The 288,358-nt window shown below is 44.8% G+C and overlaps 1 long non-coding RNA gene and 2 pseudogenes across 1 annotated transcript; all 3 read left to right on the forward strand.

The window, feature by feature from the left end:
- The first annotated feature begins 22,087 nt into the window (after window positions 1-22,087).
- Window positions 22,088-148,805, forward strand: LOC132869036 (SEC14-like protein 1; annotated as a pseudogene).
- On the forward strand, window positions 53,844-54,289 carry LOC132869235 (uncharacterized). The gene is made up of 2 exons (XR_009650925.1): window positions 53,844-54,032; window positions 54,257-54,289. It is a non-coding gene; the product is annotated as an uncharacterized LOC132869235 (long non-coding RNA).
- LOC132869370 (protein FAM200A-like) lies at window positions 117,841-123,276 on the forward strand (annotated as a pseudogene).
- Window positions 148,806-288,358: the final 139,553 nt, after the last annotated feature.

The raw sequence follows: 288,358 nt of genomic DNA on the forward strand, positions 1-288,358 counted from the left end.
ACCCACCAACAAGACCTACAACAAATTACCCAGAACCTCGCCACCCTGTCCAACGCACTCTAATATCACACCACGCAGATGCAGCGCTGTCAAGCCATGCCTACCCCTGCTCAGACATCTCCTACTTCAGCTCCTGCCACCGCCTTTCTCCATGAACTGAGACTTCCAGCACCTCAGCCCTACAATGGAGAACTAGGTACTTGCAGATCATTTTTGTCTCAATGTTCGTTGATTAGAATCAACGAACACTGAGATAAAAACGAGAACTGCAACCTCTGGCCTTCCCCACAGAACGCTCCCGGGTAGCATATACAATAATGCTCCTCACCGGCAAGGCCAGAGAGTGGGGAACTGCGATCTGGGATGCCAATGCACCCTTTTGTTTCAGTTTCAAGGATTTCTCTGAGGAGATGAGACAAACTTTTGACTGCTCTCTGTCCAGCTGGGAGGCGGCCAGAGAGCTCATGGAGCTGCGGCAGGGGTCCCGGTCTACCTCGGATTACACCATCGAGTTCCGGACATTGGCGGCTTCATGCAGTTGGAATAAGAACACCCAGATCGATGCGTTCCTGCACGGCTTGTCCGACGCCATCAAGGATGAGTTGGTATCGCGTGAACTGCCGTCAGACCTCTCTAGCTGCATGGACCTCACCAACCACATCAACGCTCGGATCCAGCAATGGAGGAGAGAGAAGAACCACCCCAGATTCACCTCCTCTCTACCTCCCGCCGCGTCCATTGAACCCATGCAGGTAGACCGGGTTCAGGTGTCAGCGGAGGAACGACATCACCAGCGGAGCACAGGGGCCTGCTTCTACTGTGGTCAGCTGGGACACATCTGCCGAGCCTGCCTGCTAAAAGGACGAGCCCATCAGTGAATCAAGGGGCCCTGGTGGGCAATGCTCGGAACCAGTCCCCCGCTAATTGTCTGTTACTTCCTGTCATCATTATCCGTGACAACCAGCATCACCACTTCCAGGCCCTCGTCGACTCAGGGGCAGACAGGAATCTGATCTGCTCCGCCACTGCCAAGCATCTGGGAATCCCGCTACTTGCTCTTGATGTCCCTCTCACTGTCCTGACACTCAGTGGCACTGGCTTGACCAGCATCACCCACCTTACCGCCCCACTCACCCTAAGGATTTTCGGTAACCACTCAGAAACCATCCAGCTTCACGTCATGAACAACCCCCACGTCCTAGGATTACCATGGTTAATGCAGCACAACCCCCACCTTGACTGGAGCCAGTCCTGCCTAGCTTCCTGTCTGAACTCCGCTCTGCCTCCCACCAAACCACCACAGCCTTCAGCCAGCGAGTTCCCCAACCTCTCTCACGTGCCTTTGGAATATCTGGATCTCAAACTTGTTTTCAGCAAGACCCGAGCAGTGTCCCTCCCTCCTCACAGACCCTATGACTGTGGTATCAACCTCCTACCTGGGACAGCGCCACCCAAAGAACGACTCTACTCTCTCTCTCCTGCCGAAAGGCAAGCCATGGAGAAGTACATCTCTGAGTCTTTGGCAGCTGGGATAATCCATCTTTCCTCTTCCCCAGCAGGGGCAGGATTCTTCTTCGTGGAAAAGAATGACAAGTCACTCCACCCCTGCATTGACTATCGGGGTCTCAATGCCATCATGGTCAGGAAACGCTACCCACTACCACTCAGGACCACAGCCTTTGAACTACTCCAGGGAGCCAAGGTATTCACCAAGCTAGACCTACGCAATGCATAACATCTTGTCAGGATCAGGGAGGGGGATGAGTGGAAGACGGTCTTTAACACCACCACTGGTCACTCCGAGTACCTTGTGGTCCCTTCCGGCCTGACCAATGTGCCCGCAGTCTTCCAGGTGCTCGTTAATGATGTCTTAAGGGACTTCCTAAACATCTTTGTTTTCATGTCCCTGGATGACATCCTGATCTTCTCCCACTCCCTGGACGAACATCGGAGTCACGTCCAGCAGGTCCTCCAGCGCCTGCTAGAGAACAAGTTGTTCATCAAGGTGGAAAATAATGAATTTCACCAGAGCTCTGTCTTGTTTCTGGGATTCATCATCTCCCCAGAAAGGATCCAGATAGACCCCTTCAAGCTCGAGGCAGTTGCCGATTGGCCCACCCCATCTTTGAGATGAGAGCTCCAGCGCTTCTTAGGATTTGCAAACTTCTACAGGCACTTCATTCGCAACTTCAGTATGGTGGCCGGACCTCTTTCAGCCCTGACCTCGACCAAGACCCAATTCAAGTGGGGGGAGGAAGCAGAGAAAGCCTTTTCCAGTCTCAAGCGTAGGTTTACCACAGCACCCATTCTCACCATACCCGATCCTACCATGCAGTTTATTGTCAAGGTCGACACTTCCGAGTCAGGGGTCAGAGCTATACTATCCCAGAGGGCCAGTGACAAGGTCCACGCATGCTCCTTCTCCTGCCAGCTATCCCCAACCGAACGGAATTATGACATCGGCGACCAAGAATTACTGGCTGTTAAACTAGCCTTGGAGGAGTGGAGGCACTGGCTCAAGGAGTCAGAGCTCCCTTTCTTAGTCTGGACTGACCATAAGAATTTGGAATACCTCAAGTCCACCAAACGCCTGAATTCCCGTCAAGCCTGTTGGTCACTCTTCTTCTCCCAGTTCAACTTCACACTCTCCTACCACCCAGGCTCCAAGAATGGCAAACCCGACGCCCTGTCCAGTATGTTCTCTTCCCACCAAGAGGAATCCAAGCCACCTGAGACCATCCTTCCTCCACGCTGCCTGGTGGGAGCTGCCATTCTAGAGGTTGAGACGCTCATGCAGAAAGCCCTGGAGCAGGACCCCGGTGAAGGTAACCCCAATAACACCCCTCCTAACCATCTATTTGTTCCCTGTCCTGTGCGAACCCAGGTGCTGCAGTGGGGTCATGGCTCCAAGCTGGCCTGTCATCCAGGAGCCACCCAAACCATGGCACTCATCCAGCAGCGCTTTTGGTGGCCATCCATCAAGGAGGACGTCCAGGAGTTCATGGCAGCCTGTGACACATGCTCCCGGAACAAGACAGCCAATCGACCCCCCTGCTGGCTTGCTAAGACCGCTTCCAACTCCTCACCGACCCTGGTCTCACATCGCCCTGGACTTCATCACAGGACTCCCCGACTCAGGTGGCAACACATGCATCCTCACTGTCTTTGACTGTTTGTCCAAGACCGTCCATTTCATTCCTCTGCCCAAGCTCCCTTCAGCCAAAGAAACTGCAGAATTACTCATCCACCACGTCTTCTGCCTACATGGACTACCCACCGACATCATTTCTGACTAGGGCCCTCAGTTCACTGCACAGTTCTGGAGGGCCTTCTGCAAACTCATCGGCACCACCTGTAGTCTCTCCTCAGGCTTCCACCCACAGACCAATGGCCAGGCAGAACAGGCCAACCAGTCTTTGGAGGTTGCACTCAGGTGCATGGCGTCCAGGGATGCCAGTTCTTGGAGTAAGTACCGACCCTGGATCGAGAACGCTCATAACACTCTTCCTTCATCTGCCACAGGTCTCTCACCCTTCCAGTGCTCCCTAGATTACCAACCACCACTCTTCCCCAACCAAGAGGAGGAGGTCGCTGGACCCTCAGCCCAGACCTTCATACGCCGCTGCAGGAGGACATGGGCATTGGCCCAGAGAAAACTCATTCGCTCCGCCCTAGCATCCAAGAGACAGGCCAACAAACGCTGCTCTAAGGCACCCACTTACCGGGTGGGGCAACGAGTCAAGCTCTTGACACGCCATCTAACACTGAGAACCGTCTCCTGCAAGCTGGCTACCAGGTACCTCATCAAAAAGGTAATCAACCCATGTTCCGTCAGAATGGCACTACCACTCACCATGCAACGCATCCACCCCACGTTCCACGTGTCACAGCTTAAACCTGTCATGCTCCGCCCCAGACATCCACTCCGGAGAATACGGATCTCTCACGCCAGCACCGATCTGGATCCGGGACAGGAATTCCTTCTCCCCTGAACTTACTTCCTGGTTTTCACTGCTGCTTATTTAAAGGCCATTCTCAGACTCTCTTTTTGCAAGAACATCTCGTTTGCTTCTCTAGCCATTTCTGTCCCTCTCTTGCTCATCATGGTTTTTCTCTCTTGCTATTTTGTCTTGTCCATGGTTTTTGCACTAGCGTTTTTCTGATTCTTGTTTTTTTGCACTAAGGGTTATTTCTGGTTCATGGTTTTTGCGCTAAGGGTTATTTCTGGCTCATGGTTTCTTGCACGAAGGGTCTTTTTCTTGTTTATGTTTTTTTGTGCTAGCATTTTTGTCTTTGCCTGCCTCATGGTTTTGTCAAGTTGTTTGTTCTTGCCACTCTGCCTACCTAGGTAGCCTCTGGTATCTAATAAATCTTCTAATAATCAGGTCGACTTGCCTTATCCTAAGGTTCGTACAGGAGGACTGCGGTAGTGAATACTAATTAATGTATTGTAGGTGTAATTAATGATTTTGTGTATTTAGGATTGGATAAGTGATCAATCTTTAATAATTACATGAAATCAGTCTCATTAAATTTGAAGGTTAATAATTAAAATGAATCAATCCTATTGAATCATTTAATTTGACTCATTTGAATTGAATCATACCATAGAATCAGTCTCATTTGAATTGTTCAAAGTGAATTGAATCAGTGAATCATTTAGTGAATCATACCATTAATCCTGGTACTTAACCATAAATTACCAAACAGCTAAAATGGTATCTTCCAAATAATTATTGATCACTTACCATATTACATACAACCCCGATTCCAAAAAAGTTGGGACAAAGTACAAATTGTAAATAAAAACGGAATGCAATAATGTGGAAGTTTCAAAATTCCATATTTTATTCAGAATAGAACATAGATGACATATCAAATGATTAAACTGAGAAAATGTATCATTTAAAGAGAAAAATTAGGTGATTTTAAATTTCATGACAACAACACATCTCAAAAAAGTTGGGACAAGGCCATGCTTCCCACTGTGAGACATCCCCTTTTCTCTTTACAACAGTCTGTAAATGTCTGGGGACTGAGGAGACAAGTTGCTCAAGTTTAAGGATAGGAATGTTAACCCATTCTTGTCTAATGTAGGATTCTAGTTGCTCAACTGTCTTAGGTCTTTTTTGTCGTATCTTCCGTTTTATGATGCGCCAAATGTTTTCTATGGGTGAAAGATCTGGACTGCAGGCTGGCCAGTTCAGTACCCGGACCCTTCTTCTACGCAGCCATGATGCTGTAATTGATGCAGTATGTGGTTTGGCATTGTCATGTTGGAAAATGCAAGGTCTTCCCTGAAAGAGACGTCATCTGGATGGGAGCATATGTTGCTCTAGAACCTGGATATACCTTTCAGCATTGATGGTGTCTTTCCAGATGTGTAAGCTGCCCATGCCACACGCACTAATGCAACCCCATACCATCAGAGATGCAGGCTTCTGAACTGAGCGCTGATAACAACTTGGGTCGTCCTTCTCCTCTTTAGTCCAAATGACACGGCGTCCCTGATTTCCATAAAGAACTTCAAATTTTGATTCGTCTGACCACAGAACAGTTTTCCACTTTGCCACAGTCCATTTTAAATGAGCCTTGGCCCAGAGAAGACGTCTGCGCTTCTGGATCATGTTTAGATACGGCTTCTTCTTTGAACTATAGAGTTTTAGCTGGCAACGGCGGATGGCACGGTGAATTGTGTTCACAGATAATGTTCTCTGGAAATATTCCTGAGCCCATTTTGTGATTTCCAATACAGAAGCATGCCTGTATGTGATGCAGTGCCGTCTCAGGGCCCGAAGATCACGGGCACCCAGTATGGTTTTCCGGCCTTGACCCTTATGCACAGAGATTCTTCCAGATTCTCTGAATCTTTTGATGATATTATGCACTGTAGATGATGATGATATGTTCAAACTCTTTGCAATTTTACACTGTCGAACTCCTTTCTGATATTGCTCCACTATTTGACAGCGCAGAATTAGGGGGATTGGTGATCCTCTTCCCATCTTTACTTCTGAGAGCCACTGCCACTCCAAGATGCTCTTTTTATACCCAGTCATGTTAATGACCTATTGCCAATTGACCTAATGAGTTGCAATTTGGTCCTCCAGCTGTTCCTTTTTTGTACCTTTAACTTTTCCAGCCTCTTATTGCCCCTGTCCCAACTTTTTTGAGATGTGTTGCTGTCATGAAATTTCAAATGAGCCAATATTTGGCCTGAAATTTCAAAATGTCTCACTTTTGACATTTGATATGTTGTCTATGTTCTATTGTGAATACAATATCAGTTTTTGAGATTTGTAAATTATTGCATTCTGTTTTTATTTACAATTTGTACTTTGTCCCAACTTTTTTGGAATCGGGGTTGTAAATTGTCTACACCTTTCCTTGAATTCTTTGTGATTGGGCAACTTCAAAATATCAAAACAGCAGATGAATACACACAGCTTTGATAATAAATGAATTTATTATACAAAGATCAAAAATGGACAATCAGTTGGAATATATATACAGTGAGGTGTGTGTATATGAATGTGTGTGTGTGTGTGTGTGTGTGTGTGAGAAAGAGAGGGAGAGAGACAGAGAGAGAGAGAGACACCTTGGGTCTCTCTTGAGAGGGTTGGCTCTTGTGGCTAACTCCACGTGTTTGTGGGGGAGGAGTTAAGGCCCAAGGACCACCTCGTGGAGTTAAACAAAGAAAGGTGTGTTAGGTCTAGCTTGTTGCTATGTGAGACACAGGAATTTTGTTATCTGATGTGTTGGTATGTGTGTGCGTGGGGGAAGGCCCTATGGCCGAGCTAAAGTGTGTTTGTTATCTGCAACCTTAGGGGAGGTGAATCCTCATGGTTTAGTGAGCACGTGTTTTCTAAGTAACAAAGGAATTCCACACTCATAACATTATCAAACTCACTGAAATCTTAATAAGGTCAAAATGTATAATAAGAATGAAATTGAGGATTTTAGTAAGGAATAAGAGAGAGACATGCACAAACTTATGGATTAACCAATTTTAAATCAACAAACAAATGATAGAGAACCAAAATTCAGTGTATACACTTCTTTTAACTTCAGATAACTTCACATTAAGTGAATAACTAATTCCTAAGACTTAAACTTCTGCCCAATGCCTGTTCTTACTGCAAAAGTCTCGTCTTCTGTAGGAAGGAGAGTCTGTCTCTGTAGAGTAGAGTCTGTGTAGAAATGGCAGGCTGGAGAGTGGAAGCGCTTCGGTGGGAGAGAGAGAGAGAGAGAGAGAGAGAGAGAGAGCGGTTGCTCTGAAGTTTTCTTTGAAGATCTTCATAGCTCGTGAGAAGAAAGTTCTGATCAGACAGGGTTAGGACAGTCCAGCCGCTCCCAACACCAATAAAACTGCCTATTTGGTTGCAGTCTAGTACGCACTGAAAGAATAACTGAAAAAACTGGTTTATAACTCACTTGAGTTAAAGCGCGCGTGTTTCCGGAGTCCACTGTGATCAAGGGTGGACAGAAGGAGGAAAACGCTCTAAAACGTGTTTCTTGCACGAAAGAGTCGTAGTTTTGGACGGTCCGATGGTGAGCGTCCCTCTATGGTCTGTTCTCCGCTGAGTTCAGACACCAGAGACACAGAAAATGGAGTTTCCAAGTCTCTTATGTGAAACCTGAAGAATGTGATGTACGTGATCCCGCCCAGGCGTGACGTAGGTCAACGCAGAAGTTGGCTGGGAGTTGTAGTTCTTAGACACAAGATGGCGCATGGTACCTACATTCCCCCTTTTGGTCTCAGGGGTATGATGGAGTCATAGCACTGAGAGCACCGTATTATACCATCGCCGTGTCCATAGTCCTTGAGGTAGACTTGTTCTGCACAGTTCATGGTGTCCTGTGAAGACTGTGTAAACTTGTGAGTTCCAGTGAGACAGTTGGAGGTAGAGGCATTTGAGCATACAATCACCATAGGCACTTGGGCATATAATCACTATCTAACTAGATTAGGGTTACCTCAAAATTTAAACAGTGAATGCTACATATATATTTCATTTCAGTGAACACTACATACATACTTCATTTCCTACTCAAAGAAAATAATAAAACCAAAAAAAAGAAGAGAGGAAGTGGAGTAGAGGAAAGAAGTGTTAGTGTTTAGGGTGTTAAACCTAATCTTCTGACAAGGCAAGCAGGTGGTATGGCCAGAAAACGTGCGCTACTATGGCCGAAACTGTCAGGGACGCAGACCCCTTTATCCAGCTTGGCCTATAGTGTCGCTATTCGTTTGTGTAGCATGCATGCGATGCCAGCGGAAAAGACCCAGCCACTGAGAATAAGTCCCAAAACAATCAGACGTATGGTAAATTCTAGGTCAGGTGACTCTCTGACCCGGTTTTGGGAGACTATGGTCGAAACTCCATTCTGACCTAAACTAAATTTCACCGTTTTGGTCCCTTCAACCAGCAGTTGCTGTTGGAGGGTGTTACTGATCTCAAGATCATAACCTTCGAAGGCATCTATCATCCCAATCTCCGAATCGTACCGGTCAGTACTACGATGGTGTAGGGTGATATCACCTAGGTGAATGGTGGCTCCCTGTGGTACACTAAGGAACACCGTTTGGTTTGGGATTTTCATTCTTGTGGCTGTGTGGTGCTGGTTGTATGACATCAAGATTTCAGTTTTTGGAGTGTTAACAACCCACCGACTACCAGCTCTCTCTACTCTAGTTTCCATATCCTCATCCTTTGCAGACATTTGGCCTACACACGTTTGTTCGGGCGCTTTCGCTCTCAGACCGCACACAACAGCCTTGAGTTCATACAAGTAGTGTTGGGCTAGTCGCTTTCCTACCTCCTCTTCGTACATGTTTCTTACAGTCCTGACATGCCATGTCATGTTGGGGTCATTTGGGCTTGGCATCTTGCCTAAGACTACGGGGTCAATCTTAGTGATGGACTTATCTGTTGAATATTCTATTAGAACTTGACCCTGCGGCTCATTCTCTTCATCTGGGATTCTGACAATCTGAGAAATGTCTCCATTGGCTGAAAATACAGTACCTGCTCTATTTCCTTATCGGTGTAAATGTCTTCAATGCCAGTGACAAAGAGGGTGTTTTGTCCATTTACACTAAAGTGGTCACAGAGATCCATTACTTCAGTAGTTGTGGTAAAGATAAAAAGGTAAATTTCAGCGTATTGTGGGTAGGTGGGGTAAAACTACCTATAGCAATCCTCCTGGCTGGCTCGCCACTGCTTATGTCACTCTGCCTACCTAGGTAGGCTCTGGTATCTAATAAATCTTCTAATAGTCAGGTCTACTTGCCTTATCCTAAGGTTCGTACAGGACGACTGCGGTAGTGAATACTAATTAATGTATTATGCCGTTCCAACCCACAATAACACATGCACACCAATCAGGTTATATAGAAAAAAGGGTTCTGTATTATAAATGTAAAATGCAGGTCACTATATCTCAGTTCAGTGTGTATAAAACAAAAGTGGGTGTTGTGTAATGTAAAACTGTTAACGAAACTGAAATCATGTGGTTTGAACTGTCAGTATGTATTGTGTACCTTCAATAAATCCCTGTAAACAGGTACTGTATAATATGAAACATCAATGCAGATCTTTAAAGTTCACTTGAACCATATAGAACGGTGTAGTATCTGACCAGGTGGGTGGAGCACAGACGCACGGCAGGCCAGAACTGAGTTCTCAAAACTCTTTTTGTTTTAAGCTTTTCAGCTTTTCCCAATCTCCCAGCCACACACGCACACACACAAGTCTTCTGGTTGGGGAGAGAGAGCTCCCTTTCTCTGCTCTCTCTCTCCTTTTAAAGGGCGCGGTCACTGGGGAAGACACACAAACACAGGTTAATTTCCATCAGGTACAATGATTCCACCACTTACTTTCTCTGACTCCGCCCTCCATTCACAGACCAACGCTTGGCCACGCCCCTGCTACCACATACCCCCACCGCCCAACTCAGGCCGGGGAGCCATCCGGCCTGTAGCCAACCCCCCCCGATGGGAGGGGAAGTCCGTCACGACCATCTGCGCCCCCGGCCTGTGGACCACCTCAAACTTAAACGGCTGGCGTGCCAGATACCAATGGGTGATCCATGCATTGGCATCCTTCATGCAGTGGAGCCACTGCAGGGGCACGTGGTTCGAACAGAGGGTGAAGGGGTGCCCCAGCAGGTAGTAGTGGAGGTCGAGGACCGCCCACTTGATGGCAAAGCACTCCTTTTCGATTGTACTGTACCTGCCCTCACGCACCGACAGCTTCCGGCTGATGTACAGCACTGGACGGTCCTCCCCCCCCCCACCTCCTGGGACAGAACAGCCCCCAGCCCTCTGTCTGACGCGTCCATCTGCAAAATAAAGGGGAGAGAAAAGTCAGGGGAGTGTAACAGTGGCACCCCACACAGTGCAGCCTTTACCTCAGAGAAAGCCCGCTGGCATTGCTCCGTCCACTGGACCGGATCTGGTGCTCCCTTTTTAGTGAGATCAGTCAGCGGGCTGGTGACATCCGAATAATTAGGTATAAACCTACGATAGTAGCCAGCCAGCCCAGGAACTGTCTCACCCCCTTTTGGTCTTGGGCCTTGGGCAGGCCGCAATCGCTGCTGTCTTATTAATTTGAGGATGCACCTGCCCATTGCCCAAGTGGAAACCCAGATACCATACTTCCACCTGCCCAATTGCACACTTCTTCGGGTTGGCTGTGAGACCCGCTCGCCTCAGTGACCTAAGGATGGCCCTTAGGTGTTCCAAGTGCTGCGGCCAGTCATTACTGTAAATAATAATCGTCCAAGTAGGCGGCCGCGTAGGTGGCGTGGGGGTGGAGGACCCTATCCATAAGCTGCTGGAACATAGCGGGTGCCCCAAACAGCCCAAAAGGAAGTGTGATGAACTGGTGTAAGCCAAATGGTGTGGAAAAGGCCATTTTCTCTCGGGATAGCGGAGTCAAGGGGATCTGCCAATATCCCTTTGTCAAATCCAGTGTCGAATAAAAATGAGCCGTGCCTAGTCGATCGAGGAACTCGTCAATACGAGTCATTGGGTATGTGTCAAATTTAGACACCGCGTTGACTTTTCTATAGTCCACACAGAACCGGACCAACCCATTGGTCTTGGGAACCAAGACCACCAGGCTGCTCCAGTCGCTCTGGACTCCTCAACAATCCCCATTTCGAGCATGGCCTCGAGTTCTTCCCGAAACACCTTTTTTTTGTGTCTGCAGTCTGTAAGGGTGGCTGCGCACTACTACCCCCGGGGGTGTCTCAATGTGGTGTTCTATGAGGTGGGTGCGGCCAGGCAGTGGCGAGAACACGTCAGAAAATTCTGTTTGCAACTGGGCGACCTCCATGAGCTGCGTTGGGGAGAGGTGGTCTCCACAGGGGACCGGAGTGGTGGGCGATGTCAATTTTCTTTTTTGCACCTCCAGCCCCAGCTCTGCCTTCCTTGGAACCACCAACACCAATGCCACGGGGACCTCCTCGTTCCAAAGTTTTAGGAGATTGAGGTGGTAAATCTGTAACACCCCACCCCATCTGTTCGACTCACCTCATAGTCGACGTCCCCAACTCGCCGTGTGACCTCAAAGGGTCCTTGCCACCTGGCGATCAATTTGGAGCTCAACGTGGGCAACAACACAAGTACTTTATCTCCCGATGTGAATTCCCTAAGGCGCGTGCCCCTGTCGTACAGACGGACTTGACATTCTTGGGCCTGCTACAAATTTTCCAGGGTTAGGTGCATGAGTGTGTGGAGTTTGGCGCGCAGGTCGATAACGTATTGAATTTCGTTTGTACTGGTTCAAGGTCCCTCCTCCCAATTTTCCTGTAGCACATCCGGAATGCCACGCGGCTTACGCCCGTATAATAATTCGAACGGAGAGAACCCCGTGGAGGCTCGAGCCATTTATCCCAGTTGCGTGCGTCTTCACTTACAAATTTTCTAATTGTTTTTGAGGGTGCGATTAAACCATTTGACTAAGCCATCCGTTTGTGGGTGATAAACGCTGATGCGGATAGGCTTAATTCCCAGTAACCCATACAGTTCGCGCAGTGTGTGTGACATAAACGTAGTGCCTTGATCAGTCAGAATCTCTTTGGGGATTCCGACCCGGGAGATGATGCGGAAGAGTGCTTCTGCAATACTACATGCTGAGATATTGCGAAGAGGCACTGCTTCCTGATATCGCATTGCATAGTCCACCAGAACTAAAATAAAGTGATGTCCTCGTGTTGACCGATCGAATGGCCTGATGAGATCCATCCAAATTATTTCGAATGGGGTCTCGATTAATGGCAGAGGGCGCAAAGGCGCCTTTGGAATGGCTGCGGGATTTACTAACTGGCATTCGCAGCATGCCATACACCACCTACGGACATTGCCGCGAATCCCTGGCCAATAGAACCTGGCCATTATTCGGGCTAGTGTCTTATCCTGCCCCAAGTGTCTGGCCATGGGATTAAAGTGAGCCGCCTGGAATATAAATTCCCGGTGGCTCTTTGGGATTAAAAGCTGCCGTTGCTGTTCCGGGGTGCGACCAACGCATTGGAGGACGGCCCTGCGGAGGTCCATGTAGACCAGCCATCTGTCGGTGGGGAGCTGTAGCGCGGCCAGCTGCGCCTCGCCCGTTAGCAGGGGAAGGAGGCACGCCACACGCTGTTCCACCAGCCAACCCCACGCCTCTGCTGCCTGCTCAAAAAGAGCGAGGAAGGCTTCGGGGTCATCATGCAGACCCATCTTCGTTAGGGTGAGGCGGGGAGGGTCCACGGCGGTGCTGATTGGGGCCCCCGCCGACGCAAGCAGGTGCCAGAATGCCTGGTGATCTTCCTGTTGCGCCAGCACCAGGGCTTCGAACCTTTGTTCCTGCTCCTTCTGGAGAGCGATCAGCGCCTGGTGCTGGCTCTTTTGGGCCATGGTGAGGGCATGGAAGGGGGAGGACTCCATGTGGCCGTTCCCTTCTGCACTTCTTCCCAGGTTTCGACACCACTGTAGTATCTGACCAGGTGGGTGGAGCACAGAAGCACGGCAGGCCAGAACTGAGTTCTCAGAACTTTTTTTATTTTAAGCTTTTCAGCTTTTCCCAATCTTCCAGGCACACACGCGCACACACACAAGTCTTCTGGTTGGAGACAGCTCCTTTTCTCTGCTCTCTCTCTCCTTTTAAAGGGCGTGGTCACTGGGGAAGACACACAAACACAGGTTAATTCCCATCAGGTGCAATGATTCCACCACTTACCTTCCCTGACTCCGCCCTCCATTCACAGACCGCCGTTTGGCCATGCCCCCGCTGCCACAAACGGGTTCAATGTAATATGAAATATCAATACAGATCATGAAACGCACCGTTCGAACTACGGGGGTACTCGGGGGATCCGAGATCCCCTGAAACAGACATGAGATCCCTTGAAAACATGATTTGGGAAATGTTGGGGGGTCTCTAAAATATTGGCAAAATGATGTTTAGTGACCTAGCAATCGTGTGTAACAGGAAGCATTTGCATATCCGAAGTGAGCGCGCGATGGAGATCCGCGCTCTGAGACAAGCGCAAGCACCCCCCCCCCACCAAGGGAAAAAAAGGGACCCCCCCCCCCGAAAATATCGGCATAGTTCGAACACTGATGAAACGTCTGCACAACCAGGGGTTAAATTGGGCCGGGGCTGTCCGGGGCTGAGCCCCGGCACATAAGCTCGGAGCGGATGGCATATGATCACGCACACATCAAAAGCAACAAACCCTTTTCACGATTTTCAGTTCTGAATAATTAAATATCGTTTTATTAATCAATAAACCCATGACTTTTATGAGATAGATCATAGTTTTCCTGATAACAAGACGACCTGTCAAAGCTATTTAGAACAGAACTTGCGATCAGAGATTCTGGTTTCTGGAACACTGCGTGGGTTGCCAATTCCGCTTTTTATAAGCGACTTTGGGGTTTCTTTTTTTGTGAGCTCGCTTTAAAAAAAAATCAGAAGTCGTGGTTTGCGGGTTTTTGGGCTTGTGTTTCAGCGTTGTGACTTGTTTATAATTTTCTCCGTACACCGTCTCCCCTTTTACCTGCATACGAACATAATCATTATCATATTTTTTATTATTAAAAACAAAATATCAAATAATACCGAAGAGGGGAAAAAATACTGATCTAAATATGTTGTGTTTTTATTTTTAGACAGTATGTGTTTAGCAAAACACATACTGTCTAAAAATAAAAACACAACATATTTAGATCAGTATTATTTTTTCCCCTCTTCGGTATTATTTGATATTTTGTTTTTAATAATAAAAAATATGATAATGATTATGTTCACTGTATTGTTAATATTATTAGTGTTTTATTATTTATTGTTAATATTTAATTTAATGTTAATTTATTATTATTTATTGTTAATATTATTAGTGTATTATTAGTGTAATTATTATTGTTATTATTATGTATTAAATTATTTATTTGGCATGTGGTGCTTTTTGTATTGTCTAGAACATATATAAGATGAGCATATTATAGCAGCAAAATAGAAGCACAATCATTTGAATGCAGCAAAAGTTTTGTTAAATATGCCAAAACACTGTCAGTCAAATATATTCATGCAGTGAATGCAACCAAATACAAACAACACTATAACATTGGAAGCATTTATTATTATTGTTATTATTATGTATTCAATTATTTATTTGGCATGTGGTGCTTTTTGTATTGTCTAGAACTTCTAGACAATACAAAAAGCACCACATGCCAAATAAATAATTGAATACATAATAATAACAATAACAATAAATGCTTCCAATGTTATAGTGTTGTTTGTATTTGGTTGCATTCACTGCATGAATATATTTGATTGACAATTTGACTGACAGTGTTTTGGCATATTTAACATTTATCCTCCAAAATAAATCAACTGTTTTGGTTTAAGATTGTGCAAGCCTTCAAATTTTCTCACTGAACATTTCTCCTTCACATTTTTCACCTGTAGGCATGTGACAAGATTTAACATGATATTGCTCAACCTACCTCTGTAAAGTCAGCTAACAACTTATTAAAATGCACCAGAATTCAGCAAATAACATGTATGATAATAAAAAACTTCTGGGGGAGGACCCCCAGACCCCCCACTAATCATTTCCTTCAAACCAATGTACAACAACCTGTACAATCTGTTACATTGGCCAACCAATCTACATTCAAACTGCCATAATGTGTAGGGGGGCACTACAAGACACACATAGGCCTACAACACACAGATAAGGTGTATATCTCTGTGCAATATGATATGGTTATCAAATTAGAGGGTTATTTTCCAAAAAGTATATTGGGGCAGGGCGGCGGGGGCAGGGGCGGGTATGAGGCAGAGCCCCCCCACATAACCAATCCCAATTTAACCCCTGTGCACAACCATGTAAAACAGACACAGTATAATATGAAATATCAATGTAGATCATTAAACCAATAAGCCTATGTTGGATCCAACAACCCAAAAAGGAAAGAAAAATGTCAAAGTCCTTAACATTTGAAATCTCAAAAAAATGTGTGAAAAGAGTTGAGTCAAAAAAAAAGGTGTGTGTGTGTGCGCATGTGTGGAGAAAAAAATTGTTCCTTGTTCTGATTCAAAGACACAGTCCACAATGGTCCAATCCTACCACTCCCTTGACGGGAACCTATCAGTCCATGGAAGATGGAGGATCACGTGGTAGCGATGACAGTGGAATCCACAACGATGCACAGCACTCAAAGGGGGGGTGAAAAAAAACCAGCCTGCACACAAGTGTGCAAAGCGATTAGCAAGACTAGATTATAAAACTTTGCACTTCATTGGTACTTACGGCTAAATATCATATTTTCCATATCATTACTTCTTAACATGAACATATAACAACTGTGTGTACTGAAAAGACATTTACGTTGAATATTTTTATCGAATATGTCGTCAGCTGGGATAGGCTCCAGCTTGCCTGCGACCCTGTCGAACAGGATAAAGCAGCTAGAGATGATGAGATGAGATGTCTGCTAGCTTATCCAGCCAGAAAACCTAGCCATGCGGCTAATATAGCTAACCCAGTATCTCACAGTCATGCACATTACATCGTAATTACATGAGGCTTTCGACTTCATGTCAAAGTACGCATACCAAAACAAAAACATACCCTGACTGGCTAATTTCCCATTTCCTATGCAATCTGAACAAGATAGTTACGTGTTCACATGTAAGTACAGTTAATTAGCTTACAACTCATCAAGATATCTTCAAATAAAAAACAAACTCTTCAAAATAAATCACACCTTCTCAGGAGCAAAAACTTCGTTGTGTCAGTGTACAGGGTCGTGTAGTGGTATTCTGTGTATAATCTAAAATTAACCTGACACCTTATCGTCTTATCTCCTCATCTCCGTGTCGGGGTGGATGGAGTGTGGGGGGGAGTATCGTTCTCCTGATGGGAGGTCTTTAGGGAGTATCTGCCAATATCCCACTAACATGAAGGGATTATTCACTTTGGGCAAATGAAAGAAAGTAGTGTGTGTGAGTGTGGTGCAGTAATTTATAAGGGTTACATTCTCATTTTGCCCTGACTATTTTTGCTATTTGTTTTTCATCCTGTTTGTTTATCTTTTGCCACACCCTTTCTTCCCTGTATTAAATCATGTTATTTATTGGATTACTGTCTGTGTTCTGTTTTTGGATCCTAACTTCACCATACCTCCACCAGCCCTAACAACATCTGGTTTTTTTTTTTGTTTGTTTTTTTAAGAAGGAAATAAAAACCCTTAGACTCAAATTTAGATAATTCTGAAATAAATATCGTGTTTGCTTTTAGTTGACTCATTAAATAATTAATTCATTTTAATTGTAACACATTCTTAAAAAGCACATTTTAAAAAGTCCAAAAATTACTTCCTGATCCCAGAAAAAATAATGGAATTTTATGTTAAGGGCATTGCTAATGACATATCAAGTCATATGACATGGCTCAGCTGACCTATATCTGGACTGCCAACTCTCACGCAATGAGCGTGAGACACATGCATTTGATTGTCTTCACACGCTCACATGCCATACTTCCGATTTCTCACTCTAGAAAAAAATCTAGTTTATCTATCTGATCTAAGCTACCCATTGCGTCGCACCAACCACTTGCGATCGATCAATTACAGTACGCTTTACGCACGGCTAAACAAACAGAGAGGTGTTCCCTTCTGTACACACTCCCCTATGGTAGGTGGCACATCTAATGATGCTGCACTCGCCAGAAGTTGGATAATTGCCTACCGTCAATTTAGAGGAAGAGGAGAGAGAAGAAGGTATCTGAGTTGAAGATGGGTGTCTCAGACAGGTTTGTACATATGCACGCCAATGTGTGGTGTTACTGGCGTAATTATGAACTTATATAAAGTTTCTTAATCGTTTTAGCCTATAAGTTTTGTAAGAATATTTAATGCCATATCGAGAGCTGTGTACTAGGCATGCTAAATCATTATAGGCCTACTGCCATGCCACAGCCTCTATCTTCCCCAACAAGCAGCATGGGAGAGCACCTCCTTAGCACACGTTTATTAAGGCACATTTCTAGTTTGTTTACTGTATGTTATCATACTTTATGACTTTATTTGAAGCCATACTGGAAATGTTGTAAAATAAAGCAAATAAGAGATAATATTACAAATGCAAGAAGAGCCATTAGCCACCATACCTATTGTTTATTTACAGGGTATTTATTTTTAATTATTTATGATGTATGTAATTGCTCAGTTAAAGGACCCATGGCATGGTGGTTTGTTGATGCTTTAAACGGGCTCGTGGAGGTTTTCGGATGTTATATCCGCAACCTTTCTCAAAATGAACCCTTGGCATGTAGATATAGCCTCCTGGGAGAAAGCCCCATTTCAGCCCTTTTCCCAATGCGTCGTTTTGCTAATGAGAAGCATGGAGGCGGGGAAGGGTAGAGGGTGGGGGCGGGCCATGGGGGGAGGGGGAGGGGCTTGACCAAGCTGCGGGCATGCTACCTGTGTGTGAACAGTAGCAATGGCAGGTCAAGCAACAGTCCAAGCTTCGTAAACTCAACGTGACACAGAGAACAGAGAGTGAGAGTGTTCGGAGTGGTAGTTTACGAACGTATAATACCCTAGGCTTGAACACGCACTCCATAACCAAAGAGGATAGAAGCAGCAACTACAGCAACATATCGCTTATTCAACAGAAGACATGCATTGCGGAGCAATAGTCAAACATAAGCTCATAAGTTACAGTCAATTTCCAGACTAAACTCAGTTTAACAGAGCATGCTGCATGCTTTTTGGTTTTGTAGCGCAGAGTACCTGGCTAACTGCAGGAAGCGGTTAGCTGCACAGCTAATGTAGCCATTGCAAGGCTAACGCACCAATTTTAAAACACAGCAAAACGACTTAACAGTTAAACATTTACTTGTTCGGTGTTTGTGGCTGATGTGGCAGGGATGCTTGGTACGGACCCAGGCTTCAGTGACAGTTGATGTGCAAAACCTGCCCTGTACTGTCCCAAGTTGTGGAAACATTCATCAGAAAAATGCTTCCGACAAACATACACAGTCTTAAGTAGACTCGACGGCGTATTATTGGAGTAAATAAAATTAAGCTACTGCGTCTTCAGGGGCTCTCCCGTCGGCAGTAAAAACAGACTCCTTTCTGTGTTGTCACATCCATGTACAGCGCAATTTCCATGTTTCGCTCGCTTAGGTGGTGCCATGTTGTTGTGTCCTCTATGGTCTCCTCACTACAAAATTGAAGTGACGTATCTATGGTGGCAACTTTTGAGCTGGGCGGGCAATCCATACAGTGGGTGGGAATCCAGAGGGGGGGCGTGGGGATCATCTCCCTTGCTGACATAGTAAAGGGAAGAGCCTATCAACGCGCCATTTTGACGCGCCATTCTCAAATGTTGACAAAGGGTGGGCATAGTTTGGTTTACACATTATGACATTTCTAGCCACTGGGGTGACTTAAGAAGGTCAGAGGAACTCATTTTAATGTTAAAAAACCTCAGAAAGTGAAAATTTCATGCCATGGGAACTTTAAAGTAAATAAAGCATGGTCACCTGGAATATCAAAGAACTTGAACTTGTGAATAATTAAAAAAAAAGACAGAGAACAATATACTGAGGAGACAGGGTTTCAAAGAGGGCAAGACAAGTAGAGAATATTTGTCAGATAACAGGCCCTGATGAATGCTCTATTACTAATAAGAAACATAGATAAGAAATAAATTAATAAGAAATATATTAATATAGCTTATTTAAGTATGACCAAAATTTTTAAGCCGAACTTTGTGTGCACATTCCTACCTATGGCCAAGGTTCAGCTTTTTGTTTTTCAATACTGTTCAAACTTAATCATTTTAATGTTTCTTGTACAACCCCAATTCCAACAAAGTTGGGACAAAGTACAAATTGTAAATAAAAACAGAATGCAATAATTTACAAATCTCAAAAACTGATATTGTATTCACAATAGAACATAGACAACATATCAAATGTCGAAAGTGAGACATTTTGAAATTTCATGCCAAATATTGGCTCATTTGAAATTTCATGACAGCAACACATCTCAAAAAAGTTGGGACAGGGGCAATAAGAGGCTGGAAAAGTTAAAGGTACAAAAAAGGAACAGCTGGAGGACCAAATTGCAACTCATTAGGTCAATTGGCAATAGGTCATTAACATGACTGGGTATAAAAAGAGCATCTTGGAGTGGCAGCGGCTCTCAGAAGTAAAGATGGGAAGAGGATCACCAATCCCCCTAATTCTGCACCGACAAATAGTGGAGCAATATCAGAAAGGAGTTCGACAGTGTAAAATTGCAAAGAGTTTGAACATATCATCATCTACAGTGCATAATATCATCAAAAGATTCAGAGAATATGGAAGAATCTCTGTGCATAAGGGTCAAGGCCGGAAAACCATACTGGGTGCCCGTGATCTTCGGGCCCTTAGACGGCACTGCATCACATACAGGCATGCTTCTGTATTGGAAATCACAAAATGGGCTCAGGAATATTTCCAAAGAACATTATCTGTGAACACAATTCACCGTGCCATCCGCCGTTGCCAGCTAAAACTCTATAGTTCAAAGAAGAAGCCATATCTAAACATGATCCAGAAGCGCAAACGTCTTCTCTGGGCCAAGGCTCATTTAAAATGGACTGTGGCAAAGTGGAAAACTGTTCTGTGGTCAGACGACTCAAAATTTGAAGTTCTTTATGGAAATCAGGGACGCCGTGTCATTCGGACTAAAGAGGAGAAGGACGACCCAAGTTGTTATCAGCGCTCAGTTCAGAAGCCTGCATCTCTGATGGTATGGGGTTGCATTAGTGTGTGTGGCATGGGCAGCTTACACATCTGGAAAGACACCATCAATGCTGAAAGGTATATCCAGGTTCTAGAGCAACATATGCTCCCATCCAGACGACGTCTCTTTCAGGGAAGACCTTGCATTTTCCAACATGACAATGCCAAACTACATACTGCATCAATTACAGCATCATGGCTGCGTAGAAGAAGGGTCTGGGTACTGAACTGGCCAGCCTGCAGTCCAGATCTTTCACCCATAGAAAACATTTGGCGCATCATAAAACGGAAGATACGACAAAAAAGACCTAAGACAGTTGAGCAACTAGAATCCTACATTAGACAAGAATGGGTTAACATTCCTATCCCTAAACTTGAGCAACTTGTCTCCTCAGTCCCCAGACGTTTACAGACTGTTGTAAAGAGAAAAGGGGATGTCTCACAGTGGGAAACATGGCCTTGTCCCAACTTTTTTGAGATGTGTTGTTGTCATGAAATTTAAAATCACCTAATTCTTCTCTTCAAATGATACATTTTCTCAGTTTAAACATTTGATATGTCATCTATGTTCTATTCTGAATAAAATATGGAATTTTGAAACTTCCACATCATTGCATTCCGTTTTTATTTACAATTTGTACTTTGTCCCAACTTTTTTGGAATCGGGGTTGTACCCGTGCTGTTATACTAAATATCAGTACTCTTGGAACACCGCTTATCCAATCAAACGAGTGGACCAGAAGAAACTTTTATATATTTAAAAAAAACATTTAGCATTCCTCGTTTTTTGAACCCGTTACTGCAGCTGGTGCTCACAGTCTCTCCATCATTATAGTGCTACTATGCTACAATGTGCATCCCAAACTGATCTGTGATCACAAGTTGGGTCTCTGAGCAGTAAAGTCATAGTGACAGCCTGCTACATTGTGTGTGTGTGTGTGTGTGTGTGTGTGTGTGTGTGTGTGTGTGTGTGTGTGTGTGTGTGTTTCACTGGTACTTTGTCCCAACTTTTTTGGAATCGGGGTTGTAGCACATGCACATTTTGCTTACTGTTTAAGCATTTTAGTTGTTCTTTTGCTGTTGATATTTTTCCCCATGCCAATCTTCTGCTGAACCCAGTGGTGGGGAAAGCCCTTAAATGCATAATGAATAGTCAGTGAGGGACAATCTTATTTTTGCAACAGTTATTAAAACTTAACATTTAGTTTCAATTCAGAAGGTGTTTAGGCTTAGCTGATTAAATATTTTCAAACATGAACTTGCCTTTAAATCTGAAACACAGGTCTATAGGGCTACAGGAACACTGGCAGTCATCTGTAGTTTTCTAGTGTGGGGGCTTTTACCAAAACTTGGTGCTTTTGTTGGCCACAAGCTGAAGGCCTGGCAAGTCAGGGTGTGTAAGAATGTAGGTATGGCACAGCAGGCCACTCCAAAAATCCACCAGAATGCAGGAACATCTACTAAATCCAAAATCTCAAACTGCCCCCCCCCCCCCCCCCCCCAATTGGCCATCTCCAGCTGGACGACCCACAAACAAAACACCACAATGCAGGGGGACAAGTGAATATCAAACTGAATACAAAATTCCCAATGGTGTGCGGAAAAATTTTGCTGTCAACCCCTCCCCCCCCCCCCCCCAAAAAAAAAAAAAAATCTCATTCCAAGGAATTTTGAAAAGTTGGCGGCCCTGCCTATATAACACCTGGCGATCGGCTAAGAAGACTATATTCCTGACTGTAATCATACCCTTAGTACTTCAGGAGAGTTCACCAGTGGAGAAGCTGCAGCCATGGTGCAGAAATATCAGTCACCAGTGCGGGTCTACAAATACCCCTTTGAATGTATAATGGCGGTACGTGTGGATTTTATATCTAAAATACAGTAGTCTATCAGGTTTAAGGTAGCAGTGGAATGGGTTATTACAGCTACTAATTTAATGTACTGTTGTTGTTTTTTATAATCCATGTCGCTCTTTTAAGGTTTTCATTTGACATGCTCTTTTATAATAAGTTCACTGTTACTGTTTGTAAAATTCTTATGAAAAAGGAACTAATATAGAGCCTGTACCATCTTCTTCATTCTCTAAATATAATCTCACTTTATGGTGCTTATTTCTATGACTTTTTATGCTCTCCTATTGGCTGAATAACTGGATCAGTTCCAATCTGAGTGAATATTTAACCCCAGCACCTCTAACACCTGTCATGTGAGAAGTGGTTGAACTCTGCTCTGGCTTCAGCAGACAGTCTGGTAAAATGCAAATTGAACAAATATATACTTTTACTCAACAAATATAGACCATTTAAAATGTAAATTACTGGCAGACTCCTTGGCAGGCATTGATAAATGGAATGACTTGGCATGTGCTTATGATGTGATGTGTTGAAATATTCCACATACATGACAAATATTACACAATTGCGACTACAGTGGTTATGGTTTACTTTATACAGTCTCTATCTGTTTCCATAAAACAATTCAAAGATGTATTGTGTATACACATGAACTTGAGCAGACTCTGCAAAGCTTTTGCTTTGCTCGAAATATCCAGGGAATAAAATGGAATAAAATTACATTAATAAATTATATATATATATATATATATATATATATATATATATATATATATATATATATATATAATTTAAAAAGTGCTGGGGAATAAAATTATTTTGATTTGTAGCAAGATAATGCTTCCTTGATAAGCTTAGGCCATTCAAATTCAATAACAAACCTTTGTTTTATTTCCCTGTCTAATTTACACTGAAATAGCCAATATATATAGCCTGTAATGCTTTCTTGATAAGCTTAGGCCATTCAAATTCAATAAACAAACCTTTGTTTTATTTCCCTGTCTAATTTACACTGAAATAGCCAGTAGATATAGCTTGATCGTGCACAATGCATGGTTAACATAGAGCGAGCATTTAACAGCTATTGAGGCTGCAGATTGTTGACATCAAAGTCATTTCAATATGTTACTGAGGCCAAGTTTACATTAGACCGTATCTGTCTCATTTTCTTCGTGGATGCACTGTCCATTCACATTAAAACGCCGGGAAACGCCGGGAAACGGGAATCCGCCAGAGCCCACGTATTCAATCCAGTTCGTGTCTGGTCCGGTGCTGTGTAAACATTGAGGATACGCGGATATGCTGTGCTGAGCTCTAGCTGACGTCGTCATTGGACAACGTCACTGTGACATCCACCTTCCTGATTCGCTGGCGTTGGGATCACACACACAGCGGCTCAGTCCCGAATCACTGCTCGTGCGCTTCACTCGCGCGCTCTGTGAGCTGCGCAGGGCCGGAGTGCGCACCCTCCAGAGGGCACTCGCTGTTCAGGGCGGAGTGATTTGGAGTGCAGGAGGAAGCGCTGAGCTGCACTGAGGTTTATTTACACATTTCAACCTCCTTCAGGCGCTTAAACTCAGTGAGAACATGAACATCACAGCCAGGTGTGTTTATTTGCTGGAGAAGGTGTTCGCTTGCCATCCTTCCACTTGCAAGTGGTGAGTGACTTGCGCATGCCCGATATGCACTGGGATCATGTGACGTGCCGTCTAATTAGTCATGTGATTAGCGTATCCGTGTATTGGCGTTGCTGTGTGCACGCGAATCGTTTTAAAAACGTTAATCTGATGATCCGCTGATTCGAAATAATGTAAACAGGGCCTGAGAAACCTGAAAAACTACATCTCCTGGCCTTAAACAAGTTAAAGACTTTACTTCTTGGTTTTACATACTTATTTACATAATAGGCTTTACTACAGTACTTATTTTACATAGTAATTAACTTTTGGTTTATTCAGACCTCATTTAAAAAATGTTAAGGGCTTGCACTAACTGTGATGGGCTATGCCAGGAGTGTCAAACTTGAGTTAATGGGCCAAATTACACTTAGTTCAATGTGAAGGGGTCCAGATCAAATCAGTTTGTAGACCAATAACACATCAGCCTCACCTCACTTCACCTCGCTTCTTCATGCTCTGTTGCGCATAAGGTCATCACACATTTCCACCACCTAACTCTATCCTTGGCCCCAACTCTAGCCAGTTTCTATGATCTCCAGCCCAGCTCATCCCTCTCTTTCGCCGCCATTTTGCGCCACATTGTTTTTGGGCAGCCTGCTCTATGTCTTCCTTCGGGAGTTCATGTAAGGCAGGGGTCATCAAACTACGGCCCGCGGGCCGACTCCGGCCCGCCACCCCTCTTTGACTGGCCCCCCAGCCCCTCTGCCCCCCACCACTTGAACCAGCCCTATGAGGCAATCCCCAAAAGTGGTTATGGCCTATTTTTTTAAATTGCTTTCTGGCAAATAATAACATCTGCATCTTGTATTTTGTTGATTTTATCAATTAAAATTTATATTTAGTTATAAAATGAATTATTCATATTTTCCGAATTTTTATCATATGCTTGCGATCAAGCAGTGACAGGCAGCGCAGAGAACTGTCAGTGTTCAGGACAGCAAAATGGCTAGCGGTCAGCAAAAAGCTGATAGTGCAGAGTTTTTAAAGAACAGTGGACCACCGATTATTTTTTCGTTCAGTGTAAGGACCGTGCAATTTGTCTTGTATGTAAAGAAAGTGTGTCGGTTTTCAAAGAATATAATCTGCGTCGTCACTACGAAACCCGCCACAAAGAGTATGCTAATTTGCGAGGGCAAACAAGAGAAGACAGGATTCGGAGGATGAAATGCGGACTGGCTGCACAACAGAATGTATTCCTTCGCCAAACCCAGATCAACCAGGCTGCTGTCCGAGCTAGCTATAAGCTATAATTTTCCACTCACTGGCAAAGGTGAGTGGAAAATTATAAATTGTAGGTAGGCCTGTTGATAGTATTATTAATAATATTAATAATAATTGTGTGCAGCACTTAATAAAGGTCAAATAAATAGGCCTATAAAATAAATACATTAAAAAAAAACAGTGAAATTATAATATGAGCAATAGATCAATAGATCACAGCAGTTGTGCTGTGTCCTGCACGTCATTGCTCTCATCCATGGCCAAAGCAAAAAACTCGAATTCTGACGCTTTCTCATTCAGCTGGTCATACACATTGTCCCCCAAATCTTCGGTTCGCCTGGTCATAGTACAATCCCGATTCCAAAAAAGTTGGGACAAAGTACAAATTGTAAATGAAAATGGAATGCAATGATGTGGAAGTTTCAAAATTCCATATTTTATTCAGAATAGAACATAGATGACATATCAAATGTTTAAACTGAGAAAATGTATCATTTAAAGAGAAAAATGAGGTGATTTTAAATTTCATGACAACAACACATCTCAAAAAAGTTGGGACAAGGCCATGTTTACCACTGTGAGACATCCCCTTTTCTCTTTACAACAGTCTGTAAATGTCTGGGGACTGAGGAGACAAGTTGCTCAAGTTTAGGGATAGGAATGTTAACCAATTCTTGTCTAATGTAGGATTCTAGTTGCTCAACTGTCTTAGGTCTTTTTTGTTGTATCTTCCGTTTTATGATGCGCCAAATGTTTTCTATGGGTGAAAGATCTGGACTGCAGGCTGGCCAGTTCAGTACCCGGACCCTTCTTCTACGCAGCCATGATGCTGTAATTGATGCAGTATGTGGTTTGGCATTGTCATGTTGGAAAATGCAAGGTGAAAAAGACACCTGAAAGAGACGTCATCTGGATGGGAGCATATGTTGCTCTAGAACCTGGATATACCTTTCAGCATTGATGGTGTCTTTCCAGATGTGTAAACTGCCCATGCCACACTCACTAATGCAACCCCATACCATCAGAGATGCAGACTTCTGAACTGAGTGCTGGTAACGACTTGGGTCGTCCTTGTCCTCTTTAGTCCAAATGACACGGCATCCCTGATTTCCATAAAGAACTTCAAATTTTGATTCGTCTGACCACAGAACAGTTTTCCACTTTGCCACAGTCCATTTTAAATGAGCCTTGGCCCAGAGAAGACGTCTGCGCTTCTGGATCATGTTTAGATATGGCTTCTTCTTTGAACTATAGAGTTTTAGCTGGCAACGGCGGATGGCACGATGAATTGTGTTCACAGATAATGTTCTCTGGAAATATTCCTGAGCCCATTTTGTGATTTCCAATACAGAAGCATGCCTGTATGTGATGCAGTGCCGTCTAAGGGCCCGAAGATCACGGGCACCCAGTATGGTTTTCCGGCCTTGACCCTTATGCACAGAGATTCTTCCAGATTCTCTGAATCTTTTGATGATATTATGCACTGTAGATGATGATATGTTCAAACTCTTTGCAATTTTACACTGTTAAACTCCTTTCTGATATTGTTCCACTATTTGTCGGCGCAGAATTAGGGGGATTGGTGATCCTCTTCCCATCTTTACTTCTGAGAGCCGCTGCCACTCCAAGATGCTCTTTTTATACCCAGTCATGTTAATGAACTATTGCCAATTGACCTACTGTAATGAGTTGCAATTTGGGCGGCACGGTGGTGTAGTGGTTAGCGCTGTCGCCTCACAGCAAGAAGGTCCGGGTTCGAGCCCCGTGGCCGGCGAGGGCCTTTCTGTGTGGAGTTTGCATGTTCTCCCCGTGTCCGCGTGGGTTTCCTCCGGGTGCTCCGGTTTCCCCCACAGTCCAAAGACATGCAGGTTAGGTTAACTGGTGACTCTAAATTGACCGTAGGTGTGAATGTGAGTGTGAATGGTTGTCTGTGTCTATGTGTCAGCCCTGTGATGACCTGGCGACTTGTCCAGGGTGTACCCCGCCTTTCGCCAATAGTCAGCTGGGATAGGGTCCAGCTTGCCTGCGACCCTGTAGAACAGGATAAAACGGCTAGAGATAATGAGATGATATGATTTGCAATTTGGTCCTCCAGCTGTTCCTTTTTTGTACCTTTAACTTTTCCAGCCTCTTATTGCCCCTGTTCCAACTTTTTTGAGATGTGTTGCTGTCATGAAATTTCAAATGAGCCAATATTTGGCATGAAATTTCAAAATGTCTCACTTTCGACATTTGATATGTTGCCTATGTTCTATTGTGAATACAATATCAGTTTTTGAGATTTGTAAATTATTGCATTCCGTTTTTATTTACAATTTGTACTTTGTCCCAACTTTTTTTGTAATCGGGGTTGTATTTGACAGGCCTGGTCTATGTGCTTGTCAGTATACAGCTAGCATAAGAGAGAGAGAGAGAGAGAGAGAGAGAGTGTTGTCTTTTTCTGAAAAAGAATGGGCCACTCTATCAAGCTGTAGGGAGGTGCTTGGAAATGTCTGCTCTCGATTACCGAACATGACAATAGGGAAGTTGGCAGTAGGAAATTTTACACAGGTGAAATCAGACTCTTGTTACAGCAAGGGTGTTTCTAGCTATTGAAAAGACCAGGGGCTAAGTGAAGTTTTCCTGGGGCTTGTATTTTTTAAGGGAGATTGACATAGATAGGTTGGTGAGTAGACCCCGAAGCCGCCGCCAGGCGCCACTAAAACCGCCATTTAGAATTTGAGCCGCCGCCAGCCAATAATTTTGTAAGCCAATTTGAGCCGCTATCTAATAAAATTTGGCTGAGCCACTAAGAATTGTGTACATCAAATAATGGGTTTATCCACATCATGAGCTACAAGGAAAGTGACACAAACATGATCAACTGTACACACTAGTAGTAACACAATAGAGACGTATAGGCATACACTGTAGAGATTTAGAACTGATATCACAGCACAGAGAGCCACCACAAGCTTGCCGTTGTGACTACCTGTCTGGCTTCCCGCCCCTCACACCGTTACCACGATACACTGGGGAACCCGGGAACCCACCCAGAGCATCAATCGACTCCGATATCGACGAGATGGCTGCATTCTTTGCCGCTGCTGAGGGAAAGTGTAAAGGTTTTTTTTTGTTTGTTTGTTTGTTTGACATACTTCGAGATTGATAAAAAAAAAGTACTACACCACTCTACTTTCATCGTAGTAAGATAGCTGCCAGTCCTTCACTGGTCATTGCTAGTGAGAGTAGATAGCTAGATGCCTTCCTCGGACAATCCAGATTAGCTTATTATTAGCATTGAACTACAATCTTGCTAGATTTATATTTACAATGAAGTAAGAGACCAGGGGACCTGTGGTAAATATGATTTCATGTTAAATGACCCGTGTGTGTGTATATGTGTGTGTGTGTGTGTGTGTGAGAGAGAGAGAGAGAGAGAGAGAGAGAGAGATAATAATAATACATCTAAGTACTTATAATAAATAAATGTAATAAATAAATAACTTATAATCAATAAATGCTATCATAAATACACCATTTGTTGTAGTACAATCAGTTTTTTAACCAAACTGTGTTGTGGAAATAGCCTATGTATCTGTGTAACCAGTACACTGCATCTTATAATCAATTGAACGTAGACCATAGGCGTGAAGAAACAGTATCAGCCATTTGTAGCCATAAACATTTTGGTGGCTGCAGCAGCCATTAAGGTTTTGGCTGAGTCAGCTAGCCAGCCAATAATTTCATCAGCCAGCCATTATCCTGAAAACAAACGGCTTCGGGGTCTATTGGTGAGGTTATATCTAACTTTATAAGATATATTATCACTAGGGTGACCAGATTTCCCTAGTCTGAAACCGGGACACTTTTGTGCGCGACCACACCTTTTTTTTACGTAAACGTGACACTCAGAGAGGTGCTCTTATCATTTTGTTGAAGCTCACATTTATCAACATCTCACATGAAATAAAACAGGCATTTTGTTATCTAGTAGCATAGTGGTATACAGATCAGTTAAATTATGGTCAGACAACAGATTTTGTAATGGCTGAGAATAGGCCAGGCTATGTCCATAGGCCAAATTTAAACTGATTTATTTCACCTGTTTGTGAGAACACCAAGAAGAATGCATATGCACATGTAGGCTATATCTCTAAAATTGTATGCACTATAGCATGAACTTAAAGTAGATATGTGACCTCAACATAGCCTAGGTCAGAATCAACCTTACTAACCATTCCCCACAACTGAATGAATAAAGCAAGAAGATGTGTACAAAAGTGAACACTTTAATGGAAGGTGCAACAAGCTGTTCAACACAGGAATATGGCCAAACTGTTAGAATGGTATGTTAAACAGAAACAAAAAAGAGACAAGTGATTTGAGAATATACACTCAAGCAAAACAGCAATAAAGGAGGAGAGGGGTGACAGCCCGAGGAAAGCCCCCACAGGAGCGCACATCATTTGCAACATAGGCTACCCAACTTAGTACAAGAACAAAGCACAGGAACAAAGCTAAGGTGACTGTCAATCCACCCACCCTAAATAAAATGCATTAGCCTACGTATATTTACAAGAAGAGTGAATCTTTTCCAGTTTTAATGTGATCCTGTATATCGGCGTTACCACCGTGGGCTACGGAGAAGGAACACTTACAGTGTGTGCAGTAGGCTTCATGCGCATTGTTCTGCACCTCTCGGAGGAAGGGGTAGGTGCCCTGTAAATCTTTGGAAAAGGTAAATTTTCTTTTCGGCATAATTGCTGCGGCATTACTGCTGCTAGCTGCTAGACAAAGAACAGTCGCACCAGTTAATGTTTATTTTATTGTTGCATGGCAACACGTTCTGTTGTCTGGAATAATGTGGCTAAATAAACACCCATGCCACAGGGCCAGGGGGCAGTAACCAGGAAAGTTTGCGATTCCTGTCAATTCATCAAAATAGTAAATGCAGACATTTCTCCGCTAATGATTCCAACGCTGCTCAGTCACAAACGTCGCGAGTGGCGAAAACCGGGAAATATCCATGTCCCGACAGACTTTTGTCGGGACTCGAGACACACAACCCCAAATCGGGACTGTCCCAATAAAACCGGGACGTCTAGTCACCCTAATTATCACCCACACACATTCAATGGTTATGTTATCTTTGTTAGTGATTTTTGCACTGCTCTTTTTAAATTTATGAACTCCATTTCAGTTTCTGTCTCATGATTATTAAGTTATCAACACCCATAATGTCTCAGGAAACTGAGGCACGTGTCAATTGACTATTAAATCTCATTATTCATTATCTCTAGCCACTTTATCCTTCTACAGGGTCGCAGGCAAGCTGGAGCCTTTCCCAGCTGACTACGGGCGAAAGGCGGGGTACACCCTGGACAAGTCGCCAGGTCATCACAGGGCTGACACATAGACACAGACAACCATTCACACTCACATTCACTTTAGAGTCACCAGTTAACCTAACCTGCATGTCTTTGGACTGTGGGGGAAACCGGAGCACCCGGAGGAAACCCACGCGGACACGGGGAGAACATGCAAACTCCACACAGAAAGGCCCTCGCCGGCCCCGGGGCTCGAACCCAGGACCTTCTTGCTGTGAGACGACAGCGCTAACCACTACACCACCGTGCCGCCTGACTATTAAATATCACTAGTAAAATTTATCATCAATTTAATAAAAATATATCATTTTTCACTCACATATCTCTCCTTTAGGACCACAAAGACAATTTCTAAGCTACATTACAACTATCAACTATTTCTATTACAACATTCAAAATCCCAGGTGACATCCCATCTCATAAGACTATGATCATACGTCTTCCAAGTTTCTCTCACGCATGCGCACACACATAAATACCATTTTTTCTACTGCATACAGGCTGAGTTGACTGTAGCAGCTCATTTGTGGTGTCTGGCCAACACAAATTTATGCTGGCATTAATATTTCGTGGCAAAACATCCATCCATTATCTGTAACCACTTATCCTGTACAGGGTCGCGGGCAAGCTGGAGCCTATCTCAGCTGACTTTGGGCGAGAGGCGGGGTACACCCTGGACAAGTCGCCAGGTCATCGCAGGGCTGACACATAGAGACAAACAATCATTCACGCTCACATTCACACCAACGGTTAATTTAGAGCCACCAATTAGCCTAACCTGCATGTCTTTGGACTGTGGGGGAAACGGAGCACCTGGAGGAAACCCACGCAGACACAGGGAGAACATACAAACTCCACACAGAAAGGCCCCCATTGGCTGCTGAGCTCAAACCCAGAACCTTCTTTCTGTGAGATGACAGTGTTAACCACTACACCACCATGCCATCCCCATGGCAAAACAATTAAAAAAACACACAACCTATTTTATCCCTATATGTGACTAATATGTCAGAGGCTGGCTATGGTATGTGTAAAGATTTCTTCTTCTCTGTCCATATTTATATGTAGTATGTTTTCTTCATTCATCCATAAGCATTAAACATCACTCGGATAACAACTGTATCTTTTTAGTATTCTTTATTAACGAGTTTTCCATCTCACAGCCTCGGCATTCCACCAGTACCTGCGGCATATCCAAAACGTTCTGATAACACAGGCCACAACAGAAGTTCCTATCCATTCAATAGGCGTCAAAATAAGAGTCCCATGAGTATATGTTACTTTAGCTCACAATATGACATGCGCACAATGAATTCTGCACATATAACCTGTAATAGGAGCATTACTCAGTCAAATAAGAATATATCCAGCAACACAAAATAATACAAATAATATCATTAATGAGAACATATCACTCAACACCCCCACTTGTTCTCATCATCTCAAGCCATGTACAAAGTGATCACACATATCTAATTCCCAAAAAGAAATCTTTTAAACTTAAGAATTCTAACTTTTGACACATATTGCCAATATGTCTGCAACCATGTCTTCTGTTGGGCAGTACTCAATGTTTATTCTTCCTTCACTGAGTGTATCACAAATGAAGTGATATTTTACATCAATGTGCTTAGATCTAGATCTATTCACTGGATTTCTACTCAGTGCAATGGCCCCCTGATTGTCACCATAGATCTTGGTACAAGTGTAAATACCATTGTCCATACCATTTAGTAGTTGAGTTAGGTACATGCTTTCAGGAGTAGTGTTTGTTAAACCAATGTATTCAGCTTTGCAGGTTGACAGGGCCACTGTCGGTTGTTTCTTTGACTTCCAAGAAATAGAAGGACCTTGTTTTGTCAGGCTGAAACAGTATCCTGTAGTGCTACATCTATCCTCTACAGATGATGCCCAGTCAGAATCACTGAATGCTATCCCAACCTGACAAAATTCATTTCAGGGAGGTCCCCCCCTTTGGGGAATTTTTTTTTTCTTTTGGGGGACAAATACATTGCTGGGGGGTATGGAGGTACTCCCCCAGAAAATTTTGGATTTGGTTGATGTGATTTCCTGCATTCTGGTGGATTTTGGGGTGGCCTTTTGGAGATGAACAATACCTGAATTCACTCAATTAACTCAGATTCATAACTGACACCCTGACTTGGGGACTTAGCTGCCCCCAACCCATAAACTACAAACTACAATGTGCCATATATTAAGCTCCTTACTGATTGAATGAATGAATGAATTAATTTATTTATTTATTTCGAACATGTATAAAAAAATGTATGTAACTATTTGAACATACAAAAGAAAGAACACGAGAAAGTGACAAAAAAAATAATAAATAAAATACATAAAGAGCTCAGACATTACAATACACCGCACATTGTTCGAAAAAGGAGTGGGAAGAAGTACAATACTTTTTTTAATTTCCCACCCCTTTTTAACTACCCCGAAATCCAAACTTCATTAATACACCTAAAAAAAAAATATACCATATATACACTTCATGAATATCTATATAATTACAAAAATAGATATATACTACACACCATATATATACACACTTCCTAAACATCTATATAAATATTTAATTACAAAATAAATATATACTACATTCCATATATACACTTCACAAATATCTATATAAATATATAATTACAAAAAATATATATACTATATACCATATATACACTTCATAAATATCTATATAAATATATAATTACAAAAATAAATATCTACTACATACCTATCCCTGTAAATATGAATATATAAACTATCCCCATAAATAAATACATACCATATACTAAATTAGTTCTAATATAACAATCAACTCTATTCTATTTATCCCTCATCATCCTCTATTGACATACTTCCTCTTCTATATACTTGTTTAAAAATATTTTTTGTACCTTCTTTTAAACAGATTTATATTTACACTTTGTTTTATTTCTGTCTCCAGTCTGTTCCATAAAGTCACCCCACAGCTCGATATGCACATGTTTTTCATATTTGTTCGAACCTTTGTTTTTTTAAAATTTAGGTCTCCCCTTAGATTATATCCCCCCTCTCTCTCACTAAACATTCCTTGTATATTTTTTGGCAATAGATTATTTCTCGCTTTATACATTATTTGTGCTGTTCTGAATTTGACCAGATCCATAAATTTCAACATGTGTGATTTTATGAATAGTGGGTTTGTGTGATCTCTGTATCCTGTTTTGTTTATTATCCTTATTGCTCTTTTCTGTATTGCACATATCGGCTGCAGAGTGGTTTTGTAGGTGTTTCCCCAGACTTCGACACAGTAAGTCAGATATGGCAAAAATAATGAGTAATATAGAGTATACAAAGATTTGCAATCAAGAATATGTTTTGTTTTCCACAGAATTGCCGAGCACTTTGCCAGTTTTGCTCGTACGTATCCTACATGAGGTTTCCAGCAGACTTTATGATCCAAAATCACACCAAGAAATTTAATTTCCTGTACCATTTCTATCTTAGTATTGTCTATTATCAATTCTACATTACAATCTATTTTGTGTCTCCCAAATAACATGATCTTTGTTTTGCTTAGATTTAATGATAATTTATTTTTGTCAAACCATAGTTTTAGTTTATTTATTTCAGTTGTGATTGTCTCTAAAGTCCGCTGCAAATTCTCACCGGAACAAAAAATATTGGTGTCATCTGCAAACAAAACAAATTTCAGTACTCGCGAAATTCTACATATGTCATTCATATATAAAATGAATAATTTCAGACCTAATATTGACCCCTGTGGTACCCCGCATGTAATGTTCATGAAATGAGATTTATGGTCACCTATCTGCACAAACTGTTGCCTGTTTCTTAGATAGCTCAACAGCCAGCTCCACCTAACTCCCCTAACACCATACTTTTCTAGTTTACTTAATAATATACTATGATCAATGGTATCAAATGCTTTTTTTAGGTCCACAAATACTCCAATTGCTATTTTTTTATTGTCTATACATTTTGTGAATGTCCAGATACATTTTGAATCTGGACACCCTGCCCCCCAGGATGGATGGATGACCAGAATAAACAGATATTTCACCACAGAACATTGCTTTACTTAGATACCAAAACACAGATGAATATAACAGAACAATGAATGAATGGCATGAATGACAATGAATGCAATTGTACATGTAGGCCTAGGCCTAAAGGGCTCTTTCCTTTCCTATGTTCTATGCCTATTCCTTTTGCAAGCTTTCATTGTATTTAGAGGCTGCTTGCTTTGCAGATTTGAGCAATTTTCCAGACACCTCCACCTTGTAGCACTCTGTATCAATAAACTTGTTAATCTTGCAAGACATCAGATTCACAAGTGTTTGGTGAGACATATGACTCCTAAATTCTGTCTTGATGTGACGCACCATGCTGAATGCCCTTTCCACATCACAGTTAGAATTTGGCAGCACCAATAGCAGCTTCCTCAGCTGACAGAGCTCCCTGAATCTCAACTGCCCTAAGCTCACAGATGTGACTTGGGACAGCTTCCCCGAGAACTCATCAACTGGTAAATTCTTATAATTTGGCACCAGTGCTTCCAGGTTAGATGAGACATAATCCAGAACTTCTAAATGGAGTTGTTCTCTGGCATCTGCCTTCATTACATTTGGAAATCTCTCTGCCAAAAGTCAAGTCAAGTTTGTTTCTATAGCACTTTTAACAATAGACATTGTCCCACAGCAGTTTTACAGAATTTGAATGACTTAAGACATGAGCTAATTTTATCCCTAATCTATCCCCAATTAGCAAATCTGTGGTGACAGTGGCTAAGTCAAAATCTGCTCTGGTTTCACATCATCATGGTTCTCAGGATTGACCACTGCCAGATTCGTCAAGATTTGATCTTTCACTGGGAATTTTTCCTTTATTTTTTGAAAGTTTCTGACGTAGAATGCTCTCGCATCTCTGTAGAATTGCTTTGTCTTGTGACTGGAGAGTGCTGATTTTCACATCGGAAAATCACGTATTTGACGGAAGATGGATATGATGTGTATTAATTGAACAGCATAAATTTTGCTCATGTTGTGAGAGAATCTCTTTCAGATCCTATAAATATAGAAAAAACGATGAGTTGAGAGAGATAACAGGATGGTGTGTCCATTCATTTGATACTGAAATCATATTTTTAGACGGTGTGTGGGCAGCACGGTGGTGTAGTGGTTAGCACTGTTGCCTCACAGCAAGAAGGTTCTGGGTTCAAGCCCAGTGGCCGGCAGGGGCCTTTCTGTGTGGAGTTTGCATGTTCTCCCTGTGTCTGTGTGGGTTTCCTCCTGGTGCTCCAGTTTCCCCCAAAGACATGCAGTTAGGTTAATCAAGTTTATTCAAGTTTCAAGTTTATTTGTACAGCGCTTTTAACAATAAACATTGTCGCAAAGCAGCTTTACAGAATTTGAATGACTTAAAACATGAGCTAATTTTATCCCTAATCTATCCCCAATGAGCAAGCCTGTGGCGACGGTGGCAAGGAAAAACTCCCTCAGACGACATGAGGAAGAAACCTCGAGAGGAACCAGACTCAAAAGGGAACCCATCCTCATTTGGGCAACAACAGACAGCCTGACTATAATATTAACAGTTTTAACAGGTATAACCCTCAACTGTCCTCATGGGGCCGTCCTTCACAGGAGTGGGGCGATAAAACTCCGACCAGACACAGGGCACCAGGATGGATCAAGCAGGTCCGAGGGGCAGAAGAGGCCAGCATCTCAATCCCAGGATCAACATGTAACTCAGAGGGACAGATGGGGGGGGAGAGAGAGAGAAAGAAAACACGTTGTTAGGTATGCCCTAAAAATGACAAGTATTAAATCTGTGTGGTAGGCTCGCAGAGACGAGAGTCTTTACATCAGGCATAACACACAATGGCATGTTAATATGGTAAAATATATCATGACCTGCTCTGGTTGGATGCTTGATTGGGTGATGGGAGCACACTCCTCAGCAATGATGAGATGCAGATGGGACCCTTAGGGCTGGCCAAGACAATTCAGTTACATTTCACCAAACATAATTAATGTTACATAATGTTACATAAACCTATGTAAACATAGGTTAATGTGGGGTGGCCTTGGGCCGAAGTGCCCTTGATCAAGGTACCAACCCCTGACTGCTCCCTGGGCGCTGTAGTGTGGCTGCCCACTGCTCTGGGTGTGTGTGCATGTGTTCACTGCGTCAGATGGGTTAAATGCAGAGGATGAATTCTAAGTAGTGTTCGGGACTCAGACACAGTCTCAGTGTTTAAAGTGCCATTCCACCATTGGATGTATTCTTTGGCATAAAATACAATATATTTTGACAACATATATAAATGGTATCACTAGATAGAGAAATCTTTTAGCTTCAAAATGATATATCAAACATAATTTTTTGACAACGACAAGTATATTAATTTTGTGACCAAAGTCACCTACCCTTTTAATTTCCACGCGTGATGTCATCGGCAGGTTCCCCTTCTTGTGTACCATGTGACGTGTGACGTGGCACATATTATCAGCAATGGCGGATAGAATGAGATAAAAATAATACCAATAAATCTAGCTAATACCAATAAATCTAGCTAACTGAAAGATTAACTCAAAATTTTTCGCAATTATTTTGGCCCCCATATACGAGGAGAAATGACTCTCTCACTTTGGGGGTTTCCTGGTCTAAAAATAGACCGACACGTGGTACACAAGAAGGGGAACCTGCCGATGACATCACGTTTCACTACCGCGCGGAAATTAAAAGGGTAGGTGACTTTGGTCGCAAAATTAATATACTTGTCGTTGTCAAAAAATTATGTTTGATATATCATTTTGAAGCTAAAAGATTTCTCTGTCTAGTCATGTTGTCATAAAATATATTGTATTTTATGCCAAAGAATACATCCAATGGTGGAATGCCACTTTAAGTCTAGGCTGAAAACATATCTGTTTAGTCAAGCCTTTTGTTAACGGTGTTTATGAGGTAAAGGTGTAGATCTGGAGGGTCCTCAGACATGGAGTGTTTTGGTAAACTGGGATGTATGGATGCTGTCATTCCCCACTCGTTTGCTCACTCAAGTTTGTTGACTGTATAGTGGCTGGCTGCTTTATGTCCCGGGGCTCCCTCATGCCTGTGTTACCTTCTGACTCTCCCCTTTTAGTTATGCTGTCATAGTTAGTTGCCGGAGTCCCTGCTTGTACTCAGTGCAATACGTATACTGTTCCTACTTATTCAGGTGACATTGGGTATACCTAACAACCTGTGTTTTCTCTCTCTTCTCCCCCCCCCCCCCCCAAATCTGTCCCTCTGAGTTACATGTTGGTCCTGGAATCAAGATGCTGACCTCTTCTGCTCCTCAGACCTGCCCGATCCATCCTGGTGCCCTGTGTCTGGTTGGAGTCTCATCCCATCGCTCCTGTGGAGGGTGGCCCCATGTGGACAGTTGGGGCTCACACCTGGAGGACGCTCTGGACTCTTGCAGTGGTGCTTTTGTGGCTGGGGACTGCAGTTGACTTGCTGACTTTGGGACTACGGTTGTCGTGAATGGTTTTGCGCTCGGGTTTCCTTCAGTGAGGGGTTTATAGCATCAACGAAGCTGACTTTGTTAGGACTGTTAATGTTATAGTCATTTTGTCTGTTGTTGCCCGGATGGGGATGAGTTCCCTTTTGAGTCTAGTTTCTCTCGAGGTTTCTTCCTCATGTCGTCTGAGGGAGTTTTTCCTTGCCACCGTCACCACAGGTGTGCTCATTGGGGATAGATTAAGGATAAAATTAGCTCATATTTTAAGTCATTCAAATTCCGTAAAGCTTCTTCGCGACAATGTTTATTGTTAAAAGTGCTATACAAATAAACTTGACTTGACTTGACTGTGCATGTGACAAATAAAGGTTTCTTATTCTTATTATCACACGTGTTTCAGTCGACAAAAAGGTAACGACAAGATTCAGAAATACACAGGCAAGGCAAGGCAAGGCAAGTTTATTTATATAGCACATTTCATACACAATGGCAGTTCAATGTGCTTTACAGAAGCAAAAACAAAAACAGTAAACAATAGAGAAATAAAATTACATAAAATAATTTTATTTTTAATCTAAAACAATTAATTAAAAGAATTAAAAGAATTAAAAGAAAATAATAAGAATTAAACAATAGTAGAAATAAAATAATAAAATGCCAAAAAGAAAAAAGGAGAAAAAGAAAAAAGAAACCAGTGGAATAAAATAGAATAAAATTAAAGTAAATTTAAAAGATACAGAGAAAGTAAAGATTATAAAAAATGTAAAAAAAATATGAATTATTTAACAGAAAGCATCTGAGAACAGCTTGGTCTTTAACCTAGATTTGAAGCTGCCAACAGCAGGAGCATTTTTAATGTCCTCTGGCAGTTGGTTCCATAGATGTACTGCATAGTAGCTAAAAGCTGCTTCACCACACTTTGTTTTAACAACTGGTTTTAATAGTAAATTTTTCTGTTGCGATCTGGTAGATCTGATTGGGTTAGGCCGCTGCAACATATCAGAGAGGTAACTGGGCCCTGTACCATTTAGAGATTTATACACGAGCAGCAATGCTTTAAAGTCAATTCTGTAGCTTACTGGAAGCCAGTGAAGGGACCTTAGAATTGGAGTAATGTGCTCTGTTCTTTTTGTTCGTGTGAGAACCCTCGCCGCTGCATTTTGAACCAGCTGAAGTCGTTTGATGGTCTTTTTTGGCAAGCCTGTGAAAAGGCCATTGCAGTAATCAACCCTACTAGAGATGAAGGCATGTATTAGTTTTTCCAGATCATTTTTTGACATAAGTCCTCTTAGTTTGGAAATGTTTTTTAGGTGATAAAATGCCGTTTTAGTGATTGCTTTCATGTGACTGTCAAAGTTTAGCTCGCTGTCAATGAAAACACCAAGATTTTTAACCATTTCTTTAGTTTTAATCCCTTTTGTGTCAAGAATAGTGGTAATCCTGAGTCTTTCATCTTTTTTTCCAAATAGAATTACTTCTGTTTTATCTGTGTTCAACTGGAGAAAATTTTGTGACATCCAGCTATTGATTTGATCGATGCACTGGTAGAGACATTCAAGGGGGGCATAGTCATTTGGTGATAGAGCAAAATAAATTTGGGTATCATCTGCATAGCAGTGATACAAAATTGAATTTTTATTGATAATTTGCCCAAGTGGGAGCATATAAAGGTCGAAAAGTAATGGTCCAAGAATCGACCCCTGGGGGACACCACAGGTAAGGGCATTGACGTTGAGGAACAATTTCCCAGGGTAACAAAGAAGCTTCTATCTTTTAAGTATGATTTTAACCAATTGATAACTTTACCAGTCAATCCAACCCAGTGTTCAAGTCGATATAGCAGTATGTTGTGATCAACAGTATCAAAAGCTGCACTGAGGTCCAGTAATACCAGGACCGATGTTCTGCCTGCATCAGTATTAAGACGTATGTCATTTATAACTTTAATCAGCGCTGTTTCAGTGCTATGATTGGCATGAAATCCTGACTGAAAATTATCAAAACGGCTGTTTGATATCAAGAAGGCAGTTAATTGATTGAAGACAATTTTTTCCAGGATTTTCCTGATGAATGGTAGATTTGATATTGGCCTGTAGTTATTTAACACTGAAGGATCCAGATTATTTTTTTTTAAGAAGGGGCTTTACAACGGCTTTTTTTAGGGACACAGGAACAACGCCAGTCTCCAAGGATGTATTTATAATTTGAAGCACATCTGTAATTATAAGATGAAGAACAGACTTAAAAAAGTTGGTGGGCAGAATGTCCAATTCAGATGTTGAAGAACTGAGATTTTGTACAGTTTTTTCAAGAGTCTCATAATCAATTAAACAAAATTCTGACATTGTGTTAAAGTGATCTATCTGTGTCATTGGTGATTGCAGTTTTTCAATTTTTTGCAACTGAGATATATTATGAGAAATATTCTGCCTTATTTTATCAATTTTACCTTTGAAAAAAGATGCAAACTCATTGCATTTATTAACTGATAGAAGTTCAGGTGCTAATTGTGGTGGGGCATTAGTTAGCTTCTCTACTGTTGAAAATAGCACACGGGCATTGTTCATATTCCTGCTGATGATGTTGGAGAAAAAAGACTGTCTTGCTTTATGAATTTCATAATTATAATTACAAAGCATCTCTTTATGGATTTGATAATGGATGTGAAGTTTAGATTTGCGCCATTTTCTTTCAGTCTTTCTACATTCTCTCTTTAGCAGTTTAACAGCTGGGTATTGCTTCCATGGTGCTTTCTGCTTATCATTGACTCTTTTTATTTTGAATGGAGCAATATTATCCATAATTTGGGTCATATTTAAATTAAAAAATTCCAGTAAATCATCTACAGAGTCTGACATTTTGGTTGAGTTCTGTGAGAGAGCTTGCTCAAAAAGAACACGTGTTGTCGTTTATGACTCTCCTACCTATAGTCGTTGAGCTATTCTGAATGTGAGGAGACATAGAAACTTCAAAGAAAACACAGAAATGATCAGATAATGCCAGGTCAACAACAGTATAAGAAACAGTAAGACCCTTTATGATGACGAGGTCAAGAGTATGACCACGAGAGTGGGTCGGTCCCTGTACATGTTGTACCAGGTTAAAGTTATCAATAATTGCAAATAGTTCTTTGGCATAAATGTTATCAATATTATCTACATGCAAGTTAAAATCCCCAGATATAATAAGACAATCAAACTCTAAGCAAATGACTGATAACAGTTCACCAAACTCTTCAAGAAAGACTTTGGCTGAATGTCTCGGAGGCCTATAAATAGTTAATAATAATATGTTAGGAGAGCATGTAACAAGTGCACATAAGTGTTCAAAGGACGTAAAATCACCAAGTGAGGATTGTTTACATTGAAAAGAGACTTTGAATATATTTGCGATCCCTCCACCTTTCCCTTGTCGGGTAACATCCAAAAAATTAAAATTTGGGGGAGCTGCTTCGATAAGGGTGGTAGCACTATTTGCTTGATCCAGCCAGGTTTCAGTTAGAAGCAAAAAAATCAAGATTGTGTTTACAAATAAGATCATTAATTAAAAATTACTTGTTTAAAAGTGATCTAATGTTCAGAAGTGCTAGCTTTACAGAAATTCTAGAAGCAATATTTGGTTGTGCACTCTGATGCTGTTTTAAAACAGGAAGGAGAATAGATTGGTTCACCCCCAGGGTTAAATGTGCTCTATGTTTTCTGTTTCTTATCAACACAGGAATAGTGTCAACATCGGGTCCCAACTTTTTTCAACACTACATCCATTTGCAGGGACCCAGACTACATCAAACAAGACTTTCTAAATGTTCCATTTGGTTTGAGGGTGAAAGGACTGGAGATGACCTGTATCTTTTGGATGGTGAAAAAGATTTGTAGCCAGCTGAAAGTCCTGGATGAACACAATTTTGATGTACTGGATACACTGCTTGTCGTGACAGATTTGGGCTGGAAAAGGAAAGTGTAGCCATTGGGAGCAGTTTTTTCATGCTATTTGGGAAATCCATCCGAGGAGAAGTGGAGTCGTCTGTCCTTGAATGTTGGGAGGCCTGCAAGTCAGATGTTTGTGTGTCCTTGATGACGACTTGCAAAGATAATTGTTTAGGCTTTGTAACTATGTCAGTCTGCGACATCTTATCAACTGTTTTCCTCGGTGCTGGCTGAGAAAAGATTGCAAGTTTGTAGTGGTCTGCTAAGACTTTGGCTCCAATCCAGCTGAGTTCAGTGCTATTTGGCTTGTAAAATTCTTTGCGATTCCAAAAAAGATTAAAATTGTCTATGAAATTCATACCAAATGAAGAACAAGTTTTTCCAAGCCAGGTGTTAAGACTGAAGAGTCGAGAAAAAGCAAAACTTCCTCTCGCTGGGAGTGGGCCACTGATAAAAGATTGAATTCCAGTCTTATAGAGCTCAGAAAAAAGTTTTCTGAAATCATCTTGGACAAACAGCTGTTCTCTGAAAACATCATTCGCTCCCACATGTACAACGATACGTTTTATAGTTTTATGCTCGGACATGAGTTTCAAAATGCTGTCTTTGGTGTCAGAGATGGATGCATTTGGAAGACAACAAATAATCATCTCATAATCTTTTAATTGTCTTACAGTGGAATCACCAAGAACAAGGGTTGTGGGATCAGGTGGTGTTACGAGCTGCTTTTTGTCTCTTCTCACAGCTCTTCGATCTTGGTGTGATCTCTTTTTACTATGTGTTTGTCCGCTTGACAAATCCTCTTCCACATCCCTGAGGCATTCAAATTTGTTCTGAAGCCTTATAGGCTGTGGATTTTCCATAGGATTGTAGATCCTATTGTAATTTGTAGAACGAGCTGGTGTTGAAGTAATTACTCTTCTGTTTTTGTTTTTTGGCTTAGCACCCATCATTTGCCAGTTTTCAGTACTTACAGGTTGAGTTATGAATTCTTCCACTTGGTCTGCAATGTCCTCAGTCTGTCGGAGCGTAATCTCTGCATTCTCAGCCACTGTTTCAGTACTCCTTTCCTGAGATATCGCTTTTAATTCATCCGTCTTTGGCAGAGCATTAATCTTTGATTCCAGAATAGAAATCCTCTGTTCTAATTCCATGCATTTTCTGCAGGATTTTTTGCTTCCTGGCATTTAAAAAAAAAAGGTGGAAATTAAATTAAAATTAAATTAAAAGCTTATAAAGATAAAAAAAGAGAATAAAATAGTGGAAAGTCAATGAGAAAGTAAAGTATAGAAATAAAGATTAAGAAAGCAGGAGCAAAGCAAAGAAGCGTCCTACTCGCTTGAGTAGGAGGAGTCTTGTAGAAGTTTATCACAGAGTGATAAATTATAAATTAATCTTGCAATGGCCTTTTCCTTCGTGCCAATTCCGTGATTATTGTAGGGACTTTACCTTAAAATTTCAAACAAGTTCAATTCACCTTAAAATCAGCTCTCTGTAAAGCGACACCACAAGAAGATTATAGGTTTTGGAATTTTGGAAAAAAATCTTTTATGGTTGCTGAGATACGATGATTTTAGTAAAAAAATAAATAAATGTAATTGCGTGCTGACCCCCAACACACACACCTCTACTTACATCTATAAGAGAGTTTTCACATGACGTCACAGAGTCGGGGATTCCCTGGTGGCGGCCATCTTGGAGGGCTAGCATACCGTACGGGTCACTGAGCACACATTGTAGCATGCGAGTTACATTCATTTATATATTATTTACATTTATAGTTACATTACTACTATTTAAAGCTAGCAATGGTGCGAACTTGTTGTATTCACGGCTGTCGTAATAGGTCAGATGATGAAGTCAAGCGGAGCTTTTATGGAATTCCCACTGTACGGGAGCACGAAGGCAAGCAAACAAACTCAGCATACAAAGGAGAAATCTATGGCTTGCGAGAATCAACCACAAGGATTATCAGCCTTCCAAACACAGCAAAGTCTGCTCCAATCATTTTATAAGTGGTAAGTTGTTTAAATAAACAATCAATTGTGTTTAAGTTTGTTTTTGGAAACCAAAACATCATGTGAACAATCTCTGGAGAATGCCTAACTGGAACCGCTGAGTGTACGTTTACATTGTAATGTACACTTAACATCGCTCGTTTGTCACGTTTCTATTTGAAACTTGTCACTTCACTCACGCAAGGGTAATTTTTGAAAAACATTTTAGGTCTATTCTGTATGATTTGATTTGTGTTTGGGATGCAAACAGAGCACCTTTTGGTGGATGCCGCCTGAATCGCGCAGATCCGATTTTTTTTTTTTAGGGGGGGCGTTGGAGTGTCTGATTATAATCTCAAAGTAAATTCTGTATTAAAATTACTAAATAAGCAAATCCGTTACAGTCCATGAAACAGGAAGTATAAGGATGAGAAAAAAACAGTTTAAATCGGGAAGCTGCGCACATTTGTGCAGCCTGAGTGGTGTGCAGGACTGCGCAAATGTGCGCAGCTTCCCGATTTAAACTGCGCCAGGGATGTTGTGGGATGTTATTGGGGAATTTACCTGTTAAGACGTAGTTGTCCAGCCGGATATACAGTGGAGCAAAAAAGTATTTAGTCAGCCACCAATTGTGCAAGTTCTCTGATTTAAACAGATGAGAGAGGCCTGTAATTTTCATCATAGGTACACTTCAACTATGAGAGACAGAATGGGGGGAAAGAATCCAGGAAATCACATTGTAGGATTTTTAATGAATTAATTGGTAAATTCCTCGGTAAAATAAGTATTTGGTCACCTACAAACAAGCAAGATTTCTGGCTCTCACAGACCTGTAACAACTTCTTTAAGAGGCTCCTCTGTCCTCCACTCGTTACCTGTATTAATGGCACCTGTTTGAACTTGTTATCAGTATAAAAGACACCTGTCCACAACCTCAAACAGTCACACTCCAAACTCCACTATGGCCAAGACCAAAGAGCTGTCAAAGGACACCAGAAACAAAATTGTAGACCTGCACCAGGCTGGGAAGACTGAATCTGCAATAGGTAAGCAGCTTGGTGTGAAGAAATCAACTGTGGGAGCAATTATTAGAAAATGGAAGACATACAAGACCACTGATAATCTCCCTCGATCTGGGGCTCCATGCAAGATCTCACCCCATGGGGTCAAAATGATCACAAGAACGGTGAGCAAAAATCCCAGAACCACATGGGGGGACCTAGTGAATGACCTGCAGAGAGCTGGGACCAAAGTAACAAAGGCTACCATCAGTAACACACTACGCCACCAGGGACTCAAATCCTGCAGTGCCAGATGTGTACCCCTGCTTAAGCCAGTACATGTCCAGGCCCATCTGAAGTTTGCTAAAGAGCATTTGGATGATCCAGAAGAGGATTGGGAGAATGTCATATGGTCAGATGAAACCAAAATAACTTTTGGTAAAAACTCAACTTGTCATGTTTGGAGGAGAAAGAATGCTGAGTTGCATCCAAAGAACACCATACCTACTGTGAAGCATGGGGGTGGAAACATCATGCTTTGGGGCTGTTTTTCTGCAAAGGGACCAGGACGACTGATCCGTGTAAAGGAAAGAATGAATGGGGCCATGTATCGTGAGATTTTGAGTGAAAACCTCCTTCCATCAGCAAGGGCATTGAAGATGAAACGGGGCTGGGTCTTTCAGCATGACAATGATCCCAAACACACCGCCCGGGCAATGAAGGCGTGGCTTCATAAGAAGCATTTCAAGATCCTGGAGTGGCCTAGCCAGTCTCCAGATCTCAACCCCATAGAAAATCTTTGGAGGGAGTTGAAAGTCCGTGTTGCCCAGCGACAGCCCCAAAACATCACTGCTCTAGAGGAGATCTGCATGGAGGAATGGGCCAAAATACCAGCAACAGTGTGTGAAAACCTTGTGAAGACTTACAGAAAACGTTTGACCTCTGTCATTGCCAACAAAGGGTATATAACAAAGTATTGAGATGAACTTTTGTTATTGACCAAATACTTATTTTCCACCATAATTTACAAATAAATTCTTTAAAAATCAGACAATGGGATTTCCTGGATTCTTTCCCCCCATTCTGTCTCTCATAGTTGAGGTATATCTATGATGAAAATTACAGGCCTCTCTCATCTTTTTAAGTGGGAGAACTTGCACAATTGGTGACTGACTAAATACTTTTTTGCCCCACTGTAGACCGGGTGGTGTTGTGTGCTGTTGGGTTCCCGACTGTTTCTCAGTAAAGTCTCTTGCTAAATTGACACCTTGCGTTGTGATCCCTCATCCCTTCCGTAAACTGGCATGGTGGCAGTGCTTTTCGGACTCACGTTCTGAAGTAAAAAGATGGAGTAAACTCCGTGTGGGCTCCGTTATCCGGTCGAGGGGATCACAGGTGGATAATAAACGCCATCTCCAAGTCGCGGGGTGAAAGTAGGTCAACATGGCTGCTTTGCACAGAGCACCGAAGCAGTGGTGCCTAACGAAGATAGAAATGGTCAACTCGTTCGAGAATTGGCATCAGAATCTCTTGTACACGCTGTCCCTGGACAATGAGTTTGCTCCTTTCCTGGTCAGTGGTGTGCAGTGGGAGAGGAAGTCCCAAGCGTCGCCATTCAGAGGATTTGTGGATGATCCAGAGTCTGTTCCTGCCGCCCAGCGCTGTACTAAGGAGCGCAAAGTAAGCATGCTTGAATTAATGCTCGGACAAATAGCGAATTATTGTCCTGTGATCTCATGTCACTCAATTGTGAAAAACTCTACTTCTGTTGACTAAATATGGCAGACAATCCATCAGCATTATGGCTTTCAGTGTACTGGGGCTCATTTCATTGACTTTGTTGCTATTAAGTTAGAGCCCAATGAGAGACCTGAGGACTTATATCAATGTTTAATGGCGTTTATGGAGGACAATTTGCTGCATAAAGACTCTGGCATTAGCCATATGGGGGTTGCTGTGACAGAAGATGAGGAACTTTCCCCCTCTCTGGAAAATTTTGTTGTTCTCACATGGCTTCGCCTGATACACACTGACTTGCCTAAGCTAGTGAAACAGCGGTATGGCACTGAACTGAGGTCGCGCACACTAGCGTCCATAAAGCCAGAGATTTCACAAGCCCTGGACTCATTGCTGGATGAGGTGCAGGCCTCTGAGGATGCTAGAGCGATGCGTGCTGCTGTGTCTGAGCTTCCCAAGAGGAGGAGCTTCTCTGCCCGGCCAAAGAAATCATGCCCCCTGTGCAAAGAGGCCAGGAGGCCTGACAGCCATTTCCTCAGCAAGTGCCCCTTTCTCCCTCCTCATGATAAGTCGTACATGGCAAAGACCCGCCAGGTACTAGGTGAACAGAGTGATGTGTCAGATGGCTCTGAGGATGACGAGGCAGCAGCGCCCTCTCTTGTGCAGCAGGTGCTAATAAAACAGTCCCCTTACATTGACGCCTTCCACAACCATCTGTCTGTGTGGCTTACCATTGATAGTGGAGCAACAGGCAACATGATGAGGGCCTCCTGTGCAATGAGACTGGGCATCACCGTCACAAGTAGTACACAATCTGCACACCAGGCAGACGGCTCATCCCCCTTGAGGGTCATGGGAGAGATACGAACTTACTTTCAGAGAGATAACCAGAAGCTTTACTTTGAAGTACTTGTTGTGGAGAATCTTGACTCGGACATTTTAGCTGGCATCCCCTTTATGATAAGGAATGATGTCTCTGTCAGACCTGCCAAGCACCAGGTTTGTTTAGGGTAGAGCACCTACAGTTACGGAGCACAGCCAGTGGCCACAGACAGACACGCCGTGCGGCGCGCTCATGTGATATGTGCCTGGGCCAGAGCTACAGTGTGGCCTGGAGAGTACATTGAGTTCGAGCTACCCCCTGACCTGCGTGATTTGGACAAAGAGCTGGCAATCGAGCCTCACATTGGCTCCTCATATGAATTGGCAGATGTACACCAGTGGCCTGCCCCCGCCATGGTTCGTAGTGTGTCTGGGAAAATCCGCATCTCCAACTTGACTGGTCAGCCACTAGTGGTACACAAAAATGCCCATGTCTGCCAAGTACGTTCCACATATGTGCCCCCGACTAGCAATGCAACTGCCTCACCACCCCATAAAGCTACGTCACCTAGCACGCCGCTCCGCCACTCTGTTTTGCATTCTAGCCTCGTGCACCTGGACCCAGATAATATAATGCCCTCAGACATCAGAGACAACTTTTGTGCACTGCACAAGGAGTTTGACGAGGTGTTTGACCCACATTTTAAGGTGTATAACGGCGCTGTTGGCCCTTTCCAAGCCAGAGTGCATATGGGGCCAGTCCAACCCCCACAGCGCAAAGGCAGGGTGCCACAGTACTCCAGGGGCCAGCTTCAGGAGCTTCAGGCTCAGTTCGATATGCTGGAAGGTATGGGGGTCTTTAGAAAGCTGGAAGACATTGACATTAATGTGGAGTACGTCAATCCGTTCCTTGTCAAGAAGTCGGATGGGGGCTTTCGCCTCGTTACGGTGTTCACAGAAGTTGGCCGGTACAGTAAGCCTCAGCCCTCATTAATGCCAGATGTCAACTCCACTCTTCGCCTGATAGCCCAGTGGAAGTACATAATTGCGACAGACCTCACAAAAGCCTTCTACCAGATTCCACTGTCCAGAGACTCATGGAAGTACTGTGCCGTCGTCACCCCATTTAAAGGCGTATGTGTATATGTGCGGAGTGCCATGGGCATGCCGAGGTCAGAGACGGCGCTGGAGGAGCTGACATGTAGGGTGTTCGGTGAACTACTCGAACAAGGACAGGTTGCCAAGGTAGCTGATGACTTGTACTGTGGAGCAGACACTCTTGAGGCCCTGGTAGCAGTATGGAGAAGAGTGCTGTCTGCTTTGTGCCAATGTAGACTGCACCTGTCGGCCACCAAGACCACTATTGCACCAGTTCAGACCACCATTCTGGGCTGGGTGTGGTGCCAGGGGACCATCCAAGCCAGTCCACACCGTGTGTCTACACTTGCCTCATGTCCTGCGCCAAAGAACACGACTGGGCTGCGCTCATTCATCGGGGCATACAAGGTGCTGTCCCGTGTGCTCAAAGACTGCGCAAACATACTTGCCCCTCTGGATGATGCTGTTGCTGGGCGCAATTCTAAGGACGCTATTCACTGGACAGATGAGTTGCTGAGTGCCTTTAGCCGGGCTCAGAGCATGCTGTCTACACACCATGCCATTACTCTGCCCTGGCCTGAGGATCAGTTATGGATTGTCACAGATGGCGCCGTCAGGGAGCCTGGCCTGGGCGCAACACTCTACGTTACTCACAAGGATACAGTGAAAGTTGTTGGATACTTTAGTGCCAAGTTGCGGAAGAATCAGATATCCTGGCTGCTTTGCGAGGTGGAGGCCTTGTCCATAGCAACTGCTGTGAAGCACTTTGCACCGTACATAATCCAGTCCTCCCAGAAAATGTGTGTGTTAACTGATAGTAAACCATGCGTTCAAGCCTTTGAAAAGCTGTGCAGAGGAGAGTTCTCGGCGAGCCCACGGGTTACAACGTTCCTGTCCCCTGCCAGCCATTTTCAGGTTCTAGTATGGCATGTAGCAGGCGCAGCCATTCTGCCATCCGACTTTGCCAGTCGCAATGCACCTGAATGCACCAGTCCCGTATGCCAGATATGCTCCTTTGTCCGCTCCACTGCTGAGACTGTCGTGTGCCAAGTGACTGTGGATGACATAATGGGAGGGTCTCAGAAGCTGCCCTTCACCAGCAGGTCGGCGTGGCTGGCTATACAATCTGAGTGTTTGGACCTCAGGAGAGTGTGTGCCCATCTCCAGCAGGGGACGCGGCCGTCAAAGAAACTCACCAATGTTCGTGATGTGAAGCGTTATTTGCATGTCGCTACATTATCCAAAGACGGCTTGTTGGTTGTTCGCCAGCACACTCCCCTTGCCGCCTCTACAGACTGCATTATTGTACCCAGGCCCATCCTAGATGGTTTACTCACTGCTCTTCACATCTCTCTGGGACACCCAGTGTACACCCAGATGAAGACAGTTGTACAGCGCTACTTTTATGCGTTGGACATGGACTCTGCTGTACAACGCGCAACGAATGGCTGCCATCAGTGTGCGGCCTTGAGGAAAGCTCCGGTGTTCATGCGTGATCAGATGACCGGTGACCCTCCTGAGGTTGTGGGCTCTTCCTTCGCAGCAGATGTTTTCAGGCGTGAGCGGCAGTGCATCCTCGTTATCCGTGAGTGCGTGACATCATTCACCGTGGCCTGCCTCATCGAAGATGAGCACCGTGAGACTCTCAGAGAGGCCTTACTCCATTTATGCATGGGGTTGTGCCCTCTCGATGGCCCTTCGGCAGTGATCAGAACTGACACGGCACCTGGCTTCGCCGCACTGGCCGGAGATAAGACTTTGATCAAGCACAGGCTGGCTATCGAAGTGGGGAGTGCCAAGAACGTCAACAAAAACCCAGTTACTGAGAGAGCCATACAGGAACTTCAGGGGGAGATTCTATGTATCGAGCCTAATTGCAGAGCTATCACTCCCCTGTTGCTGTCCCTTGCCGTCGCGTGCTTGAACAGTAGGGTGAGGTCCCGCGGGCTGTCCGCCCGTGAGATGTTGTTCCAGAGGGACCAGTTTTCTCACAGACAGTTGCCTGTCGATGACCAGGTTCTCATCATGTCACAGCACTCAGCGCATTTCCAACCACCCACATAGCATGAGGTCTAAGATGCCCTCTGGTCGTATGCCTGCGCCCGTCCCTGTGCACGTAGGTGACCTTGTATACCTCTACGAGGATCGTAACAAGTCCAAGGCCCGGGACAGGTACCTGGTTGTTGCAGTGGACGGAGCATGGTGCAATATTCAAAAGTTTACTGGCTCCCAGTTACGCTGCACCTCCTATAGAGTCAAGCTGAGCGACTGCTACAGGGTGGAGGAATTGACTGCTACCTGGGATTCGCCAGCCACTGGTGGCCCAGCATCAGAGGACGAATCTGATGGGGGGCCTGAGGACCCTCCGCCACAGGGCCCTGATATACCCCCAGCTATCGCGGAGCCTCCTCCTGTCCCTCGCCTGCCGTATGATTATGAGAATCAAGAGGATTCAGTGGCGCCGTGCGAAGATACTCACACGCTGGCACCCCCTGAGGACATGCAGGATATCGTGCCGCCACCAGAGAACGCGCCCAGGCGCTCTGGGAGACAGCGGCACAAGCTTGACAGACTGGCTGGTTATGTGCTTTATTGATGACTGTTGGTAATGTCTTCTTCAGTTAATATTGATGGGTGTGAGGGGGTAGTTTAACACTGTTTGGGTAGTGGTATGTCATGGGCGGGGGGAGGTTATGTTGTAAAGGAAAAGAGGGTAGCGCCAGGGATGTTGTGGGATGTTATTGGGGAGTTTACCTGTTATGACGTAGTTGTCCAGCCAGATATAGACCGGGTGGTGTTGTGTGCTGTTGGGTTCCCGACTGTTTCTCAGTAAAGTCTCTTGCTAAACTGACACCTTGCATTGTGATCCCTCATCCCTTCCGTAAACTGGCGCTGTTTTTTTCTCATCCTTATACTTCCTGTTTCATGGACTGTAACGGATTTGCTTATTTAGTAATTTTAATACAGAATTTACTTTGAAATTATAATCAGACACTCCAACGCCCCCCCTAAAAAAAAAAATCGGATCTGCGCGATTCAGGCGGCATCCGCCAAAAGGCGCGCTGTGAATATCCTGCCACTCCAGCACTGTAAAGTGAAAGTAATTTATTGCCATTATTTAGCCTTGTGCCTAGCAAGTGAGCTTACAAAGATGACAATTACAAAGAGACACTGCTTTATCATAACTGTGAAAGTTGAACCCCAAATCAGTTTAAAAAACAAACAAAAAAACCCACCGATGATTTGTACCATGTATTAATTTCCTGGGTTCCAGAAAATGGCTGGAGCAGCTGCTGCTCTTCATGCTCTATGCACTGACTGACTGGTTGATAGGTTTGGGATGATGTTTGCTCGCTTGCTCTAGATTCCGTGTGATTGTATGTAATTTGCTGGCATCAGGGGGCTGCTATCAATATGCGGGAGACTTGGGATGTCTGTAAACTCAAAGCTTCATCTGTTTTCTTGAAACATAACTCATAATCAGCAGTACCTTTCAGGTATCTTTGAACATGTTTAGCAGCCACTAAGTCATGTGTTTTAGGCTTTGCTAGAGTTTGACAGTTTACTAACAATCCAGCTAATATCTGGTCTTGTACAAGTCATTGCATAGATCAGGCTCCCAACAATTTTGCAGTGTTCTTTGGGGTTCTCAATGTCATTGTTGTTTTCATCCTCATTTCTGTTACACTCCACTTTTAACTCACTTGGGGTAGCTCTTGGTTTACAGTTTGGCATTCCAAACTTTTCAAGCATTTTGAGGATGTACCTTTTCTGATTCATTAAAGTGAATGCCCAAAAAGTATATTTTCCCAAGATCCTTCATGTTAAATTGGGACTTCATTATTTCTTTAAACCTGTTAAGCTGATCCTCACTACTTGCTGCAATGATTAAGCCATCTACCCAGATGATCACTATGATTGTCTCATTTTCAATTTGCTTTCTATACACACAGTAATCCTGTCAACATGAAGTATGGCGTATTTTGAATCTTGTCACTATAGCATCTGTTTCAAATGTGAGCTGCAGTTTGGACAGCATAAGGCCACAGAATCTTAGGTAATTCCTTCTCTATTAGCAGGCACCTTCCATTTCAAAGATGGTTCACCATTGTCTCTCAGCTGTACCATTTTGATGAGGGGAGTAAGGAGATGTCTTATGTCTTTTTCTCGTAAAAGTGACTGAAATGCATTGCCTGTGTATTCTGTGCCATTTGACTCTACTGTATGGTGCACTGTCTGCAAGGAACGTTTCTGTCGCTGGAGTTGTGTTACTCTGGTTCTTAAGAAAGTAAACAGGTACTGCCCCTGAAAAGTCATTTGTCAATGAGATTGCATACTTATATGCTTCTTGAGAAGTTGGTTCAATGGGGCCTGCTAAGTCAGTGTGTACTAACTCTAGGGCCTCACCAGCTTTTGTATCAGTTGTTTCTGCTGTTGATGAACTTTCCGTCAGTACAAACATTAGTCTAGTTTAGTATTTCCAGTGATTTCCATACCCTCTACCATTTTAGGTAATTCCAACACATCATCAACACTACAGTGTCCCATGAGATCATGTCATGTTTTAACATCACAAGTTAGGCTTACTTTGTCTCAGCTCATCATATCATTAACTGATGTATCAACAAATTATTTGTGGTTATTTACCGTTTTTAGGTAGTACAGTCTCTTGTGCTCTTCTATGTGGAACACACTTCCATCCTTGTGTATCAGTTCATTCTGTCCCTCTTGGAAGATCACCCTCGCTCTGTCAGTTGTGGTAACTTTTATGGAGATGATGCTTTGTGGGTATGATAGTATGAACAAGGCCTTCTTTAGCATGACCCTGACACATTTCCCCTTCACGTCCAGCAGTAACACCTCTGCATTGCCTCACTTTAATGCTACGTTGTTCATCCTGGTTCCATCTGCCAGCTCCATGTAGTGTGACTTTGGATTGAAACTCTCATCAAATTTTGTGAAATTGCTTCTCTCTGTGATGATGTGGGATGTTGCTCTACAATCCATCATTAGCCCATTTCTTTTAATATTGTCTGGGAGAAGCATTTGTCTGACCTTGAACACAATTTTTTGTTCTTTATCATGTTCTTCTTGCCTTTCTGCAGTTTGTTTTGCTTCATCTTTGTGCTTGTCCTTTCTCCGGCATGTCTTGTCACTGTGTGTTGAACTCCTATGGTAGCTGCACCATTGAGGTACCCCTTTTTGGTGGCAGTCATGCACAAAATGACCGTCAAGTCAAGTCAAGTCAAGTTTATTTGTATAGCGCTTTTAACAATAAACATTGACGCAAAGCAGCTTTACAGAATTTGTTCTGGCCCTACCAGCAGTTCTTATGTTAAAGTATGCAGAGACTTTTATTTTGCCTATTGTTTACACCCCACACTGTAGCTGCAGGAAATCTGTAGAGAGGAGAAGAAGAAAAAGTTAGACAGCATGGTTATAAGCAGCATGGAAGTTTGTTGTTGTGCTCCCCCTTCTGTGTAGTTGTTCAAAGGCATTCTCTGTAAGTAAATCATAGTAAAGATGAGATGAAGTTGTGATGTTTGTGCCTGTGAAATTAGATTAAGATTATCTTTGAGCATTATGATTTCCAGCCAGAGTTAGCTATACCAGTGTATTTACCCTGTTAGCTTCTGTTAGCTCTTGTATCGATTGCACCTGAGCCAAACCTTTTATTTGGAAGATTCATATTTCTTTTATTGACTGGTGCATGTATCTGTGTTTCAGTTTCACAATTTTCCATATAAAGAGTCAACTTCACCCTCGGTGTCCCGGACTTATTGTGTGGAGTTGTTTAGCTTGCTGGATAGCTGAATTAGGACATTCTGTGAAGCCAGTACAGTGAAAAGAGAGACTTGTGAAGAGCTACTGATGACCAAACTGCAGTATTGTGCTGGCAGCCCGAACCAGTACGACAACTGCAATGTCACTAGGAAGGATTGAGGTAAAACACATCCATAGTAGCCATGGACAGAGCAAATGCATCAGTCAGATCATCAGATTCCCATATGAGTAGTGCTTCATGTAAAGTTGCATTGGCAGCAGCCACAGCACGTGCCAGAGCCCAAGCTGCGCATGCAAGAGCTGCTTATTCACGTAAAGAGATTGAATTAAAGATGGAAAAAGCCCGTCTTGATGCAACACTCATCGCCTTAGAAAGGGAGAAAGAGGCAGAAGCTGCCATGGCTGAAGCAGCAGTAATGGAGGCTGCAGCCATAGACTTTGAAGATGAGTGCCGCAGTCGTGGACCAGAGTTACCGCCCAGGCAAAGTGCAGAACGGCGTACTGAGGAATATGTAGAAAGACACAGCCATCTCAGTGGCAGCTCACATTCACTCGAAGATTTACACTCATGTGAGGAGCAAATACCCCTCAATCCCAGTGCTTATGTATCTGTATGTGGAGATAAGGAAGGTGAACTCCCAACTCCTGATCACCATCAGCAATGTGACCATTTCGCAGATGGTAACCCCCATGTGGGCGATGTTCGTGTGAATACACAAATGTGTATTGAGCCGATGAGTACCCAGCCGCATGCAGGCTTACCTGCTCACACACCCCGGCGTGCTGAACAAAGCGCGCTCAGGTCAGGCTTACCTGCTCACACACCCCGGTGTGCTGAACAAAGCGTGCTCAGGTCAGGCTTACCTGCTCACACATCCAGGCACGCTGACCACAGCGCACTCAGGTCAGGCTTACCTGCTCACACATCCAGGAACGCTGACCACGGTCCACTCAGGTCAGGCTTACCTGCTCACACGTCCGGGCATGCTCACCACAGCCCACTCAGGTCGGGCTTACCTGCTCACACATCCAGACACGCTGACTACAGCCATTTCAGGCCAGGCATACCAGTTTACACACACAGGCACAACGACCACAGCCCCACCACATCCAGGGCTGCACACTGCCCCAGCGACACAGCCACATCTGACTTAGCGAGGTACCTAGCACGAAGTCAGCTAGTGTCATCAGGACTAACCAGGTTTGATGATAAGCCAGGAAATTACTTATCCTGGAAGAGCTCATTCCTGAACACCATTGACAGCCTAGATCTTACAGCAGGAGAAGAGATGGATTTATTAATAAGATGGCTAGGCCCAGAATCTGCAGTACATGCAAGGCGTATTAGATCAGTGAATGTGAGAGATTAAGCAGCAGGCTTATGGCTTGTGTGGGAGAGACTAGAGGAGATGTATGGCTCACCTGAAGCTATAGAGGGCGCTCTCTTCACTAAACTCGATCAATTCCCCAAAATATCAAACAAGGAGCATCATAAACTTAGGGAACTGTCTGATTTGCTGTTAGAGATTCATTCTGCAAAACGTGAAGGATACTTACCTGGCCTATCCTATCTCGACACAGCAAGGGGCATAAACCCAATAGTGGAGAAACTGCCATACACGCTCCAGGACAAGTGGGTAATGGAAGGCTCCCGATACAAACAAGAATTCAGGGTCCCTTATTCTCCATTTGAATTCTTTTTACAGTTTGTACACAGGCAAGCAAAGGCACGCAACGACCCAAGCTTTAGTCTTCCTCTCTTAAGTACAGCAGTCAGGAAAGATAAGTTCAGTGAAAGCAGCCGAAGGACAGTTTCTGTGCATAAAACTGACGTTGCACACTCCGACTCCGCATCCACTGCCGAAGACCCAGAGAAGCAATGCCCTATGCATCAAAAACCACACTCCCTGCAAGTGTGCCGCGGCTTCAGGGAAAAGCTAATGGATGAACGAAAGAGAATACTAAAGGAGAATAACATATGTTTTAAATGCTGCGCATCAAATAAGCATGTAGCCCGAGACTGTGAGGCAGCCATCAAATGAGCTGAGTGTGACAGCCATAGACACCCAACAGCGCTGCACCCAGGCCCAGCTCCGTGGGTCTCCAAGACCTCTCCACCCCCATCAGAGAATGGCGGGGAGAGCGATGAAGCATCAGAAACTGCTGTGGTTTCCAAATGCACGGAGGTATGTGGGGAAGGCTTCAATGGCAAATCATGCTCCAAGATATGTCTTGTGACGGTCTACCCGGCAGACTGCCACAACCAGGGCAAAAGGATGTACGCCATGCTGGATGACCAAAGCAATAGGTCGCTGGCACGCTCAGAGTTTTTTGATATCTTCCATGTAGGCGGGCCCACATACTCTTACACTCTAAAAACCTGCTCTGGTGTTGGTGACACGTCCGGCCGCGGAGCTACAGGCTTCGTCATCGAACCTGCAGATGGTGACATCAGCCTAACTCTGCCCACACTCCTGGAGTGTAACATGATTCCCAACAACAGAGACGAAATCCCCACTCAAGCCGCCGCGCACAGCCACCCTCACCTCAGAGCTATAGCCAATGAAATACCAGAAGTGGACATGAATGCTGAGATCCTGCTGCTTCTGGGCAGGGACATGCTGAGAGCGCACAAGGTGCGTAAACAGATCAACGGACCACATGATGCACCCTATGCACAGAGGCTGGACTTAGGATGGGTCATAGTTGGCGATGTGTGCCTGGGCAGCACACATCGGTCTCCCGAAGTCACCAGCATGAAAACATACATCCTTGAAAATGGCAGGCCAAGCCACTTTCCCCCATGTGAGAACCACTTGAAGGTAAAGGAGAAAATCTGTTCCCCTAATCAGCCCCAGCCTGTCAGCCATGTGACATACAGTGACAACCTGGGCCTATCGGTTTTCCAGCAAACCAAGGATGATCACAAGCTTGCGCCATCAATGGAAGATCTCCTATTCCTTGAAACAATGGAAAATGAATTCTTCCAGGATTCGGCTAACAGTTGGGTGGCCCCGCTACCGTTCCGCCAGCCCAGGATGTGTCTGCCTAATAACCGCCAATATGCCATGGGTCGGCTGAAGTCTCTGCACCGAACACTCAACAAAAATCCAGAGATGAAATCTCATTTTATGGACTTTATGCAAAAAATGCTGGACAGCCACCACGCAGAGCTTGCTCCTCCAATGCAAGACGGGAAGGAGTATTGGTACCTGCCCTTTTTTGGTGTCTACCACCCACAAAATCCCTCACAGATCCGTGTGGTGTTTGATTCGAGTGCACAGTTTGAAGGCAAGTCACTCAACAACGTGCTGCTCTCTGGGCCGAACATGAACAATAGCCTGCTAGGGGTTCCTATAAGGTTCAGGAAGAACTCAGTTGCATTCACAGCTGACATACAACAAATGTTTCATTGTTTTCTCGTCCGAGAAGACTGCAGGGATGTTCTACGCTTTCTCTGGCACAGAGATAATGACCTGAGTAAAGAGGTGGTGGACTACAGAATGAGGGTGCATGTCTTCGGAAACAGTCCCTCTCCTGCTGTGGCCATCTATGGATTACGAAGAGCTGCCCGCCAGGGAGAAGAACTGCATGGCAGTGATGTGCGGCACCTCACTGATCAAGATTTCTATGTGGATGATGTCCTCAAGTCCGTCTCCACCGTGGAGCAAGCAGTCGATCTACTCAAAAGAACACAGAAGATGCTGGCAGCCTCCAACCTCCGGCTCCACAAGGTAGCCTCCAACAAAGCCGATGTGATGGATGCATTTCCAGTCAAAGATCGCGCCAAAGACATCCAGGATCTTGACCTGTTTGTAGATGACTTACCAGATCAGCGAAGCCTTGGGGTGAAATGGAGCCTCATGTCAGACCACCTTACCTTTCATGTTCCTCAGGACGAAAGCCCTTACACACGCAGGGGCGTACTTTCAATGGTGAACAGCCTCTTCGACCCATTGGGGTTCTTGGCACCAGTGACTATCCAGGGCCAGCTATTGTTAAGAGAGCTGTCAGCACAGGCCTCGGACTGGGACTCACCCCTCCCTGAGGAAATGCATGAGAAATGGACAGAGTGGCGAAGCTCACTGAGCCATCTCAGCAGCATTCATGTGCCCCGCACATACTTTTCCATTCCCCCCTCTGAGATACAAAGCATTGAACTACGCGTCTTTTCTGATGCATCTGTCAAAGCCATATCTGCCGTTGCCTACCTGAGAGTCACCAGCACCAAAGGGACAGTAGAACTGGGTTTCGTCATGGGTAAAGCGCGGCTCGCCCCTCAGCCCAAACTCACAATCCCCAGGCTTGAACTGTGCGCAGCGGTCATGGCTGTTGAAATTGCAGAGGTAATAAGTGAAGAAATAGACCTCCCACTCAACTCCGTCATCTTTTACACAGACAGCAAGGTTGTCCTGGGCTACATATTCAACCAGTCAAGGCGCTTCTACGTATACGTAAACAACAGAGTTCAGCGTATAAGACAATCTACCATGCCTGAACAATGGCATTATGTGCCAACGGATCGGAATCCTGCAGACCATGGCTCACGCTCTGTTCCAGCCTCAAGACTCGGTAACACCTCATGGCTCACAGGCCCTTCGTTTCTCCTCAACTCTAAGCTTCCACCTGAGCAGCACACAGAGTTTGACCTTATCAACCCCGATAAGGACGCAGAAATCCGCCCTGAAGTCAAAACCCTATCCACACACGTCACTGAGAGCTTCCTTGACTCCAAACGCTGGGAGCGCTTCTCCACATGGAGATCACTGATCCATGCTGTGGCCAAACTCAGACACATAGCCCTGTGTTTTGCTCACTCACAGAACAATGGAGACTGTGCTGGGTGGCACATCTGTAAGAAGGCCATCTCCAGTGGTACTCTCAAAGAGGCAGAGAACCTTGTCATCTGGAGTGTGCAGCATGAAGTCTATGGAGAGGAGTTCCGTTGCATCACTGCGAAATGTGACCTCTCCAAGCAAAGCCCACTCATCAAGTTGAATCCCACCATCGACAGCAGTGGCCTACTGAGAGTAGGTGGTCGTATCAGTCAGTCAGGCCTTGAAGTAAAGGAAACAAACCCCATCATCTTACCTGGCAGTCATCACATCACCACTCTTATTGTACGACACCATCATGAGAGAGTGCAGCACCAGGGCAGGCACTTTACAGAGGGCGCTGTCAGAGACAGCGGCCTGTGGATAATGGGAGCAAAGAGGTGTATTGGGAAGATATTAAACAAATGTGTGATTTGCAGATGACTCAGAGGCAAGATTGAGGTGCAGCAAATGAGTGAACTACCTGCAGATCGTCTTCAGCCAGGCCCCCCTTTCTCACATGTGGGCATGGACATGTTCGGGCCATGGGAAGTGTCCACAAGGAGAACACGCGGGGGTCAGGCTAATAGTAAGAGATGGGCAATCCTGTTCACCTGTTTATGCACAAGGGCTGTCCACATCGAAGTGGTTGAAGAGATGAGCGCTTCTAGTTTCATCAATGCTCTGAGACGTTTCTTTGCGCTGTGCGGCCCAGCCAAACAGTTGCGCTCAGACTGTGGGACCAACTTTGTTGGTGCATGCCGAGAAATGGGCATCAGCATTGCAGAGCAGAGTGAAGTCCAGAATTATCTGCAAGAAGAAAAATGTTCTTGGATCTTTAACCCACCCCATTCATCCCACATGGGTGGAGTGTGGGAATGCATGATCGGCGTTGCACGACGCATACTGGACAGTGTGCTGCTGCGTGCTGGACAAGCACATCTTACGCATGAATCACTCACCACCTTCCTTGCCGAGGTCACAGCCATAATTAACGCTCGTCCTTTGATACCAGTCTCATCTGACCCTGAGCATCCCCACATTCTGTCACCCTCCATCCTGTTGACTCAGAAATCAGGTGCATCAGTTCCACCTTTGGGAAGCTGCAGTCCAAGGGAGATCTTAAAGAATCAGTGGAAACGTGTACAGCTGCTGGCTGACGAGTTCTGGAATAGGTGGCGCAAGGAGTATCTTGGCACTCTGCAGTCGTGGCACAAGTGGCAACACAAGAGACCAGATCTCAAGCCAGGAGACGTTGTTCTTCTCAAGGAGAAACAGGCCAGGAGGAATGAGTGGCCTATGGGGGTTGTCGTTAAGACAGTCCCAAGCCAGGATGGACTAATAAGGAAGGCTGAAGTCAAGATTGTTCAGCAAGGAACAACAAAGAACTATTACAGACCTATTTCAGAACTAGTGTTCCTTCTATCCCCAGAGTAAGGTATCATTCTAATGTGTTATGGTATCTCTAAGATACCAGACGGGGAGTGTTCTGGCCCTACCAGCAGTTCTTATGTTAAAGTATGCAGAGACTTTTATTTTGCCTATTGTTTACACCCCACACTGTAGCTGCAGGAAATCTGTAGAGAGGAGAAGAAGAAAAAGTTAGACAGCATGGTTATAAGCAGCATGGAAGTTTGTTGTTGTGCTCCCCCTTCTGTGTAGTTGTTCAAAGGCATTCTCTGTAAGTAAATCATAGTAAAGATGAGATGAAGTTGTGATGTTTGTGCCTGTGAAATTAGATTAAGATTATCTTTGAGCATTATGATTTCCAGCCAGAGTTAGCTATACCAGTGTATTTACGCTGTTAGCTTCTGTTAGCTCTTGTATTGATTGCACCTGAGCCAAACCTTTTATTTGGAAGATTCATATTTCTTTTATTGACTGGTGCATGTATCTGTGTTTCAGTTTCACAATTTTCCATATAAAGAGTCAACTTCGCCCTCGGTGTCCCGGACTTATTGTGTGGAGTTGTTTAGCTTGCTGGATAGCTGAATTAGGACATTCTGTGAAGCCAGTACAGAATTTGAACAACTTAAAACATGAGCTAATTTTATCCCTAATCTATCCCCGATGAGCAAGCCTGTGGTGACGGTGGCAAGGAAAAACTCCCTCAGACGACATGAGGAAGAAACCTCGAGAGGAACCAGACTCAAAAGGGAACCCATCCTCATTTGGGTAACAACAGACAGCCTGACTATAATATTAACAGTTTTAACGATGTTATAACTCTTCATTGATGGAAACTTGAGTGCAAAACTGATTCATGATAACTGCAGTCCTAAAGTTAGCAAGACAACTGTAGTCCTCAGCCATAAAAGCATTACTGTAAGAGTCAAGAGCATCCTCCAGGTATAACCCTCAACTATCCTCATGGGGCCGTCCTTCACAGGAGCGATGCGATAAAACTCCGACCAGACACAGGGCACCATGATGGATCAAGCAGGTCCGAGGGGGTTTTTAAGCAGACAGTTTGGGGGGGGGGGGTATCCTGCAGTTCCTAAAAGCACTGAGATACCTAATCATGGCTGTGCTGCTCTGATGGGAAGTGAAGAAAAAAAATGTACACTAGTGGGGGGGGGGGGGGGGGGTTATGGGGAATATCTATGGAACATAAGCAAATAAATCTATTGAAAAGCAGACGTTAATAGCCAAACACAAACTTGAACAATGAAGCTTTCAGTAATTCTGGCACTGTACTATTTTTAATATCAAGTCAAGTCAACTTTATTGTCAAATATGCTATACATGCTCGACATACAGCACAGATGAAATTTCAGTCCTCTCTGACCCACGGTGCAAACAGGCAATGCAATAAATAAAAATAGAATAATTGAAAAAACAAACAGTATAAACACTCTAGATAAGAACTAGACATAGACTAAACACTCATAAACAGACAATATAAACAGTATAAACACTCTAGATAAGAACTAGACAGACTAAACACTCAAACAATATAAACAGTATAAACACTAGATAAGAACTAGACATAGACTAAACACACACACACACACACACACACACACATAAATTGGTGCAAATAAACAGTCAAGGGCACTTGAGGTATAGTAGGTAAACATGAAATAAGCAGTATAAACAATAAACTAATGGCTGTTAAGGTGAGGTAGTGCGGAATAGTGCAAATGAGCAAGATAAAGTGAAATGTGCAGTCCCTGAGTTCAGTGTGTTAATGAACGTTGAGAGTATGTATGTGTGTGTGTGTGTGTGTTGGGGGAGAATTGTGAGGGTGACATGTCAGATGCTGAAGGGGGGGCAGGGGGGAGTGCGAGCAGAATCTGTGGCAGGGGGCAGAGGGGGGAGGAGAGGCAGAACAGGAAGGGAGTTGAGCCTCCTGACCACCTGGTGAAAGAAACTGTTCTTGAGCCTGCTGGTTTTGGCCTGGAGACTCCGCAGTCTCCTCCCCGATGGCAGCAGACTGAAGAGGCTGTGAGATGGGTGGGTGGGGTCACCTGCAATCCTGATGGCTTTGCGGGTAAGGCGGGAGTTATAAATATCCTTTAGAGAAGGGAGAGAGACACCAATGATCCTCTCAGCTGCTCTCACGATGTGCTGCAGAGTCTTGCAGCAGGACACGGTGCAGGTGACGTACCACACGGTGATGCAGCTGGTCAGGATGTTCTCGATGGTGCCTCTGTAGAATGTGTGCATGATGGGGGCCGGGACTCTTGCTCTCCTCAGTTTGCGGAGGAAGTACAGATGCTGTTGGGCTTTTTTGGCCAGTGATGCAGTGTTGTTGCTCCAGGACAGGTCTTCAGAGATGTGCACACCCAGAAACTTGGTGCTGCTCACCCTCTCCACTGCAGCACCATCGATAGATAGTGGAGCATGCTTGGTGTGCGCTCTCCTGAAGTCCAAAACAATCTCCTTCATCTTCTCCATGTTCAGGCAGAGATTGTTGTCCTTGCACCACATGGCCAAGCAGCTCACCTCACTCCTGTAGATTGTCTCATCGCCATTGTTGAGGAAACCCACCGCAATCGTGTCATCCGCAAACTTAATGAAGAGATTAGAGTGGGATGTTGGTGTGCAGTTGTAGGTCAGCAGAGTGAAGAGGAGGGGGCTCAGCACACATCCTTGGGGGAGCCCCCGTGTTCAATGTGATGGTGCTGAAGGAGTTGCTGCCGACCTGTCCAGTCTGTGGTCTCCCCGTCAGGAAGTCCAGCAGCCAGTTGCACAGGGAGGTGTTGAGTCCCAGCTGGTCTAGTTTATGAATGAGCTGCTGAGGAATGATTGTGTTGAATGCTGAGCTAAAGTCTATGAACAGCATTCTGACATACAAGTCTTTTGTCTCCAGGTGGGTGAGGGCTGAGTGGAGGGCAGTGGAGATGGCGTCATCGGTCAAATGGTTGGACTGATATGTAAACTGGAAAGGGTCCAGGGCGGGGGGAGGGCAGACTTGATATGCTGCATGACTAGCTGCTCGAAGCACTTCATGAGGATGGCAATGTTATAAAGTGGTAAACATATTACTGTCCCAACTTTTTTTTAATATGTTGCAAGAAACAAAAATTTAATGTACAGCGGTGCTTGAAAGTTTGTGAACCCTTTATAATTTTCTATATTTCTGCATAAATATGACCAAAAACATCATCAGATTTTCACACAAGTCCTAAAAGTAGATAAAGAGAACCCAGTTAAAGAAATGAGACAAAAATATTTTACTTGGTCATTTATTTATTGAGGAAAATGATTCAATATTACATATCTGTAAGTGGCAAAAGCATGTGAACCTTTGCTTTCAGTATCTGGTGTGACACCCCCCCTGTGCAGCAATAACTGCAACTAAACATTTCTGGTAACTGTTGATCAGTCCTGCACACTGACTTGGAGGAATTTTAGCCCATTCCTCTGTACAGAACAGCTTCAACTCTGGGATGTTGGCGGGTTTCCTCCCATGAACTGTTCACTTCAGGTCCTTCCACAACATCAATTGGATTAAGGTCAGGACTTTGACTTGGCTATGCCAGAACATTAACTTTATTCTTCTTTAAATATTCTGTGGTAGAACGACTTGTGTGCTTAGGGTCATTGTCTTGCTGCATGACCCACCTTCTCTTGAGCTTCAGTTCATGGACAGATGTCCCGACATTTTCCTTTAGAATTTGCAGGTATCATTCAGAATTTATTGTTCCATCAATGATGGCAAGCCTTCCTGGCCCAGATGCAGCAAAACAAGCCCAAACCATGATATTACCACCACCATGTTTCACAGATGGGATAAAGTTCTTATGCTGGAATGCAGTGTTTTCCTTTCTCCAAACATAACGCTTCTCATTTAAAGCAAAAAGTTCTCTTTTGGTCTCATCTGTGCACAAAACATTTTTTCCAATAGCCTTCTGGCTTATCCATCTGATCTTTAGCAAATCGCAGATGAGCAGCAATGTTCTTTTTGGAGAGCAGTGGGTTTCTCCTTGTAACCCTGCCATGCACACCATTCTCCTGGTGTTTGCCTGATGGTGGACTCATGAACATTAGCCAATGTGAGAGAGGCCTTCAGTTGCTTAGAAGTTACCCTGGGGTCCTTTGTGACCTCGCCAACTATTACACGCCTTGCTCTTGGAGTGATCTTTGTTGGTCAACTACTCCTGGGAGGGTAATAATGGTCTTGAATTTCCTCAATTTGTACACAGTCTGTCTGACTGTGGATTGGTGGAGTCCAACCTCTTTAGAGATGGTTTTGTAACCTTTTCCAGCCTGATGAGCATCAACAATGTTTTTTCTGAGGTCATCAGAAATCTCCTTTGTTCATGCCATGATACACTTCCACAAATGTGTTGTGAAGATCAGACTTTGGTAGATCCCTGTTCTTTAAATAAAACAGGGTGCCCACTCACACCTGATTGTCATCCCATTGATTTAAAACACCTGACTCTAATTTCACCTTCAAATTAACTGCTAATCCTCGAGGTTCACATACTTTTGCCACTCACAGATATGTAATATTGGATCATTTTCCTAAATAAATAAATGACCAAGTATAATATTTTTGTCTCATTTGTTGAACTGGGTTCTCTTCATCTACTTTTAGGACTTGTATGAAAATCTGATGTTGTTTTAGGTCATATTTATGCAGAAATATAGAAAATTCTAAAGGGTTCACAAACTTTCAAGCACCACTGTATTCAGTAAAAAACAGACAAATAAACAAAACAAAATTCATGAGGCAAAACATTGTGGTATTGTTTTGAGTGCAATACAGGTCAAATATTATTCATTGTTTTCAGTTTTAATTTCAACATACCATCCCAACTTTTTCTGATTTGTATTCATATGTCAATGTTCCTTCTCACAACACTTAAAAGATGTTTCAAGATGGATGATACCAAGTGAAGAAATGTTTCAGGTGGTATTTTGTCCCATTCTTCTTGCAAACAGATCTTAAGGTATGTAACAGTGTGGGGTTTATTAGCGTTTTGCTGGGAATCGAACCCGGGTCGCTGGTGTAGTAATCCAGCAAACCCCCACAAGGCCACCAGGTGAATGACTCAAGTACAGAGGAGTGAGGCGAAAGTAGAGTAGAAAAAACAGTTTATTTACAATGCAAAAAACAAAAGTATAATCCAAAAGCTCAGAAGATATACGGGAAAAAATAAAAAATCCAAAAGTTCAAAGTCAAAACAAAAGGCCAAAAATAAGAAAAGGCAAAAATCCAAATGCTCAGAAGATCCAAAATGGTAAATACAAAGTCCAAAAAGTCCACAAGAAAGCAAAGTACAAAAGACCACAAAGACAAAGGCAAGGAACACGGAACAGAGATCTCTAGTGATAACATAACAGCACAAAGACTCTGTGACTAGGGACCAAACTGAGGAAGTATATATACACAGGGAAATTAAGAACCTGGGCGGGGCAGGAAATAAAGAACAGGTGGGGGTAAAAGGCACATGGAAACAGGCAATCAAAACAAACACAAAACACCAAAGCAGTGGCAGCCTCTAGAGGCCAAAACAAACATGACAGGATAAAGCAATAACAGCAGCCTCTAGAGGCCAAGACAGTCCCCAGTCCTAACAGGACCCCCCCCCCCAAGGAGTGTCTCCTGACGTTCCCAGGGCAATCCGGATGGGCCGAATGGAAGTCCTGACACAGTTCCTTCTCTAACACGTCCCAAGCGGGAACCCAGCAGCGCTCCTCAGGGCCATAGCCCTCCCAGTCCACTAGATATTGGAGCCCACCGCAGACCCGGCAGGAGTCAAGCAGGTGGCGCACAGTGAACACAGTCTGACCCTGGAAGATGCTGGGGGGCTTGGGATTCCTAGGGGCAGGGGCATACGTGGATGACAGTATGGGCCGCAAGAGGGAAACATGGAATGTGGGGTTGATCCTTAGAGTCCGGGGCAACTGGAGCTGGTAGGCGACAGGGTTCACCCTGCGCACAACCTTGAAGAGGCCAATGTAGCAAGGAGCAAGCTTGCGGTTCTCCACCCACAGCGGAAGGTCCTTGGCAGACAGCCAAACCCGCTGCCCAGGCAGGAAAATGTGGGCAGGCCTTCTATGGCGGTTGGCCTGAGTCTGGTTGGCCCTGGAAGTCTGGATGAGGGTCCTCCTGACCTTGTTCCAGGTCTTGCGACACCGTCTCACATACTGGTTGACTGAGGGCACCCTAGCGTCCTCCTCCTGGTCTGGAAACAGAGGTGGCTGGAACCCGAATTGGCACTGGAATGGTGACAACCTGGTGGCCGATGACTGCAGGGTGTTGTGGGCGTACTCCACCCATGGCAGCCAGGTGCTGCATGATGTCGGGTTATCCATCACCAGGCCTCGCAGGGTGGTTTCCAGGTCCTGGTTGAGCCTCTCCATCTGGCCATTGGACTGGGGGTGGAACCCAGAGGAGAGGCTGGCAGTGGCCCCGATGAGCTTGCAGAACCCGCGCCACACTCGGGAGGAGAACTGGGTCCCCCGGTCTGAGACAATGTACTGTGGGAGACCAAAGACTCGGAAGACATGAGTAAATATAAGTTTAGCTGTTTCAAGGGCAGAAGGGAGCTTGCACAGTGGTATGAAGCGGTAGGCCTTAGGGAATCTGTCGACTATGACCAAAATGACAGTGTTACCTTGAGAGTCTGGAAGGCCTGTGATGAAGTCGACCACCACATGGGACCAGGGACACCGGGGAATAGGCAGAGGATGCAGGAGGCCCTGGGGATGCTGTCGTGGGTTCTTGGTTCTGGTGCACACATCACAGGACAGGACGAATGACCTCACTTCCTTCTCCATGCTTGGCCACCAGAAGCGTCTTTTCAAGAAGTCCAGGGTCCTCTGAGCTCCCAGGTGGGCGGTGAGAGGGGACGAGTGACCCCACTGGAGAACCTTGGCCCGGGCTTGACGAGGGACGTACAAGAGGCCCGGTGGCCCTGTCCCAGGACCGGGGTCCTGGCGTTGAGCTCGTCGGATGACCTCTGACACCCCAGCAGACAGGGGCCACAATCCGGGACACAGGGATAATAGGCCCAGCTTCACTCTCCCTGTTGGTGGCAGAGAACAGCCTGGAAAGCGTGTCAGGTTTGGTGTTCTTAGAGCCGGGGCGGTACAATAGGGTGAAGTTGAATCGACTGAAAAACAAGGCCCACCTAGCCTGTCATGGGTTCAGTCTCTTGGCTTGCTGGAGGTACTCCAGGTTCTTGTGGTCCGTCCAAACCAGGAATGGATGTTGCGCTCCCTCCAGCTAGTGCCTCCAATCCTCAAGGGCCAGTTTAACTGCTGGCAGTTCTCGATCCCCCACATCGTACCGGGACTCCGCAGGGCTCAGGCGGTGGGAGAAATATGCACAGGGGTGCAACTTTCCTTCCGAGCGTTGAGAGAGAACTGTGCTGACACCACTGTCTGAGGCGTCCACCTCCACGATGAACGGTTGGGAAGTGTCCGGGAGGACCAGAATGGGTGCTGTGCAAAAACGATGCTTGAGGTCCTTGAACGCCTTTTCCGCCTGAGGAGACCAGACATAAGATCCACCAGTCTTTTTGGTGAGATCCGATATGGGTGCTGCTACGGAAATGAAGTTCCTGACAAACTTGCGGAAGAAGTTAGCGAATCCTAAGAACCGCTGAGCTTCTTTAACGGACTTGGGAGTAGGCCAGTCCCGGACGGCCAGGGTCTTGGCTGGGTCCATTTGGAGTTGTCCCATCCATACAATAAAACCCAGGAAGGAGACCTCGGGGACATGAAACTCGCATTTCTGGGCCTTAGCAAACAGATTGTTCTGTAGTAGCCTCTGGAGGACTTGGCGGACATGGTGGCAGTGCTCCTGTAAGGTCTTGGAAAATATCAAGATGTTGTCGAGGTAGATGAAAACGTACTGGTTAATCATGTCCCTCAAGACGTCGTTGATAAGGGCCTGAAAAACTGCTGGTGCGTTGGTGATTCCGAAGGGCATAACTTGATACTCATAGTGCCCTGACAGGGTGTTAAAGGCAGTCTTCCACTCGTCTCTCTGTCGGATACGGATGAGGTGGTATGCGTTCCGTAAGTCCAACTTGGTGAAGACAGTGGCGCCTTGGAGCAGGTCGAACGCTGTGGACATCAGCGGAAGGGGATAGCGGTTGCGCACAGTGATCTTGTTAAGGCCCCTGTAGTCAATACATGGTCGGAACCCTCCATCCTTTTTGCCGACAAAGAAGAAGCCGGCGCCAGCAGGTGAGGTGGAGGGTTGAATGAACCCAGAGACCAGGGCATCCTTAATGTATTCCTCCATGGCCTTGCGTTCTGGCTGAGAGAGGGAGAACAGTCTGCCCCGAGGAGGGGTAGTCCCAGGGAGCAAATCGATGGCACAGTCTTAGGCATGGTGCGGAGGAAGAACAGCGGCCCTACTCTTGCTGAACACTTCTTTCAAATCCCAGTACTCTGTGGGAACTTGAGATAACTCTGTGAGATCAGGAGGCTCGGCAGGAGACACAGGAGAGCTAGAGAGCAGAAAAGAGGCATGGCATGCAGGACCCCATTCCACAACCTGGCTTGTTACCCAGTCTATGCACGGGTTGTGGCGGGTAAGCCAAGGAAGGCCTAGAATAACTGGGAACTCTGGCGAATGAATAAGGTGCAGGGAAATTTCTTCTTTGTGACCTTGAGACTGGAGAAAGACTGGAGAAGTAACTTGGGTGACTCTTCTGTCACCTAAAGCTTGGCCATCGAGGGCAGACACAGACAGCGGGACTTCAAGAGGTGCAGTAGGGACATTGATTCTTTAGGCGAAGTGTATATCCATAAAGTTTCCCGCCGCCCCGGAGTCTAACAAGGCCTGGCAAGAGTGGACGGACTCAGCCCAGGAGATGGAGACTGGGATGTAGACTCCTTGGCCAGGGAGTTCGGGAGAGAGGGTAGGCCCCGTCACAACGGGGCGGTCCTTTTCCCGAGAGCTCGGGACATGATGCTCGGAAATGGCCAGGCTTGCCACAGTAGATGCAGCACTTGTCCCTCCTTCTGCGCTCCCTCTCAGATGTGGCGAGACGAGTACGGCCCACTTGCATGGGCTCCAGACAGTCACTGGAGGAAGTAGATGGGCTCCATGTTGAGGCTGTGATGCAGGCATAGGAGTCAACTGTGCCAGGGCTTTCCCAATTTGCTGAAGCAGTACCTCGTGGTGAGCAAGGGCCTCATGTTGGCTTGTGAGTGTTCATCCATGAGTGTCCATGGTCGCTCCGAAGCGTGTCAAAGCTGCCATAATTCCCTGAAGGTTGGCTGGGTAGACAGTTGAAGCAGCCTCTGCTGAGTCGGTCATGATGGAGTCTTTCTGTTCGGGTTTTGCTGGGAATTGAACCCGGGTCGCTGGTGTAGTAATCCAGCAAACCTCCACAAGGCCACCAGGGGAATGACTCAAGTGCAGAGGAGTGAGGCGAAAGTAGAGTAGAAAAAACAGTTTATTTACAATGCAAAAAATCCAAGGCAAAAAACAAAAGTATAATCCAAATGCTCAGAAGATATATGGGAAAAAATAAAAAATCCAGAAGTTCAAAGTCAAAACAAAAGGCCAAAAATAATAAAAGAAAAGGCAAAAATCCAAACGCTCAGAAGATCCAAAATGGTAAATACAAAGTCCAAAAAGTCCACAAGAAAGCAAAGTACAAAAGACCACAAAGACAAAGGCGAGGAACACGGAACAGAGATCTCTAGTGATAACATAACAGCACAAAGACTCCATGACTAGGGACCAAACTGAGGAATTATATATACACAGGGAAATTAAGAACCTGGGCGGGGCAGGAAATAAAGAACAGGCGGGGGTAAAAGGCACATGGAAACAGGCAATCAAAACAAACACAAAACACAGAAGCAGTGGCGGCCTCTAGAGGCCAAAACAAACATGACAGGATAAAGCAATAACAGCGGCCTCTAGAGGCCAAGACAGTCCCCAGTCCTAACAGGGTTGTCATTGTCATATTTTTCTTTTCAAAATTCTCCACACATTCTTTATTACCTGAAACTGTTTTTTTTTGTGGAATATGGGAGTCAAGGGGATGTTCCCAGATTCCTTTGTCAAGTAAAAATGAGGCATGTCAAGCCATTCAAGCAGTTCAACAGTGTGAGACATTGGGTACACGTCAAATTTCGACACTGCATTGATTTTCCTAAAACATACACAGAAGCTGATAGACCCATTGGTCTTGGGCTGCTCAACTCACTGCATGACTCCTCATTACTCCCATGTTGAGCATAGCCTTGAGTTCATCCTAAATCACATTTTTCTTGTGTTTGGGCAGACGAAAAGAGCCGCTGTGCACTGCCATTCTTGGCAGAGTTTCAGTGTGGTGTTCTATGAGGTAAGTGCAATCAGGCAGAGGTTAGAATATGTCTGAAAAGTTTGCCTGCAACCTTATTCATTTAAGCTGTTAAGTCAGTTACAGAAAGTAACACTTAAAAGGTAGAATGCCAGTGGTTTATTGAGGTTTCATGCTGTTGTTACATTTGACATATTAATACAAATACAAATCAGAAAAAGTTGGGATAGTATGTTGAAAATAAAACTGAAAACTATGAATAGTCTTTGACTTGTATTGCATTCAAAACCATAAAACAGTTTTGCCTCATGAATTTTATTGTTTGTTTGTTTTTAATGAACACATAAAATTTGTTTCTTGCAACACATTAAAAAAAAAAGTTGGGACAGTAAAGTGTTTACCACTTTATAATATTGCCATTCCTTCTCACAACATTTAAAAGATGTTTAGTGATGGACAGTACCAACTGAAGAAATGTTTCAGGTGGTATTTTGTTCCATTCTTCCTGCAAACAGGTCTTAAGGTATGCAACAGTATGGGGTTGTCATTGTCATATTTTTCTTTTCAAAATTCTCCACACATTATTAGAGACAGAGGGGACAGACACTCTCTTCTTCCACAGCTATGCCTTTGTAATGTGTGAAGAATGTGATTTTGCATTGTCTTGTTGAAATATCCATCGAAAAGATGTCATCTTAATGGTAGCATATGTAGTATAAAGCTCTATATTTTTCTGCATTAATGCTGCACAGAAGTTACCTTTTCCAAGGGCACTGACACAACTCCTTACCATGACAGACCCAGGCTTTTGGACTTGTTGCTGGTAATGGTCTAGATGGTCCTTTTCATCTCTGGCCAAGAGCATTTCTTACAAAAAAGACCTGGAATGCTGATTCATCTGACCACAATACACATTTCCACTGCGTGATGATCCATCCCAGATGCCTCAGAGCCCAGAGAAGTTGATGGTGCTTTTTGACCCAGTTAATATAAGGATTCCTTCTTTGCACAGTAAAGTTTTAACTGGCATTTCTGGACATAACTCTGTATTGTGGTGCTTGACAAAGGTTTGCCAAAGTAATCCCAAGCCAATCTGGTTATATTAGCTATAAATAAATGATGGTTCTTGATGCAGTGCCATCCGAGGGATCAAAGATCACAAGTGGCTTAGGCTTGTACCCTTGCCCTTTACATACCAAAATTCCTCCAGATTCCTTGAATCATTTAATGACATTATGCACTGTAGAGGGTGAAATGAAGGGGGGGGGCATAGCCTTTGCAAGGATTTGTTGTTGACTGTGGTGATGAGGGTGTGCAGTCCTCATCTGCACTGCTTCGCTCCCCGCCAGGGATCCAGGTGGCAAGCAAGGGAGGTGGATGACCAGGGCTGACGGGGAGCTGCACCTCCAATGATAGTTCCCAAGAGGATGGGAGCATGTGCCTGTGTTGGTCACAACTAATAACTTAATGACTTCAAAACAAAAACCTAAACCCAAATCCCTCATTTTCACTTCCTGGAACATTCAATCCCTAATGGACACAACCAGCACCAACAGACCCCTTCGGAGAACAGCTCTTTTAGCCTCGGAGCTCCAGGGTTACAGAGAGGACATCTACACCCTTGGCAAAACTTGTCTCACCAACAAAAGATCCATCACCGAAGCCACAGCTGGATACACCTTCTTTTGGAAGGGTTTATCTCAAGCAGAAGAGTGGCTCCATGGTGTTGGACTTTCAGTCCGGAATGAACTGCTCCCCAAGATTCCCGAATCTCCCATCAGGATTAGCTCACATCTGATGACCCTAGGCATTCCACTGGCCAAGAATTCATACATGACAATCAGTGCATATGCACCCACCCTGGACTCTGAGGAGGAGAAGAATGAAGACTTCTATATTTCCCTTGATACAGTTCCCTGTGTCATCAAATCTCCCTGCTCGGAGACTTCAATGCCCGAGTTGAGAGAAATTCATCTGTATGGGATGGAGTCAGTCATCGGTCAACATGGTACAGGGAATATGAATGCTACTGTCCTTTTGTGCAGAACATGAACTGTGCATCAACACAATGTTTCAACTCCCAGACAAGTTGAAAACAACCTGGATGCACCCATGGTCCAAGAACTGGGACCTTTTGGACTACAGTATTGTTCGCCGTTGTGACATCTGAGATATCATGATCACACGGGCCATGCATGGGGCTGAGTGTTGGACTGATCACAGGCTTGTCTGGACTGTCCTTTGAGTAGTACTCCAGCCACCTGCAAGAAAGCAACCACCCAAATCTTGACTCAATGTTGAGAGCATTAACACCAGACAAGCTCTATGCAATGACCTTCACAAAAGGCATGATGATCTTTCCTCTATTGCAGACATGGACTTGGAAACCAACCTTTACATGGAGAAACTGTGGAATTCAATCCTTGAAGCTCTTCAAAGCTTATCCAAGGAAGTCCTTGGGTACTCCAAGAGGAAGAACCCAGATTGGTTTGACAAAGCTACAGATGAAATCTGTCCCTTGCTGGAAATCAAGAATGCTGTACACCAAGCTTCCTTGGTGAACCCAGTGTCAAAGGTCCTCCTGCAAGAATGGAAGGTGAAGTCAACTACACAACACTGGCTTCATGAGATCCAGAAAAGATGGTGGATTGACAAAGCCTGAGAAAAACAATGTTTCAAAAACAACAACAACACCTATGGATTCTACAATGCCATGAAAAGGCATCTATGGCCCCACAGTGGCTCCTGTCCAATCCACAGCTGGCACCATTCTCCTTAAGGATAAACAGGACATTCTAGACTGATGGGCGGAGCATTTTCAGGATCTGTTGAACAGTCAACCCATCGGACCCTACAGCTCTCGCAGAACCCCCAACACTCCCTCCTCAAGTTCCTGAGCTGGATGAATGCCCCACTCTCGATGAAGTCCGGTATGCTGTCCATTCCTTGAAAAACAAGAAAGCTCCGGGTGGGGACACAATTCTCGGTGAAGTGTACAAGTGCGGTGGACTGTACCTTCTTGTGAAACTCATTGACTTTTTCCTCACTTTGCTGGAAGCAGGGCACCATCCCTGATACATGGAAACACTCCACCATTGTTACCATCTACAAGAAGGGGGACTGCTTCAACTGTGGCAATAGTCGAGGCATCTCCCTGTTGGATGTTGCTGGAAAGATACTCAACTGAGTTATGCTCCACCATCTCATCCATCATGTTGCCGGAATAGTATTTCTGGAGTTGCAGACTGGATTCCACTCTGAGTTCAGCAGCATCGATATAATCTTCAACGCCCGTCTGCTTTTGGAAAAGGCAAGGGAACATCAAAAGGATATCCCATTTGCCTTCATTGACCTGTGCAAAGCATTCAATACTGTGAACCGTGAGATGCTCTGGAACCTTCTATGCAAGTTTAGTTGCCCTCAAATTCCTCACTATTTTCCATCAGTTTCATGATGCAAAGGTCCTTGTTGGTGGGGAAATGTCCTCTGCATTTGAAGTCACAATTGGTGTAAAACAAAGCTGTGTTATTGCTCCAGTAGTCTTCCATATCTACCTTGTCAGCATCACCCTCCTCTCCAGGAATACAGTCGATGTGCATGACTGTGTGTGAATCCATTACCGCTCGGATAGTAACCTCTTCAACCTTTGACATCTCTCAGCCCACACCAAGACCTCTACCATGACCACTACTTCCTTTGGCTGCTCCCGATTAGGGGTCACCACAATGGATCTTTCATCTCCATTGCTCCCTGTCTTCCGCATCCGTCTCTACCACACCTGCCACTTTCATGTCCTCTCTCACCACATCCATGCATCTCCTCTTTGGCATTCCTCATTTTCGTGTGCCTGGCAGCTCCATCCTCAACATTTTCTGCATCGCTTTTCAGGATGTGCCCATACCATCTCAGTCTCATCTCTCTTAGCTTAATTCCCAAGCTCTCCACATGTGCTGTCCCTCTGATGTGCTTATTCCATATCCTGTCCAACCTTGTCACTCCCATCGCAAACCTTAACATCCTCAACTCTGCCACCTCCAACTTTGCCTCCTATCTCCAAACCATACATCATAGCTGGTCTCACTACTGTCTTATACAGCTTACCTTTCACTTTTGCTGGAACTTTCCTATCACCAATGACTCCCAAAATCCTTCTCCAACTGCTCCACCCTGCCTGCACTCTCTCTCTCACCTCACTATTGCAGCCCCCATTTTCCTGCACAGTTGACCCCAGGTACTTGAATTCACCAACTTTCTTTATGTCTACTCCTTGCATCTTCACTACACTCTTATCCCCATTCTCATTGATGCACATTTATTCTGTTTTGCTACTGCTCACCTTCATTCCTCTTCGTTCCAATGCATACCTCCATCTCTCCAAACCCAGCTCACCCTCCTTTCTAGTTTCACGACATATCACAATATCATCCGCAAACATGTTCCATGGTGACTCTTGCTTCACTTCATCCATCAAGCTATCCATCACTATGGCAACCAAGAAAGGACTCAAAGCAGATCCTTGATGAAGTCCCACCTTCACCTTGAACCATTTAGTCATTCCAACTAACCATCAATGTCTCAAAGACTCTGACTCTGCAGTTCCAACTCTGCTGTTTCAATGTTCTCATACATGTCTTGCACCACTCTGATACACTTCTCATTCACTCCACAGTTTCTCATACAATACCATAACTCATACCTCTTGGCACTCTATCGTACGCCTTCTCCAGGTCTACAGACATACAATGTAGCTTTCTCTGGCCTTCCCTGTACTTCTCCATTAACATTCTTAAAGCAGAAATTGCATCCAACATGCTCTTCCTGGGCATAAACCTGCACTGCTGTTCACAGATTGCTACCTCTCTTCTCAGTCTCACCTCCAATACCCTTTCCCATAACTTCTTGGTGTGGCTCATCAATTTTATCCCTCTGTAATTACTGCAGCTCTGTACATCTCCCTTATTCTTGTATATTGGGACTAGCACACTTTCTCCATTCTCATCTCATCTCATTATCTCTAGCCGCTTTATCCTTCTACAGGGTCGCAGGCAAGCTGGAGCCTATCCCAGCTGACTATGGGCGAAAGGCGGGGTACACCCTGGACAAGTTGCCAGGTCATCACAGGGCTGACACAGACACCCATTCACACTCACATTCACACCTGCGGTCAATTTAGAGTCACCAGTTAACCTAACCTGCATGTCTTTGGACTGTGGGGGAAACCAGAGCACCCGGAGGAAACCCACACGGACACGGGGAGAACATGCAAACTCCGCACAGAAAGGCCCTCGCCGGCCCCGGGGCTCGAACCCAGGACCTTCTTGCTGTGAGGCGACAGCGCTAACCACTACACCACCGTGCCGCCCACTTTCTCCATTCATTTGGCATTTTCTCATTCTCTAGGATCTTATTAAACAAGACCTCTACCATGAGAATCGTCGAAATCCAATATGCTGCTGGTGTATCTCTCCATCTTGTGGGCCTTCAATGACTGTTATGTCCCTTCATATGGCCTATACATGGATGGGACTAACCATCAATGTCTCAAAGATTCTGACTCTGCAGTCTTCACTATTACACAATGAGCCCCCAATGGCCATCACAATTGACAATACAGTACTGGCAAATACAAGCTCTTTCATGTACCTTGGTAGCATTCTCTCTGATGATGTCTCACTGAAAGAAGAGATTACCTCCCATATCAGGCATGCTTCTTCAGCACTTGGCTGCCTCTGTAAGTGCATCTTTACAAACCATAACCTTTGCATCCACACAAAGATCTATTATGCAGTCTGGATCTTGATTCTTCTCTACAGATGTGAAGCCTGGACATTGTACAGGAAGCAAAATCAAGTCCCTTGAAGCCTTCCATATGCATTGCCTCTAACACATCCTTGGAGTGACTTGGGAGGACAGGATCCCCCACCTGCTGATCCTCAGTCAGACTAACTTCACAAGCATGGAGTCCATGATCCTCCATTGTGTCCTCTGATGGACTGGACACATCATCCGAATGGCCCCCAACTGAATGCCCTGGATGGTCCTCTATGGAGAACTCACAGAAGGGACCCGCTCCTGTGGAAGACCCAAGAAGCATTGAAAGGACTTCTTGAAGCGGTTCCTGCAGTCCTACAACATCCCTCCTACTGACCTTGAGATCCTTGCCACGGACCACATGAATTGGAGGTGGATTGTGTCCCAGGGAGTCTGTCACTTCAAGGAAGAACAGACCAGGCTGAGGGAGGAGAAATGGGCACAACACCACCTTTGGAAATTCCTTCCCTCTGCTCCCGTGCCTGGTCCCTTCACCTGTTGTCATTGTCCTAGGATCTGCCAGTCCACTCTTATGAGTGGGTGCATGAGAGATGGCGACAACCCCAACAGCAAGACCTGGGAAGGCAAAGAAGACAACGAAGAGGAGGACCGAGTCATCATTGAATTTTCAATGGACAGCCATAAGAAGAGGGTGAAATATCCAAATCCCTTCCTATCTTTCTTTGAGGATCACTGTTTTTAAACATTTCAATGATGTTCTCATGCATTTGATTATAAACTGGAGATCCTCAACCTCTTTTTGCTCCTTTCCTGGATCCTGATTTTGTACCAAGTCATGATTACAATTACCTAGTGATATCACCTGTTTCAAATCACATCATTATTTAATTATTTTACCTCATTACTAGCAAAAAATGAATTTAGAAAATACAAGTCATAATAAAAAAAAAAAAATACTTTCTTTTTTATTGCATTTTCCATCCCATATACTTCTGTTTTGAAGTTGTACTTTAAAGTGAACTGATCTCAAAAGAAGACCAGGTCCTGGCACAGGAGGGGCATTGACTGACCACCATCTGGAGAAGCATGCCACAATACAGATGCAAGTAGGGAGTCAAACTCTGTTACCAGAGGACCAGCACCCAATTCTAACCCTAGCTATTTATTAGACAAAAGGCTGAGGGCTATAGAAATGGAGATTGGTGCCACCTGATGTGCCTTAAGTCCTTGGATGGGAGACTGCCTGGGTGCTGGCACACTTTTTTTAGAAATTGTGTCTCTGAATTTATGATAAATTCATGAAGAAATGAATGTATTTACATCTTTTAAGTGCATCTGACAGCCCTGTGATGACCTGGTGACTTGTCCAGGGTGTACCCCGCCTTTCACCCGTAGTCAGCTGGGATAGGCTCCAACTTGCCTGTGACCCTGTAGAACAGGATAAAGTGGCTAGAGATGATGAGATGAGAAGCGCATCTGAAATTAAGCCAGATTATGAGCAATATTTCAGTATCTGTATGTCTTGTGTTTACATGCCCTTTCACAGGCCTATGAGAGAAGATTCCCAGCGTGCCCCCTCATCCCCATTTTTGTGAACAGTGACATCCTCAATGAGAGCCAGAGCGAGGATGGAGTGATTCATGTAATCGACCGCAGGTGTACTCTTGATGTGGAGGCCCCTCGATTGTTGAAAAGGGTAATTCTGTTCCAAAAATTTCAGCGCTCACAAATTACAACACAACACAAGATAACTATATATGCAACCAAGGTAGCCAGTTTAACTGGGGCAGACATTTATGCTACATTTTCCATTATAACATGCTATAACTAACTACTACCATGAGCAGTCTTCATTTCACTGATTAAAAAATGAAATCACATTTTTTTATACTATATATTTTTAAACAATTATGAAACATGCACTACATGAAACAAATAAACACATACATAACTAAAGGCTAAGGTAGGGGTTCTCATTAGTACAGATTTTTCATGAACATTTTTTAAATGTATACAATAACATTGTCTATTTGAGCCACATAGCATGCTGTTCATGAATCTCCCTGCTACATTAGATCTAAGGTGACATCATTTAAAGGCTGAATTGTTTCAGTTTGGTGATTGAATTACACCCATTTTATTCAAGTGACCAGTCAAAAGGGCTAATAACTATAAAAACAAAAATATCATACCTTTACTAATGGTGTGTGTGAATTCTACCACTGTCAATAAATACAGTGGTGCTTGAAAGATTGTGAACCCTTTAGAATTTTCTATATTTCTGCATAAATATGACCTAAAACATCAGATTTTCACACAAGTCCTAAAAGTAGATGAAGAGAACCCAGTTAAACAAGTGAGATGAAAATATACTTGGTCATTTATTTCTTGAGGAAAATGATCCAATATTACATATCTGAGTGGCAAAAGTATGTGAACCTCTAGGATTAGCAGTTAATTTGAAGGTGAAATTAGAGTCAGGTGTTTTCAATCAATGGGATGACAATCAGGTGTGAGTGGGCACCCTGTTTTATTTAAAGAACAGGGATCTATCAAAGTCTGATCTTACACTTCCACAAACATGTTGTGATCATGGCACGAACAAAGGAGATTTCTGAGGACCTCAGAAAAAGCATTGTTGATGCTCATCAGGCTGGAAAAGGTTACAAAACCATCTCTAAAAAGTTTGGACTCCACCAATCCACAGTCAGACAGATTGTGTACAAATGGAGGAAATTCAAGACCATTGTTAGCTTTCCCAGGAGTGGTCGACCAACAAAGATCACTCCAAGAGCAAGGTGTGTAATAGTCGGCGAGGTCACAAAGGGCCCCAGGGTAATTAAGCAACTGAAGGCCTCTCACATTGGCTTGGACTCCTCTTGGTGGGAGGAGAACATCCTGGACAGGGCGTCAGGTTTGCCATTCTTGGAGCCTGGGGGGTAGGAAAGTGTGAAGTTGAACCGGGAGAAGAAGAGACCAATGGGCTTGACGGAATTAAGGCATTTGGCAGACTTGAGGTTCTCCAGATTCTTATGGTCAGTTCAGACTAGGAAGGGAAACTCAGACCCCTCAAGCCAGTGCCTCCACTCTTCCAAGGCTAGTTTAACAGTCAGTAGTTCTTGGTCTCTGATGTTGTAATTCCGTTCGACTGGGGATAGCTGGTGGGAGGAGCATGGGTGGGCCTTGTCATCACTGGCCTTCTGGGAAAGTATAGCTCTGACCCCTGACTCGGAAGCATCAACCTCAATAATAAACTGCTTGGTTGGATCGGGTATGGTGAGAATGGGTGTTGTGGTAAACCTGTGCTTGAGTGTGGAAAAGGCTTTCTCTGCTTCCTCCCCCCACTTGAATTGGGTCTTGGTCGAGGTCAGGGCTGAGAGAGGTCCAGCCACTGTGCTGAAGTTGCAAATGAAGCACCTTTAGAAGTTGGTGAATCCTAGGAAGCACTGGAGCTCTCGTCTTGAAGATGGGGTGGGCCAATCAGCAACTGCCTCAAGCTTGAGGGGGTCCATTTGGATCCTTGCCAGGGAAATGATGAATCCCAGAAACAAGACAGAGCGCTGGTGAAATTTGCTCTTTTCTGCCTTGACGAACAACTTGTTCTTCGCGCTGGAGGACCTGCTGGATGTGACCCCAATTTCCCTCCAGGGAGCAGGAGAAGATCAGGATGTCATCCAGGTACATGAAAATGAAGATGTTTAGGAAGTCCCTTAAGACGTTGTTAACGAGTGCCTGGAAGACTGTGGGCATGTTTCGTCAGGCTGAAAGGGACCATGAGGTACCCATAGTGACCAGTGGTGGTGTTAAAGGCTGTCTTCCACTCGTCGCCTTCCCTGATCCTAACGAGATTGTATGCATTGCATAGATCTAGCTTGGTGAATACCTTGACTCCCTGGAGTAGTTCAAAGGTCGTGGTCATGAGCGGTAGTGGGTAGCGGTTCTTGACGGTGATTGCATTGAGACCCCGATAGTCAATGCAGGGGTGGAGTGACTTGTCCTTTTTGACAAAGAACCTCAACCCTGCTGGGGAGGAGGAAGAGCAGATTATCCCAGCTGCCAGCGACTCGGTGATGTACTTGGCTTGTCATTTGGTGGGAGAAAGAGTAGAGGCATCCCTTGGGTGGCGTGGTCCCGGGCAGGAAGTCGATACCACAGTCGTAGGGTCTGTGAGGAGGGAGGGACACTGCTCGGGTCTTAGTGAACTAGCTTAAGGTCCAGATATTCCGGAGGCACATGAGAGGTCAGGAAACTCGCTGGCTGAGGTGGTTTGGCGGGAGGCAGAGCGGAGTTCAGACAGGAGGCCAGGCAGGAAGGACTCCAGCCTAGGCTGGTGTTATTAGTTCAGTTAAGGTGGGGATTGCGCTGCATTAACCATGGTAATCCTAGGCCGATGGGTACGTGGGGGTTGTTCATGATGTGAAGCTGGATGGTTTCTGAGTGGTTACCGGAAATCCTTAGGGTGAGTGGTGTGGTAAGGTGAGTGATGCTGGTCAAGCTGGTGCCATTGAGTGTCAGGACAGTGAGAGGGACATCAAGAGCAAGTAGTGGGATTCCCAGACACTTGTCAGTGGCAGAGCAAATCAGGTTCCTGTCTGCCTCTGAGTCGATGAGAGCCTGGAGGTGGTGATGCTGGTAGTCACGGATAATGATGACAGGAAGTAACAGATGATTAGCGGGGGACTGGTTCCAAGCGTTGCCCACCAGGGCCCCTTGATTCACTGGTAGGCTCGTCCTTTTAGCAGGCAGGCTCAGCAGATGTGTCCCAGCTGACTGCAGTAGAAGCAGGCCCCATGCTCTGCCGGGTGCTGACGCCCGAACTCGGTCTACCTGCATGGGTTCGACGGACGCGGCGGGAGATGTGCTGAGTCTGGGGCGGTTCTTCTCTCTCCTCCATTGCTGGATCCGATCGTCGATGCGGTTGGAGAGGTCCATAAAGCTGGAGAGGTCTGAGCAGTTCCTGCAATACCAATTAGTCCTTGACAGTGTCAGACAAGCCGTGCAGGAACATGTCGATCTGGGCATTCTCGTTCCAACCGTACGAAGCTGCCAATGTCTGGAACTCAATGGCGTAATCCGAGGTAGACCAGGACCCCTGCCGCAGCTCCATGAGCTCTCTGGCCGCCTCCCGGGAACAGAGAACAGTCGAAAGTTTGTCTCATCTCCTGGGAGAAATCCTTGAAACTAGAACAAAAGGGTGCAGTGGCATCTCAGACCACTGTTCCCCACTCTCTGGCCTTGCCAGTGAGGAGTGTTATTGTATAAGCTACCTGGGAACATTCTGTAGGGAAGGCCAGAGGTTGCAGCTCTAGGATCAACAGACATTGAGACAAAAACAATCTGCAATTACCTGGTTCTCCATAGTAGGGCTGAGGCGCTGGAAGTCTCAGTTTGTGGAGAAAGGTGGTGGCAGGAGCTGAAGTAGGAGACAGCTGAGCAGGGGTAGGCGTGGCTTGACAGTGCTGCATCTGCATGGTGAGAAGGTTGAGTGCATTGGACAGGGTGGTGAGGTTCTGGGTAATTTGTTGTAGGTCTTGGTGGTGAGGTTCTGGGTAATTTGTTGGAAGTCTTGTTGTTGGGTACTGAGGAGAGTCCCTTGCTGCTGGATGGCCATTCTCAAATGGGCGAGTTCCACTGGATCCATGTTGGCCAGAACATACTGGTAAGTTGGGTGGAGGTATGGTGAAGTTAGGATCCACGAGCAGAACACAGACAGTAATCCAATAAATATGATTTAATTCAGGGAAGAAAGGGTGTGGCAAAAAGATAAACAGGACAAAAAACTGTGGCAGTTCAGTATGCGTGGGTGGAGCACAGAGGACAGCAGGACAGAGATCAGGTTCAAAAATAGGCTTTATTGCCACAATTTTCAGTGAACAATCTGCACCAAACAGACACACACACACAACCGGCGTCTAGTTCGGGGATGAGCTCCTCTGCTCTTACTCTCCCTACCTAAATAGGGCGCGGTCACTGGGAAGACACACACAAACACAGGTTAATTGACGTCAGGTGTAGTGATTCTGCCACTTACCTTCCCTGACTCTGCCCTCCTGTCACAGACCGGTGCTTGACCATGCCCCCACTGCCACATACCCCCACCGCCCAACTCAGGCCGGGCGGCCATCCGGCCTGCAGCCGACTCACCCCCCCTTGATGGGAGAGGAAGTCCGCCACGACCATCTGCGCCCCCAGCATGTGGACCACCTTAAAATTGAAGGGTTGGAGTGCCGGATACCAACGGGTGATCCGCACGTTGGCATCTTTCATGCGGTGGAGCCACTGGAGGGGCGCGTGGTCCGAACAGAGGGTGAAAGGGCGCCCAAGCAGGTAGTAATGGAGGGAAAGGACCGCCCACTTGATTGCCAGACACTCTTTTTCTATGGTGCTGTAGCGCCCATCATGCACCGACAGCTTCCTACTGATGTACAGGATGGGGCGGTCCTCCCCCTCCACCTCCTGGGACAAAACCGCCCCCAGCCCTCTGTCCAACGCATCGGTCTGCAACACAAGGGGAGAGAAAAGTCAGGGGAGTGTAAAAGTGGCCCCCCACACAGTGCAGCCTTTACCTCAGAAAAAGCCCGCTGGCATTGCTCCGTCCACTGGACCGGATCTGGTGCCCCCTTTTTAGTGAGATCAGTCAGCGGGCTGGTGACGTCTGAATAATTAGGTATAAACCTACGGTAATAGCCAGCCAGCCCCAGGAACTGTCTCACCCCCTTTTTGGTCTTGGGCCTCGGGCAGGCCGCAATTGCTGCGGTCTTGTTAATTTGGGGACGCACCTGCCCGTTGCCCAAGTGGAAGCCCAGATACCGTACTTCCACCTGCCCAATCGCACACTTCTTTGGGTTGGCTGTGAGACCTGCTCGCCTCAGCGACCTAAGGACAGCCCTCAGATGTTCGAGGTGCCTCGGCCAGTCATTACTATAGATAATAATGTCGTCGAGGTAGGTGGCCGCATAGGTGGCGTGGGGCCGGAGGACCCTGTCCATCAGCCGCTGAAACGTAGCAGGCGCCCCAAACAGCCTAAAAGGAAGTGTGACGAATTGGTGTAAACCAAATGGTGTGGAAAAGGCCGTTTTTTCTCGGGATAGTGGAGTCAAGGGGATCTGCCAATATCCCTTCGTCAAATCCAGTGTCGAATAAAAGCGAGCAGTGCCGAGTTGATCAAGCAACTCATCAATACGAGGCATTGGGTACGCATCAAATTTAGACACTGCGTTGACTTTTCTATAGTCGACACAGAACCGGACTGACCCGTCGGCCTTGGGTACCAAGACCACCGGGCTGCTCCAGTCACTGTGGGACTCCTCGACGATGCCCATTTCGAGCATGGCCTCGAGTTCTTCCCGAACCACCTTTTTTTTGTGCTCGGGTAGCCTGTAAGGGCGGCTACGCACTACCACCCCTGGGGGCATCTCTATGTGGTGCCCTATGAGGTTAGTGCGACCGGGCAGGGGCGAGAACACATCCAAAAACTCGGTCTGCAACTGGGCCACCTCAGCGAGTTGAGTCGGGGAAAGGTGGTCTCGACAGGGGACTGGAGGGATACCTGACACCAATGCCCCTTTTTGAACCTCCGGCCCCAGCTCCGCCTTCTCCAGAACCACCGACACCAATGCCACGGGGACCTCCTCATTCCAGAGTTTAAGCAGGTTGAGGTGGTAAATCTGTAGCGCCCCACCCTTGTCTGTTCGCCTCACCTCGTAGTCGATGTCCCCGACTCGCCGTGTGACCTCAAAGGGTCCTTGCCACTTGGCGAGCAATTTGGAGCTCGATGTGGGCAATAGTACGAGGACCTTATCTCCCGGTGTGAACTCCCTAAGGCACGTACCCTTGTTGTACAGGCGGGCTTGCCGTTCTTGGGCCTGCCGCAAATTCTCCTGGGTTAGGTGGGTGAGCGTGTGGAGTTTTGCGTGCAGGTCCATAACGTATTGAATCTCGTTTTTACTTTGTGAAGGTTCCTCCTTCCAATTTTCCTGCAGCACGTCTAGAATGCCACGCGGCTTACGCCCATATAATAGTTCGAATGGGGAGAACCCCGTGGAGGCTTGGGGGACCTCTCGCACTGAAAACAACAAGGGCTCGAGCCACTTATCCCAATTACGTGCGTCCTCACTTATGAATTTTTTAATGATATTTTTGAGGGTGCGATTGAACCGTTCCACTAAACCGTCTGTTTGTGGGTGATACACGCTGGTGCAGATTGGCTTAATCCCCAGTAACCCATACAGTTCATGTAGTGTCCGTGACATAAACGTGGTGCCTTGATCAGTCAGAATCTCTTTCGGGATTCCAACTCGGGAGATAATGCGGAAGAGCGCCTCCGCAATACTGCGTGCTGAGATATTGAGCAGGGGCACTGCTTCTGGGTATCGCATTGCATAGTCCACCAGAACTAATATAAAGCGGTACCCTGGTGCTGACTGATCTAATGGCCCGACGAGATCCATCCCAATTCTTTCGAACGGGGTCTCGATTAATGGTAGAGGGCGCAATGGCGCTTTTGGAATGGCCGCTGGATTTACTAACTGGCATTCGCGGCAGGCCACACACCACCTACAAACATCGCTGCGAATCCCCAGCCAATAGAATTGGGCCATTATTTGGGCTAGTGTCTTATCCTGCCCCAAGTGTCCAGCCATGGGATTAAAGTGAGCCGCCTGGAATACCAATTTCCGGTGGCTCTTCAGAATTAAAAGTTGCGTGACTCGCTCTTTAGTTTGAGTGTCCTGCGTCACTCGGTATAATCTATCCTTCATAATCGCGAAGTAGGGGAAGGACGGGGTGGCGTTCGGCTGGAGTGTTTGACCATCGATTACTCTCACTTGGTCAAACGCATGCCTCAGAGTCTCATCTCGCGACTGCTATAATGGGAAATCTGTGAGGGATTCCCCAACAGAGAGAGGAGGGGCCGGCGGCTTCTCACTCTGACGCGGAGATGATGTAGACGGCTTTGTGACAGCTGCTCCCGCCAAAGCAACACCGGGACCTCCCCCTGTTAAATGGCAGGACCCACTCTTTACTAAGTGGGTCGTTAAATCCCGAAATCCCGGCCAATCAGTCCCCAAAATTAAAGAGTGGGTAAGGCAAGGATTAACCGCCGCCTTCACTATAAATTTTTCCCCTCGGAAAAAAATGTGGACCGACACCAAAGGGTAGCTGTGAACGTCCCCGTGCACACACAACACCTTCACCCCCTGTGCTCCCCCATGCCTCGTTTTGCACCAGGCTTTGGTGAATTGAGGTCTGATTACAACCAGAATCCACCAACACCTGATATGTATCCCCTTGGATACTCACCAGTATGCGATACTCTCTGGCCCAATCGAGGGCGGCTCCTGGTGTGTCGGGGATCCGAACCACCACGCCCACCTCCATTGCCGTGCACTGCTGTTGGAGGTGGCCCGGTTCCCCGCAGCGCCAGCAAACCGGCCCGGGCTTCCTCTCTGCACTGGTGTTCTGGGGCTCACTCACCTGAGGGGGGGGAGAGACAGACACAGAAGGGAGAAATGGGAGGGCACCGCAGGTGTGGCGGGCCGGCTAGGGTGGCGCCGGCCCCCGCAGTGGGGGAATGGGGCAAGGACAGGACACAGGAGGAGGGGGAGAGAGAGAGAGAGAGAAGAGAAGAGGCTGTCTGCTGTCCTGCCGCCAGAACAGCCGCCAAATGGTCCTCCACCAGCTTGATGGCCCGATCCAGCGACGCTGGGCGGTGGCACTGGACCCACTCCGTGGTACCTGTTGGCAGGCGCTCAATGAACTGCTCCAGCACTGGTTGATGATTCCCTCGGTGTCGCAGTTGTCGGCCCTCAGCCACTGCCAGCAGGCGTCCCAGAGTTGCTGGCCAAACGCGAACGGCCGGCCGACTTCCTTCAAGTGCAAAGCGTGGAAGCGCTGGCGCTGCTGCTCCGGGGTGTGCCCCACCCGCTGGAGGATGGCCTGGCAGAGGTCCGCGTAGGCCAGCCGGTGGTCGGCGGGGAGCTGTAGTGTGGCCAGCTGTGCCTCTCCCATTAGCAGGGGGAGGAGGCGCGCTGCACTACCTGAAGGAGGTGGCTGACCTAGCACTGTGGTGCCAGTCCAACAGCTTGGCCCTGAATGTCAGCAAGACAAAGCAAATGGTGGTGGACTTCAGGAAGGTGCAGACCAGGACATATACACCACTCACCATTAGCAGGGAGCCTGTGGAGAGGGTCCCCAGCTTCAAGTACCTGGGCGTACATCTGACTGAGAACCTCTCCTGGTCACTACAAACACAACACCTCACAGCGAAATCCAGGCAGCAGCTATACTTTCTCTGTTGACTGAGGAAGTTTAAGGTCTCCCCTTCCATCTTGACCACATTTTACTCCTCAGCGGTGGAGACTGTCCTAACAGGCTGTATTACGGCCTGGTTTGGGAACGGTACAGCACGTGACCAGAAAGCACTGCAGAGAGTGGTGCGCTCTGCGGAACGGACGATCAGAGCCCCCCCTACCGAGTCTGATGGACATATGCACAAAGAGAGTGGGAGCTAGGGCCAGGAAAATCATGCAGGATGCCTCACACCCAAACTCTAACCTCTTTACCCTGCTGAATTCGGGCAGACGACTACGAAGTCTCCATACACGAACAGAGAGACTGAGGAAGAGTTTTTATCCACAGGCAGTTAGACTGCTAAACTCAGTACATTTTAAATAATCCCTTTTACTACAGTTTTTATATCAGTGTTAGAGGACTCATTTTCCTCTTTTTAACTGTGCACATTTCATTTTAATCTTGTTGTTATCCCCAGGCTATTTTAACTTACTCATTAGTATTTTAGACTTATTTTTTACATGTCATGCTTCAGGAGTCATCTTTTACTTTTCTAGTGCGGTTACATATTTGCATATGTTGTTTTTATTCTTATTTATTTATTTATTTATTTAGATGCTGAGCTGATGACCCCTTTAACATTTCACTACATGTAAAATGTGTATGTGACAAATAAAAGCACTTGACTTGCTCCATCGGCCACCCCGAGGCCTCTGGTACTTGCTCGAAGAGCATGATAAATGCCTTGGGGTCGTTCTGCGGACCCATCTTGGTTAGGGTGAGGGGGGATGGGCCCGCGGTGGGAGCGCTGGTGGACCCCGCCGACACGAAGAGGTGCCAGAACGCCTCCCGATCTTCTTGCTGGGCCAGCACCAGGGCCTCGAAGCGCTGTTCTTGTTCCTTTCAGAGGGTGACTAGCGCCTGGTGCTGGCTTTGCTGGGCCGTGGCGAGGGCGTGGATCAGGTCGGTGAACTGGGAGGACTCCATGGGGCTGATCGGTTGCTGCACTCTGATTCTCCTGGGTTTCGGCACCACTGTGGCAGTTCAGTATGCGTGGGTGGAGCACAGAGGACAGCAGGACAGAGATCAGGTTCAAAAATAGGCTTTATTGCCACACTTTTCAGTGAACAATCTGCACCAAGCAGACACACACACACAACCGGCGTCTAGTTCGGGGATGAGCTCCTCTGCTCTCCCTCTCCCTACCTAAATAGGGCGCGGTCACTGGGAAGATACACACAAACACAGGTTAATTGCCATCAGGTGTAGTGATTCTGCCACTTACCTTCCCTGACTCCACCCTCCTGTCACAGACTGGTGCTTGACCACGCCCCCGCTGCCACAAAAACAAATGGCAAAAATAGTCAGGACAAAATGAGACAAACAACTTGACAAACATGAGACAGGCAAAGACAAAAACACTGGTGCAAAAAAAAATGAACAAGAAAACACCCTTAGTGCAAGAAACCATGAATCAGAAATAACCCTTAGTGCAAAACACACCATGAATCAGAAGAATGCTAGTGCAAAAATCATGAACAAGAAAAAGTCTCTAGAGAGAATAACCATGAACAGCAAGAGAGGCACAGAAAGAGCTAAAGAAGCAAACGAGGCATTCTGGCAAAGTCTGAGTACGGGTTATTTATACACAGCATTGAAAACCAGGAAGTGAATACGGGTGAGAAGGGATTCCTGTCCCGGACCAGCGCTGGCATGAGAGATCTGTAATCTCCAGAGTGGATGTCCAGGGCAGAGCATGACACCTGTGTAGAAACAGAAATTGTAAGAAGGGGAACTTCTCAGACCACCATTTCTTTCTTTGCCTAAAGGGAGATTTCAGAAGAGGTAAGGCAGAAAAGGAGGAAAATATAGGATGAAAGGGCACAAGCTGACAAAGGAACAAGAGAAGTTTGTGTCTCTCACCAGACATGGCAGAAAAGTTTAAGAAAGCTTTCACCAACACCAACATTACTGCAAAAGCAAACTGTGTTGAGGAGAATGAGTCTAGAGTGATGGGATCAAGTGGACTGAAAGAGCTACCAGTTATATTGAGGCTGTTGGAGGTAACCACAAAGACAGGACAGAAAATTGGGACACTAATTGACTTAGCATCAGACACCAACTACATCACCCATAGACCTGCCAAAAGTTTGAATCTGCGGAGTGAAAAGATTACCTTAGTTGTCCACGGAGTTGGGGGGATGGCTATGAAGGTCAAAACTAGAAGATATTTTCTCAAAGTGTGAGTGAAGACACCCAGAGGGACAGAAAGAGCACACAAACTGGTCTGTTATGGCTTAAAAGAAATGGCCAAAGTAAACAAAGCCATTAAACCTGAGCAACTCCAGAAATTCTTTCCTAAAGCTGAACTGGAAGAGCTAAGAAGACCAGAAAGCATTGAACTGCTTATCAGTCACAGAGAAGGAAGACTTGCTCCACAAAGAGTAAAAGTTGTTGGAGATCTTGTCTTGTGGGAGAGCCCTCTTGGAAAGACTGTTGGTGGAGCACATCCAGATCTCTTTGAGGAAGTCGACATGGCAGCATATACAGTTAGGTCCTATATTTGGACACTGACAAATTTTGTTTTTTTACCTGTTTACTGAAACATATTCAAGTTATAGTTATATAATGGACATAAAGTCCAGACTTTCAGCTTTCATGTGAGGGTATCCACATTAAAATGGGATGAAGGGTTTAGGAGTTTCAGCTCCTTAACATGTGCCACCCTGTTTTTAAAGGAACCAAAAGTAATTGGACAATTGACTCAAAGGCTATTTCATGGGCAGGTGCGGGCAATTCCTTCATTATGTCATTCTCAATTAAGCAGATAAAAGGCCTGGAGTTGATTTGAGGTGTGGTGCTTGCATTTGGAAGATTTTGCTGTGAAGAAAACATGTGGTCAAAGGAGCTCTCCATGCAGGTGAAACAAGCCATCCTTAAGCTGCGAAAACAGAAAAAACCCATCCGAGAAATTGCTACAATATTAGGAGTGGCAAAATCTACAGTTTGGTACATCCTGAGAAAGAAAGAAAGCACTGGTGAACTCATCAATGCAAAAAGACCTGGACACTCACAGAAGACAACAGTAGTGGATGATCGCAGAATAATTTCCATGGTGAAGAGAAACCCCTTCACAACAGCCAACCAAGTGAACAACACTCTCCAGGAGGTAGGCGTATCAATATCCAACTCTACCATAAAGAGAAGACTGCATGAAAGTAAATACAGAGGGTTCACTGCACGGTGCAAGCCACTCATAAGCCTCAAGAATAAAAAGGCAAGATTGGACTTTGCTAAAAAAAAATCTAAAAAAGCCAGCACAGTTCTGGAAGAACATTCTTTGGACAGATGAAACCAAGATCAACCTCTACCAGAATGATGGAAAGAAAAAAAGTATGGCAAAGGCATGGTATACAGCTCATGATCCAAAGCATACCACATCATCTGTAAAACACGGCGGAGGCAGTGTGATGGCTTGGGCATGCATGGCTGCCAGTGGCACTGGGTCACTAGTGTTTATTGATGTGACACAGGACAGAAGCAGCCGGATGAATTCTAAGGTATTCAGAGACATACTGTGTGCTCAAATCCAGCCAAACTTATTGGTCGGCGTTTCATAATACAGATGGACAATGACCCAAAACATAAAGCCAAAGCAACCCAGGAGTTTATTAAAGCAAAGAAGTGGAATATTCTTGAATGGCCAAGTCAGTCACCTGATCTCAACCCAATTGAGCATGCATTTCACTTGTTAAAGACTAAACTACAGGCAAAAAGGCCCACAAACAAACAGCAACTGAAAACCTCTGAAGTAAAGGCCTGGCAGAGCATTAAAAAGGAGGAAACACAGCGTCTGGCGATGTCCATGAGTTCAAGACTTCAGGCAGTCATTGCCAACAAAGGGTTTTCAACCAAGTATTAGAAATGAACATTTTATTTACAATTATTTAATTTGTCCAATTACTTTTGAGCCCCTGAAATGAAGGGATTGTGTTTAAAAAATGCTTTAGTTCCTCACATTTTTATGCAATCATTTTGTTCAACCCACTGAATTAAAGCTGAAAGTCTGAACTTCAACTGCATCTGAATTGTTTTGTTCACAATTCATTGTGGTAATGTACAGAACCAAAATTAGAAAAAATGTTGCCTCTGTCCAAATATTTATGGACCTAACTGCAGGTCTTAGACACACTTTGCCAGATCCATGAGAGCCAGCGTGATAAAATATGAAGAGGTAACTGAATTCCAGGAGGCCAGAGCTAAAACTGGAAGGGCGGGTGCCGGCAAAGAGTTCCTTGACTGGTGGAAATGGGACAGTATCAGAGCAGCTTGTGAACCAAAGTGTGGGGGATGCCAGTGTGGAAATTGTCAGCTGGGAGGCAAGGAGATGTCACTGAGTGAAGAAAAGGAGCTTGAAGTAATAAAGAAAGGTCTGACCTACATAAAGGCAGATGCCCACAGTGATTAGCCACACTGGGACACAAAATACCCATGGATTGAAGATCCGTCTTCTCTACCCAATAACAGGAGTGGGGTTGAGGCCACCTTTTTGAGGACGGAAAAGCAACTCAGAAAGGAACATGAATGGCAGGCAGCATACACAGCTCTAGTTCATGAGATGGTGGAAAGGACAGCAGCCATGAAACTCAGCAAGGAGATTGTCAGTAACTGGAAAGGACCTGTATGTATGTAAGCTACCTGGTGGCGCCAAACCCACACTCTGTCAGAACTCTTGTACATCTTGTATGGAACAGCAGCCAGAAGTTTAAAGGTCATAGGCAATGGTCGGAGGTGAAACATAAAATATCAACTTTATTGTCTAGAAGAACGACCCAAAAAGTGAATTCAATCTTCTTAGTGTCTAATTTGTACCCTAAAATTGAATAAAACGGTTAAAATATACTGTTTTGCCCAATTTCTAAAGGTTTGTTTACATCTCACTTATGCTCACTTTGACCGCCAGGGGACAGTTGCCGTGATGTCATTTAAGCCAAACAGACTGGGAACAGCTCTGTGTTTACCTGTGAACTGAGCATGCGTGTACAGACTTTGGTCGTGAGAGGTTGTGTAAAATGTCTGAAAGAGATAGTGACTGAAGTAGGAACTCGTCTCGTTTCGTCTCGTCTTCTTCCGCTTTATCCGGGACCGGGTCGCGGAGGCAGCAGTCTAAGCATGGAAGCCCAAATTTCCTTTCCCCAGACACCTCGGCCAGCTCCTCGGGAAGAACACCGAGGCGTTCCCAGGCCAGCCAAGAGACATAGTCCCTCCAGCATGTCCTGGGTCTTCCTCGGGGCCTCCTCCCGGGGGGACATGCCTGGAACACCACAGGGAGGCGTCCAGGAGGCATCCAAAAAAGATGCCCGAGCCACCTCAGCTGATTCCTCTCGATGTGGAGGAGCAGCGGCTCTACTCCGAGCTCCTCCCGAGTGACTGTGCTTCTCGCCCTATCTCTTAGGGAGCGCCCAGCCACCCTGCAAAGGAAACTCATTTCAGCTGCTTGTATCCGTGATCTTGTTCTTTCAGTCATTACCCAAAGCTCATGACCATAGGTGAGAGTCGGAACGTAGATCGACCGGTAAATTGAGAGCTTCGCCTTTTGGCTCAGCTCCTTCTTCACCACGACGGACCGGTAAAGTGACCGCATCACTGCGGAGGCTGCACCGATCCGCCTGTCAATCTCACGCTCCATCCTTCCCTCACTCGTGAACAAGATCCCGAGATACTTAAACTCCTCCACTTGAGGCAGGACTTCTCCACTAACCTGGAGAGGGCAAGCCACCCTTTTCCGGTCGAGAACCATGGCCTCGGACTTGGAGGTGCCGATTCTCATCCCAGCTGCTTCACACTCGACTGCAAACCACCCCAGTGCATGCTGAAGGTCCTGGTTTGAAGAAGCCAACAGGACAACATCATCCGCAAAAAGCAGAGATGAAATCCTGTGGTTCCCAAACAGGATTCCTTCTGGGCCCTGGCTGCACCTAGAAAATCTGTCCATAAAAATTATGAACAGAACGGGTGACAAAGGGCAGCCCTGCCGGAGTCCAACATGCACTGGGAACAGGTCTGACTTACTGCTGGCAATGCGAACCAGACTCCTGCTCCATTCGTACAGGGACCGGACAGCCCTTAGCAAAGAGCCCTGAACCCCATACTCCCGAAGCACCCCCCACAGAATACCACGGGGGACACGGTCGAATGCCTTCTCCAGATCCACAAAGCACATGTGGACTGGTTGGGCAAACTCCCATGAACCCTCGAGCACCCTATGAAGGGTATAGAGCTGGTCCAGTGTTCCGCGACCAGGACAAAAAACGCATTGTTCCTCCTGTATCCTGGAGTAAACTTTCCCTGGGATGCTGAGAAGTGTGATTCCCCTATAATTGGAGCACCCTCTCCGGTCCCCTTTCTTAAAAAGAGGGACCACCACCCCAGTCTGCCATTCCAGAGGCACTGTCCCCGACTGCCATGCAATGTTGCAGAGGCGTGTCAACCAAGACAGCCCCACAACATCCAGAGACTTGAGATACTCAGGGCGGATCTCATCCACTCCTGGTGCCTTGCCACCGAGGAGCTTGCAAACCACCTCAGTGAATTCAGCTTGGGTAGTGGACGAGTCCACCTCTGAGTCATCAGCCTCAGTCTCCTCAATGGAAGACATGATGGTGGGATTGAGGGGATCCTCAAAGTATTCCTTCCACCGCCCAACAATGTCCCCAGTTGAGGTCAACAGCTCCTCACCTGCACTGTAAACAGTGTTGGCAGAGTACTGCTTCCCCCTCCTGAGGTGCCGGATGGTTTGCCAGAATTTCTTCAAGGCCGACCGATAGTCCTTCTCCATGGCCTCCCCGAACTCCTCCCAGTTCCGAGTTTTTGCCTCCGCAACTGCCCGAGCTGCAGCACGCCTGGCCTGCAGATACCCGTCAGCTGCCTCAGGAGTCCCGGAGGTCAACATGGCCTGATAGGACTCCTTCTTCAGCTTGACGGTATCCCTTACTTCTGGTTTCCACCACCGGGTTCGGGGATTGCCGCCACGACAGACCTTGCGGCCACAGCTCCAAACAGTTGCGTCCACAATGGAGGTAGAGAACATGGTCCACTCAGACTCAATGTCCCCCGCCTCCCTCGGAAGCTGGAAAAAGCTCTCCCGGAGGTGGGAGTTAAAGACCTCCCAAACAGAGTGCTCGGCCAGACGTTCCCAGCAGACCCTCACCATACATTTGGGCCTGCCAGGTCTGTCCAGCTTCCTCCTCCGCCAGCGGATCCAACTCACCACCAGGTGGTGATCAGTTGACAGCTCAGCCCCTCTCTTCACTTGAGTGTCCAAGACATAGGGCCGGAGATCAGATGAAACGACAACAAAGTCTATCATCGACCTAAGGTGTCCTGGTGCCACATGCACTTATGGACACCCCTATGCTCGAACATGGTGTTCGTTATGGACAAACCGTGACTAGCACAGAAGTCCAATAACAAAACACCACTCGGGTTCAGATCGGGGAGGCCGTTCCTCCCAACCACGCCCTTCCAGGTGTCACTGTCGTTGTCCACGTGAGCATTGAAGTCCCCCAGTAGCACAATGGAGTCCCCAGACTGAGCACCCCTCAGTACCTCTCCCAGTGACTCCAAGAAGGCCGGATACCCTATACTGCTATTTGGCCCGTAGGCACAAACAACAGCAAGAGCCCTCTCCCCAATCCGAAGGCGCAGAGAGGAGACCCTCTCGTTCACTGGGGTAAACTCCGACACATGACAGCTGATCTGGGGAGCTATAAGCAAGCCTACACCAGCCCGCCGCCGCTCACCATGGGCGACTCCAGAGAAGTGGAGAGTCCAGCCCCTCTCGAGGAGCTGGGTTCCAGAGCCCAAGCTGTGCGTGGAGGTGAGCCCGACTATCTCTAGCTGGTACCTCTCAACCTCCCGCACAAGCTCAGGCTCTTTCCCCCCCAGCGAAGTGACATTCCATGTCCCAACAGCTAGCCGCTGTGTCCGGGGATCAGGTCGTTGAAGCCCCTGCCTTCGACTGCCACCCAATCCACACTGCGCCAGTCCCCTACTGCTACCTCTGTGGGTGGTGAACCCACAGGAGGTCGGGCCCACGTCACCTCTTTGGGCTGAGCCCGGCCAGGCCCCATGGGCAAAGGCCCGGCCACCAAGCGCTCGCATACGAGCCCCAACCCCGGACCTGACTCCAGGGTGGGGCCCCGGCCGCACCATACCAGGTGACATCACGGTCTTCGATTTTTTTCTCCATAAGGGTTTTGGTGAACTGCTCTTGGTCTGGCCTGTCACCTAGGACCTGTTTGCTTTGGGAAATCCTGACAGGGGCATAATGCCCCCGACAACATAGCTCCTAGGATCATTCAAGCACACAAACCCCTCCACCACAATAAGGGGGCAGTTCTAGGAGGGGAAGTAGGAACTCTCCAAATTGAATATCGAGAGGTGAAATCATATATGTCTGAACCTATGGCCGTTGCAAAGCAATTGGTGAATGTGGCTCACTGGTTTGACTGTGCAGCCTCGGAATCGGACAGCAACTCGGCCGACTCTGATCGTGGTGACCCCAGACCTCAACAAGACTCACCCCCAAACAATTTATCCTGGTAGTTATGATAAATTCTTACTTTCATCGTAATACTAAATAAGAGCCCTTTTGAAGAATAATTAAACCGCCTTCCCTGGTGGATATAGGTAATGATTACTTGACAGTGCGCCGGTAGGCCACATTAGCCTGCCATCTGCGGCATTATACTATTTATAGCCTAGTCTAAGCGAGGAAATATCCCTTTGTCTCATTTCCACAGGATCACTCAGGATTCTTGACTTGTCAATTGCAAGCAAAAGTAAAAATGTTTCCCTCTTATTCCATTGCATGTGGGAATGCCCTCTGATACTATCTTTTTGGGTTATCTTAATGAAACTTTGTGGCTTCATGCCCCACCGCTCCACAAAGGCCCACAAAAAATTTGGAACAAATTGGCCACTAAGGGGCACTATAACTAGGAAAATGACTTTTGGCTCATATCTCATGACTCGTTTTGGGTAGAAACAAAATTCCACTATCTCTGGAATCCTTGGGTCAAGACGAATCCATCGCACCCTATGACGTCATATTCTGCCTTGAGGATTTTCCGCCATTTTGAATTTTGTTAAAATCAATGAAATTCTATGGCAACCCATAGAACCGTCTGATGAGAGGTTGTGAAATTTGCCACATTGATTCTAGGCTGCCTCAAGGTTCTTGTCAGCAAATTTCAACTCACCATCTCAAACTCTCTAGCGCCACCAACAGGTCAAATTTGGAAGTACATTTCTGCTTGTTACTTTTGAACCCTACATCTGATTGTCAAAATCTTAGTATTGCTGGAATCCTTCGGTCAAAATGAATCCAACAAGCCCTATGGCGTCATATTCCACCTGGTAGATTTTCCGCCATTTTGAATTTTGTGAAAATCAATTAAAATGCTTCTCCTCCCTCAATTTTTGACCAATTTCTCCCAAACTTGGTACATAGCAACTTTGGACTAAGCTGCACAAGGGCATTACCCGGTGTTTTGAATTTCTTAAGTGTTTGGCCGTGGCAGCCAATCAAAATTGGCTGCACAGACGCGAAACAGGAAGTGTGCTCATATCTCGGCCGCCCTTCGGTGTATCTTAACGAAACTTGGTGGCATTATGCCCCACCCCTCCAAAAAGGCCCACAAAACATTTGGAACAAATTGGCCGCTAGGGGGCGCTATAACTAGGAAAAAAATCGTCCAAAATTTCCCATTCATTTTCTATGGAATTAATTTTAAAAAAGGCACTTTTTCAAACCTCCACTGCTATGGCATGCTTTGACCTAGAGACATGATTCAAACTTCAAAACATAGGAAAACTTCTCCTCTGTGGATCTGCTGTTCAACTTTTTTGCTAGGGTCTCTACTTTTGGATCAGTCCCAGCTCAAAGTCTATGTGGGTGCCTGGACATAAATCAGGCTTTATAATGGGTGTCTATTGCGTTACACACCAGTGGAGCTCAGGAATTTAGAGTGTAGGCAGCCTGAAAAAAAAGCTCAAACTTTCTCTTTTAAACTGTGATTTCAGCCATATTTCTCACTCTACACACATAATTTTCTCAAAAGTAGTAGCCACACTTGTCCTGATGCACACAATGTGTCTACCTACATGATAGGACTTACAGTTTTTGAATGAGAAGCCTGAAAGCAAGGAGAGGACAGGCGCGCTTCCCCATAGACTCCCATTATAAATGTGGCAGAAAAGTCACTCATTTTTAACTCGCTCTAGTGTCCTCATTATTTTATACTACAGACAAAAAATTTACATCAATGTGTTCAGGAGACCCTTGTGGCACTCAATGTGAAAGAATTTTGTGACTATCTCCTTCTGTTTTCGTGTAAATCCCCATTGTTTGGGGGGTCCCCCTGAGGAAAAACTGCCCTTTTTGTGTGCTTCTCTGTCTCTCTGCTCGCAGCGCGTGGGTGGGGGAGGGGATGCTCACTCTCTCACACACACACACATAGGAGGGAGGGGCTGCTCCCTCTCAGAGAGACACAGGCTTGTAGCTTCATGGCAAGTCACACATTCAAAGAGTACAGCTCAGCTCCAGCAACTGTGACTGCTACGCACACTGCATCACTCCTACAATTTCCCCTGGGGGAATTGTCTCTAGTTGGGGGCCAAGCAGCGAAGCTGCGGAGGCACCCATAGTGTTTCTATTGTTTCTTATTGGGGGCCAAGCAGCAAAGCTGCGCAGGCATCCATAGTGATTCTATTGTTTCTTATTGGGGGCCAAGCAGCGAAGCTGCGAAGGCACCCATAGTGTTTCTATTGTTTCTTATTGGGGGCCAAGCAGTGAAGCTGCGAAGGCACCCATAGTGTTTCTATTGTTTCTTATTATTGGGGGCCAAGCAGCGAAGCTGCGAAGGCACCCATAGTGTTTCTATTGTTTCTTATTATTGGGGGCCAAGCAGCGAAGCTGCGAAGGCACCCATAGTGTTTCTATTGTTTCTTATTGGGGGCCAAGCAGCAAAGCTGCGCAGGCACCCATAGGGATTCTACTGTTTCTTATTATTCTTCAACATTCTTCCGCCTCTGCGTGTCTATGGCAACCCCTAGAACCATCTGGCGAAAAGTTGTGAAATTTTGCACACTGATTCTTGACAAACTCAAGGTTCTTCTCAGCAAGTTTCAAGTCACCATCTTAAACTCTCTAGCGCCACCAACAGCTCAAAGTCGCAGGTACATTTCTGCTTGTAACTTTTGAACCGTTGGTCCGATTTCCAAAAACTTGGTATCCCTGGAATCCTTGGGCCAAGACGAATCCAACACACCCTATGACGTCATTTTCCGCCAGGATAATTTTCCCGCCATTTTGAATTTTGTGAAAATCAATTAAAATGCTACTCCTCCCTCAATTTTTGACCAATTTCTCCCAAACTTAGTACATAGCAACTTTGGACTAAGCTGCACGAGGGCATTACCCGACGTATTGAATTTCTTAAGTGTTTGGCCGTGGCAGCCAATCAAAATTGGCTGCACAGACGTGAAACAGGAAGTGTGCTCATATCTCGGCCGGCCTTTGGTGTATCTTAACGAAACTTGGTGGCATTATGCCCCACCCCTCCAAAAAGGCCCACAAAACATTTGGAACAAATTGGCCACTAGGGGGCGCTATAACTAGGAAAAATGACTTTTGGCTCATATCTCATGATGCGTTTTGGGTAGAAACAAAATTCCACTATCTCTGGAATCCTTGGGTCAAGACGAATCCATCGCACCCTATGACGTCATATTCTGCCTTGAGGATTTTCCGCCATTTTGAATTTTGTTAAAATCAATGAAATTCTATGGCAACCCATAGAACCGTCTGACGAGAGGTAGTGAAATTTGGTACACTGATTCTAGGCTGCCTCAAGGTTCTTGTCAGCTAATTTCAACTCACCACCTCAAACTCTCTAGCGCCACCAACAGGTCAAAGTTGGAAGTACATTTCTGCTTGTTACTTTTAAACCGTACGTCTGATCATCAAAATCTTAGTATAGCTGTAATCCTTCGGTCAAAAACGAATCCAACGCACCCTATGGCGTCATAATCTGCTTGGCCCCCACATTGCTGCTTGCAGCTATATTTATTATTGTTATTGTTGTTTTCTTGTATGTGCCTTCTTGTTCTATGTTGTTCACTGTTTGTAAATCAGAAACGTGCAATAAATATGTTTAAAAAAAAGTTTACCTCCAATCTTTTTTTTGTTTGAGCATTGCTGGTCCGTTTCTTCTTTGACTGCTTGATTTTGTTTCACGCGCACAATCCACTCTCTCTGCCTCTTCTCCTCTTTCGGAAAAAGCCAACCCTTTGGCTTCACATGCACAATCCACTCTCCACCTCGTCTCCTCTTCCGGAAAAAAAACCCCAACCCTCTGGCTTCATGCTCACAATCCACTCTCTCTGCCTCGTCTCCTCTTCTGGAAAAAAAACAACCCTCTGGCTTCACATGCACAATCCACTCTCTCTGCCTTGTCTCCTCTTTCGGAAAAAGCCAACCCACTCGCTCTGCTTCTTCTCCTTTTTCGGAAAAAGCCAACCCTCTCGCTCTGCCTCTTCTCCTCTTCTGGAAAAAGCCAATCCACTCTCTCTGCCTCTCCTCCTCTCTTGGTAAAAGGTAAAAACTTCTTCCTGAACCAGTCCCATTGTTACAGTTCACTGCACAACAATAAGGCATGGTTTTTCTTTGGAAATTCCTGAATGCATGTCTGCACTCAAGCCAAACAGCAATGCAAGTAAACGGAAGTGGACTCAACTCAAGCGGTTTGTCTTAAATGACATCACGCACCGAGTGGTCACGAAAATAGCCGAACAGAAATTCGCCACAATCCGCACTAACTTATTTTAATTAGTACTTATTAACAATACTTCTTGGGACCAGCAGAAAATTACAGAGGGTTTTTTAACATATAAAGTTCAAATGTGCATAATATTAAAACTGTTACCTATGACCTTTAAGGGCCTCAGCAGGAATGACATCCTGCTCAAGGGGCCTGATGTACTTAATCCAATCTGTGCAGTAATGCTTAGATTCCAGAAAGGTGTGCATGCAGCCCTAGGTAACATTAAGAAAATGTACAATTGTGTGGTTAGAAGACCTGGAGATGCACCTCCACAGATTTCTCTGGAGAGATTCTCAGGACATGGAAATCGAGGAGTATGCTATCACCAGAGTCAACACTGGTGATTGACTAGCAGGATGCATCACACAGCTGGCCATGAGGGAGATGGCAAAGCTGCCAGTGTTCACACACCTGGAGGAGGAGCGTAGAATCTTAGAAGAGGATACCTATGTAGATGAAATCTTAACCTCACACAATGACCTAAAAAGGCTAGATGAGATCATTAGCGGAGTTGGGGAGATCCTAAAAGCTGGTGGTTTCTTCCTCAAACCATGGGTCTGGCCAGGCCAAAGTGGGAGGCAGGAGGATGTGATGGGTGAAACAGGAGTGTTGACAGAGAGAGTCCTCATTCTTCCTAATCAAATGAAGGAAGGTGACAGTAAGGCCCTGGGAGTTGTTTACTTGGTTGAAGAGGACAAACTCTATCCAATGACTTCAGTCAATTTCTCAAAAAGGAAAAAAGAAAATGAGAATGGGCCAAAACCTGTTTGAAGGAGAGGTGGAAGAAAAAAACTCCTAACCCCCTGACTAGAAGAGAGTTACTGAGCCAAGTAGCTAGCCTTTATGACCCAACAGGTCTTGTCACACCTGCTAAACAAAAGGGCACCATACTGGTCAGAAAAGCATTTCAGGAGACTGAGGACAGAAGCCTGACACAAGAAACTTGGGATAAACCCCTCTTTGACAGACTCAGGAAGGAAGCCATCCAATTGTTTCAAGAGTATATTCGCCTTAGCCAGCTCATCTTCCATAGAAGCCTCACACCATTCGACTGGATTGGAAAACCTATGGGAATAACATTTTCTGATGGAAGTGACAAGAGCTATGGAGCTGTGGTGTACCTCAGGTGGGAGACAGAGCAGGGTGTTCAAGTCAGACTAGTTGAGTCCAAGGCAAAACTAACACTACTGGATCAGAAAGGAGAACCAGTCAAAGCTGAAATCTGTGGTGCAGTCTTTGCGGTACAGCTGAGAAGATACATTGAAAAACACAGTCAGAGATTGAACATTGGCTCCACCTACTGGACAGCCAAACTGTATTAGGAGCTATCCAGCAGGACAGCTATAGACACCAGACCTTCTTTGCAAACAGAGTTAGTGAAATCCAGAGGGTTGGATCTGTTGAGGACTGGTTGCAGATACCAGGGCACCTGAACGTTGCAGACATCATAAAAAGAGAAGCAACTCCAGAGGACCTGAATGAAAATTCTATGTGACAGAATGGACCAGACTTTTTGAAGCAACCTGTGGAAGAGTGGCCAACAAAGTCAGCCAAAGAAGTTGCTGCAAACGCCAAAGAGGGTGTAGATAAAATTCAGAGAAAATCTCTCAGTGATACTGACCTGAGCTCAGGTGAGAAGAGGCCTATGTGATGTCCCACAAAATAACCCTTGCAATAAAGAATCCATGATTCCAGTCAAAAGGCGACCAGTAGGTTCCACAGTTGGAAAGCTGATTGACCAGAGGAAGTTCAGCAGTTTAACCAAGCTAGTAAGAGTAACTGCCTGGGTATGGAGAGCAATTACAAAGTGGAAAATGCTGGTGGCAAAGACCTCAAACAAACCAAAGTGGGAAGAGATTTCTTCAATAGAAAACAAAGTCCAAAGCAGAGAGAGCTGTTCTCACTGCTGGAGAATGTGAGGATGCACTCAGAGATTTCTTCCTTGCTGCTCAAGATGGCATAACCTTTCCAGACACTACTGTCAGCAGACTTGCTGTTTATAGGGAAGGGGAAATGGACTACTGGTATGTGGAGGAAGAATCCAAATTTTTGAGGAGGAAAACACTGCAGTACCCATCCTACCATATGATGCATGGATAACCACCCTCCTTGCTCTAGAAGCCCACAATGCAAATCATGAGGAAATTGCAGGTACACTCCTATGGATGAGAAAGAAAGCCTGGGTGGTAAAGGGACGGAAACTGGCTAAAAAGGTTGTTGACAGCTGTATAACATGCAGAAAGGCCAGAGCAATAAGGTGTCAGCAAATAACAGGTGATCTTCCACCAGAGCAGACAAATCCAGCCAGACCATTCCAGTTCACAACAGTGGATCTATTTGGACCATATGAGGTAAAGGATGACGTACAGAAGAAAGTAAAGCTCAAAGTGTGGGGAATTGTCTTCTGCTGTATGGCATCCAGAGCTGTTCACACAGACATTGTTAGTGACCAGTCATCTGAAGGAGTCCTACTGGCTTACAAAAGATTCACAGCATTGAGAGGACATCCAACAAAGCTATGGTCAGATGCTGGGAAGAACTTTGTGGGAGCCAGACCTGCCCTCAAGGAGCTCTACCTTTTCTTGGACCAACTGGAGAAGTCAGGTCTTGAGAATGAGGCAGCCAAACAAGGGACTGAATGGACCTGGAAAATGCATCCAGCAGACTCACCTCACAGGAATGGAGCTGCTGAAGCAGCTGTACAAACAGTGAAAAGATCCTTGCATAACCTAGGAGAAGATGGAGGTTTTACATGGGGAGAATTTCAAACCTTCCTGTACATGGCCACTAATCTTGCCAATGAAAGGCCCATAGATGCCTGGACTCAGAGCTGAGAGGACTGCATTGATTACATCAGCCCAAATTCTCTGCTGCTGGGAAGGACTGGCCCTAAAAAAAATACCCTTACAAAAGGTTGAGAGCAATTCAAACAGAAGTCAACAGATTCTGGAGGAAATGGAGTCAGCTAGCTGGACCTAATCTCTTTGTAAGGAGTAAATGGCACACAAAACAGCGAAATGTAGCTGTTGGAGATGTTGTGTGGGTGGCAGACCAAAATGCCTTAAGAAGTCAGTATAGACTTGCCAGAGTTGTTGGTGTCAACATGATTAGACAAGAAAGGCATTGTGAGAGATGTGGAAGTGAGGACTTTCCCAAGCTACCCTGTCTCATCAGTACAACCTGTTCAAAAGGATAAGACAAAGAGGTCCCAAACAAAAATCCCTGCCACAATCCTACCTAGAGATGTTAGACACCTGGCTGTTTTGTTGCCTGTGGAGGAGCAAGTCAACAGTAAAACAGCTGGAAATCAAGCAGAACAACCAGAGGCAAATCCAAATCTGCCTAACCAACCACAAACAGAAGACTGAGGTGACCTCCTTGGGTTAACAACCAGGAGCTCAAGTGGGAGATGTTGCATCAAAGCAAGAATAACATGAGACTCAAAAAAAAAAAAAAAAAAGGCAGAACCAAAATAGCAGAACTAAAATTTTGCTAGTTCATTTCTACTCGAACTGCTTATGACGACACACCACGGCCAAGACGAAGTGATAAAAGTTTTGACTACCAAGCAGATCACTCTCTTGGCATGCTGGCAGATGAACATCAGCACGATCCACTCTGAAGATGCAACTGGTATGAATCGCATATGGACGGACACTTAATTAACGATTTGTTTTTTTAATGAACATTAATATTCACATTTATATATTTTAAACAAAGTTTAATTTATGCATATGATCTGAATTCCATTCTGAAAAGTCTGTTTAATTGATTAAAATTTACTATCTAAGTTGAATGCATGTGAAATAATATTATGAAGTCTATATTGTGTTTAGGTTATTGACCTATTAAGCTGAAGTGATCAATCATCTTGTTTCAAAATAAAGAAAGATAAATGAGAACTGGAGGTGGAGAGTTGTTCCTTTGCACCATCATGGGTGGATAAGGCAGTTTTCAAGTTTGGGCAGAAGCTGATGATTAAAACAAAACTCAGAAGAACTTGACAACCATCAGGAGAACACTGACCAAGAATGGTGTGCATGGCAGGATTGCAAGGAGAAAGCCACTGCTCTCCAAAAAGAACATTGCTGCTCATCTGCAGTTTGCTAAAGATCACGTGGACAAGCCAGAAGGCTATTGGAAAAATGTTTAGTGGATAGATGAGACCAAAATAGAACTTTTTGGTTTAAATGAGAAGCGTTATGTTTGGAGAAAGGAAACCACTGCAATCCTGCCCCTGCTGGGGAGGAAGAAGGGCGGATGATCCCAGCTGCCAGAGACTCAGTGATGTATTTCTCCATGGCTTGTCTCTCGGTGGGGGAAAGAGAGTAGAGACGTCCCTGGAGTGGCGCTGTCCCTGGCAGGAGGTCGATACCACAGTCATAGGGCCTATGAGGGGGAAGGGACACTGCTTGGTTCTTACTGAAGACAGGCTTGAGGTCCAGATATTCCGAAGGCACATGAGAGAGGTTGGGAAACTTCCTGGCTGAGGGCTGAGGTGGTTTGGTGGGAGGCAGAGTGGAGTTCAGGCAGGAAGGACTCCAGCCTAAGATGGTGTGGTCAGTCCAGTTTAAGTGGGGGTTGTGCTGCATCAACCAGGGTAATCCAAGAATAATGGGAAAGTGAGGGTTGGCATGACATACAGTGGTGCTTGAAAGTTTGTGAACCCTTTAGAATTTTCTATATTTCTGCATAAATATGACCTAAAACATCATCAGATTTTCACACAAGTCCTAAAGTATATAAAGAGAACCCAGTTAAACAAATGAGACACAAATATTATACTTGGTCATTTATTTATTGAGGAAAATGATCCAATATTACATATCTGTGAGTGGCAAAAGTATGTGAACCTTTAGGATTAGCAGTTAATTTGAAGGTGAAATTAGAGTCAGGTATTTTCAATCAATGGGATGACAATCAGGTGTGAGTGGGCACCCTGTTTTATTTAAAGAACAGGGATCTATCAAAGTCTGATCTTCACAACACATGTTTGTGGAAGTGTATCATGGCATGAGCAAAGGAGATTTCTGAGGACCTCAGAAAAAGCGTTGTTGATGCTCATCAGGCTGGAAAAGGTGACAAAACCATCTCTAAAGAGTTTGGACTCCACCAATCCACAGTCAGACAGATTGTGTACAAATGGAGGAAATTCAAGACCATTGTTACCCTCCCCAGGAGTGGTTGACCAAGAAAGGTCACGCCAAGAGCAAGGTGTGTAATAGTCTGCGAGGTCACAAAGGACCCCAGGGTAACTTCTAAGCAACTGAAGGCCTCTCTCACATTGACTAACATTAATGTTCATGAGTCCACCATCAGGAGAACACTGAACAACAATGGTGTGCATGGCAGGGTTGCAAGGAGAAAGCCACTGCTCTCCAAAAAGAACATGGCTGCTCGTCTGCAGTTTGCTAAAGATCACGTGGACAAGCCCGAAGGCTATTGGAAAAATGTTTTGTGGACGGATGAGACCAACATAAAACTTTTTGGTTTAAATGAGAAGCGTTATGTTTGGAGAAAGGAAAAACACTGCATTCCAGCATAAAAACCTTATCCCATCTGTGAAACATGGTGGTGGTAGTATCATGGTTTGGGCCTGTTTTGCTGCATCTGGGCCAGGATGGCTTGCCATCATTGATGGAGCAATGAATTCTGAATTATACCAGCGAATTCTAAAGGAAAATGTCAGGACATCTGTCCATGAACTGAATCTCAAGAGAAGGTGGGTCATGCAGCAAGACAACGACCCTAAGCACACAAGTCGTTCTACCAAAGAATGGTTAAAGAAGAATAAAGTTAATGTTTTGGAATGGCCAAGTCAAAGTCCTGACCTTAATCCAATGGAAATGTTGTGGAAGGACCTGAAGCGAGCAGTTCATGTGAGGAAACCCACCAACATCCCAGAGTTGAAGCTGTTCTGTATGGAGGAATTGGGCTAAAATTCTTCCAAGCCGGTGTGCAGGACTGATCAACAGTTACCGCAAACGTTTAGTTGCAGTTATTGCTGCACAAGGAGGTCACACCAGATACTGAAAGCAAAGGTTCACATACTTTTGCCACTCACAGATATGTAATATTGGATCATTTTCCTCAATAAATAAATGACCAAGTATAATATTTTTGTCTCATTTGTTTAATTGGGTTCTCTTTATCTACTTTTAGGACTTGTGTGAAAATCTGATGATGTTTTAGGTCATATTTATGCAGAAATATAGAAAATTCTAAAGGGTTCACAAACTTTCAAGCACCACTGTATATGACGTTCCTGAGGGTTGTTCATGATGTTGTATAGTTTCGGAGTGATTGCCTGAAATTCTTAGGGTGAGCGGGGTGGTGAGGTGAGTGATGGTGGTCAAGCCAGTGCCATTGAGTATCAGGACAGTGAAAGGGACCTCGAGGGCAAGTAACAGGATTCCGAGATCCTTGGCGGTGGTGGAGCAGATCAGGTTCCTGTCCACCTCAGAGTCGATGAGCACCTGAAGATGGTGATGCTGGTTGTTGAGAGTGATGATAACGGGGAGCAACAGTCAGTCAGCAGGGGACTGGTTCCGAGCATTGCCCACCAGGGCCCCTCGATTCACTGGTGGGCTTGTCCTTTTAGCGGGCAGGCTCGGCAGATGTGTCCATGCTGATCACAGTAGAAGCAAGTCCCCGTGCTCCGTCAGCGCAGTTGTTCCTCCGCTGACACCCACACCCAATCTACCTGCATGGGTTCGACGGACAAGGCGGGTGGTGGAAAGGGGTTGAAGTTGAGGTGGCTCCTCTCTCTCCTCCATTGTTGAACCTACACATCAATGCGATTGGCAAGGTCCATCAGGCTGGAGAGGTCCGATGGCAGTTCCCGTGAGACGAGTTCATCCTTGATCGCGTCGGATAAGCCATGTAGGAATGTGTAGACCAGGGCACTCTTGTTCCAACTGCATGATGCTGCCAATGTCCGGAACTCGATGGCATAATCCGAGGTAGATCGGGACCCCTGCCACAGATCCATGAGCTCTCTTGCCACCTCCCGGCCGGACAGAGAGCGGTTGAATGTTCGCCTCATTTCCTCAGAGAATTCCTTGAAGCTGGAACAACAGGGCGCATTGACATCCCAGATTGCCATCCCCCATTCCCTGGTCTTGCCGGTGAGGAGCGTGATGGTATAGGCTACCCAGGAGCATTCTGTGGGGAAAGCCAGAGGTTGAAGCTCCAAGATCAGCAAACACTGTGACAAAAAAGATCTGCAGGTACCTGGTTCTCCATTGTAGGGTTGAGGCAAAGGGAGTCTTGATTCATGGAGAGCGGTGGTGGTGGGAGGTGAAGAAAGAGACGGCTGGGTAGGGGTAGGCACGGCTTGGGAGTGCTGGAGTTGTGTGGATAGGAGGTTGAGTGAGTCAGACAGGGTGGCCAGGTTCTAGGTGATCTGTCTGAGTTCCTGTTGGTGGGTCCCAAGGAGGGCTCCTTGCTGCAGCATAGCTGTTCTCAGATGGTCAAGTTCTGCTGGATCCATGTTGGCCAGAACGTACTGTTATGAATGACGAGATGTGGTGAGTTAGAATCCAAAAGCAGAAATGCAAACCAGAAAATCCAGTGAATGAAAAAAGATTTGAAGTCCAAAAAAGTAAATGAACAAAATTAGCAAAATAGTCCAGACAAAAACAAGGTAGGCAAAGACAAAACGCTGGTATGGAAAAACATGAAAAATAGTCCTGACAAAAACTGGAGACAAAAAATGTCACAAAAAACATGAAGAAAAGACAAAACATGAGTGCAAAAAAACTGTGGCAAAGACTAGGCAAAACAGAAAGCAAAAATCCAGGAAGTCATAATGGCACAGAGCTGATGTGAAAAACAGACAAGACATTCTGGCAAAGTCCCCTTCTGAGAACGGCCTATTTATACACAGCAGAGCAGACCAGGAAGTGAATGCCGGCAAGATGGAAGTCCCGTCCCAGATCCGGATTTCCCTGAGCTGGGAGATAATAAATCTCTGGAGTGGAAGTCCGGGGCGGATAATGACACAGATGATCTATTTTGTTCTCCAGGGAGCGAACGTTAGAGAGGAAGATGGATGGAAGCAGTATTTTATAGGGGTTAGCTTTTAGCAGTAACCCACCTCCCCCCCCCCCCACCGACAGCCACGTTTCTGCCTTCGGTCACACTGCCTCCACTTGCTCCTCCATCAGCTTATACTGCTAGGGGAGTCTGCTGCACCATAGGCCTCTGGGTCTTGCCAGCGTAGCACTCCGAGGCTATGCAAACACTCCTGAGTAGTCGTGTCATTGAAGCCGAAGTCATTGGATGATCATAATTCCAGCAAATGCTGGTGACCATATACTAACTTACTGAGAGTATTGACTATTACTGACATCCTAAGCAGCGTATTTTGATTGGAAAATCTGTAACTGTCACGAGCCCATGCAGCCAAACAGGGCACTGCCATCTTGGTAATAAGGCAAGGCAAGGCAAGTTTATTTATATAGCACATTTCATACACAGTGGCAGTTCAATGTGCTTTACAGAAGTAAAAGCAAAACAGTAAACAATAGAAAATAAATTTACATAAAATAAATGGGGAAGAAAAATAATAAGAATTAAACAATGGTAGAAATAAAATAATAATAAAATGAAGTAAAAATTCAGTTTAAAAAAAACAGCAGAATAAAATAGAATAAAAGTTAAGTAAAGTTTAAAACATGCAGAGACTGTAAAAGTTAAGAAAGTTTAAAACATGTAAAGATGACAATAATAATTAGTTAGCAGAAAGCATCTGAAAACAGCTTGGTCTTTAGTCTAGATTTGAAGCTGCCAACAGCAGGAGCATTTTTAATGTCCTCAGGGAGTTGGTTCCTGTAGCGCTTACGGAGTGTGGGTGGAGCACAGAGGACGGCAGGACAACGCTTTAGATACAGAGAAGGCTTTTATTTCTCAACTTTTCAATTAAATCGCCAGTTTCTAGTATGCGGCGTAACACACACACACACACACACACACACACACTCTGTGTTCAGGTCCCGGGTTGCGCTCCCTCTGCTCTCCCTCTGCCTCCTTAAATAGGGAGCAGTTACTGGGAAAACACACAAAACACAGGTTAATTACCGTCAGGTGTAGCAATTCTGCCACTCACCTTCCCTGGCTCCGCCCTCCTGTCACAGACCGGCGCTTGACCACGCCCCCGCTGCCACATACCCCCACCGCCCGACTCAGGCTGGGCGCCCATCCGGCCCGCAGCCGACTCCCCCCCTTGACTGGAGAGGAAGTCCGCCATGACCATCTGCGCTCCCGGCCTGTGGACCACCTTGAAGTTGAAGGGTTGGAGTGCCAGATACCAACGGGTGATCCGCGCGTTGGCATCCTTCATGCGGTGGAGCCACTGGAGGGGCGCGTGGTCCGAACAGAGGGTGAAAGGGCGCCCCAGCAGGTAGTAACGGAGGGCAAGGACCGCCCACTTGATCGCCAGACATTCCTTCTCAATCATGCTGTAGCGCCCCTCACGCACCGACAGCTTCCGACTGATGTACAGGACGGGGCGATCCTCCCCCTCCACCTGCTGGGACAAAACGGCCTCCAGCCCTCTGTCCGACGCATCTGTCTGCAACATAAAAGGGAGAGAGAAGTCAGGGGAGTGTAAAAGTGGCCCCCCCCACACAGTGCAGCCTTTACCTCAGAGAAAGCCCGCTGGCACTGCTCCGTCCACTGGACCGGATCTGGCGCCCCCTTTTTAGTGAGGTCAGTCAGTGGGCTGGTGACGTCCGAATAATTAGGTATAAACCTATGATAGTAGCCAGCCAGCCCCAGGAACTGTCTCACCCCCTTTTTGGTCTTGGGCCTCGGGCAGGCCGCAATTGCTGCTGTCTTATTAATTTGGGGACACACCTGCCCATTGTCCAAGTGGAAGCCTAGATACCGTACTTCCACCCACCCAATCGCACACTTCTTCGGGTTGGCAGTGAGACCCGCCTGCCTCAGCGAACTAAGGATGGCCCTCAGGTGTTGCAGGTGCTGCTGCCAGTCATTACTATAAATGATAATATCATCGAGATAAGCGGCCACATAGGTGGCATGGGGCCGGAGGACCCTGTCCATCAGCTGCTGAAACATAGCGGGTGCCCCAAACAGCCCAAACGGAAGTGTGACGAACTGGTGTAAGCCGAACGGTGTGGAAAAGGCCGTTTTCTCCCGGGATAATGGAGTCAAGGGGATCTGCCAATATCCCTTCGTCAAATCCAGTGTCGAGTAAAAGCGAGCCGTGCCTAGTCGATCGAGCAGCTCATCAATACGAGGCATTGGGTACGCGTCGAATTTAGACACCGCGTTGACTTTTCTATAGTCCACACAGAACCGGACCGAGCCGTCAGCCTTGGGAACCAAGACCACCATGTTGTTCCAGTCACTGTGGGACTCAACGATGATGCCCATTTCGAGCATGGCCTGAAGTTCTTCCCGAACCACCTTTTTTTTGTGTTCGGGTAGCCTATAAGGGCGGCTATGCACTACCACCCCCGGGGGCGTCTCTATGTGGTGTTCTATGAGGTTAGTGCGACCGGGCAGGGGCGAGAACACATCCGAAAACTCGGCCTGCAACTGGGCGACCTCCGTGAGTTGGGCTGGGGAGAGGTGGTCTCCACAGGGGACCGGAGAGGTACGTGATGCCAATGTCCCTTTTTGAACCTCCGGCCCCAGCGCCGCCTTCTCTGGAACTACCGACACCAACGCCACAGGGACCTCCTCGTTCCAGAGTTTAAGCAGATTGAGGTGGTAGGTCTGTAGTGCCCCCTCCCCGTCTGTTCGCCTTACCTCATTGTTGACATCCCCGACTCGCCGTGTGACTTCAAAGGGCCCTTGCCACTTGGCGATTAATTTGGAGCTCAACGTGGGCAACAGGACGAGTACCTTATCTCCCGGAGTGAACTCTCTAAGGTGCGTGCCCTTGTTGTACAGGCGGGCTTGCCGTTCCTGGGCCTGCCGCAAATTCTCCTGAGTTAGGTGGGTGAGCGTGTGGAGTTTTGCGCGCAGGTCCATAACGTACTGAATTTCGTTTTTACTCTGTGAAGGTCCCTCCTCCCAATTTTCCCGCAGTACATCTAAGATGCCGCGCGGCTTACGCCCATATAGTAATTCAAATGGGGAAAACCCCGTGGAGGCTTGGGGGACCTCTCGCACTGCAAATAACAAGGGTTCGAGCCACTTATCCCAGTTACGTGCGTCCTCACTTATGAATTTTTTTATTATATTTTTGAGGGTGCGATTGAACCGTTCAACTAAACTGTCCATTTGTGGGTGATAAACGCTGGTGCGGATCGGCTTAATACCCAGTAACCCATACAGTTCGCCCAGTGTTCGTGACATAAACGAGGTGCCTTGGTCAGTCAGAATCTATTTCGGGATTCCAACCCGGGAGATGACGTGGAAGAGGGCCTCTGCAATACTGCATGCTGAGATATTGTGAAGAGGCACCGCTTCCAGGTATCGCGTTGCATAGTCCACCAGAACCAATATAAAGCGGTACCCTCGTGTTGACCGATCTAATGGCCCGACGAGATCCATCCCAATTCTTTCAAACGGGGTCTCGATTAATGGTAGGGGGCGCAAGGGCGCTTTTGGAATGGCCGCTGGATTTACTAACTGGCATTCGCGGCACTCCATACACCACTTACGGATGTCGCCGCGAATCCCCGGCCAATAAAATCGGGCCATTATCCGGGCTAGTGTCTTATCCTGCCCTAGGTGTCCAGCCATGGGATTAAAGTGAGCCGCCTGGAATACCAAATCCCGGCGGCTCTTTGGAATTAATAACTGTGTGACTCGCTCTTTTGTCTGAGTGTCCTGCGTCACTCGGTATAATTTATCCTTCAAAATGGAAAAATAGGGGAAGGACGGGGTGGCGTTCGGCTGGAGCGTTTGACCATCGATTACTCTCACTTGGTCAAACGCGTGTCGCAGAGTCTCGTCTCGCGATTGTTCTAGTGGGTAATCCGGAAGGACTCCTCAGAGCTCCTCGCTCTGTCGCGGAGATGATGTAGACGGCTCTGCGACAGCAGCTCCAGCCAAAGCGACACCGGGACCTCCCCTTGTCAAACAGCAGGACCCACTCTTTACTAGGCACGTCATCAAACCCTGAAATCCCGGCCAATCAGTCCCCAAAATTAAAGAGTGGGTAAAGCGAGGATTAACCGCTGCCTTCACTATAGATTTTTCCCCTCTGAAATATATGTGGACCGACACCAAAGGGTATCTGTGAACATCCCCGTGCACACGCAACACCTTCACCCCCTGTGCTCCCCCCAATGCCTCGTCTTGCACCAGGCTTTGGCGGATCGAGGTCTGATTGCAACCCAAATCCACCAACACCTGATATGTAGCCCCTTGTACACTCACTGGTATGCGATATGCTCCGGCCCGATCGAGGGCAGCCTCTGGCGTGTCAGGGATCCGCTCCACTGTGCCCACCTCCATTGCTGCGCACTGTTGCTGCAGGCGGCCCGGTTCCCCGCAGCACCAGCAAACTGGCCCTGGCCTTCCCTCTGCAGCTGTGCTCTGGGGCTCACTCACCTGAGGGGGAGAAGAGACAGACACAGAAGGGAGAAATGGGAGGGCACCACGGGTGCGGCGGGCCGGCTGGGGTGGAGCCGGGCCCCGCCTCCGTGGTGGGGGAATGGGGCGAGGACGGGACACAGAAGGGGGGGAGGAAGAGAGAGAAAAGAGGAGAGAAGAGACGACGTCGTCGGCTGTCCTGCCACCGGAACAGCCGCCAAATGATCCTCCGCCAGTCCTATGGCCTGATCCAGCGACGCCGGGCGGTGGCACTGGACCCACTCTGTGGTTCCGGCTGGTAAGCGGGCGATGAATTGCTCCAGCACCACCTGATCGATGATTCCCTCGGCGTCGCGATCGTCTGCCCTCAGCCACCGCTAGCAGGCGTCCCGGAGCTGCTGGCTGAACGCGAACGGCTGGCCGACTTCCTCCATCCGCAGTGCGCGGAAGCGCTGGTGCTGTTGTTCGGGCGTGTGCCCCACGCGCTGGAGGACGGCCCGGCGAAGGTCCGCGTAGGCCAGACGGCAGTCGGCGGGGAGCTGTAGTGCGGCCAGCTGCACCTCTCCCGTCAGGAGGGGGAGGAGGCGCGCCGCGTGCTGCTCCATCGGCCACCCCGAGGCTTCAGTGACCTGCTTGAACAAGGTGATAAACGCCTCGGGGTCGTCCTGCGGGCCCATCTTGGTCATGGTGAGGGGAGACAGGCCCGCGGCCGGGGCGCTGGTAGACCCCGCCGACTCGAGGAGATGCCGGAACGCCTCAAGATCTTCCTGCTGGGCCAGCACCAGGGCTTTGAAGCGTCGCTCCTGCTCCTTTCGGAGCGTGACGAGTGCCTGGTGCTGGCTCTGCTGAGCCATGGCGAGGGCGTGGACCAAGTCCGCGAACGGGGAGGATTCCATGGGGCTGCAAGGTTGGTGCTCCACCTTTCCCAGGTTTCGGCACCACTGTAGCGCTTACGGAGTGTGGGTGGAGCACAGAGGATGGCAGGACAACGCTTTAGATACAGAGAAGGCTTTTATTTCTCAACTTTTCAGTTAAATCGCCAGTTTCTAGTATGCGGCGTAACACACACACACACACACACACACACACACACACACACACACACTCTGTGTTCAGGTCCCGGATTGCACTCCCTCTGCTCTCCCTCTGCCTCTTTAAATAGGGAGCGGTTACTGGGAAAACACACAAAACACAGGTTAATTACCGTCAGGTGTAGTGATTCTGCCACTCACCTTCCCTGGCTCCGCCCTCCTGTCACAGACCGGCGCTTGACCATGCCCCCACAGTTCCATAGCTGTACTGCATAGTAGCTAAAAGCTGCTTCACCACACTTTGTTTTAACAACAGATTTTACCAGTAAATTTTGCTGCTGCGATCTGGTACTGTAGATCTGATTGGGTTAGGCTGCTGCAACATATCAGAGAGGTAATTGGGCCCTGTACCATTTAGAGATTTGTACACCAGCAGCAATACTTTAAAGTCAATTCTATAGCTTACTGGAAGCCAGTGAAGGGACCTTAGAATTGGAGTAATGTGCTCTGTTCTTTTTGTTCATGTGAGAACCCTAGCCACTGCATTTTGAATCACCTGAAGTCGTTTGATGGTCTTTTTTGGGAGGCCTGTGAAAAGGCCATTACAGTCATCAACCCTACTAGAGATGAAGGCATGTATAAGTTTTTCCAGATCATTTTTTGACATATGTCCTCTTAGTTTGGAAATGTTTTTTAGGTGATAAAATGCCGTTTTAGTGATTGCTTTCATGTGACTGGCAAAATTTAGCTCGCTGTCAATGAAAACACCAAGATTTTTAACCATATCTTTTGTTTTCATCCCCTTTGTGTCAAGAATAGTGGTAATCCTGAGTCTTTCATCTTTTTTCCCAAATAGAATTACTTCTGTTTTATCTGTGTTCAGCTGAAGAAAATTTTGTGACATCCAGTTGTTGATTTGGTCGATACACTGGTAGAGACATTCAAGGGGGGCATAATCATTAGGTGATAGAGCAAAATAAATTTGGGTGTCATCTGCATAGCGGTGATACAAAATTGAGTTGTTCTTGATAATTTGTCCAAGTGGGAGCATATAAAGGTTGAATAATAATGGTCCAAGAATCGACCCCTGGGGGACACCACAGGTCAAGGACATTGATGTTGAGGTACAATTTCCCATGGTAACAAAGAAGCTTCTATCTTTTAAGTATGATTTTAGCCAATCGATAACTTTACCAGTCAACCCAACCCAGTGTTCAAGTCGATATAGCAGTATGTTGTGATCAACAGTATCAAAAGCTGCACTGAGGTCCAGTAACACCAGGACCGATGTTTTGCCTGCATCAGTATTAAGACATATGTCATTTATAACTTTAATCAGTGCTGTTTCAGTGCTATGATTGGCATGAAATCCTGACTGAAAGTTATCAAAACAGCTGTTTGATATCAAGAAGGCAGTTAATTGATTGAAGACAATTTTTTTCAAGGATTTTCCCGATGAATGGTAGATTTGATATTGGCCTGTAGTTGTTTAATACTGAAGCATCCAGATTATTCTTTTTAAGTAGGGGCTTTACAACGGCTTTTTTCAGGGACACAGGAACAATGCCAGTCTCTAGGGATGTATTTATGATCTGAAGCACATCTGTAATTATAAGGTGAAGAACAGACTTAAAAAAGTTGGTGGGCAGAATGTCCAATTCAGATGTTGAGGAACTGAGATTTTGTACAGTTTTTTCAGGAGTCTTGTAATCAATTAAACAAAATTCTGACATTGTGTTGAAGTTGTCTGCCTGTGTCACTGGTGATTGCAGCTTTTCAATTATTTGCAACTGAGATATATTATGAGCAATATTCTGCCGTATTTTATCAATTTTACCTTTGAAGAAGGATGAAAACTCATTGCATTTATTAACTGAGAGAAGTTCAGGTACTAATTGTGGTGGGGGATTAGTTAGCTTCTCTACTGTTGAAAATAGCACACGGGCATTGTTCATATTCCTGTTGATGATGTTGGAGAAGAAAGATTGTCTTGCTTTACAAATTTCATAATTATATTTACAATAAGTAGGGAATTGGTTGAAATTAAGGGGAAGAAGGTTGCAAGAAAGGTGCCAAGGCTGCAATTGTTAAGAAAAAGGACCTCCTGAGGGCCTCCTGACTGTACTCCTCCATAGCAGGAGCATCTTGGATAGACAAGGAGTAAATCAGAGAATACAAGAGTAGCAGCTAGTGAAAGCTGGTGAGCAGTGCAATTCCAGGGGATGTGCAGTAGAAGTTTCTATTTCAATATGTTTTTCTTTTTTTATTACAACCCCGATTCCAAAAAAGTTGGGACAAAGTACAAATTGTAAATAAAAACGGAATGCAATGATGTGGAAGTTTCAAAATTCCATATTTTATTCAGAATAGAACATAGATGACATATCAAATGTTTAAACTGAGAAAATTTATCATTTAAAGAGAAAAATTAGGTGATTTTAAGTTTCATGACAACAACACATCTCAAAAAAGTTGGGACAAGGCCATGTTTACCACTGTGAGACATCCCCTTTTCTCTTTACAACAGTCTGTAAATGTCTGGAGACTGAGGAGACAAGTTGCTCAAGTTTAGGGATAGGAATGTTCACCCATTCTTGTCTAATGTAGGATTCTAGTTGTTCAACTGTCTTAGGTCTTTTTTGTCGTATCTTCCGTTTTATGATGTGCCAAATGTTTTCTACGGGTGAAAGATCTGGACTGCAGGCTGGCCAGTTCAGTACCCGGACCCTTCTTTTACGCAGCCATGATGCTGTAATTAATGCAGTATGTCGTTTGGCATTATCATGTTGGAAAATGCAAGGTCTTCCCTGAAAGAGACGTCGTCTGAATGGGAGCATATGTTGCTCTAGAACCTGGATATACCTTTCAGCATTGATGGTGTCTTTCCAGATGTTTAAGCTGCCCATGCCACACGCACTAATGCAACCCCATACCATCAGAGATGCAGGCTTCTGAACTGAGCGCTGACAACAACTTGGGTCGTCCTTCTCCTCTTTAGTCCGAATGATACGGCGTCCCTGATTTCCATAAAGAACTTCAAATTTTGATTCGTCTGACCATAGAACAGTTTTCCACTTTGCTACAGTCCATTTTAAATGAGCCTTGGCCCAGAGAAGACGTCTGCGCTTCTGGATCATGTTTAGATACGGCTTCTTCTTTGAACTATAGAGTTTTAGCTGGCAACGGCGGATGGCACGGTGAATTGTGTTCATAGATAATGTTCTCAGGAAATATTACTGAGCCCATTTTGTGATTTCCAATACAGAAGCATGCCTGTATGTGATGCAGTGGCGTCTAAGGGCCCGAATATCACGGGCACCCAGTATGGTTTTCCGGCCTTCACCCTTACGCACAGAGATTCTTCCAGATTCTCCGAATCTTTTGATGATATTATGCACTGTAGATGATGATATGTTAAAACTCTTTGCAATTTTACACTGTCGAACTCCTTTCTGATATTGCTCCACTATTTGTCGGCGCAGAATTGGGGGATTGGTGATCCTCTTCCCATCTTTACTTCTGAGAGCCGCTACCACTCCAAGATGCTCTTTTTATACCCAGTCATGTTAATGACCTATTGCCAATTGACCTAATGAGTTGCAATTTGGTCCTCCAGCTGTTCCTTTTTTGTACCTTTAACTTTTCCAGCCTCTTATTGCCTCTGTCCCAACTTTTTTAAGATGTGTTGCTGTCATGAAATTTCAAATGAGCCAATATTTGGCATGAAATTTCAAAATGTCTCACTTTTGACATTTGATATGTTGTCTATGTTCTATTGTGAATACAATATCAGTTTTTGAGATTTGTAAATTATTGCATTCCATTTTTCTTTACAATTTGTACTTTGTCCCAACTTTTTTGGAATCGGGGTTGTATTTTAAAGGGAAAACCTATTCTCTAATGGGGTTAGTTAATAATTGTGTCAAATGTGAATTTATCGTCATACTAATCTTACCCATGTCCATCTGTTGCAGCTCCCTAAAGACCAGCATGTGCTGCGGTTTCTGTGCTCACAGGACTTTAACATAAAGAAAGCTTGAGAGGCACTGTGCCATACGCTCACCTGGAGGAAGCAGCACCAAGTGGACTTCTTGCTGGACTCATGGAAGTGCCCACAGCTGTTACTTGACTACTACACTGGGGGATGGCACTATCATGACAAAGGCACAAAGATTTAAGACCTTTTGCATTATATGATACATTTACTAAAAAAAATTCCTTTGGAACAATATTTATCAATCTAACATGAAATCTAATCCAGGGGCCTAAATGTATAAAGATGTGTAGAATACAAGTTGATGTTTCATTATTTTCTTTTAAAAAATTACAAAGGCTTTAGGAGCATCCATTAGCCTGAAAAGAGCTTGAATTTTCCAAAATCCCTCCCACCACTGGTCTGATTATTAATCCCAAATCATTGTAAAGTTAAAGAGGTAAAATTTCAGAATTCTCCATCATGCAAATTAATCTTATGTGTACATCAATATGACTGTCACAAGTACTGAGTGCCAGGTGAGAAGGCAAAAACCTCCTACAAATTTTCAAGCAAGGATAAATCAACTGATTATCATTTATATTACCAAAAAAAATTAAAACTTCATCAGTTCATTACATTATACAGGCATTTAGCAGATATTCTTATCCAGAGTGACATACAACATACTCAGAAGAGCCTAGAGACAGTGTGGCCAATTTTGCTCTCTTCGACTACCCACACTCCTTGATGTCACACTAAAATTCCCCCACAGAATGATGGAACAAAGAACCAAACAAACTTTTATACACATACATTTTCTAGTCAGCTTCACTGTTAAATCTGTCAATGTCAATCTGTCAGACTGTGTCAGTGCTTTATAAATAAGGCCCCAAGGGACTTATCTGAGATTATGAAGTATCGTTGAAGTATCATTCTGTGGTATATCCTTATGCATAGAGTGGCATCTGTTATTGGAAATTATCTGCCTGATCTAGTAATAGAGCTCTTACCACATCATTACAAATACGCAAAAACAAATCACTTTGAGCTCAGTCATTGAAGGTAGATATCTGATAAACAGATGTATGGAAAACTGATTTTATGCAGAACAAAGAGCAATTAGTGTTTTTGTTTATATGTTCTGTAGATTACTGTTTCCCAAAGACTGGGTCGCGACCCTCATGTGGGTCGCGAAAAACTTTTTGTGGGTCGTCTCGCATGTTTCCTTAGTGGTCATCCAGCTGTCTGCATATGACCTCAAAATAGCTGCCAGTTTAAAAGCTACACCTGTGCCTGTGATGTTTCTGTACAGTTAAAAAAAATAGCGTAGGCTATTAAAATTACAGACTGTGTATTAAATAGGTACAGTATTCTTTGTCTTGTCTTTCTTCACAAAAGCGCAAAAAGCCACTGTTCTAAAACCGATTAAACACAAGCACTTGAAAATGTTCTAATCCAATTAACACCAATACTGTAGCAAGAAGCACGCAACAAGTTCTAATCTAATTAAAACTTTCAACGATGTTGCAAAAGACAAGGCCGATTGTGGAACCTACAGTATAGGTGGTGATTGCTTTCCCGCAGTCTCACTTTAGCAGAGCAGAGACCTTCTCTGTGTTGTTTGAGCTGTTTCTGTCAGCATGTGAACATGCATCATTGAGGATTCTGGATTTTTATTTATACACATTGCTAAAAGCAAGGTAGCAAGGTTGGGCGGGGGGTGGGTGATCCAGCCCAATTTTCACAAATCCGTTTTTTTTTTTTTTACCTGGCCCTCCGTTCAGTTCTGACTGCATTGCGGACTGAGCACTTTCGAATTCAACTATTTTGCTTGCTCCCACAAACTGACGGTTCATTGTATGCAGAATAGCCTATGGATTCACAATTTTATCGAGCTGTGGCTGCATAGCTGGGCCCGGTATGTTGCATTGAAATCAATGGAATCGAATATTGGCAGAGCAGTGCTCAGCACTTTGCTGGAGCCGATGTGCAGAGGACATTCGGAAACAATTCGAATAAAATCTGGCAACCATATGTATACAGTTCTGTCACGTGAGAGGGCTTGTACGAATCACGAATTTGTGTATGAGTGTTCTTGCAATTAGTTTTAAAATTGCCTAAAGTTGAGAATGCTTGCTTGCCTGTCAAAAAACAAGGGTAATGTTGATGAAACATCAAAGGTCAGTGCAGCTCAAGGTGAAGGAAGTCAGGGGGCAATCGATGAAGCTAATACCAATGCTAGTATTGAAAATGCAGAAAAAGAGGCTAGCAGTGTTAACACTGTGCAAGGATGTGCAACAACTTTTTTGCCCCCAGCAAAAAAGAGAAAATCAGCAGCAAGGCCTTACAAAGACTATTTTTTGAATTATGGTTTTGTCAATTGTGCTGCTCCTAGCCATGATGCAAGGCCAATGTGTGTTATCTGCAGCGAAAAACTGGCCAACGAAAGTCTTTAACCAACTAAACTTAAGAGGCATCTTGAAACGCTGCACCCAGATTTGGTGGACAAGCCCTTAGATTTTTTTCAAAGAAAGGCACAGGAGATGAAAGCATAAGCCGACATTCTACAAAAAAATGTCACGTTGAACGAAAAAGTCCAACTCGCCTCTTACAAAGTTGCTCACCGTGTGGCCATGGAGAAACAACCACACACCGTAGCAGAAAAGTTAATTTTGCCTGCAGCAATTGACATGGTCAGCGCTGTTTTAGACGAGAAGTCGTCTGAAAAATTAAAAGGCATTCCCTTGAGCAACAACACTGTATCACAAAGAATACATGACATTGCAGACAACTTGGAAGAGCAGCTTGTTACCCGACTAAAGAAAGCAGGATGTTTTTTAATTGAGGTATTTCACCTGATGTCATAGGGTCACGTGACGCCCCGGTGTCCGCCATTTTGAAGGTCAAGCTAGCTAATGTCACAACATACTGCTATATCGACTTGAACACTGGGTTGGGTTGACTGGTAAAGTTATCGATTGGCTAAAATCATACTTAAAAGATAGAAGCTTCTTTGTTACCATGGGAAATTGTACCTCAACATCAATGTCCTTGACCTGTGGTGTCCCCCAGGGGTCGATTCTTGGACCATTACTATTCAACCTTTATATGCTCCCACTTGGACAAATTACCAAGAACAACTCAATTTTGTATCACCGCTATGCAGATGACACCAAAATTTATTTTGCTCTATCACCTAATGATTATGCCCCCCTTGAATGTCTCTACCAGTGTATCGACCAAATCAACAACTGGACAACACACCGTAGCAGAAAAGTTAATTCTGCCTGCAGCAATTGACATGGTCAGCGCTGTTTTAGACGAGAAGTCGTCTGAAAAATTAAAAAGCATTCCCTTGAGCAACAACACTGTATCACAAAGAATACATGACATTGCAGACAACTTGGAAGAGCAGCTTGTTACCCGACTAAAGAAAGCAGGATGTTTTTCAATTGAGGTATTTCACCTGACGTCACAGGGTCACGTGACGCCCCGGTGTCCGCCATTTTGAAGGTCAAGCTAGCTAATGTCAACAACATAGTAGCTAGTATGTTACTGTAGCAATGTTTACGTTCAGTCATTTGGATGACTGTTAAAACCTTTCAGTCTCAAGTTTTTCCTTTACTGTATTTACTAGTTTACTGTAATTATAATCCGGCAGCTATTTACACCGGATCCAGTGTAAATAGCTGCTGGAGCGCGCTCCGGCTTGCTCCCCCTCAAATTAAGCAGCGTGCTCCGGCTTGCTCCCGGAGCACTCCAGGAGCAAGCCAGAGCGCGCTGCTTAATTTGAGGGGGAGCAAGCCGGACCACGCTCTGGCAGCTATTTACACTGGATCCGGTGTAAATAGCTGCTGGATCATAATTACAGTAAACTAGTAAATACAGTAAAGGAAAAACTTGAGACTGAAAGGTTTTAACAGTCATCCAAATGACTGAACGTAAACATTGCTACAGTAACATACTAGCTACTATGTTGTTGACATTAGCTAGTGCTAACAGCTAGCTGCTAGTACACTGCTACAACACAGACACTGACCCTAATAATACAGTTCTTGGTCATTGCCTGGTAACAGCAAATTTATAACGGGCCATGTCTCAACAGACTAAGAAGTTATTTCAATGACATTTAATAACATTTTGTTTATCCTGAGGACCGAAAGTAAATGAAAATGTGAACAAACCTTAGCTGTAATAAGATGGCGACCACCAGCTCCAGGGACGACCCACTGATGTAGGCATGTTACCCAGCCTGACACAAAATATTTGTAGGCATCCAAACTCTTATACGCTTTCAGATCAATACCTGTGTATGGCGATGGGTTTTTAACGACATAGGTATACAGATCATGTGGGCCGAAGTCAGGTAAAGACGAGGGCTTCGTGTACTTCCGTACGTCAGTGAACAATCCTGGTGGAAGCAGGTAAACGTCGTTCTCTAAGCCTGCTAACCTCAATTTTTGCAAATACCTCTCCCTCTGCTCACCCTGTAAATGCCCTACGTCGCTGGATAGTGAAGGTGTTTTCTGCATCTCGCTCCTTTTTCTTTTATGTTTTTCGTTTGTCGCCTTCCTCGCATTCAAACTGATTCGAGCCGTGACGTCCAAAATGGCAGCCTAATGATGCATCACATGACTTGGTCACGTGGGTGAAAAACCTCAATACAACTGGATGAGAGCGCAGACATCGCAGACTGCGCCACTTTGCTGGTGTATGTTAGATATGCATGGGAAAATGAATTTTTGGAGGACTTGTTGTGTTGCTTGAATATCCCAACGGGAACCACAGGAGAAGATATATTCCGTGTCTTTAATGACTACATGGTAAAGTGTGGACTTGAATGGGGTAACTGTGCAGGTGTAACTAGCGATGGGGCAGCAAATATGACGGGCAGGAAAAGCGGAGTTGTGGCACGAATAAAGGAGGCAGCGGGGAAGGAAATTACATTGTTTCATACATCGCCAGGCACTGGCATGCAAGGGTATGCCCCCCGCCCTAGAGAAAACACTAAGCGAAGTTATTCACATTGTAAACTTAATTAAGGCCAGCTCACTTAACACCCGACTGTTCGATCAATTGTGCACTGACATAGGAGCCGAGCACACGCACTTACTGTTTCACACGGAAGTTCGCTAGTTGTCCAAAGGCAGAGTTTTAATAAGATTTTATTAACTGAGACATGAAATCCATGCCTTCCTCATCCAGAAAAAGTCCCATCTTGCTGAATTGTTCACTGACGATTGGCTTCTCAATTTGTCGTATCTGGCCGACATCTTTTCATTGCTCAACGAACTGATCCTGAAATTACAAGGACGGCACAACAATGTTTTCTTTAATTGGAAAAATGTCCAGGCTTTCCAAAAGCCATTGAAGCTGTGGCTTGCAAGACTCAGAAGGCCAGACCCAAGTTACTACATGTTCCCCACTATGCTGCAGTACGTAGAAGAACATGATGTCATGAGCACACACGTGAACCGCCTCTCTGCGCTTATTCAAACTCATCTCGCTGCGCTGATCGAGAGATTTGATTGCTATTTTCCATCAGAGAGGTTTTCCGTCCTGGGTGATAAAAGATGGATCCAAAATCCCTTTGAGTTTGAGAGACCCGAATCTTTGCTCGAGTTGACACTTAGTCCTGCAAAAGAAGCTGAGTTGTTGCAGCTCAGCTGCGATCGCACTCTGAAAAGACTGTTCGAGTCTGTGACCTTATCATCATTCTGGATAACAGTTTCAGCAGAATACCCTGTCCTCAGTAGGACCAGTATTTCGATTCTCATTCCATTCACCACAACCTACATGTGCGAATTGGGATTTTCTGTCCTCACAAAAAGACACAGCACAGAAACAGACTGAATGCTGTGCCTGATATGCATATTGCGCTCTCCTCCTGCAACCCGGACTGGAGCGCACTACAAAAACGCAGACAGGCCCATCTATCCCATTAGCAGATAATGTAAAAATAAGCAATCTTTATATAGCCTAATTATTTTATTGACTATTTTGGTATTTTTGTTTGTTTTTTGTTTGTATTTTCAAGAAATGGGCAACATTTAATGTTTAAATGGGTTACTTGTGGATGATTGCTGGTTCAATTACTGTTTAAATCTTGAATAATAGGCTACTAACTGTTCAGATGATGGATTGTTCACTGAATAAAATATACTCCTTAATGTTCAATAATGGTCAAGCACACATTTATTTCTTGATTTACTTATAATGTCCACTGACTTGGGTCGCGAAGGTTTCTGACTTCTAAAATGTGGGTCCCCAGAAAAAAACTTTGGGAAACACTGCTAGATGGCCTACCTCTCTATATCTTACGGCTAGGACAAATGGACACCAAAGGACTTGTGCGGGCTTTAGGGGAAGAATCCCTTCTTCGACATGTAAGCAGTACTGCATTAAGCATACAATATATTAGGCATGTGCAACCATGCTCATGTATCTTCTTCCCTTCTTGTTCCATCATCAGGTGTTATCCATCAATGAGGAAGGTCTCAAGCGCTGTGAGGAGAACACAATCAGATTTGGTAAACCCATTAGGTAGGATTAATACATGACACTTGGCAATATATACAGTATATGACCTATGCTTATGTCTGGGCTTATGCATTTGCATTAATATGTAGTTGCTGGACCTGTCTGGTGGATCAGGAGGGGTTGAATATGAGGCATCTGTGGAGGCCAGGAATTAAGGCTTTATTGAGGATTATAGAGGTGGTGGAGGCCAACTACCCTGAGACACTAGGGCGGTTGCTAATACTAAGAGCTCCCCGAGTCTTTCCTGTGCTCTGGACACTAGTAAAGGTTTTTTAAAAAATCAATTATGAATATAATCATATATAATTATATTTAGCTTAAAAGACATACTTCCCCAAGAATATAAGCATATAACTGTCTTATTTACTAAAACAGCTGTGAGAAAAAGATAATAGAATAAGCATAGCAAACAATATTAATTGATGCAATATTAGGTATATGGGGGTCTTGCAGAGAAGCCAAAATTTAACACCCTCAAACCCATTTCTAAAAACAGAAATGTGTAAACTGTAAATAAAAACAGAATGTGATGATTTGCAAATCATGGAAATCCTATATTTCATTGAAAATGGTACAAAGAGAACATATCAGCTGTTGAAATTGAGAAATATATATATATATATATATGCTCATTTTGAATTTAGTGCCAGCAACACATTAAAAAAAAAGTGGATGGGGCAACAAAAGACTGGGAAATTTGTGTAGTAGTAATAATAATAATAATAATAATAATCTGGCAGCACGGTGGTGTAGTGGTTAGTGCTGTCACCTCACAGCAAGAAGGTCAGGGTTCGAGCCCCGTGGCTGGCGAGGGCCTTTCTGTGTGGAGTTTGCATGTTCTCCCCGTGTCTGTGTGGGTTTCCTCCGGGTGCTCCGGTTTCCCTCACAGTCCAAAGACATGCAGGTTAGGTTAACTGGTGACTCTAAATTGACCGTAGGTGTGAATGTGAGTGTGAATGGTTCTGTCTATGTGTCAGCCTTGTGATGACCTGGCGACTTGTCCAGGGTGTACCCCGCCTTTCGCCCGTAGTCAGCTGGGATAGGCTCCAGCTTGCCTGCGACCCTGTAGAACAGCAGGATAAAGCGGCTAGAGATAATGAGATGAGATGAGATAATAATCTGTGATGACCTGGCGACTTGTCCAGGGTGTACCCCGCCTTTTGCCCGTAGTCAGCTGGGATAGGCTCCAGCTTGCTTGCGACCCTGTAGAACAGGATAAAGCGGCTAGAGATCATGAGATGAGATGAGATGAGATGAGATGAGATGAGATGAGATGAGATAGTATGTACAGCAATTCTGTCAGGAGTCAGTAATAGATGCCAAGTTTATGGTTATAAATATTTGGAGCCCCTGATTATGCATTACCCAATTCAGCATTGACATCATACATTTTATACTCTCTTATGTCATATGACCACAATGAATCTTACTTTAGCTTGAGCTGGATTTGGTGAATTAAAATATAATAAGCAATGTTCTGAATTAAAATATACAAAAAGACGAATTGGAGCAAATGTAAAAATGGATTTCCAGTCATGAATGAGTTAGGAAAGCTGATATGGTCCATATTTTGTGTCTCAGCTCCATGTATAGTGTGATGTCCCAGAGGGTGGCCTGGTTCCCAAATCTCTGTACCGCAAAGCAGAGGAGCTGGAAAATGAGGAGATGAAACTCTGGACCGACGCAGTCTACAAAACTGCTAGTATGTTCAAGGGAGCTCCACATGAGGTATTTCAGAGCTCTTGACGCAGTTCATCTAGCAACCTGAGCTCCAGACTCACCCCATGTATATAAAATGTTATGGGGAATGGTGCCATCTGCTGGTGCTCAAAAAGATTGCATGAATGCAAAAAGCTAAACATAAGTGGATTGATGAATGTTTTCAAAACTTTAGTGTCAGATTTATGTTTTTGCTACAGGTGAAAGAGTTCTAATTCTTTTTTTTTATTAAATGTTGTATTCTTGGCTTATTTTATACATGTCATAATTGCACTGCTATTGAACTGCTTGCATATTTTTTGTGTTCCTCTTTTTCCATTGTCAGGTGCTGATTGAAATCACAGAGGCATCCTCAGTTATAACATGGGACTTTGATATGTGTAAAGGTGATGCTGTTTTCAACATTTTTCACTCCAAAAAAGCCCCACAGTCTCAGAAGAGAGATACTCTGGGTAATCTGACTGGTCCTGGATGCAACAACATGCAAATAATTGAGAAGGCTTGGATACTGGGGAAGGACTACAGCTTGGTGGAAACATCTCTAACTTGTAGAGAGAGTGAGAGCATACAGGTATTATAAATGCATGTGGTAGAACGGTGCATGCATACTGTGTGTGTTAAAGGAATACTTCAACTATAACTGTTAACCTGGCTTCAGTATGATTTCATTTCTAACATTACAACATTTATCTGCCTCTAAATTCTTCCAATGATCATCAATAATTAAGCAAGAAGCTTCTTTGTTTGCTGTTTTTACCAGAGGCCAAAAAATAAATAAATAAATTCTGCCTGGGTGGCACCATGGTGTAGTGGTTAGTGCTGTCGCCTCACAGTAAGAAGGTCCGGGTTCGAGCCCTGTGGCCGGCGAGGGCCTTTCTGTGCGGAGTTTGCATGTTCTCCCTGTGTCCGCATGGGTTTCCTCTGGGTGCTCTGGTTTCCCCCACAGTCCAAAGACATGCAGGTTAGGTTAACTGGTGATTCTAAATTGACCGTAGGTGTGAATGTGAGCGTGAATGGTTGTCTGTGTCTATGTGTCAGGCCTGCGATGACCTGGCGACTTGTCCAGGGTGTACCCTGCCTTTCGCCTGTAGTCAGCTGGGATAGGCTCCAGCTTGCCTGTGACCCTGTAGAACAGGATAAAGCGGCTAGAGATAATGAGATGAGATGAAAGTAGGCACACAGAACTTATTTTCATAAGCATTTCTTTCTTTTTTTTTTTTAAACTGATCCTATTAGGTTTAAATGTTATAATTATATTTTGGCAGTTGTATACAGTGTTTTACTATCAAAAAAAGCTTTTATTGTGCTATCTGTTTTATCTCTATACCAGTGTTATTGTGGAGAGATGTGAATTGTTTGCCTAGCAGGGGGCTCACACTCAACCGTTTCCTATCACCCTGCTCACCAGCAGCGAAACACAGTCACGATATGCTACACAGAAACCCAACTATGCCCTTATAACAGGCATGCAGTGATAATTCATTTGTTTATACTGTTTGATAAGTCAATTTTCATTCCATCACCAGAATGGAATGTCACTGTGCTGCAAGAAAGGGATAATTGTTAAGAACTTGCTCTGTGTGCTATGCTGCATGCAGCTGAGCGCTTACTTCCAGATGCGCAGCACTATATACTACAAGTTCTGACTTCAGTTCCCAGTATGCACCCTGGGTCTATCTGGAAGGCATGCGCAGCTGTTCTACATCATGGATCCTGATTAGATTGGGTATATGAGGACTCCTTTTAGCACACAATGGTTGTGTGGTATTGTATAGCACATGTGTTCAGACTCTGCCTAGTTTTTTTTTTTTGTATCCTTGTTATTTTTTCTGTTCTGGATTTGATCCTGCTCTGCTTCCTGGTTTTGTGCTCTTTTGGATTGTGCCCTATGAATGTTATTTGCCGATCACCTGACCCTTGCATCTTTTAGGACTTTGATCTGTGTTTTACGTTTTGGGTTTGTTTGTCTTTCTTTCCATTAAATGCGTTTACCTGCAGCTGGCCCTCACCCCGTCTGCCTCCCTAAGAAAGTCTGACATTAGTATAAAAGAAAAATCTAAATTTGGTGCTTGATTGCTTTTGGGATATTCTTTAGTAGCATTAATAGATAAAAGAAAAACACATTTGAAGAGGAAAAATACACCAGCAGTATGACTGGTAGAAATAGTCCTATGCAGCAAATAAAGTTTGCATTTACTCATTATATGGACACAAATACATGATGTGTTTTATATCCACATTTTATTTAATACACATAAATATTATACCATTTCCTTCTTATTGTTTTCTGTTCTCATAATGGCACTTTATTAATACATATTTTAAAATAAGAAGCGGCTAGAGATAATGAGATGAGGAGAGAAAAGAAGTGCTGAAGTGCAAACTTGATATTCAGAATAAATGCCCACATTACAATTCTACCTGTTTAAAAATATATAGGCACAATAAAATTATAAATTAATCCATGTAACATAGTTTAAAGGATGCTATTTTTATTCAATTCAAATTTGGCTTTCATCCAAAGCATCTTAGAAGTGAGGCAGCATCAGGGGCGGTCCGACCGGGCAGCCGCCCGGGGCGGCATCGCGGGGGGCACAAGCGCGGGCGCGGGAAAAAAAAAAAAAAAAAAAACGGTCCCCAAAAAAAAGGTCCCCCGAAAAAAAAAAACAAGACGGGCGGGGTGGGGTGAACATTTTGGATGGGGAAGCCCAATACCAAAGTTGCGCAGGTGACGTCATCAGTGTGTGTGTGTGTGTGCGTGCCTAACTTGTCGTGAAATATACTATGAAATAACATATGGAATTATATGGTAAACAAAAAAGTGTTAAAGTTTCATCTTTTAGATTCTTCAAAGTCGTCACTATTTACCTTGATAACAGCTTTGCACACTATTGGCATTATCTGAACCAGCTTCATGAGGTAGTCACCTGGAATGCTTCTCAATTAACAGGTGTGCCTTGTCAAAAATGGAATTTCTTGCCTTCTTAATGCATTTGACACCATCAACCAGTAAAGAGTAAATAATAAAAATACAGTAAATAGCCCTGTTCAACAACTGTAGTAATCCATATTATGTCAAGAACCACTCAACTAAGTAAAGAGAAATAACAGTCAGTCATTACTTTAAGACACGAAGTCTTTTAGTTAATTAAAATAAAGAAAAAACATCGAATTTGAAGGTATTTCCAAACTTTTGACTGGTACTGTAAATACAAACATAACATAGAAAAGTAGTTTTACTTTCCTAAACATAACCAAGTTGTGTTACCTGTCTAACCTTAACCAAGTTGTTACTACATGCCTGACTTTAACCAAGTTGTTTTACTTGTTTAACCTTAACCAAAGTCCTACTCAGGTGCTGTGTGAACTTGTTTTGACACTATGTATTGATGAAGGAGGTTGTCATAGTACTGGAGGACCACTCTTGGTAGTACTGGTTTCATTGCCTGCAAGTCATTGAATTTCCTGAGAGTAATTGGCAATTGGGCAGGAAAGAGTGGGACCCAGTGGAGTGGTTCTTTGGGGATGCTGAGTCGCTGAGGTAGATCCAACCAGTCAGACTCAAAATCCAACTTGTGCCGGATTCGACCATCTGCCAAGTACTGGAGAGCCCGAAGGTCATGGACTGTGGGGTCGCCAACTTTTCTGCCTGGTCGAATGTTGGTGACATAGGCCCCAGATAACTTCATGAAGTCATTGTGGTATAGCTGGGTCACCTTGTATGGGGATGGATGCAAACGTGCAGTCTCAAAGATGACAATGTAATCACGTGGAGTGTGAATATCTTTGATGGTACGCCGTTCAATGAGGCTATGCATGGAGTCACACTCCATCTGTGCGTCAAAAATGCCTAAATCAAAGAAATGACTAAGGCAGATAGTGATTTTGGACTCTAAAACGTGTTCTGATAGGCTGAGGACATAGGCAATAAGGCAGGGTGATGCAGCAGTGGTAGGAGAGTAAAGTTAGGCAGATATCACAATTTGGCCAAAAAATGACTTAGGCAATTATGCTATTAGGCTAACGATATGTTGGCTGGAACTGAAAAAGCACTAACCATTTTCATTCACAAAAGGAAAACAAACCTTCACCCAGTGCACACAGAAATCACACTCATAATTACAAGTGATCTGTATCTGACTAATTGTTGGGAGAGCGGAAAAGCATAAAAAAGAATCTTTGGGTGGATAGGAATTGGCATTGCAGAGCAAAGCAGAGCATTAATTCTTTACCCCTTAAAGCAGTGGCTACACCCACCCTCATCTCATTCTCATCTCATCTCATTATCTCTAGCCGCTTTATCCTGTTCTACAGGGTCACAGGCGAGCTGGAGCCTATCCCAGCTGACTACAGGCGAAAGGCAGGGTACACCCTGGACAAGTCGCCAGGTCATCACAGGGCTGACACATAGACACAGACAACCATTCACACTCACATTCACACCTATGGTCAATTTAGAGCCACCAGTTAACCTAACCTGCATGTCTTTGGACTGTGGGGGAAACCGGAGCACCCGGAGGAAACCCACATGGACACGGGGAGAACATGCAAACTCCACACAGAAAGGCCCTCGCCGGCCACGGGGCTCGAACCCGGACCTTCTTGCTGTGAGGCGACAGCGCTAACCACTACACCACCGTGCCGCCCTACACCCACCCTTGTATATGTATATACTGTTCACCCTACAAGAAAAAAAGTCTAAAGACAAGGTTTTGTTCATATCAGTTTACTCCTTCATTATGTTGAAAAAATCATGACATATAGTACATTTTTGAAAAGAGGGCATGACACAGAATACAAAAATCACTCATAAAGTTATGTTTCAACATTCACCAACTCACAGGTAGTGTCTGAAAGGTGAGTAATACCTGTGTGAAAACCAATCTTCACATTTTACATGAAGAATTCATGTCAAATGGTGTACAATAAATGATTACTGCAACTTTACAAAGATGCTTTATATAACATTGTTCAATTATCTTTTCAAAATTCATACATTTTATCATAAATATTCACCTGGGATACCTGTAAAAGGTAAAATACGTATGTAGAGTCAAATTCAGAGTCGACAAAGGTCATTATGGTGCATACATGCCGGCGTCATATGTCGTCGTTAATGGGTAAAGAGTTAAAATACTGTTTCCCTCAGGAGCATTTATAGAGAAAATAGAATCAAGGCATATAAATAACTCTATCTATAGCTAAGAGCCCTGTGATGACCTGGCAACTTGTCCAGGGTGTACCCCGCCTCTCGCCCATAGTCAGCTGGGTTAGGCTCAAGCTTGCCTGCGACCCTGTAGGACAGGATAAGCAGCTACAGATAGTGGATGGATGGATATCTATAGCTAAGTACAATAAACAACACTGACAATGAGACAAGTGCAAAGTGAGAATTGTGCATGTGTGTGTGTAAAAGAGTGAGAAGTGGATGAGAAACTGTAGTTTCAGTTTGAACTGTCAGTTCTTGTGAGTTGAGGACTCTGACTGCCTGGGAGAAGAAGCTGTTGCAGTGTCTGGTAGTGATGGTTCAGTTGCTATGGTACCTTCTGCCAGACAGCAGGAGAGGGAAGAGTGCATGTGATGGGTGAGACTTGTCCTGCACGATGCTGTTGGCACGGCGGACACTGGGCTTCATATAGAGTTCGGAGATGGGTGGGAGAGAGACCCTGATGATCGTCTCTGCCATCCTCACTATCAACTGCAGGGACTTTTGTTCAGCAACATTGTAATTCTTTATTTTGTCCAACTGGGATATGGCCAGTAAAACCAGAATGATGCTTCTGGTTAGATGTGGAACTACTAAAGATTAAGCAGAGAAATAAGACAACAGATCTAGCCCAGGAAAACTCCAGCCATGTGGATAGGAACTACAGTTGATGTATCCAGGTCTTTACTGATTGATCAAAGGATCCTCTAACAGAAACAACAGGGGAGAGTGGTGATCTCCATCCATCCATCCATCCATCCATCCATCCATTATCTGTAGCCACTTATCCTGTTCTACAGGGTTGCAGGCAAGCTGGAGCCTATCCCAGCTGACTATGGGCGAGGGGCGGGGTACACCCTGGACAAGTCACCAGGTTATCATAGGGCTGAGACAAACAACCATTCACACTCACATTCACACCTACGGTCAATTTAGAGCCACCAATTAACCTAGCCTGCATGTCTTTGGACTGTGGGGGAAACCAGAGCACCCAGAGGAAACCCACACAGACACGGGGAGAACATGCAAACTCCTGGTGATCTCTAGTCTCCAGATAATCTGAGTGTGTATGCTGATAAGCTATTTGCAGTTGTGCTAGCAGAATGGGTGGGAGAGGTAATGGCAAATAATATACTCATCTAGTGATTCAATGTCAGCACTGTCAAGTATTAAAACAGGAACAGCCAGAAGCCATCAAAACTTAATATATGAACTGCTATTGACTAACTCAAGGCTTGCGAGATCTGAGGAAAATGTAATGTGGTTTCCAGCACATTCAGGAATTCCTGGGAATGAAAAAATAGACAAGCGGTCAGAAAGTGCATGGACGTATGGAAAATAGTACTCAGCTTTCAATGTCAGAGAGGAATAGGAAGTAATGTTCAGAAGGAAATGATTAATCAATGGCAGCAGTACTGGGACAGTGGGACAAAAGAAAGACATGTACACAGAATTCAGAATAAAGTAGGAGGGGCAGGAAATGGAGGAACCAGATGAAGGGAGCAAGGAGTCATGAGTAGACTAAGAATCAGGCACAGCATGCTTTTCATAAAGAGGAAAACATCCAACTGGTCATTGCAGGTACTGTGAAGCAGTGGAGTCAGTGGATCATGTCCTGATGTCAGACACAAAGTACAAAGAGGAGAGGAGGGAAATGACTACAGAGCTCCAAAGATGAGGACAAGAAGTGTCCAGGACTAAAGATTTGCTGCAGTGTGGGGACACGGTGGAGGAGAGGAAGTGTTTATTCAGGTTTCTGTAATCAAGAGGCTGGCATGGTGGCCCAGTTGGTTAGCACTGTCGCCTCACAGCAAGAAGGTTCTGGGTTTGAGCCCAGTGGCCAACAAAGGCCTTTTTGTGTGGAGTTTGTATGTTCTCCCCGTGTCTGCATAGGTTTCCTCTGGTTTCTCCCACAGTCCAAAGACATATGGCTACTCTAAATTGTGTGTGTGAGTGAGTGAGAGAGAGCTTGAGAGGAGAAAACCTCTATAATAATCCAGTAGGAGACAACGGGAAACCACTACTGTAATTCTTCCCTAGATGGCTGAAGCTGTCAGAGTGGCCATGTCACTGCAGTGATATGCCAGACAGATAGGTAGAATCACAAGAGTGTAATGGATGGATGGATAAAACCAGAAGGGGACAGTAATGCAGCATAATGGATGCCAACTGCTGTAAAACCCCAAAGAAGAAGAAGAAGATGTACAGTGGTGCTTGAAAGTTTGTGAACCCTTTAGAATTTTCTATATTTCTGAATAAATATGACCTAAAACGTCATCAGATTTTCACACAAGTCCTAAAAGTAGATAAAGAGAACCCAGTTAAACAAACGAGACAAAAATATTATACTTGGTCATTTATTTATTGAGGAAAATGATCCAATATTACATATCTGTGAGTGGCAAAAGTATGTGAACCTCTAGGATTAGCAGTTAATTTGAAGGTGAAATTAGAGTCAGATGTTTTCAATCAATGGGATGACAATCAGGTGTGAGTGGGCACCCTGTTTTATTTAAAGAACAGGGATCTATCAAAGTCTGATCTTCACAACACATGTTTGTGGAAGTGTATTATGGCACGAACAAAGGAGATTTCCGAGGACCTCAAAAAAAGTGTTATTGATGCTCATCAGGCTGGAAAAGGTTTCAAAACCATCTCTAAAGAATTTGGACTCCACCAATCCACAGTCAGACAGATTGTGTACAAATGGAGGAAATTCAAGACCATTGTTGCCCTCCCCAGGAGTGGTCGACCAACAAAGATCACTCCAAGAGCAAGGCGTGTAATAGTCGGCGAGGTCACAAAGGACCCCAGGGTAACTTCTAAGCAACTGAAGGCCTCTCTCACATTGGCTAATGTTAATGTTCATGAGTCCACCATCAGGAGAACACTGAACGACAATGGTGTGCAAGGCAGGGTTGCAAGGAGAAAGCCACTACTCTCCAAAAAAACCCACTGCTGCTCATCTGCAGTTTGCTAAAGATCACGTGGACAAGCCAGAAGGCTATTGGAAAAATGTTTTGTGGATGGATGAGACCAAAATAGAACTTTTTGGTTTAAATGAGAAGCGTTATGTTTGGAGAAAGGAAAACACTGCATTCCAACATAAGAACCTGATCCCATCTGTGAAACATGGTGGTGGTAGTATCATAGTTTGGGCCTGTTTTGCTGCATCTGGGCCAGGACGGCTTGCCATCATTGATGGAACAATGAATTCTGAATTATACCAGCAAATTCTAAAGGAAAATGTCAGGACATCTGTCTATGAACTGAATCTCAAAAGAAGGTGGGTCATGCAGCAAGACAACGACCCTAAGCAAACAAGTCGTTCTACCAAAGAATGGTTAAAGAAGAACAAAGTTAGTGTTTTGGAATGGCCAAGTCAAAGTCCTGACCTTAATCCAATCAAAATGTTGCGGAAGGACCTGAAGTGAGCAGTTCATGTGAGGAAACCCACCAACATCCTAGAGTTGAAGCTGTTCTGTACGGAGGAATGGGCTAAAATTCCTCCAAGCCGGTGTGCAGGACTGATCAACAGTTACCGGAAACGTTTAGTTGCAGTTATTGCTGCACAAGGGGGTCACACCAGATACTGAAAGCAAAGGTTCACATACTTTTGCCACTCACAGATATGTAATTTTGGATCATTTTCCTCAATAAATAAATGACCAAGTATAATATTTTTGTCTCATTTGTTTAACTGGGTTCTCTTTATCAACTTCTAGCACTTGTGTGAAAATCTGATGATGTCTTAGGTCATATTTATGCAGAAATATAGAAAATTCTAAAGGGTTCACAAACTTTCAAGCACCACTGTAACGTTAATGTACTGAGCACTATCCTTGACTTGCAAGTGACATCAAAGCAAAATAGGAACCTGGATGTTGGCCATGTTGGGGGATATAGCTGACTTGCAACCACGTGATCAAAATGTGCTACGTCATGAGCATCCACCATGATGGTGGATATACAAAGCAACTAGGATGGCAGCTGCTGAAAGTATGTCTATAAACAGTGCTAAATTTTCTCAGTATTACCATGATTTGAACAGTCGAGCGAAGATTTATCTGTGGTTTTGACTCATATTATTTCAAAAAGTCAGACTTTTCTGAAGATAAGATGCTTCTACCGACCATCGAGTACCCAGATATTGCATTCTATCTGGTTTGGCTGCCAAAGAATCAAGTCCGACCTTGGACGAAACATAGCCCATTTTCTGAATGGGTGCCCAGTCTCTGAATGGGTGCCCAGTCTGGATTGTTTCTATCATATAATTTTGCTGGCGCTCCTAGAAGCAAAATGGTAATACACATGTTAAAATTATAACAACAACTGAGTGAACCATGACAAGAGAACACTCATTTTATAGCAAAATTCTAGCAACATGAAATAACATTCCTCCATGATATTATTGAAAAAGCTTTTGAATCTCACTTGAGATAAAATGATTACTGCAAACACAAGCTGTTTTGGTTTTAGCCTCTGTTAGACCAGCCCTGCCGATGTTGTTCAGCCGTGCTCGTCTCCTCTCCATACTAAGCCTCAGAGTTTCCTTGCCCTCTTTCTGAATCACAGACGGAATTCTAAAAAATCAGAACGTGCCATGGTCACGAGTACTGTTGTGACCACAACCATATACAGCACAAGGATATGGTATAGCTAAATGAATGCTTAAAGCAGTGGAAAAACAGAGTTGCGCATGTGTGACTATGTTTTGTATGGAGTGTTGCTTGACCCTACATTTGTATATCCACCAACATGGCCAACATCCAGGTTTCTATTTTGCTTTGACGTCACTTGCAAGTCAAGGATACAAATGCGGGCTGGGCACCCACTCAGAAAATGGGCTATGTTTCGTCCAAGGTCGGACTTGATTCTTCGGCAGCCAAACCAGATAGAACGCAATATCTGGGTACTGGATGGTTGGTAGAAGCATCTTATCTTCAGAAAAGTCTGACTTTTTTAAATAATATGGGTCAAAACCACACATCTATCTTCTCTTTGTATAGAATCTTCACTCGACTGTTCAAATCGTGGTAATACTGAGAAAATTCAGTACTGTTTACAGACATGCTTTCAGTGGCTACCATTCTAGTTGCTTTGTATATCCATCATCATGGCGGATGCTCATGACATAGCACATTTTGATCACGTGGTTGCAAGTCATGTATCTAAAATCTGAAGAACTCATAGCCTATTTCCCACTGTAGAGATGAGTGAGGCAGGCGGCACGGTGGTGTAGTGGTTAGTGCTGTCGCCTCACAGCAAGAAGGTCCAGGTTCGAGCCCCGTGGCCGGCGAGGGCCTTTCTGTGTGGAGTTTGCATGTTCTCCCCGTGTCCGCGTGAGTTTCCTCCGGGTGCTCCGGTTTCCCCCACAGTCCAAAGACATGCAGGTTAGGTTAACTGGTGACTCTAAATTGACCGTAGGTGTGAATGTGAATGGTTGTCTGTGTCTATGTGTCAGCCCTGTGATGACCTGGCGACTTGTCCAGGGTGTACCCCGCCTTTCGCCCGTAGTCAGCTGGGATAGGCTCCAGCTTGCCTGCAACCCTGTAGAAGGATAAAGCGGCTAGAGATAATGAGATGAGATAATGAGATGAGTGAGGCCATCTGGCTGCCATCTTACCACTCACATCACGTGTATTTGGCTTATGTGTTAAACCATCGTATCTGATCAAACTTGCCCCAAGAAAAGTATCTCCTGACTTTTTCCCCCTTTCATTACCTCCTTTTAATTTTCTCAACTTTACCCCATTCCTTACATATCTCCCCTTCACTGTTACTATTTTTTACTTTTCCAGTCCAGTCTCTGATCATTTTTTTGAACATCTCTTTTACTAATATAATTATTTCAATGGAGATTATTCAGTTTTTCTATTATACAGTGTATCTTTCTTTGATATACAACCCCGATTCCAAAAAAGTTGGGACAAAGTACAAATTGTAAATAAAAATGGAATGCAATGATGTGGAAGTTTCAAAATTCCATATTTTATTCAGAATAGAGCATAGATGACATATCAAATGTTTAAACTGAGAAAATGTATCATTTAAAGAGAAAAATTAGGTGATTTTAAATTTCATGACAACAACACATCTCAAAAAAGTTGCGACAAGGCCATGTTTCCCACTGTGAGACATCCCCTTTTCTCTTTACAACAGTCTGTAAACGTCTGGGGACTGAGGAGACAGGTTGCTCAAGTTTAGGGATAGGAATGTTAACCCATTCTTGTCTAATGTAGGATTCCAGTTGCTCAACTGTCTTAGGTCTTTTTTGTCATATCTTCCGTTTTATGATGCGCCAAATGTTTTCTATGGGTGAAAGATCTGGACTGCAGGCTGGCCAGTTCAGTACCCGGACCCTTCTTCTACGCAGCCATGATGCTGTAATTGATGCAGTATGTGGTTTGGCATTGTCATGTTGGAAAATGCAAGGTCTTCCCTGAAAGAGACGTCATCTGGATGGGAGCATATGTTGCTCTAGAACCTGGATATACCTTTCAGCATTGATGGTGTCTTTCCAGATGTGTAAGCTGCCCATGCCACACGCACTAATGCAACCCCATACCATCAGAGATGCAGGCTTCTGAACTGAGCACTGATAACAACTTGGGTCGTCCTTCTCCTCTTTAGTCCGAATGACACGGCGTCCCTGATTTCCATAAAGAACTTCAAATTTTGAGTCGTCTGACCACAGAACAGTTTTCCACTTTGCCACAGTCCATTTTAAATGAGCCTTGGCCCAGAGAAGACGTCTGCGCTTCTGGATCATGTTTAGATACGGCTTCTACTTTGAACTATAGAGTTTTAGCTGGCAACGGCGGATGGCACTGTGAATTGTGTTCACAGATAATGTTCTCTGGAAATATTCCTGAGCCCATTTTGTGATTTCCAATACAGAAGCATGTCTGTATGTGATGCAGTGCCGTCTAAGGGCCCGAAGATCACGGGCACCCAGTATGGTTTTCCGGCCTTGACCCTTACACACAGAGATTCTTCCAGATTCTCTGAATCTTTTGATGATATTATGCACTGTAGATGATGATATGTTCAAACTCTTTGCAATTTTACACTGTCGAACTCCTTTCTGATATTGCTCCACTATTTGTTGGCGCAGAATTAGGGGGATTGGTGATCCTCTTCCCATCTTTACTTCTGAGAGCCGCTGCCACTCCAAGATGCTCTTTTTATACCCAGTCATGTTAATGACCTATTGCCAATTGACCTAATGAGTTGCAGTTTGGTCCTCCAGCTGTTCCTTTTTTGTACCTTTAACTTTTCCAGCCTCTTATTGCCCCTGTCCCAACTTTTTTGAGATGTGTTGCTGTCATGAAATTTCAAATGAGCCAATATTTGGCATGAAATTTCAAAATGTCTCACTTTCGACATTTGATATGTTGTCTATGTTCTATTGTGAATACAATATCAGTTTTTGAGATTTGTAAATTATTGCATTCCGTTTTTATTTGCAATTTGTACTTTGTCCCAACTTTTTTGGAATTGGGGTTGTAGTTCTTTCTTTTCTATCTATCTATCTATCTATCTATCTATCTATCTATCTATCTATCTATCTATCTATCTATCTATCTATCTATCTATCATACCAACACAAAGTCTGTACAATACTTCCTTTCTATTTAGGACAGTTTTGAAACAGGATTTTTTTTCCCATGTTATTTGCCATTTTCACTTCATTCTCACATCTTAACCGTATTTCTCATCTCATCTCATTATCTCTAGCCGCTTTATCCTTCTACAGGGTCGCAGGCAAGCTGGAGCCTATCCCAGCTGACTACGGGCGAAAGGCGGGGTACACCCTGGACAAGCCGCCAGGTCATCACAGGGCTGACACATAGACACAGACAACCATTCACACTCACATTCACACCTATGGTCAATTTAGAGTCACCAGTTAACCTAACCTGCATGTCTTTGGACTGTGGAGGAAACCCACGCGGACACGGGGAGAACATGCAAACTCCACACAGAAAGGCCCTCGCCGGCCCCGGGGCTCGAACCCAGGACCTTCTTGCTGTGAGGTGACAGCGCTAACCACTACACCACCGTGCCACCCCTTAACCGTATTTATTCATCACATAATTCATTGTCACAATATTCATGCAGCTTGCGACCAATATGACCAATAAATACTGTTAAGACATGACTGTGACCTTAGTGCAGCATTTGATACCATTGATCATTCCATTCTTCTGGATAGACTAGAAAATGTTGTGGGAGTTAAGGGAACGGCCCTCTCCTGGCTCAGGTCTTATTTAACTTATCGCTATCAGTATGTTGATATAAATGGTGATATTTCTAGACATACTGAAGTAAAGTTTGGTGTTCCACAAGGTTCTGTCTTAGGTCCACTGCTTTTTTCTTAATGTTACCTCTGGGTGATATTATTCATAAACATTGTATTAGTTTCCACTGTTATGCTGATGACACACAGTTGTATGTTTCTGCAAAACCTGATGAGAGACACCAGCTTAATAGAATTGAGGAATGTGTAAAGGACATTAGACACTGAATGCTTATTAATTTCCTTCTGCTCAACTCTGACAAGACTGAAGTACTTGTACTAGGACCACATGCTAGAAGTAAGTTTTCTGATTACACAGTAACTCTGGATGGCCTTTCTGTTTCTTCATGTGCAGCAGTAAAAGACCTCAGAGTGATTATTGACCCCAGTCTTTCATTTGAAACTCAGATTGATAACATTACCCGGATAGATCCAGAAATTTAATGTTACTACATGACACGGAAAAACTACTTCATGCTTTTGTTACCTCCAGGTTGGATTATTGTAATGCCTTACTGTCTGGATGTTCCAATAAGTGCATAAACAAGCTCCAGTTAGTTCAAAATGCAGCAGCAAGAGTCCTTACTAGAACTAGAAAATATGACCACATCACCCCTTTCTTATCCACGCTGCATTGGCTCCCAATCAAATTTCATATTGATTATAAAGTACTACTATTGAACTTTAAATCACTGAATGGTCTCGCACCACAGTACCTGAGTGAACTTCTGCTCCACTATGACCCGCCACGTCTACTTAGATCAAAAGATGCAGGCTATCTGCTGGTACCGGTACCTCATATAGTGAAGGCTACATCAGGGGGCAGACCCTTTTCTTACAAAGCCCCACAGTTATGGAACAGCCTTCCAATTAGTGTTCGGGAATCAGACACAGTCTCAGCATTTAAGTCTAGGCTGAAAACATATCTGTTTAGTCAAGCCTTTTGTTAACGGTATTTATGAGGTAAAGGTGTAGATCTGGAGGGTCCTCAGACATGGAGTGTTTTGGTAAACTGGGATGTATGGATGCTGTCAGTCCCCACTTGCTTGCTCACTCAAGTTTGTTGACGGTGTAGTGGCTGGCTGCTTTATGTCCCGGGGCTCCCTCATGCCTGTGTTACCTTCTGGCTCTCCCCTTTTAGTTATGCTGTCATAGTTAGTTGCTGGAGTCCCTGCTTGTACTCAATGCAATATGTACCGTATACTGTTCCTACTTATTCAGGTGACATTGGGCATACCTAACAACCTGTGTTTTCTCTCTTTTCTCCCCACCCAAAAAATCTGTCCCTCTGAGTTACATGTTGGTCCTGGGATCAAGATGCTGACCTCTTCTGCTCCTCGGACCTGCCTGATCCATCCTGGTGCCCTATGTCTGGTTGGAGTCTCATCGCATCGCTCCTGTGGAGGGCGGCCCCATGTACAGTACCAGTCAAAAGTTTGGAAACACCTTCAAATTTGATGTTTTTATTTTTTTTTTCCTACATTGTAGAACAATACTGAACTCATCAAAACTATGAAATAACATATGGAACATATGGAATTATGTGGTAAACAAAAAAGTGTTAAAAATGATATGTTTCATATTTTAGATTCTTCAAAGTCGTCACTATTTACCTTTATAACAGCTTGTGGCAGCAGGGGCATGGCCAAGCAGCAATCTGTGAATGGAGGGCGGGGTCAGGGAAGGTAAGTGGCTAGGTCATTACACCTGATGTCAATTTGTGTGTGTGTGTGTGTGTGTGTGTGTTTGTTGCAGGGATGGAGTATAAAGGGAGGGGGAGAGGAGAGAAGAGGAATTCGCTCCCGGACCACAACACGTGTGTGCGTGCGTGCGTGCGTGCGTGAATGAATGAATGAATGAATGAATGAAAGAAAGAAAGAAAGAAAGAAAGAAAGAAAGGTGAAAAGCTCAATAAAGTGCGTGTGTGTGAACACGAACTCTCGCCTGCCGTGCTTCTGTGCTCCACCCACATCGGGGATTACTATAGTGGTGCTGAAACCCGGGATGCACAGAAGGGAACCACCCCATGGAGTCCTCCCCGTTCAAAGAGCTCATCCTTGCCCTCACTACCGCCCAGCAGAACCAGCTGATCACCTTCAGGAAGGAGCAGCAGCAGTGCTTCAAAGCCTTGATGCTGGTACAGCAGGAAGATCGCCAGGCGTTCTGGCACCGGCTCACGTCAGCAGGGCCGCCGGCCACCGCTGCCGCCACCCTCACGAAGATGGGACCGCAGGACGATCCGGAAGCATTCCTCAGTCTTTTTGAGCAAGCAGCCGAGGCATGGGGGTGGCCGCTGGAGCAGCGCGCAGCGCGCCTCCTCCCGCTCCTGACTGGCGAGGCGCAGCTCGCAGCACAGCAGCTACCTGCTGACAGCCGGCTGGTCTATGCGGACCTGAAGAAAGCCATCCTGCAGCGGCTCAGCCGCTCCCCGGAGCAACACCATCAGCGCTTCCGGATGCTGACAATGGAGGAGGTCGGCCAGCCGTTTGCATTTGGCCAGCAACTCCAGGACACCTGCCGGCGGTGGCTGAGAGTGGAAGACCGCGACGCCGAGGAGCTCATCGATCTGGTGGCACTGGAGCAGTTCATCTCTCAACTTCCGGAAGGAACGGCGGAATGGGTCCAGTGTCACTGCCCAGCGTCGCTGTAACGAGCCATTGAGCTGGCGAAGGACCATCTGGAGGTGGCTCTGATGGCAGGCAGACAAGACGTCTCCCCTCGATTCTCTTCTCTCTCTTTTCCCCCTGTCTCTTGTCCCCCTCCCCACCCTGTTCCCCTGCCACATAGGCGGCAGCTGGCTCCTCCCCAGCCGGCCCATCACACCCGTGTTGTCCTCCCATCTCCCTCTTCTGTGTCTGTGTTGTCTCCCCCTCAGGTGAGTGACACCCATAACACTAGTGCAGAGGGAAAGCCTGGGCCGGTGTGCTGGCACGGCGGGGAATCGGAGCATCTCCAGAGTCAGAGCCCCACAAGGGAGGCATGGGTGGGGGCTTTCATCCGGATCCCAGATGCGCCAGAAACCGCCCCCGATCGGGCCGGAACATATCGCGTACCGGTGAGTATTCAAGGGGATACATATCACGCTTTGGTGGATTCCGGTTGCAATCAGACCTCAATCCACCAATGCCTGGTGCAAGGTGAGGCATTGGGGGAGCACAAGCAGTGAAGGTGTTGTGTGTGCACGGGGATGTTCACCATTACCCTCTAGTGTCGGTCCAGATTCTATTCCGGGGCCAAACGCATAAAATGAAGGCGGTGGTTAATCCTCGCCTTACCCACTCGTTGATCTTGGGTACTGATTGGCTGGGATTTAAAGAATTAATGGAGTATTTAGCATGTAGTGGGTCCTGCCCTAGTAGGTCACGGGAAGATCCTGGTGTGGCATTGGCTGGAGAAGCTGTCACAGAGCCATCTGCGTCAACACCGCGCTAGAGTGAGGAGCACCCCGCTCCTCCTCCCTCTCTTGGGGAGTCCCTTGGGGATTTCCCGTTAGAGCAGTCATGAGACGAGACTCTGCGGCATGTGTTTGACCAAGTGAGAGTAATCGATGGTCAAACTCTTCAGCCAAGCGCGGCACCAACCTTCCCCTATTTTGCCATTATTAAAGATAGATTGTACCGAGTGATGCAGGACACTCAAACTAAGGAACGAGTAACCCAGTTGTTAATCCCAAAGAGCCATAGGGAACTTGTATTCCATGCAGCTCACTTTAATCCCATGGACGGACACTTGGGGCAAGACAAAACACTAGCCCAAATAATGGCCCGGTTCTATTGGCCAGGGATTCGTGGGGATGTCTGTCGGTGGTGTGCGGCATGCTGCGAATGCCAATTAGTAAATCCCACGGCCACTCCAAAAGTGCTGTTGCGCCCTCTTCCTCTAATCAAGTCCCCATTTGAGTGAATTGGGATGGATCTCGTCGGGCCATTAGATCAGTCAACACGGGGGTATCGCTTTATTTTAGTTCTAGTGGACTATGCAACGCGATATCCGGAGGCAGTGCCTCTCCGCAATATCTCAGCACCAGTATTGCGGAAGCGCTCTTCCCCATTATCTCCCGGATCGGGATTCTGAAAGAAATCCTGACAGACCAAGGCACCTCGTTTATGTCACGCACACTGCGCAAGCTGTATGGGTTACTGGGGATTAAGTCTATCCGCACCAGTGTCTGTCACCCACAAACGGATGGATTAGTAGAGGGATTCAACCAGACACTCAAAAACATAATCCGGAAATTCGTTAGTGAAGATGCACGTAATTGGGATAAGTGGCTCGAACCCCTGTTGTTCGCAGTACGAGAGGTCCCACAAGCCTCCACAGGGTTTTCTCCCTTTGAATTATTATATGGGCGTAAGCTGCTTGGCATTCTGGATGTGCTGCGGGAAAATTGGGAGGAGGGACCTTCACCGAGTAAAAATGAAATCCAGTACGTTCTTGACCTGCGCACAAAACTCCACACCCTCACGCAATTAACCCAGGAGAATTTACAGCAGGCACAAGAACATCAAAGCCAGCTGTATGACAGGAGCACGCACCTTAGAGAATTCATGCCGGGAGAAAAAGTACTTGTATTATTGCCCACATCAAGTTCTAAATTAGTCGCCAAGTGGCAAGGGCCCTTCGAGGTCACACGGCGAGTCGGGGATGTCGACTATGAAGTAAAGCGAATGGATAGGGGCGGGGCACTGCAAGTCTACCACCTCAACCTTTTAAAACGCTGGAATGAGGGGGTCCCCGTGGCGTTGGCGTCGGTAGTCCCAGAGAAGGCGGAGCTGGGGCCGGAGGTAAAAAAGATAAAATCTCAGGCCACTCCGGTCCCTTGTGGAGACCACCTCTCGCCGACCCAACTCACGGAGGTAGCCAAGTTGCAGAAGGGATTTTCCGACGTGTTCTCGTCCCTTCCGGGTCGTACCCACCTCATAGAACACCACATCGAAACGCCCCCGGGGGTGGTAGTGCATAGCCGCCCTTACTGCTTGCCCAAACACAAGAAAAAGGTGGTTCGGGATTAACTCAAGGCCATGCTCGAAATGGGCATAATCGAGGAGTCCCACAGTGACTGGAGCAGCCCAGTGGTCCTGGTTCCCAAGACTGATGGGTCAGTCCGGTTCTGTGTGGACTATAGAAAGGTCAACACAGTGTCTAAATTTGACACATACCCAATGCCTCGCATTGATGAGTTGATTGATCAGTTAGGCACTGCTCGCTTTTATTCGACACTGGATCTAACCAAGGGATATTGGCAGATCCCCTTGACTCCTCTATCCCGAGAGAAAATGGCCTTTTCCACACCGTTTGGTTTACACCAATTTGTCACACTCCCCTTTGGGTTATTTGGGGTGCCCGCTACGTTCCAGCGGCTTATGGACAGGGTCCTCCGCCCTCATGCTGCCTACGCGGCCGCCTATCTAGATGACATAATAATCTACAGTCATGATTGGCCGCGGCACTTGGAACACCTGAGAGCTGTTCTAAAGTCGCTGAGGCGAGCAGGCCTCACAGCTAACCCAAAAAAGTGTGTAATTGGGCGGGTGGAAGTATGGTATCTGGGGTTCCACTTGGGTCATGGGCAGGTGCGTCCCCAAATTAACAAGACTGCAGCGATTGTGGCCTGCCCGAGGCCCAAGACCAAAAAGGAGGTGAGGCGGTTCTTGGGGCTGGCTGGCTATTATCGTAGGTTTCTACCTAACTATTCAGACATCACCAGCCCACTAACCGACCTCAATAAAAAGGGGGCTCCAGATCCGGTCCAGTGGACGGAGCAATGCCAACAGGCCTTCTCTGAGGTAAAAGCTGCACTGTGTGGGGGGCCACTTTTACACTCCCCTGACTTCTCTCTCCCCTTTATTTTGCAGACTGATGCATCGGACAGGGGGCTGGGGGCCGTTCTGTCCCAGGAGGTGGAGGGTGAGGAGCGCCCGGTGCTGTACATCAACCGAAAGCTGTCGGTGCGCGAAAGCAAGTACAGCACAATTGAAAAGGAGTGTCTCGCCATCAAGTGGGCAGTCCTCGCCCTCCGATACTACCTGCTGGGATGCCCTTTCACTCTCTGTTTGGACCACGCACCCCTCCAGTGGCTCCACCGCATGAAGGATGCCAATGGGCGGATCACCCGTTGGTATCTCGCTCTCCAGCCATTTAAGTTTGAGGTGATCCACAGGCCGGGGGCACAGATGGTGGTGGCAGACTTCCTGTCCTGTTGGGGGGAAGTCAGCTTCAGGCCGGACGGCTCCCCGGCCTGAGTCGGGCGGTGGGGGTATGTGGCAGCGGGGGCGTGGCCAAGCAGCAATCTGTGAATGGAGGGCGGGGTCAGGGAAGGCAAGTGGCTAGGTCATTACACCTGATGTCAATTTGTGTGTGTGTGTGTGTGTGTGTGTGTGTGTGTGTGTGTGTTTGTTGCAGGGATGGAGTATAAAGGGAGGGGGAGAGGAGAGAAGAGGAATTCACTCCCCGACCACAACACGTGTGTGTGCGTGCGTGAATGAATGAATGAATGAATGAAAGAAAGCTGAAAAGCTCAGTAAAGTGCATGTGTGTGAACACGAACTCTCGCCTGCCGTGCTTCTGTGCTCCACCCTCATCGGGGATTACTACACAGCTTTGCACACTATTGGCATTATCTGAACCAGCTTCATGAGGTAGTCACCTGGAATGCTTCTCAATTAACAGGTGTGCCTTGTCAAAAATGAAATTTTGCCTTCTTGATGCATTTGACACCATCAGCCAGTAAAGAGTAAATAATAAAAATACAGTAAATAGCTTCTGTTCGACAACTGTAGTAATCCATATTATGTCAAGAACCACTCAACTAAGTAAAGAGAAATAACAGTCAGTCATTACCTTAAGACACAAAGTGTCTTTTAGTTAATTAAAATAAAGAAAAAACATCGAATTTGAAGGTGTTTCCAAACTTTTGACTGGTACTGTAGTTGTAGGAAAAGCAGAGCGGACCACAATTAAAGTGTATTATGAAGGTTGAAAAAAATTGCTTAGGCGAAAGTGTCAAAGCAAATCAAACCACAGATGCTACTTTATATGTTTTTACAATTTCCAACATATTTTGCATATCAGTGCAAAATATTAAATTACTTTTTTTTTTTAATCTCCATTCCTGAATTATTGTCCCTGTAGGGTTCTCATGTAACACACTGGCCTGGCTTCTACATACTCAGTGGCACTTCCATAGCTCAGTATCTAGCTTATCTTCACTTCAAGTCTCTACACATAAATGTAGAGTGATGTACTACACCGAAGTGCTGCACTCTGATGACTTCAGGTTTGCTCCACACATTACCACAGAGTACAGTAACACATGCAGTTCATTTTCAAAAAGTAGCTTAAAGCAGTGGTTCTAAAAGTGGGGTCTGGGCACCACTAAGGGCACTTGAAGCATAGCCATGGCTTACTTTTTAAATAGCACTGGAAATCACAACACATCATTATCAAATCTATCATATTTATTTGTATTTATTATTAATAGTTCTTATAAGCATTCATCAGTTTGACTAATCCAAACCTAACTAACTCCAGTAGGCCTTGTGGAAAGTTTATGAATAAAAACTCTATGGTTCCAATAAATAGTAAGGATATTATAGAATATTATAAATGTAAATAACAAGCTTCATATTTGAATAGTTGTCTTATGTTCATAAGATGCATGATTTTCAAAAGATGTCAGAACTGAAGTGATGTGAGAAATTTATTTTACAGTTAAAGGGATAACTAACTACAAAATGTTTCATAATCCTTGGCTTAAAGTACAACCCCGATTCCAAAAAAGTTGGGACAAAGTACAAATTGTAAATAAAAACGGAATGCAATAATTTACAAATCTCAAAAACTGATATTGTATCCACAATAGAACATAGACAACATATCAAATGTCGAAAGTGAGACATTTTGAAATTTCATGCCAAATATTGGCTCATTTGAAATTTCATGACAGCAACACATTTCAAAAAAGTTGGGACAGGGGCAATAAGAGGCTGGAAAAGTTAAAGGTACAAAAAAGGAACAGCTGGAGGACCAAATTGCAACTCATTAGGTCAATTGGCAATAGGTCATTAACATGACTGGGTATAAAAAGAGCATCTTGTAGTGGCAGTGGCTCTCAGAAGTGAAGATGGGAAGAGGATTACCAATCCCCCTAATTCTGCGCCAACAAATAGTGGAGCAATATCAGAAAGGAGTTCGACAGTGTAAAATTGCAAAGAGTTTGAACATATCATCATCTACAGTGCATAATATCATCAAAAGATTCATAGAATCTGGAAGAATCTCTGTGCGTAAGGGTCAAGGCCGGAAAACCATACCGGGTGCCCGTGATCTTCGGGCCCTTAGACGGCACTGCATCACATACAGGCATGCGTCTGTATTGGAAATCACAAAATGGGCTCAGGAATATTTCCAGAGAACATTATCTGTGAACACAATTCACCGTGCCATCCGCTGTTGCCAGCTAAAACTCTATAGTTCAAAGAAGCAGCCGTATCTAAACATGATCCAGAAGCGCAGACGTCTTCTCTGGGCCAAGGCTCATTTAAAATGGACTGTGGCAAAGTGGAAAACTGTTCTGTGGTCAGACGAATCAAAATTTGAAGTTCTTTATGGAAATCAGGGACGCCGTGTCATTCAGACTAAAGAGGAGAAGGATGACCCAAGTTGTTATCAGCACTCAGTTCAGAAGCCTGCATCTCTGATGGTATGGGGTTGCATTAGTGTGTGTGGCATGGGCAGCTTACACATCTGGAAAGACACCATCAGTGCTGAAAGGTATATCCAGGTTCTAGAGCAACATATGCTCCCATCCAGACGACATCTCTTTCAGGGAAGACCTTGCATTTTCCAACATGACAATGCCAAACCACATACTGCATCAATTACAGCATCATGGCTGCGTAGAAGAAGGGTCCGGGTACTGAACTGGCCAGCCTGCAGTCCAGATCTTTCACCCATAGAAAACATTTGGTGCATCATAAAACAGAAGATATGACAAAAAAGACCTAAGACAGTTGAGCAACTAGAATCCTACATTAGACAAGAATGGGTTAACATTCCTATCCCTAAACTTGAGCAACTTGTCTCCTCAGTCCCCCAGATGTTTACAGACTGTTGTAAAGAGAAAAGGGGATGTCTCACAGTGGTAAGCATGGCCTTGTCCCAACTTTTTTGAGATGTGTTGTTGTCATGAAATGTAAAATCACCTAATTTTTCTCTTTAAATGATATATTTTCTCAGTTTAAACATTTGATATGTCATCTATGTTCTATTCTGAATAAAATATGGAATTTTGAAACTTCCACATAATTGCATTCCGTTTTTATTTACAATTTGTACTTTGTCCCAACTTTTTTGGAATCGGGGTTGTACTTTGGATTAAACTTTAAACAAAACAATGGCTCAATCATTGCATGAAACATTTGTGTTTTATTTAAGGTTAATTTCAAACTTAATATATTGTTATAATACACTGTCCTGTGCAAATACTAAACAAACATTTCTCTACAGGAACTTTTGCACTTATGTGCCATTTGAGTGTGTGTGTGTGTGTGTGTGTCTGTAATTATTATATATTTTTTTCTTTCACATCATGATGTCTTAGGGATTCTATGACAAGTATAGAGTCCAGTCACAGTGGTTTCTCCCAGCTGAGCACCACCACCACTTCTTCTGGCCAGTCACATTCTAGCTCAGTTGCTTCACGGTAGAACATAAGCCACATAAGAATTGTGATTGGTTATTACAAATTCTGTATAAAATGTTTCACAGAATTTTGTGCTGCTGTTACTTCAGTTGGTTGAATCATTTCTTATGTCATCACATATAATAAAAATAATCTGTATATTTTGACAGAAAATATGATGTTTTGTGTTGTTGTGGTTTCATTATTTCTGAGACAAAAGTTACTTTTTTGGTTCAGCCTTTGGCTGAACTCTTTTGAGGAACTTGTCCATATGTGTATGTTTAACCAAGTTCAAGCATGTTTCAGAATGTACAGTGGTGCTTGAAAGTTTGTGAACCCTTTAGAATTTTCTATATTTCTGCATAAATATGACCTAAAAACAACATCAGATTTTCACACAAGTCCTAAAAGTAGATAAAGAGAACCCAGTTAAACAAATGAGACAAAAATATTATACTTGGTCATTTATTTATTAAGGAAAATGATCCAATATTACATATCTGTGAGTGGCAAAAGTATGTGAACCTCTAGGATTAGCAGCTAATTTGAAGGTGAACTTGGGGTCAGATGTTTTCAATCGATTGGATGACAATCAGGTGTGAGTGGGCACCCTGTTTTATTCAAAGAACAGGGATCTATCAAAGTCTGATCTTCACAATACATGTTTGTGGAAGTGTATCATGGCACAAACAAAGGAGATTTCTGAGGACCTCAGAAAAAGTGTTGTTGATGCTCTTCAGGCTGGAAAAGGTTACAAAACCATCTCTAAAGAATTTGGACTCCACCAATCCACAGTTAGACAGACTGTGTACAAAGGAAATTCAAGACCATTGTTACCCTCCCCAGGAGTGGTCGACCAATAAAAATCACTCCAAGAGCAAGGCGTGTAATAGTCGACGAGGTCACAAAGGACCCCAGGGTAACTTCTAAGCAACTGAAGGCCTCTCTCACATTGGCTAATGTTAATGTTCATGAGTCCACCAACAGAACACTGAACAACAATGGTGTGCATGGCAGGGTTGCAAGGAGAAAGTCACTGCTCTCCAAAAAGAACATTGCTGCTCATCTGCAGTTTGCTAAAGATCACGTGGACAAGCCAGAAGGCTATTGGAAAAATGTTTTGTGGACGGATGAAACCAAAATAGAACTTTTTTGGTTTAAATGAGAAGTGTTATGTTTGGAGAAAGGAAAACACTGCATGTCAGCATAAGAACCGTATCCCATCTGTGAAACATGGTGGTGGTAGTATCATGGTTTGGACCTGTTTTGCTGCATCTGGGCCAGGATGGCTTGTCATCATTGATGGAACAATGAATTCTGAATTATACCAGCAAATTCTAAAGGAAACTGTCAGGACATCTGTCCATGAACTGAATCTCAAGAGAAGTGGGTCATGCAGCAAGACAATGACCCAAAGCACACAAATCGTTCTCCCAAAGAATGGTTAAAGAAGAATAAATTTAATGTTTTGGAATGGCCAAGTCAAAGTCCTGATCTTAATCCAATCGAAATGTTGTGGAAGGACCTGAAGTGAGCAGATTATGTGAGGAAACCCACCAACTTCCCAGAGTTGAAGCTGTTCTTTATGCAGGAATGGGCTAAAATTCCTCCAAGCTGGTGTGCAGGACTGATCAACAGTTCCCAGAAACGTTTAGTTGCAGTTATTGCTGTACAAGGGGGTCATACCAGATATTGAAAGCAAAGGTTCACATACTTTTGCCACTCACAGATATGTAATATTGGATCATTTTCCTCAATACATAAATGACCAAGTATAATATTTTTGTCTTGTTTGTTTCACTGGGTTCTCTTTATCTACTTTTAGGACTTATGTGAAAATCTGACGTTGTTTTAGGTCATATTTATGAAGAAATATAGAAAATTCTAAAGGGTTCACAAACTTTCAAGCACCACAGTAACTGGCATGCCAACCTCAGGTAGTGATTCCATAGTCGTGGTGTGGCACCACTGCATAGTGACTATGTAAGTGCCATGTTACATAACCTCAGTTTGCAATGTAATCCTCTGTGGCCAAGCGGTCTAGGAAAAGAACAGATTTTGCAACATCGGTTTGAATCCTGGCATCGACATATTTCTGAGTGGGCTTTTTTTTGTATTTATGTACCGTAGCTTCTATCTCCCAATCAGACAAAGGCTGAGCTCAGACCTGCACAGGTATCTAGTTCTATTGTCTATTAAAAAAAAAAAATGTTGGTCACTTCATATATTTATTCATTAAATACAGTAAAAACAGTCAACTTCAGAATAAATAAAGTTGGGTATATAAAAAAGGTTATGGAAAAACATCTTTGTGATTACTCAGCTTAGTTGTAAGATGACACTGAAAATATGATATCGATATCATGTAAGTGATATAAATTTAATCTGTATATTTTTATACATTCTTTGAGCAAAATTCAAGTCAAGCATGGTCCTATTTTTCATTTTCTTTTTTTAATTTTCAGCTTATATTTCTACTTTTTTTTCAGCTGCTTAAGAGTTTCGAGACTCTTAAGCCACCATCCATGACTTTCTGTTTCACTGGGGTATAAATACCCCATATGAGGTGACAAAAAGGCCAAATTCTCTTCATCATTCATTAATATGTGGAAGATTCAAGACAAGTTTATTCACCTTTATGAATCAGCCAATGGCTATAAAATAGCTACATGGCTGAAAATGTCCACTGTAAAATGAGTAATTAAGAATGATTAAAAAGTTTCAAACAAGTGGTGCTGTAATGAAACTGGAGCAGGGCACAAGTGTATTTTGCCCTTCATACACTGTGAGAGGCTGATGCTCTTGGAAAGGCATAGCAGATGAAACCACTTTTCTTCATCTAAACACAAATTTGACCCTGAGTTGATTAGATGCTGCTGGAACTTTTAGAAGGTTTATGGTCACATTCGACAAAAATTGAGCTCTTTTTTTTTAACTCAAGGTGGGATTATGATAAAAGAAGGATGGCTGCCCAGAAAATAACCTAATCCCAACTATTAAGTATACTGGAGGATCTCTGAGCTGCAAAGGCCCTCCAACAGCCATGAGAACCTTGTTATGAGACATATCATGGACTGCATGCAGTACCAAAATATTTGAAATAAAAATCTGGCTGCATCTGCCAAAAAGCTACAACTAGGTCATGGTTTGACAGCCACAAGTTCAAACTTATGCTCTTCCAAGACTTAAACAGTATTGAAAATCTGTGGAGAGAACTGAAGAGGAGAGTCCACAAGGGAGAACTTAGGACCCTTGTAGATCTTCAAATATTGTTACTAATGTGTGGTATCATATTCTTTGCTCTGCATTCAAAGTCTCATAATGTATTATAGGAGAAGATGCCATTGTCTTATGTTGGAGTTTAGCAAAATAGTAAATGCAGGAGTGTGGTTTTGTTAAAAATAATTTTGATTTGTTTACTTTCTGAGAATGAATATATCAAATCAAATCAAGTTTATTTGTATAGCGCTTTTAACAATAAACATTGTTGCAAAGCAGCTTTACAGAATTTGAACGACTTAAAACATGAGCTAATTTTATCCCTAATCTATCCCCAATGAGCAAGCCTGTGGCGACGGTGGCAAGGAAAAACTCCCTCAGACGACATGAGGAAGAAACCTCGAGAGAAACCAGACTCAAAAGGGAACCCATCCTCATTTGGGCAACAACAGACAGCCTGACTATAATATTAACAGTTTTAACAGGTATAACCCTCAACTGTCCTCATGGGGCCGTCCTTCACAGGAGCAGTGCGATAAAACTCAGAGGAGACACAGGGCACCAGGATGGATCAAGCAGGTCTGAGGGGCAGAAGAGGCCAGCATCTCAATCCCAGGATCAACATGTAACTCAGAGGGACAGATGGGGGGGGGGAAGAAAACACAGGTTGTTAGGTATGCCCTAAAAATGACAAGTATTAAATCTGTGTGGTAGGCTCACAGAGATGAGAGTCTTTACATCAGGCATAACACACAACAATGGCATGTTAATATGGTAAAAAATATATCATGACCTGCTCTGGCTGGATGCTTGATTGGGTGATGGGAGCACACTCCTCAGCAATGATGAGATGCAGATGGGACCCTTAGGGCTGGCCAAGACAATTCAGTTACATTTCACAGGGTCTGGGACATGCGACAGAATGTCTGATGGCCGATTCCCTGCAGGCTACGATAGCCAGTCGAGGTCTCCACCCTCTCCACCAAAAGATTTCCTGTTGACTCCATGTAACTCAGAGGGACAGATTTGGGGTGGGGGGGAGGGAAAGAAAACACAGGTTGTTAGGTATGCCCAATGTCACCTGAATAAGTAGGAGCAGTATACATATTGCACCGAGTACAAGCAGGGACTCCGGCAACTAACTATGACAGCATAACTAAAAGGAGAGAGCCAGAAGGTAACACAGGCATGAGGGAGCCCCGGGACATAAAGCAGCCAGCCATTACACCGTCAACAAACTCGAGTGAGCAAGCGAGTGGGGACTGACAGCATCCATACATCCCAGTTTACCAAAACACTCTATGTCTGAGGACCCTCCAGATCTACTCCTTTACCTCATAAACACCATTAACAAAAGGCTTGACTAAACAGATATGTTTTCAGCCTAGACTTAAATGCTGAGACTGTGTCTGATTCCTGAACATTACTTGGAAGGCTGTTCCATAACTGTGGGGCTTTGTAAGAAAAGGCTCTGCCCCCTGATGTAGCCTTCACTATACGAGGTACCAGCAGATAGCCTGCATCTTTTGATCTAAGTAGGCGTGGCGGGTCATAGAGGAGCAGAAGTTCACTCAGGTACTGTGGTGTGAGACCATTTAGTGCTTTAAAGGTCAATAGTAGTATTTTATAATCAATACGAAATTTGATTGGGAGCCAATGCAGTGTGGATAAGACAGGCGTGATGTGGTCATATTTTCTAGTTCTAGTAAGGACTCTTGCTGCTGCATTTTGAACTAACTGGAGCTTGTTTATGCACTTATTGGAACATCCAGACAGTAAGGCATTACAATAATCCAACCTGGAGGTAACGAAAGCATGGACTAGTTTTTCTGCATCATGCAATGACATTAAATTTCTTATCTTTGCAATATTTCTGAGATGAAAGAAAGCTATCCGGGTGATGTTATCAATGTGAGTTTCGAATGAAAGACTGGGGTCAATAATCACTCCGAGGTCTTTTACTGCTGCACGTGAAGAAACAGAAAGGCCATCCAGAGTCACTGTGTAATCAGAAAACTTACTTCTAGCTGTATGTGGTCCTAACACAAGTACTTCAGTCTTGTCAGAGTTAAGCAGAAGGAAATTAATAAGCATCCAGTGTCTAATGTCCTTAACACATTCCTCAATTCTATTAAGCTGGTGTCTCTCATCAGGTTTTGCAGAGACATACAACTGTGTGTCATCAGCATAACAGTGGAAACTAATACAATGTTTATGAATAATATCGCCCAGAGGTAACATATATAGAGAAAAAAGCAGTGGACCCAAGACAGAACCTTGTGGAACACCAAACTTTACCTCGGTACGTCTAGAAATATCACCATTCATATCAACATACTGATAACGATCAGTTAGATAAGACCAATTGGGGTGAGATTTCTCTTATATTTTTGATGTCTGCTTAAGCTGAGTAACCACAAGAACATTGGTTTACCTACCTTCATTAAGGGTGCCAATAATTCTGGAACTGGTTGTATATTTTTTTTGTGCAAGAAATTTGCATCTTTGATGCTACTTGTGATTCCCCCACAAGATGGCAATGTGTTAAGCCTAGGAATGAACAATTACTTCAGAATGTCTTCAGTGGAAATGATGAGCAACGTGTCCATAACATCAAACCTGAAGAACTCCTGAACAGTAAGCATTCCTGCATAAGCATTTTGTGGATTGTGCACTTTTCTGGAAACTACCGTGTCTGTTAAATGAGAATTGATCCACAAGTTCCACAGAGAACACTTATTTAATATGTAAGAATATATTAAAATGTCTTGCATAGTAAGACAGAGCTTGATTACGTACCTCACTCTGACTGCCCTTTAATTCCAAAGAAGATAATAACTTCCATGTTTTATGTTTTTTCATTTACAATTCAAAGCATAAATTACCCAAATGAGTATTATGAGTAAAGTCAAGTTTGTTTCAAAGATTAAATAGCAAGATGGTTCTGTACAAGCAAATGTCATGTTGTGTACCCAAAGAGAATCAATATATGAGAGCTGACTTAAAACCACTGGGAGAGCTTGATCAATAGGAATGTTTTTGCCTTGTTGGATTCTTTGGTTGAGCACCTGTTGTTTGATAAATCGTGGAGCGTTTTTTTTTTTTGAGATGTTTCAGAATGTGAAGGAATCATATCATTACAGTGGTTCGAAAGAAAGATCACACCTATATTCCTCCCTCTTAGATAATATACAGTGTTTAATTGTTATTGTTATTCCCATCTTCTTCACATTCCCGATAACTATTACTGGATCTTCAATGTGACTGACATATTTCTTTTGATTTTTTTCTGTAAAGTTATAAGAAACCTGTGTATTATAGGAACTTATTTCCTGGAGGACTGGATTCCAACACCCTATTTGTTCAGCTTCACTACACTTGCAAATCCTGACAATATACTGGTGAGTTGAATCAGTAGTTTCTGAATAGGAAAAATCCCAAACTGAAACTGGGGATAATGTTATATTACAACTAAGACAAACCCTGGAATAGTTCACCTTAAGTACATTGTTGTTCTTGTATTCATTATAGTATATACAATATTAGTGAGATGATTAAACTAGGGCCTGTGCAACTTTCCTTACCTGATCCTACACAGATTCCCAGGTTCACCTGGAGGCAAATCAAAATTCAGTTTTCTTATTGTTGCTCTGTACACATGTAGGTGGTGTAGGTGGCTTTTTTCTGTGCTGTTCCACTTCTAATTTATATTCAGGAGCCACAGGGTGGCTTTGCAGATTGATTTACATACTGTGTATACAAGTGTAATTTCCATAAACTCATCAACTGCCTGCAGCTAAAGCTGGATACATTGACTGTCTATCTTGGTACTATCATTTCTCCTCCATACTAAGGGTCTGGAGGATGAGAACCTTACAGGTGAGTATATTCTTGGGCCTGTTGAGAGTTCACTAATAGGTCTTGCTTGCTTGAATATATCCTGATGGTTCTGGTTTAACACTGTTTGTGTCCTGTCAGCAAAAGTATCAGAGAGCCTATTATGAACAGCAAGACCACAGGTTACTCAGGGTAAACATTTGCAGGAATTAAGAGCATCTCTAAGGCGCACACTGCTAACTGAATTTGAGGATAAAATTCCTTAATACTCGTGAAATTATCTTGCTGCATGCACATATAATTTTACTTGACAAGACATCTTGAAATAAGTTGGTTACAATCTAGAACTAGTTTTAATAAGATCAGAGTTGGTGTCTTGTATTCTTCTAATAGGAAATGCTAGATCGTTTCAACTATATTCAAGATATTCTAACTTCAGATATCATTTTTGCAGTGTAGAAGAATACATCAACTCTGATATTATTAAAACTAGTTCTAGATTGTAACAAACTTATTCAAAGATGTCTTGTCAAGTAAAATTATCTGCCCATGGAGCAAGATAATTTCACTAGTATTAAGTAATTTTCCCCTCAAATTTAGTTTTCAGGGTTTTTTTGCAGTGTAATGAAATGTTGTTTATAAATGGCTGTCGCATTTAGCCATCGGGCCACCTTATCCCTATATAAAAGGGTAGCAAAATTAACAGAGCTTAGTTATACCTTAGAGCAACAAGGAAGAGAAGAACAAGGAAGAGAGATAAGGAAATTGAGGAAGCTTGGTCAGACTAGTGCTCTGGTCCTAAGCCAAAGTGCTTGGAACCATTGCTATTGATTAGTGCATTGATTATAAAACTGTGCTAAAAGGGCAGTGATGTCTTATCAAGATTCTGTCTATAGCACTTGTACTCTGTGGCAGAAAGCACTGGCATTGCCACAATACAAGACTCTTACACGGGGTGGACAAAATTATATTATAGATAGCATGTGAAAATATTACTCCATTAAAAGATGTACTCATGTGAAAGTTAATTTAATGTCATACTAATATTAATGTTAAGGTAATGTCAACTGTACCATTTTGCCTGTAAACATCATTAAATCTCTGTACCTTTAGAATATTTACCATTAGCTAGAATTTGCTGCCTATCCAATTATGTTTGTTACTGGAAGCAATGTTAGTCTAACCTGGCACTGGGAAAGAAAACAGGCAACCTTAAATATAGCCAGTTAACTTTCACAAGTTCTCATCTCATCTCATTATCTCTAGCCGCTTTATCTTGTTCTGCAGGGTCTCAGGCAAGCTGGAGCCTATCCCAGCTGACTATGGGCGAAAGGCGGGGTACACCCTGGACAAGTTGCCAGGTCATCACAGGGCTGACACATAGACAATCATTCACACTCACACCTATGGTCAATTTAGAGTCACCAGTTAACCTAACCTGCATGTCTTTGGACTGTGGGGGAAACCGGAGCATCCGGAGGAAACCCACGCGGACACGGAGAGAACATGCAAACTCCGCACAGAAAGGCCCTCGCCGGCCATGGGGCTCGAACCCGGACCTTCTTGCTGTGAGGCGACAGCGCTAACCACTACACCACCGTGCCACCTTAACGCAACATGCTTTTGCAAATTCAATGAAGTTCATGCCTTCTAAGGAGACAAAGGAGATTTATTATTTTATTTAAGTCATTGCTTACTCCAGTGTATTGAAATATTTTACTGAGATATCTGCAGTCCAGTGGCATATCCATATCCAAACAAACAGATAGTTCAGCACTAACTACATTATCTAGCATGAGAAGGAATTGCCCCAATTCCTTTTCTATATTGATGAACTTGATTGGATCCTTATCACAAATGTAAATAAAATATGCAGGAGCCCAGTTGATTGATATACTGTATAGCATACACTCTTTGGCTGGATGAGCAAAGAAAAGGCCTTTGAGATTTCTAACAGAGGCTTTGAAGGTCTAAATTAAAATATAAGGATTAAAAATTAAGTTTTTTTCCTCTGAAATGTAATTAAGTAACAGTACACATATTTACTTTCAATAATACTCAAGTAAAGTATAAATACACCAAAATAATAAAGTATGCTAACAAAGTATAATTCCTCAATTATTTTCCAACTCTGCTTTTACCTTCATAGTAACATATTCAGACATTATATAGTCACATGTAGCACACATTTCAGTTCAAAGACTTAAAAAAATCATTATGATACTGAAAGTTTCTTCAGATATAGATAGTTGTTTATTATTATTTGAGGTTAAGGGTTATACTCATATTTTAGACTGGCCTAGTAACATAAATGTTGAAAAATGTAATTATTATTAATTATTTGTTAAAAGGATGTCAGACAAGTTTAAGTCATGTTACAATGTGAGTAAGTGCAAGTCTGAGGTTTATATTTTGTTAATAATAATAATAATAATAATAATAATAATAATAATAATAATTTGGCAACAGTGGATATTTAAAGTGTATTCTTCATATGTCAGAAAAAAATATAAAAATAAACACAAACAAATAAAAGGAGTTTATGATTGATAAATAACAGGGTTTGTTTGTTTGTTTGTTTGTTTGTTTGTTTGTTTGTTTGTTTGTTTGTTTGTTTGTTTGTTTGTTTGTAGGTTATGAAGCCACAGGAAAAAAGTATATCATTTTGCTCTCCTTATACTCAGAGTTCTAATCAGGTCACATTTTGTCTCCATGGTCCCTCTCAGGAGGAAGAGAGTATTATGAATAAAATACTCTGCTGTTATTAGTGCCAGTGTGTGTGCAAACAAATGTACAGATGACTCTACAGGGATTAACTGGCAGTTTATTGTGGACAGTTCAATTCAACAAAATTATACTGGGCATGACGACAGTGTCATGTGTTTCTTCAGAAATTCATCAGCCCTTATCTGCTCCAAATCTGCAGATTTGGCAGCAATTACGGTGATTTACTGGCTGAGGGTTTGTAACTGTCCATCTGGTGACTGCTCCAATCTTTTGTATAAATTTCATTTGAGAATCAATGCCAATATCATTGTTGTTTTCCAGCCTGGCTGTCTTTACTTGGCAGCATTCCTGTTTTTGTTTTAACAGACTGTGGGCTTTTTGACATCAGAACCAGCCAGGAGTATCACTTCACTTGAACTGTTGAAAGTGCAGCCCATCCATCTTCCTGTGTCAGACAATGTCAAACCAGGTTTAATGAGTGCTACTATAAGTTATACCATTACAAGTAGGGTGCATCATTCAGGATTTTAATGCTAACCCTAACCCCAACCTTTTCTCTGGGTCATTTAAAAGATCAAATTTCAGAATGCTGTCCAATGTCATTCAGTTTCATGTTTTGTGGATGGGGCAAAGATTTTAATTAGCCTTAGAGATCCATCTCTGCCAGCACAGGGCTGCAGGATCATGGAGAAGATGGAGTTCAGAACATCCATCTTATTTTGTTTACTTGCCAACTCTGACTATATCTTCACTTTTCTCTCTCTCTCTCTCTCTCTCTCTCTCTCTCTCTCTCTCTCTCTCACACACACACACACACACACACACACACACACACACATAGAGAGAGAGAGAAATAAAACAAATGTTAAGGAAAAAAAGAAGCGTCAACTCAGAGCTTATAGGCAGTAAGGGATCCTGTGGGACTTGTTGTCTGCACACAGGCTGCTTTTGCTGGCAATTCTTATGTTTTCAGAGGTGAAAGAGAGGAAATATATATGGTCAAAGTTTGGAGAGAAATAAGTATGTGACTTTTCTTGCTGCTAAATCCTGATGATTTTTTTTCTCCTTATAGTCTGAAATACCTGAACCTACCACTACCATTGTTATGGGACAGTATGTATTGGATGTATCAGAATAATGTACAGTCTTACATTCTTAATTCAAATATGAAAGGCCAAAGATTCTTATGTTTCTGTTTTTATTTCTTCTTTTATTATGTTGCTTGATATGGACAAAATTCTCTTCTTCTTCGATTTGAAAATTTTACCATTTTCACAGGTCAGAGTTTTTGACAGAGCCACAAAATTCAGCACAGGCATAGATCCCATATTGGAATGGGGTGCTTGGCTTTTGGAAAGTATCAGAAGTATGGTTGCCACATAGCAATGCTCCAATGTGGGTCATTTGTCCACAGGAAAGAGGTCAGGGTCCTTTTTATTTTTAAGTCATTAGGTTGTGCAGACCCCCTCCTTGGATTGCCACCTTAACATGGAACAATGTGGTTTTCGTCCTGGTCATGGAACACTGGATCAGCTCTTTATGCTTGCAAGGGTACTGGAGGGTGCATGGGAATTTGCCCAACTGGTCTACATGTGTTTTGTGGACCTGGAGAAGGCTTACAACCATGTCCCTCGCAGTGCCCTGTGGGGGGTGCTTTGGGAGTATGGGGTCCAGGGCCCACTACTGTGGGCCATTCAGACCTTGTATGACCGGAGCAGGAGTTTGGTTCACATTGCCGGCAGTATGTCAGACTCATTCCTGGTGCATGTGGGACTCCACCAGGGCTGCCCTTTGTTGCCAGTTCTGTTCTTAACTTTTATGGACAGAATTTCTAGGTGCAGCCAAGGGGCGGAGGGTGTCCAGTTTGGTGGCAGCAGGATCACATCTCTGCTTTTTGCAGATGATGTGGTCCTGCTGGCTTCATCAATCTGTGACTTACAGCCTGCGCTGGGATGGTTTGCAGCCGAGTGCAAAGTGGGTGGGATGAGGATCAGCATCTCCAAGTCTGTGGCCATGGCGCTCAGCCGGAAAAGGGTGGAGTGCCTACTCCAGGTCAAGGGGGAGTTGCTACCTCAAGTGGAGGAGTTTAAGTATCTCGGGATTTTGTTCATGAGTGAAGGTAAGGGGGAGCGGGAGTTGGACAGACAGATCGGGGCAGTGTCAGCAGTGATGCGGACGCTAAACCGGTCTGTTGTGGTAAAGAGAGAGCTGAGCCAAAAGACAAAGCTCTCAATTTACTGGTCTATCTGCGTTCCCACTCCCACTTATGGTCACAAGCTATGGGTAGTGACCGAAAGAATGAGATCACGGATACAAGCGGTAGAAATGAGTTTTCTCTGCAGGGTGGCTGTACTCTCCCTTAGAGACAGGGTGAGAAGCTTGGTCATTCGGGACAGACTCAGAATAAAACCGCTGCTCCTCCACATCAAAAGGAGTCAGTTGAGGTGGTTTGGGCATCTTGTTAGGATGCCCCCTAGACGCCTCCCAAAGGAGATTTTCTGGGCATGCCCCACCAGGAGGAGACCCTGAGGCAGACCCAGGACATGCTGGAGAGATTACATCTCTCGCCTGGCCTGGGAATGCCTCGGTATTCCCCTGGAAGAGCTGGTGGAGACAGCCGGGGAGAGGGAAGTCTGGGCTGATCTGCTTAGGCTGCTACCCCCACAACCCGGATCTGGATAAGCAGTAGAGGATGGATGGATGGATGGATAGATAGATGGATGGATGAAAGGTTGTGCAAACCAAACCACAGGATTCAAAGATATGAAACTCAATAATTATGTACTACATGGGGAATCTAGAAACACTCTCGCAACCAACCAGAATATCATTGCAACCACCTTGCAACAATCTAGCAACCACCTGGGATCATATTGAAACCTTGTAGCAACATCATAGCAATCACCTGGTACCCCATATCAGCCACCTAGCAACAGTCTAGCAACCAGCTGAGTTTTCTTAGTAACTGAATAGCTACAATCCTGCAACCAACTGGGATCATATTTAAACATCCAAGAAACACCGTAACAGCCACCTAGGACCCCATAACAGTCACCTAGCAACACCTTAGCAACCAACCTAGTAAACACTGTCTGTGAAATTGCTGATCAGCTAATCAAACTCTTCCACTGATTTTCTGATTACCCAACTAAAAGGCATGTATATGACTGGTATTACCTTAAATATATTGTGCATACTTGGAACTAAGTTGTTCATTTAAAATTAATGGCACTTGTATTGCTTTGGCTTAAAAAAAATATTCTGATGGCATTAAGTAGGAATTCATTCTGTACACCATACAAACAAACAAACAAACAAACAAACAAACAAACATTTATCCTACTGCTTCACCCTAGTCAGGGTCATGGTTGATCTATAGCCTATCCTGGAAACACTTGGTGGGGATAAAGCCTGGATTGGACGCCAGTCCATCTACAGGCATGTTTTAAGGAGGTGGGAAGAAACTAGAAAACCCAGAGGACACCCATACTGACAGATGGTAACCTGAGCTGATAAAATATTTATTTTTTTATTATATGGATTAATCTGTATGCATTGTGCAATATTAGAACATATATGCATATATAGAACATATAACATGGAAGGAAAAAGCAGTGGCACTGTTATGCTGTGAGAGGCATTTTGTTGGTATGATTGTGGGTCACTTCTTACTTTGAAGGGAAGGGTCACCACCAATCAAAACAAAGTTCTTCTGATTGATTACCTTTATCCTATAAGGGAACACTTCTATCCTGGATGGGGACATTGTCATCTTCCAAGATGAAAATGTCCTTATCCACAGGGCATGTGGTCAAGTCAAGTTTGTTTGTATAGTGCCTTTAACAATAGACATTGTCCCAAAGCAGATTTACAGAATTTGAATGACTTAAGACATGAGCTAATTTTATCCTTAATCTATCCCCAATGAGCAAGCCTGTGGTGATGGTGGCAAGGAAAAACTCCCTCAGATGGCATGAGGAGGAAACCTCGAGAGGAACCAGACTCAAAAGGGAACCCATCCTCATTTGGGCAACAACAGACAACATGACTATAACATTAACAGTTTTAACATGAAGTCAGTTTCGTTGATGTTATAACTCTTCATTGATGGAAACTTGAGTGCAAAACTGTTCATGATAACTTCAGTCCTAAAGTTAGCAAGTCAACTGTAGTCCTCAGCCATAAAAGCATGACTGTAAGTGTCCAGAGCGTCTTCCAAGTGTGACTTTCAACTGTCCATATGGGGCCGTCCTCCACAGGAGCAATGTGATGAGACTCCAACCAGACATAGGGGTGGATCAGGCAGGTCTGAGGAGCAGAAGAGGTCAGCATCTCGATCTCAGGATTGACATGTAACTCAGAAGGACAGATTTATTTATTTTTTTTGTGGGGGGAGAGAAAACACAGGTTGTTAGGTATGCCCAATGTCACCTGAATAAGTAGGAACAGTATACATTTTGTGCTGAGTACAAGCAGGGACTCTGGCAAAACTAACTATGACAGCATAACTAAAAAGGGAGAGCCAGAAGGTAACACAGGCATGAGGGAGCCCCGGGACATAAAGCAGCCAGCCACTACACCGTCAACAAACTCGAGTGAGAAAGCAAGTGGGGTACTGACCTCACCACCTCCACTCTAATGCTGTGTGGATGCACATAGCTACTATTATTAACATAAAAAAATACCTGTTCAATTTGTGGAAGCCTGATAAGGGCTCCCAAAATCATTGTACATGGCACTCACATAGATCTGGCTTTTCTGCTTAACATTTGTGCCCAGAACAGGTAGTTAAGATGTGATGTGCCAGAAATATGCGTGAATGATAAGATGGTGATTAATCACTATGTCAGGATGCAAGCACTTATGGATGTATGTGCAGGGGAGAGCGGGGAACACAGACTGGCAAACAAATTCAAAAAGCTAGACGAAATCAAAGTCGAGGGACAGGCAGGGGTCGATCGTTCGGCAGAGGGCTAGACTGAAGAGTAATGAGAACAAGACAATAACAAGGGTTGAGAACATGATAAGGCAGACAGAATAACAAGGCTTGGTATGACAGTTAAGACACTGAACATTACTTCGGATTGAGTGAGTGTGGGAGAGGTGTTTATATAGCGTGGGCTGATTAACCAGAAAATGAGTGACAGGTGTAATTAATAGGCAGGCGATAGAGGGCGCTGTGGTTCTTGGGTGTTGTAGTTCAGATTGGCCATGTCTGTAGTCTGACTGGAAGTGGCGCTCTGTACTGCGTTACTAACAGGACCCCCCCACCCCCATCCGAGGAGCTCGCTCTAGGAGCTACTGTAGAATATCCCTTAGGTGTAGGTGGAGCACAGAGGATGGCAGGACAAAGCTTAAGGTAAGGAACAGGCTTTATTGCCAGACTTTTCAGTTTAACAATATTTCCCAAAACACACACACACGCTGTGTTCTTGTCTCGGGAAGAGCCTCCCTCTGCTCTCCCTCTGTCTCCTTAAATAGGGCGCAGTTACTGGGAAGACACACAAAAACACAGGTTAATTACCGTCAGGTGTAGTGATTCTGCCACTCACCTTCCCTGGCTCCACCCTCCTGTCACAGACCGGCGCTTGACCACGCCCCTGCTGCCACATACCCCCACCGCCCGACTCAGGCCGGGCGGCCATCCGGCCCGCAGCCGACTCCCCCCCCCCCCTTGGCGGGAGAAGAAGTCCACCACGACCATCTGCGCCCCCGGCCTGTGGACCACCTTGAAATTGAAGGGTTGGAGTGCCAGATACCAACGGGTGATCCGCGCGTTGGCATCTTTCATGCGGTGGAGCGACTGGAGGGGCGTGTGGTCCGAACAGAGGGTGAAAGGGCGCCTCAGCAGGTAGTAACGGAGGGTGAGGACCGCCCACTTGATCACTAGACATTCCTTTTCAATAGTGCTGTAGCGCCCCTCACACACCGACAGCTTCCTGCTAATGTACAGGATGGGGCAGTCCTCCCCCTCCACCTCCTGGGACAACACCGCCCCCAGCCCTCTGTCTGACGCGTCGGTCTGCAACACAAAAGGGAGAGAAAAGTCAGGGGAGTGTAATAGTGGCCCCCCCACACAGTGCAGCCTTTACCTCAGAGAAAGCCCGCTGGCACTGCTCCGTCCACTGGACCGGGTCTGGTGCCCCCTTTTTAGTGAGGTCAGTCAGTGGGCTGGTGATGTCCGAATAATTAGGTATAAACCTACGATAGTAGCCAGCCAGCCCCAGGAACTGTCTCACCCCCTTTTTGGTCTTGGGCCTTGGGCAGGCCGCAATCACTGCTGTCTTATTAATTTGGGGACGCACCTGCCCATTGCCCAAGTGGAAACCCAGATACTGTACTTCCACCCGCCCAATTGTACACTTCTTCGGGTTGGCAGTGAGACCCGCCCACCTCAGCAACCTAAGGACTGCCCTCAGGTGTTGCAAGTGCCGCTGCCAGTCATTACTATAAATGATTATATCGTCCAGATATGTGGCCGCATAGGTGGCATGGGGCCGGAGGACCCTGTCCATCAGCCGCTGAAACGTAGCAGGCGCCCCAAACAGCCTAAAAGGAAGTGTGACGAATTGGTGTAAGCTGAACAGAGTGGAAAAGGCCGTTTTTTCCTGGGATAGTGGAGTCAAGGGGATCTGCCAATATCCCTTCGTCAAATCCAGTGTCGAATAAAAGCGAGCCGTGCCTAGTCGATCGAGCAGCTCGTCAATACGAGGCATTGGGTACGCGTCGAATTTAGACACCGCGTTGACTTTTCTATAGTCCACACAGAACCGGACCGACCCGTCGGCCTTGGGGACCAAGACCACCGGGCTGCTCCAGTCACTGTGGGACTCCTCGACAATGCCCATTTTGAGCAAGGTCTGAAGTTCTTCCCAAACCACCTTTTTTGTGTGTTCGGGTAGCCTGTTATGGCGGCTACGCACTACCACCCCCAGGGGCGTCTCTATGTGGTGCTCTATGAGGTTAGTGCGACCGGGCAGGGGCGAGAACACATCCGAAAACTCGGCCTGCAACTGGGCGACCTCCGTGAGTTGGGTCGGGGAGAGGTGGTCTCCACAGGGGACCGGAGAGGTACGTGATGCCAATGTCCCTTTTTGAACCTCCGGCCCCAGCTCCGCCTTCTCCGGAACTACTGACACCAACGCCACGGGGACCTCCTCGTTCCAGAGTTTAAGCAGATTGAGGTGGTAAATCTGTAGCACCCCACCCCTGTCTGTTCGCCTCACCTCATAGTCAATCTCCCCGACTCACCGTGCGACCTCAAATGGTCCTTGCCACTTGGCGATCAATTTGGATCTCGACGTGGGCAACAGGATGAGTACCTTATCTCCCGGAGTGAACTCTCTAAGGCACGTACCCTTGTTGTACAGGCGGGCTTGCCGTTCCTGGGCCTGCCGCAAATTCTCCCGAGTTAGGTGGGTGAGAGTGTGGAGTTTTGCGCGCAGGTCCATAACATATTAGATTTCGTTTTTGCTTTGTGAAGGTCCCTCCTCCCAATTTTCCCACAGCACATCTAGGATGCCGCGCGGCTTACGCCCATATAACAGTTCGAACGGGGAGAACCCTGTGGAGGCTTGGGGGACCTCTCGCACTGAGAACAGCAAGGGTTCGAGCCACTTATCCCAATTACGTGCGTCCTCACTTACGAATTTTTTAATAATATTCTTGAGGGTGAGGTCGAACCGTTCTACTAAACCGTCCGTTTGTGGGTGATACACACTGGTGCGGATCGGCTAAATCCCCAATAACCCATACAGTTCGCGCAGTGTCCGTGACATAAATGTAGTGCCTTGATCAGTCAGAATCTCTTTCGGGATTCCAACTCGGGAGATGATGCGGAAGAGTGCCTCCGCAATACTGCATGCAGAGATATTGCGCAGAGGCACTGCTTCCGGGTATCGCATTGCATAGTCCACCAGGACTAATATAAAGTGGTACCCTCATGCTGACCGATCTAATGGCCCGATGAGATCCATCCCAATTCTTTCGAACGGGGTCTCGATTAGAGGTAGAGGGCGCAAAGGCGCTTTTGGATGGCCGCTGGATTTACTAATTGGCATTCGCGGCAAGCCGTACACCACCTACGGACATCGCCGTGAATCCCCGGCCAATAGAATCAGGCCATCATTCGGGCTAGTGTCTTATCCTGCCCTAGGTGTCCAGCCATGGGATTAAAGTGAGCCGCCGGGAATACCAATTCCCGGCGGCTCTTTAGAATTAAAAGCTGGGTGACTCGCTCTTTCGTCTGAGTGTCCTGCATCACTCGGTATAATCTATCCTTTATAATAGAGAAATAGGGGAAGGATGGGGTGGCGTTTGGCTGGAGCATTTGACCGGAGCATTTGACCATCAATTACTCTCACTTGGTCGAACGCATGCCGCAGAGTCTCATCTCGCGATTGTTCTAATGGGAAATCCGCGAGGGATTCCCCAACAGAAAGAGGAGGAGCCGGTGGCTCCTCACTCTGTCGCGGAGATGATGTAGACAGCTCTGCGACAGCAGCTCCAGCCAAAGCGACACCGGGACCTCCCCCTGTCAAATGGCAGGACCCACTCTTCACTAGGTGCGTCATTAAACCCCGAAATCCCGGCCAATCAGTCCCCAAAATTAAAGAGTGGTTAAGGCGAGGATTAACCGCCGCCTTCACTATAGATTTTTCCCCTCTGAAAAATATGTGGACCGACACCAAAGGGTATCTGTGAACATCCCCGTGCACACACAACACCTTCACCCCCTGTGCTCCCCCCAATGCCTAGTGTTGCACCAGGCTTTGGCGGATCGAGGTCTGATTGCAACCAGAATCCACCAACGCCTGATATGAAGCCCCTTGGACACTCACCGGTATGCGATACGCTCCGGCCCGATTGAGGGCAGCCTCTGGCGCGTCGGGGATCCATACCACCGCGCCCACCTCCATTGCTGCACACTGTTGTTGCAGGTGGCCTGGCTCCCCGCAGCGCCAGCAAACCAGCCCGGGCTTTCCCTCTGCACCGGTGCTCTGGGGCTCACTCACCTGAGGGGGAGGAGAGACAGACACAGAAGGGAGAAACAGGAGGGCACCACGGGTGCGGCGGGCCAGCTGGGATGGAGCCGGCCCCTGTCTCCGTGGTGGGGGAATGGGGCGAGGACGGGACACAGAAGGGAGGGGAGAGAGAGAGAAGAGGAGAGAAGAGAAGACGTCATCAGCTGTCCTGCCACCGGAACAGCCGCCAAATGATCCTCCGCCAGTCCTACGGCCTGATCCAGCGACGCCGGGCGGTGGCACTGGACCCACTCTGCGGTTCCGGCTGGTAAGCGGGCGATGAACTGCTCCAGCACCACCTGATCGATGATTCCCTCGGCGTCGCGATCGTCGGCCCTCAGCCACCGCCAGCAGGCGTCCCGGAGCTGCTGGCTGAACACGAACGGCCGGCCGACTTCCTCCAATCACAGCGCGCGGAAGCGCTGGCGCTGTTGTTCTGGTGTGCGCCGCACGCGCTGGAGGATGGCCCGGCGGAGGTCCGTGTAGGCCAGCCGGCGGTCGGCAGGGAGCTGTAGCGCGGCCAGCTGCGCCTCTCCCATCAGGAGGGGGAGGAGGCGCACTGCGCGCTGCTCCATCGGCCACCCCGAGGCTTCGGCGACCTGTTCAAACAATGTGAGGAATGCCTCGGGGTCGTCCTGCGGGCCCATCTTGGTCATGGTGAGGGGAGATGGGCCCGCGGCCGGGGCGCTGGTGGACCCCGCTGACGCGAGGAGATGCCGGAATGCCGCGCGATCTTCCTGCTGGGCCAGCACCAGGGCTTCGAAGCACCGCTCTTGTTCCTTTCGGAGCGTGACGAGCACCTGGTGCTGGCTTTGCTGAGCCGTGGTGAGGGCGTGGACCAGGTCGGCGAACGGGGAGGATTCCATGGGGCTGCTGGGTTGGTGCTCCACCTTTTTCCGGGTTTCAGCACCACTGTAGAATGTCCCTTAGGTGTAGGTGGAGCACAGAGGACGGCAGGACAAAGCTTTAGGGAAGGAACAGGCTTTATTGCCAGACTTTTCAGTTTAACAATATTTCCCAAAACACACACACACGCTGTGTTCTCGTCCCGGGAAGAGCCTCCCTCTGCTCTCCCTCTGTCTCCTTAAATAGGGCGCAGTTACTGGGAAGACACACAAAAACACAGGTTAGTTACCATCAGGTGTAGTGATTCTGCCACTCACCTTCCCTGGCTCCGCCCTCCTGTCACAGACCGGCGCTTGACCATGCCCCCACTGCCACAGCTACATTCTTCCTAGGACACCCCCTCCTTCTGGGTGCAGGCTTGTCAAGGTGTTGGTTGTGAAACTCTTGAGTAGGGAGAGCGTCTAGGATGTCCTTAGCTCCCACCCAGCTTCATTCCTCTGGTCCATAGCCCTCCCAATTTGCCAGGTACTCTAGTTGATCTCTTCTACGTCTAGAGTCTAGGATCCAGTTTACCTGGTAGATGGGTTCTCCTTCTGGGCCAGGAGATGGGTGGTCGGGGGTGGGCATGTTCTCAGACAGGGGACCCTGGATGGAGGGTTTGAGGCAGGAGACATGGAAGGTGGGTGACAGACGACTGTCAGGTGGGAGCGCAAGTCTATAGGAAACCTCGTTGATGCACCGGAGCTCCTTGTATGATTCGATGTAGCATGCCTGTAATTTTCAGCATGTGTTGGGTAAACCAGGCATGTGTTGTCCACCAGGGGGTGGACACCCATACCTGATCACCAGGAGAGTAGTTGGGGTTGTTGCTCCAGTGCTTATCAGTGTATGCCTTGTACTTGGCATTAATTGACATGATGTGTTGGTGAACTTCCTGCCAAATCAACTGGCTATGAGTGAACCACTTTTCCACGGCCTACACCCATGCTGGAGAGTCATCCCAAAACCATGGAGGTTGGTAGCTGAGCATACACTGGAAAGGTGTAAGTTGTGTGGCTGAGAGAGTTTTGCATGTATTCAGCCCATGGGCTGAATTAGGCCCAGTCCTGATTCTGAGAAGATTCTGAGGAAACATCCCATTTCTTGGTTGGCTCTTTCTACCTGGCCATTTGACTGGGGATGATATCCCGAAGTGAGGCTCATGGAGACCCCTAGCCACTCCATGAAGCTGGCCCACAGACAAGAGACAAATTGAGGGCCATGGTCACTGACTATGTCTTCTGAGATGCCGAAGTATCGGAACACGTGCTGGAACAATAATTGCTGCTGGGATGACCAGTGGCAGAAGTGTGTGCCCATGTGACGAGTCTGCTCCTGAGATGATTAGGGACATACAGGCGGCCCAGTGGGCAGTTGACTGGAGGATTCTGTGGTTGAGTCCCTTATCTCCTTGTTGGTCCCAGGTCTGGACAAAGCATTCAGGTGTCAGGATGGGATGAGGTTCCTGGTCATGAAGAGATGGGCTGAAGATGCATGACCGGGCATCAGCCTTGGTGTTTTTGGTGCCCTTCATGATAAGATATCATGAAGTTGAAACAGGTGAAGAACAGTGCCCAGCGGGCTTGACATGGGTTCAGTCTCTTTGCCTTCTTGAGATGATTTAGGCTTTTATGATCAGTAAAAATGACAAAGCGGTGTGTGGTCCCCTCCAACCAGTGCCTCCATTCCTCTAAGGTGAGCTTGTTGGCCAATAGCTCTTGGTTCCCACCATCATAGTTTCTCTTTGCTGGAGTGAGCTTTTTGGAGAAGAACACCACTGGGTGGAGCTTGGGCCTTTCACTGAAGTGCTGGGAGAGAACCCCTCCTACACCAATCTTGGAGTCATCCACTTCGACAGTGAAAGGTCGGGTAGGGTTCAGATGCTGAAGGATGGGGCTGTGGTGAAAGCCATTTTGAACCTGTCAAAGGCCTCTTTGGCTGTGGGGTTCCAGTGGAGGCATTTGGGTCCCTTCTTCAGGAGTGAGGTCAGGGGTGCCACGAGGATGCTGAACCCTCTAATGAAACAACGATAAAAGTTTGCGAAGCCTAGGAAATGTTGGAGCTTCTTCACTGAGGTGGTTACAGGCCAGGATGTGACTGCAGTTACCTTGGAGGGGTCCCTGCTGACCCCCTCAGCACTGATGTACCCCAGGAAGGAGATCTTACACATGTGAAATTCACACTTCTCAGCCTTGACATAGAGAGTTTTTAGACAGGCGCTTGAGTACTGATCAAACATGGTTAAGATGACTCTCTTCATCAGGGGAGTAGATCAGAATGTCATCGATGTAAGCTATGACATTAGTTCCCCAATATGTCTCACAGCACATCATTAATGAGGCACTGCAACATGCTTAGTGCCAAAGAGAGGCCATAAGGCATGACCCGGCACTCAAAATGGCCAGCGCTGGTACTGAAGGCACTCTTCCACTCATCGCCCTCGTGGCTGCAGACCAGGTTGGAGGCACTATGTAGGTCAAGCTTGGAGAAGATTGTGGCACTGCAGAGCTGTTCCAATGCAGAGGGCACAAGTGGAAGTGGATATGGATATGGATATTTCACTGATATCTGATTGAGTCCTCAAGTCTATACACGGACTAAGTTTGCCCACTTTCTTCTCCACAAAAAAGAATCCCATGGACACTGGTGAAGTGGATGGGCATATGTACCCCTGCTTGAGGGTCTCCTGTATGTACTCTTTCATAGCAGCTTGTTTGTTCTGGGACAGAGGGTAAATGTGGCTGTGTGGGGGGGAAGTACCAGGAAGGAGGTCAATGGCACAATCGTATGGATGATGTGGGGGTAGGCTGCAGGCTGCATGCTTTGCCCTTGCTGAAGACCTCCCCTAGGTACAGGTAGCATGCAGGGATCCCTTCCAGGGAGCCAGGGTGAGGACTCTCTATGGAGGTGGAGGAAAGATTTAACTGTGGACGTCGGAGGCAGTTCTGGAAACATGTTGGGGACCACTGGAGAATCTCCTTGTTCAGCCAGGAGATGAGTGGGTCATGAAGCTGTAGCTTTGGATAGACCAGGATGATGTCATGATGCTTGGTAGCTGTGACAAGGACTAAGATTTGTTCAGAGTGAAGAGCTCCCACCTGAATATACACGGGAGTGGTCTGGGAGGTGACAAGGCCCTCCCCTATGGGGCCTCCATTGATTGACTGGATGCTGAGTGGGCTCTGCAGTGAGTTTGTGGGCAGATTGAACCTTGGGATGACTGAGCTGGCGATGAAGTTTCCCTCTGCCCCAGAGTCGATAAACACAGACAGCACATGGGTAGAGGAAGACAGTTTCAGTAATACTGGAAGCTTGAAAGATTGAGCTCCTAGTGATCTTATCAGATTCATCAAATGAGCCTTGGTCTCCTCTGAGCTGGTGTGCAGCAGGCAGACTGGACACTGGATGATAGGGTGACTGGAGCTCCCACAATAGAAGCACAAGCCCTCCTTCTTTCTCCAATCTCATTCGGAGCATTTCAGGTGAGCATGAGAAACTTCCATGGGAGAGGGAGAATTAGAGGCCATGGCAGGCTTGGATTCCTCCCAGAGGGATGGATGGATGGATGGATAGCAGATGGTCTGGCCAAATGGTGAGATCAACAAGAGTGTCCAGAGTGAGATGTTTATCGCGGTATGCAAGTTCCCTCAATACTGAGGGGTGAAGTCCTTGGCAAAACACCACTTTTAATGCTGGCTCATTCCATCCACTGGTGGCTGTAAGAGTCTGGAAATCTAGGGCATTATTGGCGACTCTCCTTGAACCTTGGGTGATGGTGAGCAGGCTCTCAACAACTTCAATTCCCTCCAGTTAGTGATCAAATACACGCTTGAATAACTCAAGAAAGCTGTTGTAGGAGGTGGTGTGTTTGCCTCTGCTCCTCCACACTGCACTGGCCTATTGTAGCACTTTGTCAGTTAAAAGCTAAAGAAATCCGGTGATCTTACATTCATCCAAGATGTGTGGGAGTGAGGAGAAGTACATGGAGCACTGAAGCAGAAACTCCTTGCAGCTGAGCGCATCCCCGGTGTACTTCTTGCAGGGTGAAAGTGGGAGCATGGGACTCAGAGGAGCTTTGGGGTGCATTCGGAGGGCCTGCAGCATCATAGCAGCGAGCTGAGCCATCTTGGTGTTGAGATCGGCAAGCATCTGCTGATGTTCTCCTAAGAGGCACCCCTGACCGATCAAAGCAGTCTGCTGTGCCTCCTCTGCTGCATCCATATGTGGCAAAGTATCCTGTCAGGATGCAGGCACTTACGGGTGTATGTGCAGGGGAACACGGGGAACGCAGACTGGCAAACAAATCCAAAACACTAGACAAAATTGAAGTCGAGGGACTGGCAGGGGTCAATCGATCGGCAGACAGAATAATGAGGGCTAGACTAAAGAGTAACGAGAACAAGACAATAACAAGGGTCGAGAACACAATAAGGTAGGCAGAATAACAAGGCTTGGTATGACAGGTAAGACACTGAATGTTACTTCGCATTGAGTGTGGGAGAGGTGTTTATATAGCATGAGCTGATTAACCAGGAAATGAGTGACAGATGTAATTAATAGGCAGGCGATAGAGGGCACTGTGGTTCTTGGGTGTTGTAGTTCAGATCGGCCATGTTTGTAGTCTGACTGGGAGTGGCGCTGTCTATCGCGTTACTGACACACCACACCTTCCAAATTGCATTCCACTTTACCTGACCTCTTCACTCATATTTTTTCTGAAAATACCAAATACATTTTGGAAACATTTATGACTTTGTGATATACAGAAGCTCTCGATGAACAGCATTATGCTTAGAATCATGAAAACATAAACTTAATTTCCCCCACAGTTCAAAGACATGCAGTTAGGTTAATATGGGGCGACCTTGGGCTGAAGTGCCCTTGAGCAAGGTACCTAATCCCTAAGTGCTCCCTGGGCACTGTAGTATGGCTGCCCATACACATTTGTAATAAGTTCATGCACAAAGTAACATCAAAGCTCTGGGTATGTGTGTGTGCTCACTTGTCCCTGTGTGTTCACTGCTTCAGATGGGTTAAATGCAGAGGATGAATTTCACTGTGCTTGAGTGTGCATGTCGCAAATAAAGGGTTCTTCTTCTTAATTTGCCATGTGATATTTGAAAGAAGCCAAAATTGCCACCTGCCTCATCATAAATTCTTACTTACCTGTAGATTATACAAGTACTTGAATGGGGGCGCCATGGTTGTGCTGTGGGTGGCATTGCCACTTCACAGCTCCAAGGTCCCCAGTTCTATCCAGAGCTTGGGTTACTGCCTGTGTGAGGTCCCCCCTGATGCTCAAAAACATGCACATAGGTGGATCAACTACACGAAACTGCCCCTGGGTGTGAATGAGTGTGTTAATGTGTGTCTGCATGATGCCCTTTGATGGACTGTTGAGCAATCCAGGGTGAATCCTCTCACCTTGGCTATGGATCCAGCATGACCCTGACCAGCATAGATGAATGAAGTGCAATTCCCATTAAACCATCATCTCCTACTTTTCTTAACATTCAATCTAACCACACTCAGTGGAAGCTCTGGAATTTTTCTATGCTGTCCCCTGTGGTCTATACGAAAACTCTAGCACTCTCAGTTCATTAATCTTTAAAAGCTCTTTTTTAAAACTATGTTTGGCTATAAAACTCCATGTTTTATGTGAGTCACTTTGCAGGGGAGACCACCGCTAATGGTTTGGGGACAAGAGAAGCATGACAAGCACAAGCATCTTTTTTTTTTTTTAATTTACAAATGACCAGGAGTTAAAGAGGATTTCAAATACAGTATCTTCCATTCAGAGGCATATTAAAGTGGTGGTGGTGGTGGTGGTGGTGGTGGTGGTGGGGGGGGGGGGTTGAGGTGAAATGACAAATTTCTTTGAATGATGGACTCTAAAGAGCACCGTACATTCATGCAGTGAATTACGAGATCTTGGAGTATTTGTAATAAGTTCATGCACAAAGTAACATCAATGAATATTTTACAGATGGTTAGCATATGTGGCTTTTGACAAACTAGGTTAACTGTCACAAATATATCAGGAATAGCTGTCATTGGTGTTAATAAATTTTGTGAATGGCTTTGCAACAAACTGTACATTGCCTCATCTGTAAATATCCAGGTATCAGGCATATGAAAGAGAAACCAAGTATTACCTTGGTTCTTGCTGTTTGTTTCTAATATCCCTACAAATCCAAATATTATCAAGAGCATTGGATAAGGAATCTTGCTGCTTGTTGTAGTTAATCAATTTAAACATGCCCAGATGGAAATCTGAAGAAAAAAAAATACTTTGTTTTAAATTCTGTGTATGTACCAAGAGCATCAATTTATATTTTCCAAATGGTTAATTGAATGAGAACACTGCTGCTGCAATGCTATCCTATGTGGAATGCATAACTCAGGTATATGTGCAATAATCCATGACTTGCAATTTTTAATGAGTGTCATATTTGCAGTAAGAGCAATATTTGCTGTATATCTGCCTTATATGTCTCATCTCATTATCTCTAGCTGCTTTATCCTGTTCTACAGGGTCGCAGGCAAGCTGGAGCCATACCTGTCAACTTTGAGGTTTGAAAAAAAGGGATATTTCCCAGATTTTTAATTCAAAATAAGGGAACATTTCGGAAAGTCATACCCTTCACCAAAAGAGGGTGCGTAGTTGAATGGGGGGCAATTTTCTATCTAGTATTTGTGATTTCCTGTACTCTGGTGCATGTTGGTGATAGCCAAGACCCAAACTCAATATGCTTATGGTTTATAGAGTGCATTTGTGAATAAACTATACATTTATTTTTATTTGCTTTCAGTGGTACCAGTTATTTCCCAAATTAAGGGCTAAAATAAGTATCTTATGTTAAAATAAGAAAGGTCATTATATAACCAGTCAATAAATTCAATTCCATTGCAATTTATGGTTTTACCATAGTCATGGCCTCAGAACAATAGATAGATAGATAGATAGATAGATAGATAGATAGATAGATAGATAGATAGATAGATAGATAGATATTAAACCAAGAGTGATTTAAAATGGGTAAGTTTCAGATAGAAAATAAAATAGACAATGAGTGGATAAAACAGTTAATACACCAATTAGTTTACACTAGGCTATTTATAAGGTCTTAGCCAGGACATACTTAATGTAAACATGTGTAGCTTACCTTTGATTATTTGGGAGGCTTTCGTTTTCTCCATGGAAAATTTCTTTGCGATGGAAGAGTCTGGGAACATTCCAGCCACGCACTTGTTGAAATCATCAAAGAAAGAGAGGCTAATGTTTTTCTTAGCTATTAGCATCACCATCTTCACCTCAGACCTAATCAGTGTTGCCAGATACTGCTGACGTTTTCCAGCCCAAAATATGTTCAAAACCCGCCAAAATGCACTTGAAACTGCCCAACTTGGGCGGGAAACCTCCCAGTCTGGCAACACTGGACCTAATCACTTGCTCAGCCTCGCCTCCGGACGGAGTTCTGTAATTACTGATGCCTGAGAGGGCGGGGACGTGAATTCATGGCCCGACTTCCTGCTGTAAACTCCTGTCAGAGGCGCGTCATGAATTCTGGACCTACCGACTTTTTTATATTGTGAAAATACGGGATATTTTTGGGAAAATAAAAAAACGGGAAGACAGCGGGAAATAAGTCAAAATAAGGGATTTCCCGGGAAAAACGGGAGGGTTGACAGGTATGGCTGGAGCCTATCCCAGCTGACTACGGGCGAAAGGCGGGGTACACCCTGGACAAGTCGCCAGGTCATCACAGGGCTGACACATAGACAGCCATTCACACTCACATTCACACCTACGGTCAATTTAGAGTCACCAGTTAACCTAACCTGCATGTCTTTGGACTGTGGAGGAAACCGGAGCACCCAGAGGAAACCCACACGGACACGGGGAGAACATGCAAACTCCGCACAGAAAGGCCCTCGCCGGCCACGGGGCTCGAACCCGGACCTTCTTGTTGTGAGGCGACAGCGCTAACCACTACACCACCGTGCCGCCCCTGCCTTATATGTGCAATATTTATTTGTGTTGTACGTTGCACTTGTGTTGTTTTGTACTGATGTATTTACTGTTTATTTCTTATTGAAATATTTGTGTGTGTGTGTGTGTGTGTGTGTGTGTGTTTAGGTATCAGGATTTTTAAGGAATTGTTTTGTGTGAAAAAAATATGACAAGACTTTTGAGTCCTTGATTCATTTGAATCCTTGAGTATCATGTTATTTGCATAAGCAGAAAACTACCTACTTTGAATATAGAAAGGTGTAGAGCTCTTTGAAGTGTGGGTGGAGCACAGAGGACGGCAGGACAACGCTTCAGGTGCTAATAGGCTTTTTATTGCCAGACTTTTCAGTATAACAGCCAGTTTTATTCTGTTAGCGAAACACACACACTGTGTTCTTGTCCCGGGATGAGCTCTCCTCTGCTCTCCCTCTGCCTCCTTAAATAGGGTGCGGTTCCTGGGAAGACACACAAAACACAGGTTACCGTCAGGTGTAGTGATTCTGCCACTCACCTTCCCTGGCTCTGCCCTCCTGTCACAGACCGGCGTTTGACCACGCCCCCGCTGCCACAAAAGGTTATTCATTTTTTGGTCTTAGACTGAGTGAAAAACTGTTTTAGCATATTTTAAAGGATGTACTGTGGAAAATATCACTTCTTAGACCTTGGTTTGCCATTATGTTGTCTGATAACACTATGTACTGAATAACAAATCCAGTTTGATAAAGTTCCTTCTATTCTAACTTAAACCAATGTAATTCCTCTGTCATGTTTAGTCCATCATGTGTTCATATCACTACATGACTGCCAGCACAACTGACTCCTTATGTTAACTGTAATCTGGTTATCTTAGAGGTGGCACGGTGGTGTAGTGGTTAGCGCTGTTGCCTCACAGCAAGAAGGTCCTGGGTTCGAGCCTAGCAGCTGATGAGGGCCTTTCTGTGTGGAGTTTGCATGTTCTCCCTGTATCTGTTTCCTCTGGGTGCTCTGGTTTCCTCCATGGTCCAAAGACATGCAGGTTAGGTTAATTGGTAGCTCTAAATTGACCATATGTGTGAATGGTTGTTGTCATTCACACCCGGAAAGCGTCCGGAGGAAACCCACGCAGACACGGGGAGAACATGTAAACTCTGCACAGAAAGGACCTCGCCAGCCACGGGGCTCGAACCCGGACCTTCTTGCTGTGAGGCGACAGCGCTAACCACTACACCACCGTGCCGCCCCAAGCAAACGATGAAACTGATAAAAGTTTCTTCTGGGTTCCCCTAAAGTGGTAAAAAAAAGGGTGGAAGAGCAAAGGATTTTACCAAAAGATGACAAGAAAGGTGGCTCTTGAACCTCAAAGGGAGCAAAGCTGAGGAATGTTCAAGTTTGCAGTGAAAGAATGAAGTTGAAGTTGGAGTTGAAGAATGCTCAAGTTTCACTTTGTGAAAGGTTTCTAAATTCCTCTGATTTATTTCGTTTGGATTTGAAAATGACTTTTCTCATCATTTTCCAGTATTTTGCAATGTTTTGAAGTTCAGGAGATGCTTAAATCCTCAAATGTGTTTTTGTTTACTGTTTGATCACGGTCGCCAGTTGTAAACTAACATGTTTTTACTTTATTTATCAGGATGTCTTAGCAGTCTTTACAAGGACAGTGATGTAGATTGGGCTCCTATACTGAACTAGACAGATAAGATAATCGAGATGATCCATGTAAACACAAATGCAGCGCTCACGAGTTAACAGCACAAAACTGCTTCCCCGGCCATACAGTTACAGTGAGCCATGGCAACTTCTCCATTCTGTTTCACCAATACCCAGGTCTTTAGAGGTGTTTGTGGATCTTTGTGAATGATTTAGCTGGAAGAGAGGAGCAGGGAGGATTGAGAATTGAGGGGCTGTGGTTTGTTTATGCCCGATCCTAAAACTTGTAGCATCCTAGCAATCATCACAAAGATGCGTACAAAAAGCCCCAAAATGCCTACTTATCCAGGCATAGGGCACTTTCACACCAAAGGTTGCCTTAAAAGTCCCAAAAACAGTTGAAAATGAACTTCAATGTAATGCAAAAATCCATCCTGAATTCCATAGAATACATATTGGGTAACATGTACCTCAAGTATCAAGGCTACAAGTCATTTCAAATTCCAAAATTTATTAGTTTTAACATAGCAGGAAGGTAATATTCACAAATTTGGATTTTTTTACATTATCATTCAGATTTAAGCCTAATTGGTGGATTGGGTCCCCTACATTCCACCTAATTATTGCAGAGATGTTAATGGAACAAAGATACACCAAACTATCCATCAATGGTGGACATATTTTGGAAAATCTAGTTTTTGGTGAATTTTTTCAGTCTATTTTAGGAGTCACTTCACATATCAATAGAGCTAGAAATGAGAAATAGGTCCAGGAAATCAGCTAAAATGCCTTTTTAGAAAGATACACCAATCTGGTAGGTGACTAGAAAATTTCAACTTCATACTGTATCTACTTTCCGGTCACCGCGCAAATCAAATCAGGTCACAAAATCCATATTTCTGATCAGGAGAGGACAGAATGTTTAACATCACTTTTTCAAATGAAAAAATACTCCGGAAAACTATGGCAACAATTTTGAATATGTTTTCTGATTGAAAAAAGAACCTTTTGCACAGTTTCTTGGACCATTATATTATTTCTTGGACCTTTACAATAATGAAGGTTTAATTATCCTTATTATCCTAAAAGTACTTAACATATAAGTTAGCAATTTACATCCAAAACACCTGGAGCCACAAATTTCATATGTTAAACTATGCATTTGATGAGATCAAACATTTAACATCTAGTCAGTGAGAGAGAATTAATAGTGTTGGGAGTCTTGGGCATTTGTTCAGGAGAGGACATTTTTCTTTAACGCTTAATTTTCTCAGAAAATTAACCAATATTGTAACCTGGGCACATTTACATCCAAATTATTTGACTTGTCTGACCGACAGGTCTTTGTTTGTACTAGTACTAGTCCCCAGATGGTAACTTTGAGGTGAAAGTTCTTTCTCAAATTGCCACCTAGTTCAATCTCAGAAGTTCCTCATCTGTCTATTCTCGCTTTCCTACACATCAGTAGAAAAACCTGTCAAGAAGGCCTAATGCTACAAAAACTTAACTTTTTATCAAATAACAATGAACAACACATAACAGTGAAACACAACAACACCAAAACTATGCCTACTTATTTTCCAATGGCCATAATTGAACATGAAATTCCCCTGTTCTGGAGAGGACATCCCCTTTAACAACATTTTTATGTAAATGTATCTCAACCATGCATTTGAATGCGATAGTTTCTCATTGGTTTTATATTGTTGGGCCCTAATTAATCCAGTAAGAATATTTCTCCATAAAACTGAGGTAAGTTTTACAGATTATCCTAAGTTCTGGAGAGGACAGATTTTTAACGCAGATTCTACATCAGGATTTCGAATAGCTGAAAAACTCACTACCTGCTTAATAACAGTTCAAATTGAAAATGAGGTGAAAACAGTGATGAAAAACAATTTCTTAAATGTTATTCTAGACTGATAATGCACAACACATTATCAGTTACTCATGTTGTTCAGGAAAGGACAATCACTTTATTTGTTTTAACACGGAATGCCATGATTCAGTTAAATCACCATAGCGGCCAAACGAATTTACCGATTTTCATGAAATTTGGAATGGACATTTCTTGACTCACCCCCTATATAAGGAAGCAGCATGCTCAGCCATGCATGGGACAGAAATTATTTAATACTCAATGCAATATTTTAAAATTTAATTTGGGACTGCAGATTCTGTCAAAAACATGTTAAAAATGGCTAATATTTCCACAATAATGATAGGATGGAAGAACCACTGACTGTGTAGCTTCTTTCCAACCCTCAGACAAAAACAGTGAACAAAAGTGATACATTATGTCACATTTAGTTTACTTTTATGACCCTAGAAGCTAAACTTGAAAAAGGCAACCTTTGGTGTGAAAGTGCCCCATAAACAATACAGGCTCTATCTTGTAGCGTCTTGATCCCCAGATCTTTAACCTAGCCACATATAAAAAGTTGTATGCCTTCATGTTCTACGCTTTTCATCTGGGCCCTGTACTACGAAGCGGGTTTTCTGGCTTACCAGGGTAACTTCGAGAGTAACTTGATCACGTGCAGCGTAACTTCCCGATTAACCCATACTACGAAAGTTGGCTATGTTCAAACCGAGGTATGCTGCCATGGCAATTTACGCTGCATCTCAAACCTGCTCGTCTCAGGTTATGTTCTTGGTTAACCCAAGGTTTCCGATTAACCACACCCTTTTTAAACCCCACCTCTCCACCGACATTTCCTCTAGAGACAATGCTAGCGTACCTGGATGACCCGTGCGATATCGGAGCGCAGATTAGAGATGGGATTTATGGCTCTTTGATGGGATCCGCATCTTTGATCCGTTCTTTGAAAAGAGCCGTTCAAAAGACTGGCTCATTTGGCTCTTTTTAAATATTTATTCAGTTTAAAGAAGACAGCATCTAAAGAAGCCAGATCCCTCTGCTTAGACAGTGACATCAATATTTCTGGACATACCTTTTATATAAAGCAACCTAGACTTGCATTATTGTAACCCCTAAACGCTCATAAATAACCATTAAAAAACAATGAGGGCTTCAATGAATGTCCATGCAGAATGGCTTTTCTGTAAAAAAAAAAAAAAAGAACCCACTCAAGAACATAGTTATCAAGAACGCAAGAATATTTTATAGAAAAACACTTGTTTTACAAAAATATTTAAGTCTGAGATACAAAATAGATAAAACTACAATAAATATAACACAAGAACTAGTTATCACACAAGAACATTTTAATAGAAAAAAACAAACTTTCTATATTAAAAATATTGAAATTGTAACAAAAATAGATACAACTATAAACAGTCAGATAAATAGATAAAGTTATAACAAGAACACAAGATTATTTTAATAGGAAAAAAACAAACTATTAATGCAAAAAATATATTATTATTAGAAAAATAGATACAACTAGACAAACAGATAAATAAATGAAATATACAAAAATAGAACAAACAAAATGACGATAGAATAAATTAAATGAACGTCCGTGCAAAGTAGTTTTCCCACAATATTATCATTAATATCACACAACATTATAAACTATATACAAAACAATTTGAACTATTAGGCAAACAGATAAAACTTGAATAAATAAAAGGCAAATGAATGCTTGCCTGCACGCGTGCGTGCACACACACACACACACACACACACACCATTATGAATGATGTTTTTATATTTCATTTTCACCTGTTGCCAGGTGCGTTTGGCACTGCTGTTGCCTCTGAAATGTTCACAGGACATACACCAACTTAGTCAAAGGGACTGAACAGTCAGTCATCCTAATTCATGTGACTCTGTGCACATATCAGCTTAAGTAGGCTACTCCATGAATTTACCATACCAAATTTTATTCAGGATTTTTCGGACATTAAAGAAGCTATATGACTGGGGCCACGTCGAAGGACCATTTTCTGTGACTTGTGATTGATCATGAAGCTTTCTCTCATCCTATACTTCTGTTCTGGAACATGTAGAAGGGAGAATGTACTTACGCATTTACCCGATCGGCAATTCGTTGCCAACATGCTTGCCGCTCCTTATTGGCAGCCGCTGTGTTAGATTTTGCTCTTAATGTTGTTTTGAACTCCTCATAGCTTTGCATTATGACAGCGCATTCTTCCTCCGTGAATTACGGTGACTGTGCCATTGTGAACAGTGGTGATTTGCGCTGATAACTTCCCCTTTTACGTGAACGCGCATTAACCCTGATTAGGTTAACACAGGTTCAACAAATCAACTTTATAACTGGCGTCGTAGTACCGTTTAACCCCAAACAAGATAACCAGGTTTTGTCAACCCCGGTTTAGCAGGGGAACCCTGGGTTACTTCTGGGTAGGTTGACCTCCGTTTGTAGTACAAGGCCCTGTTTGTCCTGTAGAACAATGTCTGCAGCACCAGGTAGTTTGAGATGTCAGGGAACTCAATGGAAGGATAATTTTCTTCCTCTTTCTTTACTAAAAATCCTTCTTTACTAGCATGTAAGGATCTACGTTTGTAGTCAGAAGTTTACATACAGTGACATGAATATCATCTTGGATATGAATCTCATGGCAATATTTGGGCTTTCAGTAATTTCTTTGAACTGTTCTTTTTCTTTGGCAGAATGTACAGTATGCATCTTTAATTAAAAAAAAACCACTAGAATTTGGTGCACAAGTTTTAATTTTCTTTGGATTTTCTGAAATCAACACAGGGTCAAAATTATACATAAAGGGTCAAACATTTACATACACTCACTTAGATTATTAATTCAGAGGTACTGAAACTTCCAAAATGTCTCTTATCTTGCCAAGGCCGAGGTCTCTTAACTTCCTGTTAGTGATCATGATTGACTACAGCTGGTAGCTTCTCTGTGCCTTCATAAAAAGGGTTTGTTTACAGCACTTATTGGATTGACCAACACACAGTAAAATGGGAAAGTCCAAGGAGCTCAGTGCAGATCTGAGAAAGAGGATCGCAAATATTCACAACTCCGGAATGTCTCTTGGAGCCATTTCTAAACAACTGCAAATTCCAATATCAGTTCAAACAATTGTATCCAAGTTATTGTGAGGTGTAGTCACTTTGCCAAGGCACTTTGCTTCAAGAAAACCCAAACTGTCACCCTCAGCTGAAAGGAAATTCGTTTGGATGTTCAGGAACAACCTGGGAATCACCATGGCACAGCCCTGCCATGAACTGGAAGCTTATGGATCACTGTCTACAGTTCAGATCACCATGGACTAAGAGGCTGCTATCCAAGAAATAACCCCCTGCTCCAAAATTGACACCTTCAAGCTTGACTAAAGTTTGAAGCTGACAACACGGACAAAGAAAAAGCCTTCTGGAGGATAGCTGTGTGGTCAGATGAGACAAAGATCTCGTTGTTTGGCCACAATGACCACCATGTACAGAAGGACACTGTACCAGCTGGTGGTGCTGGTAGGATCCTCATGCTCTGGGGCTGTTTTGCTGCTAGTGGAACTGGTTAATTGCACAAAGTGGATGGAATAATGAAGAAGGAGGACTACCTCAGAATTCTTCAGCATAAACCTTCAGAAACTTGAACACGACTTTGGACTTAGAGCAGGACAATGAACCCAAACATGCATCAGAGCTGGTTGTGTGTAAAGCAGGCTAACGTTAAGCTTAAAACAAGTCCTGACTTCAACCCTATTGAAAATATATGGACTGTGCTTATAAGTCGAGTCCATGTCAAGAAAAAAAAACAAAAAAACAAAAACAAATGTAATTGAACTCCAATTCTACCATGAAGAGTCATAAAATATCCAACCAGAATTCTGGCAGAAGCTTGTTCATGGTAAACAAAAATGGTTGGTCAAGGTGAATCTTGCAAAGAGACATTTTACCCAAATATTAGGTGTGCTGTATGTATATTTTTGACCCCGTATGTATAATTTTGACCCTGTGTTGATTTCAGAAAACCCAAAGAAAATTAAAATTTGTGCACCAAATTCTAGTGTTTTTTGTTTGTTTGTTTGTTTGTTTGTTTATTAATTAAAGATGCATGCTGTACATTCTGCCACAGAAAAAGAACAGTTCAAAGAAATTACTGAAAGCCCAAATATTGCCATGACATTCATATCCAAGATGACATTCATGTCACTGTATGTAAACTTCTGACCACAACTGTGTCTCCTCACAAAGAACAATTCTCTAAAGGTATCCAGACTATGCATTGGCCTCTAAACTGTGAAAATAGTCAGAGACAGTTTCACTAGCTCTCTGCATAATGGCAGCCAAATTAGTTTGCCTGACCACCACTTCATTCACCGAAAGTAAACTCGCAAGCAAAAGTCACATGACTGAATACAACCAATAGACCTGATTTATTATTTATTTTACAAATTATTTACTAAAATCTAAACATCATTTTCTTTCATCATAGGTGTTCCACATGGACTTTATTCTGATATTATATTTTTCATTAATATAAATAATATGTATTGAATGTAAAATTATTATATTCATTTAGACCACAGCAGTTGAATTCCCAATTCTGATTCACCAGAAGGTTTTGATTATTTTTTTTATTTACATGAACATTGCATGTAAATATAAATGGATAAATAATATGGTGTCATTCTATAATAAGAGAAGAAGATAAGAAGACCTTTATTATCCCATAATGGGGAAGTTTCCTGTTTGCAGCAGCACAGTGGATAGCAGCAGAAGAGAACATATCAAGCCACAAAAGTAAAAAATATATATGTATTAAAAATTATTATTATTATTATTTTTTTAACTTGTGTGGCTTGATATGTCCTCTTCTGCTGCTTTCCACTGTGCTGCTGCAAACAGGAAATTTCCCCATTGTGGGATAATAAAGGTCTTTGTAGCGCGGATAATGTGTGGGTGGAGCACAGAGGACAGCAGGACAACGTTTGGAGGTAGAGAAAGAGTATTTATTAAACAACTTTTCAGTTATACTACGGCGTAAGCACACACGCACACAGACACACACTCAGCCTCCAATCCCGGGTCGCGCTCCCTCTGCTCTCTCTCAGCCTCCTTAAATAGGGAGCGGTTTACTGGGAAAACACACACAAAACACAGGTTAAATACCGACAAGTGTAGCGATGCTGCCACTCACCTTCCCTGGCTCCACCCTCCTGTCACAGACCGGCGCTTGACCACGCCCCCGCTGCCACATACCCCCACCGCCCGACTCAGGCCGGGCGCCCATCCGGCCCGCAGCCGACTCCCCCCCCCCCCCCCCTTGACGGGAGAGGAAGTCCGCCACGACCATCTGCACCCCCGGCCTGTGGACCACCTTGAAGTTGAAGGGTTGGAGTGCCAGATACCAACGGGTGATCTGCGCGTTGGCATCCTTCATGCGGTGGAGCCACTGGAGGGGCGCGTGGTCCGAACAGAGGGTGAAAGAGCGCCCCAGCAGGTAGTAACAGAGGGCGAGGACCGCCCACTTGATCGCCAGGCACTCTTTCTCAATTGTGCTGTAGCGCCCCTCACGCACTGACAGCTTGCGGCTGATGTATAGGACCGGGCAGTCCTCCCCCTCCACCCGCTGGGACAAAACAGCCCCAGCCCTCTGTCCGACGCATCCGTCTGTAACAAAAAAGGGAGAGAGAAGTCAGGGGAGTGTAAGAGTGGCCCAGTTGCAGACGCATCCGTCAGTAACAAAAAAGGGAGAGAGAAGTCAGGGGAGTGTAAGAGTGGCCCCCCACACAGTGCAGCCTTTACCTCAGAGAAAGCCTGCTGGCACTGCTCCGTCCACTGGACTGGATCTGGCGCCCCCTTTTTAGTGAGGTCAGTCAGCGGGCTGGTGCCGTCCGAATAATTAGGTATAAACCTACGATAGTAGCCAGCCAGCCCCAGGAACTGTCTCACCCCCTTTTTGGTCTTGGGCCTCGGGCAGGCCGCAATCGCTGCTGTCTTATTAATTTGGGGACGCACCTGCCCGTTGCCCAAGTGGAAGCCCAGATACCGTACTTCCACCCGCCCAATCGCACACTTCTTCGGGTTGGCAGTAAGTCCTGCCCGCCTCAGCGACCTAAGGACGGTCCTCAGGTGTTGGAGGTGCCGCTGCCAGTCATTACTATAAATGATGATGTCGTCTAGGTAAGCGGCCGCATAGGTGGTGTGCGGCCGGAGGACCCGGTCCATCAGCCGCTGAAACGTAGCGGGCGCCCCAAACAGCCCAAACGGAAGTGTGACGAACTGGTGTAAGCCAAACGGTGTGGAAAAGGCAGTTTTCTCTCAGGATAATGGAGTCAAGGGGATCTGCCAATATCCCTTCGTCAAATCCAGTGTCGAGTAAAAGCGAGCCGTGCCTAGTCGATCGAGCAGCTCATCAATACGAGGCATTGGGTATGCGTCGAATTTAGACACCGCGTTGACTTTTCTATAGTCCACACAGAACCGGACCGACCCGTCGGCCTTGGGAACCAAGACCACCGGGCTGCTCCAGTCACTGTGGGACTCCTCGACGATGCCCATTTAGAGCATGGCCTGAAGTTCTTCCCGAACCACCTTTTTTTTGTGTTCGGGTAATCTATAAGGACGGCTACGCACTACCACCCCCGGGGGCGTCTCTAAGTGGTGTTCTATGAGGTTAGTGCAACCGGGCAGGTGCGAGAACACATCCGAAAACTCGGCCTGCAACTGGGCGACCTCCGTGAGTTGGGTCGGGGAGAGGTGGTCTCCACAGGGGACCGGAGAGGTACGTGATGCCAATGACCCTTTTTGGACCTCCGGCCCCAGCTCCGCCTTCTCCGGAACTACCGACACCAACGCCACGGGGACCTCCTCATTCCAGAGCTTTAGCAGATTGAGGTGGTAGATCTGTAGCGCCCCCTCCCTGTCTGTTCGCCTAACCTCATAGTCAACGTCCCCGACTCGCCGTGTGACCTCAAAGGGTCCTTGCCACTTGGCGATTAATTTGGAGCTCGACGTGGGCAACAGGACGAGTACCTTATCTCCCGGAGTGAACTCTCTAAGGCGCGTACCCTTGTTGTACAGGCGGGCTTGCCGTTCCTGGGCCTGCCGCAAATTCTCCTGAGTTAGGTGGGTGAGCATGTGGAGTTTTGCGCGCAGATCCATAACGTACTGAATTTCGTCTTTGCTCTGTGAAGGTCCCTCCTCCCAATTTTCCCGCAGTACATCTAAGATGCCGCGCGGCTTACGCCTATATAATAATTCAAACGGGGAGAACCCCGTGGAGGCTTGGGGGACCTCTCGCACTGCCAACAACAAGGGTTTGAGCCATTTATCCCAGTTACGTGCATCCTCACTTACGAATTTTTTGATAATATTCTTGATGGTGCGATTGAACCGTTCAACTAAACCGTCCGTCTGTGGGTGATAAACGCTGGTGCGGATCGGCTTAATACCCAGTAGCCCATACAGTTCGCTCAGTGTTCGTGACATAAACGAGGTGCCTTGGTCAGTCAGAATCTCTTTCGGGATTCCAACCCGGGAGATGACGTGGAAGAGGGCCTCTGCAATACTGCAATACTGCGTGCTGAGATATTGCGAAGAGGCACCGCTTCCGGGTATCGCATTGCATCGTCCACCAGAACCAATATAAAGCGGTACCCTCGTGTTGACCGATCTAATGGCCCGACGAGATCCATCCCAATTCTTTTGAATGGGGTCTCGATTAATGGTAGGGGGCGCAAGGGCGCTTTTGGAATGGCCGCTGGATTTACTAACTGGCATTCGCGGCAGACCGTACACCACTTACGGACGTCGCCGCGAATCCCCGGCCAATAAAATCGGGCCATTATCCGGGCAAGTGTCTTATCCTGCCCGAGGTGTCCAGCCATGGGATTAAAGTGAGCCGCCTGGAATACCAATTCCTGGCGGCTCTTTGGAATTAACAACTGGGTGACTCGCTCTTTCGTCTGAGTGTCCTGCATCACTCGGTATAACCTATCCTTCAAAATGGAAAAATAGGGGAAGGACGGGGTGGCGTTCAGCTGGAGCGTTTGACCATCGATTACTCTCACTTGGTCAAACGCGTGTCGCAGAGTCTCGTCTCATGATTGTTCCAGTGGGAAATCCACGAGGGATTCCCCAATAGAAAGAGGAGGGGCCGGCGGCTCCTCACTCTGTCGCGGAGATGACGTAGACGGCTCTGCGACTGCAGCTCCATCCAAAGCGACACCGGGACCTTCCCCCGTCAACTGGCAGGACCCACTCTTTACTAGGCGTGCCATTAAACCCCGAAATCCCGGCCAATCAGTCCCCAAGATCAAAGAGTGGGTAAGGCGAGGATTAACCGCCACCTTCACTATCGATTTTTCCCCTCTGAAATATATGTGGACCGACACCAACGGGTAGCTGTGAATATCCCCGTGCACACACAACACCTTCACCCCTTGTGCTCCCCCCAATGCCTCGTCTTGCACCAGGCTTTGGCGGATCGAGGTCTGATTGCAGCCTGAATCCACCAACGCCTGATATGTAGCCCCTTGTACACTTACCGGTATGCGATACGCTCCGGCCCGATCGAGGGCAGCCTCTGGTGCGTCAGGGATCCGCACCACCACCCCCACCTCCATCGCTGCACACTGTTGCTGCAGGTGGCCCGGTCCCCCTGCAGCGCCAGCAAACCGGCCCGGGCCTTCCCTCTGCAGCTGTGTTCTGGGGCTCACTCACCTGAGGGGGGGGAGAGACAGACACAGAAGGGAGAAACGGGAGGGCACCATGGGTGCAGCGGGCCGGCTGGGGTGGAGCCGGCCCCCACCTCCGTGGTGGGGGAATGGGGCGAGGATGGGACACGGGAGGAGGGGGGGAGACAGAGAGAGAGAAGAGGAGAGAGAAGACAATGCCGTCCATTGTCCTGCCACCGGAACAGCCGCCAGATGATCCTCCGCCAGTCCTATGGCCTGATCCAGCGACGCCGGGCGGTGGCACTGGACCCACTCCGCGGTTCCGGCTGGTAAGCGGGCGATGAACTGTTCCAGCGCCACCTGGTCGATGATTCCCTCGGCTTCGCGATCTTCGGCCCTCAGCCACCGCCAACAGGCGTCCCGGAGCTGCTGGCCAAACGCAAACGGGCTGCCGACTTCCTCCATCTGCAGCGCGCGGAAGCGCTGGCGCTGCTGCTCCGGCGTGCGCCCCACGCGCTGGAGGACGGCCCGGCGAAGGTCAGCGTAGGCCAGCCGGCAGTCGGTGGGGAGCTGTAGTGCGGCCAGCTGCGCCTCTCCTGTCAAGAGGGGGAGGAGGCGCGCCGCGCGCTGCTCCATCGGCCACCCCGAGGCTTCGGCGACCTGCTCGAACAAGGTGATGAAAGCCTCGGGGTCGTCCTGCGGGCCCATCTTGGTCAAGGTGAGGGGAGACGGGCCCGTGGCTGGGGCACTGGTGGACCCCGCCGATGCGAGGAGCCGCCGGAACGCCTCTCGGTCTTCCTGCTGGGCCAGCACCAGGGCTTCGAAGCGGCGCTCCTGCTCCTTTCGGAGCATGACGAGTGCCTGGTGCTGGCTCTGCTGAGCCGTGGCGAGGGTGTGGACCAAGTCCGCAAACGGGGAGGATTCCATGGAGCTGCAGAACTGGTGCTCCACCTTTCCCGGGTTTCCGCACCACTGTAGCGCGGATAATGTGTGGGTGGAGCACAGAGGATGGCAGGACAACATTTGGAGGTAGAGAAAGCGTATTTATTAAACAACTTTTCAGTTATACTACGGCGTAAGCACACACGCACACAGACACACACTCAGCCTCCAATCCCGGGTCGCGCTCCCTCTGCTCTCTCTCAGCCTCCTTAAATAGGGAAAACACACACAAAACACAGGTTAATTACAGTCAGGTGTAGCGATTCTGCCACTCACCTTCCCATTCTATAATAAAAGAAGATAAGAAGACTGTGGCAGCGGGGGCGTGGTCAAGCGCCGGTCTGTGACAGAAGGGTGGACCCTTCTGTCACAGACCGGCGCTTGACCACGCCCCCGCTGCCACAGTCTTCTTATCTTCTTTTATTATAGAATGGCACACCATATTATTTATCCATTTATATTTACATATAATGTTCATCTAAATAAAAAATAATCAAAACCTTCTGGTGAATCAGAATTGGGAATTCAACTGCTGTGGTCTAAATGATATGATATGATATGATATGATATGATATGATATGATATGATATGATATATGATATGATTGCTGCCTCCTCGCTTTCGAGTAAGGCCATCACTCATAATTACAGAAAGATTCATTGATGATGAGAATGGATATGGCTTTTAAGCCCTGCTAGTGATTTAAACTGTCTTGCACATATTGCGCATTGTTGAGACTTGTTTAAATTGGCTGCTGGTGGTGGCATCTGGTTACCATGAATCTTAGCATGTCTTTTCAAACCACCTGGTGACCTGCATTCTTTACCACATTTCACATGTATGGATAAGTGGTTGATTGAGTACCACATTATAATCAACTGGAGCTCTCATTTCATGACTTCTCATGTGACTTATCAGGCCTGCCTTGCTTAGTTACAACTTTCTGCAAACCTGACATGTAAGCTCATCCTGGTTGCCTTTACTCAACGGGAGTTGAACAGGAAATCCTTTACAGACATCCCTCTTCAATTGCTCGTTTGCAATTCGAGCAGCTTCAAAAGCAGCTTTTACCCTCATGTACTACTCTCCTCCAATTGCTGCGATCAGCTGCTTCTGTCTCCCATGTGTCAGTGCAGATGTTTGCCACTTTCAAAGCTGTTTTTAGGCAGTCTTTATCTCTCTTCTTTGGCTTATGTTGGGGTCGACTCCCATTTGCCAGTTCGCCATACAATAGTTGCTTTGGCAACCTGTCACCTTCCATGCGGACGACATGACCACTCCATTGAAGCCTGTGTTTTAATACCAGAGCTTCTATACTCTCACAGCCTGACCTTTGCAGCACCTCGACATCACTGACATGCTCTTTCCAATGGATTCCAAGAATCCTTCTGAGGCACATCTGATGGAAGTGCTCTAGGTGTTTGAGGTCATGGCGATATGTCACCCAGGTTTCACACACGTATAAGAGGGCTGTCAGCACACATGCTTGGTAAACCTTCACTTTTGTCTTGCGATGGACACTGTGTTGACTCCAGAGATGCTGTTCCAGTCTACCAAAAGCATCACTGGCTTTTTGCACTCTGTGAGGAATCTCATCGTCGAGGTTGCAATGCCGATTAACAGTGCTACCAAGATACACAAACTGATCAACTATTCAAAGCCTCTTGCCATAAGCGTAGATGTTTGGTTCTATGTACTGCTTACCCTGTGCCAGTTGATACATTACGACAGTCTTTTTAAGGCTAATAGTCAGCCCAAGCGCAGTACACACATCAGAAAAGGCATCCATGATACTGTATATTGCATATTGGTTTCAGTATGTGCAACGAGATCGCAGTCATCTACATAGAGTAAATCTCTAACCAAGGTTGTAAAGACTTTGGTTTTCACAGCGAAGCGTCTGATATTGAATACACTGCCTGAAGTCCGATAGCAGATGTAAACACCATGGTTGCATTCTTTAAACATGATGTGAACACCATAGCAAAGTATACAGCAAAGAGTGTTGGAGCAGGAATGTCCCCCTGTTTAACTCCATTCTTAACAGATATTGGCTCCAACATTCTCCCACCAATATTCACCCATGCTTTCATGTCATCATGAAAGGATCGCAACATAGCTATAAACTTGTCAGGACAACCAAGTTTACGCAAGATCTTCTACAAAGCTATCCTGTTCACTGTGTCGAATGCCTTCGTCAAATCATCAAATACCTGATATAAATCCATCTGCTGCTTGACACATTTTTCCTGCAGCTGTCTAGCTGAGAAAATCATATCTACAGTACCACGACCTGCACGAAATCCAGACTGAGTCTTGGGAAGAACATTTCCAGCTACGTGAGTAAGAAGGCGATCTAAAAGCACCCTACAAAGAACTTTACCAACAACAGAAAGCAAGGATATCCCACAGAAATTCCCACAATCAGCCTTGCTTCTTTTTCCCTTATACAAAACCACCATAACCACGTCTCTCCAGTCATGTGGGACTTTCTCTGCAGCCCACATTGTATGGAATAATGAATGGAGGCTGTGCACAACCTTCTCACCACCAGACTTCAGAAGCTCTGCATTAATGCCATCCATACCTGGTGATAGATTGATGATAGATAGATAGATAGATAGATAGATAGATAGATAGATAGATAGATAGATAGATAGATAGATAGATAGATAGATAGATAGATAGATAGATAGATAGATAGATATTAAAAAGAAAAAAATATATATATACCAAAGATAAATACTAAATTAGAGGAATTATGAAGTAGATGAAACATACTTATTGCACATATCAGGTGGTCATAATTGCAAAAGATAAAAGAGAAAAAAAACAGAAAAAACAATGCAACAACTATTGACAATAGTTATTGTATTGTTGTTGAACTAATGAATAAAAAAATGTAATCATTGAAAAACTGTTGTGATGTAAAAGGAATAAAACACATGCTGTTATTGGAAAATAAATCACCAGCGGTCTGATGTGATGCATAAAGTGGAGGGTTGTCACCAACCCAAATTTAATTAAAAAAGGTTTTAGAAAAATAAATGTAACAAAATGTAACAAAACTGAAAAAGTATTGTTTATGTGTCTGACTTCTTGCACACTATGATTGCACTCAGGTGCATGTAATGTATGTAAGCTGTGTAAGGACAGCCATCAGACTTAAGTGTGACATTAAAACTTCATACACCAAACTACAACTTTTAGTTATTAGCCTGACTGGATCTGAATGTAATGGATTTAGGTGATACTAATGTTGAGGGTCTTTCCATCAATGTGTTTCCTAACAAGAATAAATAAAAGTATAATTCCCCTTGCAATGTGAAACAGAATCATTTCTTGCAACATGTTTACATTGTTTCCTTGTTAATTTTCTAATGAATTCCAACTCAAAGCTCTAGATAGGGGGATTAAAAAGAGAGCCTATTGTATCCTTCTTTATCTCACATGCAACTGTGCCCATATTCCTGACAGGTTGGACTGATTAATGTAGGTCTGAAAGGCTGAAAGCAATATTTTGATCAAACACTATAGAAATCTATATTTCAGATTGCCCATGGCTCATTGGCAGCTCCATTATAGAAGAAAAATGGATCCAAGGCCTGGAACCATTACCATAACTGAGTATTATCTTTCTTTTACCTAATTATGGTGCAGCAAGTCTTTAGATTTGGGATAACAATGTAAGCTGATACTCATTGTTTTTGCCCAACACTGTGTATAGATTCTGTGCAGTCTGGATACAAAATTTGTGATAAATTAAGCATCAAAATAAGATTTGTACAGTAACATTTACCACAAAGCAAAATTCATGGTTACATGTAAGGGAGTGACCACAATTACACTGTAGAATACATCCATCCATCCTCTGTAGCCGCTTATCCTGTCCTACAGGGTCGTAGGCAAGCTGGAGCCTATCCCAGCTGACTATGGGTGAGAGGCGGTGTACACCCTGGATAAGTCGCCAGGTCATCGCAGGGCTAACACAGACACAACCATTCACACTCACACCTACTGTTAGGGTGGGTGGAGGTATGGTGAAGTTCGGATCCAAAAGCAGAACACAGACAGTAATCCAATAAATAAGATGATTTAATACAGGGAAGAAAGAGCGTGGCAAAAGGTAAACAAAGAGGACAAAAAACAAATGGCAAAAATAGTCCAGGCAAAATGAGAACAAGCAACTTGACAAGAAAATGAGACAGGCAAAGACAAAAATGCTAGCGCAAAAAAATCCTGAACAAGAAAAGACCCTTAGTGCAAAAACCCATAAACCAGAAATAACCCTTAGTGCAAAAAAGCATGAACCAGAAAAACACGAGTGCAAAACCCATGAACAAGAGAAAATCGCTAGAGAGAAAAACCATGAGAAGTAAGAGAGGCACAGAAACAGCTAGAGTAGCAAAACAAGACATTCTGGCAAAGTCAGAGTACGGTGTTTATATATGAAGTGGTGAAAACCAGGACGTGAGTTCAGGTGAGATGGAATTCCCGTCCCAGATCCAGATCGGCGCTGGCAATCTGTAATGGATGTCTGGGGCAGAGCATGACACCTATAATCAATTTAGAGCCATCAATTAGCCTAACCTGCATACCTTTGGACTGTGGGGGAAACCAGAGCACCCGGAGGAAACCCACACGGACACAGGGAGAGCATGCAAACTCCACACAGAAAGGCCTTCACCGGCCGCTGGGATCGAACCCAGGACCTTCTTGCTGTGAGGCGACAGTGCTAACCACTACACCACCACTACACCACCATGCCGCCCCCCTGTAGGATACAATTCAATTCAATTTTCAATTTTATTTGTATCATGCGTTTCACATTGGACATTTTTACAAAGCAGCTTTACAGAAATAGATAAATTCCAGATATAATTTTTTACATATTTGAATTATACAATGTATACCTAATGAGCAAGCCAGAAGGTGACAGTGGAAAGAAAAAAAAAATCCATGAGACTTCAGGAGCAAGAAACTTATCAGGACAGATGGCTGAGGCAGGTCTGGAGAACAGATGGGGTCACTGGTATCTCAGGAGTAGCATATGTAACTAACACTAATGTTATTTGCTGTACTCCAAGCTATATCACATTCAGTAGGAGTAAGATATTTGAGATGAAGACATTTACACCTCACAAAACAATATAAAACTGTGAGATACTGTACATGGGGTTCATGTAATGCCTTTCTCAAAAACAAACTGTAATAAGAGAGCAGAAAAGAAACAACTTTCTCAGCCAGCAGCACCTGCAGTAGAAAATTATCCATTAAGCTTGGGTGTAAATAGATTCTAGCTTCTGCTATAATTGGTTCTGTTTGTCTGGACCAAGCAAAGAAATGTCATTATCATTTTGGTCATGGGTACTTGAAAGATGTTGGATTTCTTTATAATATCCTTATAGGCTGTACAGCACAGTGCAAATGTAATTTCACAACAAATGCTTTTGGAGCTTTTACGAATCATCAGCCTGTTCAGTAGACCAGGAGCTATATGAATTCCTTTTACATAATGCAAGCTTTCATGGTCACTGTACATACCTTACATAGGGTTACACTGAAAAAATAAATGAATTCAATCAATCAATCAATCCATCAATCCATCAATCCATCAATCAATCAGTCAGTGGTTCAGTAAATATAACAAAAACAAATCTGTGATGGGGCGGCACGGTGGTGTAGTGGTTAGCGCTGCCGCCTCACAGCAAGAAGGTCCGGGTTCGAGCCCCATGGCCGGCGAGGGCCTTTCTGTGAGGAGTTTGCATGTTCTCCCCGTGTCCGCGTGGGTTTCCTCCGGGTGCTCCGGTTTCCCCCACAGTCCAAAGACATGCAGGTTAGGTTAACTGGTGACTCTAAATTGACCGTAGGTGTGAATGTGAGTGTGAATGGTTGTCTGTGTCTATGTGTCAGCCCTGTGATGACCTGGCAACTTGTCCAGGGTGTACCCCGCCTTTCACCCGTAGTCAGCTGGGATAGGCTCCAGCTTGCCTGCGACCCTGTAGAACAGGATAAAGTGGCTAGAGATAATGAGATGAGATGAGAAATCTGTAATGTGTACACAAAAAGGAAATTATTAAAATAACTTAAATTCTCTGTAAAAATGGTCTGTAGTACATTCCATCCATCCATTTTGGCATATCGCGACAGTGACATAGCTGCTCTGACAGCTTTAGCCATCAAGTCAAGTCAAGTCAACTTTATTGTCAAATATGCTATACATGCTTGACATACAGCACAGATGAAATATCAGTCCTCTCTGACCCACGGTGCAAACTGGCAATGCAATAAATAAAAATAGAATAATTGAAAAAAAAAAAAAACACTATAAACAGTATAAACACTCTAGATAGGAACGAGACAGACTAAACACTCAAACAATATAAACAGAATAAACACTAGATAAGAACAAGACAGACTAAACACTCAGACAATATAAACAGTATAAAACACTCTAGATATGAACTAGACTAAACACTAAAACAATATAAACAGTATAAACAGTATAAACACTAGATAACAACAAGACAGACTAAACACTCAAACAGACAATACAAACAGTATAAACACTCTAGATATTAACTAGACTAAACACACACACACACACACACACACACAAATTGGTACAAATAACCAAACAGTCAAGGGCACTTGAGGTATAGCAGGTAAACATGAAACATGAAATAAGCAGAATAAACAAACTAGCAGCTGTTAAGGTGAGGTAGTGTGGAAAAGTGCAAATGGGCGAGGTAAAGTGAGATGTGCGGTCCCTGAGTTCAGTGTGTTAATGAACGATGAGATGTATGTATGTATGTGTGTGTGTGTGTGTGTGTGTGTGTTGGTGGGGGGGGAACTGTGAGGATGACATGTCAGATGCTGAAGGGGTGTGTGCGAGCAGAATCTGTGGCAGGGGGCAGAGGGGGGAGGAGGGGCAGAACAGGGAGGGAGTTGAGCCTCCTGACCGCCTGGTGAAAGAAACTGTTCTTGAGCCTGCTGGTTTTGGCCTGGAGACTCCTCCCCGACGGCAGCAGGCTGAAGAGGCTGTGAGATGGGTGGGTGGGGTCACCTGCAATCCTGATGGCTTTGCGGGTGAGGCAGGAGTTATAGATATCCATAAGAGAAGGGAGAGAGACACCAATGATCTTCTCAGCTGCTCTCACGATGCGCTGCAGAGTCTTGCAGCAGGACACGGTGCAGGCGCCGTACCACACCACCGTGTGCATCTGGTCAGGATGTTCTCGATGGTGCCTCTGTAGAATGTGTGCATGATGGGGGCCGGGACTCTTGCTCTCCTCAGTTTGCGGAGGAAGTACAGATGCTGTTGGGCTTTTTTGGCCAGTGATGCGGTGTTGTTGTTCCAGGACAGGTCTTCAGAGATGTGCACACTCAGAAACTGGGTGCTGCTCACCCTCTCCACTGCAGCACCGTCGATAGATAGTGGAGCATGCTGGGTGTGCTCTCTCCTGAAGTCCACAACAATCTCCTTCATCTTCTCCACGTTCAGACGGAGATTGTTGTCCTTGCACCACATGGCCAAGCGGCTCACCTCACTCCTGTAGATTGTCTCATCGCCATTGTTGATGAGACCCACCACAGTCGTGTCATCTGCAAACTTAAGTCTCTAGGGAACATTACAGTAGTAGTTTCCCATTGCCTTCTACTGGATTATTATAGAGGTTTTCTCCTCTCAACCATTCACACCTATGGACAATTTAGAGCCACCAATTAGCCTAACCTGCACATCTTTGGACTGTGGGGGAAACCAGAGCACCCAGAAGAAACCCACACAGGCATGGGGAAAACATGCAAACTCCACACAGAAAGGCCCCTGTCAATCACAGGGCTCAAACCCAGAACCTTCTTGCTGCATGGCAACAGTGCAAACCACTACACCACCATGCCACCTTATAGTACATTAATTCATGCAAATATATGCCTAAAATCTAGTGTATTTTACTTACTTCACTGAGTTAAAATTACTATTATTTTGTGCTCACAAAGTGCTCACAAAATTAGAAAAAAAGAAATAGTGTTTACTTGAAGGGGGCGGCGCGGTGGTGTAGTGGTTAGCGCTGTTGCCTCACAGCAAAAAGGTCCGGGTTCGAGCCCCATGGCCAGCGAGGGTTCTCCCCATGTCCACGTGGGTTTCCTCCGGGTGCTCCGGTTTCCCCCACAGTCCAAAGACATGCAGGTTAGGTTAACTGGTGACTCTAAATTGACCGTAGGTGTGAATGTGAGTGTGAATTGTTGTCTGTGTCTATGTGTCAGCCCTGTGATGACCTGGCGACTTGTCCAGGGTGTACCCCGCCTTTCGCCCGTAGTCAGCTGGGATAGGCTCCAGCTTGCCTGCGACCCTGTAGAACAGGATAAAGCGGCTAGAGATAATGAGATAAGATGAGATGTTTACTTGAACTGATTGCGTACTAAAGTGGGGGCATGGTTTTTGAATTTGATTTGGACATATGTTCACAGAACTTTAAACAGGTTTAATTTTGAGCATTATACAGTAGTGCTTGAAAGTTTGTGAACCCTTTAGAATTTTATATGTTTCTGCATAAATATGGCCTAAAACAACATCAGATTTTCACACAAGTCCTAAAAGTAGATAAAGAGAACCCAGTTAAACAAATGAGACAAAAATATTATACTTGGTCATTTATTTATTGAGGGAAATTATCCAATATTACATATCTGTGAGTGGCAAAAGTATGTGAACTTTTGCTTTCAGTATCTGGTGTGACCCCCTTGTGCAGCAATAACTGCAACTAAACGTTTCTGGTAACTGTTGATCAGTCCTGCACACTGGCTTGGAGGAATTTTAGCCCATTCCTCTGTACAGAACAGCTTCAACTCTGGGATGTTGGTGGGTTTCCTCACATGAACTGCTCGCTTCAGGTCCTTCCACAACATTTCGATTGGATTAAGGTCAGGACTTTGACTTGGCCATTCCAAAACATTAACTTTATTCTTATTTAACCATTCTTTGGTAGAATGACTTGTGTGCTTAGGGTCATTGTCTTGCTGCATGACCCACCTTCTCTTGAGATTCAGTTCATGGACAGATGTCCTGACATTTTCCTTTAGAATTCACTGGTATAATTCAGAATTCATTGTTCTATCAATGATAGCAAGCTGTCCTGGCCCAGATGCAGCAAAACAGGCCCAAACCATGATACTGCCACCATCATGTTTCACGGATGGGATAAGGTTCTTATGCTGGAATGCAGTGTTTTCCTTTCTCCAGACATAATGCTTCTTATTTAAACCAAAAAGTTCTATTTTTGTCTCATCCGTCCACTAAACATTTTTCCAATAGCCTTCTGGCTTGTCCATGTGATCTTTAGCAAACTGCAGACAAGCAGCAATGTTCTTTTTGGAGAGCAGTGGCTTTCTCCTCGCAACCCTGCCATGCACACCATTGTTGTTCAGTGTTCTCCTGATGGTGGACTCATGAACATTAACATTAGCCAATGTGAGAGAGGCCTTCAGTTACCCCGTGCTTCGAAGTTACCCCGGGGTCGTTTGTGACCTCGCCGACTATTACACGCCTTGCTCTTGGAGTGATCTTTGTTGGTCGACCACTCCTGGGAAGGGTAACAATGGTCTTGAATTTCCTCCATTTGTACACAGTCTGTCTGACTGCACTCTAAAAAGTGTTTTCAGCAGTAGTTGAAGTAACGTAAAGTTCTGAGTGAGTTTCATTCAGATTTCTGCTTTAGTGAAGGCAGTTTACATTTGTGGAGTATATCAACTTGGAATTACACGTTGTTCCCTCAGTACACATGTAACGTGCTATTCTCATTTGAGTGAACCTGCATCAATTAGGTTTCTCGTGATGCTGTGCGTCTGACGTCATGACGTCTCCACCTTCTCCATGTTTGTTTACCCCTGTGCACCGCTGTAGTTCTTTATTCAATGCATTTAAATAATCGATTTTTGGATGTTTGTGAATCGATTCAGAATCGTTCACGTCCGAATCGTCATTAATCTAAAAATCAGAAATTTCCCCCACCCCTAGTTGAGATTGTTAGGCATATTTGTATCAGACATTGTTGCACTATTTTGCACTTTGCTGACAAAGTAAGTTTGTGGTCTTACCAACAGTTACTTATGCATTTTGTGCATATGTATTTTAAAAAGGACAAATGTGTAATGTGATGGCACAAAAGCTGTGTTGGTGGCCATAAAGTTAATGGTTCTTTACCATTAAAGTTAATGGTTCTTTATACAATAAAGTATAAAAAAAAAAACATCAGATTTTGAGTTTTTAAAAAATATTTTCAGCCAACTTAAAATTGTAATTTTAGTGATATTTAACAAACTAAAATTTCATTTTAAGGTTACTACAAACAGTAATTTTAATGAAACCATAGTATTAGGTTAGAAAGGAGCACTATTTTACTTTTGGGTTATGCAAATTATGGAGTTGGAAAAATGGAAAACTTTAATGTTAGATTTAAAGCCATGATTTAATATTTTCGAGCTTTTAAGATCCTTTATTATTTTAGACTAACCTGACCTTCCTCTTTGCTAGACATAAACATGGTGTCTTGTTTAAAATTGTTGTGAAAATATCTCGCATGCTTTGACATGCATAAATGCTGAAATTGCTGAATCACTGATATGAATATTATTTTGCTTATGATTGAAGGTTTCATTCACACACACATATTGTAAGGTTTTATTCCTTTGAAAGGATAAATAATTGTAAATATTTATTCTTGACCAAGAAGGCAGTAATTCTTAATACTTAATACTTATTCTTAATATTGTTCTGTTCTGTTCTATTTTATTATTTCGGTTAGAAGGCATTGAATTCTGTGTAACTTGTAAGTTACTGTGTGACCTTCTGTCTAAGCTAGACACATTGCTCGAGACGTGTTTTGGAACATTCTATCAGAACATAAGGTAAATGTTGATATCTGTTAGAACATCTGAAATGTATACAGGATATATTTTCACTTACACACATACATATATTGATGGAATTAAGAAGTGATTTGCTGACCTAGCTATATTCACACACACACATTCACAGACACACCCACACCCACCCACAGATTCACAGACACACACACACACACACATAGACAGATATCAAACAGTGATGTCATTTCATCCACACAGATAACACCCACAAATAATAACCCTCTGTATTCTTGTCTAATTGGGGGGGACTTGCGAATAAAGATGTGAACTACTTTGGGGTTCCTGTCTTTCTTCCGCGACTCACCCCCCCCAGACGTCTGGGTGACACGGGGGGGGGACTGATCTCGAGATGGTGAGGGCCCGAGAGGTAAAAGAAAAAAATCTTACATTTAAGTTGCCTTTTAACTTTAAGCCTTAATTTTAAGTTGGATTAATGCAAAACGTTGATTTGAGAACACTTGAATTATTAAGTACATGTAACTTAAATCATTAACTTAATTTCAAAGAACTTAATTCATTTAGGTGTTACCAATTGAAACAATTCAAAAACAAAACCATTTTCTTTTTTCAGTGTGTGGATTGGTGGAGTCCAAACTCTAGAGATGGTCTTGTAACCTTTTCCAGCCTGATGAGCATCAACAACGCTTTTCCTAAGGTCCTCAGAAACCTCCTTTGTTCGTGCCATGATACACTTCCACAAACATGTGTTGTGAAGATCATACTTTGATAGATCCCTGTTCTTCAAATAAAACAGGGTGCCCACTCACACCTGATTGTCATCCAATCGATTGAAAACGCCAGACTCTAATTTCACCTTCAAATTAACTGCTAATCCTTGAGGTTCACATACTTTTGCCACTCACAGATATATAATATTGGATCATTTCCCTCAAAAAATAAATGACCAAGTATAATATTTTTTTGTCTCATTTGTTTAACTGGGTTCTCTTTATCTACTTTTAGGACTTGTGTGAAAATCTGATATTGTTTTAGGTCATATTTATGCAGAAATATAGAAAATTCTAAAGGGTTCACAAACTTTCAAGCACCACTGTAGATGGGGTGTTTTCAATATTTCTTGTTTTCCATTAGCTTTAACATCTAAGGTTATTGTTTTGTGAAATGTTTTTCAAGGTCAAGTGTTTTGGTAAAGTTTTATTTGAGCTTTTTAACAGTTCAGTGTTTATGAAGGCTGGTATGAGTGTGGCTGCATGGTGGTGTAGCACTGTTGCCTCACAGCAAGAAGTGATTGGTGGGGGCCTTTCTGTATGAAGTTTGCGTGTTCTCCCTGTGTTTTTGTGTGGGTGCTTTGGTGTCCCCCAAAGACATGCAGGTTAGGCTAATTGGTGGCTCTAAATTGTCCAAAGATGTGAATGGCTAGGAGGAGAAAACCTCTATAATAATCCAGTCGAAGGCAATGGCCACTACTGTAATGTTCCCTGGTGACTTTGATGGTTGAAGCTGTCAGAGCAGCCATGTCAATGTTGTGATATGATAAAATGGATGGTGTGCTACTCATTGGTTTGAACAAGTAAAGTTGTTATTGACAATTATGTAGTAATGATAATGTTTTGATAATGCATACAGTGATGAGATTTATGTAATTCCTTGAACTCAAATTTCTAAAACATTTATAAAACAAGAAAATTGTTTGTTAAATTTCCGTATTTTTGTAGGAGAGTAATCCTTGGTGCCATGTAAACAACACAACTAAATATTCATAAGATTTTGTATCTGAGTTAATTGTTTCTAATATCTGTCTGAATTAATGATTAGCAAGCAGCTCAGTGGTGCTACCTATTGCGTTTGTGTCTCACATCACCAAGGTCTGGGGATCGATAGTGAGCTTAAGATGGTCTCTGATTTTCTTCAAGTTACTCTGATTTTCTCCCAGCTCCCAGAAACTGGTGGCTAGAGTGGCTATTCTATATTATCCCAAGTTGTGAAGACAGTGTGTGTGTGTGTATGTAAGGGTGTGTGATTTTCTTGTGTTTTCAGGATAAGCTCCTGATCCACCGTGACCTTAATCAGGTTAAAGTTCTAACTGAAAATAAGTGATGAATGAATAACAGGTTTCCTCCTGCAACAATGTCATTTATTTAAAAGAACAGACCAACAACTATGGATGAAATGAAAGACATCTGGCATGCTGCAATTGCTAATTCCTTAAAAGTGGTTTCAAAGGAGCCTTTAGGTGAATCACATAGACAATATGGTAAATTAATGTTGTCATCTGGAGTGAATAGTCTCCAGTCCCTCTCAGTAACTGTCCAATCTCTGTGAGTGAGATGACTTCATGCAGCAGGCCATATAATTAATGCCCACCATAAGGTAATGGAACGAATCCAAAGCCTACAAAATCTTGATCACACACAGCAGCTGGGCTGAGATTTTATGAATCGTATCAAGGAGGCCACCTGTAGCCTCTTACTTACACTGCAACCTGTTGCTGAGCTGCTGCTAATTTACATTGATTGATTACATTGTTACTTTCAATTTGAATGTTGGCTAAATAATGTTTTAAAGGAGAACTGAAGGCAATTTTTTTAATTATCAAAATTCTATTTATCTCATTTTATTAAATATAGGAATGAATTTCTGATAGCTATTTTGTCACTGCTATTGCAAGTTATGAGTGTTTGAAATATGCCATGTAATATATCAGTCCATATGTCAAACCAATGGCCGTAAATGAGATTTGTTGAGACCTGTGCAAGATATCGTAGGACAGAAGTAAAACATACAGCAGAAATCAAAGTGACCAACATCTGCCAATGTTGTCAAAAGACGTGCACGCCCTCTTTCAAATGCTGATGTAATCAAGCCGGAAGTTTTGTTTGTTTTGATAGCAATCAGGAAAGTTTGAAAAAAAAAAAGTCATCATCATTTAAACTCATTTTTGTGCAATATTTTGTTTGGAAAACAGTTTTCAAAATGGCGGCACTGACACTTGGCTCACACTTGATGTTTTGAAGTCTCGCACAAGTTTTGTGAAGATCGCTCGGATAAGTGACGCTTGCCGTAGACCAAACAAACTAAATTCAACATGGTTAAAAACCGAATAGGCTGATAAGTATAATATTTAATTGCAATCAGTTGCCAATACAAGTCCCAATATAAGGTTACTAAAACCGAAAACGTCATTGAATAACATGTTAATTAAGAAATAAAGCAAGTTTAAAAATGATTTCAGTTCTCCTTTAATATTATGTGTACCTAATACATAGTGCTTCACCTTTGGCTGCTGGCTACGAGAGTATTTAGGTGGAAATCAATTATATTAACTTCATGTTGGATTTAAACAGTTCACGCTTAGAAAAAGAGCAAATAACAAAATTGTTCATGGGATTGTTCATGATATGAGAATGTCATTGTGGATAGACAGACAAGGAAAGAATGTATTTTTTCTTTATATAGTTGTTATATGATTATATAGTATGATTTAATATTAATAATAGTTATGGTGTATTATTATACATGCAGGACACTTTTTCGATGGAAGGTTACTTTACAGCTGTGCTGATAGCGCCGGCTCGCAGTTAAGCTAATGTTGGCCTTTGAGAAGGCCTAGGGTGATACATTTTTGGTCCCTCCCAATATAAATCAAAATCTGATTGGTTAATTCATCTGTCATGTCCTACATAAACATGCATACACTGCCATGGCCTTTTGTCCCAGCAATGAAGTCCTAACCAGTGAGTGAGCCAGCTCTAAACCCTTCTCTGCCTAGAGACAACAAACAAAAAAAATATATCATTGGAGAACTCTATTTTAATGTTTTCAGGACAGTAACCCTTTAATTTCTGAAGCAAATTTGATAGAAAATGAGACCAAATTAGAATTAGAAGATAATAATTATCCTGAAATTATGAAAGAATGAAAGCAATTAACAAATGAAATAAATTAAATATAACATTTGAAATTCTGGGGGCGGCACGGTGGTGTAGTGGTTAGCGCTGTCGCCTCACAGCAAGAAGGTCCTGGGTTCGAGCCCCGGGGCCGGCGAGGGCCTTTCTGTGTGGAGTTTGCATGTTCTCCCCGTGTCCGCGTGGGTTTCCTCCGGGTGCTCCGGTTTCCCCCACAGTCCAAAGACATGCAGGTTAGGTTAACTGGTGACTCTAAATTGACCGTAGGTGTGAATGTGAGTGTGAATGGTTGTCTGTGTCTATGTGTCAGCCCTGTGATGACCTGGCGACTTGTCCAGGGTGTACCCCGCCTTTCGCCCGTAGTCAGCTGGGATAGGCTCCAGCTTGCCTGCGACCCTGTAGAAGGATAAAGCGGCTAGAGATAATGAGATGAGATGAGATTTGAAATTCTGATATGTTTGGGTCTTTTCTGAAAGCCTAGAAGGTCCTGATGGTTCCTCTCTGTTTACAAGAGAAAAACATACCAACAGACATAAAAAAACTGGAAAAGAGAGTGTGTATGTATAATAATAATAATAATAATGGCTTTTTTTGTGATATAGCCCATTCAGCTAGGCTGTCGGCTAGGCAAAGTATTCTGTCAGGGAAGGTTGGAGACGGATGTATGTGCAGAAGGTGTTTATTATAAAAACAGGAATTAGGCAAACATGCAAAGAGTCCAAATCGCAGGCATATAATGTGGATGGATAAACAGGCAATTAGTTGGGTGAGACACAGCGTATAACAGGCAAAAGCAGGATCAACAACAAGGAACAGGAAATCAGGGATCAGGAAACCAGAAGAAACAATCAGGAAACAAGGCTCTGTAAAGTGTCTAACAACATGATATTTGGCAAACTGAGTGTGCATTTAAAGTTCTTATTAGGGATGTGACTTTTGATCAAAAACACTATTCGAAATTCGCTAAAAGATATTCGAAATTCGATTCGAAAATCGACAGAACCCCGCCCGCCCCACCCAAACGCGCGCACACATGACAGACAGGGTGAAAGTGATAACGGTTTAATGAGTCATCAAAAAACAAACTTCATTCACCTCACATAGCCTACAGTATCAAACAATAATATAGGCTTCCAATTTTATTGTACATTTCTATGCAGCCACGACTATTTTCGTCTGTTGGAAGGAACCGCGGGTGAAACTGCCCGTTTAGGAAACGATAATGAAAGCATTCAAACAGTCAGAGCAGAATAAACTTAAGACATATTTTTGTTCAAAAAAATTAACATGTCGACGTGGTCGGGATGGAGACGGGTACGCAGCCTATTGACAATTAGACCGGCTGCGGAGAACACACGCTCCGATGGCACGGACGTTGCAGGCACACACAGGTAGGCGCTGGCCAACTTTGCCAGGCGAGGGTATTTCTGTTGATTGTCTTTCCACCATGTCATCGGGTCAGTGTGGAGCGGTGGGCATGTATCCTGGCAGTACTGAGTCAATTCAGTCACGCATGTTGCCCTCTCTGTGCTGTAATCCTCGCCAAATATGACGGCAATTGCTGCTGTTAATGGGCCATTCTTTCGGGAATGTTTCGGTTCGCTGGGCCCTTCATGCGATTCCGCCGCCTCTCCGGCCTCTTCATCATCTGCCATGGACAGAAGGTTTCTCACCTCGGCCTGCACTGTGTTTCTCACCTCGTCAGTTGCGAACCTCAGGTGTTTGTGTCTGGGATCCAAAAATGAGGCAATGTATGCGACCTTGCGTGCGCTGCTGGCATTTGACTACCTTTACTGTACGATAGCGGCACCCTCTGGCCGAATTAATGCAACAGAGTATGTTAGGAACAAGGAAACGCCTTTCCGCGCTCATTTTTTTTTTAGTGGAATGTAACGTAAGCCAAAACGGCATTCGAAATTACTATTCATTATTCGAACTCGTCACGAATATTCGACTATTCGAAAATCATGTCCCATCCCTAGTTCTTATATAGGCGCACTAATTGCTCTTTAATCCCATGCAGGTGTGAGTCCTTAGTGGTGCACATGTGTGCGAGTCAACTTGGAGCGAGCGCTGTCCGGAGCATGCCTGAGAGTCCATATGTTGCACACGCCAACGCGCACAGGTGTGACACATGCTAGCTGAATGGAATATATCTAATATACCACCCAACGCCAGCCAATATTATTTAAATATTCATGCTATGTTTTTTAACTGCCATATTGTACTTTTGTAAAACCCAGGACAAAATGCTGTGAGGTTGAATGCATACTGTGAAGCTTAGCAGGACAGAAATATGCACTTTTGTACCTCTTGTTCTCCCATGTCATCACTGAAATGTTATGGTTGCAATCCGTTGTACCATAGTCATCATACTAATGCTATTGTCTATAGAGATCTTGCAGTCATGTGACCGGAAAGTTAACAGCCGCCATCTTGTCGGTAAAAAACAGCTGAATACTGCTGCATTCGTGTACAGAATGGATCAATTTCAACCGACGGACTACAGGGCTCATTTTTCTAATGAACAGATAACTAGATACATGTCTAAAATAAACGATCTACAGATTAGTGACCCTTATGGCTTACCAGACGTAGTTTTCACGACCGTGTCAGTGGATATTGAACTGCCAGAGGTGGAATACCCAGACGTGTATAATTACCTCATTAACTTTCCCTCGCTGTTCAGTGGTGAAGCACTGCGTGCTTATAAATCTCTGGACAGTTATCTTTACAGAAATTCAGGATTTGTCAGCGACTCAGATGTGGCATCTTGTAAACAAGAAAATAACAATCCTCATTGGATGGGTAAGTCACTTAAGTATTGAGTATAGAGGGCTACCGCGTGATATCACCGTACCGCGAGATTTTGTTAGGGCGCCATATTGGAAGACCTCAAGTACATACATACATACATACATACATACATACTCACAATATAAAACAAACTATGAGCGAGAGTTTTTTACTACTTATCTGTTTTTATTTATATATCTTTTAATTATTTGGACATGGGGAAAAACTATATTTAAAATCCAAAGAGGTATGGAGGGAGGAAAATTAAAACAAAAGAAAGAAATGAAATATATAACAAATGTGATAAAATTAAGGATGTTTTCATTCAGTAAACATTTAAAAAAATGTTCTACAACACTCTAGCCTAGTGACTTACCAGTAACAAAATGATCTGAACATATTCTGTACTGTTGTAGATTTGAAGTATTCAGATCAGCTCTGCATAAAGCAGCTAAATACTCTGTCTCCTGGCAGAAAGCTCCTTGGTTTGCTCCCCTTGTGTCTCAATCACAGCTGGTATTCTGTAGAAAGACTTCTTTTCACCTTTCCCATCAGCTTTGTTAGAACACCCTAACACAGCCCAAAAGTTTACCATTGTAGGTTGTTTGATGAACCAAGTGCATGAAATTCTAACGAAAACACCCTAGTCATTAGATACACTAACACTAAATGTGTCAGTGGCTGGCTGTAATAAACGCAGCCAAGGGACAAAACCATCAATCAGAGTCAGTTTCTCAACATATCGCTTCCTTTCAGCAGGCTTCAGGGTTTTGAAATAATCTGCCATGTCCACAGATCATGCACAGACTTATCCATTACAGTATATCCACAGTTTTTTGCCAAGTCTCACACAGGTTTCTTTCAAGTCTACTGTTGGGCCAATACATCATAAATAAAGCCACTCCACTTTATTCTCGTGGGTTCACATACCGCTGCCGTTATTTCCCCCAATCACGAGTTTGTTGGTCTTCCAATATGGCGCAGGGTTTGTTTACTTCCGGTTTCAGGTGACGTCAGTGCAAGGGGTCTATAGCACTGACCAGCCGATTATAGAATAGAATAGAATAAGGTAATTCCAGCTGTAATTCCAAATCGTCCGTCTTGTTTACCATGGATCTGGCATTGGAGAGGTAGAGGCTTAGCAGTGGAGATTTGAGTGGCTGTTTTCTGAGCTTAGTCAACAGGCCGGCTCTGCCTGCAGACTCGCTTTTGCTTCCTCTCCCGACGCCGCCTCCTTCGCTTTGCTTCCGATAACAATCCACGGAGACCCCGCTGGTCTCGCTATCTCGTCTGGAATGTTGTGCATGCGATGGAAATCACTACAAACCGTCATTTTCTGCTGGAAACCAATGTCCAGTAAGTCCATACGGTTGTAGTGGATATTGAAGTCCGATACAGACGAAGAACACGCAAAAATACACACAAAAAAACATAAAAAACGTGCACAGGTAGGGAGAGCTTGTAGCCGCAGCCGTTGTAGTAGAATTGTATATAGTAGGGTTTTCCAGAAGAAAAGGTAGAAGTAGAAGCAGAAGTAGAACCAGAAGTAGAAGTAGAAGGCGGAAATATGGCGTTTGACCGACAAAATGGCGTCTGTCACAATCTGGATCGGCTGTGACGTCACATGCAAGTCCTCCATATCACCTCAGTAAGCATAGATACATCCAAAAGATGTTGACTAACCATCTCTATCTGACAAGTAAAAAATTTTGTGATGTCTTTTTAGACATATCCTGAACATGCGATATTGACATCTTCACATGCGAAGAAACTAGTTTTTATAACATCTTTATAGACATCTGTTCAATCGCAGACTTATAATGCTTACATTACATGAATTCAGATTAAAAAGTTTTAATTACAGACTCAGTTCCTGCTAATTACCCTGGAGAATGCATCCTCAAACATTCCATGTTTGCTTAGTGGTGTATCTTGAATGTCCTTTCACTCCACTGCCATCTTTTGCTCACCTTTGTTTAGGCATTCCACATCTTGGGTGAATATTGATAAACTTTTTTTTTCAGTGATCAAAATAGTCTTGGGAGGTAAAGAGTTAAATTGGTCAAGTTCTAGGTATGAGGTCACTGCGTACTTAAACATAGCAAATTACTAACTGTCAGTCCAGAGCACTGTGGTGCGTGCACCTGAAGGCACGCCTCGGGCTGCACGCGCGCCGAGTGGACTCCAACATGCGCGCCGTTAACGATGCGCACCTGAACTCAATTAAAGAACTATTTAAGGACTGTGCTGATGCACAATCAGTATGAAATATTACAATTCATATTATCGTATCTTTTTACCCATGGTCCTGGTTCTCTTTGCCTCTGATATCGTGTTTGCGTCTCGCCCGACCCTTTTGCCTGTATTACGATTTGGATTTAGCCTTCCGTCTTGGACTGTTTGCCTTTGTGTGTGTTTTGTGCAGTTTGTTAATAAACTGCACTGTTATACTGATTACTTCTGCACTTACATCTGCCTACCTCACGTACCTGACAGAATACTTCGCCATACAATGGATGTAGCAGAAGTCTTTCAGTACGCGATTCCACACCACTTCCAGGTTTCCCTGTCTCTGTCTCTCGCCTCATGTTTCCGGCAGAAGTCTGACTGGAGTCTCCCGGCACCCTACGGAATATCACCCTATGGGATTCAGTTTTCAGTGTGACTTCTATGAGGACCTCCAGGAGCCCAAGCCACCAGAACCCATCTGGGTAAGCTTTATCCTAACGTTTATTGCTGGATGACCATACAGATGGGTGGATTACCTGATCCGAGTCGAGCATTTCGAAAGCTCACGGGCTTTTTTTTTGGGGGGGGGGGGGGGTATCTCTCCAGTGGCTGACGCAGCGGAGAAGGTTGTCACTCCTCCAGAGCTGGTTTTTCAGACAGAACCAGAGTCTGTATGAGAACCCATGCCTGAACCTGAGCCAGTGTCTGTTCCAGTGCCAACATCTGCTCCAGAACCAGTGCCACTGCCTGCTCCAGTACCAGAGTTGGAGTCAGCCAGTGCCAGTGTCTGCTCTAATATCAGTCAGCTTCAGAGCCTGTACCAGTGCTTACTCTAGAGCCAGTGCCCGGGTCAGCTAGAGCATCAGAGGCTATGCCGGAGTCGGCACCAGAGTCAAAGCCAGTGCCCGAACCTGAGCCTGTTCCAGAGCCTGTGTTGGAAGATGTCGGCGCGACCTCTGCCTCAGCTGGCAATGAAGACGTCATCGTCATCCGGCAATCAGGTCCTAACCAGGACCGAAGCAATGCGCTGACAGTTTGAGCCTGAGCCAAGTCCTGAGTCCAAGCTATGTTCAGAGTTCGAACTAGAGCCAAGTCCACAGTCCAATTCAAGTCCAGAGCTCGAGTCCCCCACTGAGCCCAAATGCAGCCTACAGCCTGAGTCGAAGCTCGCTTCCTGCCCTGAGCCCAAGCCAGTTCTAGAACTCCAACCTGAGTCATCTTCAGAACTTAGCCTGAGCTCTGGACTGGACTCTGGCTCATCTCCAGAGCTTAAAGCAGATATGTGGAATTGTATTTTTTTAATATAAAGTTAAAATTGACAGCCAAGTTGGCATTTGAGCTGCCTTTCTGAGCTAGCCATCCCTGAGTGCGTGATGTCACAGCAGGAACACCCCAAAGCCAGACTCAGCAGGCGAGAGTGGTTGCAATAGCCTCTTTGTTTGGATTTACTGGAGATTCTTTGGATTCCTCTGATAGTAATACATCTGACTGATAGTCCTGAAATTGGTGTGTACATGCTACTGCTATACACACAGAACCGTATCAGTTCAAACCATCTCATCTCATCTCATTATCTCTAGCCACTTTATCCTGTTCTACAGGGTCACAGGCAAGCTGGAGCCTATCCCAGCTGACTACGGGCGAAAGGCGGGGTACACCCTGGACAAGTTGCCAGGTCATCACAGGGCTGACACACAGACACAGACAACCATTCACACTCACATTCACACCTACGGTCAATTTAGAGTCACCAGTTAACCTAACCTGCATGTCTTTGGACTGTGGGGGAAACCGGAGAACCCGGAGGAAACCCACGCGGACGCAGGGAGAACATGCAAACTCTGCACAGAAAGGCCCTCGCCAGCCACGGGGCTCGAACCCAGACCTTCTTGCTGTGAGGCGACAGCGCTAACCACTACACCACCGTGCTGCCCCAGTTCAAACCATTGGAAAGTGAATCCAATAGCAACACGTCAGACGAGTGTGAACCGGACTCTGGGAGCGACGACAGCAACAGTCGTCTTTCAAATGTCGATTGGTAAGGCTTTGAAATGTTCCTGGTTATTCTTCATTTAAGGTACCATAACTAAATTGATCACTATTGAAAACCATTGCATACATGTCCAGTATGCACCAACTGACATTCAAATTACACTTGCCACTGCAGGCACTGGTGTAACCCACCAGAGTCCAATTTGAGATGCATTTGTTTATCATTTATGGTGCCATGAAATTTGCATTTGATTAATCACAATTATGTATCCAACATTACTTTCCAGCTTTGATACCAGAAATGATTACAAAGTTTACAGGGTCTGTTGCTGTAATTGAATGAGAAACAAGCTGGTGACCGAGCCTACCTTATGCTGGTGAACTATTGCCTCAGACACCCTGCAGTCACGGAACACTAAGTAGAAATCTTAAGGTTTCTTTTGTAGGTGTTTTTCAGTCCCCCCAGGATTTCGCAGGCCTTTTTTTGTGATTGTTGCGGGCTAAAATGTCTGATGTTGCGGGGGTTTTTCCAAAAAATTGCGATGAAAGTTGCTGTGTTTTTTAGGTTTTTGTTACATTGTCAAGTTACATTGCGGGAGGAAGTGAAAGTTGCAAGAAATCATTGCGATTTTCTCTTTGAATGATATGTTAAATATTAAGTTATTACTGAAACTATTGATTAAAAAACAAAGACACTGAGAAATGGTCCTATAAACAACTTTACCAATATAAAAGATTACCAGGACTACAAAAATGCAGAAAAATAGGCTTTACTTATACAAATGCACCTGTTGGTTCAAAAGTTAAAGTGCATAGAACCTCACAGCACAACATGAAGTTACCTTAAAATATAATAAATGCCTCAGCTTTCATGTAAGAAAAACTATTAATACTAGTACTGTGTGCAGGCAGTCTCACCTGAAGACTAAATTAAACAATAATTATAAACCAATAAAATAAATGGCTCAGGCGTCATAGAAGAAAAAAAACAATTTGAACAGAATCTCACAGTATAATGCTGAAGCTGCCTAAACGATGGAAAATAAAATACCATTTTGGCAAAAATGTTGGCATCAATGAATTTCTTGTATTATGTAAAAAAAATGTAAAGTGCACACAGTCCTTCACTATAAACATAACACACTTTCAGTAACAGAATTTAAGCCTACATAAATGCTGACTCGCACATGCAGTGTTGCCAGATACTGCTGACGTTTTCCAGCCCAAAATATGTTCAAAACCCACCAAAATGCACTTGAAACCGCCTGTGGCAGCGGGGGCGTGGTCAAGCATCGGTCTGTGACAGGAGGGTGGAGCCGGGGAAGGTGAGTGGCAGATTCGCTACACCTGACGGTAATTAACCTGTGTTTTGTGTGTGTTTTCCCAGTAAACCGCTCCCTATTTTAAGAGGCTGAGAGAGAGCAGAGGGAGCGCGACCCGGGAGTGGAGGCTGAGAGTGTGTCTGTGTGCTGCGAGTTCTTTTAAACTGAAAAGTTTATTAATAAAATACGCTGTTACTACCTCCAAACGTTGTCCTGCCGTCCTCTGTGCTCCACCCACGCATTGTCCGCGCTACAGTGGTGCCGAAACCCGGGAAAAGGTGGAGCACCAGTGCTACAGCTCCATGGAATCCTCCCCGTTCGCGGACTTGGTCCACGCCCTCGCCACGGCTCAGCAGAGCCAGCACCAGGCACTCGTCACGCTCCGAACGGAGCAGGAGCGCCGCTTCGAAGCCCTGGTGCTGGCTCAACAGGAAGATCGAGAGGCGTTCCGGCGGCTCCTCGCGTCGGCGGGGTCCACCAGCGCCCCGGCCGCGGGCCCGTCTCCCCTCACTGTGACCAAGATGGGCCCGCAGGACGACCCCGAGGCTTTCATCACCTTGTTCGAGCAGGTCGCCGAAGCCTCGGGGTGGCCGATGGAGCAGCGCGCGGCGCGCCTCCTCCCCCTCCTGACTGGAGAGGCGCAGCTGGCCGCATTACAGCTCCCCGCCGACCGCCGGCTGGCCTACGCTGACCTTCGCCGGGCCGTCCTCCAGCGCGTGGGGCACACGCCGGAGCAGCAGCGCCAGCGCTTCCGCGCGCTGCGGATGGAGGAAGCCGGCAGCCCGTTCGCGTTTGGCCAGCAGCTCCGGGACGCCTGCTGGCGGTGGCTGAGGGCCGAAGATCGCGACGCCGAGGGAATCATCGACCAGGTGGCGCTGGAACAGTTCGTTGCCCGCTTACCAGCCGGAACCGCGGAGTGGGTCCAGTGCCACCGCCCGGCGTCGCTGGATCAGGCCGTAGGACTGGCGGAGGATCATCTGGCGGCTGTACCGGCGGCAGGACAACGGATGACATCGTCTTCTGTCTCCTCTTCTCTCTCTCTGTCTTCCCCCCCTCTCTCTCTGTCTTCCCCCCCTCCTCCCGTGTCCCGTCCTCGCCCCATTCCCCCACCACGGAGGCGGGGGCCGGCCCCACCCCAGCCGGCCCGCCGCACCCGTGGTGCCCTCCCGTTTCTCCCTTCTGTGTCTGTCTCTCCCCCCCCTCAGGTGAGTGAGCCCCAGAACACAGTTGCAGAGGGGAGGCCCGGGCCGGTTTGCTGGCGCTGCGGGGAACCGGGCCACCTGCAGCAACAATGTGCAGCGATGGAGGTGGGGGCGGTGGTGCGGATCCCCGACGCGCCAGAGGCTGCCCTCGATCGGGCCGGAGCGTATCGCATACCGGTAAGTGTACAAGGGGCTACATATCAGGCGTTGGTGGATTCAGGCTGCAATCAGACCTTGATCCGCCAAAGCCTGGTGCAAGACGAGGCATTGGGGGGAGCACAAGGGGTGAAGGTGTTGTGTGTGCACGGGGATATTCACAGCTACCCGTTGGTGTCAGTCCACATATATTTTAGAGGGGAAAAATCTATAGTGAAGGCGGCGGTTAATCCTCGCCTTACCCACTCTTTGATCTTGGGGACCGATTGGCCGGGATTTCGGGGTTTAATGGCACGCCTAGTAAAGAGTGGGTCCTGCCGGTTGACGGGGGAGGGTCCCGGTGTCGCTTTGGCTGGAGCGGCGGTTGCAGAGCCGTCTACGTCACCTCCGCGACAGGGGGAGGAGCCGCCGGCCCCTCCTCTTTCTATTGGGGAATCCCTCGTGGATTTCCCACTGGAACAATCGCGAGACGAGACTCTGCGACACGCGTTTGACCAAGTGAGAGTAATCGATGGTCAAACGCTCCAGCCGAACGCCACCCCGTCCTTCCCCTATTTTTCCATTTTGAAGGATAGATTATATCGAGTGACGCAGGACACTCAGACGAAAGAGCGAGTCACCCAGTTATTAATTCCAAAGAGCCGCCGGGAATTGGTATTCCAGGCGGCCCACTTTAATCCCATGGCTGGACACCTCGGGCAGGATAAGACACTCGCCCGGATAATGGCCCGATTCTATTGGCCGGGGATTCGCGGCGACGTCCGTAAGTGGTGTACGGCGTGCCGCGAATGCCAGTTAGTAAATCCAGCGGCCATTCCAAAAGCGCCCTTGCGCCCCCTACCATTAATCGAGACCCCGTTCGAAAGAATTGGGATGGATCTCGTTGGGCCATTAGATCGGTCAACACGAGGGTACCGCTTTATATTAGTCCTGGTGGACTATGCAACGCGATACCCGGAAGCGGTGCCTCTTCGCAATATCTCAGCACGCAGTATTGCAGAGGCCCTCTTCCACATCATCTCCCGGGTTGGAATCCCGAAAGAGATTCTGACTGACCAAGGCACCTCGTTTATGTCACGAACACTGAGCGAACTGTATGGGCTACTAGGTATTAAGCCGATCCGCACCAGCGTTTATCACCCACAGACGGACGGTTTAGTTGAACGGTTCAATCGCACCCTCAAGAATATTATTAAAAAATTCGTAAGTGAGGACGCACGTAACTGGGATAAGTGGCTCGAACCCTTGTTGTTTGCAGTGCGAGAGGTCCCCCAAGCCTCCACGGGGTTTTCCCCGTTTGAATTATTATACGGGCGTAAGCCGCGCGGCATCTTAGATGTACTGCGGGAAAATTGGGAGGAGGGACCTTCACAGAGCAAAAACGAAATTCAGTACGTTATGGATCTGCGCGCAAAACTCCACACGCTCACCCATCTAACTCAGGAGAATTTGCGGCAGGCCCAGGAACGGCAAGTCCGCCTGTACAACAAGGGCACGCGCCTTAGAGAGTTCACTCCGGGAGAGAAGGTACTCGTCCTGTTGCCCACATCGAGCTCCAAATTAATCGCCAAGTGGCAAGGACCCTTTGAGGTCACACGGCGAGTCGGGGACGTCGACTACGAGGTTAGGCGAACGGACAGGGAGGGGGCGCTACAGATCTACCACCTCAATCTGCTGAAACTCTGGAATGAGGAGGTCCCCGTGGCGTTGGTGTCGGTAGTTCCGGAGAAGGCGGAGCTGGGGCCGGAGGTCCCCAAAGGGTCATTGGCATCACGTACCTCTCCGGTCCCCTGTGGAGACCACCTCTCCCCGACCCAACTCGCGGAGGTCGCCCAGTTGCAGGCCGAGTTTTCGGATGTGTTCTCGCCCCTGCCCGGTCGCACGAACCTCATAGAACACCACATAGAGACGCCCCCGGGGGTGGTAGTGCGTAGCCGCCCTTATAGACTACCCGAACACAAAAAAAAGGTGGTTCGGGAAGAACTTCAGGCCATGCTCGAAATGGGCATCGTCGAGGAGTCCCACAGTGACTGGAGCAGCCCAGTGGTCTTGGTTCCCAAGGCCGACGGGTCGGTCCGGTTCTGTGTGGACTATAGAAAAGTCAACGCGGTGTCTAAATTCGACGCATACCCAATGCCTCGTATTGATGAGCTGCTCGATCGACTAGGCACGGCTCGCTTTTACTCGACACTGGATTTGACGAAGGGATATTGGCAGATCCCCTTGACTCCATTATCCCGAGAGAAAACGGCCTTTTCCACACCGTTCGGCTTACACCAGTTCGTCACACTTCCGTTTGGGCTGTTTGGGGCGCCCGCTACGTTTCAGCGGCTGATGGACCGAGTCCTCCGGCCGCACGCCACCTATGCGGCCGCGTACCTAGACGACATCATCATTTATAGCAATGACTGGCAGCGGCACCTGCAACACCTGAGGGCCGTCCTTAGGTCGCTGAGGCGGGCGGGACTCACTGCCAACCCGAAGAAGTGTGCGATTGGGCGGGTGGAAGTACGGTATCTGGGCTTCCACTTGGGCAACGGGCAGGTGCGTCCCCAAATTAATAAGACTGCAGCGATTGCGGCCTGCCCGAGGCCCAAGACCAAAAAGGGGGTGAGACAGTTCCTGGGGCTGGCTGGCTACTATCGTAGGTTTATACCTAATTATTCGGACGTCACCAGCCCGCTGACTGACCTCACTAAAAAGGGGGCACCAGATCCGGTCCAGTGGACGGAGCAGTGCCAGCGGGCTTTCTCTGAGGTAAAGGCTGCACTGTGTGGGGGGCCACTCTTACACTCCCCTGACTTCTCTCTCCCTTTTTTGTTGCAGACGGATGCGTCGGACAGAGGGCTGGGGGCCGTTTTGTCCCAGCAGGTGGAGGGGGAGGACCGCCCAGTCCTATACATCAGCCGCAAGCTGTCAGTGCGTGAGGGGCGCTACAGCACCATTGAGAAGGAGTGCCTGGCGATCAAGTGGGCGGTCCTCGCCCTCCGTTACTACCTGCTGGGGCGCTCTTTCACCCTCTGTTCGGACCACGCGCCCCTCCAGTGGCTCCACCGCATGAAGGATGCCAACGCGCGGATCACCCGTTGGTATCTGGCACTCCAACCCTTCAACTTCAAGGTGGTCCACAGGCCGGGGGCGCAGATGGTCGTGGCGGACTTCCTCTCCCGTCAAGGGGGGGGGGAGTCGGCTGCGGGCCGGACGGGCGCCCGGCCTGAGTCGGGCGGTGGGGGTATGTGGCAGCGGGGGCGTGGTCAAGCATCGGTCTGTGACAGGAGGGTGGAGCCGGGGAAGGTGAGTGGCAGATTCGCTACACCTGACGGTAATTAACCTGTGTTTTGTGTGTGTTTTCCCAGTAAACCGCTCCCTATTTTAAGAGGCTGAGAGAGAGCAGAGGGAGCGCGACCCGGGAGTGGAGGCTGAGAGTGTGTCTGTGTGCTGCGAGTTCTTTTAAACTGAAAAGTTTATTAATAAAATACGCTGTTACTACCTCCAAACGTTGTCCTGCCGTCCTCTGTGCTCCACCCACGCATTGTCCGCGCTACACCGCCCAATCTGGCAACACTGCGCACATGCTGCTTCTCTTGAACGTATAGAGAGCGTGCACATGACGTCACGAGGTCACGTGATATTTGTTTATCTGCCATCTTGGACGGCAAGGCCGCACATAGAACTTAGATGAACCCATTCTAATTATCAAGTGTGTGGGAGTAGATCTTTCGAGAATGGTTATATCTTGTTCAGCATTTGGTTGTACCAATAGACAGGGCCAAAAGGAGGGCCTGTCATTTTATAGTTTCCCCGCAGACGAGGAGAGATGCGCAAAATGGGTGTCCGCTGTGCGAAGAGAAAACTGGTACCCCAGTTCTACCAGCCGAATTTGTAGTGAACACTTCATATCAGGTAGGTATAATCTTCTAATTCAATACTCCTAGTACATCTGTTAAGTTGATTTTCGGATTGAATGATAACTGCATACTTAGAAACTAGACAGAACAGTGTTTGTGGCCGTCAGTCCGCTTGATCTCTAATGTTTAAAATGGCTATGCCTAGCCCTACTACCCTGGCCTAGTCTATGACAATGTTTTATCTTTTTGGCTCATATACAGTATGCCTTTGAAAGGCCAATCCATAGTAGGGATAGCGAAAACTAAAAAAAAAAAAAACTTGACCGACCACTGAGCCTCATTAGCCAGTTAAAGTCGGTTAACCTATGAGTTTAAACAGGGATGCAAACGGCGGATGCCGCCTTTTTCACGGCTGAATTGTGCAGATCCGATTTTTTTTTAGGGGGGGGCGTTGGAGTGTCTGAATAATTTCATCAAAGTAAATTCTGTATTAAAATTACTAAATGAGCAAATGCTGTTACAGTCCATGAAACAGGAAGTATAAGTATGAGAAGAAAACAGTAAATCAGAAAGCTGCGCAGATTTGCGCAGCTTCCGCGCAAACATGCACAGCTTTCTGATTTACTGTTTTTCAGACAAAAACATACATATTTACAACTCTGTCATTATCTGGAACTGAGTTTAGATTTCGAACATTCTTACGATAAAACGTCCTGCATAGTCTCTTTATGATAAATGTCTTAATGCCACTTACCCATGAGGTTATCAAGTAGACATTCTTCTTCGGAACCTTCCAGAGGTATAGTTGGGATACCCATCCCACAACAAAATATTTATAAGCTTCCAGGCTCTTGTAAGCTTTGAGGGCTTTGCCAGTGTAACACGATTCACGATTAACAAGAAAATTGTAAATGTCGTGGTAGGCCAGATCGGGCAAATCGCCGGCACTGCAGCTCCGAATTTCCCTGAACAAGGATTGCGGCAAGTTGTACGGATCTGCAATCCCCAACCTGGAACACTTTTCCATGTAACGCTGCCTCACGTCACCTTCAAGATGCTGAACAAACTTAGACAAGTTATCGCGCGATGTAGATGGGGTATTTTCCGAATTTTCTTGGGGATTACTCCCTGGATCGATTACGCTCGCGCAAGGTAAACAATCCTGATGCCGTCCAATATGGCGGAGTACACACGTGCAGGGCACGTGACTGCACATCCTCTATACACGGAAGTAAGGCGGAAGGTAGTTTGTCGACGTCACCTCAAGACGACGCTAACGATTGGTCAAAGTTGCAGTGATTGGATATGATTGCAACACCGCCCTGAATTCGTGGAGATTGGTTGAATTTGCATTGAAGTTGCAAATCGCGAAATCCTGGAGGGTCTGGTTTATGCGGCAACTGTCAGTCTGTATCCACTCAGAAGGAATGCTTATGCTGCCAGGAGGTTCCTCAGACCAGGCATAAGTGTGTGTGGGGGGGAATGAGGGGAATTTCAGCTGTATAACAAACAGTATCGTCGGACTTTGAGCCGGTTTGCTTAAACCATGCAGTTTTGGACACAGCATACTACCAGTATTGTCAGCTGTATGATGTTGAGGATTCAGAAAAGCGACCTGATTAAGTACAAGGTTCAAATTATTTTAAATGCAGTTCCAGACATCACACTTGTAACATGGTTCTTTCAAAATGATGGGTTGCATGTACTTTACCCATATTGGTGGAAAAATGAACTCGTATCATGATTTAATATGTGAATGTTTTAATCATGATACCAGTTAATTTTTCCATCAATATGGGTAAAGTACATGCAATCTATTATGCAAGAGCCATGTTACAAATGTGATGTCTGGAATTTTATATTACTATATAGCGCACAAACAGAATTATATATTAATACATTCATGCGTGAAAACATTCAGACATATTCAGTACGTTTACATGCACATCCAAATCGAGCTGCTGTCGGTAATCGACCAAAGGGTCCCAGCAGGGGTGCCAGAGAAATCCAATCCTACATGCACACAAGGAAATCGAGCTATTGTGTAAGGTACATTGTGCACCCAAGCCACAGGTGGCGCTACACGCCCCATCGTGTTGGTACACTTCCGGTTGTCGTCATGAAGAAGAGCTACTGTATTCAAGGGTGTAAACAAAGTTATCAGTTCCGTGTTCTCCATTGTGCGTTTTTCTCCCATCCATGAATTTTAATATATTCAACTCCTTAAGCTGAATGAGCATGAACTCTGTCTCCTCATTGCTCCAGAAGTGCACGTTTCTGCTCGCCATTTTCTCTTCTTTGTTTGTTCCTCCTGACCTCTTCTGCTGCTCGCTACTACTGTTGTCATGCCGACCGAGGCTGTCGTGTTTCCCGCTTGTGGTCTCGTCACTCGTCACTTCCGGAAGGGGCAGTGCTGAAGTAAGTAGCTCGACTACGTAGCTTGATAGGGTATACATGCACTAAGTAGCTCGGCAAAAATCGCATCATCTAGGTTGTGTAGCTCGATTATGAGAAATCAAGTTCAGTTCAATTTCAGCCTAGCTAAGGTGTATCCATGGCATTTAGAACTTCGATTTCAGTCGAGCAATGGCAGAAATTCAATTTTCTCTATGTGCATGTAAACGCACTCATTGAAATCATACACATTCATCAATTTTTTTTTATCACTGAAAGGTGTAAAACAAGTAAATAGAACTATCTCAAATTGTTTGATTAATTGATTGGAGTTTAACGCCACACTTGGCAGAATTTCAGCCATATGACCATTGTTTTAAACAATTACTAGTATAAAATCACAGCAAATGAAAATGGAACACATTGTTCAACATTTCCTTACAGACAAAAATTCAGGCATATGTCAGTTTAGCAGGATATTTTCAGTGATGGCTGGTGTTTGAGGTACAAAAAAAAAAAAAATCAAAAGAGAGAAACATAGAATGAGTCATTTCAAATAACAATGTATATATGCGAAGTCCACGTTCAATCTATTATCATAATTTAACCCTTTTTTCTTTTTTTTCTCTTCCTCTTACTTCAACAGGCAATAAACATGTTGCATATCATCAGATGTGCCGCTGGAACATTTGACATGTTCTACCTGCCTGTGCTGTCTTAAATTTGAGAGATTTGAGTCCCACTGGGGAGTATCACTGGTACCAGGACTGCTTAAAATTTTAATTAAATTGGTCACCTGTTCAGGAGCTTCTATAAATGTAGTTATTTCGTTTTAGCTAATTGCCTGCAAAGGATTTGCAACAAAGTATTAAAAATGAACAAATTAAAATTGCCATAAGTAAAATGTCCAATTAGGCGGCACGGTGGTGTAGTGGTTAGCACTGTTGCCTCATAGCAAGAAGGTCCGGGTTCGAGCCCCGTGGCCGGTGAGGGCCTTTCTGTGTGGAGTTTGCATGTTCTCCCCGTGTCCGCATGGGTTTCCTCCGGGTGCTCCGGTTTCCCCCACAGTCCAAAGACATGCAGGTTAGGTTAACTGGTGACTCTAAATTGACCGTAGGTGTGAATGTGAGTGTGAATGGTTGTGTATCTATGTGTCAGCCCTTTGATGACCTGGCGACTTGTCCAGGGTGTACCCCGCCTTTCGCCCGTAGTCAGCTGAGATAGGCTCCAGCTTGCCTGCAACCCTGTAGAACAGGATAAAGCGGCTAGAGATAATGAGATGAGATGAATGTTTGGCCAAAAAAAAAATTGTTTCTTGTCTAAACTTGGGGAAAACGATTGAGAGGATGGAGAGTTGGGCTCTAGAGAATTACACAACCCATACCAAATTAACCAGTTAAAATATAGATTTCCACATTTGTTGGATTTGGCTGACTGGTTTAATGCCATGCACGACAAAGCTTTTATTCATGTGACAATCGCCAGGATTACTGAGGACAATGCCCACTACAACCCACGACCACTCCCAGGTTTCTGGTGAACATTCCTACATAAAGCTAGAGAGAAAAATTCTAAGAGCAAGGGCTGGAACTAAACTCAAAATCAAATCTGTGGGAAATTCAGCGGGGCACTTGACTTACTAGACCAGGAATTCCCCTCCCATATCACAACCCACCTTTAGCAATGCACCACACATCTAATGAGTGCTTGATATCCTTGCGCTCTTCACGGAGGTATTTCCGTATTGATGTGTGTCTGTTGATGGTAAGGCTTTGTAATTTTAGCCCTTCTGCCTCCACTGCTTCTATAGCACAAACAACCCCCTCTTTCTCCATGGCATAGCTGCTTGATACTTCTGTAATCTGTTGCCAAATAAATACAATGATGAATGTGAAGTATTTAGGAATCTCAGAGAAATAATAAATTATCAAGACCATAATGATAGTAAATTACACAATTTATTAATTTTCTTGGGATTTAGCTCTAGCCCACACAAGGCTGGTGCAGAGGGAGCCTTAGTGCAAAGCAGCTCGTAGATAGAAACACAGAGCTGCACCTTAGCTGACTGAGACACAGCAGTCCCTCACCGGGGTGTGCTTTTTTTTTTTAAATGAATGTAAAACAAGAATTTATTCAAAGCCAATAGCCTCTTTTGTGAGGGTTTGCATTATTATGCATATAAATGATAAAGAATTTATGATTATCTTACCATGATAAGTTGGAACTCTACAACTTTGTTGATGCTATTATCCAACAAAGTATATGATCTGTATTTTGCACTATGACCTGGATTGTCACAACGTCCATCTCCCGATGCAGTGACCAATCCTCTTCTCTTCGTTTTTATGTCTTCAACCACTGTCCTCTGTTCCTTCTGCCAAACATGCTCAATTGCAGGCTGTAAATGGTATGTTTGGTGATTTCAAAAATGTCCTATAAGAAATTGCTGGCATACATAAATGTCTAAAGAACAGGAGAACTTTGCTGATACTGCAGCCACTAAAAGGCAGTGCTGAAGAAATCTTCAGGTTCCCAGCAGGCGTGTCCTTTACATATGGTTGGCTGTTCCATCACCTGTCAACCCCACATCCCGAGCACTTCTGATAGACAGTAATGGCTGAACCAAAGACACACTCCACAGATACTACACACTCAGACTGACATCCTGAGTAATGGTGGAACAATTTTAGCAGTGACGATTCATACACAAGAAATGCCCTCCTAGTCTTCACATCTCCAGTAGCAGCTTCTTCCTTGGAAAAATAATATCTGCTTATTTCAATAGTATGTAGAAGGTGGATGAACATAAGCTTTTTCATGAATAAATCTTCATTTATTGGTGAGGACACTTACATTTGGATTCTACCGTCTTTTTTTGACAAGTCATTTGCCAAAATATTGTCACAAATAAATGAAGTTGTAGTGATCCGTGCAATATGCCTTGGATGTTCAGTATTTCATTCATTTTTTTTCAATGCAATTTTATTATGCATGTTCCAGCTGTTATTAGGTAAAGGACTTATTATTGAAAAACAATTTCTGCTTATGGATTGTGTATATGTAGAACACAACAAATTTGCAATAACCTACATGTTGAGTGAAATAAATGTACTTGCATGATATAATCTTCCAAATCACTGCCTTCTTCAGGAATGTGATCGGGATCACTCCCATCCATGGGTTCAGGGCTCTCTTCATCAGAAGACACAACACTGATATCAGGGCTCTCAGGTTCTGGTAGCGGTTTCAGTAGGTCACACTGTATACCTGCATCCACCCCTTTCCACTTTATACTTCTTCTGGGTACCTATAACAGTAAGCAGTCTACATAAATGGGTTCTTTTGGATTTTTAGCATGACTTGAGGTCTGTGTTCATCTGACAGTCTGAGCCAGTGTAAAGTCAAGGCACCAGTATAATCTAAGAGAATGCTGCAGACAACCCCCCCCCCAAAAAAAAAAAGAAGAAACTGCTGGTTACATGGACACTGCTGACTCTTATTCAGTGCAGATAATTAATTTTAACAAATACAGTTATAGCTCTCCAGCACTAATGATTTTTTGGGTCATTGTCATGCTGAAAGATGAAATTCAGCTTTCTAGCAGACACCTGAAGATTTTGGACCAAAATTGACTGGTATTTAGAACTGTTCATAATTCCCTCCGTCTTGACTAAAGCCCCTGTTCCAGCTGAAGAAAAACAACCCCAAAACATGATGCTGCCACCGCCATGCTTCACCATGGGCAGCGTTGTTTGTTTTTCCACCAAACATACCTTTTGGAATTGTGAACAAAAAGTTCAACCTTGGTTTCATCAGACCAACACATTTAGATAACCAGATAACACATTTTCCCACATGCTTTTGGAAGTTTTTTTTTTTTTTTTGGCAAAATTTAGCTGGGCCTGGATGTTTTTCTTTGACCCTACCTCACAGTCCAGACATATGGAGAATACGAGAGATTGTCACATGTAGTACACAACCAGTACTTGTCAGAAATTCCTGCAGCTCCTTCAGTGTTGCTGTAGGCCCCTTGGCAGCCTCCCTGACCAGTTTTCGTCTTTTCATCAATTTTGGAGGGATGTCCAGTTCTCAGTAATGTCACTGTTGTTCCATGTTTTCTCCACTTCTTGATGACTGTCTTCACTCTGTTCCATCGTATATCTAATGCCATGGAAATTTGTTTGTACCCTTTTCCTGACTGATACCTTTCAACAATGAGATCCCTTTGATGCTTTGTAAGCTCTCTGTGAACCATGGCTTTTGCTGGAGGATGCAATGGAGTAAATGTCTGAACTTTATTTGGGGTTAATCAGTAATTTTAATTGATGGCAGGTGTGTACCGAAAAAGGCTGAATGCTGTAACCAAATCAAAAGGTGCTTCAACAAAGTATTAGTTTAAGGGTGTGCACACTTATGCAACCAGTTTATTGTCTTTTATTTTAAATGTTTCCCCCAACAGATCTTTTGTTTTTCACTTGAGTTGTACAAGTTATAGGTCACATTAAAGGTGGGGAAAAGTTTTGAAATTATTTATCGTGGTCTCATGGGTTTTTCTGATGTAAAATAAATCATTTTAATGGGGTGTGTGTACATGTTTTATATCCACTGTATTTAAGGACTGTGCTGATGCACAATCAGTGTGAAGTATTACAATACGTCTGTACGCATTACAGAGCCTTTCTACCCGTGTTCTTGATTTCCTGTGCCCGTTTCTTGTTCCTGTTCACGCTTTGCCTCTGATATCCTGTTTGCGCCTCGCCTGACCCTTTTACCTGTTTTACAATTTGGATTTAGCCTGCTGTCTTGGACTGTTTTGCCTTTGTGTGTCTGTGCACTTTGTAAATAAACATCTCATCTCATTATCTCTAGCCGCTTTATCCTTCTACAGGGTCGCAGGCAAGCTGGAGCCTATCCCAGCTGACTATGGGCGAAAGGTGGGGTACACCCTGGACAAGTCGCCAGGTCATCACAGGGCTGACACATAGACACAGACAACCATTCACACTCACATTCACACCTACGGTCAATTTAGAGTCACCAGTTAACCTAACCTGCATGTCTTTGGACTGTGGGGGAAACCAGAGCACCCGGAGGAAACCCACGTGGACACGGGGAGAACATGCAAACTCCACACAGAAAGGCCCTCGCTGGCCACGGGGCGACCATTGGTCGGCGAACACTGAGGTGTTCACTGACCAATATTTATTATTTTGGTTCTGCGTTTCCTTTCTTTCGCAACATAACATTTTCTCGCTTTCTGTTACTGTAGTACTGTAGTTACTCTGTAAATAAACTGCACTGTTATTATACTAATTACTTCTGCACTTATCCGCCTACCTCGCGTACCTGACACTAACCCTACATCATGTCCAAGTGAATGAATAAAGTACTACTTCTTTATGACCTGTAGAAAGCGTAATGTATTTAAATATATAAGGGCAGTAACTACAACTAAATTAAAGCACTATAAATCAAATAGCTAAATTAGGTTTCTTTTTCTATCCAAGATTTTTGGACTTATTCAAATGGCAATGCAGTTTGTAATTGGCAATTCAGTATGCAAAGTTGCGATGCAATCTTTAGTTCAGTTTGAATTATTTTGATAAAAATGAGAAATTTAATGAAATGCATTTCATATTGCCATGGTTTTTGGCCTTTTTATACAAATGGAAATTCATTTTGTTCATTTTGAAATTCAATGTGCAATTTGGGCACGTAATTTGAAAGTATATTTGGAGTTTGGCAATTCAATCTGCAAAAAGACATTCTCATTTTTATCAAAATAATTCAAACTGAACTAAAGATTGCATCGCAACTTTGCATACTGAATTGCCAATTACAAACTGCATTGCCATTTGAATAAGTCCAAAAATCTTGGATAGAAAAAGAAACCTAATTTAGCTATTTGATTTATAGTCTGAATTATTTTGATTACAAATTAAAATGAAAAGTTCAATGAATTATGTTCCTTATTGCCTCTTTATTCTGATGACAGTGCATAAACAGTGAAACAGTACCCCAGTCTATTGCATTACATTACTGTGTTAATGTAGCCAAACACAGTAAAGTGTGATTCTAAGTCTGGCTCAGGCCTCCAGCAGAGCTTTTACAGTCCTGGGGAAGAAACTATTTTGGTGTCTTGCTGTTTGTGACTTTATGACCCTAAGCCTTCCAGAGGGAAGGGTGTCAAAGACATTGTCCAGGGTGCGTGCAGTCAGTCCTAATCTTTGTGGCTGTTTCTCAGCCTGGCAGAGTAGATCTGTTCCAGGGATTGGAGAGGGGTACCAATGATTTTTAGATGCAGTCCTGATTATCCGCTGCAGATCTTTCCTCTCCTCTGAGGTGCAGCTGGAGAACCACACTATGCATCCATAGCTCAGAACACTTTTTGTATGGTGCACTGGTAGAAGTTGGTGAGGAGCTTCTGTGAGAGCCCAGTTTTCCTCAGGGATCGCAGGAAGAAGAGTCTCTGCTGGGCCTTCTTCACCACCTCTCTGGTGTTCACTCCCCATATCAGGTCCTCTGAGAGGTGAACACCGAGGTACTTGAAGCTCCCCACCTGTTCCACCTCCTCTCCAGAGATCACCAGGCTGGCATTTGTTTTAACTGGTCATTTTCTGAAGTCAATGACAAGCTCCTTTGTTTTGTTGGTGTCGAGGAACAAGTCATTGTTCTGACACCAAGATGTGAGGGCCTGAACTTCCTCTCTGTAGGCTGCCTCATCACTGTTGGTTAGCAACCCTACCACAGCTGTGTCATCTGCAAACTTGTATATTTGGTTTGAATTATGAATGGGAGAACAGTCCTGTGTGAAGAGTGAGTAAAGGAGTGGATGAAGAACACAGCCTTGGGGGGTGCCAGTGTTTAAGATGGTGGTGGATGAGATGAGGTTTCCAAGTCTCATATGCTGTGGTCTGTTGGAGAGGAAGTCCTTAATCCAGCTACAGAGGTGGTGGTCCAGGCCCAGAGACAGTGGCTTGTTGACCAGCTTGCTCAGATTGACTGACTGTGTTGAAGGCTGAGCTGAAGAAAGATGGTGTTCCCTAATGGCAGTGGCCTCTTTTAGCAGGATACTGCACCTTGCCACTCTGGAACAATTGTTCAGGAATGGTTTGAGAAACATCACAAAGAGTTCAAGGTGTTGACTTGACCTCCAAATTTCCCAGAACTCAATCCAATCAAGCATCTGTGGGATATGCTGGACAAACAAGTCTGATCCATGGAGGCCCCACCTCACACCTTACAGGACTCGGAGGATCTGCTGCTAATGTATTGGTGCCAGATACCACAGTACACCTTCAGAGACCTTGTGGAGTCCATGCCTTGCAGTTTTGGTGGCAAAAGGGAGAACTACACAATATTAGGCAGGTCTTAACTTCATGTCTTAAAGTAATGATGGACTTTCGTTTCTCTTTACTTATGTGAGTAGTTCTTGACATAATATGGATTACTACAGTTGTGGAATAGGGATACTTACTGTATTTTTATTATTTACTATTTGATCTCAAATGCATTAAGAAGGCAAGAAATTCCACAAGTTAACTTTTGACAAGGCACACCTATTAATTGAAAAGCATGCATGGAGCTGGTAAAGATAATGCCAATAGTGTGCAAAGTGTCAAGAATTTGAAGAATCTAAAATATGACATTTTTTCAAACACTTTTTTTTTGTTTACCACATATGTTCCATATGGAACATATGTTATTTTGTAGTTTTGATAGCATCAGTATTGTTCTCCAGTGAAGAAAATAGTCAAAATACAGAAAAACGTAAGCTGCTCTAGTTAACTATTCATGTGATTTTTAATAATATCTGTCCCCTAACGAACTCCACAATTTCATTAGATTAGTGGCTCCCAGAGACACACAACCTGTTTGTGTACAAGAATGTACTTAATCTGTTATTCATTATCTGCAATACAGCAGGCCAGAGCACTTCATCATTAGGACAGTTGAACTTTCTTTTTAATGTCAACCACACACCAAGAGCGGTTTAAAGTCTTCCCAGCTGGGGACATGGAACCTGAAAATGGAACTTATAGTCAAACACGTTTCTGTTTCAACACCAATATTCTCTGTCCTTAAAAACAGTACTTTTCTGCCTTGTACATATAACCTGGTAATAAGACAAATGGATTATGGATAGACCCATGATGGGTTCATGATGTCCCATTATGACATTAGCACTTGCAATCAGGTTTTACTGGATTTCGTATGAATGAAGACCCGCACCATCCAGTGATGTTCATTTGTAACTTTCTATATATCCTTTTTTTTCCAATGTAAAATATTGTAAATTATAGTTGTAAAACCATCTTTTTAAAACAGTGTTACCCATTCTCCAAAGAGTTGCTTCAATCTTTTGAAACCTGCCATGGGATGCAAACCTGCAATGCAACTGAAACCTGCCATGGGAAAAAAAATGGAGAGATGGAATTTTATTTAAGAGATGATAGTTTTTGTTTTTTTTGGGTGGGGGCTGGTGAATGAGCTCTGTTTCCAGAGCTAAATTGACTTTACATTACAGACATTTAGCAAACTCTCTTATCCAGAGCAACACACAGCCCAGGGAGCAGTTGGGGATTAGGTGCCTTGCTCAAGGGGACCTCGGCCTTTCCTGCTGGTCCAGGGAATCAAACTAGCAACCTTTTGGTCCCAAAGCTGCTTTGCTAACCTCTAGGCCATGGCTTCCCATGTTGATATAATGGCGTAAGGAGACAATTGAAAGGTTTAAGTTTGAGCACACAAGGGGAGAATTAGTGAGTCGATGACAATGAAGACATGAATGATTCGAACATAATGAAACTCGCTGCATTTATTTATAGATGGAGGTTTGTCATGTACACTGCAAGCCCACTCTAATGAACTCCTCGGGGGATGTCCAGATAGTCTGTTAGCCTGAAAACTTTGTGATACTGCAATTGACCCACTTGTCACATCAAACACTTCTTCTTATGTAAAACAAGACCAACTGTGTTTAATTTATATTTACATTTAATTCCCTTATTTCTGAAGTAAAGGAAATGTCACACTCGCTGTCGTTTACTTGCCACATCTTTCTTTTCAGCCCATCATGTTGATTTCAGTTTTGGAAGAAATCTCAGCTCTTTTTCTTTAAAAGTTGAAATTGAATTTTTCAGGATGGCATATTCACTCAAATGACTTGTAGGATTTACTTAAAATCCTCGTAACAATTTGCACTAACATAACTAACTAACTTTTACTGTCGCAGTATTAAGTACATCTCACTAGCCAGTATCAAGTATAATGTACTTTAATTCTAAACTTAACATTCTAGAAAATATTAAGTAAACATTACTTAATTATATTTAAGCATAAATATTTATTTAAACTAATTAAGTCGACTTCAGTTTCACAGACAGGAACGTCACTTATGAAATTAAGTCTTATCATTTAGAGTTATGAAGTAACGAAGTAGAGTTTATTATACTTTTTTTCATTTTCAATTACTTAGTTATATGAAATTATTCATTATGTACATTTTGTTCATCTTCTATTGATAAAATGTTAAATCTTTTTATACATCACAAATCATACAACTACAATACACCACAAACTATTTATTTTGTCAACAGTAAACATTAATCAATCACTCCATTCAAATGACCTGACACAGTCAACAAACAAGTGCATTTAGTAAAAACTTTGTTTGAAACAACAAATGGTGCCCCTGGGGACTGGAGCTCTTAAACAACTAAAATTTCAGCAGTTATAAAAATGTAACAGGGGCATGACTAGTCAACAAAACATGGACACTCCCACTGATATGGTTTGACAATGAAGCTAAAATTACCATAGCATGACTGAATGCTCAATCAATGAGTCAATGGCACGCCTCTCCCAGCCTATCCCAGCTGACTATGGGCGAGAGGCGGGATACACCCGGGACAAGTCTCCAGGTTATTGCAGGACTGACACAGAGACAACCAACCAGTCACACTCATTCATGCCTACGGTTAATTTAGAGCCACCAATTAACCTAACCTGCATGTCTTTGGACTGTGGGGGAAACCGGAGCACCCGGAGGAATTTTCCATATTTCTGCATAAATATGACCTAAAACATCAGATTTTCACAGAAGTCCTGAAAGTAGATAAAGATAACCCAATTATACAAATGAGACAAAAAATATTATACTTGGTCATTTATTTATTGAAGAAAATGATCCAATATTACATATTGGAGGACACTGTCCAAAATAAAAACAGTCTTAGACTGTCCTTCCCACCCTCTACATGAGGAGCTGATCAGCCACAGGAGCACATTCAGTAAACGGCTGATTCCTCCATGCTGCACAACTGAGAGACACAGGAAATCATTCCTACCTGTTGCAGTCAAGCTGTACAATGCCACTGTATTACTGTGGTACACGGTCTTACAGTACCATGTATACTGTATCCTTAACTCAGGTGCAATATGTATATAGGTATCATTGTATATAAAATCACTTCATTTTGCTTTTGCTAAAGTTATTGAATTTATTTAAATGTATTTTATTTTTATTATTTTTTCAGACGAATTTATCTTCTATTTTTAGACATGTTTACTTTTTTGATTCAGGAGCTTGGTAGCAAATTTGAATTTCCCTCCAGGGGATTAATAAAGTAATTCTGATTCTGATATCTGTGAGTGGCAAAAGTGTGTGAACCTCTAGGATTAGCAGTTAATTTGAAGGTGAAATTAGAGTCAGGTGTTTGTCATCCCATTGATTGAAATCAGGTGTGAGTAGGCACCCTGTTTTATTTAAAGAACAGGGATCTATCAAAGTCTGATCTTCACAACACATTTGTGGAAGTGTATCATGGCATGAACAAAGGAGATTTCTGAGGACCTTAGAAAAAGCAGTGATGATGCTCATCAGGCTGGAAAAGGTTACAAGACTATCTCTAAAGAGTTTGGACTCCACCAATCCACAGTCAGATAGACTGTATACAAATGGAGGAAATTCAAGACCATTGTTACCCTCCCCAGGAGTGGTTGACCAACAAAGATCACTCCAAAAGCAAGGTGTTTAATAGTCAGCGAGGTCACAAAGGACCTCAGGGTAACGTCTAAGCAAGTGAAGACCTCCCTCACATTGGCTAATATTAATGTTCATGAGTCCACCATCAGGAGAACACTGAACAACAATGGTGTGCATGGCAGGGTTGCAAGGAGAAAGCCACTGCTCTCCAAAAAGAACATTGCTGCTCATCTGCAGTTTGCTAAAGATCACGTGGACAAGCCAGAAGGCTATTGGAAAAATGTTTTGTGGACAGATGAGACCACAATAGAACTTTTTGGTTTAAATGATAAGCGTTATGTTTGGAGAAAGGAAAACGCTGCAATGAAGGTGCAGTGTTTTCATTGAATATAGCTATCATATATATAGGTATCTGTGGTAAGTTCCCTATGGGTGGGTGGAGCAGAGAGGACAGCAGGACAGAGATCGGATTCAATTCAGGCTTTATTGCCACACTTTTCAGTAGACAATTTCACACGGAGACAGAGACAAACACACACACACTGCAGTCTCATCCGGGGAAAGCTCTCCCTCTGCTCTCCCTCTGCCTCCTTAAATAGGGCGCAGTTACTGGGAAGACACACAAACACAGGTTAATTGCCGTCAGGTGTAGTGATTCTGACACTCACCTTCCCTGACTCCGCCCTCCTGTCACAGACCGGCGCTTGACCACGCCCCCGCTGCCACATACCCCCACCGCCCGACTCAGGCCGGGCGGCTGTCCGGCCTGCAGCCGACTCCCCCCCGCCTTGACGGGAGAGGAAGTCCGCCACGACCATCTGCACCCCCGGCCTGTGGACCACCTTGAAATTGAAGGGTTGGAGTGCCAGATACCAACGGGTGATCCGCGCGTTGGCATCTTTCATGCGGTGGAGCCACTGGAGGGGCGCGTGGTCCGAACAGAGGGTGAAAAGGCGCCCCAGCAGGTAGTACCGGAGGGCGAGGACCGCCCACTTGATCGCTAGACATTCTTTTTCTATGGTGCTGTAGTGCCCCTCACGCACCGACAGCTTCCTGCTGATGTACAGGATGGGGCGGTCCTCCCCCTCCACCTCCTGGGACAACAACGCCCCCAGCCCTCTGTCTGACGCGTCGGTCTGCAACACAAAAGGGAGAGAAAAGTCAGGGGAGTGTAATAGTGGCCCCCCACACAGTGCAGCCTTTACCTCAGAGAAAGCCCGCTGGCACTGCTCCATCCACTGGACCGGATCTGGTGCCCCCTTTTTAGTGAGATCAGTCAGCGGGCTGGTGACGTCCAAATAATTAGGTATAAACCTACGATAGTAGCCAGCCAGCCCCAGGAACTGTCTCACCCCCTTTTTGGTCTTGGGCCTCAGGCAGGCCACAATTGCTGCTGTCTTGTTAATTTGGGGACGCACCTGCCCGTTGCCCAAGTGGAAGCCCAGATACCGTACTTCCACCCGCCCAATCGCACACTTCTTCGGGTTGGCAGTGAGACCCGCTCGCCTCAGCAACCTAAGGACGGCCCTCAGGTGTTGCAGGTGCCGCTGCCAGTCATTACTATAAATGATTATATCATCCAGGTATGCGGCCGCATAGGTGGCGTGGGGGCGGAGGACCCTGTCCATCAGCCGCTGAAATGTAGCAGGCGCCCCAAACAGCCCAAAAGGAAGTGTGACAAATTGATGCAAGCCGAACGGTGTGGAAAAGGCCGTTTTTTCCCGGGATAATGGAGTCAAGGGGATCTGCCAATATCCCTTCGTCAAATCCAGTGTCGAATAAAAGCGAGCCGTGCCTAGTCGATCGAGCAGCTCGTCAATACGAGGCATTGGGTACGCGTCAAATTTAGACACCGCGTTGACTTTTCTATAGTCCACACAGAACCGGACCGACCCGTCGGCCTTGGGTACCAAGACCACCGGGCTGCTCCAGTCACTGTGGGACTCCTTGACGATGCCCATTTCGAGCATGGTCTGAAGTTCTTCCCGAACCACCTTTTTTTTGTGTTTGGGTAGTCTGTAAGGGCGGCTACACACTACCACCCCCGGGGGCGTCTCTATGTGGTGCTCTATGAGGTTAGTGCCACCGGGCAGTGGCGAGAACACATCCGAAAACTCGGTCTGCAACTGGGCGACCTCCGTGAGTTGGGTCGGGGAGAGGTGGTCTCCACAGGGGACCAGAGAGGTACGTGATGCCAATGTCCCTTTTTGAACCTCCGGCCCCAGCTCCGCCTTCTCCGGAACTACCGACACCAACACCACGGGGACCTCCTCGTTCCAGAGTTTAAGCAGATTGAGGTGGTAAATCTGTAGTGCCCCACCCCTGTCCGTTCGCCTCACCTCATAGTTGACGTCCCCGAATCGCCGTGTGACCTCAAAGGGTCCTTGCCACTTGGCGATCAATTTGGAGCTCGACGTGGGCAACAGTACAAGTACCTTATCTCCCAGAGTGAACTCTCTAAGGCACCTACCCTTGTTGTACAGGCGGGCTTGCCGTTCCTGGGCCTGCTGCAAATTCTCCTGAGTTAGGTGGGTGAGTGTGTGGAGTTTTGCGCGCAGGTCCATAACGTACTGGATTTCGTTTTTACTTTGTGAAGGTCCCTCCTCCCAATTTTCCCGCAGCACATCTAGGATGCCACGCGGCTTACGCCCATATAATAATTCGAACGGGGAGAACCCCGTGGAGGCTTGGGGGACCTCTCGCACTGAGAACAGCAAGGGTTCGAGCCACTTATCCCAATTACGTGCGTCCTCACTCACGAATTTTTTAATAATATTCTTTAGGGTGCGGTTGAACCGTTCTACTAAACCGTCCATTTGTGGGTGATACACACTGGTGCAGATCGGTTTAATCCCCAACAACCCATACAGTTCGTTCAGTGTACGTGACATAAAAGAGTTGCCTTGATCAGTCAGAATCTCTTTTGGGATTCCAACTCGGGAGATGATGTGGAAGAGTGCCTCTGCAATACTGTGTGCTGAGATATTGCGCAGAGGCACTGCTTCCGGGTATCGCGTTGCATAGTCCACCAAAACTAATATAAAGCGGTACCCTCGTGCTGACCGATCTAATGGCCCGACGAGATCCATCCCAATTCTCTCAAACGGGGTCTCAATTAACGGTAGAGGGCGCAAAGGCGCTGTTGGAATGGCCGCTGGATTTACTAACTGGCATTCGTGGCATGCCGTACACCACCTACGGACATCGCCGCGAATACCCGGCCAATAGAATCGGGCCATTATTCGGGCTAGTGTTTTATCCTGCCCCAAGTGTCCAGCCATGGGATTAAAGTGAGCCACCTGGAATACCAATTCCCGGTGGCTCTTCGGAATTAAAAGCTGTGTGACTCGCTCTTTAGTTTGAGTGTCCTGCGTCACTCGGTATAATCTATCCTTCATAATCACGAAGTAGGGGAAGGACGGGGTGGGGTTCGGCTGGAGCGTTTGACCATCGATTACTCTCACTTGGTCAAACATATGCCGCAGAGTCTCATCTCGCGACTGCTCTAATGGGAAATCCGCGAGGGATTCCCCAATAGAGTGAGGAGGAGCTGGCGGCTCCTCACTCTGATGCGGAGATGACGTAGACGGCTCTGTGACAGCTGCTCCCGCCAAAGCGACACCGGGACCTCCCCCTGTCAAATGGCAGGACCCACTCTCTACTAGGCACGTCATTAAACCCCGAAATCCCGGCCAATCAGTCCCCAAAATTAAAGAGTGGGTAAGGCGAGGATTAACCGCCGCCTTCACTATAAATTTTTCCCCTCAGAAAATAATGTGGACTGACACCAAAGGGTAACGGTGAACATCCCCGTGCACACACAACACCTTCACCCCTTGTGCTCCCCCCAATGCCTCGTTTTGAACCAGGCTTTGGTGAATAGAGGTCTGATTACAACCAGAATCCACCAACGCCTGATATGTAGCCCCTTGGATACTCACCGGTATGCGATACCCTCCGGCCCGATCGAGGGCGGCCTCTGGCGCGTCGGGGATCCGAACCACCGCGCCCACTTCCATTGCTGTGCACTGCTGTTGAATGTGGCCCGGCTCCCTGCAGCGCCAGCAAACCGGCCCGGGCTTTCCCTCTGCACCGGTGATCTGGGGCTCACTCACCTGAGGTGGGAGAGAGACAGACACAGAAGGGAGAAACAGGAGGGCACCGCGGGTGCGGCGGGCCGGCTGGGGTGGTGCCGGCCCCCGCCTCCGCGGTGGGGGAATGGGGCGAGGATGGGACACAGGAGGAGGGGGAGGGAGAGAGAAGAGAAGCTGCCATCTGCTGTCCTGCCGCCAGGACAGCCGCCAGATGATCCTCCGCCAGCTTGACTGCCTGATCCAGCGACGCCGGGCGGTGGCACAGGACCCACTCCGTGGTTCCGGCTGGTAAGCGGGCGATGAACTGTTCCAGTACCACCTGGTCGACGATTCCCTCGGCGTTGTGATCGTTGGCCCTCAACCACCGCCAGCAGGCGTCCCGGAGCTGCTGGCCGAACGCGAACGGCCGGCCGACTTCCTCCAATTGCAGCGTGCGGAAGCGCTGGCGCTGTTGTTCCGGTGTGCGCCCCACGCGCTGGAGGACAGCCCGGCGGAGGTCCGCATAGGCCAGCCGGCGGTTGGCGAACGGGGAGGATTCCATGGGGCTGCTGAGTTGGTGCTCCACGGTCCCAGGTTTCAGCACCACTGTGGTAAGTTCCCTATGGGTGGGTGGAGCACAGAGGACGGCAGGACAGAGATCGGATTCAATTCAGGCTTTATTGCCACACTTTTCAGTAGACAATTCCACATGGAGACAGAGACAAACACACACACACTGCAGTCTCGTCCGGGGAAAGCTCTCCCTCTGCTCTCCCTCTGCCTCCTTAAATAGGGCGCGGTTACTGGGAAGACACACAAACACAGGTTAATTGCTGTCAGGTGTAGTGATTCTGCCACTCACCTTCCCTGACTCCGCCCTCCTGTCACAGACCGGCACTTGACCACGCCCCCGCTGCCACAGTATCATATATATATATATATATATATATATATATATATATATATATATATAATCATATTATATATAAATACAACCCCGATTCCAAAAAAGTTGGGACAAAGTACAAATTGTAAATTAAAACGGAATGCAATAATTTACAAATCTCAAAAACTAATATTGTATTCACAATAGAACATAGACAACATATCAAATGTCGAAAGTGAGACATTTTGAAATTTCATGCCACATATTGGCTCATTTGAAATTTCATGACAGCAACACATCTCAAAAAAGTTGGGACAGGGGCAATAAGAGGCTGAAAAAGTTAAAGGTACAAAAAAGGAACAGCTGGAGGACCAAATTGCAACTCATTAGGTCAATTGGCAAAAGGTCATTTACATGACTGGGTATAAAAAGAGCATCTTGGAGTGGCAGGGGCTCTCAGAAGTAAAGATGGGAAGAGGATCACCAATCCCCCTAATTCTGCACCGACAAATAGTGGAGCAATATCAGAAAGGAGTTAGACAGTGTAAAATTGCAGTGTTTGAACATATCACCATCTACAGTGCATAATATCATCAAAAGATTCAGAGAATCTGGAAGAATCTCTGTGCGTAAGGGTCAAGGCCTGAAAACCATACTGGGTGCCCGTGATCTTCGGGCCCTTAGATGGCACAGCATCACATACAGGCATGCTTCTGTCTTGGAAATCACAAAATGGGCTCAGGAATATTTCCAGAGAACATTATCTGTGAACACAATTCACCGTGCCATCCGCCGTTGCCAGCTAAAATTCTACAGTTCAAAGAAGAAGCCGTATCTAAACATGATCCAGAAGCGCAGATGTCTTCTCTGGGCCAAGGCTCATTTAAAATGGACTGTGGCAAAGTGGAAAACTGTTCTGTGGTCAGACGAATCAAAATTTGAAGTTCTTTATGGAAATCAGGGACGCCATGTCATTTGGACTAAAGAGGAGAAGGACGACCCAAGTTGTTATCAGCAGAGGCGCATCTTGTCACCAGTCAAGGCAGGCAGCTGCTTGGGGCCCCTGATCCACTAGGTGGTGAAAGAGAGTCGAGATTTGACACTTGCGTTTTGAAAAGTCATTGCGCGTATTAACCTGCAAATAGAAAATTGTGCCTGTCGTACATAAACCAGCTATTCTTCTAATTACGACGTCAAGAAGAAAATGAAGAGGAGCTATCCACCCGGGAATGTAAAAAGAAAAAAGAAAAAAGAGGAAGAGGAGAGAAGAAAGCAAGACAGTGGTAACTGTGAAGATATCCCTTACACAAAGGCTAAAAGCCTTTAAAGTTTTTTGTTTTGTTTGTTTGTTTTAATATAATTGGCAATTACCTTGCACTGTCTGTTAAAATGAACAGAAACTTACAGTAACTTAAGAAATATAGAAAACGCTGCTCATAAATTGTTGTTTTTATGAAACATTTATGAAAATGCTGACATCTATTTGTAACTTTTTGTAACTTCACTTTTTGTAGCGTGTGAAATAAAAAAAACATTACTGTTCACAATTTGTTGTTGATTTATTGAACTGCATGTGTTCGTAACTTCACAATTTGTAACTTGTGAAATAAAAAAAACTATATTGCTTAGAATTTGTTGATGTTTTATTAAAATAAAGAGTTTGTCCTAGTGAATTTCTGTTGTGTGGGGTGGGATTTCTGCTTGGGGCTCCACCAGACCCTAGAATTGCCTCTGGTTATCAGCGCTCAGTTCAGAAGCCTGCATCTCTGATGGTATGGGGTTGCATTAGTGCGTGTGGCATGGGCAGCTTACACATCTGGAAAGACACCATCAATGCTGAAAGGTATATCCAGGTTCTAGAGCAACATATGCTCCCATCCAGACGACGTCTCTTTCAGGGAAGACCTTGCATTTTCCAACATGACAATGCCAAACCACATACTGCATCAATTACAGCATCATGGCTGTGTAGAAGAAGGGTCCGGGTACTGAACTGGCCAGCCTGCAGTCCAGATCTTTCACCCATAGAAAACATTTGGCGCATCATAAAACGGAAGATATGACAAAAAAGACCTAAGACAGTTGAGCAACTAGAATCCTACATTAGACAAGAATGGGTTAACATTCCTATCCCTAAACTTGAGCAACTTGTCTCCTCAGTCCCCAGACGTTTACAGACTGTTGTAAAGAGAAAAGGGGATGTCTCACAGTGGGAAACATGGCCTTGTCCCAACTTTTTTGAGATGTGTTGTTGTCATGAAATTTAAAATCACCTAATTTTTCTCTTTAAATGAGACATTTTTTTCAGTTTAAACATTTGATATGTCATCTATGTTCTATTCTGAATAAAATATGGAATTTTGAAACTTCCACATCATTGCATTCCGTTTTTATTTACAATTTGCACTTTGTCCCAACTTTTTTGGAATCGGGGTTGTATATAAACGCTGCATTGAAGGTGCATTTTGACATTACAGTGGTGCTTGAAAGTTTGTGAACCCTTTAGAATTTTCTATATTTCTGCATAAATATGACCTAAAACAACATCAGATTTTCACACAAGTCCTAAAAGTAGATAAAGAGAACCCAGTTAAACAAATGAGACAAAAATATTATACTTGGTCATTTATTTATTGAGGAAAATGATCCAATATTACATATCTGTGAGTGGCAAAAGTATGTGAACCTTAAGCATTAACAGTTAATTTGAAGGTGAAATTAGAGTCAGGTGTTTCCAATCAGTGGCGGCTGGTAGTCTTTCAAACAAGGGAGGCTGGTCGGTTACGATATTTCCAGATTTTAAAAGAAAAAACACATCAATTTTGCCCATACTCTTGCCTCTGATCTGGCTGATTGTTGGCAGCGTCACAAACTGTGAAATAACAGGTTCTTTTGGCCCATTAGCCTACTGTCCAATATACATGATGGTGTTGTTTGGGGGGGGGCATATTTTAACATTTTATATTTTAAAATTGTGGCATGTTGTTTAAAAATTGACCTCGGCTGTGTTTTTGTTTAAAAATGTTTTCCAAATTGTAGCTGTGTTTAATTCATATCCAGAAAAACATATATTCCAATATAATATACTCAGCATAAACATTTTAAATAGATTCTATATTTTTGGTCCATCCATGACATATTACTAAAGTAGCCTATTTACTGTTGTTGATGTGGGTCACTTGCTGTTAGCCAATTCACTTTCTCGTACCAGGAGAGCTGAAGGGAACAAGTATTATTCCCTACCTTTTTCACCAAGTCAATTTGAGGCGTTGGTCTACCCTGCTCTTTAATTTTAATTTTTTCCTCGAAAGGAAGACTGGCAAATGGCTTCGCCAAAATTAAATCAGCAATGCTTGGCATCTGTGCGCAGCTTTCTTGCTAGCCGACTAGCCCCCTCAAGTTCAAGTTCAGTCACTCAAATAAACAAAATTTCTGGAACTAAGATAGCAAGCTTGACAACACTATATTTACACTTTATTTACAATGAAAATATATACAAACTAAAAAAGCTGGTAGAAACCGTATGTAATGAATGAAATCGAAATGTAAGCTGATCTCTTACAATACACCACAGCACTTCCAATTCCGCATGGGACTGAACTGATGTTGCCAGATATTGCTGATGTCATCCAGCCCAAAATATGTTCAAAACCCGCCAAAATGCACTTAAAACCGCCCAATTGGGTGGGAAATCGCCCAATCTGGCAACACTGTCCGCTGCCTGTCTATAGTTAAAACAAGCTGTCAATCAAAGAAAATATCCGGCCGCTTTCACCAATCACCAGTCTCCTCGCGGAAACTGCCATGTCCCTCCCATGTGAGGCTCGGAGTCTGTGGGCGGGCATTTTTGCAGTATTTGTCCAATAACCATCTTGCATTTTGATATTGAAAAGCGCAGAGCTCCCAAATGCCGTTGAAGTCCACTGAGGCTGGGAGTCCGTGAGACTCCGTGGGCGGGCATTTTCGCAGTATTTGTCCAATAATCGTCTTGCGTTTTGAGATTGACAAGCACATAGCTCCCAATCCACTGAGGCTGGGCTGCATCGCGCTGTCATGAGGGGGAAAAACTCACGCACACATTAGGCGAACTGGGGAAAGTTATAACGGAATGATTTTGCACTGTAGTTGGGTTGAGCACATATATTTCTATGATTCTGGATCTGAAATAGCAATGTTATAAGGTCGGCTATAACATATAAATGACGAACATCCTACACAATGTTCGTCATTTTTAGAGGAGGCTGAGCCTCCCTCATTGTCTTAGAGCAATCGCCCGTGTTTCCAGTCAATGGGATGACAATCAGGTGTGAGTGGGCACCCTGTTTTATTTAAAGAACAGGGATCTATCAAAGTCTGATCTTCACAACACATGTTTGTGGAAGTGTATCATGGCACAAACAAAGGAGATTTCTGAGGACCTCAGAAAAAGCGTTGATGATGCTCATCAAGCTGGAAAACGTTACAAAACCATCTCTAAAGAGTTTAGACTCCACCAATACACAGTCAGACAGATTGTGTACAAATGGAGGAAATTCAAGACCAATATTACCCTCCCCAGGAGTGGTCGACCAACAAAAATCACTCCAAGAGCAAGGCGTGTAATAGTCAGCGAGGTCACAAAAGACCCCAGGGTAACTTCTAAGAAACTGAAGGCCTCTCTCACATTGGCTAATGTTAATGTTCATGAGTCCACCATCAGGAAAACACTGAACAACAATGGTGTGCATGGCAGGGTTTCAAGGAGAAAGCCACTGCTCTCCAAAAAGAACATTGCTGCTTGTCTGCAGTTTGCTAAAGATCACGTGGACAAGCCAGAAGGCTATTGGAAAAATATTTTGTGGAAGGATGAGACCAAAATAGAACTTTTTGGTTTAAATGAGAAGCGTTATGTTTGGAGAAAGGAAAACAGTGCATTCCAGCATAAGAACCTTATCCCTTCTGTGAAACATGGTGGTGATAGTATCATGGTTTGGGCCTGTTTTGCTGCATCTGGGCCAGGATGGCTTGCCATCATTGATGGAAGAATGAATTCTGAATTATACCAGCGAATTCTAAAGGAAAATGTCAGGACATCTGTCCATGAACTGAATCTCAAGAGAAGGTGGGTCATGCAGCAAGACAACGACCTTAAGCACACAAGTCATTCTACCAAAGAATGGTTAAAGAAGAAGAAAGTTAATGTTTTGGAATGGCCAAGTCAAAGTCCTGACCTTAATCCAATCAAAATGTTGTGGAAGGACCTGAAGCGAGCAGTTCATGTGAGGAAACCCACCAACATCCCAGAGTTGAAGCTGTTCTGTACAGAGGAATGGGCTAAAATTCCTCCAAGCCAGTGTGCAGGACTGATCAACAGTTACCGGAAATGTTTAGTTGCAGTTATTGCTGCACAAGGGGATCACACCAGATACTGAAAGCAAAGGTTCACATACTTTTGCTACTCACAGATATGTAATTTTGGATCATTTTCCTCAATAAATAAATGACCAAATCTAATATTTTTGTCTCATTTGTTTAACTGGGTTCTCTTCATCTACTTTTAGGACTTGTGTGAAAATCTGATGACATTTTAGGTCATATTTATGCAGAAATATAGAAAATGTTAAAGGGTTCACAAACTTTCAGGCACCACTGTATATGAAAATCTGGGAACCACAAAATCAGTTGGCCATGGATCTGATGGGTGCTCTGGGGGAAGTGGTAAAATGGTGGTGTCAGTTGAACTAAGTGAGGTCATGTCATCTTGGAAAGACCTTATCCCATCTGTGAAACATGGTGGTGGGAGTATCATGGTTTGGGCCTGTTTTGCTGCATCTGGGCCAGGACGGCTTGCCATCATTGATGTAACAATGAATTCTGAATTATACCAGTGAATTCTAAAGGGAAATGTCAGGACATCTGTCCATAAACTGAATCTCAAGAGAAGGTGGGTCATGCAGCAAGACAACAACCCTAAGCACACAAGTCGTTCTACCAAAGAATGGTTAAAGAAGAATAAAGTTAATGTTTTGGAATGGTCAAGTCAAAGCCCTGACTTTTAATCCAATCGAAATGTTGTGGAAAGACCTGAAGCGAGCAGTTCATGTGAGGAAACCCACCAACATCCCAGAGCTGAAGCTGTTCTGTACAGAGGAATGGGCTAAAATTCCTCCAAGCCGGTGTGCAGGACTGATCAACAGTTACCAGAAACGTTTAGTTGCAGTTATTGCTCCACAAGGGGGTCACACCAGATACTGAAAGCAAAGGTTCACATACTTTTGCCACTCACAGATATGTAATATTGGATAATTTTCCTCAATAAATAAATGACCAAGTATAATAATTTTGTCTCATTTATTTAACTGGGTTTTTATCTACTGTAACAGTTCAGCACAGGTGGGTGGAGCACAGAGGACAGCAGGACAGAGATCAGGTTCAAAACAGGGCTTTATTGCCACACTTTTCAGTGAACAATTTGATACCAAACAGACATACACACACAACCAGCGTCTAGTTCGGGGATGAGCTCCTCTGCTCTCGCTCTCCCTCCTTAAGTAGGGTGCGGTCACTGGGAAGACACACAAACACAGGTTAATTGACATCAGGTGTAGTGATTCTGCCACTTACCTTCCCTGACTCCGCCCTCCTGTCACAGACCGGTGCTTGACCACGTCCCCGCTGCCACATACCCCCACCGCCTGACTCAGGCCGGGCGGCCGTACGGCCTGCAGCCGACTCCCCCCCCCCCCTTGACGGGAGAGGAAGTCCGCTACGACCATCTGCGCCCCCGGCCTGTGGACCACCTTGAAATTGAAGGGTTGGAGAGCCAGATTCCAACGGGTGATCCGCGCGTTGGCATCTTTCATGCGGTGGAGCCACTGGAGGGGCGCGTGGTCCGAACAGAGGGTGAAAGGGTGCCCCAGCAGGTAGTAAAGGAGGGCGAGGACCGCCCACTTGATCACCAGACACTCTTTTTCTATGGTGCTGTAGCACCCCTCATGCACCGACAGCTTCCTACTGATGTACAGGACGGGGCGGTCCTCCCCCTCCACCTCCTGAGACAAAACTGCCCCCAGCCCTCTGTCCGACGCATCGGTCTGTAACACAAAGGGGAGAGAAAAGTCAGGGGAGTGTAAAAGTGGTCCCCCACACAGTGCAGCCTTTACGTCAGAAAAAGCCCGCTGGCATTGCTCCGTCCACTGGACCGGATCTGGTGCCCCCTTTTTTAGTGAGATCAGTCAGCGGGCTGGTGACGTCCGAATAATTAGGTATAAACCTACGATAATAGCCAGCCAGCCCCAGGAACTGTCTCACCCCCTTTTTGGTCTTGGGCCTCGGGCAGGCCACAATTGCTGCGGTCTTGTTAATTTGGGGACGCACCTGCCCGTTGCCCAAGTGGAAGCCCAGATACCGTACTTCCACCCGCCCAATCGCACACTTCTTCAGGTTGGCTGTGAGACCCGCTCACCTCAGCGACCTAAGGACGGCCCTTAGATGTTCGAGGTGCTTCGGCCAGTCATTACTATAGACGATGATGTCGTCGAGGTAGGCGGCCGCATAGGTGGCGTGGGGGCGGAGGACCCTGTCCATCAGCTGCTGAAATGTAGCGGGCGCCCCAAACAGCCCAAACGGAAGTGTGACAAATTGGTGTAAACCAAACGGTGTGGAAAAGGCCGTTTTTTCTCGGGATAGTGGAGTCAAGGGGATCTGCCAATATCCCTTCGTCAAATCCAGTGTCAAATAAAAACGAGCAGTGCCCAGTCGATCGAGCAACTCATCAATACGAGGCATTGGGTACACGTCGAATTTAGACACCGCGTTGACTTTTCTATAGTCCACACAGAACCGGACCGACCCATCAGCCTTGGGTACCAAGACCACCGGGCTGCTCCAGTCACTGTGGGACTCCTTCATCATCATCATCATCATCGTTTCCCATTTGGCCACTTCTTGGCCTTAGGGCACATCTGTTCCGGGAAGTGTCCTTGGAGCAGATGACTGAACTTGACTTTGTCCATCATAGACGTGCGGGCCTGCATCTGATCTACTTGGAGAAGTTCCTCAACTCGTTTCCAAGTCCTGGAGGTGGTCCTTTTGTCAAAAAGTACTTGTTTTTGGAGGGCGTCATTTTCCATACAACATACGTGGGCCATATATTTAAGATGTTATACCTGACAGTAGTTTTGGATAGAGTTTGACTTAGTTATTTCACGTAGTCACTCATTTGAGATTTTGTACGACCAATCTAGCTGTCCTTCAACTAAGGTAGCCGGGTTGACGCCTTTTTTCTATTTGCTATGTGGAGGGACATTTTTCCTTGCATAGCCCCCTGATACCATCTTCCTTAAAAAAACATTCCATAGTCTCTCGACCTTTTGTAATTCTGAAGTGGACAGAAAAGATGGCTGGATACCATATAATAGCTGGGACCTGACACAGGAAGTGAGGATCTTCATGCAAGTTGATAAATGGATTTATTTGTCCATTAAACAGTTCTTTAGCTCATCCCACTTTTTACATGCAGAAGACATATTTGCATGTAATGCAGCTGCTGACTTGTTTGTATTAGTGATTACATGTCCCAGGTACCGAAAAATCCGGACATTCTTGATGTTTACCCCATTCACAGACACTAGAGTCTTCTTGTCTTTCACAACTTCGTCGACATTAAATGCCATTGTCTTGGTTTTGGTATAGGACATCTGCAACCCAAATCTCAAGAAGGTATTGTCATAGATGGATAGGACCTGGTCTAACTCCTCAATACTTTTTGTGAAGACCGCCACATCATCAGCATAGAGTAATTCTGTCACTCTTCTCCTTCCAGATGTTGGTGCCCGTCTTCGATATTCACGAGGTGACACTTCATTAGGGATGTGGAACTCCACCAGAACTCCTGTATCGGGGCATTGCTTCAGAATATCGTGCTTTGCACAGCGCATTACAAAGTCCATGTAGATGTTAAATATTGGTGGACTTTCAAGGGCACCTTGACGGCAACCAACAAATGTACCAAAGTACTGCTTGGCTCCCTTGATGCAAGCTTTAGTGCCAAAATACAATGTCCTCAGGATTAATACCACTTTAGGGCACCGCAGACGGATGTCCAACACTCGAAATAGCGCTTCGCGAGGAACCCAGTCATAAGCAGCCTTGGGGTCGATGAAACAGTTAAACAACGGATTTTTCTCTTTCTCCAGTATATGCCACATGAAATATATGGCATCGCATGTTGATCGATTTTTTCTAAACCCAAATTGCGTCTCCATAAGGATGGTCTCGTCCACAGGTCTTATCCTTTCAACGATAATACTTGCTAAGATCTTTGACATTGTGGCAATGATAGAAATACCACGATAGTTTTCAGCCAGACACTTGGAACCCTTTTTGTGTAAACATGTTATTGATGATATCAGCCATTCACTGGGAACCTTGAGGTACGACCATATTATGTTGATTAGGATGACAAGGTACTCAAGGAGAGTTGCAGATTGGGAATACTTTAGCTGTTCTGCATAGATGCCATCTGTCCCCCGGCACTTTCCATTGTTAAATCTCTTGAGACACTGCCCAATTTCGGCCTCTTCAGGTGGGTCCTCATTAATAGGCTGTGTATCCTCTGGTGGTAATATATATGGGAATTCTTCTGGTTTAATGAGCTCAGGTTGGAGTTGGAATGGACGCTGACCCAAACGTTGAGAGAAATGTTTCTCAAGCTTCTGTTGGTGAATGACTTGTATGTTCTTCCTAGGCAATGAAGAGTATGTCTTTGACATGCGAAATTCTTCCTCCACATTTCTTTGCTCGCTGGCTACATTGATCTTTTGTGCCTTTTCAGTGAAATATTTGCTTTTAAGTGCTATACGCAGTTTTCTTATTTGCTTGGACAACTCTTTCTTTTCATCTGGGTCACGTAATTGACGGCATTTTGAAATTAGCCCTACAAACTCATCATTAGCCCATGGCTTGCTATCACACTCTTTCTTCCTCTCTGGAACGACCTCACTGGTAGCTTTCATTATAGAATCCACAACTTGCTTGTCTAAGAGATCGACCTGGTCAGATGGTTGCTGTTGTTTTAACATCTGCTCCAACTGCTCACTGTATTGTTTTCTGATGGTTTCAGAATCCTGTAGGCTTCGTATATTGGGAATGTATGGTTTTGCCTCTCTATTCTTTCTGAAGATCTTATGTCTTGTGCGTCTAGTTGGTAGCATCGCATCCAAAACTAGCACCTGATGATCAGATTCAAAAGGGATGCTGACACTAGGATACGATCTACAGTTCACAGCCGACCTCTTAATATACCACTCGCTTACGATGTAGTCAAGACGATGTTGGTATCCTCTGTTGGATATAAAGGTCCAGCGATGAGCGTCTGATCCAGTGGCAAACATAGAATTCAGGATATATAAGCAATTGCTCTCAGCTAATTCTAAGAGCTGTGTTCCATTGAAACTAGTTGGATCAGAATAATTGAATCTCCCTACACAGTGCCAGTTTTCGTACGAGCAATCGGTCCCAATTGTTGCGTTGAAGTCACCACAAGCAATTATTTTAAAGGAGTGAGCCTTCTTAGTTTTTTTGAGAGCTCTTGAAAAATTGTTGTAGAATGCTTCCTTAGTAGAATCTGCATATTCCTCTGTCAGCGAGTAGCAAGAGAATATGCACAATTTAGTGCCATGTACGATGACTCTAGCTACTGATATTCTGGCTTCAATAGGGTGGTAGATATCTATGACTTTCACATGTGGTGCTAACACTATTGCAACTCCTGCTTGTGCCTTTAAGCAGATCGAGGTGGTAAATCTGTAGTGCCCCACCCCTGTCCGTTCACCTCACCTCGTAGTCGACGTCCCCAACTCGCCGTGTGACCTCAAAGGGTCCTTGCCACTTGGCGATCAATTTGCAGCTGGATGTGGGCAACAGTATGAGTACCTTATCTCCCGGTGCGAACTCCCTAAGGTGCGTACCCTTGTTGTACAGGCAGGCTTGCCGTTCTTGGGCCTGCCGCAAATTCTCCTGGGTTAGGTGGGTGAGCGTGTGGAGTTTTGCGCGCAGGTCCATAACGTATTGAATTTTGTTTTTACTTTGTGAAGGTCCCTCCTCCCAATTTTCCCGCAGCACGTCTAGAATGCCGCACGGCTTATGCCCATATAATAATTCGAATGGGGAGAACCCCGTGGAGGCTTGGGGGACCTCTCGCACTGAAAACAACAAGGGCTCGAGCCACTTATCCCAATTACGTGCATCCTCACTTACGATTTTTTAAATTATATTCTTGAGGGTGCAATTGAAGCGTTCCACTAAACCGTCCGTTTGTGGGTGATACACACTGGTGCGGATCGGCTTAATCCCCAATAACCCATACAGTTCGCGCAGTGTCCGTGACATAAACATGGTGCCTTGATCAGTCAGAATCTCTTTCGGGATTTCAACTCGGGAGATGACGCGGAAGAGCGCCTCCGCAATACTGCGTGCTGAGATATTGCGCAGAGGCACTGTTTCCGGGTATCGCGTTGCATAGTCCACCAGAACTAATATAAAGCGGTACCCTCGTGCTGACTGATCTAATGGCCCGATGAAATCCATCCCAATTCTTTCGAATGGGGTCTTGATTAATGGTAGAGGGTGCAACGGCGCTTTTGGAACGGCTGCTGGATTTACTAACTGGCATTTGCGGCATGCCGCACACCACCTACGAATATCGCTGCGAATCCCCGGCCAATAGAATCGGGCCATTATTCGGGCTAGTGTCTTATCCTGCCCTAAGTGTCCAGCCATGGGATTAACGTGAGCCGCCTGGAATACCAATTCCCAGCGGCTCTTTGGAATTAAAAGCTGCGTGACTTGCTCTTTCGTCTGAGTGTCCTGTGTCACTCAGTATAATCTATCTTTCATAATAGAAAAATAGGGGAAGGATGGGGTGGTGTTCGGTGGGAGCGTTTGACCATCGATTACTCTCACTTGGTCAAACGCATGCCGCAGAGACTCGTCTTGCAACTGTTCTAACGGGAAATCCACAAGGGATTCCCCGAGAGAGGGAGGAGGAGCCGGTGGCTCCTCACTCTGGTGCGGAGATGACGTAGATGGCTCTGTGACAGCTGCTCCCGCCAAGGCAACACCGGGACCTCCCCCTACTGAAGTATGGCAGGACCCACTCTCTACTAAATGGCTCGTCAACTCCCCAAAACCCAGCCAACCAGTCCCCAAAATTAAAGAGTGGGTGAGGTGAGGATTAACCACCGCCTTTACTATGAATTTTTCCCCTCAGAAAAAAATGTGGACTGACACCAAAGGGTAGCTGTGAACATCCCCGTGCACACACAACACCTTCACCCCCTGTGCTCCCCCCAATGCCTCGTTTTGCACCAGGATTTGGTGAATTGAGGTTTGATTACAACCGGAATCCACCAATGCCTGAAATGTATCCCCTTGAATACTCACCGGTATGTGATACGCTCCGGCCCGATCGAGGGCAGCCTCTGGCGCATCGGGGATCCGAACCACCGCACCCACCTCCATTGACGTGCACTGCTGTTGGAGGTGGCCCGGCTCCCCGCAGCGCCAGCAGACCGGCTCGGGTTTCCTCTCTGCACCGGTGTTCTGGGGCTCACTCACCTGAGGGGGGGAGAGACAGACACAGAAGGGAGAAACGGGAGGGCACCGCGGGTGCGGCGGGCCGGCTGGGGTGGTGCCGGCTCCCGCCTCCGCGGTGGGGGAATGGGGTGAAGACGGGTCACAGGAGGAGGGGGAGAGAGAGGAGAGGAGAGAAGAGAAGAGGCTGTCTGCTGTCCTGCCACCGGAACAGCCGCCAAATGGTCCTCCGCCAGCTCAATTGCCTGATCCAGCGATGCCGGGCGGTGGCACTGGACCCACTCCGCGGTTCCTGCTGGCAAGCGAGCGATGAATTGCTCCAGCACCACCTGGTCGATGATCCCCTCGGCGTCACGGTTGTCGGCCCTCAACCACCGCCAGCAGGCATCCCGGAGCTGCTGGCCAAATGCGAACGGCCGGCCGACTTCCTCCAAGTGCAAAGCGCGGAAGTGTTGACACTGCTTCTCAGGGGTGCGCCCCACACGCTGGAGGATGGCCCGGCAGAGGTCCGCGTATGATAAAGGCCTCGGGGTTGTCCTGCGGACCCATCTTGGTTAGGGTGAGGGGGGACGGGCCTGCGGTGGGAGTGCTGGTGGACCCCGCCGATGCGAAGAGGTGCCGGAACGCCTCACGATCTTCTTGTTGGGCCAGCACCAGGGCCTCGAAGCGCTGTTCTTGTTCCTTTCGGAGGGTGACTAGCGCCTGGTGCTGGCTTTGCTGGGCCGTGGTGAGGGCGTGGACCAGTTTGGCGAACGGGGAGGACTCCATGGGGCTAATCGGCTGCTGCGCTCCAATTCTCCCAGGTTTCGGCACCACTGTAACAGTTCAGCACGAGTGGGTGGAGCACAGAGGATGGCAGGACAGAGATCAGGTTCAAAATAGGGCTTTATTGCCACACTTTTCAGTGAACAATTTGATACCAAACAGACACACACAACCGGCGTCTAGTTCGGGGATGAGCTCCTCTGCTCTCACTCTCCCTCCTTAAGTAGGGCGTGGTCACTGGGAAGACACACAAACACAGGTTAATTGACATCAGGTGTAGTGATTCTGCCACTTACCTTCCCTGACTCCGCCCTCCTGTCACAGACCGGCGCTTGACCACGCCCCTGCTGCCACATCTACTTTTAGGACTTGTGTGAAAATATGATGTTGTTTTAGGTCATATTTATGCAGAAATATGGAAAATTCTAAAGGGTTCACAAACTTTCAAGCACCACTGTGTGTGTGTGTGTGTGTGTGTGTGTGTGTGTGTGTGTGTGTGTGTGTGAGAAAATGAGATTTTTACTGCTCAGTGGGACAGGTCAAAGTTTTAAGGTTTATAGATTCACTTACCTTAGCTTCACAGAACAAAGCAGGCCATCTCTCTTTGCAGTCATCAGCCGCGGGACTTCCTGTCACAATCTCAAGCCTTCGACTGGAGAAAGTCTTTGCCATTTTTTCTTGAATCACCTTAGTGGCGGTGTTCTGTATCTTGTGAAGAACCTCCTGTCTCACTATTTGCAGACTGTCACTAGTTTCTCCAATTGGATATGGAGGAAGGTAATCAGGGCTTCCACAACAGGCAGTATTTGAAGGCCAGTAGGATAGGCAGTGTATTGGAATATTGCTTCAGCAAGTTTCTCAAGTATGTTGGAGTTGAGGCTTGGATTCTGAAGAAGTGAGCAATCCTTTTCATAAGCCTTATTTCTTTCTTGAAGGTGCATTTTGACATTATATGAAAATCTGGGAACCACAAAATCAGTTGGCCATGGATCTGATGGGTGCTCTGGGGGAAGTTGTAAAATGGTGGTGTCAGTTGAACTAAGTGAGGTCCTGTCATCTTGGAAAGACTGAGCCAGTGACACTGGAGAGGAGAAAGTAGCAGCCTCATCAATGGGAGACTGTGAGAATAACAGGTTCCATTTTTACAAGTTTGTGTTTTTGTCCTTAGGCACATCGTTTGACATTAGAGTGAACAACTGGTTATCAAAATCTTTGTCCATGTACTGTGATGGTCCGTCTCCTTCCCCCCCTCTCCTGCGCTGAGTTGCGCTCAGTGTCAGGGCCTAATTAAGCGCAGCTGATGTGCAATTGACACTCAGCGGAACTCATGTTTTTGTGTTAAACAGCAGTCCTCACTCACTAGCGAGCAGAGCAGACACAGACACGCATCCACACACACATTCACAGATTACGGTATTACATTGAGCGAGTGAACCAAAAGTAAACCCTTTGAACGTAAAAACCACAACTTGGACTTGGAATCCCGCTGTCGCCTACGGCTTATTGCCGCGATCGAATGCTGCTGGCCTGTGCAACCTCTTCCTTGACGAGTGGATCTATTGTCACCAGACCTGGATGGATCCAGAATCAAAGAGTCTGAAGAGTTGTGAGTTAAGAAAACTAGCTGAGCCCGTTTATTTGTTCATCTGCTCTGATTTCTGTCCCTCCAAACATCAACGATAACTAAACCCGGCCATTGATTCATCAGATTCAACACATACAAGTCCATAAGCATACGATATACAAACACACAACACACTACACGCACTACACTACTGCCTTCTTTTCTTGTTTTGGGGAACGTGAACTGAACTGAATTGACTTTTGCTTCCGATGGAACCTTTTGTTCCGGAGTTTTGAGTTGTGTGCATTGTGCTTCGTTTAGAGAAGATAATTTTATGTTGGCCCCTCCTAGAACTGCCACCTTATTGTGGTGGAGGGGTTTGTGTGCTTGAATGATCCTAGGAGCTATGTTGTCGGGGGCATTATGCCCCTGTTAGGGTTTCCCAAGGCAGACAGGTCCTAGGTGACAGGCCAGACCAAGAGCAGTTCACCAAAAACCCCCTATGGAGAAAAAATCCAGGACCGTGACGTCGCCCGGTATGACGCAGCTGGGGCCCCACCCTGGAGCCAGGCCCGGGGTTGGGGCTCGTATGCGAGCGCTTGGTGGCCGGGCCTTTGCCCATGGGGCCCGGCCGGGCTCAGCCCGAAGAGGTGACGTGGGCCCGACCTCCTGTGGGTTCACCACCCACAGAGGTAGCAGTAGGGGTTTGGTGCAGTGTGGATTGGGTGGCAGTCGAAGGCAGGGGCTTCAACGACCTGATCCCCGGACACAGCGGCTGGCTGTTGGGACATGAAATGTCACTTCGCTGGGGGGGAAAGAGCCTGAGCTTGTGCGGGAGGTTGAGAGGTACCGGCTAGAGATAGTCGGGCTCACCTCCACACACAGCTTGGGCTCTGGAACCCAGCTCCTTGAGAGGGGCTGGACTTTCCACTTCTCTGGAGTCACCCGTGGTGAGCGGCGGCGGGCTGGTGTGGGCTTGCTTATAGCTCCCCAGCTCAGCCGCCATGTGTTGGAGTTTACCCCAGTGAACGAGAGGGTCGCCTCTCTGCGCCTTCGGATTGGGGAGAGGGCACTTGCTGTTGTTTGTGCCTATGGGCCAAATAGCAGTATAGAGTATCCGGCCTTCTTGGAGTCCCTGGGAGAGGTACTGAGGGGTGCTCAGACTGGGGACTCCATTGTGCTACTGGGGGACTTCAATGCTCACGTGGGCGATGACAGTGACACCTGGAGGGGCGTGGTTGGGAGGAACGGCCTCCCCGATCTGAACCCGAGTGGTGTTTTGTTATTGGACTTCTGTGCTAGTCACGGTTTGTCCATAACGAACACCATGTTCGAGCATAGGGGTGTCCATAAGTGCACGTGGCACCAGGACACCTTAGGTCGAAGGTCGATGATCGACTTTGTAGTCGTTTCATCTGATCTCCAGCCCTATGTCTTGGACACTCGGGTGAAGAGAGGGGCTGAGCTGTCAACTGATCACCACCTGGTGGTGAGTTGGATCCGCTGGCGGAGGAGGAAGCTGGACAGACCTGGCAGGCCCAAACGTATGGTGAGGGTCTGCTGGGAACGTCTGGCCGAGCACTCTGTTGGGGAGGTCTTTAACTCCCACCTCCGGGAGAGCTTTTCCCAGCTTCCGAGGGAGGCGGGGGACATTGAGTCTGAGTGGACCATGTTCTCTACCTCCATTGTGGACGCAGCTGTTCGGAGCTATGGCCGCAAGGTCTCCGGTGCCTGTCGTGGCGGCAATCCCCGAACCCGGTGGTGGACACCGGAAGTAAGGGATGCCGTCAAGCTGAAGAAGGAGTCCTATCGGGCCATGTTGACCTCCAGGACTCCTGAGGCAGCCGACGGGTATCGGCAGGCTAGGCGTGCTGCAGCTCGGGCAGCTGCGGAGGCAAAAACTCGGAACTGGGAGGAGTTCGGGGAGGCCATGGAGAAGGACTATCGGTCGGCCTCAAAGAAATTCTGGCAAACCGTCCGGCACCTCAGGAGGGGGAAGCAGTACTCTGCCAACACTGTTTACAGTGCGGGTGGGGAGCTGTTGACCTCGACTGGGGACATTGTCGGGCGGTGGAAGGAATACTTTGAGGATCTCCTCAATCCCACCATCATGTCTTCCACTGAGGAGACTGAGGCTGATGACTCAGAGGTGGACTCATCCATTACCCAAGCCGAAGTCACTGAGGTGGTTTGCAAGCTCCTCGGTGGCAAGGCACCGGGGGTGGATGAGATCCGCCCTGAGTATCTCAAGTCTCTGGATGTTGTGGGGCTGTCTTGGTTGACATGCCTCTGCAATATCGCGTGGCGGTTGGGGACAGTGCCTCTGGAGTGGCAGACTGGGGTGGTGGTCCCTCTTTTTAAGAAAGGGGCCTGGAGAGTGTGCTCCAATTATAGGGGAATCACACTTCTCAGCCTCCCAGGGAAAGTTTACTCCAGGGTACTGGAGAGGAGAATTCGACCAATAGTCGAACCTCGGATCCAGGAGGAACAATGCGGTTTTCGTCCTGGTCGCGGAACACTGGACCAGCTCTATACCCTTCATAGGGTGCTCGAGGGTTCATGGGAGTTTGCACAACCAGTCCACATGTGCTTTGTGGATCTGGAGAAGGCATTCGACCGTGTCCCCCGTGGTATTCTGTGGGGGGTGCTTCGGGAGTATGGGGTTCGGGGCTCTTTGCTAAGGGCTGTCCGGTCCCTGTACGAACGGAGCAGGAGTCTGGTTCGCATTGCCGGCAGTAAGTCAGACCTGTTCCCAGTGCATGTTGGACTCTGGCAGGGCTGCCCTTTGTCACCGGTTCTGTTCATAATTTTTATGGACAGAATTTCTAGGCGCAGCCAGGGGCCGGAAGGAATCCTGTTGGGGAACCACAGGATTTCATCTCTGCTTTTTGCGGATGATGTTGTCCTGTTGGCTTCTTCAAGCCAGGACCTTCAGCATGCACTGGGGCGGTTTGCAGTCGAGTGTGAAGCGGCTGGGATGAGAATCAGCACCTCCAAGTCCGAGGCCATGGTTCTCGACTGGAAAAGGGTGGCTTGCACTCTCCAGGTTGGTGGAGAAGTCCTGCCTCAAGTGGAGGAGTTTGAGTATCTCGGGATCTTGTTCACGAGTGAGGGAAGGATGGAGCATGAGATCGACAGGCGGATCGGTGCAGCCTCCACAGTGATGCGGTCGCTTTACCGGTCCGTCGTGGTGAAGAAGGAGCTGAGCCAAAAGGCGAAGCTCTCAATTTACTGGTCGATCTACGTTCCGACTCTCACCTATGGTCATGAGCTTTGGGTAATGACAGAAAGAACAAGATCGCGGATACAAGCGGCCGAAATGAGTTTCCTTCGCAGGGTGGCTGGGCGCTCCCTTAGAGATAGGGTGAGAAGCACAGTCACTCGGGAGGAGCTCGGAGTAGAGCCGCTGCTCCTCCACATCGAGAGGAACCAGCTGAGGTGGCTCGGGCATCTTTTTCGGATGCCTCCTGGACGCCTCCCTGGGGAGGTGTTCCAGGCATGTCCCCCCGGGAGGAGGCCCCGGGGAAGACCCAGGACACGCTGGAGGGACTATGTCTCTCGGCTGGCCTGGGAACGCCTCGGTGTTCTTCCCGAGGAGCTGGCCGAGGTGTCTGGGGAAAGGGAAGTTTGGGCTTCCATGCTTAGACTGCTGCCTCCGCGACCCAGTCCCAGATAAGCGGAAGAAGACGAGACGAGACGAGAAGACTCAAAAGGTACTCACCTCCACTCCTGCTGCTGCCACAGATCCACCATTCCCACTTGCTCCACAACAACTAATTGTGCCTATAAGCATTGGGTTCTGGTATGGGAAAGCAATTTTAGACATGGGTGCCAGTTACACATTGATTCATGAATACCTTTGGTCAGACTTGCTACACTCCACAGACCTCAAAGCATGGACACAAGGCCCACTGTATTTGGCTAATGGGGAAGCTGCAACACCACTTGGCTGGACTGATCTCAGTATCACTCTGCATGGAACTACAACTGACTTGCCAGTAGCTGTGCTCCCATCTGAAGCACTGGCATACAGTATTGTGTTGGGGCTTGACTTCATTTTCCACAGTCAAATACAATTAAATGTCACTGACAACTCTTACACCTTCAAGACAAATCCCTCCGTTTTCTTCCACTTCCAGCCCTGTAATGCATCAGTATCTACATGGCAAGAGCTGCACAAGAAGAATGTCAAAGCCTGCTACCCTGATCAACTCACGTGCCTTAGTTCCATCCCACCACCTCTGTTTTCTTTGGAGCCAGAACGTCTGAATGTACAAGAATACATTGACCAAGCTGTCTCTAATGCTGAAGTACACGATTTTGGGAAACTTCAGTTACGGGAACTTCTGCAAGGCAATCCCCAAGTTTGTACCCACAACATTGGGAAAACCGAGGTGTTGCAACACCAAATTTACACTACCACAAATATACCAGTCAAACAGAGACCCTACCGGATGTCACCAGTAAAACAGGCCATCGTGAAGGACCACATTCAGGAGATGTTGTCGGCTGGCATCATCGAACCATCTCACTCCGGCTGGTCTTCTCCCGTGGTACTGGTGCCTAAAAAAGATGGAGGGCATAGATTCTGTATTGACTACAGGAAACTTAATGCCTTGACAGAAAATGATGTCTTTCCATTGCCGAACATCTCGGAAATCCTTGAATCTCTGTCAGACTCAACCATCTTTTCCACCATTGATCTAAATAGCGGCTACTGGCAGGTTGCTATGAGCCCTGACAGCAAAGCAAAGACTGCTTTCATCACAACATCAGGCCTTTACCATTTTAACATCATGCCTTTCGGTCTTAAGAACGCTCCTGCCACTTTTCAGCATTTGATGGAGGCTGTCTTGAAAAATCTACGTGGAAAATGCTGTCTAGTATACCTTGACGACATAATTTGTTACTCTGCCTCTGAGTCTCAATATTTTGTCCACCTCCAAGAAGTGTTTAACTGCCTTCGCTGTGCAGGACTGACCCTTAACTTAAAGAAGAGCCGCTTCTGTTTGAAGGAGGTCAAGTTCCTTGGCCATATTGTGAGTGCTGCTGGTGTCACAGCTGATCCAGATAAGGTGTCTGCCATCCTTTCTTACCCGGTCCCACAAAACCTCAAGGATGTTCAACGGTTTCTTGGACTGTCTGGGTGGTACCACCGTTTTGTCAAAGGATTCTCACAGATTGCTGAACCCTTGAACAACCTGAAAAGGAAGGGACAAAGTTTTGTGTGGACAGCAGAATGTCAACAGTCCTTTGACCACTTAAAAACATGTCTAACATCTCCACCTATGTTGGGCCACCCAAACCCTGACTTACACTTTGTGGTCTACACTGATGCAAGTGAGACTGGATTGGGTGCTGTTCTAACCCAGAAGACTACACCTGACTCAGAACAAGTAATTGCTTATGCGAGCAGAACTTTGAGCAAAGCAGAGAAAAACTACTCAGTGACAGAAAAAGAGTGCTTGGCAGTACTTTGGGCACTTGAGAGATGGCAATATTATCTTGAGCCAAAGATCTTCACAATTGTCACTGACCATGCTGCTCTGCGATGGGTCCTTTCATCCACCAAGACCTCTAGTCGGCTGCTGCGGTGGGCGCTCAGACTGCAGAAGTTTGACTTCATTGTTGAATACAGGAAGGGAAAACTCAATGTGGTCCCTGACGCCCTGTCCCGCGTTCCACCTTCTGCTGGTTGTCTAGCCACAGTGCAAACTGAGCCTGACCGTTTCCTATTGTCTGCTGATGTTCTCTGGGAAGAACAGCACAAAGATCCAACAATTACAACAGTCTTCAAAGCATTGGCTGAAGGAGATGAGCAGCATTTGGATAAATTCACTGTCTCTGAGGACAAGGTATACCGGAAAATCTACACAAAAGATGGTAAAATACATCATCGTGTATACATACCTGAGTCACTCATAGATACCTTGTTCCAAGCATACTATGCCAGCCCTCTCAGTGGTCACCTAGGGATCTATAAAACATACAAAAGATTGTATGATGTCGCCTATTGGCCAGGTATGTGGTCAGACCTAAAAAAATGTGTTGCCAGCTGCCTGACCTGTCAAACAGTTAAGTCTGACAATAGAAAGCCCTCTGGCAAGCTTCAGCAGATTGAAGTGAAGCGACCAAATGAGATGCTAGGTGTGGACATCATGGGGCCTTTTCTTTGCAGCACTGAGAGGAATGAGTATCTGCTGGTGTTTGTGGACTACTACACCCGGTGGGTGGAACTCTTCCCAATCTGATCAGCCACAGCACAGACTATAGCAAAGCTTTTCCATAAAGAAATGCTTACTAGATGGGGAGTACCGGATTTCCTGCTGTCAGACAGAGGATCCCAGTTTGTTTCTGCACTATTTCAGGAATTGTGTCAGAACTGGGCAGTCACACCTAAGCTCACCACTGCTTATCATCCACAGACGAACATGACCGAAAGAGTGAATAGGAACCTTAAGGCAATGATTTCGTCTTTTATAGCTGAGAATCATAAAAAGTGGGATCATTACCTTCCGGAGTTCCGCTTTGCCCTTAATTCCTCGGTCCATGAGACCACTGGCCTCACTCCGGCAGAACTACAGCTTGGAAGAAAACTGCAGAGTCCGATGGATAAAGTACTGTCTGGCACAGATTTGTCCCCAGATGACTCTTGTTATGATGTTGTAAATCACCTCAAAGACCTACAACAGAAAATCGAGAAAAGCAGTCAGAAAGCAAAACAAAGACAACTCAGAAATTACAATAAACACAGGAGAGACATTACTTACAAACCAAAGGATCGAGTCTGGGTTCGAAACCACCCTCAATCTTCTGCAGCACGTCACTTTTCTGCCAAGTTGGCTCCAAGATGGAAGGGACCGTGCAGAATTGTCCGGCAGCTAGGCTCTGTGAATTTCCAGGTGGTCCAGGAGGACACTGGAGAGGACCTCTGCACAGTTCATGTGCACAACCTTAAGCCATGCTTCCCAACGGCAGCAGAGGTGGATGCTCGTGAGAGGGAGGGTCTTCGGAAAATCTTTGAGGAATCATCGGATGAAGAAGACTTCCCTGGGTTCGCAGACTGAACCACAACCTTTGGTCATTCTTCCACGGGGGGGAGAATGTGACGGTCCGTCTCCTTCCCCCCCTCTCCTGCGCTGAGTTGCGCTCAGTGTCAGAGCCTAATTAAGCACAGCTGATGTGCAATTGACACTCAGCGGAACTCATGTTTTTGTGTTAAACAGCAGTCCTCACTCACTAGCGAGCAGAGCAGACACAGACATGCATCCACACACACATTCACAGATTACGGTATTACATTGAGCGAGTGAACCAAAAGTAAACCCTTTGAACGTAAAAACCACAACTTGCACTTGGAATCCCGCTGTCGCCTACGGCTTATTGCCGCGATCAAATGCTGCTGGCCTGTGCAACCTCTTCCTTGACGAGTGGATCTATTGTCACCAGACCTGGATGGATCCAGAATCAAAGAGTCTGAAGAGTTGTGAGTTAAGAAAACTAGCTGAGCCCGTTTATTTGTTCATCTGCTCTGATTTCTGTCCCTCCAAACATCAACGATAACTAAACCCGGCCATTGATTCATCAGATTCAACACATACAAGTCCATAAGCATACGATATACAAACACACAACACACTACATGCACTACACTATGGCCTTCTTTTCTTGTTTTGGGGAACATGAACTGAACTGAATTGACTTTTGCTTCCGATGGAACCTTTTGTTCTGGAGTTTTGAGTTGTGTGCATTGTGCTTCGTTTAGAGAAGATAATTTTATGTTGGGTGCTTCTTTATTGGATACTTTTGTTATTGAGCTTTTTGAATGAAACTAACTGAACATAAGGAACTGCGTTTGGATTTTTTCCTTCACAAGATCACGACACTGATTTTTTTTCTGACGGTGTTTGGTGAAATATTATTTCATTAATTTTAACTTGCAGTTCCAAAACCAAACACCGTTACAGTACATCACAGTAAAAAAAGTCCCTTGGAGTTGAAAACGATCCTGTACAACTGCCAAAAGTTCATTTACAGTGTTTGGGATTCCATCTGGTAGGATAAGCTTATGAACTTGAGTCTCTTCAATAAGGGCAGACATCATTACAGCCTTGGGCAAGCAAAACTGTAAGAAAGAACAAAGACAATTTGATAAGTCAACAGCAAATAATACATTTCAAAAACAGGTGCCGGAACCCCTAATCTAACTCCAAGGTTCATGAAGGCAAAAAAAGTCTGAAGAGTTCAGAACTCCCACAACAACTGAAGTACATATACTGTAACTTCATTGTTAGACAAACATGTTCCAGTATGTGACCTTCATCACGGTCACCATGAAAAAAAAGTTTAAATAAATAAATAAAAATTAAAAAGGTTAACAAAAGATGTATGATTATTTGTCTTATATTTTTGCTAGGTTGTTTTTTAATCTTTCTGAAAAAAAATCCTCCTTCATATCTACCCTGTATAAATATTTAATGTAACACATTTCATGATAGGCGGCACGGTGGTGTAGTGGTTAGCGCTGTCGCCTCACAGCAAGAAGGTCCTGGGTTTGAGCCCCGGGGCCGGCGAGGGCCTTTCTGTGTGGAGTTTGCATGTTCTCCCCGTGTCTGCGTGGGTTTCCTCCGGGTGCTCCGGTTTCCCCCACAGTCCAAAGACATGCAGGTTAGGTTAACTGGTGACTCTAAATTGACCGTAGGTGTGAATGTGAGTGTGAATGGTTGTCTATGTGTCAGCCCTGTGATGACCTGGCGACTTGTCCAGGGTGTACCCTGCCTTTCGCCCATAGTCAGCTGGGATAGGCTCCAGCTTGCCTGCGACCCTGTAGAAGGATAAAGCGGCTAGAGATAATGAGATGAGAGACATTTCATGATGACCCTGGTGAACCACAAGCCAAAACACTGGTCTAGTAATAAAGGTGTTCTTTCTAGTACAAGTGCTGCTGTAGTTTTGAACTCTTAAAATAATATATTTCATCACAAGTGCCTATGATAAATGCATGCTCTATACTTGACAGATCAGAGGATGTATAAAATATTTTTAAGACAAGTTAAAATCTTAAATAAATGCACAAATAAGTCCTGAGGAAAGTTTTATACAACAATATGGCACAAGCCAGTTTCAAACTAGTAAGAGTGATTATATTACCGAGTTTGACAAGCAGATGTGGTGGTTCAGAGAAACCATTCGATTTCCTTCCACTGCATATGTAGCTAGTGGGTATAGGTCAGTGAGGTGTGACTGCTCAATCACTTTGACTATGCTGGTATGCATGGACTCCAACTTGAAACATCTAAAATGCTCATAGTACTATGCACTTTGCAATTTCACTACAAACACTAAGCTGTCACGAACTATGACCATTTGTAGTATTTCTGCAAAGTCGGGCAACCCACCAGTGGACCCATATACCAACATCATGCCAATACTGTAGCTGGTGCCCTGAAAGTCTGCCTTGTTTGTCAAATGAACAACTGTCTCTTCAGGAAATTTATGTAACAGAAATTCTTGTAATTTCTCATTTACAACCTCTAGTGAAACTCTTGGCATCTTTGATACAGAGACATCAGGTTTTTTGACATTTGAAACATGAAGATGGTATGCAATCATGGACTAGTGTTTTTTTCGCCATAGAATTCAAGATGTTCCTGAAGCAGTTAGTCTGCCTCACTATCTTCTTGAAGAAGGTGTGCTTTGCTTCAAACCTCATTGTCCATAAGGACATTAGTGGGCCAAATGCTTTAATGAGCTATGGGTAATGCTCAACAAAATGGTGTTTTGGAATCAATTTCTCTTGTGGAAACAGTGCTAAATTTGTGTCTATGCTCAGCAATTAGGCTATCTAGATAACCAATGGTTTCATCTGCATGGGCAAGGGACATGGCCAACTCAACAACATCTTTGAGTGCCAACAACTAGGCCTGTTCTTCTTCTGGCACTTTTGGGCCAATCATAAGTGGAAACAGCTGAAGCAAGCACCAATTTTCATGTGCGTTTCCACCTGTGGTTTTATGGGAGGCAAAGTTTGGTGGTATGCCTTGGGGACAAGTAGTCCTGTCTTTCCATTTATATGGGAAATGTTTGATTATGCTATTGAGCCCTTCAGGAGAGAAATATTTTTTCTTTATGAAGATATCTAAGCACAATGCTAATTCTATAGGTACAATGCCCTCAAGTAAATCATGCAGTACATCAGGTGGGTAGCCTGTTGTCACATAACAATGATTTAATCTTTGAGTAACTGCACAATGCCTTTTAAAATTGTGGTTATGGGTGTTATAAACCAATGCAGTTTCAATGTCCAACTGGTCTTGCTGTGTTTGTTCTAGCAAGAAAGGCTTCTGTTCTGACTTCAAGTTCCTGAAACTGGGGCCGCTCTCCAACACAAAAACCTACAAATGTACGACCCACTGAAACTTTCAACAAACCCTGCAACTGAGTGGGCACAAAGATTATCAGCAATCACAGAAAATACAGTACCCTTTATGATTTTTCCCCCAAACAGGGCACAAAAAGACCATCTTCTTCAAAGCTTTTCAAATCATTTAATAAGGGCTCCAGCACTCGAGAATAACCAAATTTCTTAATATCATCTGCCTTGAACAAAACTGAGAATAGAGAAAAGTACCTATTTCTTCACTTAAGGCTGCACTAAGATTCAACTCGCAAATACTATTCACCAAATCTGTGATCACTAATTCTTCAACAGTGCAATTATTATTTTCTAGTGTGCTCTGGACAATGTTTTTGATAATGGGTGCAGATGCTGAACAAGTAATAAATTGAAGCTCCTCTACAATCTCATCTATACAGTACATCTCCTAGGCACATTGAAGATGCAGTCCAATTTCAGATAAAAGGAACCAAGCTGATCAATGATGTCTTTGACTAAATCTTTACCTTCTTTGACAGGTGTTTCAACAGATGTAACTTCACATTCATCTACCAACAAACTACGATCTTCTGTTTCCTGAATTGAGTATGTCTGAAATACACTACGTTTAAAATCTTCAAGGCAGTGAGGATTTTGCTTTACATAAAAGTAGGAAACACAAGTTGAATATATATATATATTAGTGCTGTAGTCACAGTCTTTAAAGATACAATGAACAGTTTCATGCTTTTTCAGATGAGCTCCAAGATGTTCAAAAATATTGCCTCTCTGTGTGAAAACCACATGAATTACATACAAGACAATCTGCTCTAACTGTTCAGTTTGCATATTATCTCTGGACAAATGTATGTGAAGTGCACTCCAACCTTTAAATGAGCAAGGACAATCTATAAACAAGGTAGTGACTGGCCTTGAATAGGGTGTAATGTTTCAATCTATAATGCCTTAAAGGGATAGTTCGGGATTTTTGACATGAATCTGTATGGCATCCCCATCAATAGTGTCGTGCAAACACACTGACTTACCCCTGACAGCATCCTGTGAGTCCAGTTCTTGTCCAGTTTTGGTCCAGACAAAAGTAGTCCGGCAAGTTTGTTGGGGTCACGAAAGTAAAACGTTTTTCGTCTCAAAACAGTATGTGTTCAAAAGAGTGATATATTTGCATCACAAAACCGTTGCCAAATAAAAAGTCAGACCTCGAAATCACTTGGCACTATTTTCTCTCCCTTCTTATCACTGCGCGCTGCCACCAGGTGACAGCCACGGCTGTTTCATTCATTGTTTACTGCTAGCAAAGTTAGCAACAACATGTCTGACTACGACAGTGACGTTAAAAACATTGACTTCATCTCACAGTCAAAGGGATATCTTTATGAACCCGAATATACAGATGAAGAAATTCGCCAGATGGAGTTAGAACGGGCAGAGAGAGAAAGGGTGGACAGAGAAGTGGAAGAAGGTGAAGCTGGAGCCGCAGCTGGAGCCGCGAGACACCGGGTGACCGACAAATGGTGGTGTACTTGTTCCAAATGTGAAGTAATGCAGACAGAGGTGGAGTGCTACTGCTGCCACGAATGGGATCTCATCATGCCACAGATGCAAGACCTTTCAATTGACGAGGAGGCCAGCGTGCCAGCTGCTGTCTGCATCACAAACCACACTGACTTCCCTGCACTCCTGAATGTTGGTGTCTTGCAGACGTTTTTCCACATTCCTAAAATTAACTGGAAGAAGCGTCCCAGGCCAGCTGGACCCGATGGTCAGTTGTCTTCAGAGTAAGTGTTGACTCCTTTTTTACATGTTGTAGCCTACAGGTGTTTTGTTAGTTGAATGTTTATAACCTTATAAACTGTACACGTGATCAAGCAATGACTTATTCTGGCATATTGTATGCTTTAGTTAGTATAGTCCAGGTCATACACGACTACAACAAATGGGTGTACACATCAGACATTGAAGGAATATGAGTAATAATGATAATCTTTTACATAACATTTTTAATGGTGATGCATGTGTTATTATTGTGTATTCCCAAGTTATTTTTGTTCTTAGAACTTCATATTTGTATCAGAGCTTTATAAGACCTGAGCCTCAACATGTCTGTATCCTACTGTGCTCAGGAATAAATGTCTTGGCCTAAATGGCAGCCCCCAGCAATTGGCATGATCTCCTGTCCTCACAGGATCAAGCTATCAGACTCCCCGTCTCCTCCTGCCCCCAGACTGTGCCGTTTCAGCAATTGCAACAGGAGTGCATGCCTTTGAAAACACAACATCAAGTTTTGCATTGTAGATTACAAGAATCTCAATCATGTTTTACAAACATGCTAACAGTGATATTATATGAAACAATTTCTTTCCTACAACTACTAACAGTGTCAAATATGTTTCTATAATTATTCCAGTTATATATAGCTTTTAGAGTAGACAATACATCCACTTTACAGTCTCTGACAAGTCAGAATATCTTTTTTTTCATAAAACATTAGCTTCACATTCTTCATGTCATTTTTTGACAGATTTCCAAATGACATGACCACCCTTGTCATTTAGAAACTCACATACAGCAGACATACAGTATGCTTGCCAATACTGTGACTCTAATCATGGACTACTCATAGACATCATCCCACACGTCCATGTAGTTGCTGACGACTGTAATAACAGCCTACATAAATGTATGTTTTGTAAGCTTCCCCATTTTCCTTTTGCACAGCCTCCATGCATCACCCAGTCACTATGCACTGATACCATGGGTAGAACTGGGAGGATTGATATCGTCCTGTCCAATGTTTTCATTTCAATGTTACCATTGTCTTGGCGTAAATTTGGAATGTACAAATGTGTCTGGAGTTAGGATATGTTTGCTCTATGTCAGTATCTCGTAATGTCACGGGCAGATAACAACATGTCTTTCATGCATGTCTCAAAACACAACGTTGCTAGCAGCTAGCTCTAGCTGATTCTTGAAAGCCTGTCCGCTTGAAAGCATGGCGGTACAACTTTGTTCTTACCTGGGGTGCAGGGACAGCAGCTTTCTTCAAAACCCATTTCTTCCTCAGTCCTGGGCATGAAGAAACATAGTTGTCGTCGCTGAAGTGCGCACTGCAAACACGAAGCTTTTTTACCTTTGCCTGTTTGGAGTCCACATGGAAGCCCAGAGCAACAAGCCAAAGTTTCCTCAGTGACACGTCCGTCATGGGAAAATGGTGTGCGGAGATTCAGCCACATCTTTGTTGCTACAGCCTGGATAGTCGCAAGTGCGCACCATTTTCACAAATATATTATTGTATAGGTTATAGAAGGTGATAAATTTGTCGCTGTTCTTGCTCTCAAATTAGCTTGTTAGCGCCGCTGATCTGAACTCCTAATCACTGCCAAACAATGGGAAAGGTGTTGATTCCTGCGCAGATGTCAACATGACAGCACGCAGTGATACAGAGAGAGACAAAATATAGCGCCAAATAATTGCGAGGTCTGACTTTTTATTTGGCAACGGTTTTGTGATGCAAATATATCACTCTTTTGAACACATACTGTTTTGAGAAGAAAAACGTTTTACTTTCGTGACCCCAACAAACTTGCCGGACTACTTTCGTCTGGACCAAAACTAGACAAGAACTGGACTCACAGGATGCTGTCAGGGGTAAGTCAGTGTATTTGCACGACACTGTTGATGGGGATCCCATACAGATTCATGTCAAAAATCCCGAACTATTGCTTTAAGAGCCCGAAACATTTTGATGTCCTGAAGTTGCAATTTTTGCATGGCCATCTCATAATGTACAAGGCCTACTGTTTCTCCCTGATGACACCAGTGTTGAAACCAGTCAATCTGTCCTCCTCCCAAGACCTCAACTGTCAAGTCAAGTCAAGTCAACTTTATTGTCAAATATGCTATACATGCTCGACATACAGCACAGATGAAATTTCAGTCCTCTCTGACCCACGGTGCAAACAGGCAATGCAATAAATAAAAATAGAATAATTGAAAAAACAAACAATATATACAGTATAAACACTCTAGATAAGAACTAGACATAGACTAAACACTCAGACAAACAATATAAACAGTATAAATATAAACAGTGTAAACACTAGATAAGAACTAGACAAAGACTAAACACTCAAACAGACAATATAAACAGTATAAACATGAGATAAGAACTAGACGTAGACTAAACACTCATACACACACACACACACACACACATATATACACACACACACACACACACACACACACACACGTAAATTGGTGCAAATAAACAAACAGTCAAGGGCACTTGAGGTATAGCAGGTAAACATGAAATAAGCAGTATAAACAAACTAGCAGCTGTTAAGGTGAGGTAGTGCGGAATAGTGCAAATGAGCGAGGTAAAGTGAGATGTGCGGTCCCTGAGTTCAGTGTGTTAATGAACGATGAGATGTACAGTATGTATGTGTGTGTGTGTGTGTGTGTGTGTGTGTTTGGGGGGGGGACTGTGAGGATGACATGTCAGATGCTGAAGGGGGGGTGGGGGGGTGCGAGCAGAATCTGTGGCAGGGGGCAGGAGGGGCAGAACAGGGAGGGAGTTGAGCCTCCTGACCGCCTGGTGTAAGAAACTGTTCTTGAGCCTGCTGGTTTTGGCCCGGAGACTCTGCAGTCTCCTCCCCAACGGCAGCAGACTGAAGAGGCTGTGAGGTGGGATCATCTGCAATCCTGATGGCTTTGCAGGTGAGGCGGGAGTTATAAATATCCATTAGAGAAGGGAGAGAGACACCAATGATCCTCTCAGCTGCTCTCACGATGCGCTGCAGAGACTTGCAGCAGGACACGGTGCAGGTGCCGTACCACACGGTGATGCAGCTGGTCAGGATGTTCTCAATGGTGCCTCGGTAGAAAGTGTGCATGATGGGGGCCAGGGCTCTTGCTCTCCTCAGTTTGCGGAGGAAGTACAGACGCTGTTGGGCTTTTTTGGCCAGTGATGTGATGTTGTTGCTCCAGGACAGGTCTTCAGAGATGTGTACACCCAGAAACTTGGTGCTGCTCACTCTCTCCACTGCAGCACCATCGATAGATAGTGGAGCATGCTGGGTGTGCTCTCTCCTGAAGTCCACAACAATCTCCTTCCTGTTCTCCACGTTCAGACAGAGATTGTTGTCCTTGCACCACATGGCCAAGCGGCTCACCTCATTCCTGTAGATTGTCTCATCGCCATTGTTGATGAGACCCACCACAGTCGTGTCATCCGCAAACTTAATGAAAAGATTGGAGCTGGATGTTGGTGTGCAGTCGTGGGTCAGCAGAGTGAAGAGGAGGGGGCTTAGCACACATCCTTGGGGGGCCCCCGTGTTCAATGTGATGGTGCTGGAGGAGTTGCTGCTGACCCGTACAGTCTGTGGTCTCCCCGTCAGGAAGTCCAGCAGCCAGTTGCACAGGGAGGTGTTGAGTCCCAGCTAGTCCAGTTTATGTATGAGCTGCTGCAGCATTGTGTTGAATGCTGAGCTAAAGTCTATGAACAGCATTCTGACATATGAGTCTTTTGTCTCCAGGTGGGTGAGGGCTGAGTGGAGGGCAGTGGAGATGGCGTCATCGGTCGAACAGTTGGACTGATATGCAAACTGGAAAGGGTCCAGGGTGGGGGGGAGGGCAGACTTGATATGCCGCATGACTAGCTGCTTGAAGCACTTCATGAGGGTGGGAGTGAGTGCAACAGGGCGGTAGTCATTGAAGCAGGAGGGAGACGGCTTCTTCGGGACTGGGATAATGGTGGTGGTTTTGAGGCATGTGAGGACAACAGCCTGGCTCAATGAGATGTTGAAGATGTCTGTAAAGACATCTGTGAGCTCCTTGGCACAGTCTCTCAGGACACGACCAGGAATGTTATCAGGACCCGGGGCTTTTCATGCATTTGTCATCCTGAGAGCTCTCTTCACGCTGTCTGGGGACAGCGTCAACACCTGGTCGCCAGGAGGTGGTGGGGTCTTCTGTGCCGTGGTGCTGTTGTCTGCCTCAAAGCGAGCGAAGAAGTCGTTCAACTGATTCAGCAGAGACGTGGAGTTGTCACAGGTCTGCAGTGAGGGCTTGTAGTCTGTCCACTGCACTGGCTCATCCTACGAATAAGGTCAACCTGTAAATGAACATATATATATATATATATATATATATATATATACACACACAGTGAGGCAAAAAAGTATTTAGTCAGTCACCAATTGTGCAAGTTCTCCCACTTAAAAAGATGAGAGAGGCCTGTAATTTTCATCATAGGTATACCTCAACTATGAGAGACAAAATGAGAAAAAAAAAATCCAGAAAGTCACATTGTCTGATTTTTAAATAATTTATTTGCAAATTATGGTGGAAAATAAGTATTTGGTCAATAAAAAAAGTTCATCTCAATACTTTGTTATATACCCTTTGTTGGCAATGACAGAGGTCAAATGTTTTCTGTAAGTCTTCACAAGGTTTTCACACACTATTGCTGGTATTTTGGCCCATTCCTCCATGCAGATCTCCTCTAGAGCAGTGATGTTTTGGGGCTGTCACTGGGCAACACAGACTTTCAACTCCCTCCAAAGATTTTCTATGGGGTTTAGATCTGGAGACTGGCTAGGCCACTCCAGGACCTTGAAATGCTTCTTACGAAGCCACTCCTTTGTTGCCCGGGCGGTGTGTTTAGGAACATTGTCATGCTAAAAGACCCAGCCACATTTCATCTTCAATGCCCTTGCTGATGGAAGGTGGTTTTCACTCAAAATCTCATGATACATGGCCCCATTCATTCTTTCCTTTACATGCATCAGTTGTCCTGGTCCCTTTGCAGAAAAACAGCCCCAAAGCATGATGTTTCCACCCCCATGCTTCACAGTAGGTATGGTGTTCTTTGGATGCAACTCAGCATTCTTTTTCCTCCAAACACGACAAGTTGAGTTTTTACCAAAAAGTTCTATTTTGGTTTCATCTAACCATATGACATTCTCCCAATCCTCTTCTGGATCATCCAAATGCTCTCTAGCAAACTTCAGATGGGCCTGGACATGTACTGGCTTAAACAGGGGGACACGTCTGGCACTGTAGGATTTGAGTCCCTGGCGGTGTAGTGTGTTACTGATGGTAGCCTTTGTTACTTTGGTCCCAGCTCTCTGCAGGTCATTCACTAGGTCCCCCCATGTGGTTCTGGGATTTTTGCTCACCGTTCTTGTGATCATTTTGACCCCACGGGGTGAGATCTTGCATGGAACCCCAGATCAAGGGAGATTATCAGTGGTCTTGTATGTCTTCCATTTTCTAATAATTGCTCCCACAGTTGATTTCTTCACACCAAGCTGCTTACCTATTGCAGATTCAGTCTTCCCAGCCTGGTGCAGGTCTACAATTTTGTTTCTGGTGTCCTCTGACACAGGGGTCGAAATTAACTTTTAAATGTACTTGCCCTCAGGGCAACCAACCCCAAAAATTTACTTGCCCGCATGCATGTATCAGTTGCCCTACTTTTTTGCAGGTTGACTGGGTAAGTAATTTGCATAAAAAGCATTCTAGATGTATATTATAGAGTATGTAATAAAATATTTCAACTTGTTTTGCCATTGTTTGATTACTGATTGATAGAAATAAAGTTATAACACTCATATGTGTTTGGCGTTTATTTCATCATGATGAACAGTAAAACAACTAGGTATAACTACTAGTATCTTCTATTAAACATGTTAAACAGTCAGAAAACATCATATATCATCATGGTCAAGTGTAACTGATCAAATCAGAATTAAAAATCAGTCCAAAAAGATGCTTTGTTCATTCTAGCCTACATGACAGTGGCGCCTTGTGTGAATAATCATAATATCATGTAGCGCCATCTCGCGAATGGAAGCGTCAACTACCGCAATGAACCAAAGTCAAGGACAAACGAAAGAGAAGACAGGAAAAATAAAGTTTTCGTTCTGTTTCTGTTAGGAATCGCAACAATTTAATTTTTCTTGGTAAAATAGACATTCAAACACAGTTGTCCGACAGACAACTAGTGATAATTTTATTGTTGCCCGAGTATGAGAATGACTTGCCCATGTCTGTCGGTACATGCTTTGTATATACAGAACATACAGAACATAAAATACAGGACATAGAACATGATATTGATCCGGATAACAATTTACTCAATGATATAGAAAACAGCTGCAGTTATTACACAGATGAGCACTACAACGCAACTTTCCAATCAAAGCATAGTATATCAATCATCCACTTCAATAGCAGAAGCCTATATGCCAACTTCCACAGTATTAAAGAATATTTGAAACAGTTTAAGAACCCATTCAACATCATAGCAATTTCAGAGACATGGATCAGCACTGACAGAGGTGTGGACTTTGAGATGGAGGGTTATGATCTAAATCATATAAGCAGAGTGAAAAAGAGAGGAGGAGGTGTGGCAATATATGTGGACAAAGGATTGAAGTATAAGGTGGTGGAGAGTATGACAGCAGCTGTTGATAATCTGGTGGAATGTATCACAGTGGAAATTTGTATGGAAAAAGTAAAAAATATAATTGTGAGCTGTTTGTACAGAACTCCAGCATCAAGTATTGATATATTTGAAAACTGGATGGAAAACATGTTTTCTAACTCAGTGCAGAAGACTGTGTTTATCTGTGGGGATTATAATATTGATCTGTTAAATCCAAAAAAGCATAAAATGACAGAAGATTTCATAAATACAATGTACAGTATGGGTTTATACCCAAAAATCACCAAACCTAGTAGAATTACTTCTCATTGTGTCACATTAATAGATAATATATTTACAAACAGTATGGAAAATAATACAGAAAGTGGGCTTTTATATAATGACATCAGTGACCATTTGCCTGTATTTACTGTCTATCACAGTAATTACTGGAAACCTAAGGATATGAATCAGCTGAAATACAAACGGATAAGAACCGAAGAAAACATAAGGATACTTAAGAGTGAATTACTTAAACAGAACTGGAGAGTAGTATGTGAGGAAGAAGATATTGACAAAGCATACAGTGGATTCCTAAATATCTTTAAAACACTATATGATAAAACCTGTCCTGTAAGGAAATACAATGATGGACAAAAACAAGCAAATGGTCCATGGATCACCAAAGGATTAAAAAATGCCTGTAAAAAAAAGAACATGCTGTATAGACAATTCATAAAAAAAGAACTTTGGAGGCAGAAATTAAATATAAAAAATACAAGAATAAATTAACCAGCATTATGAGGACATGTAAGAAGGAATATTATAACAAATTATTAGATAGTAATAAAAATAACATGAAGGGGCTATGGAATGTACTGAATAGTATTATTAGGAATAGAGCTAAAAACAAAAACACAAGCTACCCTGATCATTATATTGAGAATGACAGATCAATAAATAATATGGAGGAAGTGGTAAATGGTTTTAATAGATTCTTTGCAAATGTGGGATCAGATTTGGCAGAAAAGATTCAGGATACAGATACACCTGGAGGGGCGGAGGCTGCTCGATGGGAGAGAAATCCTAAATCTATATTCCTTGGTGCAGTTGGCATAAAAGAGGTCATAGACATTGTAAGGAGAAGTGAAAGTAAAACCTCCACTGACTGGAATGATATTGATATGAGTTTAATAAAAAAAGTTATTGAAGAAATTGCAGAACCATTTACTCACATATGTAATATGTCTTTTCAATCTGGTAAATTTCCAAACAACATGAAAATAGCTAAAGTTATACCTTTATATAAATGTGGAGATAGACACCATTACACAAATTACAGGACAGTTTCTTTACTCTCTCAGTTCTCCAAGATCCTCAAAAAACTGTTCGCAGCAAAACTAGACAACTTCATTGAAAAATATAAACTTTTAGCTGACAGTCAATACGGATTCTGGAAAGACAGATCAACAACCCTGGCATTAATGGAACTTATTGAGAAAATCACAAATGGTATAGACAATAAAAAAACATGTTATGGGAATTTTCATAGATCTAAAGAAAGCATTTGATACAATAAATCACGACATTCTATTCAAAAAATTAGAGAGGTATGGTATCAGAGGGGTTGGTTTGGACTGGGTGAGGAGCTACTTAAGTAACAGGCAACAATTTGTAAAAATTGGAGATCACACATCTGAGTATTTGCCCATAACATGTGGAGTACCACAAGGGTCTGTCTTAGGTCCTAAACTGTTTATATTGTACATTAATGATTTATGTAATGTATCAAGTATAATGAAATGCATATTATTTGCTGATGATACAAACATCTTTTGCGCCGGGGACAATGCACAGCAACTTATGGAAACAATCACAACTGAAATGAATAAATTAAAAAGGTGGTTTAATGTAAACAAATTGTCATTGAATTTGAGTAAAACAAAGATTATGTTATTTGGAAAATATAAGTCGAACCCTCAAGTTGAATTGAAAATTGACAACATAACCATAGAAAGAGTTTATGAAATAAAATTTCTGGGTGTGATTGTTGATCATAAAGTCTGCTGGAAACCGCATATTAATCATGTTAAAGCAAAAATAGCAAAGATTACTGCAATTTTGGGGAAATCAAGACACATTCTGGACTATAAATCACTACATACTCTGTATAATGCACTCATACTTCCATATCTGAGCTACTTTGTGGAGATATGGGGTAATACCTACAAATCTAACCTGCAGCCGTTATGCACATTACAAAAAAGAGCAATAAGAATTGTCAATAATACGGGATATCTTGAGCATACAAACACATTATTCGTAAAAGCACACACTCTGAAATTCACGGATCTGGTTAAACACAAGACTGCACAAATTATGTATAAAGCAAGACATAACCTTCTTCCGGGTGAGGTACAAAATACGTTTATGGAAAGGCAGGGTAGGTATAACCTGAGAGGGGAAATTTATTTTAAGAGAGTAAATGTTAGAACAACTATGAAAAGTATGTGCATAACAGTATGTGGGGTGAAATTGTGGAATGGTCTGGAAAATGAACTCAAAAATAGCACCAACATAAAACTGTTTAAAAAATTATATAAAAACATGCTAATAAAAATATATGAGAATGAGGACATGCAGACTATATAGGTGATGATGAAATTGAGAGTAAGTCTGTGACTGGTCTTCTTGTATTTAGTGTATAGCTATAGGTATGTGTATATGTATGTACTGTATATATGTATTGTATGTGTGTCTATATGCATAACATAAGTATCTGTATATATGATTTGGTCGATATTATACCATGTCGGTATGTTTTGGTATGTTGGTATGTTTTCTTTTTTGTTTATTGCTTTTGTTTTCTTTTGTATATATAGTTTATTATGGTGGAAAGTGACATGTGATTAGCGGTGGTATAGAGGGTTAGGATTGGATAAGTTATTACTTCTTCCTAATCCTTTCTGAACATTGTTATGTTATTGCCTTGTGGCTACGCTATTCTGTTTGTTTATGACGATGTTTTGATTATTGCATTTTTTATTTACATTTTTATTTTTATATCTTTCTTCTTTATTGTTCAGAATAAAGTAATCAATCAATCAATCAATCAATCAATCAATCAATAAAAAAAAAAACCTGTGACAGCTCTTTGGTCTTGGCCATAGTGGAGTCTGGAGTGTGACTGTTTGAGGTTGTGGACAGGTGTCTTTTATACTGATAATGAGTTCAAACAGGTGCCATTAATACAGGTAACAAGTGAAGGACAGAGGAGCCTCTTAAAGAAGAAGTTACAGGTCTGTGAGAGCCAGAAATCTTGCTTATTTGTAGGTGACCAAATACTTATTTTACCGAGGAATTTACCAATTAATTCATTAAAAATCCTACAATGTGATTTCCTGGATTTTTCCCCCCATTCTGTCTCTCATAATTGAAGTGTACCTATGATGAAAATTACAGGCCTCTCTCATCTTTTTAAGTGGGAGAACTTGCACAATTGGTGGCTGACTAAATACTTTTTTGCCCCACTGTATGTGTGTGTGTATATTAGCTGTGTATATATAGAGCACCAGAAACTAGCATAGAGGCGTTTAAGGACTGGGTAGAAAAGACATTTACAGTAGATAATAAAAGTTATCTTCATTTGTGTGGATACTAATATTGATCTGTTCAACCCTAATAAGCACAGTATGACTGAGGAATTTATTAATACCATGTACAGTATGAGTCTTCACCCAAAAATTACCAGACCCACCAGAATTACTGACCATAGTGTTACCTTAACAGATAATATATTTACCAATGATATAGATAATAACATTATAAGTGGAATATTAATCAATGATATCAGTGATCATCTACCAGTTGTTACAATTTATGACTGTAATTGTAAGAGAAATGTGACAGACCATAAACTTGGGTATAGAAGAGTTAGGACTGAGGAAGCTATGTTTGCATTAAATAATGATTTATTACTGCAAGACTAGGAATCAGTTTATATAGAGAATAGCACTGATAACTTTTTAAGTATATTCAAATTATTATGATAAAAATTGCCCACTGAAGCAATATAGTACAAAGCTATAATCACCAACCTTGGATTTCTATGGGATTACAAAATGCCTGTAAGAAGAAAAATACTCCATACAGAGAATTTATTAAATTAAGAACCAAAGAGGCAGAAAATAAATATAAAAAATATAAAAACAAGTTAACGAGTATCATAAGTGGATGTAGGAAGGATTATTATGGTAAATTTAATATATAATGGCAAAAATAATTGTAGAAATTCGGACAGGTGGGTGGAGCACAGAAGGACAGCAGGCCAGAACTTCTCTTGAGTCATCCATTGTCCTTGAACTCTGGTGAAGCCAGAACAAAGTTCTTCCTCCAAAATTCTTTGTCATGCATTGCATTGATGAGATCGTCTGAATAAAGCTGAGTATCATCTTCAATGATCTGTTTGAGGGTAGTTCGAGGACGACCAACTCTTCTTTTTCCCTCTGGTTGCCACATCAGTAACTTGCTGGCTGGTTCCTTTCCTTGGGTCACATGGCCAGCTAGGGCAAGCCTCCTCTTTCGAATTACTTGAGATAGAGCTGGAAGTGGGCCATACAATTGTGTGTTCGGGATATGATCCCTCCATGATACGTTGTAGATGGCGCGCAGCATCTTTGTGTATGTTCCATCCAACTTTACATTCCTGACTTTGTTTAATGCCCACGACTCAGAGCCATAGACAAGTATGGACTCTACACAAGCTTTGAAGACCTTTGTCTTGGTAGACTTTTTGATTGGAGCTTTCCAGACTCTCTTTAAAGAGTGTAGGGCGCCCCAACCTTGACCGAATCTTGACTCAATATCATGGTCACAGTCTGTATACCCTCCAAGATATTTAAAATCTTGAACACGTTCAATGTTGGAGCCATCAGATGCAGATACACCCTGTTGGGATGTAGGGTTCAGATGCATGTATTTGGTTTTGGAGGCATTCAAGTGTAGGCCGATAGCTTTGCATGTGTCTTCTACACATCGAAGCAGGTCTTGAGCTTCTGCAACAGTATCCTCCAAGAGGGCAATATCATCAGCATAATCTAGATCTGGTAGATCTGGTAGATCTGGCCAGAACTGAGTTTAAAAAAACCCTCTTTATTGGCACTTTGCAGTGATTTTTAAACTCTCCCAGCCACACACACACACAGGTCATCTGGTTGGGGAGAGAGCTCTCTTCCTCCGCTCTCTCTCTCTCCTTATATAGGGCGTGGTCACTGGGGAAGACGCACAAACACCTGTTAACTGACATCAGGTGTAGTGATTCTGCCACTTACCTTCCCTGACTCCGCCCTCCGGTCACAGACCGACGCTTGACCACGCCCCCGCTACCACAATAATATTAAAGGAATATGGAATATATTAAATAGTATTATTAAAGATGGCTCTGGACAAATACATTACCCTAAATATTTTAATGACAAAGGTATTGAAAGTTATAACATGGATGTAGTTACTAATAGTTTTAATAATTTTTTTTGTTAATGTTGGACGAAAATTAGCTCAAAATATCTCTGATCCGGTAACAAATGAGTATTGTATTGATAATATTATAAAGAGGAATTCTTGTTCTATGTTTCTCACACCAGTAGATGAGAAGGAAATTATTGATATAGTTAATAAATGTAATGTCCACAGATTGTAATGATATTGATATGAAACTAGTGAAAACTATTATTGGGGGGATTTCTAAACCATTAACATACATCTATAACTTGTCATTTCAAACCGTTACATTTCCAAGCAATATGAAAATAGCAAAAGTAATTCTATTGTAGGGCGGCACGGTGGTGTAGTGGTTAGCGCTGTCGCCTCACAGCAAGAAGGTCCTGGGTTCGAGCCCCGGGGCCGGCGAGGGCCTTTCTGTGCGGAGTTTGCATGTTCTCCCCGTGTCCGCGTGGGTTTCCTCCGGGTGCTCCGGTTTCCCCCACAGTCCAAAGATATGCAGGTTAGGTTAACTGGTGACTCTGAATTGACCGTAGGTGTGAATGTGAGTGTGAATGGTTGTCTGTGTCTATGTGTCGGCCCTGTGATGACCTGGCGACTTGTCCAGGGTGTACCCCGCCTTTCGCCCATAGTCAGCTGGGATGGGCTCCAGCTTGCCTGCGACCCTGTAGAAGGATAAAGCGGCTAGAGATAATGTGATGTGTGTGAATTCTATTGTATAAATCTGGGGACAAACCCTTCACAAATTACAGACCTGTTTCTTTACTTCCTCAATTCTCCAAAATTCTTGAAAAACTATTCAATAACCGATTAGATAAATTCATTGAAAAATACAAACTACTCAGTGATGGTCAATATGGATTTAGAGCAAATAGATCAACAGAGCTGGCACAAATGGAATCAATTGAAGAAATCAGTAACTCTATAGATGATGATAAATATGTCGCTGGGATATTTATTGATCTTCAAAAAGCTTTTGATACTATTAATCATGATATATTAATTAATAAAATGGAACAATATGGGATAAGGGGAGTTGTATTAAATTGGATAAGAAGTTATTTGAGCAACAGGACACAATTTGTGAACTTGGGTGACTGTTGAGTTGACTGTGTCAACTCGTTTGAATATTGATTGTGGTGTCCCCCAGGGGTCAGTATTGGGGCCTAAATTTTATAATATGCAGTCTAACATAAACAAAAATAAAATAAAAGGCCTTGCCTTCAACTGTAGTCAGTCGTGATGATGCAGTTTAACGTGAAATGTGAAGTTCAGTGGAGGGCCTATTGTAACCTCAAACCAAGATAACATAGTCACACCCTCCAGAACTGTAATTAGTTTATAATTAGTGTCCCCAGTCCTTCGATAACATTACAAAAAATATCCAGTAATCTATCCCATAGTCTGGCCTCAGGTGGGTCCATGATGTTTACGAGTCGGAGGATGCAGTGTCTACAGCAGGTGGTGCAGTGTCCATGGAGTTGCTTCCTTCAGGCAGCAGGGAGAAATTATCCTGTAGAAACCTGGCAGCCTCTGCGGGGGACTTGAGAAGCAGCTACCAATCATTATAGGTGACCAAGTGTTGCCAGGTAGAGGAGGAAAGGTTGTAGACCCAAGGAGTCTATCTTTTTCTGTGCTTCAGTCATCTCTTTTCCTCGCTTGGTTGTTTCCACACTGTAGTGCAGAAAAAAGAGGATGTCTCAGTAGTGTTTAATGGGGTAGGCCGCTCTGGCTTCTTTAAGGATCTCTTGCCGATCAGCATAGTTCAGTAGCTTGAAGATGATGGTGCACGGTCGGCCGTTATTCTGTTCTCTGGAGTACACTCTGGGCTCTTTCTGTGGTGATCTCTGTGTGGGTATCCATACACAGAGGTGAGCTTTCAAAAAGGCTATGGCATCGTCGCCTTCCTCTCCCTTCTTTAACCCCACTAAACAAACGTTTGATCGCCAACTTATATCTTCCAAATCTGAGAGCTTATCATTTAAAGGTCCCATGGCATGGTGGTTTGTTGATGCTTTAAACGGGCTCGTGGAGGTTTCCGGATGTTATATCCGCAGCCTTTCTCGAAATGAACCCTCGGCACGTAGATATAGCCTCCTGGGAGAAAGCCCCATTTCAGTGCTTTTCCCAGTGCGTCGTTTTGCTAATGAGAAGCAGGAGGCGGGGAAGGGTAGAGGGTGGGGGTGGGTCTTATCATTAATATTCATGACATGTAAACGTGTTACCTCTGATTGGCTAACAGCACTGTGACGCTACCTCCAGTGGGTCAGAACAAGCGGATGTGGGTGTCTATTTGACGCGAGACGAGGTGTCCTTGCTATGGACGAGGTGGATGTATGGCAGTGTGCTACCGTAGACCTGATGTCGGATGAGGAAGATGGGGTGGTGGATGGGGTGTCTGGGTGGATTGTTAAGCCTCCGCCATCCCGTAACCCGGAGCTCAGCGAACTCTGTGCTATGCTGCAATCAAGGCTTGAGACAGATCCGAAGTACAGGGCAACCCACCACAGATGACTGCATGTCGGTCCGATGCCACCTGCTCCCCACAGCTCAGAGACCACACGCATGCACTTCACGGAGCTGTAGGACTAAAATACGGCGCTTATTTGCTTTTGTTTAGTTTTGTATCCTGCACATCTCTCTTGCACTAGGCTATTTATCACTGAATGTATAGGCAACTACTGTTTGTCTTTGACCGAATGCTGTTAACGTCTTTTACTTACTCTGATTTTGAAAATAAAGCTCTTTTTTGATACAACATTCCTTGCAAATTTTCCTTCCTCAATAAATGTGTGTCATTGATAGGATAACAATGACATGAATATACAGCATCATAGCTAATCATAACCACAACATCCATCTATCTATCTATCTATCTATCTATCTATCTATCTATCTATCTATCTATCTATCTATCTATCTATCTATCTATATAGGTTGTGGTTATGATGACCAAGGGTGACCAGTAGCCTAGGCCTAGTGGCATCTGCTAACCAATCACGAGTGATTTCTTTGGTTTAAAAGTAGTGTTTTCATCCAATACTGAGTGAGGAAATTCGAGGCAAGCCAGGCAATTCTCGGACCACGCACGGTTTCGCTGCTATTCATATGCAAATAGGCTACCCCGCGACACTGCATGAAAAGTGGGATTTCCGTCCCTGTAAACACCTGCAAATCCTCGCAATTTTCAGCAGTTAACAGCAGTTTAACGGTCTGCGGCGTCCACGTTTGCAGGCTGGAAAATTGTCGGGAGTGTACACTCCCGACAATTTTCCAGCCTGCAAACGCGGAAGCCGCAGACCGTTAAACTGCTGTTAACTGCTGAAAATTGCGAGGATTTGCAGGCGTTTACAGGGACGGAAATCCCACTTTTCATGCAGTGTTGGTGAATTGTGGTCTGATTACAACAGGAATCCACCAATGCGTGATCTGTATCCCCTTGAACACTTACTGGTATGTGATACATTCCGGCCCGATCGAGGGCAGTCTCCAGCACATTGGGGATCCAGATCACAGCTCCCACCCCTCTTGCAGAGCTCTGACTCTAGAGACTCTCCACTGCGCCAACACACCGGCCCAGGCTTTCCCTCTACACCGGTGTTATGGGCATCACTCACCTGAGGAGGAGACAACACAGATACAGAAGAGGGAGATGACACCACAGGTGCTGGCTGGGGAGGAGCCGGCTGCCGTCTCCGTGGTGGAGGAACGGGGTGGGGAAGGGAAAGAGAGACGGGGGAAAGGGGGGGAGAGAGAGAAGAAGCAAGGAGAGGCACCTCATCTGCCTGCCATCAGAACCGCCTCCAGATGGTCCTCTGTCAACTTGATGGCTCATTCTAGCAATGCTGGGTGATAACACTGGACCCATTCCACCATTCCTTCTGGAAGTTGAGAGATGAACTGTTCCAGTGCCAACAGATCAATGATCCTGTCGGCGTCACAGTCTTCTGTCCTCAGCTACCGCCAGCAGGTGTCCCGGAGTTGCTGACCGGGCCGACCTCCTCCAACACCAGCGTCCAGAAGCGCTGGCAATGTTGTTTCAGGGAGTGGCCGACACACTGCAGGATGGCTTTCTTCAAGTCGGCATACATCAGTCGGCTGTCAGCAGGGAGCTGCTGCTCTGTGAGCTGTGCCTCACCAGTCAGAAGTGGGAGGAGATGCTCTGCGCGCTGCTCGAGCGGCCACCCCCATGTTTCGGCCACTTGTTCAAAGAGGGCGAGGAACGCTTCTGGATCATCCTGTGGGCCCGTCTTTGTGAGGGTACCTGCTGTGGGTGAAAGTCAATGCCCCTGCCAACGCGAGCAGATGCCAGAACGTCTGGCGATCTTCCTGCTGGGCCAGCATCAAGGGTTCAAAGCATTGCTCTTGCTCCTTCTGGAGGGCAGTCAGCGCTTGATGCTGGTTCTGCTGGGTGGTAGCGAGGGCATGGATGAGCTCTTTGAATGGGGAGGACTCCATGGGGTGGTTCCCTTCTGTACTCCCAGGTTTCGGCACCACTGTAACAGATCCTTGATATGGGTGGAGCACAGAAGCATGGCAGGCAGGAGTTGATTTCACACACACTCTTTATTTTACTAATTTTTCTTTGCTGTTCAGCTTTCATCACTCGTTGCTCACACACAGGCACACATGCCACACACACACGTGTATGTACTGGTCAGGAGAAACCTCTTCTCTGCTCTCCCCCTCCTTTTATGCTCCACCATCCCTGCAACAAACACAAACACACAAATTGACATCAGGTGTAATGACTTAGCCACTCATCTTCCCCAGCCCCGCCCTCCATTCACAAACTGATGCTTGGCCACACCCCCACACCCCACATTTCTATAGACTGTTTGCACATATCACATGTCCCATGACCCTCTCTGATTTAGCTGTGTCAACCATCTTTGTGGAATAACACATGCATAGCAACAAGTGCCTTAATACAAAATGCTACAAATTTGTACAGTTATTGGCTGCTCAAACAATTCTGCTAAGGCTGGAGTCAGATTGTTTAGTTTACCCACTGTTACAATGCAAGAAAACCCCCAAATGGAAGCTCTAACCCTTAGACAACAGAGACAGTCACTACGTTTACATGCACATAGAGAGAATCGAATTTCTGCCGTTGCTCGACTGAAATCGAAGTTCAAAATGCCATGTATACACCTTAATTGGGCTGAAATTGAACCGAACTTGATTTCTCGGAATCGAGCTACACGACCTAGTTTATGCGATTTCTGCCGAGCTACTTTGTGCATGTATACCCTATCGAGCTACTTGTCGAGCTACTTCCGGAAGTGACGAGTGACGAGACCACAAGCGGGAAACACAACAGCCTCAGTCGGCATGACAACGAATCATGACAACGGCATGAATCTTTTCTTTTTGTGGCATTGTTTGCACTGTTAAAATGTAGCTCACTTACTGTATCACCAAATACATCTGTACAGCTGTTGCATAGCTGTGAATTGTGTACATAAACAAGTCATTGTATTTGTGTGTGTGTGTATATATATATATATATATATATATATATATATGTCCAACATCTGAAGAATGTCAATAAAAACAAAACAATTGAACTTTTTGTGTGTTTATTAAGACATAAGTTAAATTGTAAGCAAAAAATGGACTTTAGAAAAATATTATTGTGCAAAATAAGTTGTCTTACAAAACAGTGGTCTGCGCCGGATAGTTTGTAGCCATAGTCTGTTAGAGCAAGCTTAACAGCTTGAACACGGAACTGCTAGTGTTGCCAGATTGGGGGTTTTAAGTGCATTTTAGCGGATTTGAACATGTTTTGGGCTGGAAAACGTCAGCAGTATCTGGCAACACTAAAGCTCTTCTTCATGACGACAACCGGAAGTGTACCAACACGATGGGGCGTGTAGCGCCACGTGTGGCTCGGGTGCACAATGCACCTTGCACAATAGCCCGATTTCACTTGTGCATGTAGGATTGGATTTCTCTGGCACCCCTGCTGGGACCCTTTGCTCGATTACCAACAGCAGCTCGATTTGGATGTGCATGTAAACGTAGTGAGTGTATTGTAAATCTGAACAGATCGGACATAGAAAGAGACCAGCTACAAATATGTACGAGTATGTGCAGATCATTTTGTAAAGGGTGTTTTATATTTCTATCATTTGCGAACCATAGACAAAATATATATAAAGATGCGATATACTGTAAGTGATATACATGTAAGTGCTACTCCAATTTATATTGCAGGTACAAATGCATAGTACAAAGCCCCAGTAAAATGTAGGTAGTTGAGCTCGGTAAAATGTTGCCTTATAGGACGTCAATAATTAGGGTGGTTTTTTTTTTTTTTGGTTTGTGTTTTGTGTAACATTTGCCCACATCAGGAACCTACAAGGTCTTTACAGTAAACTTGTGCTAAACTTTTGTATGCTTTCATCTGCTTCTCAGTGACGAAGCTAGTAGTTAACACCAGGTAATTCACGATGTCTGTGTAATTCACGATGTCTGTGTAATTCACACTCAGCCACATCCATACATCATTTTCATACTCTACAACATTGCTGTATTGATCGCCCCTGAACATCTTTTCCCTGTATCTGACCATGTCACTATTACTCAATTCGTGATATATTTGTGAAAAAATTACAGTTGGCCAGTGTACTCTCCTCGGTCGCCATGGATGCTATCCTACATAGATGGCAGGCAACAAAATCTGAGGGCTTTGTGGGATATTTGTAATGTAAGTGCAAACAGTCTATTTAGCTTCCTTATTCATCCACTTTGGTTTATTTATTTATTTATTTATTTATTTTTGCACCAATGACTGCACTGTAAAAAAAATATTTGTTGTTTTAACTTAAAAAAGTTAGTGCAAGGGCTGCCTTAAAATTTTGAGTTCACTGGAATTCACATAGTAAGTTAAATTGTTGTGAACTTACTATATTAATTTCAGTGAACTCAAAATTTTAAGGCAGCCCTTAAGGCAACCCTTGCACTAACTTTTTTAAGTTAAAACAACAAATCATTTTTTACAGTGTGTGCAGTCAATCACAGAAGCAAACTGTGCACTTCAGGAAGCAAATAATATAACACTTGCAAGTATTATTTTGAGCTTAAACACATGGAGATACACTTTAATGTTATTTAAATACTTAGTGAAGCTTCCCCTGAAGAGAATAATAGCTCTTGGAGGTTCAACACTTGTAGACTCTTGGACCCTTGTCCATGCACAGCACTTCAAGCTCATTGATGTACTTAGGTTTGTGCACATGGCCTACCCATTTTGGTAACAATTTACAATATTGTTGAACAACTCATAGGTAACTAAGCAGAAACAAATGAGTAGTTCTTTGTGAACACCAATCATATTCCTAAAAAAATACTAAAAACGACTAGTTAATTCGGTGTGTTAGAAGTTCACTATTAATTATGCAGTAATTAACTGGGTCTAAAGCAGTAATTGCTGTCTTACGTTTCTTCATCAGAACTACTGGCTAACTATTGCTCTCCTATAATAACTACTGATTAATTACTAATCACACCAACATTAATTCCCTGTAGCAAAGCCTTACCTTCCTCCTGATCAACCTATGATTCAACCTATTCCAACTCCCTCTGTGATGATAGTTCTTTGAATTAGTATAGGTCTCCTCAGATGAGCACACAAATATTCTACATACTTTTAATGTTTCTGTAAATAATCATCTTTTAAATTCGAACAAGAAGACAGTCATATACCCTGCCCTATATACTAACTATATACTAAGTTTCAAGATATTATTTGCCACATTTTTCAAGTTCTGCTGCAGGAAACCAACCCTACCTCTTTACACTGACCTCAGCAGCCCATGACATAAGCCCACCGGACCTTTGGTCCAGGTGAGCTAAAAATTCAAATTTCTTACATTTCTTAGTATCAAAAGGCACAATTTTGAAGACCTTTCTGTTTCTTCACGTGCAGCAGTAAAAGACCTCAGGGTGATTAATGACCCCAGTCTTTCATTCGAAACTCACATCAATAACATGACCTGGATAGCTTTCTTTCATCTCAGAAATATTGCTAAGATAAGAAATTTAATGACACTACATGACGCAGAAAAACTAGTTCATGCTTTTGTTACCTCCAGGTTGGATTATTGTAATGCCTTACTGTCTGAATTTTCCAATAAGTGCATAAACAAGCTCCAGTTAATTCAAAATGCAGCAGCAAGAGTCCTGACTAGAACTAGAAAATATGATCACATCACACGTCTTATCCACACTGCATTGGCTCCTAATCAAATTTCGTACTGACTATAAAATACTACTATTGACCTTTAAAGGACTGAATGGTCTCGCGTTGCAGTACCTGAGTGAACTTCTGGTCCTTTATGGCCCACCATGCCTACTTGGATCAAAATGTGCAGGCTACAGTGGTGCTTGAAAGTTTGCAAACCCTTTAGGATTTTCTATATTTCTGCATAAATATGACCTAAAACATCATCAGATTTTCACACAAGTCCTAAAAGTAGATAAAGAGAACCCAGTTAAACAAATGAGACAAAAATAATATACTTGGTCATTTATTTATTGAGGAAAATGATCCATATCTGTGAGTGGCAAAAGTATGAGAACCTTTGCTTTCAGTATCTGGTGTGACCCCCTAGTGCAGCAATAACTGCAACTAAACGTTTGTGGTAACTGTTGATCAGTCCTGCACACCGGCTTGGAGGAATTTTAGCCCATTCCTCCATACAGAACAGCTTCAACTCTGGGATGTTGGTGGGTTTCCTCACATAAACTGCTTGCTTCAGGTCCTTCCACAACATTTCAATGGGATTAAGGTCAGGATTTGACTTGGTCATTCCAAAACATTAACTTTATTCTTCTTTAACCATTCTTTGATAGAACGACTTGTGTGCTTAGGGTCGTTGTCTTGCTGCATGACTCACCTTCTATTGAGATTCAATTCATGGACAAATGTCCTGACATTTTCCTGTAAAATTCACTGGTATAATTAAGAATTCATTGTTCCATCAATGAAGGCAAGCCATCCTGACCCAGATACAGCAAAACAGGCCCAAACCATGATATGTTTGGAAACACCACCATGTTTCACAGATGGGATAAGGTTCTTATGCTGGAATGTAGTGTTTTCCTTTCTCCAAACATAACACTTCTCATTTAAACCAAAAAGTTCTATTTTGGTCTCATCAGTCCACTAAATGTTTTTCCAATAGCCTTCTGGGTTATCCACGTGATCTTTAGCAAACTGCAGGCGAGCAGCAATGTTCTTTTTGAAGAGCAGTGGCTTTCTCCTTGCAACCCTGCAATGCACACCATTGTTGTTCAGTGTTCTCCTGATGGTGGACTCATGAACATTAACATTAGCCAATGTGAGAGATGCCTCAGTTGTTTAGAAGTTACCCTGGGGTCCTTTGTGACCTTGCCGACTATGTTACGCCTTGCTCTTGGAGTGATCTTTGTTGGTTGACCACTCTTGGGGAGGGTAACAGTGGTCTTGAATTTCCTCCATTTGTACACAATCTGTCTGACTGTGGATTGGTGGAGTCCAAACTCTTTAGAGATGATTTTGTAACTTTGTCCAGCCTGCTGAGCATCAACAACACTTTTTCTGAGGTCCTCAGAAATCTCCTTTGTTTGTGCCATGATACACTTCCACAAATGTGTTGTGAAGATCAGACTTTGATAGAGCCCTGTTCTTTAAATAAAACAGGGTGCCCACTCACACCTGATTGTCATCCTATTGATTGAAAACACCGGACTCTAATTTCACCTTCAAATTAACTGCTAATCCTAGAGGTTCACATACTTTTGCCACTCACAGATATGTAATATTGGATCATTTTCCTCAATAAATAACTGACCAAGCATAATATTTTTGTCTCATTTGTTTAACTGGGTTCTCTTTATCTACTTTTAGGACTTGTGTGAAAATCTGATGATGTTTTAGGTCAAAGGAAAATTTTAAAAGGTTCACAAACTTTCAAGCACCACTGTATCTGCTGGTACCTCATATAGTGAAGGCTACATCAGGGGGCAAAGGCTTCTCTTACAAAGCCCCACAGTTATGGAACAGCCTTCTAAGTAGTGGTCAGGAATCAGACACAGTCTTAGCATTTAAGTCTAGGCTGAAAACATCTGTTTAGTCAAGCCTTTTGTTAATAGTGTTTATGAGGGAAAGGAGTAGATCTGGAGGGTCCTCAGACATAGTGTTTTGGTAAACTGGGATGTATGGATGCTGTCAGTCCCCCACTCACTTACTCACTCAAGTTTGTTGATGGTGTAGTGGCTGCTGCTTTATGTCGCAGGGCTCCCTCATGCCTGTGTTACCTTCTGCTTTCCCCTTTTAGTTTATGCTGTCATAATTAGTTTTCCTGGAGTCCCTGCTTGCACTCGGTGCAAAATGTATACTGTTCCTACTTCTTCAGGTGACATTGGGCATACCTAATAACTTGTGTCGTCCCCCCCGGTTGTCTCTTTGAGTTACATGTCAATCCTGAGATCAAGATACTGACCTCTTCTGCTCCTCAGACCTGTCTGATCCATCCTGATGCCCTATGTCTGGTAGGAGTCTCATCACATCGCTCCTGTGGAGGACGGCCCCATATGGACAGTTGAAAGTCACACTTGGAAACTGATCTGGACACTTACAGTAATACTTTTATGGCTGAGGACTACAGTTGACTTGCTAACTTTCAGACTGCAGTTGTCATGAACAATTTTGCACTCAAGTTTCCATCAATGAAGAGTTATAACATCAATGAAACTGACTTCATGTTAAAACTGTTAATGTTATAATCATGTCTGTTATCACCCAAATGAAGATGGGTTCCCTTTTGAGTCTGGTTCCTTTCGAGGTTTCTTCCTCATGTTGTCTGAGTGAGTTTTTCCTTGCCACCATCGCCACAGGCTTGCTCATTGGGGATAGATTAGGGATAAAATCAGCTCATGTTTAAAGTCATTGAAATTCTGTAAAACTGCTTTGCGATTGTGGCAGTGGGGGCGTGGTCAAGCGCCGGCCTGTGACAGGAGGGTGGAGCCGGGGAAGGTGAGTGGCAAAATCGCTACACCTGACTGTAATTAACCTGTGTTTGTGTGTGTTTTCCCAGTAACCGCTCCCTATTTAAGGAGGCAGAGAGAGAGAGGAGAGGGAGCGCAACCCGGGATTGGAGGCTGAGCGTGTGTGTCTGTGTGTGTTTGTGCTTACGCCGTAATTAGACTGAAAAGTTTATTTAATAAATACGCTTCCTCTACCTCCAAACGCTGTCCTGCCGTCCTCTGTGCTCCACCCACACATTGTCCGCGCTACAGTGGTGCTGAAACCTGGGAAGGTGGAGCATCAGTCCTGCAGCCCCATGCAATCCTCCCCGTTCGCGGACTTGGTCCACGCCCTCGCCACGGCTCAGCAGAGCCAGCACCAGGCGCTCGTCACGCTCCGAAAGGAGCAGGAGTGCCACTTCGAAGCCCTGGTGCTGGCCCAGCAGGAAGATCGAGAGGCGTTCCGGTGGCTCCTCGCGTCGGCGGGGTCCACCAGCGCCCCGGCCGCGGGCCCGTCTCCCCTCACCTTGACCAAGATGGGCCCGCAGGATGACCCCGAGGCTTTCATCACCTTGTTCGAGCAGGTCGCCGAAGCCTCGGGGTGGCCGATGGAGCAGCGCGCGGCGCGCCTCCTCCCCCTCCTGATGGGAGAGGCGCAGCTGGCTGCACTACAGCTCCCCGCCGACCGCTGGCTGGCCTACGCCGACCTTCGCCGGGCCGTCCTCCAGCGTGTGGGGTGCACGCCGGAGCAGCAGCGCCAGCGCTTCCGCGCGCTGCGGATGGAAGAAGTCAGCAGCCCGTTCGCGTTCGGCCAGCAGCTCCGGGACGCCTGCTGGCGGTGGCTGAGGGCCGAAGATCGCGACGCCGAGGGAATCATCGACCAGGTGGCGCTGGAACAGTTCATCGCCCGCTTACCAGCCGGAACCGCGGAGTGGGTCCAGTGCCACCGCCCGGCGTCGCTGGATCAGGCCGTAGGACTGGCGGAGGATCATCTGGCGGCTGTTCCGGCGGCAGGACAACGGACGACATCGTCTTCTCCCTCCTCTTGTCTCTCTCTTTCTCCCCCCCTCCTCCCGTGTCCCGTCCTCGCCCCATTCCCCCACCACGGAGGCGGGGGCCGGCTCCACCCCAGCCGGCCTGCCGCACCCATGGTGCCCTCCCGTTTCTCCCTTCTGTGTCTGTCTCTCCCCCCCCTCAGGTGAGTGAGCCCCAGAACACAGCTGCAGAGGGAAGGCCCGGGCCGGTTTGCTGGCGCTGCGGGGAACCAGGCCACCTGCAGCAACAGTGTGCAGCGATGGAGGTGGGGGCGGTGGTGCGGATCCCCGACGTGCCAGAGGCTGCCCTCGATCGGGCCGGAGCGTATTGCATACCGGTAAGTGTACAAGGGGCTACATATCAGGCGTTGGTGGATTCGGGTTGCAATCAGACCTCGATCCGCCAAAGCCTGGTGCAAGACGAGGCATTGGGGGGAGCACAAGGGGTGAAGGTGTTGTGTGTGCATGGGGATATTCACAGCTACCCGTTGGTGTCGGTCCACATATATTTCAGAGGGGAAAAATCTATAGTGAAGGCGGCGGTTAATCATCGCCTTACCCACTCTTTGATCTTGGGGACTGATTGGCCGGGATTTCGGGGATTAATGGCATGCTTAGTAAAGAGTGGGTCCTGCTTGTTGACAGGGGGAGGTCCCGGTGTCGCTTTGGCTGGAGCTGCGGTCGCAGAGGCGTCTACATCATCTCCGCAACAGAGTGAGGAGCCGCCGGCCCCTCCTCTTTCTATTGGGGAACCCCTCGCTGATTTCCCACTGGAACAATC

The sequence above is a fragment of the Neoarius graeffei genome, chromosome 20, assembly GCF_027579695.1.
Source record: "Neoarius graeffei isolate fNeoGra1 chromosome 20, fNeoGra1.pri, whole genome shotgun sequence".
Classification (NCBI taxonomy): Eukaryota; Metazoa; Chordata; class Actinopteri; order Siluriformes; family Ariidae; genus Neoarius; species Neoarius graeffei.